The following is a 286,560-nucleotide window of genomic DNA, read 5'->3' on the forward strand; positions in this document are numbered from 1 at the left end:
GCAGCCTGGCTGTTTCCTTATATTCCTCCCTATTCCTTATATTATTTCCTTGTATTTTGCCTTCGTGCTGCCTTCCTAGCTCCTCCCTGCTTGTGCTAGCAAAAGCATATTGGTGCCTTGGGTGTCTCACATGGAGCTAAAGATTAAAGATCTCCTTGAAAAGTAATAAAATATTCAAAACATCCATTTTAAAAGTATTGTCATTCTGGCTACTTGAAATTTCTGTTTTCTTTTTAATTCAATGGCAAGTGGAATGCTCAGGACTTTTAGATTAAAAAAAAAAAATCAGGCTGCTTCTTTGGTTAACTGTAGATGCCCAGCTAGGTGCCATGAGCTGAGAGCAGCTGGCACTGCAATGCAGAGGATTTTCCGTAGGCTGCCTGAAACCTGCCGCTGGCGTTGCACGGTGCAGATGCTCCCTCCTCTCACTGAGCTGTGTGATGGCTCAGGGCAGAGCTGTGCAGCACACCAAGAAAGGCGTTTCTGACCTGTGGCCTCCACAGGTCCCAGCACTGTCCCTCCAAGGATGGGTAGGGCTTGGTTTCTTACTAGTTAACCCATCTATTATGTCAAGGCTGCCACAAGAAGACTGCCCGAAAAATCAAACAGGAACTGTTCAAAACTGTCACAGTTCACATGGTCCTACTGAAGCTACAAAATTTATGCTCAAACAAAATCAAATATTTCCAAAACCAGGAGGCTTGGGTTTAAACCCATCACTGAACCAGAACTTGAAAACAATGCCTTTTTTCCCTTTGTTATCACGCTTCTCATCACATGGAGGTGGTTTTTTTGAATGACTGCGGCAAAATCCTATCCTAACCCTTCTATAGCCACATAGCAGTGTCTGTTCCTTCAGTCCAGAGTCCCCAAACACATCACTGATGTACAGCAACGTGCTGCACGCACACACACACGCACAGAGAGTCATCTGCCTTTCAGCAGTCCTGTCAGAGAGATGGGCACTGTGATCCATGTAGGAAAGAGCTTTACTCCCAGCACCTTAAACCATACAGAGAAGAAAAGTACTTCTCACTCATCTCCCAGAAGGAGAGGGACATGGTTTGAAAATCTACATTTAGGACAGCATGAGCATTTTCTTTGTCATCCAACTGTTGCCAGATCCCATCACGTCAAATCAAACCCTCCCATCAGGTTTTTGGTGGAAAGAAGAGAGGATTACATGGAAAGAGGCAGGCCCTACTTCCATATTGCAGCATATGCCCCATTCTGAGCATATTTCAGCGGTGGAAGGAGGCAGCCCTTCACTCGGCAGAAAGGATATTGAGAGGGAGGTAATGGGAGAATTTTAGATAATCTTTCCCATACCTCAGGGCTGGTGCAACTGTGATGCTGGTGCAAGAGTGCCATGCAGTGGTCAGTCGTAATAATAGGGATCATAGCTAAATACTCCAGGGACTGCAAGGATTTCCTCTGATGGAGAGCAGAAGACAGACCAAGGACATGATAGAAGCAACATCAAAGTACAGGGAAGAGCAAGAAAAGCCAGCATCAAAAACCATCAGTAGATTAAGGGCTAAATGAACCATGAAATAACTCTTGCATTTTAAAAGTAGACTTCATCTCCCAGCAGAGGAGAGAGTATGGTCACCCTTGAAGCTGTCTCCTTTAAAAAACACTGAACTCTAACTCTTTCTCCACCCCCACCCCACTACTTGGAACAAAGGCACAAGACAGAGGAGCCTAAAATCCAGCCTACAGTATCTATGTAAATGCAACCCATAACTCAGTGTGCAGCAGAAACCAGAGGATGCTATGGACTCCCCATGGATAAGGAGGTTTTCCAAAGTACAATAGAATGCCTGTGCTTCAGCCATTTGTAACTTCAGTGTTCTGCTGATGCTCTGATAGCATCTGAGCTTCAACTTTCACTCTGGGTAAATTAGCGGAGGTTCCTTTTTCTATTCAAATGTCCACAAAGACCATAGGAATGCATATAATTTATAATTTACTTAGGGAAACGTTCACCTTCTTCAAATTTACAATGTAATGCCATGCTCCCTTTCTTTTGGGTGGAAGCAAATAGCTGCTGGAAGATATCTTCCTCCTGTAACAGACTGGCTTTGGTCAAATGAGTTCCAGAAAAGGAAGCTCCTGGGCAGCTCCTGAAGATGGAGGACATGAAAAGCATTATCCAAGACACAGCCCAGACAATCAAGTGATATCAGGAAACAGTTGAGCTTCAACTTAAATTTATTTTCACTATTGTAGTTGCAACAGACTTTTAAACAAACTTTGGAAAACAAGTACACCATAATAAAATCCACTTTTAAAACATCAACTCTTAAAATATATGATTTACCAAGGAGTTGTCTAGAAAATAATTTCCACAGGTTCACAAAAAAAAATCCCCATGTACAACGGCTTGCGACCAGAAGAGGGCAAGCTCTGATTATTTCACAGAAAACTATAGCTGGTAAGTTTTATTGGCAGTCTGTGAAGCTGCACTCTATCTGAAATCCTGCTTTAGAGCATCGTGGAGATTGATGTTCTATATTTGCCCTAAAATCTGGATTTGGGTTTATATGCAACATAAAAGATAGTACTTCTTCTCTGGGCAAAATTCATTACTCTGGCTAGATTTCCTTAAGAATACAGCACTGGGCAGGTATTGTATAAGCTAAAGGATAAGATAGCCATATGAATAAACAGGTTAAAATTAGCTGCTTTGTTAGTCTGGAGTTTAGGAGCTGGTTCCTACCCCCACCAGGGAGTCTGGGCCACTGAGTGCAGGATGGAAGCAGGAAAACCTCACTGCTTTTCAGCTGGATTTCGAGAAGGCTAGGAAAGGGTGATGCTCCCAGCAGAAGCAACCAGACTCAACAGCTGGGACTTCCCTTCCTGCACTGGATTTTACACTCACACATTTGCAAATGATGAAAAAAAACCAAACTGGTGGAGCGCTGTGACATGTGAACAGCTCTCAGCAAACCATGAACCAGTTACCCAGATTGCAGATTATCCCTGACATAGGTATTAGCTTGGGAGCAGCACCGGAGAAACACGTCTTCTGCCTCCAGGGACAGGTTTGGAAGCAGCATAGCTGAATTACCAGTTTGTGTTAGACTTTCAGATGTCCCCATGAAAGGTCAGCTCAGTTCTTCTTGTGCCATGTTCCTAGGACACCCTACCAATGCTGGAGGGAGCCTGACTCGACCCTGCCTGGAGTGTCACCTCAGGTCCCTGCCTGCCCAGCCACAGCCTGCAGCAGAGCTGGAGGGAAAGAAGACATCCCCTGGGAACTGCAGAGGGGGAGGAGGCTCCCAGCTGCCACTGGGAGACAGCGGAAAATTGGCAGCAGCACCCAAGCTGTGGGAGGACAAGGGCAAAGTTAAGGGTGCTGCTTTTGCTTTGAGTTCCCCCCATCCCTGGGACCTCAGGAGGGTTCCTGTGGGAAGGTGTGCCATGTGCAGGGTCACGGGGCATCCTGGGAGCTGCACTCTGGAGCCATCCAAGATGCTCTCCAGCACTGACGCTGCTGCGTGGGTGTCTGCCCCTGCATTCCCCAGCTCACAGCAAGTCATCAGCCTTGGGCATTATCTGCGTGTCCTGGCCAGCTGATGGCTCCAAATTAGAGCTGACTGTAGAAATTGTACTACTTTTTTTTTTATTTTTCAGTGCATTTTTAGCCTGCTGCTTTATGCAATAATAAAATAATTGGGCTAGCTTTAAAAAAGTTAATGTTTTTCTATGAAAGGATTAATGATGACTTTCGAAGGCAGGCAAGCATCTCTGTTCTCTCAGGAGGCAACCTCCATAGCTTTGATACAGCTCATCAGCAAACCATGCTGGAATTTACAATGTTGAAATTAGAGAGATTCTTCCTCATTATTTCCCATTATTTTTATGGTTATCCAAGGTGATCATACGGTCTCCGCACCAAGGCAGAAGATGGATTTTTCTTTCAAAGCTACATAGTTGTGGAGGACTAGGAGGAGAAACAAAATTTTAAAAAAGCCACCTAATATCATTCTTCCCCACCTAACCATTTTACCAAGAAGTTGATAACTCAGACATCTTCTTCCAGAGCTCTAGAACATGCAGAGTTTGCAGTGCTGCCAGGCACACCTTTGGCCGGTGCAAGCTGGTGCTGTGCTTGGCAGGTCCGAGGCAGGGTTGGGAAGTCCCATGTTCCTCCCAGGCAGCCTGCACACACCTATGCTGCTTGGACACTGTGATTGTTTACTAAGACACGGGCTGTTTGAACTGTTTGGCCTCCATGTCGAGGCATGTTTAACGCTCACAGATGTAAGCAAGGGGTCTTGGCTCAACAAAGTCCTTTGCATTGCCCAAGGCATCTGCTGGCTCTTGCAGCACACAGGCAAGGATGTATCCAAACAGCCTCAGGCTCTCTGGCCTGGGCTCAGGGCTGACTGAGCTCAGACAGCTTGAAAACAGGATCTCTCCAACCAAGGAACTCCATGCTGAGAGTCCCAGGACGCACCAGTGCAAGCTCTCAGCAGCCGTCACATAGCTACATGGGCTCCAGCTAAGTCCAGTTGGCTGCTGTGATGCTGAGGCTGACTCCTAAAGCCATTCGGCCACCTCCTTCCCTTCAACTGCACCCCTGCACCAGAAACCTCCACGAAAAGCAGATAGGAAGAGAAGGGTGCAGGCAGGACTTGCGGGTTTGTCCTGTAGCTCTAGAGAAGGCTCCCCAACATACTGACTGATTTTTCAAGCTTTTCCAGACTCCTCCTGCAGTCTCCCTCTGAATTAAACAAGTACGTAACTGCAAGAATGATGTCTTGCAGGTTTGATTAATTTTGCGTCTTTTGAACCTTCACTTGCAAGAGCAGCTGCATGGGGTGAGACCAAGCACCCATTTGTCCCAGTACTTGACTGCTGCTGGTGGCAGTAACAGATGCTCAGAGACAAGTATAAGAACAGTACGGGCACATGGGCTCCAGCCTCCAACAGGCATTGCTGAGGCTGCCAGAGCGAGAATTCCTTAGTACAGTTAATATCCCTGATGGGTATTTTCCTTTATTAATATGTCTAATCACTTTTTGAGGCCAATGTAAACTTCTGGTGTCTGTAACAGCCCATGACTGAGCCCCACAGGTGTTTGATTTCACCTGGTAGTGGTGTCTGCTATCTGCTACATTTTCAAGCAGCTCATCAGTTCTTTCAAAAAGACAGAGGCAGGCAAGGAACTTTGAACTTGTTGGCAAAGAAGAGAAATTTCCTGGACAAAGTTCTTCTGTTCCTCCAGACCAGCAGCTTCCCAACTCTCTGAACCCTACTCACCCACCCCCTACTCAGACACCAGCATGAAGGCAGAGTAAACACTTCAAAGTATAGTTTGCTTGTCTATATGCTTCCAAAATATTCTATTTTTTCCCAGTTTAAGCAGTGTAACTCTTGAGGATCAGTCTGTTTTAACAGACAGGCTCCACGGTATTACACAGTGGACATACAGATGTGCCTTCCTGGCCTGCACAAGCCAGTTCCTGTTCTTGGCAGTCACCAGCCAAAGAGTAGTTCTTCCCCCAAGGAGATCGTCTCTCTCCATGTCGGGTCTCAGAAGTGGAGTGGCTCTTCTGACTCACTGGAAATGGATACCTATGCACACTTCATATTTTTGAAGCTTCTGGCACAGGGTGAAAAGCTGCCACACAGAAACCCTCCTAGCTAGCACAAGTCACCCAGAAATGCTACTGCTTACTACTGCGAGTACAGAGCACCGTGCGAGATTGTATGGAAAACTGGAAATTTTTTGCTATGTTTTAATACTGCAAAAAAATCCTCCCTTTTTATTTGGACCAGTAAAATACAGGGAATATTTTTTCATCTTGCCATTTTACTCCTTTCTGAGAGGATTTAGATTTTTCTTAGTCTGGAGTAGAACAATTCCCTACATTGGAAGAGAATCCCTGCTTTCCTCTGTCCTGTAACACAGAGGAATGACCATGCAGTCAGGTACTATTTTACCTGTAGCCTTCTACGGATTCTCCAGGCAAAGAAAGAAAAGAAACAGGTTTCTAAATCAAAGATAGTTGCTTCCCAAGAGAATAAAGCACATAGATGTAGTCTGTATCTCTCCTTTTCTTTCACCACATTTCAGACTATCTTTCAATGGACTTAAAGGCAGGTCAAAAACAAGAAATCAACTTAGTATTCCAGCTTGCTAAAGAGCTCTGTATAGATTTTGTAGCTCTAAAGTCCTACGTCCAGCATAGGATGATGTACAGATCTGGAGTGTAGAAAAAAAAAATGAATTATTAAAAAAGAAACACATCATATTTCTAAGCAGTATATTGATTTCTGCAATGGAAATCAAACACAAATACCCTGATACTGAATCTCAGCATAGCTATACCCGTAAACTTAATCTTTCTTAGTTTGTGTAACATGGGAAAACATGATCTTTCTCCTTATTCTGCTCAGCAATTTATTCATTATTCTGGTGTTAAGAATGACTTATTTTTCTTTCCACTAGCCTTTTAGTAGAAGCTATACTCAACTGAAAGCACATGAAAGCTTTTGCACTGTGCATATTATCTCTCTGAGAAAAAGGCTTAAAATATGCTTTTGCGTCTTTGCATCACTATGAAGACAGTATTGTTCTTCAAATGACCACTATGTTTACAGTCATCTTAAAAGACAGCAAACAGAAATGAAATATGAAATTATCTCTGTTATACTTGGCCAGACAAGGGCTGGCTTAAAATACATCTGCAAGTAGCTAGAGCAGTTACAGTTTTATTCAGCAGCTGCTCTTTCAGAAAGACTGAATTTGAGATATCAAAATGCCTAAAGAGTTAGAACAACTCCACAATTTTCTCAGAGTTAGGTAAGACTCATGACTCTTATCATCTTGAGGGCTATTTCTGAGAAAATGACTGGAGGTAGAGATTGATGAAGCAACAGACCTTAGGAAGAAAAAAATAAGTAGGTATGTGGGTAATACTATGAATATTCATGGTATTCACTGCATTTCATGAGGTAGTTGCTACACATCAACAGAGGTAACCATGTCAGTAACTGCAGATATTGTATTACATCTACATCTGAGGAACAACTCCACTATGAAATTACAAATGTACCACTTTCAATAGCAAGTGTAGCAATCTGGAGAAACCATTAACTACATGTCTTCATAGGCTTTAGGTATGATATGCCACTAAAATAATACAATGTATGAAACATTAACAACTTCATATGGAATCTTAACATTATTTTCACATAATTATTAAAAAAGCTGCAAAAAATCCCACCTTCTCACACGGGACCAGCAAGGAGGATTCCTCATGTAGAAGAGAATAAATAGTCTATAGTCCTGCACAGAAACAGCCTGCTCATGAAGTGGAGGCCACCTACAAGACACACAATCATAGAATCTTAAAATCATAGAACGGTTTGGGTTGGAAGGGACCTTTAAAGGTCACCTAGTCCAACCCCCCTGCAAGGAGCAGGAACATCTCCAACTAGATCAGGTTGCTCAGAGCCCTGTCCAACCTAGCTGTGAATGTTTCCAGGGATGGGGCATCAACCACCTCTCTGGGCAACATGTTCCAGTGTTCTACAACCCTCAGTGTAAAAAATTTCTTCCTTATATCTAGTCTAAATCTACCCTCCTTTAGTTTAAAACCATTACCCCTTGTCCTATCACTACAGGCCCTGTTAAAAAGTTTCTCCCTATCTTTTTTATAAGCCCCCTTTCGGTATTGGAAGGCCGCTCTAAGGTCTCCTTGGAGCTTTCTCTTTTCCAGGCTGAACAACCCCAACTCTCTCAGTCTGTCCTCACAGGAGAGGTGCTCCAGCCCTCTGATCATCTTTGTGGCCCTCCTCTGGACTGGCTCCAGCAGGTCCATGTCTTTCTTATGTTGGGGGCTCCAGAGCTGGACACAGTACTCCAGGTGGGGCCTCACCAAAGCAGAGTAGAGGGGGAGAATCACCTCCCTCGACCTGCTGGCCACACTCCTTTTGATGCAGCCCAGGATACAATTGGCCTTCTGGGCTGCAAGTGCACATTGATGGTTCATGTCCAGCTTTTAATTCACCAGCACCCCCCAAGTCTTTCCTGCAAACAGTGGGCTAGATAGGTACATTGTTCTGATGAAAATGTCTTGCATTCAGGTAGCTGCCGTTATCTGGCCACCACTGACAGATTTTAAGCTGCCTTTGGAAAGCTGCTGGAAGCACAGACTCTGTTCCTATTGATAGTATTAAATTCAAGGCAACTCAAAGCAGAAATTAAAGCTTCTCTGACTTTGTCTTCTCTCCCACACTTTGGATGACTCATATGCTACCTACCTAAGTGGGCCTCCTTCATAATCCAAGTCCTCCAGCCAACTGTCCTAGTTAAACTTACAAGCTACCCATCCTCTGAGTAAGCCTGTGCATGGCACTGGGCTTCATTCGATAGAGCAGTCATAAGAGAATGCAAATCCATGAACTTACCAAGTGCTACTGAACATCTTAGAAAGGACACCCTCTCCTTACTACAAACTGCTTGTTATTTTCTGACAAAACAGGTCTCAGAGGCCATGATAGAGAAAAATATGTAAAGGAGAAGGTAGACAGTTTCTAAAATACGTCTGGTTTACCCCATCTTATGTATTTTGTCCATAGTAGCATAAAATAAGATAATACTAACAAGTCCTGGTAAAAGTGTTTCATGGCAAATGCAGGTCGTTCTTTGGGATTTCCACAAGGGGAAACAATATAAATAATAAGGTAACACATCATTTTGAGTGCTTGGACCTCATCAATTCATGTGCACTTCTTGAAACAGTGCAATACTCACCCTACGGAAACCTGTTTAAGTCACACACAAAGAATTGCACAGAATCCAATACTTGTTGTCAAACTGAAGAAGTGTTTTACTTTGTGAAGAATTAACTTTGCCTCTCAAAGACGAGATGTGGACCTGCAAAATTACTTAAGGATAAGTTTATTTCCTTTTCTTTCCCATTAATCACAATCTGATTTACTTAATTTCCGTAAACCTAGATTCTTAAAAGAGAATGGGTAAAAATTAAATGGCTGTGGCACTCTGAATATGCATGGAATTCTTTAACTGGACATCACTAGTAAGTGCTGTAAATGTTTTGTATTACATTAGCATTTAATTGGTTTTAATCATTCATGTTTTCATCCCTGAGAGAATGCTGAATTAATTTTTTGGTGTTGAAACAATATTTCAGGTTTTAGTATTCTAAAGAATAATTGATGGTGCTATAACAGTCACAAATAAGTACATCTTCAAAGTAAAATCTTTTTAGTTACAGATTTAAACATTTGTATTTTGACCATACTTTAAAAAAAGCCTCGCAAATTAAAATTAACTGTAAACTTTATAGAAAAGGACAAAATAACACTGAAGAGGTGTGGTTGTTCATTTGATCTTTACAATATATACTTTATGTATACATATAATAACCAGGACACTAATAAAAGATCTGACCTCAACATTAACTAGTACCAACATAAATTTGTTCCACAATGTCAGTATATGTTGAATCAGACTCCAAATAGGTCATTCAAAATTTCATAGTATAAAAGCTGAGTCATTGTGAAAAGGAAACATTTAGAGTCACTTGAGTAAATAAGAAAAGGCACATACTATGGCCCTTCAGACAACATCCTCTTTTTGTCTAGATACCATGGCATAATTTTCCCTAAAACAGAACGCACATTGCTGTGCGTTATAACAAAGTATCTAAGCAGTGCCATGTATTAAGAGCGTGTCTTTATGCCCTGGATGCAAGCAACACTGGTCTCATGTTGACAGCAAGAAGAAATGCATGGAGGAGCTTGCCTGCTTTACCATAACTCCTAGTCACAAACCAACCTATCCTCAAAGCAGAAAGTGAGGGCATAGCCTTGTGCATCCTACCTAATTCTCCCATGATGTTAGGTGCTAAACCTAAAGTCAAGGACATGTTGTACAGGTAGTAGTTAGGCATCTGTGAAGATGAGTGCAAAGATTACTTATATCTATTTTAATCCACCCCGAAGAGGAGTTTCTTTATCAACTCTTTTGGAGAGAGATGTAGATGACTAAACCTTTATGCTTGCGTGATTTAATGATATATATTTTTGGGCATGGTCCCAGTGGCCTGTCACCCAGAACATTTGAGGGAACCAGAAGAAACTGCCATGAGTAGGAGAGCTCAATAGTGATCCCATGTCTTTTAGGACTATTTAGGATTCTGGCAGGATACCACAAGTAAGCACAGCACCATGAAGGAGCCAAATGAGTGAAGAACCTGTATCATCCCAATGTTAAAATGACTGACCTTTGAGCAAATCCACTGGTAGTTGTATATACCAGAGCAGGCCTAAAGTAAATATAACAACAAATGATGCCTGGTGATGACAGCTAAAACCAGAGTCCTAAAACATACATCTGCTGAACAGAGCCAAGCAAATAATGAGCTGGTGCCTCTGATCAAAGGCCACCAAGCAAGAGCTGCCACATTCCTTGGCACGTTCAGGAGATCCCATGGCTATTTTTGACAACAACCATGTGATGGCCAGCCAATATATTCTGCAGATGGGCAGATGATCACATCTTGTTGCCAAAAAGCTTTAAGAGATTTACTCTCTTAAAGAGATCCACAGTATTTCTAAGCTCTCTCCCAGACAGTAGCATCTCTGAACTGCAGCTAAGTGTCCCACAGCTGATGGGGCACTTCAGCTCACTTCTCAAAAGATAATGCAGAGCTTACGGTGCTCTTTCAACAAATTCAGAGGGACACCTCAAAGTCACTCACAGGCCCAGAGGAAGGATCTCATCGAGGCCGTGAAGGTGCCTTTGTCACAAGTGAAGTCTGTTTTTGGGCACAGATACGCTGTTTTGCAGTGCATCTCAGGCAACCAGTGAAACCATACATCGGTTCAAATTTTAGGGATGCTTTATATAGAGTTGAAGCCCCTTTGAGTAACACTTTTCTGCCAGTAGAAAATAAATCACGTGGATATTATGCTGACTGAGCATCCCTTTTAGCATTTTCAAACACAATGTCACGTAGGAGGATGCCAGAGAAGTAGTGAGAAAACAAAAGAAACTGCAAGCCAGGGTCTTACAACTCTCCAGTGGAAATGGTTTTCATGTCAAATGACATAAGTGTCAAACATGAGTCACTGCTGCCATTTCTCCCTGCCCAGAAAAGGGAAATGTATACTCTGTGGTCAAGGCAGAGCGGGACAGGATGACAGATATTACGCCGTTTGACTCCAGTGCAAATGAGCTGTTAGTGTTTAATAATGGTATCTCTCTATAATGCATATGACATTGCCATAGCACTCCAGGAAAAACTGGAAACGGAGCCTTCCCTCCAGTGTGAGTTTACCAACATTTCAGTGACAGAAAGCAATAGTCTTGGAAAGCTCTGCTGAACCACTGCCCGCATTTGGTAGCTGTGGTGACTAATACGAAGCTGTTGTTTCAAAAACAACACAAGAAAACTGTAGTTCTGCTCTTTTTCCTCCCTGATTATACACCAAGTGGCAGTGATGACTGACAGTTCGATGCAAAGAAAAGTTTAGGTTGGGGTGTTATTATTTAGACATAAAAAGGATTAAGCTCCTACAGAAGTGTGTACACATAAGACATGTCTTTTCTTCTTAAGAGTATGGTCTTATATGAAGTGGGCTGCTTAAAGTAAGAGCAAAGTGGGCCAGTCCTCAGCCACTGCAATTCTTTGAGCAAAGCTCCACCAGTTCACGAATGCCAAGAATGTGGTCTATTGTCTGCCTTTCAACTCAATTTCATTGTCTGTGAGGTTTTTCTTCAGTTTACCCAAGTTTAGTGTACTTCAGCAACTCAGTCAACAGAGGGAAGTAGATGGCAAACATTCCCTCCCAGAAGTGTGGGCCTCCTTTCTGGCAGTTTAGCGACAAGAGAGGCATTGCTGATGCAAACCCTCTGGCCTGCACCACTGTGCTTTGCCATCAGGTTTCCTCTCAGGTCAAGGCATCACAGCTTCTTAAAAGTTGAAGTGACTTGTTTCGTTTCTGATACCAGCAGCGTACGTGATTTGAATCGTATCTCACTTCTTCAACAATTTGTCCAGAGTGAAGCATCTGTTAGGAAAAAAAAACCTGTGAACACTGACCTTTCCCTGCTCATCTGGACACCTTAGAGGCACGCATGTCATTAAGGTCACCTTGTGTCATCCCTTGCATGTGATGCACAGGCTGGGTTATCTCTGAGATTGTAGGAGAAAGTTCAGGGGCCAGGAGGGAGGATTTGCAGTGATGCTCACAACTGCTGTTACTTTTTAGGTATGCTTGTATGTGAGCCTGCAGGACTCAGTGTGCCCACTGCATTTCACTTTTCAGCCTGGGCTTCCCAGCACTATTTTCTCATTTTTAAATAACAGTTAATTCAAATCTATTAATAGTGACTATTTCACCAGAGCATAAACGTAGCCTCTCATCTGGAATAGGCATTTGCAGGAGTGTAATGCTCTCACTCTATAGAGATGCCAGTACAGCTCCAGAGCAGAAAGATATTTTCTGACACTAGATTATTTTCTGTAAGGGATCTCTCAGTGCTCAGTGGCACTGAAATCATTATTTTGCTGTTTTGACCATGTAAGACTTGATCCCACAGGTCCCAAGAAGAAATGTCACTCTTGGACTGCAACAGGGATCTCATCCCCTTGAAGACGTGAAAGGTGAAACTTTTAATTATTACCCATCGTGCCAAGCCTCTGCACAGGCTGGTTTGTTTGTTGGTTTGTTTGTTTTATTTTTTTCAAGGAAATTCTCCTTCCCTTGTGCCCTACACGTTGGAACTGAGCCCAGCCACAGTTTCTGGCTTTAGAGAGACAGGAAGGAAAGTCAAGGAGAGTCAGCCCACTGCGCCCCAACTTGCAGAAAGCCACAGAGATGTCAGGAGACAATACGTACTATAAAGTCCTCTGCTGGGACAAAAGCGCCCTCATTGCACTCTCATTCTCTTTTAAATCAAGTGAGTTGTAAAAGTTATTTCTATAGAAGCCTATTTTCTCTCTCATAAAATTGTATGAAAGTGTTTCCCAAACAGCTCCATCGCTATTGTGCCGCCAACACCCCCACCCCTAACGGCACTCCTTCGCTCCCATGGGCCGCACCACTGAATGCAGCAATTGCTCTGCTGCCTCACAGCCTTCCTCCTCTCGCTTGTGAAAGCCAGAGCATAAACCAAAATTGTTCCAGAGACACTCATCTGTCATGTGTTTTCTGTATACTCCCCAAGAAGAGACATAACTGAAATATTGCCATATGTCCTCCAGAAAAGAGTTTCCCTACCTGCTCTAAGGAGATTTAGTCTTTCTGTCCTTACAAAGGATCCCCAAACAAGCCTCCCATCCAAATTATGGGGTTTTTCTTGATATCATCATGAGGAGACCACTTGCCCAAGCTTATAAGAGCTCCTTGCTCATTTATTGAATAGGTTTTTGCCATCACTCCAAGGTACAGATTGGCCATTTGAAGGAACTAAGCCTTGTGTAGGCACAAATGCTTTGCTGAAGGATCTAGTTGTTTATTCAGTGCTACACATTTGTCACTGTTCCTGGTATCAGGCAGTAGAACTAGAGAGGTAACAGACGGGAAACAAGCAATTAGTCAAGGGAAAAATCTACGGTACTGCTTGTGCCCAGTTAAGTCTGTAAGACACAGCTGTGTCTGTGGCAAGTCAGGTTCTGGGCCATCTTGTGCAAAAGGAGCAATGTTTTATTTCCAGCTTCTCATCCATCTTGATAGAACAAGGGGTAATGGGTTTAAATTAGAAGGAGGTAGGTTTAGATTAGATATTAGAAAAAAATTTTTTACAATGAGAGTTGTAGAGCACTGGAACAGGTTGCCCAGAGAGGTGGTGGATGCCCCATCCCTGGAATCGTTCAAGGCCAGGATGGATGAGGCTCTGAGCAACCTGATCTAGTCAGGGATGTCCCTGCTTCTTGCAGGGGGGTTGGACTAGATGACCGTTGAAGGTCCCTTCCAACTCTAACTATTCTATGATTCTATGATTCTATGATTCTATGATCCAGGTAATTACATTCATTTCAGGAATAGAGGCAACTTCAGTCGGAATAAAGGTCCAGCCCAGTTGATGGGAATCCTACGATTTTTGCACCAATGTTCAAGTTACTGATGAGTCACGCTGGGTTTGTAACCACCATGGCATTGCTGGCAAATTAGGAGGATCGAGGGGAGTATGCTCTCCCTTCACACATGAGCCTTTCCTCAACCCTAACCTCTTTCCACAGTCCCAACCAGTTTCCTTTCATGCCTTTAACTCCTCCCAAAACTGCATTCTAACTGCCAATTTTCACCTCCTAAACATTTTTGTCATTGCAAGATTTTCCACTGGGATCCCAGCCCCACACTTCCTTATGTCCCTACCATGACCCAGCACTGGCAATCTGTGCTCTCTCCACAGAGACTTCAGCTGTGCATCCCACAGAGCTCCTCAAATGAATACTTTCCTCCCCCTTAAACCCACCAACTATCCCTCTCAGTTGAAGGGGTCTAAGTAGCAAATCCAAGACCTACAGCCCTACTGATGAACCGTATACGTGACGATCTGAGGCATCATAAGGGAAGCTGTGCCTTCAAATAATTTATTTAAGACCTAGTACATTGTACACAAAAGACTGTTAAAAATGCAATGTTGAGTTGTGAAGTTAAACACACAAAAACACATCTAAGGCTATTATTAATTTTGCCTAAGAAATCTGTTTCTTTCCAACCACTGGCTGGATTTTCTTTCATCAGGGAGTAGTGAAGGTGTCTAGTTGTTGCTAAAACAGTTGAATGTGTTATGAGACTTTGGAGTGTGAAATACAGTCTTACAGTTAAGGATACTCTTTTTTTTTTGCTTCCATCTGCTTAAGTGCTGTAGGAGACTAGAAAAAGGCTTCCTAAACGTTCCTGGTACTCCTCATTGCCTGAAACTCTGACGGGGGAAGTAGCTTAGTCTGATGTGAAGAAGTACTCAACCTCTGTGTCTTCCAGAAAGTCAAAAGCAGCTCTGCTTTGAACCCAGGAACAGCTGCAGAAGTCTTGAAGAAAAAAAATAAACCAGTTCTAAACACATCAGCCAAGCAACTCAATCAACCGTTTGATTTTCAACTTTCTGAGTCCCAGCTTCCTACCCAGAACGTAACGCTAAACCTCCATTGGACACTGCAAATATCACTTAATTTGGGGGGAGTAAATGTGATTGTGCTGAGACTGAAAAGCCCTGGGGATAGGGAGAAGGAGGCTTATTAATAAAAACCTCCTCTTTAGAGTCAGGCTTCAATATAAAAGGGGTCTCAACTATTCCCCTGTGCCCCACCTGCTCACCTGGAATCCCCTTATTCTGCAGCTTCTGCAATCTTGGAACAAAGTGGAGCTAGATGCTGGGTACAAGTTCTGTATACAAATTTATCTTCATCATCTCTCACTGTCTCATAGGATTAACAGCAGTGTTACAACAGCTCTTCTAGTACACATGAGTGAGGAGCAGACAGTGTCGCCAAAAAATTAAATCTGAGGTGGCAGTAGCTCCTGGCAAAGTCTTCTCTAGCCTTCTTCAGTCAGTCAGACATAGTTGTTAAAGGAACCTTGTTTGGGATGTGTCAAATACAATCTCATAAAAATCTCCTTTCTAATGGGAGTTTTGGGTTATAATGGTCAATGCAATGCAGACAGCTGAGCTGAACAGGCTGTTTCCCAATAGACTCTGGTATAAAAACAATTTCATTATACAAAGCTTGAATCACAGCTTTCTCAGCAACTGTTTGGTACAGACTAGGTTTCTATCTCATGCAAGGCAATGAAAATAGTACAGAGGGAAGGCTGCACTTCCTAGTAGAGGGCCTGGCAATAAGAAGGGATTTTGAACCTTTCTTTTTTCTTTGCCAGAACCGGGACAAACGTATACAGTCAAAATGAAAGCTAAAGAATAATTTCATTATTGCTCCCTCATTGCTTAAAAAAATGCATAAAGTCAGACTGTCTGGCTAGGACATTATGAGGATATTGATGCTGTTAAAAAAAAAAAAAAAAAAGAAAAAAGAAAAAAAAGAAAAAGAAAGAAGCAGGGATTTTTCTACCCAGAAACCTGATGCGTCACTCTTTCAGCTTTGTCCCTGGGAGCAGACCATGGGAATTCCCAGTCTTGGGCCCCTGTGGCTCCCAGCCAGCCCTGCCACTGAAGCTGTGCTTTCAGCCTGGGATGTTGCTGTGCTGCAGGGGTGGAAAATGAGGCTTCAGTCTCTTAACTGGCAGGAGGAGGTCAGGCCTGAGGGGGCTGTGTAAAGAGTCCTGCAGAACTCTGTCAGCACCACGAAGAAGCAGGGACCCTTCTTACTTCCCAGAGAGGAGACAAAAATTGGACAAACATTGCCTAAAACAACAACAACCCAGAAATTTTTAAAGCCCCATAACAGATTTTGCTTTAACTTCTTTCAGTGAGTATCAGAGTCATTCAGGGCTCTCACAGCTGGTTGTGCTGGGGAGGGCACGTGGGATTTCAACCCTCTCCTTTGAAACAGGCACGGATTTAACAGGTGAGGGAGTGACAACCATTAAGCTTTAGATCTACAGTTACATCTCTCTGTGTGCTTGGTTGATTTGGTGCCCCGAATCTTGGGACTGGGTTGTGGCCACGTGACACTTCAGCCCCTGGCTTCAGGTGGGGGCTGCACTTGCCCCTTGCTCAACCAATACTGGTTTATGCAGCGGAAAAGGTCTGTGCAGCCCAAACTTAAGTACGGAGGGCCAGATCTTGGAAACCTAATGGAAGGGAAGGGTTTGCCTTCAAAAGAGCTGCTCTTTCTGCTTGCATGGCCTTTAAAACATACGACTGACTAAATGCACCTTACCCCTGCCCACACCAATTTAATGGATATTTGGGTTGTCCAACTGGTATGTGCACCATTCGCATCTCCACCTGTTCCAGTTCTTAACAGGGTAAAGTTTAATCATTATTACTCCCAGTGCTATTTTTGGGACAAAAAAGAGTAGTTTTGTCATTGCGTGCTCCAGAAAACACGAAAGTCTCTAAGGAGCCCAAACTTCCTGTTACCAATGCCTTAAACTTTGCCCCACCTTTGGGAAGCACAGGCAGCTCGTGGAAGAATGTCATCCACTCTAACAATTGATTTTCTTATGCACAATAACGTCAGGCCTTTTAAATAAAAGGCTGACCGGTCTCCTTCTAAAATAATTTGTCTGTTTTATGGAGTGTTGTTCTGATTATATACAATTCCCACAAGAAGGGAAGTACCTTTAAAATAAGGACTATTCAGTACTAGTACAGGATTTCCTCTTGTTGTTGATAATTTCCTCTTAATGGAAGACGTAATGAATCCCAGAGAAATTCAAAGGGGCAATCTACAGACAGTTAGGCATCTACATTACAGAGGGAACATTGTTCAATCAAATTGATGTTTTCCTGATGAAGTAAAAAAATAGATCTACCTGCTGTGTAGCATGTAAGAGTTCTGACAGCACACACTTTAATTCCCTTTGCCACATTTTTAATCCCTATCCAGTCCCACAAACTTTTACATAACCATTGCTGAACAACAACAGATGACAATTATTCTCATTTCATCTTTTGATATTGAAATTCAACCTCTGTTAAAGAAGGTAGGCTGGTTGATAATAAGAAGCACTATTACCAAGTTATTATCTGCACTATCAATAGCACATACATCATACGAAGCAAGTTAGCAACTCTGCGCTCTCTCTATCAGATGCTCCTTGTCTCAGAAGCGGGCTCCATACTCCCTTTCACTAGAAGAGCTAGTTTTCCACTACTGGTCTGAACATGCACCTGTCCTACTCACGCGACGGCAAAGGAGACCTCATACCTACGTAGATGGCTAACACATGCCCAAACCCTCATACCAAAATCCAGAAGATCAGTGGCTGTACCAGCAGCTAGGTGGTAGCTGCTGATAAAGGCTGAGTGATTTGTGGAAATGATTGCTAGTCATTAGAAGCTCATATCAGTTACTCTGATGTTTCAAATTCTCTGTCGAGCTGGGTCACAAGCCCCTTCTCGTCCATAGACCATGCTTTAATTTCTTGACCTCCTTACACTCACTTGACCAGATTGTACCAATGCAATCAGTAAATCACACTGTGATGCGTTCTTACAGATGGTGATAGTCCATCGGAGCCCTGGTTTTCTCCCTAGCCAGTGAGATGACCCACGACATTCGATGAAGACGTTCACACACATTTGTTTCAACACCTCACTGGTTTAAATTATGTGCCTGTCTTTGCACCTTGCTCATCTGATTCTGGCTTACTGAACAAAATTGTGAGTACTAACAGCATTACCTTTCCCTCTCCAAATCCTCTCAATACTTGCATGCAGCTTATTTTGCCATCTGACATCACCCATTTCCGCATCTTTGCAACAGGCAATGCAAACAATGCAACTTTATTCATCTGTTCACAGTCTCAGTTTTCCTCTGATCCTGCACATCAGCCTTCCTTCCTGCTCTCTCCCTGGCATTCTCTCACGGAGCTGCTCCACCAGCTTTTCTACTCCAACATCCTTTCTTCTGTGAAAGCAACGCAAAACGGAGAAAGCAACTGCACATATCGTCAGTGTTTAACCTTTTACTACTGTCTGTGCCTAGATTTTACAGCTTACCTTGAAGAAATACAAGCCACCTGGAAATCTCCAAGAAGCCCTTCCCATGCAGAGAGAAGAGGGTGGTCTGCAGAGGTCTCCCTGTGCTGAGGCTGCCCTGGCAAGCAGAAGTGCCGAAGATGTGCAGAACTGGCTCCAGCTGCCCTTGTGCTTCCTTGCCAGGAGGCTTCTCCTGAAGAAAGCAGCCTGGTAAAAGACTCTGAAAAGGTCTGAGCAGTGTAATGTGGTTAAGGGCTCTGCAAGCAGGGCAGAATGTTGTTTTGAGCACTCGAATAAGCCCCTCCTGCATTATACAGTTGTGTTACATGATGTGTTGGATAAATAAGGATAAACAGCTGGAAGAGAACCTCTGTCTATGATCTTCGCTCTGCTGGGAAGGCTCAAGCAGGCTGCACGCAGCATGGGTCAAAGTAAGGTAGTTTAGTCCACACTTTCAACCTGCATGAATAATTTTATGATTAATTAATAGAATTTGCTAGAGAAAAAAATGTGTGGGACTAACTGGAATAAAAAGAGAACAGCATACAGTACTCAAGAACTTCCTTAATAAAAGCTTTCACCAAATGAATTCTTCAGACTCCCAAAAGACACCTTCAGGTGTCTGTATTTTACTAGGCATGGGCATTTCAACATTTATTACCGCAGTCAAGATACTATATTGCAAGCATGAGTTAATGCCTGCATCTTCTGGCTCCAGAAGAAAGAGATTGCTCTAATTTTTATTGAGAAGCTGGGCAAGTGGAGAGAGAGGCATTCAGTTACAGGCAAAGCACACGCTGCTCTGCGAGGCCGGGTCGGCTGGTTAATACACGGACATATTTGTGCCTTCGCATCCTGAGTCACAAATACCACAACTCATCTTTGCAATCTCTCATGTAAGGCCTCAGAAAAGGGCTTTGGAAAGCATTTTTGCTGCCTTCCAGTAAAAAGCCCGTGACCTCCACGTTATTCACTGCGGACTTCCAGCTCCATATAGAGTACGTTACAATCCAAACTGGGAGTTTCTGGCAAGAAGCGCTTGTAAATATGTACGCAGTGTAAAACAGGAAGAAGGATTTCAGTTTATCTGTGTTCACTTGGGCTTGTTTGCTGCTTGGAGGGAAAAAAAAAAAAAAAAAAAAAACACCAAAAAAGAAAACACTGGCAGGCTTCCCACCACTATGCAATAGTCTAGGAAGGCTCCTGTCACCTGAGGACTCACACGCTGATATGTGAGTGAAGTGAGCAATGGCCAGGATTCACGGGGTTTTCAGCACAATCCTGATAAACTCTGTCATGCTACCAGTGTTCAGACAGGAGCACTGAACAGAAACTCTCTTAAGAAGTACTGACAGCTTCTTTCCAAGAGCTAAAAAATGTCATTTTCATGAGCTACTCCTTTATGTCAAAGCACAGAATGGATTTCCAAAGGTTTGTATCTGGTTTTATGCAGTATTTACCAGCCTCTTAAATTTATTCTGCACTCAAATCCAGCTTCCCTGATAAAGGAAGATAATATTAGCTTATATGAAATACCACATCATCTTACATCCCACACAAAGCTTTGGCCTGAGGATTTCCGGACAGACAGAATTCATCCAAAGCAATTGAAGGTAGTTGAGGGGTCATGAGATCAAGTCACATATGCATTTCCTTTCTTCTCCGCCATCCCTCCGGTTAAGCTTGTGCTCCTGAATTGCTCTTTTGCAATAGGGTAAACAAGTAAATGTTTGGGGCTCACAAGATATCTCTTGTCTAGAGGAGAAAGCTTATTTTGCCTTTCTCAGTTTCTCTATGGAAACCTAGCATCCTATAGGAAAGAAAAATAGCAGAACTTCTCAGAACGATGGTTTTTGAGAAAAAAAAAACAAACAGCATTTGACATTCATATAGAAAATTTCCAACTACCACTGTCTCTTGATCGAAGGAGAACAAGCGCTGCTATACCCTTTCTCACAGCTGACAAAACAGATATGGATTAAGTGATTGCCAAGCATGATTTACTAAGTTAGCAGCACAAGTAGTAATACAGCCTCAAACTTACAACCCTGGTGCTTCAGCTTTTGGGCTGTGATTTTCCCATTTGAATTACTAGTTTTTGTGAGTTCCTAGAATTCATTCATCTCTTTCTGCAATAACAATCAGTAGATTTTGAGTCTGTAAAAATTAATATAGACATGCTGCAAAAGTTGAATAAAATTACTATTTGTCATTAATACCTTTGCCATCAGTAATGGAGAGAGAAGACAGTGGATAGAGACAAACACCAGCAGCTAAGCTTTTATTGCACACCCTGCTTCTGAAGTCCATTCAAGAGTAGGACAGTGGGACAAAAATAATTACAGGGGTCTTTCTACACAAAAGAGCCAGCTATTTAGAGGCAGGCAAAGTCATTTGAATGTCAATGAAATAACCATTAAAAGGCTGAGAAGCCTTGCCATTTATTAAAAGATCTAAAGAATAGTTGCATGCACTATAGCAATCTTCTAGGTAGGAGTTGTTAATTTGGCATAAAAACCTATTAGGGACAGGGCAGAGCACAATTAAACAGGAGACAATGCACACTCTGAAAAGGAAACTGGCTTTGGAATTTTACAGCCTCTTATTTCATGTTCCTACATGAAATCCTATGCTCTAGAATCTCTCCTCAATAACACCTATGTATTTCTAGCTCCCACAGCGGTTTGCATTTCGTTTCTAGCAGTGGTCCCCGATAGCCTGGGGAGGAAGGTAAAACAAGGTTACGCACTTGAATGCCCTCCCACTCTTCCCAGCCTCACCGCAATCCTTCTTCCGAGAAAGCTTCTCATCAATGCCACTCCTTAATTGGCCCAAGAGCCCCTCTTTAAACAAAGCTCTCGTCTCCCACAGGGCCGAACTCTTTCTGCTATTCTGGCAGAGCTAAATCCAGACAAGGATGTGTCATTTACCAACACACTATAACAAACGTACTATAAATTCAAACGCACAGGAAAGAAGTTGTTGATGTTCTGCAGGTAGAGATTTGCAGACAGGACAGACTGGAGAAAACCTATCTATGTGTAAGCCTGTCAGGTTGTTACTTTGGGAAAAAGTGTAAGACGCTAGTAATACCGCCCAGTAACAGACGCAGGAGCAGTCGGAGACCTCGGCTAGGTTCCGCACTAATGCACCGAACATGACCTAAACCAGACTTAGGTACAAAACTTTGTTACAAAGCCATAGGACAGATAAAGATTTCATGAGTTAGACAGGAAAGGACTCTGCATTTGTAAAGATGATCACTTTTTAATATTAATACAAATCAGTAAGAATATTCAGGTGCAGTGCAGCTTTAACTTCTTCTTTAGCAGTAACCTTGGTGTCTTTGTTGCTACCCACACACTGCCAGGCAAGTAAAAGTGACAGGCAAAATGAATCCTACATTTTCCTTCCCTCAACTGTTCTTCTGAAGCATCGTGGTTCTTTCTGCACTCAGCTAGTGCAGCTAAGTACGCCGTAACATTGGAGAAAAAACTAAATACCAATGCCCACAGCAGGACCAAATAGCAATTGTTCAACATCTCCCATGATACCCAGAGGCACAGAATTCTCCACTGATATGTATCACACAAACAGCATTTAAAATACTTTGTTCTTTCTCCTTTATTCAGCCACAACACAAATACAAGAGCAGCCAAACCCCTAGAGGACCCCAAGTCCAGCGGAACTCCCTAGATAAACCTGTTCAGATTAAGATTCTCAGGAAGTCACCCAAAATACACATGTACACGCACACACGTTCACGCACACAGGAATGCAGCAGAGCCCTTACAAAATGAGGATTGGCACTGAACTGCACCTAAAAGTCAAAGGCAATAGAAAAAATAGGATGCATCTTTTAAGCAACAAGACTGTGCACTGAATGGGTTCCCACCGGACCGTTCCGTCAGCGCTTTAAGTGCCAGCAACATTCATTTCAGGAGCAAATTTGAAGCTCACAGAGGGAAAGAGTCCAATCTCAGTTACCCAAGAATACGGGGTAATAGAACAATTACTCCACTGTAACTCAAAGCAGAATCTTGCCCTATGAAACAAATACACATATATCTGGCTCGGGGTGGAAGACTACTGCAGGTGACAACTTTTTTTTCCCCCTTCACTGCCCCAGCAACTGAACCCATGATCAGTAGTGTGTAATCTGGCTTTTGTACCCTCCCACTCTACAGCCCGTACTGCTCCTTTTGGTGGAATAAATCGCGTGGTGGTTCTGTGCTGTGAGTAAACGTCCACTAGGGACTAGAATAAGACCACCAAATATACCACATCACTGCAGAAGAAACAGAAATTGGGCTCCTAGATAAGGCTGGTCCATCTGATTTGTCAACGCTTTGTTCAGAAATATAAGACTCCAATATAGTTTACAAAAAAAGTAATTCTTTATAGAACATCTCAGTGTCAAAATACTAACAAAAACACAGCTTGTCAATGCTGAGAAGAGTGGTCTTGCAAAAATTAATACCTAAACTAGGCCATTGCTAACGATAACAGGCGATCTCTCTTCAGAAAAAGGTGGTCTGGCGTACTCAGGAAAAATGAAACATTTGAAACAAACGGTTTACAAAAGTGATTTAAATGCTCAGCACAGATCTAACACAAGTGTTAACAACCACTATTGTAATTTTATTTTTGGACAACTTCAGCAACTATTTAAAAAAAAAAATCACTAATACAAAAATGTAGAAAACAAAAAGAAAAATCCAAAGAAACAGTTTTTAGACAAACTTAGTTAAGGTGAAGCTGTACCTTTGTCCCAGTTATTAAGAACTTCAATTTTAAGCGTGGCATAACCCAGCTCAGCTAGGTTTGTAGGCTTCCCCACCCTTACTAAAGAATTAGTTCTTAGAAGGCTCCGATCTCAGTCCCCCAGGGTCTGTAAGGTTTGCCAAGGGTTGCTGACTGCGTTGGTGCAGACGGGCTCAGCACATTGGGGGACAGCAGATGGAAGGAGCCAAACGAAAAGGGGAACGCAGACAGAGATGCCATGGAGGAGAGAAGAGGAGGAGAGAGTTTGGTAGTCGATGTGACCACGGGGAGCACAGGTCCAACGCTGCCATTTGGGGGCACTCTGAGTGAGGAAGTTTCAGCATGTGGGGCAGCAATTCTGGTCTGGTGATGCGGTTCCGTGGAAGATGCTGTAGTACTGGTATTACCGTGCCCATTTTGAGCCAGCAGCAAGGGGTGAGATACGTGAGGGTGATGTCCAAAGGCACTGCCCCAAGGGATGTGTCCAATGCCAGTGTGCGCACTAGTTGCTGCTTCCCGTTGAGAGGCGTAGTTACTGAGATGAGACACAAGTCGAACGCGCAGAGGATCGGAGGCGTCCAGCCCCTCTATAATACTAAGGTATCGAGCAACTTCAGCCAGGCACTCTCGAAACCCTAGACTCCGATAGTCCATAGCCAAAGCATGAGCATCAAAATAACCTAAGAGAAAAGAACAAAGAACGGAGTCTTAATATGCTGTTTTCTAGTCATTGTCTGCATGTAGTCTCCCCACTCCACCCTCCCCTATAAGCATATTTCACTTGGATGTGGTTAGTATTCCCAACCATAGATTAGCTGCCAAGGTCCTTTTTTTTTCTTCTTCTTCTTTTTTTTGTCTAACAAGCTTTTCTTTTATATCTGTGCTGTGATGCTGCAAGTCCCAAGACCAGTCACAGACTGCCATTTTTAAACTGAAATTGCACACCGTCACTGGAGGAAAGCATTTTTGTTCTTTTCATGTCTCCCCAGTGCGAGCGGAACCACAGCGCAGTAAAATTCATTAGAAACACAAGTCCTAACTTATCAGAGGGGACTTCTGCAGGCAACATACTTTTCTCCTAAAAAGCGCATTTCACCATTTTTGCTAATTCACTTCAGTACTCATTTAATCCTTTATTTTTTTCTAATTTCTGTTCCAAACTTTCAGCAAGTTAGAGAAACAAACACTGACAAGAACAAAAACTTTGTGTTTTCCAAGTTGCCAAAAGCCAATTCACTTCACAGTGCTGACACATTGCTGGAGAGACTCATAACCACTCTCCCCTAGAACAACCTGGGGCTAGCACTGTAAAAAGTTTCAGCGCTAGTAATGTCGCAAATCTTCTCAAGTAGAAGAAAGTCCCAAGTTCCTGACGAAACCTAAGAAGAGTTTCCCTTCGCTTTCTCCAAGCGCTCCCACAGCACACTGCGCACCGACTGCTAGGGAACGCGCTCCGCTCTCAGCAGCCTCTCTGCAGAGCTGCTGACCCACTGTCAGGCACCAAACTTTTACCTTTCCCTCCTGCCGTATGCAGCATTTTCAGATGATCCACAGTCATCTGCAGAATCTCCGCTTTTTCCAGCTTGGCTGATCCCTAGGAGAGAAGGGGAAGGAGGAAACTTTTTAGGCAGAACAGGAGACATCGAAGAGGAGCGACCCTTCCTCCCGGGGGCTGGGGGGAGGTGGTGGGGGGAGTTACTGGGAGCTACCTGCTTCTCAAAGGCGCTGGGCACCAGCCTCCTCAGCTCAGACAGGCTGTTGTTGATGCGATCGCGGCGGCGCTTCTCGATGATCTAGGGCAGAAAGCGGGGGTCAGGGGGCGGGTGGGCAGGGGCCGGGGTGGGGGCTGGGGGGGAGCCGCGGCGGGTGGTGGGCACTCACCCCTCGTCGCCTCTTCCTGGCCAGGATCTGCGAGGTGGTGGAGGGAGACATGGAGCCCGCGGCCGAGCTCAGGTTCCTGCGGGGAGCAGCGGGACACCGGTCACCACAGGGGCCGCCACCCCGGGGAGCGACAGGGAGTGGGGGGGGGGGGGATTCGGGGCTAAGGGGAGGGAAGGGGCGCCGGACGCCCACCCTGCCCGCGCTCACCCGTTCTCGTCCGCGCTCTCCTTCTCCACCTCGACGGCCTCGTCCAGCTCCTCGCTGTCCGACGAGCTGTACTCGGGGTGCGCCCGCTTCATGGCGGCGGCGGCGGCGGCGAGGGGAACGGGGGGCGGCGGGCGGCCGTCGGGGAGGCGGCGGGCGGCGCGTGGGAGGAGGGCGCCCAGCGCGCGCCCCGCGCCTCGCCCAGCACCCGTCTCCCCCATGGAGTTCCCACGCCTTCGCCTCTTACCGGCCGCGGGCGGGCGAGACAGCGAGCCAGCGGGCGGGCGAGCGGCCGGTCAGGCAAGGAACCGGGCAGAGCACGCCCGCCGCCGCCCGCTGCCCAGCACCGCCACGCGCGGCCCCCGCCGCCCCCATTGGCCGCCGCCGCGCCGGCCTCAGCCAATCGCCACCGGCTGAGCGGCTGGGCCCCGCCCCTCCCAGCGGCTGGCAGCGAGGTGGCGGGGGCGGGGGGGTGGCCGCGCGCCGCCGGCCGTGGGAAAGCGGCGCGGGGCGCGGCGGGCGGCGGCGCTCTGGCGCGCGGCGGCGGCGGCCGCCGCGTGCGGGCCCCGGCGGGGGGGCGGCGATGAGGGGGAGGAGGCGCGGGGGAGGGGGGGGCGGCACGTCCGGTTCTGCCGCTGCCGTGCGGAGCGGGGCGGGCGCGGAGTGGGGGGGAGCACATTCGGAGTTACCGTCCGCCCTGACGGCGGGGTCCCTGGTGGCCCGGGTCCTGCGGGCTGGTTGCACCCCCCGGAGGCGGGGGCGTTGCCTGTCCCGGGGCCGGCGCGGCTCCGGAGCGCTAACCTGAGGCAGGCTGTGCTGCGAGAGGAGAGGGGCAGGCCTGAGCGGGAGCAGCTTGCCCCCCTTCGGAAAAAAAAATGAGTTAAATGGGTGGCTGAAACCCCACGGTCGGGGACCCCCAAAACTGAGGGCTTTTCCTGTGTCCCCCATCCTGTATTTTGTTGTTTAAAAGCGGTTTTTAAGCAGCTGAAAGCGAACGTGCCTCGCTGGGCAGTTGCTGGCCAGAGGTGGCTGGGAGCGCATGCTGCTCTGCGCTAAGCGGGACCCCGAGCCCATGCTCCCCCAAATTACCGTGATCCCCAGCACAAGGCCTCTTCGTTCTGCCAGCTTTCTCAGGCCGAGGTACTGGCGAAATGGGGCAGGTGAAACGAGGGCATCCTCTTTGAGGTGGTTTCGTAATAATTGCCTTTTCATTTGCATGAAGCCTTTCAACTAAGGCTCCTTTTCCACGTTGATTCTTTTGCGTTTCACAGCTGAAGGAGTGAGGATAACTTAAGATATGCACAGTGTGACAGCGAAGCAGCGATAAACCCAGGTTTCCCCATTTTGAGACCCTGGAATAAGCTGCTTTCAGCCTCCCACGGGTTCAGGTAAGAGTTCCCGGCACAGAGTTGCTCCAGATTTCATGCAGTTGCCTGTATCTTTGCAAAACATCTCTGGTGGGATGGGAAACGGAAGCAAGGACCAGGCTAAAGGCAGTAAAAGAGCTGCTGTCAAGAACATAGGAACAGTTCTGCAGCCACCTGCAGCTAACAGAAGATGATAGAAATATTTTCTTCCCAGATTGCATTTTTTTGTACATCTATCCTTTCTGCAGTGCTGTAATTATGCTTGTGTCAGCACTTCTGTCACATCCACCTCTCCAGCCTCTATATTTTTGTTGTAAGACATCTCTGCCTGCACCACTTGCTTTTACAGGACCAAAAGCCGGGTCAGCAGAAGGCACAGTGACATCTATGCCTTTTCGGCCTGCAGACCACACATCAGACTTCTGTCCAGGCGTATATGTGTCTTCCTCACACTATGGGAGGAAAAAAAAATAACATGATAGAAGAAATTACTTGGCATTAAGCAGCCACTGCTTGTAAGTAGAAGTCTGGCCACCCACGTTCCCAGCAGCCAGATCCCAGAGCCGATCCCCATCCTTAGCTCTGTGAAGCACCGGGGCCGGGCAGCCTCCAAAGATGCTTTCGGAGCCGAGACCGACTTCTCTGAGTGACTTAGTGGGGCGGGCAGGTGGAGCGTAGCTGGGACTCCATGTCAGCCATTGCAGTTGGCTGTCGGCTGCCGTGGGAAGATAAGAAATGTTTGCCCGCGTGTGGTTTCAATCTTCCCGTCCAGCTCTAGGAGGAACAGACGGCAGGACCAGCTTTAAATTACTCTTGTGCTTTTCTGGTACTGGGCAGGGCCTGATTCTCAGCGTTGGTCTAATTGTTAACTGTGGCCCAAAGGGCAGTTTTATTAGCCAGAAATTAGCAACACCTTGAGACAGCACTGCCATGCGCCTCTCTCCCCAGAAGGGCACATGGGAGAGCAGCCTGTTGCTCTCCCGAGTCCAAGGAAATTAAAATGACAGTGCACAAGAAGGCGCTTCTAAAAAGAGCTTAATTTCAGGCCCCACTGATACCTTGACCGCAATGAGGCAATGAACCTTAGGAGATGACAGCCTTCTCCCCTGCTTCACACTGCAGTGCAAGCACCCTCCTGCTTTCTCCCTGCCCACTTCTCGCTACAGCTGTGCCCGTGCCTCAGTCTCCGCACCATCCAAACATTTTCGTCCTGCAGCTGCACCCCACACCCCTTCCTACCATACACACCGGCTCGCCCGCCTCCCCGCCCTGCTTCCCCGTCGCTTCCAGGTCTGGCACAACTCAGCGTTTCCAGACACAGGCTCCGTAGCCGCACCTGGCTGCCTGAGTGCTGGAAGCAGGAATGGCAGGAGAGGGTAAAACTCGTCATGGCGAAGCAGAGACTCATGTTTGAAACATACAGGAACTGCTGGTCACCGCTGTCCCTTAGAAGGGAGCCATGTCGCTTTTTGTGTACACACACCTCCCCCCCCCCCCCCCCATTTTATTTTGTTGAATGTCTCCTACGGCGCTTTCGGTGCTCGTCAAAGTCCTGCTGAAAGAGAGTTGTTTATTGCTGCTGCAGGCTTCCCTCCAGCCGAGACCTGCCACGGCTGACCCTTGCTCTAGTGCGTGCGCTAAATTAACTCCCATCCCCTTCCTTTAGGTCTTCTCTCCCAAGGGAGCAAGTGCTTTGAAGAGTAATCCTGTCAACCTGTCACCCCGAGTCCCGGAAACTCGCCGTTACTATGGTTACTGTGCCCAGTTCAACGGATGGCTCTGGCACTCGCATCGCAGCCATGCAAAAACATCAACTTCCCACCCCCACCCCCCCCCAGCATATATCAAGCTGCAACATCGGCTCTGCAAGCAAGAAGTTGCTGCTCCAAATCTGGTATTTTTCTTCACCGTCTTCTGGCTGAATGTGTCAATTGCTGGTGCCACTGACACAGTTCAAAACTGGTTATCACAGATCGACTGGAAGTGCTTCAGAAGTGAACGGGAGTGACAGAAGAGTTTTTTAGACTTCTTGTGCGATCTGTTAGCAGCAGCACTATGACCGTAAATGTGTTTGCTCAGGAGCTGAGCGCTGAAATTCATGGGGGTCTCTGAGGTCCCGATAACCCAGTTCAGAAGTTAGGCTTGGGTGTTCTCGGGGCGTGCTGGCCCCAAGCTCTGGCATGTGGGTGCTGTGTGCCTTTGTGACAGAGCAACCGCTGCAACAGAAGAACATAAACGTTGCACATTCACACTCGTGTGCATCTGTAGTGATGTCCAGCTTGTCAAGACATTTCTATCTTCAAGCTGGCCAAGGACGGGGATAATTTTTACATCAAAGTCCTTACAGTAAGCAGAATGCCTCACATTCAGTCAGCCTTCTGACTGAGGTGGGAACCAGCAGACTGGCTATTTTATCACCTGGTTTCCTTTCCAGTCAATTCAACCCCATTTCTCTTTTCCTGCAAGCTTCTTGCAGACAACAGCTTCTTCCACTAGACATCCCTTCCTCCATTCCTGAAGCAGAGTCTGTCCACTGTACTGAAGGAGGTCAAGACCTTACAGGAGGAATGACACCAGGTCCTGTTAATGGGTGTCTCATCACAGATGCAAAAGGGGACTGACTTGGGGTGGCATTGTGTGGAAAATTCTGGTTTGACTTGTCACCGCCTTTGCTCTTAATTACAGGAAAATGACATAATGTCCATGTGTCTAAGAGGGTACCTTGTGTGTAAAATCACACGAGAAATTCAGTGACATGTTATTGGCAGGACAGCCTCTATCAGCATTGCCAAATGGTAGAGGGGACAATGGCCACAGATGTGTGTCACCTAGAGACACCATCCTGCCAAGGTGACAATTTCAGCATAGCCAGGCAGTTTATTTATCCCCGTGTTTGTTCCTCAGTATCTCACAGTTTGCACCAGATGTCACAGAGTAAAACCATATTTTTCTTTTTGCTGACCTTTTTTTCAACCAAGCTCTCTGTAGTTTGCCAAAATAGTTTTCTTCTGTTCCTACAGTACTTTTCTCATAATTGGACTGAGGAATAATCATACAGAAACTTGCTCTGGTTTCCTGCTGTCGAAATCCTCGCAGTCCATCAAGGAGCACTCTGACTGGCCATTTTTCCTGTGCAATTTTACAACTTGAATGTTTTAAGAGCAGTGTTCAAAGCACGCTTCATGTTATACAGTGATGTATGGAAGTCCCTGCTCCAAAGAGTTTACAGTCTGAGACCTACTTTGAGTTTTCCTTGCCAGTAAGATGGAGCTTTGAGAAAAAATGTATCTGTGCTGTTCGTTCTTGCTAGGAAGCACAGGACAGAAAACAACTCCCAGAGCTTCTGTTTGACCACACAGACTGCCATTTAAATGTATACTCTTTCAAGGGGAAAACCTGACTTTTTGGCAAATCCTAACAAGTTTCCTAGAATACATTTCATCATGCAAAAATAAAAATGAAAGTTGAGCTGTTGGTAAGTACAGTTTTGAATAAAGCCCACCAAAGTAATAGTATATTGCTTTTGAAAGTACCAGCTGTTAAAAGCTTTGATGACCATTGCACAGACAAGTTAAATGAAAATGGTGCACATTCACTATCTGACATGGTGAGCACTGACTCCTGGAAAAGTGTCTCTCTATTTTCTCTCAGATGATAACTTGTCTTCACCTCACACCTTTCTGCCATGGCATTTACAAACACCTGCTGTCCCACAGCAATCAGCCACCTGAGGAAAAGTTAGACCTGGGGAAACAACCACCACATAAGACACCCCCCTAAATCACAGAAAAATGAACCTTGAGGAGATGTTTAGCATGTGCGACAGGAGTGAGAAAGTGCCAGGGATTTTAAATCACCACAAGGCAGTCGGGACTTCGGCTGAGGTTTCATCATGGAGATCCTGGCAGAGTAACCTCATTTTCCTGCTTTAGATAAAATAAAGACTAAGCTTGACTGGTTTGAATGTGAAACCCTATTCCAGGCAGGCAGAGTATTTGGGCATTGGAGGATATCAAAATCAAATCCTATCATCGGTTGCCTCTTCCATTACGTTATGGAACACCAGGATAAAAATAAACAACAGAAGAAAAGCGCTGCTCTGATTTTGCCAGAACAAAGTTAGATACTGAACGTACGTTTTATTAGGGAAACTTTTATTTCCTACATAATCTACATGTCCGTCAGCATCTGACCTGAGAGTTTTTCACTCCAAACTGAGGGGTCATAAAGCAGCTAATTTTGAGATTTAAGCCAATTTTGAAGTGCCACAAAACCACAGTAACAAAATAGCAATGGCCTGCACTGAGGGTATTTTCCTGCGAGATGCCTTATTTCAGTCTTGCTCACAGCGCTTAAAAACTGCAGCATTCCTACAGGATTCAGAAAAGTCAAGATTTGTGGACCCTGCAGAGCTGACCAGCATAGCAGTGCAAAACCAGTAATACCCTGTGTGGATCCGCTGTTCTCAGAGTGACCTTCATTTCATCTGCTTTTAAAGAAGAAAAATTATTCCGGGAGAAATAGTTTTCTTCCAAAATAGCGCCCATCTGAAAGATTTATTCCAGATAATCTCAATCATACGGGAACAGGAGCTACCAAAGTAGCATGCCAGGACAGCCACAGCAGTAACTTTGCAGGTGTACTCAGGCTTCTCTTTTGATTCACACAACCACTGTAGCTGCGATAAAAATGCCTTGTGTTTAAGTGTTACAAAACCAAATCAGCAGCACATGCCTCTCGATACGTAACTGTCTAAGCCCTGCGATGCCGCGACAATGAGCTCCGTATGAACACCTCCACGGTTGCTATTAATGCCGGCGGTCTAAAGCAAGTGCCAACAGTCACACGCTCTTCCTGCTCACACCGCAGCAAATGCGTTTAATCCCGCACAATGGCTCCGTTACAGGATGCCTTAAAGCCGTGGTCGGCCGTGGAGGTGGTGACCACTTCTCACATATATAACGTATACCAAACATATTCAGCTTGGCAGGAAGACAAGAAGCTGGAAGTGTCACGCTGGAGCCTAGCCCCCTGACAGCATGAGACATGTGCTTGTAGGCTGTCTCAAGGAGGATATTTGATTGCCCTCTTTCTTCTTCTGCCTCTCTCCCAACAAAAGTGGAGTGACCTCCCCCATGACCTGGCAAGCGCTGAAATTCCCCAAACACATTTTTCTGTTGTGCCCCAGTGCTGAACAAAAGGAAATGAAGGCAGCTTCGATATACTTGAAGTATGGAAGGAAAATAATAGCTGGCCCTCGCTCGGCCCGCAAACGCCGAGCTTCACCTCCTGCCCGGCGCGGTTTGCCCTGCCTCCCACGCTTATCTGCTGCCTCGTCGGCAGTCCTTTCGGATTTATACACTTATTTATTTATTTATGCCTTTATTTATGTATTTGGAGAAGGGCAGAGTGGGGGGCGGGCGGGGGGGAGAGGAGGGGGGAGGTCTATGTAATTGCAGTTTACACTGCGTTCCCACGCTACTATTGTTTGTGACTTCGTTTCCTATTCCCATCACGTGTGCTAATTAGTTGGAGCTGCTGGCTAGCTGGGAGGCGTGTGTCTGGAGTAAAAGCAGAAAGATCACTTCCTGGAGGGATCTGGGCAATCCGAACAATTCTTTGCTTTACTTTCAGCCCTCTCCCTCCCCCCGGCTTTACCGCTCAGGGAAGAGAGAAGAAGTGATGATTGTCAGGCGCTAGCCACCGGAGAGGCACAGATTTTCTCTTCTGAAAAGGAGCAACTCATAGAGTCAAAGAAAATTGGGCCGGGAAAAACATCTCATCTGTGTTTACTGAACCTAATTTTTTTTTTTTTTTTCTCCAGAAATCCCCAATGTCCTTCTGTTGTGGCTAAGAAGGTAAAAGCAGCATTTCAAAAAGTCCTCAGGTTATTTTAGCCTGCCCTTAGGAAGTGAGTCAGATTTTTATGGCAAGGCTAAAGCTAGCGCATGCAGTGGCTTGCAAAACAACATGAGACCTGGAGAGAGAGAGAGGGAGAGGGGGGAGAGGGAGAATTACCTGAGTCATGGCATTTGCTTATTAGTGCAGGCGTCAGACAGCAAGGCCAAGTCACACGGCGAGCCTGAGTACCTGTGCATGGAGCAGGTTTTAGTCTCAACGTTTGATTTGTTGAGTTTTTTGGTTTGGTTGTTTTTTTTTTTTTTCATTTAGATCTCCAGTTACATCCTCCTACCCACAGCCCTGGTGCTTTTCAAATACCGAGCACACTACACCCTCCTCAGATCATGCACGCTGCATGCAGCCCGCACAGGCACTGGGCTGGAGCCCATCCGACGGGAGCTGCCAGGGTCCCACCGACCCCTGGCGTCACATCAGTGGCCTTGGCTGAAACCTTCCCTTCTCCTTCAGGCAACAAGCCCTGGGCCATGCTCCTCTGGCTTTAATACTCCTTGTCCCACTGGTCTAGAGTGACCTCCCACATCCTCTGGTTTCACGCACAAGGAAATAAGCGGGGGGCTGAGACCGTGCAAGGGTAAGCTGCACCAGGCAGGGGAGGGGGCTCCTGCAGTTGGTGACCCCACGTAGGGAGAGTCATAGCTGGGGCTCTTCTCATTTCAACCGCAGGCAACTGGCTTGAGTGCCTAATGCCTGCGTTACCATCGGGGTCAGGCTCAGCGAAGACACAGGCATGCTCACGAGGAAGCAGGTCCTAACCTATTGCATGGAAGGGGCTCACCCAGAAGCAGGAGAAGGTCTGAGGCTGCATTTGCTTCTTTTCCACCAGGCACAAGCTTGTGAAAGCAGAGGTTTGCTGCTAATAACTGTAGTCAGGCTCCGTGCAAGTGTAGCCTATGCTTTCCTATACAGCTGCAGTAATGCCTAAGGAAAAGCCTAAAGAAACAGCCATCAAGTCTACCCTGCCATTGTGGAATTGCAGCTAGGTAAAAATCTAAATTTCCATCCTCTGGGAAATTCCAATATTTTTACACTTTTGTTTGTTTTCACTTGGGTCAGGGAGAATTGAAGTATGTTAAGTCTGTTTGGTTTGGGGTTTTCCTGTCCTTTTCTTTGGGGAAAACAAGTCCTAGGTTTTGGAAACAGTGAAACACTTCCCTGTGAGTCAGCTCAGCTTTAAAGGGCATCTCTTTGAGTGTCACATTAATACTTGGACCTTGTCATTTATGTTATCCCCCAGCCCTGTTGCTTCGTAGAGACTGGGCCCCTGGGTTACCTGTCTCATGATACCCTTTTCAGCTCAGGGTACAGGAAAATATTTTGAATTACTGAAGGGACAGGCTGGATGGCTGGCCCAGGGCAAGCTGGGTCATTTTCTGTCCATGGAAAGAAGTGTTTTACAGAGTCACTCTGCAAGTTGGCATCCTCATACAGTCATGCATATCCTGCTTTCTGTTCATAACCACTTTTGCCATTTACAAACACTTCACATCCACGCAGTAGCTCCAATTGCTTTGGTAGGTAAATTGGGAAAATATTTGCAGTCTAGCTGTCGATGAGATAAGGAGCTAGAATTTCAGGAGAGATGTGATCAAGTAGCTGGTGACCCAGCCCTCTGCAGAAGAGCAGGCACTTCTGGTGCTCCAGTGGGTCACAAAGCGCAGTCTGCCCCGGAGTTGGGTTCACCCACTGTGAATGTGGAGAAGCTTAACGAGGCAAAGACCTGCAGGGTCCACCCTGCATCATGACCTGCTTTACTCAGGAAACAGGTGGCCAGCGAGGAAGGCACCCTATAGAAATACGGAGAGCATTCGCGTGTGCATCGTTAACTTCATTATTTCCATTAAATAACCCTGACTTAGCCCCAGGTTTACATCTTTGGCAACCATGACAAGCAAATAGTCCTGAGCAGTGTTCTGTCAGATTTCTTTTCCTGGTGGAAAGCATCCCTCTTCTTGGGAGTAGTTACAGGATGACTGAGGGGAAAACTAGGCTTTAATGTAGCACTAACAGTCTATAGAGTCTGCAGCTTTTTGCACCTGTGGTCTTCCACTGGCCCTAAACACTATAATTTATTATTATTTATTTCTCTTATAATGCAGCTCACAAACTGTTCCAGCCACTGACCTCCCAGAGAGATTGCTAATCAGGCAAAATTGCACTGTGGGGAGTGGTGCGTGCTGTGTTCAGATATCTTTTAAGGATTTGTGAGGACCACCAACATCTTTGCACAAGTAACCTGAACCAAAGGAAAAATAATCTAGCAAAGCAACTCTGTGTGCTGTAGCAATTACAAAACTTCATCAGGACTTAATCTAGTTAATGATTTTTGAGTTCTTGCAACTCATTATTTATATTTAGAAATGAAAAAGCTCCAGCAAGGACAAAATAAACCCAGCCCATCAATGAGTCATTCCAAAACTCTCTGTTCTTTTTCCTGTTTTCTCACTGAATATGGAAAGCGGCTCATGATTTCTATCCTGATATGCAAAGCCTATTTGAGACTGGTTTAGCTGCCTGAGGGAGCTTCACCCAGACTTCATGACCACAGTGGCCTACAACAGCCACTGCAATGGAACAATGTGGCTCCAGTGAGAAGAGAGGCTCCTGGGCACACTGGTCACGGTAGTTGCAAAATGCTCTGTGAAGATGTCCACCCCTTTTGGAATTACAAATTAAGTCAACGACCTCATTTCAACTTTGTGTGTGTGTGTGTACTGATACAATATACTTGGTTACAGGCAAAAATTTAAAAGATGGTGCTTTTCCAGGGTCAGCAGAATTAATCAAACCTTGTTTCCTACGGAGCGATGCTCTACGTCCTGATACTGGCCCAATATCTGTACCTGCCAGTTCACGCAGCGATGCTGCTGCCTGCGCCCACAGGCTGGCACGTGGGCAGCACGCACGAAGGCCTGGGCATGCCGACTACCCAGATCAACTCCTCTGGCATGGCCAATGGAGGACTAATCTAGGTCCCTCTTCTTCAGCAGTTTTACATAAAACCTGTAGGATCTTCGTTAGTTTGAATCTACTGTTTGTCAAAGGGAGTGGGTGTTGGCCAACAGGCTTCAACGTTATTGAGTGGGGAGTGACTGATCGATAGACAAATAAACAGCAAGGCAGATAAATGAGATGGTTGCCAAAGCTTGGTTACTAAAGGAAATCCATTTAAAAAAGAGCCTCTTTCAAGTACTAAAATGTTTCCCCATGGATTAGGAGGAGGAAATTATTTCTCTCCTTAGAGGTGGTAGTAGCAATGACATTGCTGTAGATCTGATGGTCTAGATAAATGAGAAGCAGTTTTTTTAGGAAAAGTCAATATCTTTAGATCTAAGGTTTGTGTGCTCAGTTTATCCACTTTCTCAGCTATATCACCTGGTCTAGTAAAAGATATTCCCTTTCTTTGCAAACTTTGCCTCTCTTAAGGATTTGGAAGACTTAGACACTGGAGTAATGGGCCTCAGAGTAGGTACACAGATTAGATAGTTAATCAGTCACTTGCAGATTGTTTCATATGCTTTCTTGGAGAGTTCTCAGGTTTGTGATGACTGAAAATGGGGGGATGGTTTCAGTACCGCATTTACAACTACAGAAATGTAAAGCCCACCTTTAACTTGAAAATATTTGCATCTAGCATTCAGGTAATATAAAGGAAACCGATTACTTTATACCAGCTGGATTATAGCAAGCCAATATTGACTTCAGGTTTTGGTTGTCAGCAAGATTTATTTTACTCAAGGTAAATATTGACTGTGGCACAGCCAAGGCCAGCATTTACTTTGGAGGAATATCAATCTTGTGGCTCAAAACTGGAAGTCGATATCTTCATTGTTATACTTTTTCATAAATACTGGGGAGGTGGGGGGCTTTGCCTAATGGGAAACATATATACACATAATTTAAGAGAGTAGTTCTGATGGAGTGAAAAAAAACCTAAAATACAGAAAGAAGGTTATTACCTTGGATCACTAAGAGATGGGAGCTGCTGAAAGGGACAGCACAGTTGGAATATTGTAACTGCCAGGCAGACCCTCCCTACAGACACTGGTTGTTGACCTCTTGAAAAGTAAACAGCAAGAAATGTAAGTGGTAGCTGCCGTCAGGAATGGTATAATGTATGGAACAAGAATTTCTTTTCCCAGCCTTCTTTGAACTGTCAGTTGATTTTGTCTTAATACTCTGTAAGCCCTACAAAATACAACATGCCTGCTCTGTTCGAGAGTAAGTTTAGAAAGCCATCAAGATCCCGCTTATTGGAGTCTTTCTCACTTGTCTCTCTGTAAAGAAACACAGCATCTACACTTAAGCCAGGAGGAAGACAGGGAGTCTGGATTTGGGGGCACTAACGCAGAAAATGCTCTATGTTGCTTTTTACTCTGTTGGCGAAACTGTGGAGGAGGGCACGTTACCCATGAAATCTCTTGGCACATGTACACACACACCACCTTCCTTGGGGCAACATACAATACTTTTTTTTTTTTTTTAAGTGCTACAAGAAAACAAAAATAGCCATTACCCTCCTAATGTCAGAGATAGTCCTGTTAATTACAGAGACGGACAAACAGCCTGCAGGGTCCCATGGAGCTGGAAGACGAGGCGTGCTCCCCAGCACAGAGTCCAGGTGTAACAGCGTGCAGGAGGTGCTAACAGGTAACCCCAGCTGTGAAGAACCAGCCACCATCTGGACAAGTCCACCAAGGAGTGTGGCGGGTTTCCCAGAGGCCTTGTTCTTGCCACCACAGGCAAGAGGTTGGTAGCAGGACAAGTTTGATGCAGGCTAGCTAAAATACACCTTCTCAGATGACAAGCCTATGGACTGATTCCTAGCCAGGTATAGCTTGCAGCTGCTGGAGCTGGGACCTTCCCAACTTGAAGTGCGGCCTCTTCTAGATGACACAGATGTAATGGAGCTAAATGGCCTTGGGCTGCTTCTCACTTGCCAGCTGCACCGGGAGGCACGAGCGGCAGTGGGGACACTCGCCAAGCCCACAAACGTGACAGGAGTCAGGTCTCTGCAGCAGGCCATTCGGTATCTCAAGAAAATCCTCAGCTGGTGGCTTACAGCTGGATTTGCCATCATCTTTGCTTGCCCTTCAAAAGCTCGACAGACTTAACAGCTGTTGTGGCGATTGCTGCGAAGGTCCAAGCTGAGCTTGTTAGAAATGCCGGCCTCCTTGCTTCACGTGTTATTTGTGTTTGTATGTTGTAGCCCCTCCGAAATGCAGACATCAGAGCTGAGAAAAGTCATGCTGGCCTTCCTGAGTCTGTCCACGCCCTCAGCATTGCTTGTGGGAGCGCTAAGCATCCAACGCAGGCAGGTTTCTCTCTAGAAGCTTTGCTGGGGCCAGTCCTGTGTGTGAGCAATGACAGCTCTTCAAACAGCTTTCTAGGGCTTGAATGCCGTTCAGGGGTTGCCCGAGTCACCTAACTGCAACGTTAGCTTAGGTCCATCCTCTCTTGCAATGAGTCACCCTTTATTTATTCAAAAAAAAGTCACCCTGTTATGAAATGACATAATGAAGTTGTTACTGTACGTTAACAAGATAACATTGGGGTAACATGATCATCTGTTGCCTTTGACCAGGCACTAAATTGCTGTTTTATTAATTTTTCTTCTTCCTGTATATTTTTATGGTTTGGTCTAGAAGGTGGAAGAAATTTTCACTCTGGAATTTTACATTTTTGAGGCAATAGATGTGAATTTTGTCCCTCAATTCACATGAAAATAATTCTCTCCTGACTGATGCAAGCTCCAAGATAAACACAATGGGTTTGGAATAAGATACTCTCCTGCATGATTGCCTCAGAATATTGCAGGAGGGAACTCTGGAAAGTAATGGACAGCAGTCCTTTCATTGCAGCATCTACAAGACGTAGGGTTGTTTAGGAAAAGATAGTTGACACACAGAGGCATCTGGTCCTCAAGATGAAAAACTGTCACATGCTGAAAATTCATCCGAGAGCAGCTTGTCTTGTGAAAAGCATTTGCTCTTGTAGTGGGAAGGGGCTCCATTTTGGGTCAGATAACTGTTTGTCTGTGTGTGTTCGCCTTGATCAGCTGTAACTTACAGATCTTACCTTTTTTTCTGTGTGGACTTCTTTCTTTTGTACTTTTTCCGTGTGGACCTCTTCCTTCTTGCTGTTTCCAATAATGGGACACATACAACCCCTTCCCGCATGTCAGGCCATCAGCCCCAGTCTTAAAATAAACATGGGTTCTCCCAGTAGGCTCATGTGAGGGGTAACCAGGCTATAATTGGGTCAGGAGGGTTTTACATGAAGAGGAGATGAGGTTTGTGGCTTTGTCCAAGCCAGGGAGCCGAGGGAGGAAATGAAGGAGGTCTCACTCGCTCTCACCTCTCATGCCAAGAAAGGCATAATGATCCATTTTGAAATGAATATTTGTCTTCTGTTCCTGCCGTTCAAAAATACTTCATTCCCTGTGTTTGTGTAGTTTTAAGATTTCTTTGGCTTTAGCGAAATCCCTTCCCTTGCTCAGATTCATAACATTTTTTATAACTGGCCGTGCTAGAGGTCTGGAACGTCATCCGCCTCTTTGGGAAATAATTACCATTTGTGTGGTCTAATAAATGGTCCCAGAGGGTTCAACATGAAATAGCCAGGGTCTACAGGAAAGAAAACTATGTGGAAACTCACGCAGCCCCACTAATCTGCAAGGAACAAAACAAAGTTGTACCCTGGGGTAAGAACCAGTAGCGACTCGCTTAATTGCTACCATGTCAGCGTGTGAAACTACTACCTCCACACAAGCTAATGCGAACCTGATGCAGTTAGATTTCTGATTAAGACCAGCTAAATTTCACTTCAAACGAGCAGATAATCCCCGCAACAGATCTGCTGTGCAGCCAGGGCTGTGTTTGTTATCTGAGCCTGGTGAGGCGGTCAGTGGGGGGCGGGGACATGGACACCCCAGGGCGGTCACCTTTAATGTGTGATGGATATAAATAGGGCGGCCGATGCCTCTGAATCCATGTCATTCCCTTGCCCGCTTTGCTCATCCTGCTTATAGAAGGAAAACTCAGCCAGAGCGTGATGACGACAGAAGGTGAAGCCCCTTTGATTAGACCACAAACGATCCTCTGCATTTCAGTCTCATTTTCTTCTTTCCCCAAAGAAGGCGTGCTTCAATGAGGGCAGCTTTACAGTCTCCCAAATCCAGTAGTCTCCACTGTGACTGCACGAGGAGGGACCGTGAGTGCAGAGGAAGAGGCCACACAGTGCTCTGCTGCCCCTGAGCAGCACAGATTTGGGCTCAGAAAATTATACTCAAAACTCTGCTTTGTTCCAGCTGCAAAAGCCCCAGCAAGGCTGGCCAGCCCACCCACCAGAGGCAGTGAGGCAGTGATGCCATGGCCAAGACAATGTCCATCTCCCTTCGAGCCTGGGACAACCTTCCCATGGTGGCTCTTCCCCAGATCTTGGCCCATCCTGGGCCATGCAATGGTCTCATGCTTCTTGGCTTGGATTTCGAGAACAGCTCTTGACCCCACAAATGCCCTGGCCGCAGTCCCAGGGCATTGCTCCTGGTGTGTGCCGAGACGTGCTTGCGCTGTCTGGCCCTTCAGCCCCTGCCCAGTCACACAGGAAGCCTGTGGTAAAAGCCAGGAATAAAACTATTGCCAGAAAGACCTCCTGGCAGTCCTGCGCCTGCCTTAATCACTAGATTGCACTTCCTCTGCTTCACCCGTTACACAAGATTTCTTCTTTTTTGGTATTTTTAGTGGGCCATTCTCCAGTTTCCAGTGGGTTTTGGACATGGTAAATAACAAGGCTGCTGTTTGTTTCTTTTAGGTGTACGTGAACACTTTCAGATACAAATTCCTGTAGTCTTTTATTTGAAAGGAATCCAAATTCAGCAGTGTGGAAAGCTTTTCTGATAATGCTTTCAATGGTCCTGTAAATCTTTCCTCTTTTAATTAAATCTACAGAAGCATGTACATGACAGTGATGCATTCCTCGGGGTCCCGTGTCCATATCCCTTCACAGGACCCCTTGTTTGGGTGGCACATGCAGACAGGAGAAGAGGGGCATTTTTCTTCTGTGGCCAAACAACATCCTGAACAACTTCTAGAGGAACGGGTGTTGAGGACCATGGGCCATTACTGCTGTTGCTAGCAGCAGAGGAGCTGGCCCACATGTGCAACTACTCTGTACATGCTGTCTGAAGAAGAAGGCGGGTTAAACAGCCCACAGAGCATGCATTTGCAGATGTCCATCTTGACAAGCTCTTTCATTGGTGACCTCCTCCCCACCACCCCTCCGAGACCCACTTTCCTTCATCAGCAGCCCACCATGGGTACACTGCCCCATTTCTGCAGCATCTCTTTTTTGCCCACCCAGGAAACAACATCCTGCTCTGCAACCTTATAATGCATATTGGCTAATCTCACGCACCCAGCAAGACAGTGTCGATAACAGAGTTGACATCAAAGGGCTGAATCCCCTGATTTGCCCTGCCCGGCCATAAATTAACTGAAGTCTACCCCCAGCACCCCATCCCTATGACCTCTATATTTACCAGGGCACTCTGTGTGCTAAGTCAATGTGGAAATTAGGTTAGTCATACTTTCCTGGAAGTGTGATCTTGCCCTGCTTGGCTGCAGCCCGTGAGCTTCCCCAGTGCTGCAAGCACTTTCAAAACCGAATGCTTTTCCAGTGGAAAGCCTTCCTGCTCCATTGTGAACCAGGACTGGGAGCCGGCAGGAATTCAGGTTAAAAAAAAAAAAAAAATAGAAGAAAGGGGTGTGCTGAGGTGGCTGAATCAATGCGTTTCACACGGAGGTTTGCTTTCAGCTGAGAAAGGGATCAGTGGTTATGTGAGACAGAAAAGTCCGGCTGAGAAGTCACAGGACTGGGTTGTTCCCTAGCTGAACTGGTGCATCTCTCATGAAAACTGGAGCAGCCCCAACACTAAACATAATTGTGAGAATGAAAAGAGAAATTATATTGCAAGCAGGCAGTAAACAAGGAGAAAAGTTACCTCTTCCAGGTAAACAAATAGTCAGGATCTCATCAAGACATGATAAATTCAAGTTGTCTGAAGGACAACATCATTCCATTTCTTGATATTCCTATTTGGTGGGTCTTCTCTGAAGCTAGGGGGTAAGCTTTGGAGGACCCCTCACACTAAGCATTCAGACTCCAAACTGAATTCTCAGAAATGTTGGCAAGTTCATAATACAGGAAAGAAGCACAACATATTTAAATTATGTTTTAGAGTAAATTATCAAAACTGAATTATGTTTCAGTGACTTTGACACAGCGTATTCATTTTAAACTTTGAATAAATCAAAGCACATATCTCTCCAAAATCCTGTTCTGGAAATAGTTTCGCTTTGAGGAATTGTTTGCTGGTGCAAAGCACTCCACATAAAGCTCCTGGTGGCCAGAGTTTGTGGATTTACACTGATTCTGTCCTGATAGCACTGGAAATTCAAAGGTGAGTTATTTGCGCTGTGTGCCTTGGCCATCCTCTGCAGAACTGCAAACGGACCCCATGCTGCCTCCTGCCCTGCCACACTGCGTCGGCACCTTCTCACCCCAAGGCCGAAAACTGTCAAAATGTCTGAGACTTAAATACATCTGTAGCTCTGACTTCCTACCTCATTCAATAGTTACCTCTTGTAAAGGCCACAAAAAAAAAAAAAAAGCTCATAAAGCCATGAAAAGATTTCTGACTATAAGACTTTCAGAGCATAAGAGTCTCTTTTTTTCCATAGTCATCATTGTTTTCTACAAGAAAATGTCCTCTATAATGCTCTGTTGTCGAGTAGCAGATTCTTCAGAAGAGTTCGTTTCTCTCTTTTCAGGACAACAAACTTCTTAGCTGCATCTGGGAGGAGGTGGAAGCAATCCCTCTTCACCCTGCAGCCCTTTCACAGGGGTCGAATGCCTGCCAGTGTAGGGTTACACCAGAGTGACAGCAGTGGGGACCAGAACCAGTCAGTTATTCAACAAGTGAGCAATGATGAAACTTCAAATCAGTCAACAAGCTGGATAAGCACCACCTCTCCTCCCTGCAGTCAAAGATTTTGAGTAATGTAGCACTGGACAAGTTTTCCTAACCCTATGGCATCAACCTGAAGGAGCAGAATCACAGTCATAGAATAGTTAGGACTGGAAGGGACCTTTAAAGGTCATCTAGTCCAATGCCCCTGCAAGAAGCAGGGGCATCTTCAACTAGATCAGGTTGCTCAGAGCCTAACGTCTTCCCTCCTGGGAGTCCTAGCCTGAGCTGGGAGACTTCAACCAAAAAAAAAAAAAATCAGTGTGCAAGAAGAAATATCTTCCTGTGGTTAGCGCTACCTGGAGGAGGCCTGGCCATTGGCCAAAGAGTGGGGCACCCAGACCCTATTGCTCTTCCGCAGGGCTGTGTCAGCTTCACCAGAAAGGTGGGGTGATCTCCAGCAAGGTTACATCTGGCAAAATGACAAGATCAGGCTGTGATTTGGTCAGTGAGGAGCACAGCTGTGCCTATGGTAGCTACCAGAGCTTGAAGGCAGAAAACTGGGGGATGCTGCCCTATGCATCTTCCAAGTTCTCATTTTGTAAGCATAATAGAGTATGAATATCAAACCCACATGAATTTGGGGTTTGCTGTCTACAAGCAACTTCTGGAACAATCCTTACACCCTTGCCAAAAGTGAACAAATTATAAACATCCATGAAATGTAATGTATCCCCCTCCTCAGATAATGTGACAGGAACTCTGGATAAGCAGTAAGATGCCCTGTGTGGATGAGGCTTGCAAGCAGCTAGGGCTCAAACCTCCCCTCACGCTGAGAAACACAGACATCTCTTACAGGAGAGAGAAAGATCTGTCCATCTTCGTGTGTCTTTCCCTGACCTTGGCTGGCCTGTGACCAAGGGGACTGAGCAGAAGATGCACTGCATCTTTGCTCGCAGAGTCTGCCAGGCTTCATCTTGAGATTTAGTTTCCTGTGACCCAAAGCAATATCAGAGTCTGTTGTGCGGCAGGTTCTCTGTGAACTGGGAGGAGCAAAGCCCTGCTGTAAAGCTCGGGGCTTACTCTACCTGAACTATGTCTATGCTAGTATATAAACAGGCCAGGGCTCGTGAGGACAAGTGCTGCAACACAGCTTACATCCATACAGCTAAACTTTCTTTCCCCTCAAAAGCAGGTGGCCTCATCTCTTCTGCATATTGGAAACTGGACTAAAACCATGCTGGTGAGCAACCAGACAACCTGGACAATCATGGAATAGCAGCCAAGCTAGCTCAAAATTCTAGTGCCAAGGGCCATCCTGCTGTGAATAGGGATCCTGAAGCTGGTCTGGCTGCAGCTGAGACAGTTGAAGATGCTGCCATCTCCATCCCACCTGCCTTGGCAGCTCTGCCACCATAGCTGAGGGAATTACTCATCCAGGCCAGGTCAGCTAAACCTATCTGAGTCTGAATGGGTTTGGTAGGAGGTTCTTTGAGGACCTGGGTCATTCAGAGAGACAGGAATTAAGGACTGACTTTGTGATCAGCTGTGACGTCTGTAGGATGTGAATGGAGCTCTCCCACTGGCTGACGTGCGGGCAGGAAATGTGTGGTGGCCGTCTGTGTGCCCTTGACACTGCTCACAAGTCATTCGTGGCTTCAGTCTGTGGTTCAGTGTGACAAAACGTGACAGTGCTGGGGGTCTGCCTTTAGCAGGAGCATCCTACCAGTGGAGAGGGTAGGGTTCCAGTCCAGTCTATAAATCCCCGGGAAAAGCAGGAGAAAAAATGCCTCTGTTTTCTTTTTGTATATTGCAGGGCCACTCACTACAAATCGTAGCGTACCTCTATGTTTTCCCCAGTTGGAGACCCACAACTGCATGAGCTCAGTGACAGCCTCTCCCTGCTGCCAGCCGCTCCGGTTTTCAGCCAAGCTGCCCAAACCAGCCTCGCAGCAAGTCTCTGAGGCTTCAGGAGCTGCGAAGCATAGGTCTGATCCTGCCCCGTAGCTGGGGGCAAGCTGCCCTCTGGATCCGCAGAGTCTGTGGAGCCCTGGCTCCACTGTCAGGCATTGTCTCACTCTTGGCTTGCATCTTATTTATGAAAATTAGCCTGGGGGTTGAGAAATTACCAATGGACTGGCCAATGTTTGCACGTAGAGTTGGGCAGAGAGGGGATTATGCAAAGCAGGAGACACTGGGAAAAAAAAAATTAAAAAATACTGTCCTGAAAAGTGGGTTGCATAATAAAAATAACAATTGAAAAAAGAAAAAAAAAAGAGAAAATAGAGTCTTTGGATGTGAGCCCTTATGGTCATTTTCTGACCCCTGCTCCCCCAGCCCTCAGGGAGAAGTGCGAACGCAGGCGATTAAAGGGGAGGGAAGGGGCCGTTTCTCCCCCCGGATTCCCCCCGCAACGGGGTGGCGGGGGCCCCACAGGCGGCCACGGCCATGGCCCCGCACTGCGCGCGGCACGGCCAGCCGGCCCTTCGGTGCCAGCCAGGAAAACAAATGCCTTCCCGCTGTCTCCTGGAAATGCTTCCACCGCTCCCGCTGAGCCAGTTCGTTTCAAAGCCAGCTGACTTTTTGCCCTTTCTAATAGAGCTTAGAATGTTTCTGTTTTCCAGGCCCCCCCTCCGCTCTGCCCCAAGCCTCGGCTCGGAGGCATTAATACTCTAGGTTTGTGAAATGCCAGCGGAGTACATGGCAAATCAAAAGGATTAGGAGGGCGATTGGTATCTGAGGGGGCCGGTAGGGTCTTAGGATTCTTCCCCACAGCGGTAGTGAAACGCCATAAACCCACAAATCTTAAAAGGTACCAGTTAAAGCCAGCAAAATCCCCTTTGGAGCCTGACCCCTCCAGCTGCGGGGCTGCCATTTTCATCTTCCCCGGCCCCGCGGCCGCGTGTGTGTGTGTCTGTGTAGTGTGTGTGTGGTGTGTGTGTGTGTGTGCGTGTGGTGTGTGTGTGTTTAGGAGGTGCCGTTTCCCACAGCTCTGATCTAACGCAGCTGTAACTCAATCTCCGTGTGACCGGCACCCCGCCGACGCTCCCCCACCCGCCGGCAGGCCCCTCTCTCCCCGGCTGTGTGTGTGTTGCACATTTACGCTGTCAATCTGACAGGCTCCCCTCAAACAACCCCTCTGTAGAGATTTACAATGTCAATCAGGCGGGCTTGGAGGGCCGTCTGCGGCAAGAACTCCCGCTGCTCCCTCCCCTCCGCCTCCGCCGCGCCCGCAGTACGGTCACCCTATACCTGCCACTCAGCCCCGGCAAAAGGACTTTTGTTTAATGGCATTTGTGCGCGACCACAAAGAGTAAAGGCAGCTGAGGCAGATAAGGCTGAGAACCTGAAACAGATGTAAAAGAGATCAGACCGGGTTTTCTGTGGATCCTCAACTCCGGCAGAGATTTATGACCCCTTTTAACCCCATTTTAAATAGGTTACACTGGGTTTGTTTCATATGGGCAAAATGAGACCAGCGCTTGTATAGAAATGTGCCCAGAGGAACGGACCAGCCCCCCAGTTTTGCTCCCTTCCTTATCACTAAGCCAACCCGTTTGACCACGGCATTGCTCATCGTTGGAACACTTTTCTGTGATCTCATTATAACTCACATCCTCTGAAAGATTGCAAAGCTGCCAGTTGACCTTTAGCCCCTGAAGAGTCCTAATTTTGGGTTGGCAACTTACAGCTCAACAAGCGAGGCAAGGCAGGCGGACAATAGCGGCGACCGAGGACAGGGAGCACGGCACAACAATAAGCTGTCCTTGGAAGTGCTGGGCTGCGATTGTCATCCCAGACACAATCATGGGAGACTCGGTTGGGATCGTTTTCTTTTGGCAGACAGCTTTGAACTCTGCTTTTCCCTTCCTGCTTGTCTGTTAATTATAAGTTTCTGCTTATTCCCAATGACAGATGAACCTGCCAGAGGCAAGAAAAATCAAAGGGACGAATTCTTCCCAGTTAGGGCCGCTGAGCCTCGGTTGACTTGCACCAGCTTACTCCAGATTTACACCTGAGGGCCTTAATTGAGAGGAGAATATAGCTTAGTACTTTGGCTAGTGATTTGTACAAAAGGCACAAACTCATCTTCCTTGCAGAAAGTTTGGCAAAGCGCCGCAATATTCACTACGGATAACAGCAAAGATTTTCTGCTCACTTACTGCTGCAGAACTGTCCTCCTCCTCCTTCTCCTCCTCTTCCTGTAAGCACCAATTTCTAGTGGATCCCAGGGGTCCTTTCTTGAGGGCTACATCAAAATTGGAGCTTCCCGTAAGACCCATTCTGCATGTCGCATCCTCAGGCTGGGATCCAGGCCGAGCCGGGGCAGGGCAGCACTGGTCCTTCGGCTGAGTTTTGAGAATCACCAGCCAGCATCGCTGGGCTGCGGCTTCTGCTGAACCCCTCCAGCTCCTGCACTGCCCAACGGAAGTGGTGGTGGCTCTCAGCCCCCTTACAACTCCAATACCATTGCCCTTACCTGTGAGGTGACTTAATGATTTTTTTAAATAAGAGTATCACAGTTTCACTGATACCAGGAGGGTTTTTTAAAAGTGCTTTTCCCACTGTTCTCCTAAAGTGGAGACTTGAAACAACGCAGACCTAGAAACACTACCATGAGAAGAACCATCTCAATTATTTTCTTTTTGTGGGTATTACTGACTCAGCACAGTTTTCTAGTGCACTGAGCTTTTGTAGCCAGCCGTAAGAAGTGAAACAGATTTCTTTTCTGTCATACAGGGCTTTTTCCAAACGCCTGTGTTTCCTCTGGTTGGGGAGGGATGTAAAAAAAGAAAGTCCTCTAACAGCGAAACAAAGAGCGTTCAACTTGTGGCTGTGCCTCCGCTCTCCCACGCATGCACCTGTGTCCCAAAGCCTCTAACAACAGCATCAGAGCTAAAAAAAAGCTTTGCTGCGCTCAGAGGAAAATAAGAAATGTGACCATTCAGCCTGGGAGGAAGAGAGAAAACTTCTAACCAGAGGTCATGTCTCAAATCAGTATTCTTAGGGCACGTGCTACTGGAAAGGGCTCCAGAGAAGAAGAACACATAGATAAAAAATAGAAGTGTCATAAAATAGAAATGGAGGCCTCTAAATTTTCCCACTTTTGGGGTGGGAATTTTCTGCTGAACTTCTGCCCAGCACCTGACTCACACCCCTGCAAATGGCTGCAGATGCCAGTATTTTCCCCCACATTTTGCACATACATGAGAGAATCCAACTTGCACTGAGGGAGCAGAAAACCAAGTATTTGCCACAGCTGCCGGCACCGTGGGTTTGTGTCCGTCAGCAAACACCCAGAGCCAGGGAGAGGAGGCTCCACAGGCAGGCAGCTGCTCACGGAGAGGCAGCGTCCCCGCCACAAAGCCCCATGTCTGGCAGCCGCTGCAGGGCCAGAGCTCAGCCCAAGTCCCGGCCTCTCCTGTCCCCATGTTGCTGGCAGGGTTGAAGTTCCTCTGGCTTTGTGCAGACAACATCCCAAGGCCAAGAGCAAGAGAGCACAAGGAGACCCTCTTGATTCTTCAGCAGGAAGCCAGGTAGAGCTCAGCCTAACTCCCTACTCCCATCACCTCTGCCTCAGCCTGCAAATTAACACCATCACCCTAAACCCACAAGCTGAGCAGAGAGAGTTGTTTTTATTTAAAGGCGACATAAAAAGCCTATAAAAAAGGTTAAAAGCCCCATATAATTATCTTATTTTATTTTATTTTCAGTCCTGTGGTATTAATTAAAAAAACATTACTCAGCTTGAGAATTTGATTCCTTCTGCCTGATATGGGGAAGGAAAGGAATCTCTCTTGAGAAAGGTCTCCAGAGTCCTTAATCACCATTTAGGGGCCCTGCTCTTTGAAGGGCCATAGAGGAACAAAGTGGTTTGGGGATTAGTGAATGGCTTTTATTTCTTCCCTAATGATGAGAAAAGTGCAACGAATGCCTAGGGCAGATGATAAATTGAGTCAGAAAATGTTGCACGAGTGCCCTTTGCTAAGCTAGAGGATCAGTGTCAACAATATAAAAAAATGCCTCTGTTTGCTCATAAGAAATAATGTTTGAATCATTAAACAGTAGAGATGGTATTGGCCACATTTAACCGCCTTGTACCTGCAGCCCCTTTGCAAACAATGCCTTTGAAGTGACTTCAAAGGGTCTGTGCACATAAGGAGAGGCTGTGGTATCAGTCACTTCATTGGTTACTCATGGGACTGCGGAGCAGGGCACAACAGAGCCGAGCCGCCTCTGCCCAACAACCTCATTCAGGGATGGGAGTGAAAAGGAAGGCCATCGAAAAGCGCCTGAGAACGTTTTACTCCAAAGAAGAGAAAGAAGAAAATACAGCGTGTTCCCATTGATGTTGTCCCCCAAGCCACTATGAGCCAGGGTTTCCTTCAGCCATGAGAAAAAAAACCCAAAAAACATCAGTTAATTCTAGGAAAAAAAAAACCTTGAATAGAGTCATGATGCTCTGTAGCATGTTTCTGAAAGCATCTGTGGTGAGGGTGAGGAATCCAGGATGGAGCCAACGTCCCCAGAAGCCACTGGAGACACTCCCTGGTTTTAGAGAGTGCCAAGCCAGGCTTGAGTCAAAGTTAGCAGGCAGCACCAGTCAGAAAGCTCTGCTGGCAAGAAGGGTACAGATCAGGAGCTGACTTAGTAGAAAACAACCAAATCTGCAAACCTGATTGTATTTTTTTTCCTTTCATAAGGGTGAAATACAGGTCCATCTCAGAGTGCAGACAGGAATTAACCTACCCGATGATATGTCAGGATTTGTGGAAGCGCCTTTTCTTCTTTCCTTCTTTTTATAGACAATTTCCCTCTCTTTGCACAGGCACCATAGAATTCAGACTGTCTGTGCTGTCCAGATAGGCAAAAACGGCATCAGGACGCTACAACTCATTGGGTTTTAACTTGGAGGAATGATACATGTTCCTTGGGTAGATCTCAAGCTCAGATCACCTCCTTTGGAAACTAGTGAGATACTGACAGGAGATTAATTTTATGTGCTCATTTTACCTCCCTGCTCATTAAAGAGGAAGCCTATGAAGATGAGATGTTCAAAAGTTCAGTGTTTTTATGTCTGAGGTTATATATTGCAGTGATATATGATGTCCTTCTCTTACTTGTTATGGCCATTTAAAAGGTTCAAAAGTACCTTCTGAGGAAAGACACAATATAAATACATACTACATGGTTTTATTTTGCAAGATATTCTTAATAAGTAACCCTCATCAGAGATGTGTAAACATTCTTCCTTTTTCAAAAATCTAAAATCAGTTTTTAGGTTTTTATGTTTAGAGGATTTCATAAGGAACACGCGCAGGATGAGGAATCAGGCAGGAACCTCAGGATTTCTGAGATAATTAGTGTTTTTTAATGATGAAATAGCACGAATAAAAATACCAACAATTTATCTCCATGGAGACAAATAAATTACCCGCTACTATAGAAAAGCAACCTGGATAGCACCTTAGATATTTGCAAGGAATGCAAAAAAAAAATGATAGGGCAAGTGCTCCCCAATTACAATTGGCAGAGAAAGAAAATACTCTGTAATGGAGAATGAAGGGTGGCAATGTGCTTTACTGCACGTTAGCTGAAAATATAAAATAAATGCTGAGCTAGCATTATTGCCTTCATTAAAATACCTATACTGTGCAGGTGACATAAGTGGATGAAGTGGGAAAATTACTGAGGAATGTTAAATATAGGGAGCTGGACAACTTGTGTTTGCCTCTCTTGTACGAAACTAAACAAATGTGGGTGCAACAGCTTTTTGTTAAGGTTGAAATCAGAAGCAAATATTTTGACTAAGCCAAGGAAGTGTGGAGATTAGGAAAACATTGTGGTCAAGAAATGTAAGGATGGATGCTATATAGACCTCCAAAGATGCCGAGGAGAGAAATTTAGGATATGGTTTTTACATATGCCAAAAATGTAACACTGCCAGCCTTTACATCTATGGAAAGGAAAAGTGGAACCATGTACCAGTGGTTCAAAAGAGCTTCTAGAAAAAAACAAAAATGGGTTCAAAAAAGAGTTCAGGCAAACTGCCGTGGCTGGAGGCAGCAGAGGGAGGGAGCAAGAAGGAAAGCTTCATGGTTAAAAGCAGTGCCACAGCTTATGAAGCCCTTAGGTCATGAGAGAGGTAGGAATGGAGACTTGATTCCCAGGGACCAATGCCATCATGGTTTCTTCACAGGCCAAAAAAAGGGAACGCTGCCCTTAATTAGGCGCAAACTGGAGGATGCCTGCCTCAGACATAAGACTGATGGGGGAGTAGCTAGAGACAGCTTCAGCTTTGGAGCTAGTCTTAGGAAAAGGGATCCTCCTACAAAGTAAGAGTTAACACTGGAAGCATGTTTGTGATCCTGGAAACTGCAAACACATCGTGAATAAGTAGAAAAGCTAAACACACAAAAAGAGAGAGGATCCGTAAAGAAAGCTAAATCAATTGTAGCAGAGTGGAGACAGGGATGAGGGCAATAGGTTCAGCATTGCTAAGGAAAGATGCAAGAGATTAGGACGAGCAACAAGCAGAAGGACTTCCAACGATAAACAAGCTGGGAAAAGAGGGCTCTGGGAAAGCTGTATAAATAAGCAGAAGTAACTTTAAAAGATATTTAGAGGAGCAAAAATAAATCTTGGATAGAGTCCTTCCGAGAGTGCTTTACAGCAGCACGGTCATCAGGCATTCATAGACGGGCACGCTGCCCCCTGCACACCCCCACAACGCTCTGCCAACACCCTCCGGCCAGCAAGGCCATATGCTGGCGTCCCTATAGAGCAGACTGAGGTTTGGATCTCATTTCTGCGGATGCTGGAAGCTGTGTGAGCTTTTAAGGAATAAATACCAGAAACATTTGACTAAAGAAGGATAGCATAGGACGGAGGTCCTTCCTGGGCAGTCAGGTTTTGATTTCATCTGAATAAAAGGCAAATAGTGGAACAGAAGAAAGAGATGAGCCGAATTTACTCTGTCCTTTATTAATATTTTGAATTATTTTTATACTGAGTTGATGAACAGGTTAGTAAACAAGAAGCCAGGATATGAAGCTTTAATCTGTCTGTGTTTCACAGACAAATTTTCAGCCCTCCCACTCATGATATTTTACGTATTTACATAGGAAAACATGAAGTAAAAAATCCTGATAATTTTAATCTTCTTATGTCCTGAATTGCTGCAGAGAAAAAAAAAAAAAAGAGAGAGAAAGATGTTTTTCCATTATTTCCTTTTGGGAGAAAATCAGATACCACATGGTCATAAAGGCCTGAATTGAGAGCGATAACAAGTCCCCTTTCCCAAAGAACTTACAATGTGGAGAGGGGAAAAAAAAAAGTGGTTTTGTGCACAGAGGGCATAAATGGTCTTTTCATATCCAGAAATGCTTTATTTTCACATGAGTCATAGCGGGTTTGAGTGAGTCCTTCAAAAGGCCTCACATTTTGGCTCTGGGCATGGAAAGCCACTGTCAGAAGTCAAGTTTCTTAAAGTCACTCAGGGGATGTATACAAGCTAGGGAAGCTTGGAGCCGCTTCCGCCACTGTGGACCTGGTCCCAGGTTGCTGGCTGTGACAGCCATCGCCACCATGGGAGCTTCACCACATGCATCTAAGCCTGCTTGGTGCACACCAGAGTGATGTGCCTTTCAGATGTGAACAGGGAGGTCACCTGTCCATGGAGGTGGAGACTAACTGGTGCTAGCAACGATTTTGGAGGTGTTTGGGTGGGTTTTTTTTTTTTCCTTGATGTTGTGTTTTTGTCTAGAAAACATCTCTAGGGACCACTGCTGGGGAAGTCTTTTGTGCCAGCATTTAAACAGGATCTGTTCAGGATGCTCACACTTGATTCATACCATTCGACGTTTTCAGAGCCTTATTCAGTCCTTTTACCTAAGCCTGAAAGCTTTCAATTGTTTCCTCAGTGTTTCAAGATTGGAATCAGCTCAGGTCTCTGGGTGGAGATATCCTCTGGGCCACAGTATTGTTGCCCGGTCCCCCCACGGGTGGCCACATTTGCTAGGCCGCCCGGCAGGCCTCCCTGGAGCCATGCAAGTGCCGCTACAGCCGTCATAGGGGTACGTGGCCAAGTTCGGTCTGAAGAGTTTGAGGGAATGAAAGAAAATAGAGGTGAGGGGAAGCTTTGTAGCCCTCCTGGCTGACTTTCTATCAGCTGAAGGCACTTGCCCATCCATCTCCCTGGGAGATGCTGGGAAAAGATGTGGGAAAAGCTTCCAGGAGCATGGATACCTGCCACAGCTCTTGTTACAGGGTTTCTGGATCACTTTACATGTTTCCCTTTTATCACTAGGAGCCACGTCTGAGATGTGGAAAAGCCCTCACAGAAAACCTGCTCCGAGTGGCTTTCCTTCCACAATTGGAATTGCTCTGAATTATTGCAGGGAAAGTAGGGAATTTTCAAGCAGAAACTTTGGAGACAGTGCTTCGGATGATGAAAAAAAATTCCCTTACCCCCTGGAAGAACTTTGCACCTCCCCTTTGGCCTGTTTGGCCTCTTCCAAGGCTGAATAAGAGTCATTAAAACTTCTGACAGTTTGCTGCAAGCCAGGCCTAACGTTGAAGCAAGGCTTTCCCTGAGGATTTTATTGAACTATGTATAAAAATAAATGATACAGTCTGTACAATAGCCCCGCATTGCCCGTTTGATACTAAAATCAGCTTAGTCCCATCTATTCGCCTTCCAGTGCACTTTGAATAGGTCTAATGAGAGATTTCCACCATGGAAATGATCGGGAGAGGCTGTCCTGTCGCTCAGACACCTTTCTGTCATTGCAGCAACCAGCCTATGGCTTGATTTGTACCTGACATCTTGGTGCCACGTCTACCACATATTCACATCCATTAATGAGCCTCTCTCCTATTCTGAATGTTACTTGTCACACGAGGAAGGTGAATCTATTATAAGGTGAGTCACAAAATAGTCACGACCAAGCAGAGAAAGCCACTGAGATCCCCTTAACAAGCAATGGCCACAGGATGCAGCCAACAGAAGACAGTTTTCAGCAATTACAATGAAAAATCATAGCCAAGACACCAGTCAGATCTGGATTTGTCTCTTTTTATCTCACCGCATTGCTCTGTGGCCATGACATCACCTAATTTAAGTCAGTCCATCGTCACCCTGCCATTAGGCGCTGGTGTGGAGCTGCAGGTACCGTGCAGGGCTCAGCACAGGCAAGGGGGAAACCTCCCAGGGCGCATTTTCACTGCATTAAATCAAATCTATTTGCTGCCAGGCCAACATGCGTGTGACACACTTTCAACTTGCACACCCTAAGAGTGTCCTGAGTCTATAAAGATAAGACATGGCCAAATCCTGTTGGATTGTCAGTACCCTCTGTAGTAACTGCCCATACCACAGCCACCATTCCCACCTGTCAGGCTAACCCCAAAACAAGCACCAGGGCTGCTCATCCTGCAGGGCACCCCACCAGGAAATGTCCAACCCAAGGAAGCAAACTGTAGTTCAAACTGGAGCCTCCTGTGGCCACGGTCAATAAGGAGCACTGCCCAGTCTGCCCCTCTTGGGGAAGAAATTGCTCAGCCTCCAGACCAGTCAGCAAAGCAAGGTAAATCTCTAAATTATTTCAGAAAACAAAACTATCTAATTTAGTTTGGAGAACAGATTTGCCAGAAATATGAGAAGAGAAAAAACAATAATGAGGCTTTAAGAATAGCCCAGCATGCCTTGGCATCTGATGGATACTCAACAGTGCTAGTAGTTCCCAACCCAACTCCCTCAAACACCGTTTTCACAAAGATGCATGAAAATGTCTGCCCAAGCCATGGCCTCAGGCCACAAATGCCACTCCTTGCATCTTGGGCCCTTGTCACAGTCCTGCAAAGGGACTTGCCCATTCTTGGACTGTCTTCTGCTTGTCTCACCATGCCACAAATAAGGCTTAGGCTAGGTTTGGCTCAAAGTAGCATGGCCAAACACTTTTTTTTTCTTTTTATTCCTAGGAAACAACATAAGAAGAATGTGGACCTGTTGGAGAGTGCAGAGGAGGCCACAAAGACGATCAGAGGGCTGGAGCACCTCTCCCGTGAGGACAGGCTGAGAGAGTTGGGGCTGTTCAGCCCAGAGAAGAGAAGGCTCTGGGGAGACCTTATAGTGGTCTTCCAGTATCTAAAGGGGGCCTACAGGAAAGATGGGGAGAAACTCTTTAGCAAGGCCTGTCGTGATAGAACAAGGGGTAATGGTTTTAAAACAGAAGGAGATAGATTCAGACTGGATATAAGGAAAACATTTTTTACAATGAGGGTAGTGAAACACTGGAACAGGTTGCCCAGAGAGTTGGTTAATGCCCCATCCCTGGAAACATTCAAGGCCAGGTTGAATGGGGCTCTGAGCAACCTGATCTAGTTGGAGATGTCCCTGCTTCTTGCAGGGGGTTTGGACTAGATGACCTTTAACGGTCCCTTCCAACCTCAACTATTCTATGATTTGAGTCCATCCTTACATCATCTTTGTTTTTTCCCCTGTTAAAGACAGCTTTGATTCAGCTGGATCAGCTCCACTCTAGAAATTTTGCAGTTTGAACTGTTCTCAGTTGATACCTCTAAAAACTGTAGTCCTTGTTTTTTATCTCAAGAATAATCCTGCTATGAAACCAACATGATAGGTTTCCTAAAACAGGATTGCCACTGTGCCTCTTACTCAACCAGATCCAGATTTCCCTCCATGAAGACTCAAGGATATCTGTCATCCTTCACACAAAAAAACCCACATCAGTAGATTACTTTTATTCTGAGAACAATGCCTACTTCCCATGTACACGTTTACATCTGCTCCAGTCTGCATGTAAGTACAGCTGTGAGAGAGTGAGGGAGGGAAAGGCAGAGACAGGAGAGACCGTGAAAGGCAGGACAGGTCTGAGAGGATTCTTCCCACTGCAACATCACCTTACCTGACCCTAACATCACCTCTCTCCCATCTGCCTTAGCAGCAATACCTCACTCTCCATCCTTAAACACCCTGTTTGAATTAGAGAAGAGACCGTCAGCCAAAACTGAAGTTTAGGGTAAAAAGCAGTGGGTGAGCTTTAGTTCCTGCTGGACTATTTAGTCCATAGTGGTGGTGGTGATGGTGGTGGTGGCAGTGCTGGTGGCCATGGTGGCCAGGGTGCAGGGTTGCCTGAGGTTAGGCATGCCAGGGCTGGTGCAAATGCCAAAGCTCAAGCCAAGAAATGGTGAAGCTAGTAGCAAAGCCTCTAGGAGAGCTGGTCTCCCCTGTCATGGTTGAGGGCCAGCAATAGGAGTTGTTTGGGTGTCTGTAGAGGGCAAAAGAGAAAGGCAGTTAGCTGAGAGGAGTATCAGCCACATTGAGGAATGGGACAGAGAATGGGGCTCTGCCTAAGCCAGGTGACTGCTGGCTTTTTCTGTACTTTATCCCAACTCTTGGGCACAGCTGAGACAAATCCTTCTCCAGACCCTGCAAGCTGAGGTACCAAGCAAGCTCCTTTCCATCCATTTGTTGACACACACAACTGTAAAGAAGTTTCAGAAAGATCTAGTTAAACTTGGTGTGAACCACAGAGTCATATTTTCTACAAACTTCCCACAAAGCCTTTCAAACCTAACCTAAACTTAACGTTGCCAACTCTCCTGAGATTTTTTTCTTGATGTCTTGTGATAACGGGTGTTTTTCCTAAAGCCCCAGCTCTCAAATGGAAATCATCATGTGAGAATCTCAGCTTTCATTAAAAAGTAGATTTCTATCCCTCAGGGCCATGAAAGAAAGCACAAAACTGAATCAAGCAAATCATACTGGCTTATAAAACAGAGGCCAAATAAAAAGAAGCCTGTGGTAACTACCATGCCCTCAGCTCAATATAGCTCCTGGTCCGGGATGGCCACTGCAAAGCTGTGACTCCGTTCCGGGGTGAACTGCCCTGTGCCACCATACACTGCAAAATAAAGGTGTACAAACGTTTGTTTGGTAGTTGTTGGGTGATTGCTCACCTTCATTATGTTTTATTTTGGAGTGCAGAGAGGTAGAAAGAGATTCACAATATAGGCGCACACATCCATGTCAAATACCAGGTTTGCAGGTGTAAACACAGTCGTCATTTCAGTTACACCAAGGAAAACCCAGACAAATTGATCAGCTTTACAAGAGTCTTACTACAGATATTGTTCAGTTATAACAAGGCTATATCCCAAAGATTCCTAACTTTCTGATTACAATATTGGGAATAATGTAACACAGCAAAAAATTATAAGTGCTTACTTGTTGCCTCCTGACTTTTCTAACAAATAAACTCCTCTGAGTACAAAAAAAAAGGAGACAGAAAGCAACAATTTAATCCCCATCCTAATGTGGAAACACGTTCTAAAGGAGCAGCAAGAGCAGGACCTGCATCTTCAGCTTGGCATCTCTGTCAGTTTTTTATATGCACATTTCACGTCAGTGCATGCTTAAGCTGGTTTTTTAAATTTTATTTTTGAGAACATAAATATTTTATTTTCACTACAGAAAGAGCTGGTTGTTCCCAGCCACGAATGTTCTGGTGATTCCTATCTGCCAGGGAAGGACAGTGTTTTTTAGAGCAAGTACATCATTGACTTCACTGCCCAGACACAGCGAAATGCAGAGGAAGGTGCTGCACTGCTGCACTGCTACTGGTTTTTGGGGACCAAAGTGAATTGCTGTAGGAAAGAAGCAGGAAAAGACATTTCAAACCAATAAAAAAGGCAAAATGTTTTGTGACCTTTGAAACAGCACTACAGAAATCCAGCCATCTCGCTAGCGAGCACCAGACACGGCAGCATTAGTAAGCTTTGCATCAAGGGGCTCAGTTCGAAGGTTTGCTTGGAGGGGAAAGTGCTGGATTAAAGGTTTTTAAATGCTCAGCTCACATGTGCGCACACCCTGCCCACCAAAATATATTCTGAGCCTTTTCTCTAAACACTTCTTATTTTCTGACTAAGATAATTGAATGACCCAGTGAACATGGCTGGCATTAAAATCTCGGGGGAGGGAGAAGCAGAGGTAGCAAGCTCTAAATCCTCTGCCAAATCCCCTTTTCATAATTTATAGTCTGTCACCAGTTTATCACCGAGAACTGTCCCTCTTTTTCTCATTCTCTAGGCTCCTTTCCCAGTGGACAGTCCATGCCAGCTGTCTCGGCAGCAGGAACGTCCTTTTTTTCCCAAGCCTCGACCTGTGGGAAAATCTTCATTGGCCAGTAATTGATTCCACCCTGCCAGCTCCATTACTTTAGTCTACAGTCAAACTGCCAGCAAGCTGGAGACAGGCAGCCTCAGCCCTCCCCTGCTCCCACTATTGAAGTCCGCTGCTACCCGGGGCCGTTAGCTACCGGGGCTCTGAGTTGATGTGTCAGGCCGCCCTGCAATTAGCACTAATCTGAAAATTGGCCTTTGCTAGCAAAGCCAAGCACCTGACAGCTAATTGTTGATGTCAGATTGATGTGCATTTAATATGGAAAGGTTATTTATCAAAGGGTACTTTTTTTTTCCCTGTTGGTCTTGGTTTGTCTCAGGATTGCCACGGGCGCTTACAGCCCACAAACCAATAAAGATCTTATACTTCATTTAACTTAAGGAGCCTTCTAAATACCCTTTTCAAACTCTCCGTGTAGGGCAGTGCAGTACTCATCTATTGATATTGTTTATAAAGAAACTGCTGCTAACCAAGCGGTTATTGTTTTCAATCTCTTTTTTTGGGATCAAAATATTGAGGGGCGAAGAAAGGTTGATAACAGAATAGCAACTGCTGGCCGGCCCTGGAATTAAAAATGAATTAAGTTTTGACTCATCCCCAAAGTCTTGCCAGCCTTTCTTTACACCAGGCTACTTCAGTGTTTGCAGTATTACCTATGCTTTCCCTGCCTGTGCGTATCGTAGGAAACACAAAGGGAAAAATATTGGTCCTGTTGGTTTTTAGACGGGTTTTGCCGCTTGTTACAACAGAGCGGGGACTTCCCCGGTGGCTTTGCAGAGACAAAAGGACACGCTCCCTCAGGCCCTGACCCTCCGATCTGACGGCAGAAGGCAAAGCCGCGTGTGCACGGAAAAGCCCCGCACGCTGCAGTGGAGTTGGATGGCATCGATCAACCACAAAACGGGGTCTCTTCCTGACGAAGGCTGTAGCTAAATGTTTTCCGAGAGTGTAGAGCAATTGCTGAACTGAAAACAGGCTGCAAACGCTAATGAAAACTGAAAACGACGAGCTTTACCATTGGGAGCATCTGCCTGATGCTGCACAGGTTACCATCTAGCACCTCCGTAAACAGCTTAGAAAAGCAAACCCACCAGGTATTTAAACAGAATCACATGTTTGTGGATTGGACGTGCCCATTTCAAGTCACGCTAAAGTCCTGCTAAAAAAACCAGTAAGGTTTTGCAGTCGCTCAGAGGAAATGGATATATCCTACGGAGCCTAGGAGGTCAGCAAAGGCACCAGTGGCACACATAAAACTCTGGCACGCAAGCTGCAGTAAGAAAAAGAGCCGATGGTTTTAAATGAAGCAAGAGAGAAGACAGTCTCCAGCATCCAAAGCATGTATGAGAAGTGGTAAATCAGATAAGACACAAACACACCAACTGTTTGATACAAATCATATTCTGACAGGGAAACGAAAAGGACCAGTGTGAGCTGCACGGAGCAATTTCTCGTATTCATCCCTCAGGTGGAGGAAAACATTTTCCATGTATATCAAATATATCTCCTTTTTGAATTAAGGTGATCAAATATTTCACAGAGTCTCTGTTCTCTAAGAACTATGTTTTAAAATATAAAAGTATGTCATTTGTAATCTTCCGATAACCTCACACTGCAAAAATTTAAGCAGAAAATACCCAACTGTGCAGGATGTAGAGAAGGACTTTCAGACAAAAAACTCTTTCAAAATAAAATATTAATTAATTCACATTTCATCATCCATTAGGCTTTGCCTGGATAACAACATCTGTGCATTACTTTCCTTATTAAACTTTATCCTCTGCAGTGAGGTGTTTAATAAATTTGATGAATTAAAAATTTGGAGGTGAATGAAAAACACAGTAGAGTTTACTCGGAGCAATGAGTGGAGCAACATGAACAGACAAAATGGAGATACCCAACTTACTGGGACTGAGTGCTGGGGCAAGGAAGAGCTGCTCTCAGCATCCAGCATCCAGCAGAGCTGATGGCAAAGTCCTGCACGTCCCAGTGGTCCCCAGGGAGACAGCCGATAGACAAAACTCATCACAGTAAGCGCTGCTGCTTTTACAGGCCCACTGCGCTCCAGAAATAACATCACTTGCTCTGATGTGTCATGGGCATACTGATCCTCTCAGGCAGAAGCTCGAGGCCATTGTAGATTTAGGGAGAGCAGGCCCAGCCCAGGGCTGCGCGTCCCAGCCATGGTGCTGCGCGCGGGGCAACGGGCTGCCGGCAAAGGCTCAGCACATCCCACCCACGGCATATCCTCCCACCGGGTGAGCACCAGCCCCGGACATGAAAGTCCCTGCCTGTCTCCCCTGCAAGCTGCATTTAAATTAAGGAAATGCTTCATTTTAAATACGTACTTAAACTCCTCTGGGTTGGTCCTCAGCTGGGATTTAAAGATGTGTTGGAAAGTTTTGGCAGTGTTGGTTTCAACTTGGCCAGCGAGGAGATGTTGAAAGCTACAAGACTGCATCCACACTGGGGTTCTGAAATGTGTTAATTAAGACATTTTGTTACCAGCCCTTTCCTTCCTACGCAAGACAAAACCCACCGGGTGATAAACGTGTCTGAAATGATTCGTATGTTTTAATGCTTTCCTGAGTATGGATCAATTTTAACACTTTTTATAATGCTTGTATCCTAGCCAAGACAAAGTCGATGACTCCAGTCTGATTCAAGCACGTGTTTAACGCCCTCCACTGAATAGGTCCTAAAAGAGGAGAGAGTTCAAGAAGTCATTTTGCTTACTCCCCTGCTTGGGGCAGGAGAGCGGCCGGGTAGATGTTTATCTGAGCTGTCCTTAAAGATTTCCAGTAGCGAAAGCCACACAAATTCCCTCAGGCCGTTTATCCTACTCTTTCAGTCTCCTTACTGAGAGAAATTATTTTATGAAGTCTGATACAGTGCTCCCCTACTGCAATTTAAACCATTACTTTTTTTCCCTGGCTTCCATGGATATGGAGAATGCTGCTCCCTGCGGTTGATGTGTACGTAGTTGAAGCCCTCCATATTTTCATTACTCCAAACAATGCTGAGCTTTCAATGTTTCCTCAGAAACGTATCCCAGGCCGCTGGGCACTGTTTTCTTCTACACGCTCAACAATCGACCCACCCCCTTTTTGCAGTACTGAAACTAAAACTGGATCTGATGTCCCAGCGGAGGCCACGCCAGTGTGAGCAGAGTGGAAGGGTGATATCGTAGGTCCTACCAAGCCATTCGCCTAATGCATGCCCCAGCAGGACACTCGCCTTTCCTGCCACAACATGACAATGCTGAATTGTTACCCTCTGAAATACCATTTTTGCAAAACTGTTGTCCCTTCTACATCTGTACTTCATTGCTAGGAGAGCTGCCAGGCCCAGATGCTTCCCCTTGCCCAGATGCTTCCCCCTGCCCTTGTGTAGCACTGAGGTTTTGGGCAGGATTCCTTCAAATCTGCTATTCCCAAGTGCTTCCCCAACCCAGATATTACTCCACACATCATCTCACACCATCTCACATCATGTAGGGGAGACCTCCCTCTCCCGTACAAAAATGAAATTCCCACCCAGGCTGCCCTCCTCCATACAAGTCCGCCTGGCACCCATGAGACCCCACATCGCTCTCCCCCCTGGCAGGGCAGGATGGAGCTGACACCGAGGTGATGCACGTGTGGTGTGATGGACCCACTAAGACATCCTACATGTGGACAAGCATCCCTGACTCCACAGAGGGGCTCTTTGGGAAGGGCCAGTTTCATGAGGACATCAATCCCTCGGTTGATGCCAGGGCAGGAGCACTGTGTTGGAGAACATCCTCCTTCTGCAGAGCTGAGAACAACCAGGAGACTCGAGAACTGAGATGCACATGCAAAGGACAGATGCTGGAGCCTGACTCCATTCCCCTCACCTTTGAAGACAAGAAAGCTAAGAGCCCTGCTCTCCCACCGCTCAGGTGGCAAATGCGGGCACCTCTGAGGTGACTGCAGGTGGGTTTTTTCTAATTCCTTTATGACAAGCCCCAAAAGATGGCTCTGGTGATTGACTATCCTAGTATAATTCTTGTCTGTAATTTATGTAACGTAAACATTATTTAAACACCCATCAGCATACATCCTGGTATGGCGTAAACCAGCTGCTCATTGAGCAAGCATTTCAGGAAAAAAAAAAAAAAGGAAATTTCCATTACATAAAGTTTTGCCTTACTTAAGTATTAATATCACTAGATATTACATATCCCTGTAATCTGGAACAAGGGTTTACTTCTTAGGATGTAAAAGCCTCTTTCTATCAGATTGGAACACACGTGTGTCTTGGTTAGTTTATATCTTGAGTTACTTAAAAAAGAAGGAAAAAACCGCAACCATTTCATCAGCTAAAATGAGGAAAAGATCTCAGCCTGTCCAACCAAAACAATGACCTGATGCAGGACTCAAGTCTATCAGGTAATGCTCAAGGGAACATTTTAAACAAGGAAAAAAGAGTGGAAGTGGGAAAAAAAATATCATCATTGTATTCTTATTCAGTAATGTTCCTCCACTAGCAGTAACAGCTTATCGTGCCATCTAAGCACTTCTAGATAACAGCCTGGGGTTTATGTTGAGTACAGGCTGTACCAAGTCACTAAAACCCTTCTATTGTTAAAGATTATGTAAAATGGTCAATCAAAGTGTCACCTCTTCCTGCCCGTCCCCCAGGCTGTTATGTTGCATAGTTCCTTATAAAAGTCAAGCAGAAAGAGGGAAGGCTGGGGGTAGAAAACAGCCCATTGCAAAGCCGGTAGGCACACAGGACATCCCACCACCACAGAGGTACATTTCAGAGGGTTGTGCCGCAAGGTCACCTAAGCGAAGAGAGAAAAATATCCGAATTAAACTTGTTCGGTGGATTTGCCCTTGTAAAAACATTGGTGTTTAGCAGCCTGTGCACCTGCAGCACTGCTGAGGACCTTTCCATGCCTTGGCCAGTACCACAGGTCCCAGCACAATGAGATGCAGAAGATGAAGCTGAAATAGGCTCAGGAGAAGTACACTTTTCTAGCATTTCAAGGGAGATTTCTAGATATCTATGCCATGTGCATCATTCAGAAATAAGCTGTGTCAGATCAAAACAACTAAAAATCATGAAATTTGATAACTGAATTCAGGAAGTTGCTTGTGGGTTGTTTTTTTTTTGTTGGGGCTTTTTTCCTCAAGTAGGTTTTCATACCTATTTTAGTGCAATTTTGAAGGTGCTTTCTGAGGAGGCACTAACTGGTACAAGGTGGCAGCTGCAGTGGCCAATGTTTATGTGCCATGGGAAACAGCTCCTTTGAGCCAGAGCAATCCAAGGCATCATGAACAGCTGGGCTTTGGGGACAAACTCCTCTTCCTCATCAGGGCAATTCCTCATCCATGGAAATACTTGCGGACCTCAGAGCAGCCTTGACTGAGGGAAGATTGCTCAGAAAAGGTGTGTGTGCCAGGCCTCAGAGAGATGGGAGGGCTAGCTAAAGAGGATCTCAAATTCAATATGTTGTGATCTCTTACCCCCCCGCCCCCTTTCTTTTTTTTAACCAGATGCCCATTCTCCTCCACAGACGAGCTCAAGCAAAGTGCTTTTTCAGGCCAGTCACCGCTCCTAGATTAAACATAGGTAGACATTGATAAATGCCTTGGAGGATACACTGCTCTTGAAGCCCATCCAGGGGAATGCTGGGGTTAGATGAATGTCATGGATTAAGCTCAGTTCTAGGTAACCGCAGCTGGTTGATGCAGCACATGGGATGTGGCCCAGACACCTCATCCGAGAGCAGATCCCCTGTCTGGGGTGGATGACTGAGACGAGGACAGCTGTACTGGGTCAGACCAAGCTGTACTAGGTCAGACTAGCATTGCCCAGCTTCCAGCCGTTGGCAGATTTGCCTCAGGCAGCAGCGGCTTCTGTGCATTTAGCAACCCTGGACAGTTTTTCCCTCCTTCAATTTGAGGATTCTCCCCTTCAATCTGTGCACATTTTCAGCCCCCCACAGCATCTGGCAGCAAGGAGCTAACTATGCATTATCTGAAGAAGGTTTTTTTTCTTCTATTTGCTCTGAACTTGCCTCTTGCTGGCAAGTCTTGCTGGACTCCCCTACTTCTTGCACTGGAAGAACAATCAATCCTTACCATAAAACAATGTTACCGACTCTATCGCACCTGCCCTCAGTCATCTCTTTTTTTTTCAGCACCAGAAGGACGCAAACCTGTTGCCTCTCATCATTAATGTTCATATTCCTGGGAAAACTGAGCAGACAGGAGAGCTGCATACATTTGTGCAGGGTTGAGATAAGCCTCTGTTAAGTATTTGCTTAACATACAAATGCCTTTCATGTTTCAAGATAGACAAATCAAGTGGATGTTTTAATTAAGGAAGGGATCAGATGATGTGTCTTCCCCTCAGCAGAGATTTTACAGAATTTTTGCCTGGATTCAGCTGCGTATTCTAAGCCTGCTGATTGACAAGGGGGAGAGATGGGTAACAGAGGATTTGTGCTATATGTGATTTGTGCTAGAGGGTACATAAAGGAACAAGAAAAATAATTCCCATTTCTCAAATGTCCAAGGGCTGGTCAAGTCTAAATACAGTTTGTATTGTCAAAAGCAGCAAACCACCAGCACATCTTATTTTCATCTGATATACGTGGGGGCCTGACATGACAGATTTAAAGGAAACCTGCGTATCAGTGCACAAGGATACGTGTCCCCTTATGTACAGCGTGCGCGCGCACACAGGCATAGCTATGTCATGTGCTGGCAAGTAACAGAGAAGTTCAGCAAACATACCTGAAATAGCTCACATACTTAGAGATACCAAACAGGCTCATTACACCATTTCCAGAGGGTTTTTTTCCCCCAGCTCTCTGCATCCCCCAGCCATTTGAACGGCAGTTGTTCCTGTGGGCTTGTACTCTCATGCAGTCATCAATTAGAAGGCGATGACTTGAAAAAATATCATTTGTCATTGCAAGCTGAAACGAGCAGCCTGGCTCCTTCGTGCTCAGCTCTGACAAGGAGCTTCCCTGTGCTCTTGCCCCACTGCCTGGTCCCTCTACTGCCTCCTCCTCCTCCTTCGTTCCTTATCCCCTACACCTGTTGTTGTACACTCTCCCTGCTCTCCCACCTTTTGCAGGGAGGAAAGATTTGCTTTGCAGAAGAATCTGAAGGGTTTATGGAGCAGAGAAGGTACCTAAGCAGAGCAGAGAGGGTGTCAGAGCGATTGTAGGGATGGCCCAGCGAAGGGTGGGGGTGACAGACTGGAAATGGCAAAGAAGAAAGAAAAAGAGAAGCTGGGCTGTCATGAAGAAGCTGCTTGGCAAAGAAATCTAAAAGACAAGACAAGAAGTGGATGCTCCTTTGCTTTAGTCGTTAAACACTGGACTGACGGGCGCGCTAGACGCCGCACTGCAGAGACGTGCAGAGGCCCCAGAGGATGGGGAACGGTCCCCTGCACGCCAGACGGGGCTGGTGGCCCTGATCCCCTGCAGCGGGACTCGTGCTGGGGAACCTCTTCCCCTGCAAGCACATGGTGTCAGCCCCCGGGGCAGCCCTCACAAAACCCTCAGGCGCCAATTAGGCTCCGCAGCAATGTGTTCCCCTGGGCTGGGGGCTCCTCCTGCACTGCCTGGGGGACACAGCATATGGGAGTCACTGAGTTCGGCCTTGCAGTTCAATTAAATTTAAAAAAAAAAAAGAAAAAAAAAAAGAAAAAAGCCCTAGCCCCCTTGCAGGGACGGTCTCCCCGGTAGCTGCCTAATCGCTCACAGGGTGACGGCCCTGCTCCTGTCAGCACAAACTAGCAATTACGATTAATGGGCTGTGGCAATCGGATCTCGGCGCTGACTGAGACGGCAGGTCCCACCATTTGCATGCAGTAAATTATTCAGGCTGTCAGCTGTTCGGATGCGAATCGGTAATGTTGCGGTTAAACGCTGGCCACATGGCTAATTTGAGGTGTGCCCACCAGCCCCGGCACCGGGGAGAATTGGCTCTGTGCTGGGGCGGGCAGCACAGCTGTGCCACCGGCGCGGCCTCGGCAAGCCCCGCGCCGCCCTGGCCAGACCCCGGCTGTCGTAGCATGCGTACAGCTAACGACATGCCCTCCTGGGAGCACAGAGCAGCAGGAAAAGCCCAACAGTGTCTCATTTCATTTACGTATCAAGGGACTGTGGACCTGAGAAGATGGGGAGAGCTGGGTGCTGGTGAGCAAGCTTCAGTGACTAAACCGACCTACGCTTGCAGCTACGGCCCAGTGTTTCACAGGAATCAAATGTGTGTCCAGACTAAAAATCAGAGTATTTCTACACTAAAAATGAAGTGTCCTATAATAAACTCAAGGTTTGTCAGCTAAACCTGATTTTTAAGAAGCTAAAGAAGGGCCTCCATTCAGGTGAGCACGCAGCATGAGCATCCACAGACTGCTCGCGATGAGCTAGATGTTCACTGCCAACATCCCGTTCTGCCTATCCGGCTGTGAAAGATGTGTTTAAATGTACCCACCCTCATGCAGAAAATAATTCTTTCAGAATAACCCTTCAGAGTGGAAGGACTGACCTCTCCTAAGCTCAACTACTGTGTTTCAGGAGCACAGCACAAAGAATAGCAAACGTGGGGCAGAAGGGAGAGAGTAATTTGGAAAGCAATGGGAAAAAAAAAACGGCATGGGCAGTTGCCTACTCGCACATCCATCCTGTTCTTCATCCCTCTTTTCCCACGAAGAGAAGGGACGACAAGGGATCTGACACCAGCACAAAATCAAGCTCAGAACCACCAAGCCATTTCTTCACTAGCACCTCAGTGTGGACAACCGCAGCAAAGTCCCATCATTTACAGTCAAATCGGGCTTGCTTTATGCAGGGGTCTGCCTGCGTTCATTGGTACGCAGCCTTGGGGGGACTGTATTTCATGTCAGGAGCTTGAACTGGTTCAGTCATCCCATATGGCTCAGTACTCTGGAAGCCTCTGTACCCTTGCTAAGCATCATCCCTCCAGCAGTACTGGCAGCATCCTTGGGAGTACTTGGCTTTCAAATACACTGCTGTTTTAGTAAAAAGGAAACATTTGATTAAGAAATATAAAGAGTGACCAGCATTCTTCTGAGGAAAAGGAAAAAAAAAACGTAGCTCAATCCTCAGACTTTCAGAGTTTGAAATTAAAAAGGAAGAGAAATAAAAGGGGGGTGGCAAATAGTAATGCTCTATGTAGCACAGTACCATAAATTGGTAGGAAAGTCATGATAATGAATAGCAAAACATACGTTTAAGGGCACGAGGACACTTTGCTTTGGATGTATGGGCACATCAACGTGCCCATGTTGGCCCAATCTCTTCAGCACTGAGCTCAGATTTATTTGAAAATGTCTGGGCATATCCCATTTAGTCTGCCTGTATTTAGGACAAGTAATTAAGAGAAAGTGATTGTCAGAAGGTCAAGCTATTTCAGATACACAAAGACTTAAAATCCATTCAAGTGCTCAAACGTAGGCCCTGAATAGTCCCATCGTGACCAAAGGGCCATGTAGCAGCGTGGAAATTTGGGCAGCAGTATGAGTTTTCGCACATCAGAGCCGTATTTTTATCCTCATTGAGGCCCAAAGCACTTACGCGTATATACACTAGCAGTGAAACAACAGTGATCCTTTATGACAGTATGACCATAATCTAACCTGACAAATGCAATTGTCAGCATCCCTTAAAGTAAATTATAACTGCGCCCCCTTGGCTAAATCCTGAGCCCTTTCAAATAAGAAAACAAAGGGCTCTCTCCCAAGAGTTGTGTTCTCTGCATTGTATTTTCTGACAGGCTTTCCCACCATCAACCTTTCATCCTGTTGAACTAACGTCCACTGCAGGCGGCAGAAGGCAGGGAGGACAACGCTGGTTAACTTCACGCTGGTGAAGTGCGGGCCTGCACGGAGGAAAGGCGGTAGAAGGGGCACAACCCCTGGCAGGGCCGGCCACTAAGTCCTGTGTCAAGGAGCGTGAATAAGGGTGATATGTGTGTACGCTATGATTTTCTATAAATAGCAAGTAAATTGGTGCTAACGACAGGGAAAAGGTCCTCCCCAGCTGCCCATCTTCAGAGCTCTTGGGGTGTCACTGCGGTCTGCACTGTGGAGCATCACAGTGCGTAGTCGCCTGGTGGCCTCACTGCCACCAGCAAACAAGGCACTCAAAATACAGTCAGAGACTTTGCAATTGGTCCTTTTACAGGAGAGACTCAGCTGAGCTCAGGGTCTTTCTGTGCAAATTGAAGCAATATGCCTTTTACATCTTATTTTCTCCACCCAGTACCTGTGCACATTTGTACTCCATACACTATACCCCTCTCTGGCTTGCTCAAGGGACCATGGTCTTTTTCCACCCAGTTTTATGCACCTCAGATTCAATCCTGCTCCAGGAAGACCCCCTGTCCTTTCAAAACCACTTAATAAACGTGGAACAGTAACTTCTTTCTCATGCAGACAGGACTTCTTGCTCTGTGTCCCATCTGGGCCTGACTTTGCCCTGCAGCAGGAGCGAAACGGCATGCTTCCAGGGATGTATGGATGCTTTATCACAAGGAGACTTCCCGTGCAAAATTCTACACCTGCAGGGAGGGTGGATAAAGCCCAAGATGAGCAGAAGTTTGGTTTGGTTTGTTTTCACTTCGCTCTCTGTATTTCCTTTACCCTCATGTTTCAGTTTTCACCCATTAAAACCCAACCTTTTCTTCCTCGCTGATTTGTGGGTCAGTCACGACTGTATTGGCATTACTATAATTCACAGAAAATTTAACTCCTTGGCCTTGACAGAGCCTAACCAAGGCTGTCTGGGCTGTCACGGCTTGGATTGACAGGGTAGTTCAAGCAAAACCATTCTGATAATGAGTGGTGGCAATTCATTAGGTTGAACCCTTCTTTCTGTGTCAGCGTTTCTGTGGTGTGTGTGGTCTGTGGTGGCAATTTTAGGGGAACATGAAGGCTTGGGGTCCTGCTCACATGTATAGCTTGCTTGACCAAGAGCAGGGCTGAACATGCCAAACCCTAACCCTGGCGTTTCATCCTGCCCCTAAGCTGTGCCTGGTGGCTTCACTCACGGCCATCCTCTGCCCCAGTGCTCAGCAGTGCTGTTCTCCCGGAGACGGAAGGGCAACTGCCCCCAACTCATGCCAGATGCTCCTTCTTCCCTCCCTCCCACTCCCCGCCTCTGCCCCTGTAAGCAACCAGAATGACCAACTAGCCTTATATTGTACAAACAGCAGGGTCAAAGCTTGTTGGAAACTCACCTGGGACTGAGTGTCTGGGGCGAGAAGTACCAGAGCAGCTGTGCGAGAGCAGCAGCCTCTCCAGATGGCTCAGCAGGAGCCCAGGGAGGATGGGTCCACGGCCTTAGCACACTGCATCTATCTTAAGGTATCTGATGTTGACCTTGAAAGTCACCTTAGATATAAGCCTCTGCTGCTCCCATGCTTCGTGCACGCAGCTTCCAGCAACAGGATAAATATCCAGAGGACTCTCAGGTTTATCAAGTCATGCTTTAATCCCCACTGTACATGTCAGCCACTCCTATTGCTACTCAGAGACACAGTGAGAGGGTTTGTCAGCCCATCCAGCTTGCAACATGGCCAACGGCTGGCGTGTATGGCCGGAACAATGGAAGCGCCCTGCCATGCTGCCTCCACGAGCCCTTGCCCAGCTGGCCATGGTGCACAGCTCCCATCCGGAGAGGACAAGTAGGAGTTATCTGAGCTCCCTCTTCCTCATCCTAACAGCCAAGGCTAACCATGACAACCTGGTGCACGTGGCCGCTGCTGCCTCTACCCCATCAGGGGTCTCAGAGAGACAGCTTCCAGACACAGCAAGGAGATCTGCACCATCTCATAGAATCATAGAGTAGTTAGGGTTGAAGGGTACATTTAAAGGCCATCTAGTCCAACCGCCTTCCAAGGAGCAGGGACATCTCCAACCAGATCAGGTTGCTCAGAGCCCACCAACCCGGCCTTGAATGTTTCCAGGGATGGGGCATCCACCACCTCTCTGGGCAACCTGTTCCAGTGTTCCACCACCTTTATTGTAAAAAAATTTTTCCTTATCCAGTTTGTCATGTACACAGAATCCAAAATAGAGAACTCGAAGACATAGACTGCAGCTATCAGGATGCAGCTAGCTGCAAGGTTCAACTGTGACCAAAGTCAGGAGGGATTCAATCGACTGGCCTGATCCTGCACACCATCTCAGATCCCCTTATGTGACTCAGGATCAGTGGTGTCTACTGACACACTGCTTTCAGAGCCTCACAGACAGAAAATAGTCGGTGCATTAAGCTCCAGAATAAGATCATAACATGCTGTAAATTAAAATACGGTCAGCTCTGCGCGCACAGTCCACAGTCAAACAAGGAGTGATGCACGGAAAACAATGGGGACTCACACTCATCTCTGGACAATCATTCATAGGATGCACAACAACACAATTCCACAGACAGAAATCAAAGAATCTCTCTGAAATGAAAGATCTGCTCTTTCCGGGTCGTTGTTTTTTTTTTTTTTTTTCCTTTTTAATAAAGATTTCTAACGTGCTGAGACCGTTTATAATAATAATTGGAAAAAAAAAGTCTCTGGGAAATTATTGGCATGAACTTTCAGGGCTCTAAATTAAGGCCAGCCTAATTTTCCAATTAGGCAGCTTGATAGGCAAGATGACATGTGCAGAGTAGAAGGGCAGGCTCTAAACGGCATTTTTATGAACATTTCTCATGCCTGCAGCAGCCTTTCTATACCCAACAGCTGAGGAGTGCACTTTCCCATGCCGTCAGGGGTGAGGAGGTTACGACTCCAGCATTGTGCCCCTTGTTTTTCACACAAGAACCTGGCGCGCCACAGCTCGCTTGAAAGGGTCCAGCGCCCCCGGAGCGGGGCGGGTGCCCCCGCCGCCCCCTCACCGCGCGCTGCCGGTTCCCCTGCCCACCCCTGCCCAGCCCCGCGCCCACCGCTCGAGCGGGTGGCTCAGTTTAACCCGCCATCGAGGCGGACGACTGGCAACGCTAATTGGGATGGGGGTTGAACCTTTTTCAGAGTCGTTCAGTTGGTAAATGAAACTTCAGCTCCCCGGCGATCTAGCGTGCGCGAAGAAGCCGTAGCCCGAGGTGCAAAGGGCACGGCAGAAAGATTTCGAGCCGATGCTGCTCTTTCACAGCTCGAGCTGTTGGGCGGCTGCCTGCCTTCGCCGGCTCCAGCTCTCGCCTCCCTGCTGCTCGCCCGGCAAAGGGAAACCCTGAGCACTGGGGCAAGGCATCCTTCCTAAGCTTGCTGAAGGCCCTGCCACCCCAAATGCTGCTGTGAACACAGCGGTGGGGCTTCTGGGAGCGAAGGGGAACCCAAATCGGCATGTGAGTCCCTCAGTCACAGACAGCAGTCTGGCCCTCAAGAGACAATGAAATCACACACCAGTCCCTGCTTGGCACTTGTGTGATCCTGAGCAAACCACAACAGGCCAATTTAAACGTCCTTCTCTGGGTCAACCAATTGAATGGCTAGATCCACGCCAGCTTGCAGCAAGGCAGGGGAGCTCACACAAGGGCCTTGGCAGATGGGGAAGGCAGAACTTAGCAGTGTCTAGCATGAGAGGACATTTAAACATAGGAGTCCATGGACCACCACCACTCTGAAAAACCATTCCTGAAGAACAGTTGTGCTAGCTGCAAGAAGATTCTGGCAGCCACACTGACAAGGCTGCCCTTTAACTTGGTGTGGTTGACGCCAAACTCTGAGCGTACGGGCACACCATACAGGAGCCTGAACCAAAGGAAATCTAAGTTTGTCTGAACCTGAGTAAACAGCAAGTCAGCCTCAAGGATATGGAGAACGTACCAATTTCCACCTTTGCCACTTCTGGAGAACCCCAATTCCCTGCAGCTCTTTAGCAATTGGATCCCAAAGTGAAGACTGTACCAGCCTAGCTCAGGAGCAGATCACCTCCGTGTCGGGACATACAGAAGAAGCTCTAAGCTTTCAAAAACTTAGAGAAATGAAAAGAAGCAGTGATCAGAGTGGCATCAGAAGTAAGATGCCAACATATCACAGAATCACAGGATGGCTGAGGTTGGAAGGGACCTCTGGAGCTTATCTGGTCCAACCCCTCCCTGCTCAAGCAGGACCACCTACAGCCAGTTGCCCAGGACCATGTCCAGACAGCTTATGAATATCTCCAAGGATGGAGACTCCACAACCTCCCTGGACAACCTGTGCCAGTGCTCCATCACCCTCACAGTAAAAAAAAAATATTTCCTGATGTTCAGAGGGAACCTCCTGTATTTCTGTGTGTGCCCATTGCCTCTGGTCCTGTCCCTGGGTCCTCCCTCAGGCCCTTTTTGAAGATAGGGGTGACATATGCTTTCTTCCAGTCCTCAGGCACCTCTCTTGGTCACCATGACCATTCAAAGATGTTCAACATGATGCCCATACACTAATTGTGAGGCAGTTCAGGATATACCCTGAATGCTCTTCTCTGATGTCTCTGTTTATATCTTTTGGTAACTGGCACATTAGACTGTGGCCTTCAACTTCAGTCAGTGTTTTATTTGTATTCAATTCAGTCATTTTGACAAGAGGATGACAACTCCTCTCCCTGTGAAGAGAAGTATTAAGCCCTTCATGCCCTTCCCCATGCTGCTGGACTGACACTGTGAAATAACACTGAAGTTCCTGTATGTGCCATGTCTCAAACAAAAGTAGGGCTGAGAAGACAACCAAAGAACGAACTAGCTGAGCTGCCGTTATATGAAGGAAAGGTGGTCAAAGAAGAACTCCTGTCTAACACAGCTGATTATTTCAATAGTCCTTTGATTTCTCATTAAAGTCAGGAGAAAAAAACCCCACCTTTTTTACTACTTTAAATGTCAACATTTTAAAAATAATTTAACTTTACTGCCACTTTCAGAAAGCTGCCGAGTGACTACAGCACCTGCCCCAAAGGGCGCCTTGGATGGATGCACCCCTTTGGGAAGCGTGACTCTTGGCTCTAGTTGACACCCGGCCCGCTGCAGACGGGCTGCAACCTTACCAAACGCCCGACTGCCTCGCTATTGCCGCCGTGCAGAGCGAGCGCATCAACCTGCTGAGCTCTGACTGAACAAGACAGAACCCAGAAGGAAACAAGAACACTTAAAAAGACTTTTTAAGAACTTACGGGTGTTAGTCTAATGCAGTCATACCAGGGACAATATTTATTTTGGGTTATGGTCAGATGACAACGGTATAGCCTCATTTGGGCAGTCTTGATCCTTCATATGTGATAAACATTTCCCAGAATGTACAATTAAAAAAAAAAACTCACGGAGGCTGCATGCTTCTATCTAGCTGAAATGCTCTCTAGCCAAAACAGGACTTGAAAAGCTTTCCCAGCATAAAGGAATAATGCTATCGGAAAAAAAACTTGAACAATTATTTGCCCAATTTATAAAGGTGGCAGTATTAAGAAATGAGGAGGAACCCAAACTTTCCAGAATGTGTTAAAGAAAAGTAAAATGTGAAGTATTCTTTTTTTTAGAAACGAGCTCAGTGCCAAAGCTTTGGTGGCAAGATGCTAATTTGCTCTCAATAGCCTGATTTCTTCAGCGTTTCCCTTTTTCCCCGTCTCATCACCTAAAGGCCTGGAATATGAAAGGGCAGACAAACCCAGGGGGATTCACCAGGTCCTGTTATAGCACATCAGACTTCAAAAGAACATTGAACTATTTTTGTTTTTCATCCAACTCCACATCATGATAAAGCTATTTCGCTTTCCAAGTTTGTATAAAGCGTTTTAATGTTCTGTTCATAAAATAAAAGGTAGAATTTTAGGAAAACTTATTAAAGCCTTCAAAACAGGACCCGAATAACACAAAAGCCAGAGTATTGCTTCAGCTAAAACCCAAAGCAGCTTTGATTCAGTTTTTATAAAAGCTAACTTTGCTTATAAGCACATCTGTAAAAACCAGAAAGCACTATGGACATTCAGGTACAACATTTGAGTGGAGTAAGACATGGTGTGGGGTAGGGTGAAGTTGATGGGCACTTCAGTTACAGGCCTAGAAAAGTGTCCTTCCAGCAGAATGTGTAGAAACATTTCTTGTTTGTGTAGAAGTGAAGTTTTGTACCTGCCCACAGCTACTTGCTACTGAATCACCCGGGACCCTAATGCCAGTGCGTACGTGGAGCACCCGACCGAGCGGCAATGGCGAGGTGGAGACAGCAGCCAATTCCACGCTGTTCTCTGAGCACTGAGTGTTAACACCTCCGAGTGCAAATTTTACACCATACCACCACCATGAGTTACCACTACCTGAAGTGAATCTGTCATGCTACGCTCATCCAAATTTAAGTGAGAACTCTGACAATTAAGAGATGTGGGCAGCACGCAAAGCAGTATCTGAGAGAGGAGAACGGAGAATTGAGTATCTGCTAAAGAAGTGGGGTCTGTGTGATGTTACCAGAAGTTTTTAGAGAAAAAAAAACCCTTAATAACACTTTCAAAAATCAAGACTGTTATAGGAAAAAAAAAAAATCCTCTGAAAAACAGACCAAGAAACAAAGACTGAGATCTGCTAGCACCAAATATCTTCTCAGCTGCATAATAAAAAAAATGAATTGTGAGAGATTAAATGCATATGATTTTATGAATTAGCTTTGCTCACCTGGTCAGTGCTTCAGAGTAAGTCAAAATTACAAAATTTAGAAGAAAGCACAGCATGGCATATAGAGAAATTCCTGATTTTGGCAGTCGCATGAATGGAGTTGCAGAACTCCGCTTACACTGGCCTCAGGATTCTTCGCAAAATGATGGATTTACACTTACAGCTACAAAGCCTTGGTATGTGGAAATGGTAGCATTCGTTTAGTTAATATTAGTAATACATGCAGTATAGATACTTGAGTGTTTGAGTATTCCAGGCAGTGGTGCGGGCTAGGCACAGTGCCGCAGGAGCTGCTGGGTGGCTTTACCCGTCCTTTGTGCCCACAGAAACAACTCTCCTCATACATGAAATAAGAACAACCTCCAAAGTCAGTTGCATGCAACTGCCCAAACCAAGGAATCTGCCACTCAGGAATCTGAACTCTGTGAACAGGGAGACTTCACTGTGCATTTTTTAAGAAGAATGGGTTGTACATAAGCTTGTGTGTGTTTGGCAGCAGAAAATGAAAAGAGAAGGAGCAAAAAGGCAGGTGGCCATGAAGAAAGAGGGAATTCCTGGGAAACAGGTGGCAACCAGCAGGAAAGTGTCTGCATTTGTTATTCTTCTGTGTGGACAGCACTACAAATACCTGTTTGCATTATCAATTTCTACTCTGATAAAAGACTGGAGGAAAATGAGAATAGTCTTGTAGATACAGGGCCATGCAATTGTGCGATCATGGTTGTTCAGTAATGAACATTGGTGGTTCTCTACGTTGCATTAAAGATGTAGTCTATACATATTCTTGGCATATGGAGGTATTACAAATATGAAACACAATCCCAACAGCCCGCCACAAAGACATTTCAGAATTCCCTGCTCTGTCATTGTAATCCTGCATTTGGGAGTTGTACAGAATTGAGGCAATGTGTGATGGGCACAGGCTATCTCAAACAGAGGCTGCTCCATGGGACAACTCTTGTCTGAACAGTTTAGAGGTCCAATAAATAATTGTCTTGAAGGTCACTGAAGATGAGCTGGGAGAACGCCTGGTTCTCCAAAGGCCAGAACAGCTAGCAGCAGCCTAAAACCATTGAAGGTTCAACCACACGATTTCTAAGACTGGGTTGGTTTATGTGCACCTGTGGGTTTCCAAATTAAAAAACTAAGCTGGACTTGAAATAGCAACCACTACGGTCTCTAAGAGCCACTTCTCTAAAGGTTATCCACAGGAAGATTTGATAAAATCACAATCTGATACCCTACTGTGAAATAACTCTTAGTCTGCCTCTAAAACCTTAATGCATTAATTTTCTCCCAAATCACTCTTATTTAAGGTTGATCACGCATGTAGGACAAATTACATTCAACAGTCAGGATTTCTTTTTGATATTTTAAATCCCTTCTGGCTTCTTAAAAATGCCTTCTTTTCCTACTCCAGTGCTAGGATAACTCTTTACCTGGAGGCTAACACTCAGTTAAATTCCTGTTCAAATTCCCATAATTAAGACCACTGAGATGAACGAGCAAATTAAAGCAACAAAATAAGCTCACATTGCTTGCTTCCTCTCTCTTGCTTAGATCCTTACTGATTTCAGAAACAAGACTTCAGTTTGCAAAAATATAAAAGGATGTGCTGAAACATGCCTGTTCCCTTCAGGATGATTATGCATTTTCCATGTGATTCCTTCTAGTATTTCAGGCAAATAAATACCTTATATTAAAAATATTCTCCTTGACAGATCATGCATGAGGTGTATTTTGGAGACTACCAAGCAGATGTAGAGCAGATGTCTGCACTATATCTCTCTTCTCAGTGTTACAAAAGGGCAAAGGCAGGAAGTTTTCTTTTGTTTCTTTTGTCAAGTTTTTCTTTTGGGCAGAGGAGTAAGAAAGAGTCAAACCACTGTGTCACAGGGCTGTGGTTCCAGGTAAAAAGGCATTTCAACTTTCCTTTCACTTTTCTTTCTATATGCTTTCTAACAAAAGAATAAAAGACAACAACCTTCAAAAGAGAAATGACACTGGTTTTGGAAAAGACCTCTAAACAGATAAAGGCTTTTGTATCCTGTTCTAAATGAATTTTGTTGGGCCATATGAAGACTTGCAGAGTTTGGGTGGCAATCTGACCCATAGGCCAGCTGCAATCTAACAGAATTGCTCACAGTTTTTTCTCTCTGATGCCATCTTACCCAAGCATCCCTCAAACGCAGGCAAGGAAAGGGGTGCATGAGCTGTGGCAGCCTGGAGCTGGCTCCGTTGTACCCTGGTTGTTTAGGGATCTCATATCTCCTCTTCCTCACATGACTGGAATACCAACATACTCAGTCATGAGACGCAGAAGGAGCTATACCATCCTTTAATGGCTCTGCCACCGCTCACGTGGCCTGCTCCAGCAGAAAGATGAAGTGTCTGTGGATTTGAGTAACATATGCTTAAGCTAGTGCACATTTTGCATATTGTCACTGGACAGTCACGGCAGGCAAACAAGGCATACCATCTGAACAAATCTCATTTTATTCCAACATTTAGGAAAAATACTTTAAGATTAAACAGGCTTTCTTTTGTAATTCAGTGGTATAAATGGCAAATTTCACTTGCCCTCAGCACACCTGCTAGGCACTATGCAGATCGCAAATGACTGCAGAATTCAGACTTGCATATACCAGTAATTAAAAGAAATACTCTGATAGCAAATGCTCCAAAAATATATTGGAAACACTATAGCATGATTATTTGGTTGTGTGTTCAAATACCCATTACACTTATCTTAAATATACTTAAAGAAACCTAAGACCTACACTTGACCTACTACATCAAAATACTTTATTTTAATTTATATTAATAACCAGAGAAAATTTACTAACATGCATTGGAAAGGAGAGCTCCAATTAATGTAAAGAATAATCTCTAGTTCTTCATGCAGATGGAGATAAAAGTATGAAGTATTATAACAGAGATTAAAACCAATATCTGCAGTAAACATTCTGCACTGCATCCTGGAAATCAGGAACCCTTGACATTGTCCTCTATGAAACGCCATACTGGAAGGAGCACCACGAGAGCAAGCTTTGGGCTTCCTCCATGGAAGTGCAGTGTCTTAGATCAACATCCCTTTGGGATGGAAACACGAAGTCTGGAACTCTTTATATAAGAATATGCAAACATTCAACTAATATTACCCACAGAAGCTCAGTTAACCTTTCCCATTTAAATCTAAAGGCAAAGCGCTAGAAAGATGAGTGAATAAAAACGGAGCAAGAATTAGGTACGATGTGCTTACTGTCTTTTATTGATCTCATTATTTATATAACCAAGCAGACAGAGACTTTTCATTTCTTTCCTGAAGAAACATTTCATTTGTATAATTTGCTATAGAGCACAAAGTGCATTTATTTACATGAGATTTACTCCTTTTGCTTTGTTTGCTTGCTTTCCATGAGCCCTAAAAGCACTGCATCAGCTTCCAGCAATGTTGTATCAGTTGTTGCGCCCAAGAACCTAGACGTGAGTTCAAGGTCCTGCAGTCTCAGGCGTACTCGGGTTCCTCTCTGGTATTTTCTGTGAAGAAAAGGGGAGAGGGGGAAGAAGGTAAGTTTTGTTAAGCGACGGTCTTGCACCTCCTAAGGCTGCTCTCCTGTCTGCAGACAGAAGTAGCAGCCCCACAAAAACCAGCGTGCTGCAATGGAAGTTCAACACTGTTGTAATGCATCAGCACTAAAACTGCTGGGACGTACTCTGGAACACCACAGAGCCAGTCTCTTGACACAGTCCTGCCCGTGGAAGAGCAGACACCACCAGATTCCGCTGAGGGAATGCAGGCTCTACAGAAAAGCAGTTTATTATAAAGGAAACTGTTTGTGTCTTCCATCAAAATATTTTACTGTATCATCTGCTATCATGCACACAATCATCTGCAGGACAACATATTATTAAAGGGGAGGACAAGTCATCATTAGATCACTGGTGACATTGCTATTATCAAAAATGTATAATGCCAGCTAACTACGGTTTGTATTTCCAACTCTGGGCCTCAGGCAAGGGAACTTTTCTTGTCTTATCCCCTCCTCCAAAGAGTGGGTATCATCTGCAAGTTTTTTATTACATATAATTACAAAGAAACCCCACAACTATTGTAATGAAACATTCTGCCCACAGGGCTGAGTTTTATTCTTTTATGCTCTTTTTTTTTTTCCTCTTTCTTTTTCCTTTTAAGTCAGAAGATGCGAGTGTTCAACGTTTTTTAAAAACAGACTCTGTGTCAAGATGACCATGTCAAATTAGTGAAGATTTTTGAAATACCAGCATCTTTTATACTGCACCTGGAGAGCTACTGATCAAAGTCCAGCAATAAAACTGAGAATTAGTCTTCTTTTGAAAGTTCAAGCTGTACTTTTTTTTTTCCCCAGTCAATGCATAAAGAGCTGAAGATGCATCAAGCTTGACCACCTTGAGCAAAAGCAAGAGAAAGTTTGAAACATTCTCCAGTTACAGACTGGAGAAAATGTAACAGGAAAGCCTGGTTGAACATATTTCCACCTTGTTTATTTTCACCTTCAGCCTGGGCAGACAATCTTTACTGTTTGACAACTGTTTGCTAGCACGGAGCAAAACTGAACTGGGTTTCAAATTTCTTCAGCACATCAAACTAAGATCATTTTGGAAAAGTAAACACCTTAAGGAAAAATGCCGGACTTGCATTTATCTTCCCCCTCCTCCCCCCTCAATTTTCTCTCACTTCTATCTTACATTAATTTCCTGTGGCTCTTGGTTAATCCTGGGTAACACACTCAGTTATGTCACAAACTGCAAAGGAAGACCATTTGATACCTCCACTCTGAACCAGTAGCTACACTGGGCACTTCGGCCAGCAAGGTTTCTGCCAGCACTCATCCCAACAAATCCTGTGATGATCTGCATGGATCAACACAGTGGAAATAAGAAAATAGGACACATTTTCTTAAAAACATTGAACTGAAGTACTTCATCTGTCCAAAATGTGAGTAACCACTGTTGTGCGGTGAAGAGTAGAGCACAGCTACCAAAGACAGAGAACAGCTTATGTTTGGTTGTTACCTGAATAGCTGGAGAGGACCAATTCTGCCCCTTTCCCTGGGAAATATTTGCATTTCAAAAAAGGAAACAGTTCCACAACTGATGAAAGCTTACGTGCAACATTTGAGAGGAGTAAGAAAAGGGCAAAACAAAATTAAAAGAGAATGCATAAGACCTGAAAAATGGACCATATTTTCTGGGATTTATTAGGCTTATTTAAAAGAGAAAGTTCCCCAAAGAAGTCAGGATGTTTTGAGATAAGAAGGGGAATGAAGAGGAAATCTCCTCACTGAAGAATCTTAAATGAAGATACCAGCTGACTAGGGATTTTAGCCATTTGGGTACATGGGAGAAACCTCCAGAAATTTTTCTAGCATGAGCCAAACCTTCACCTTACTGATAGCTACAGGCTTGGTGGGTTGCCTTTGCGTCCAACCATAAAGTTATCCTGATCCCTAATACTATCTTTGGCATAAATTAACAGACTTTTCTGCCTTTATCAATGAGTGTGAGGAGTGGGTGGGGCATGAGAAAAAGACAAATTTAAAAAAAAAGAAAAGAGAGAGAGAGATTAGGTTTTGACAGAAGGCAAATAGAAGAGGGAGAGAAGGAAATCTGAGAGGATGAAACGGTCTGCGGAAACAGAAAAGAGGGAACAGACACCTTATAATGAGAAAAAAAAAAGAAGGCTTGGGAAGATATGAAAGGGGAATAAATGGTAGAGTAGGGGACAAAAAAAAAAGCACTAAAAACACTGCAGATAAATATTTGTAGAAATGAAGGAAACTGGATACAGAGTACAGCCAGAGAAGAGGAAAACAGCCACTGAGAAGTAAAGACTGCATAAAACTATTACTAACTTCAGACTTATGAACTACAACTTTCTGTGCTGCTTTTAAAAAGATGGACCTGTTTTTTTACCTAATAAAACTCCATACTAAAACTAGTGGTTCTGTAACAAATTTGGAAGACCAGCAATCCCTCTGCCTTTTTCTCCTCTCCTTCCTCCTAGAGGAAGAGCAGCTCACCAACAATGCAAAGCAGGATGCTACTGTGAAAACTGGCCCAACACTTTTCTGCAGAAGATCAAACTGAAGGAGGTTTAATTCCGTGAATTAGAAGTCCTCTCTCTGTTTGACAGCACAGAGTGGGAGAGATATTGAGCTCCATCTTTGCAAATGAAATACAAAATACTACTTTCATCACACAACAGTTCCTTTTGAGCTGGTTGCTAGACTACAACAGTAAGTGTTTTGCAGGTGAATAGATGAAACTATTTTTTTTCTAATCAAACCTTTGAAAGTGCTATTTAGAACCAGGAAAGTCTGTGAGGAAAATCTGTGAAGAAACTGTACTCCTCTTGATTAATACATCTAATTTAATAATAAATTAATAACGTTAAGCATTACTCCCCCCATTTTAGCATTCCGAAGACCTTGCTCATTGTACAGTCTGCAGAGAACTTTGCTTGAATTTCCAGACACAACTTTAGCATGTATTTGTAATAAAAATTTAAGCAATTGTATTTTCATAAAAAGCACCACAATCTTGAATGCTGCTTCAGTAACTCAGACAGATTCCAGATACTTTAATCGTACTTAACTCAATTAGTAAAGAATAATTGTGTCACAGCACATCTGCTTACAAAGAGATCCTGAAGAACATCGCTTTATGGAGCTGACACAACTGTCAATTTGTGTGAACATAAACATTTGGGTTTGTGACAGATGTTTCCTACAACGAAAACTCTTTAGAATAAACGAGAAGGGGAAGAGGTAGGAAAAAGCAGAAACATGACCACAACACGCAGTGGTGGTCTATCCACCACATTTAGAGCAAGAGGAAATGTCAGGTCGCTCTATGCATCGTAAGCATATTCTATCCACGAAGGTATTTATCCTTAAAACAGATAAAATTTCCTATGGTTAAAGCAGAAGCTTGAAGCAGGATCCAGAAACAAAGCAGGCATTTTATTATTTTCAGGAACGGTGTCCTAGGAGACACAGGACACCAGTGTAAAAGGAAAGAAACTGTCTACTCCATTTTGCAAAAGGACTTGCTTTATGTTTAAGTAACAATGCTGGTATTCAAGATCATCCTATCTCATGACCATCAGCAGAAACCATTGACCTTCCCCCAGCCCCCAAGCACTGTGTTGAGGATGCATGTGTTTTCCTCTGCCACTTCCTATCGCCAGGTAAGAGTATTAAATTCACTTTGAAGCAGACAAAGGTAGTTGTAAGCGTGTACGTAAGTGAAGGTATAGGAATATTCTACAGAACTTAAAAAAATTACTTTGCAAGTAGAGTCAAAGCTTTCTCCACTTTGACAGAATTTATTTACAAGAGCTACCAATTTTAACTCTTTGGGATGCTAGTTTTGGCTGGAGAGACTCCAGCTAACAACCAGCTTCAGAGGTGGGAATCCACCAGCTGCTGTTGCTGAGCCATGACTCTGTCTCAGGCCAATGTCTGTAGAGCATCCACTGAGGCACCCACCGGAAACCTGTGCCTGAACTTCAGCCAAGGATCAATGGGCTCCAAAAAGCTTTCTCTAGTTTGAATGAGTGCTTGTAGGCTTCTCTCCACTCCACTCCTGGAGTGGGCAAAGCCCTGGGTACAGGTGCACCTTTCCTCCAACCTCTGCTTCCAGAAGATTACTTTAAGTTGGAGACAACCCAAATCATTGTTTCAGTGCTCTTCGTAATTTTTGGACTTTGAAAAGAAGCAAGATGAAAATCCTTTTTCTTATTTGAACCATAAGTTTGTTCAACTGGACATCACAAATATAATACGGTATGTAACAGCACAGAGAAAGCATAGAGTACAGCCTTGCTAATGCTGCTTAAAGAAACTTTAAAAGCATTAACATTAAAATTTATGTCCTCTTATTACATTAAAAGTAAGACCTTTTATCTTTGCATGCAAATGTCAAACTCCTGTGTCTTAACTCACATAAAGTAGGTCTTCTCTTTGCTGAACACAGATAGATAGCAGAGCATCCACTTCCAAACTTAAGCAGCTTGGAAGCTTCTTTCTGACTGATCATGTCCCTTTTATTGCAAATTGGTCCCTGTCCTAATTCCTTCACTTCTGCACTGAAGCTTTAAATCTCTCAAAATCATAATGATTAATTAAAAGAAACAGCCAAACCCCCCAAAACTCTTTAGTCAAGATTTTAAACTTGTAATTTTAAAAAAGTAAGTACTTTTATTATGTCCCCTTAAAACATATGTACAAACAAAAAAAAAAAAACCCAATGCTTTTACATAATAAAATTGGAGGGGGAAGATATGGAATGACGTATTTAAGTTCTTGCTAACTTTCAAGAAAGCTGGGAGGGGAGTGTTCTTTTTTAAATTTAAGTCATTTCAGGCTACAGCAAAAGGTTTACAAAGGGAGTTAACTTGGAAAGCAATGAGCATGCAAAAACAAGGACGCTATAACTAAAAATGTTTTTTTGATCCTAATTATACTGATTGCTACCAAGGAAATGGGACAGTAGTTTTGCAGGTGTGCAATTTCACATGTAGAGGAAGCATCCTCCTTACTACATGGCATCAAGAATTTTATTCAAACTCTAAATAACAGGTGTAAACATTAAAGCATTTTGTTAAACTATCCAACATTTAAAACTGCATGTGATCACAAACGAGCAAGCAGTCGTTTTTCTATTAAAACTACTCAAGTTATTATTTTAAAATTTAAAGCAACAAACCTTCTATTCTTGGAAACAGTGCTACAAAAATAACCACACAATTACATAAATGGTTGAGTCTCACCAGGTCTTGGCTAGTATTTTCCACTCATTTAAAAAATGCATTCCCGGATACCCTCTATTCCATACTACAAAAATCCAAGACTGCTATTTTGAGACAAATTGAGTATTTTAGCTTATATTCCCTCTATTTCATTACTGGTTTTTAGTCTCCATTTCTTCCTCTTGGAATGATAACCGGTGTAACACAAAGCTGAATGGACCAGCTAATGCTGGCTATGACCACTCTCACCCATTGTTCATTCCTCCGTGCCGTCTGTCCCACCCCTCGTAAACATGCATTTCTGAATGGTGTGGGAAGGCAACTACTAACTTGGTTTTTAATTCCTATACTGAGGGTGTAATTTAGAGAATTTAATTTGAATTTTTTTACATTTTTCACATAATTATTTTTTAATGTCTCACAATACATTCTAGTGATGGTTTTCAAAAACTGCAAAAAAAAGGAATTCCTGGATTATCTCCCATACAAAATATAACCCTGTCCAAAGACAGGGTTAGAGTTGAGCCACGGTACTCTCAGAGAATGCAATGAGAAATCTTGATGTCTTTCATTTTTGTACCGTGAGAATTTCAAAGTGTTCTTTTTTCAGATCTATTATTCAAAAGGTGTTGTTTCAGTGCCTTAATAGAGTGCAGTACAGAACAGTTTAAGATTCTTAATGGTTTTATTTCCTTTTTTATTATGTGGAAGACACCAGATTATCAACCTCAGAAAAAAAATACAACAAAAAAGATAATAAAGTAAATTTGAACATCACTTCTTCTCCCGAGTTTTTGTTCACTATGATCACCACTGTTCAAATCCACTCGAAATTACCCTGTAGCTTTTCCCCAGTAAGACTAAAACCACAACATAACCCCAGAAGCAAGCCCACCTCTAACCAACCCCAGCCAGCAGCAAAGCACTGCAGCCAGGCTGGGATGAAGCTGTGTGTGAAATCATTCATCTTGCTTCTCAGAAATGTTTTGAAGCACTCACAGATGCTGCCCGAGCCCACACTGGTCTTAACTTTATCAGCAGAGGGAGGCCACAGGGCCAGTTTAAGCACCTACTCTGGCACAGATCTATAGGATTTTTGTATAGATCACCCTCTGATGCCCTGCAGGGAAGGAGCTCAGCAAGACCACATCACTTCCCAGCAACTCCTCGCTCACTGCCAGTATACATAAAATTCTTGTTCAGAAGAAATTAGCAGATTGCTCTCAAGTTGAAGGCAGTGTAGTTTTATGCAGTAATCTATACCTCGCTGAAGTGGCTTCTTCCAGCGCGGCACACATCTCATATCTAGCGACGGAGGGGACAGCGATCCTGCTTCCAGCAGCTCAATATAGCAGTCATAACACACAGCCCCCCCTCTCAGTATGAGCTCCTAGGCAATGCTGGGGCAAAAAGACCAAATCCTCTCTTTGTACATATGAGCGAGATGGCAGAAAGTGGCAGTAGAAAGGCAGTGTGAATTCTGCACAGAGCAGAACATGGGATAGTAAGAGAGATTGTAGGAGAGTGTGCAGTATCTTGCTGCCTACCTTTCTTTAAAGGTTATTAAAGAGATGACAACGAATATGCATAAAACTGAAAAAAACACAAAGATCTTGACCTGTTAAATTATTAAAAAGATTGAGCTGTCTATACCTTTACAGAAATATAATACTGATATGAAAAGGTGTTTAAATCTATCTGGGAAAAGCACGCAACGGCAGGAAACTGAGGTCCAACAAATGCAAATGAGAATCACAATTTTGCCAGAAATATTGAGGAACCATCAGAAAAAAAACTCCAAGCACTAGGACTTTTCAGCCATTGAAGGTTTCAACTGAAAAGATGTCAAAACAGATGTGTTAGTGCAGTTCAGGGTAACCTGCTGAAATGTCATGTCTTGTGATACAGTGAAGTCCTGAAAGATGACCTGAAGGTCCCTTTTGGCTTAAATTTCATTCATCCATTATTTATTATCACCCAGTCATTCCAATGAAGGATGAATGCTCAAAATAAGAGTTCCAAAGCATCCCAGTTCTCTGCAATCAAACACGTCATAAAAAATGCTCCAGAACTGCTGGATGCATTTTCCATCAGAAAATGCGATCTTATTCTTGTAACTCACCAACACATTGCCACTTCAGCTGTATTTGTTTCGCACTCCTCTTTCCACGAACTTAGCAACCAAACATGCTCTCATTTCTTCTGAACATTTGCCATTTGTGACACCTGCTTAATAATTTTTCAAAATGCTTTTGCTTCTTGCATCAAAGCCATCCTGTTACAAGGAGAAAGGCAATACACTGCTAGATACAAGCAGAGATCTAGATGGTCCACTAGATAAAAGCCTCTCATATTCTTGGAAGCACTCGGCAGAATGCTGTAAGCCTGTATGAAACCATCAGCTTAAACAACAGTCATTGTTTTTGAACAACAGTGCACAAGAAGAGCCTATGGCAAGCATCAACAGAACCAACAGGTGCTTTATGCACCTGAGGAAGTCCAAAGCCAAACCCCACTTTGCTCTGACCACTGCTAAAGCAGAAATTTTAAATGAATACCAGAAAAATTTGGGGATATTAGCTAGATCCTGATGTGAAAAACACCCTGAAGCACTGGAATACAGCCCTGGCCAACTGGAGCTTGCAGAAGCAAACACACACACTAACGTCACTGCACGTACTGACACTTGGTGGGAAGATAACTACCAAACAGACAGGTAAGAGCAGCAGAATTTGGGGGTCATCCCATCATTAGTGTGTAAAATATTATCTCCAGTTATGCTTATGGAGCTGCCCAAAACTGTAACACATTGATCAAGCCCTGCCATCTTTATTCTGCAAGACTCAAGCTCAGGGACCTTGTCACTCTTCCCTGGGTCTCCACTGCTGGCTGTTGAGATGACTGGCAGCCCACTGAAAGTGGCACAGATGCAGATGAAACATGGATGTTTCCACTCCTGTAGCTAAAAGAAGGTAAATGCAAAGCCTGACAAGAATTGTTTTATGACTGTCATGAAAAGCCCCAAGCAAACCACTGTGAAGACACCGTCAAGCTCTGCTACAACAAGGATATAAATGATCAACAGCATCTGTTTCGATGACAGCAAAAAAATTATACAGCTAAAAGTGCCAAATATTTAAAATCTAATTCTGTTCACTCAGTATGGACATTTAGACTCTCAGTAGAACTTCTTAGTTGTGAAAAACTTCTAAAAAGTAACATGCTAGCCTTCAATTCAGACAAAAAACAAAGTACCAAATATTTACTAAAACAGACCAAAAAAGTCTTGCTGTAATTTTTCTACAGGCTCTGCAAGAATCAGTTTGCATTCACTAAAACTTTTGGGGCAGGATCGTTCCCTTTTTAGAGAAGGAATCCAGACAATAATCTATATTTTAAAATGTACTTCATATCACATCAAAGATGAATGCTATAACCTTTTCTCTATGACACGGTGAGGTAAGCCTTGACAAATGAAACTTGCAATATGTGGCTCCTGTCATCTAAGAACTTGTATCAGATGCAGTTATGTCATCATACAGTAATGTATGCCAGTTGCTTTCTCAGCCTATAACGTAAAACATATCCTTTAACTTGAGAGGAACCATCACTCTAAAGGAACCAAATAAAAGCAATCTGAGTCTTCAGCACAAATTGCCTGGGTATTTTTTTCTGCTGTTTAAACTACGCAATGAACTACTTTGATTAAAATATTGCTTTGTAACTTACAAAATGCTAAAAAAAAAAAAAAGATTATTATATACTTAAATATATTTTAAAATTAGCCATTTATACTACAAAAGCCCCACAGTCCTTCATGCTCATGACCACCAGAAGCCAGACAAACTGTTTAAAAGATCAAAGAGAAAGGTACCCAAGTGAAAAATCCCAACAAACTCATGCAAAGCACACCAGCACATATTATTCCATCCATCTTTCCACAGGTGATCTCTATCTCAGTTCCTGTCCCTTCCCTTTCCCACACTGGGACCTTCTCACAGTCAGATACTTTTCATGAACACAGTCCTATAACTTCAGCCCACCAAATTTCAAACAGTTTCCACAATACTGTTCTAGTGTTCCTCTCAATACACGTGCTCGCAAATTTTACTCTCTTTCTACACTTATTCCACTTCCCTAATTACAACTCCTCCTCTCATCTCTCACTGTCTCCCCGGAATCTCTGACCAGGCATTCCCAGTTTTGTTTTTCTACCCCAGGAAAAACTATTGGACACTTTTTCTTGTCGTCTCTTACTTACTGCCTCCTCACTTATCCTAGTCCCAGCCCATGTATCCAGCCAACCTCATTCTCCTTTCAGTTTCTCACCCTGTGACAGATTTTTCTTTCACCAGCACCAGCTAAGTCCAGTCGTCTTTTTTTTTCTTGCAATGCTTCTCAGTTTTTTTCACTCAGCCAGTTCCAGTTCCCTTGCACCAGTCATCATGGCAGGTCTCTTATAAAGGATTAAAAAACCTAGGTTTTGATAATCCAGACACGGTTATTATCAAAATGCAAGTCAGACTAATTGTCCCCCTTACAGTCTGGGTAATGACATTAGCCATGGGAACAATGAAAATGCATTTAAAAACCTGCCCAGCCTTGGTGCTCAATCTTCAAGCTTTGTACAGCCTGGAGAAGCTATCACACAGGAAAAATTTCAGCAAACCAGGATAACTCACATACTGTCGGCAGGTTTTTGCAGACACATCTTCTAATCCTGCTCTGATGCTCCCATCTGTGCTGATGGCAAGTACTGTCCACGTCCTTTCTCTGTCTTTAAACCTAACCATAGCTATAAATCAGGTTTATTCCTCTCTTGGGAGAGCTGGATGCAGAAGACAGGTGGGGAGATAAGAATGGGTAATCCAGTGGCAGTGAGTGCTGGTAACCATGTTAAGGCTGAGGAAATACCGTTTAAGGGGTGGCATACGCACACAGAAAATGGAGTTGCTGAACAGCCGAAGCAGATAACTGAGTTCTCAGTTGCACCTGAATCCAATAGGAGAGGTGGGAAAGGTGCTAAAGATGGGGGAAGGCTGGGTACTAACGGTATGGGGTCTCAGAGAAAGACTGGGAGCCAGGAGCAGGGTCTGGATGAGACCCAGGTTGAGGAATACAACTTCGGAGAACGTGGGTGAGGTCTGTGGAGAATATTGGGCTGGTAAGAGTTGGTGGGCTTGAGCGAAAAGGAGGAAGAACTGGATGGGGATCTAAGACAAGAGGAGCTGGAGGTACCATCTGGTCCCCCTTTATCAATCAGCTAAGGATGATGGAAGACTGCTGAAAAGAATGTGTCTCTTCCCTGAACCTCCCTATTCCCATGTCTTTCCCCAGTTCTCCTTTTGGCTCTTGGTGCCTACACAAAAGCACTGCCTGTAACATCTGGATGGGGCTTTGAGTGACCTGGTCTAGTGGAAGGTGCCACTGCCCAGGGCATGGGGGCTGGATCTAGATGATCTTTAAGGTCCCTTCCAACCCAAGACATTCTATGATTCTAGGATCTGCCCTCTGGCTTGCTCAGTCACTCTTACTGTTCACCTGTGGCAAAAGTCAAGTCATATTTAGGTTAACGGTTGGTCAGTTTAACATGTAGCATATGCAGACTACTCAGACAACTGCAAGACACTCAGTGAAGAAGTAAACAAAGATTTTAGCTAAAACTATCTGATAGTATCAACCCTATGGTCAAAGCCTGACAAAGCTAAAAGAGGATAAAATGGGATCTTGCAGGGAAAAAGCACCAGGGTAACAACAGATTGTAAAAACTATTTCCAGTGCATACAAATCATCACCCAAAGCATCACTGAGTGTGCAAATCTATAATAGATGCTTGCATTTAAATACCAGACATTACCAAACATTTTACAGTATGTCAAGTAATACTTCTTTATGTTTCAATTACTTGTTAGTGTCCATTTAATCTGAATGTCCCAACAACAATCTCAGCTACTTACATTATGAATGAACAATACGGACCAATACTGAACAGACTTTTTTGATAAAAAAGAAGTTATGGTGCTCTTGGAAAAGGGACATTTTCAGATTAGGTTAGGAATATTTCTTTGTAAGCTAACACTTGCATTATTCATTCAAATGGCTTTCACAGTTAATAAAAGCCTGTTCAGAAACAACATAAAAATCTTACCGAGGAGTGCCACCTTAAAAATACAACTGGTTTGACATTGTCAGTTTGATTTTCAAGAACTGGCAAAGAAGAGTGTGAAGCATGGGGACGGCTGACTTCTCTGCAGAATGCCATGCACCCATCTTTGAGAAAATCCAGTATTTGACGGTTCCACTTTCTACTAAAAACAAATATTAAGAGACCTTAACCAGAGTTCAGAGAGGGACAGTTTTGCAAAAGGTGTGTTTCAGATTTAAAAAAAAAAAAAAAAAAAAAAAAAAAAAAAAAAAAAAAGTGTTTCACAAAACACATGAATGAAACAGAACAGGAAAAGATGTAAGAATATCCATGAAGAACATGGTAGCTCTAGGCAAAGAGCTAACAGTGAGACCGCTCACCCAGCAAGCCACTGACCTGTTGCACGCAATGATGTCAGGAGTGAGCTCAGACTGCTAAGGGCAGCTTTTAGAAATAACAAAGGGAGGGAAAAAACATACAAAACAGCACGAAACAAGGTATTACCAGACACTATCAAGATATTAGAAATGACAAAGTTTATCCTAATGCTATAATGCTTGAGATTAAGGAAATATAGACGACCATTGAATATTGTATCGAAAGGAACTTAGAAGGAACGTCAGAAAATTTAGTTTTGGAGGGAATAAAGAAGAAATGAACAACTGGATACATCAAAAGAGACGTGCAGGCAAAACCGGCAGTCACAGGTTGGAACTAGACAAGGAGGGACCTCCAGGGAAAGCTAGGAAAGAAACCTGGTAAGATTTCTACTCAAGGCAGCAGAACCACTGCACATGCCATGGACAAACCCCATGACCATCCAAACCATGCCAACCATACCTTGTAAGACCGCTTGCCAAGGAGAACGTGTTATTAGCCAGGCTTGGCTCAAACAATCCTCTGCCCACAAAGCTACTTTAATGTACTGTCTCTACTGGGGAAAACAACACAGTAATCCAACAATACATTACGATACTTTCCCATCACTGCAGCAATTCCCACCACAGGCAACACTTTGTCTCCCACAAAGAAGCCTCACATTCTGCGCCTGCAAAAAAACCTATCCATACTGTAGGGATGCCAAGAGGAACATCTGTGTGCTCCAAAGGACACAAAACTGGCTTTTTGTGTGCGTGTGTGTGTGTGCGCGCGCCTGTGTGAAAGGGATGGGGGCGGGGAGCTCCCAGACAATAGCTTGTGTGACTGCCTGCTAAGGAAATGCTCTTTCATTCCCTTCCTCCTTCCTTTTAATTTATTTTTTAATCTGAACAAGGGAGCCAAACAGCCGCAGCGGTTACCAACTACTTCTCCAAGTCCAGTGAAAAGGGTTAAGTTTCTCCCACACCACTAGTTTTAGCCTGGATTTATTTTTACCAGAAAGGATTTCTTTAGGTGTTAAAACACATGTATCTACTGTTCATCAAATAATCTGAGGATTCTGGGTTTACTTTTCCCTTTAGCACAAAATGACTATAATGTAGATCTCATTCAAGAAATGCTGAACTACAGACAGTAAAATGTCTCCTACAAGACTAATGCATTCGTGGGCTTTGATTATGAAGAAAGTGAAGTTTTAAAAGGAGGGGGAAAAAATCAGACAAAGAAAAGTACAAATACTGCTGCCTTTCCGAACGTTGGGTCAATCACTTGGAGAGCAGTGTAACAGAATGTGAACCAGGAACTTGCAGTACCATGAAAACAAAGCTGTACAGCAATGAAAACCAGCCCAGTGGAAGCAAGTGATTATAGAAAGACCCTCTACAGAGAGGGTAAAACCATTGCTTACCAACAAGCATTTAGATTTTGTTTTTACAAGACCTACTTAATCAGCTATTTAAATAATCCAACAACTCCTTACTGACGGATTCAAAAAAGTTGTTCTCTTCTCCGCTTTAGAAGGTGTTTTTTGCTGGTGGGACTGTCCTGGCCCAGTGAGGTTTAAATCAGAAGAAATGGTAGGTTTTTTCTGGAGCTAGGCTTGCTAATGCCATATTCTCCTTTTCTTCCTGCCCATTCTCCAGTTGCTCCTTCCCAGCCTATGTGGTGCAATCTAATCATCAAACAGAGGCCATTAACTCGGACTGCTTCATGCCTCATCTTTAATGCCAGCACTACCTCCAAAACCACGAACAGGCAGCCCAGGGAATCAATTAGCAGCAACTTATCTGTTTCCCCAAACATTTGTAACTCTTTAACCAAGGGTCTGAAATTACATCCCCTTCCTTTGGGGAAAATGGAGCCAGGAGATGCAAATCTGGAACAGAGTTCAGCCTTTCAATCAGCTTCTCAAACACTCATCTTCCTGAGAACACGCTCGAGCAAAACAGGCAGGTTTTGACACATCGGTTGCAGGTCAAAGAGTGCGACATTTGCTGCTGGCAGTATGCAGTGTTACCTTTGTGTGCCTTCTCCAGAGAGGAAACTGAGTTACAGGAGCTCCTGCAACTCCTGTCCATGGGGAAAGGAAACAAACCAGCTGCATCGTCTAGGAGAGGTGTCCACAGCATCCTACTCTGGATTTGGAGACATTGGTCCAGCACTTTCGCTTCAGGAGGCTCAACGCGGAGAGGGCTGAACTCAGGCACGCAGAGTTCAGCTCTAGCAGGGCTCCCTGGGGGTGGAAGCAGTCCGAGCAGCTTTACTGGGCAGATCTCGACTACCAAAGCATGTCAATCTGAACTGCTTCTCTATGGTGCCAAATCTGATACGGCTGCGCTAGACTCCCAGTATCAGAAGCTCTGAGGGGGTGGCTTTGTAGGGAGTCAGTTAAGGACAAGAAAGGTTTTTAAAGTCTTGTTTAGCCCAGACCTTGCCAAATCAAGACTGATTACACATTTCTGCACTGGGCTCCAATTTCCAGAAGGTCTTACTAACCCAGGTCTAATGCTACCTGAGTGGGAAGAGTTCCAGTCCAGCATTGCACTTAAGCTAGGATGTCCTTCTGGAACTCAGGATGCGAAGAGCTACAACACAGCACTGCAAGAAACCAGCCCATATCTGAAGGGCTCCAAGGCAAGCGGGTGCCAAAATCTGCTGCTGACAGCATAGGACCACTTGGGTGTCCTTCCTATTCCATCCTGTGACAGCCATCAGATCCTGGCAAATGGAATAAACTGGATATCTCTACCCCAGTTACCTTGGAAAAGAGGTGATGGCAAAGAATGACGTCCAGCCTAGGACTTATTTAGATAAACAACTGAATACTTGAACAAAGTTAGAGCATTTACTTGAGCTCAGTACTGTGAGAAAGAAAAATGTTTCACCTGTTCTATGCAGAATAACAATTATCAAAGAATAAAAGTAATTTTTAATACAATCTCTGTGCATGTATAGACAATATATTTTCATTTTCATTTGACAGTCTTCAGTTAAACCAGTTGATTTAAATGCTCAAGAAAACAAGATAAATACGGTTGAAATCAGTCAAATGTAAGAAACTACAATTTTTAGAGAATTTTCCTTTCGTTCCTCATTGTTATCACCAAATCCTCAACCCAGTTTGAGAGCGTGACTGTGCTAGGTTTTGTACAAACATGTACAGACAGGAAATCCTGACATATTTCCAAACCAGTGCTTGGATTCTCTAAGAGTTCTGCTCCATGTCATTGACATGGATAAACCTACTGACTTCTGTGGGACTACACAGATAGCCGTGCAATATGCTTGCACACGTGGTTGCTGAATTGAGGCTAAAAAGCCCAGCCAAAATAATGAAGAATAGATAGAACAAAATAAGGAAGCAACACCTCTCATCTGCTGGATTTTTTTCAAAGCAGTAACTGTTCTTTATAAATGCAACACTTGCATTTCTGCTCTACTTTTCATATTTTCCTCCAAATTTCAGGCAGTTAAACTGACACTCCCCATCTAACTTCCTTCACTACTCCCCTTCTCCTTATCAGCATGTATTTGATTTTAAAATAAGTCACCAAAAGTTTCTCTAGCTGGTGTCACAGGATACAAGCATTCAGTGAGAACATTTCCTCCCAGTCAATGCTCATACCAGCTCCTAGAAGACCAGGCACCTTGGCCTACATCCTGTATTACTGGAGTGAAAAAAAGAGGCTGTTAAGATGCTGTCTCATTTTCTCTCTGACACCTATCACAGCTTGTACATGCTACATCCAACCCTTGATAATATGCAAAAGATACTCAAACCTTGTATCGCGAACATTTTCAAACCTAAATGATTCTATGATTCTGTGTTTGATATGTTCACCTTCAATATCTGACGAGTAAGAATGAGTTTTGTATTTCAATAGGTTTTGAAGCTGTTCAGGAACAGCAAACTAAATATATCCTGCCAGTGAATTACTGCAGACTTGGAGTGGTGGCACCCATGAACGAAACAGAGTGGTTTTGGAAACATTTACAAAGCAGCGCAGCACATCCACCCATGACCCTTCCATGACGGTCAGGCACCCCTTTGTTTTCCATTTTATCTTTCACTCTCTCTTCTTTTCCCAAGCTGCCGTGAAAACCTTGACTGTTTAACTTACCACCCTCAAACTCCTAGAAACTGTACTAGAAACTGTACTGTAGAGAGCTGTGGTAGAGGCTGCGTATGCACTGGCTTTGCAGTGGTCAATTATCTCAGGAGAGCTGAAAGAGAAGGTTGCAGTCATTTGCAGTTCTTACTTTTGTTCTGCCCTGAGGGTAGCAGGGATGTTGGAGTCTATGAGGCTGGGACTGCCTGGTCATACCCACCCAGCACAAACCTGAGCTGCTGAGAGGGCAGTCTGAGCCTTCTTCCTTCACCTCCATCTGCTCACTCCTGATGCCATCCTTGGGGCAGGGTAAGGTCTCTGGGTGCCAACCAGATCAGGAACTGGATCCAATTGAAGATTAATCAAAGAAAAAAAAAAAAAAAAAAGAGAAGTTTTCTTCTGCATCATCTCCCTGAGCCAGCTTTAAATACAGAAGGGAGATGGCCAGTACAAGCGTCTGAGGAAAATGCCAACGTAGACCCTGCCTGCTTCTGCTCACAGCAGAAGACAAGGCTATAAAAATGATTTGGGATCCCTCCGTCCCTCTGTCTGCTACTGACTGAGATCAAGAAGAACCAGTTGATGGAGAATAGGATAAAAGACAACAGGCTTTGCATTTGTCTCATACTGGAGGGATTTCATGAAAGCAAATAAAAATCATCGAAAAATTCACAATATATAAGCTTAGAATGAAAAGGGCACCTGAAATGTCAGAAGCTACTGTAGTAAAGGCAGACATCAGTTTAAATACCAACTTTGTTCTAGATTCTGTAATACTAACAAAACAAAGAACGGTTTTGTTCCAATCAATGCTCAAATAAACTCGGTCATTGAAAAGGGCCCTGCTTATCTCTTCCATCTATCTCAGAAGTCGGAGGTTGTGGTTATATTTGTTAGCAAAACTAAGATCTCAAGACTGCTTCTGTACCTTTTACTTCTTAATCTTTTCTTTCTCTCTATCGTTCCAAGAATTTCAGCTCCTGCTATTGCTCAGCTTCTGGTGGAGTACGGTAAGACACAATTAATCACGATAACAAAATCCTATTCTTGTTTGTGAGTAGAACTAATTGTAGTACAGTATTTCTTTTCCATCACCTTAGAAGGTGCCTTGCAGCTTTCCCACAGTATCAAGTTCCCGATACCTGCACACGCACACAGAGTGCCTAGGTGACGACTCGCTCCAGCTCAGCCTACCTTTTCAAACAAACTTCTCCAAACAATGTATTATCTGCATTTTAAATGGGGGGTGAAATTCTACCGCTCTCTCTATTAAAAGGACAGGGAGGTTTATTGTACTCTACAAAAGATTTAAGGAAAGTATTGATGATCCAAGCAATCCGTAACACTCCTGGGGTGGAAAGAATAGTTCTGAAAGTGTTCTCACACAGGGGAAAGGAAAAAACTACACGTAAACGATTTTGCCTTTTAATGTGTCAATTCCATTAAAATATTTTATCAACTCTGACTGTACTTACGCATTTTAAAAGATTAAGCCTGCAGTAAAACACTTTTGAAGCTGATGGTGTTAGTTATAGCAATGATGACTACACAAGGCAAAACCAGGCATTCAGTCACTCAGGTCAAATTCAATTTCTCCTGTAATTTGGAATAAACCCAGATTACCTGGGTGATAAAAAAACCTACGGAGCCCAGAGCACGGCTGAGCACCCGGAGGCAGGCACAGGTTTTCGTTGTTACAGGACTGATCTTCAGTACCTGCTCAGCCGTTTATCACCTGCAGAAATTTAACCTGCAACCAGGACATGCAGTGTACATCCTTCCATGGAGAGACGCGTGTTCAGCACTGTTACACCACCGTCTCGCAATGCTTAGGGACCGAAACCTTAAATTTAACTCCATTAAGGCTAACAGCATTTCAGAACCTTATCTATTTACCAAGTTTTTGAAGCACACTGGAGTTGCACCCTTTCAGACTCAGATCTTAGCCACATCTCACACTGTCCCAAGTGAACTATAAGAAGAAATTTAGAAGAAAGCATGCTGGATGAGGTGAGGTTATTGAACCCCAGTACTGATGGATGTGCACAACTAACACACTAAGAAAATTATTTCAGTTAACATATACTCAAGTTACACTTTAGCAAAGCCTGCTAGTAAATTGTTTTAGAGATAAGGTCATATAATTGACCACCTCAGCTTCTTCCAACAATTATTGAACAAATGGAAAGGAACGAGTGCGAAGAAAATGCACAAAATAAAACTGAGGTGGCAGAAGCAATTCTGGGTAATAGTTGTATTAGTATTCGAGCCAAATGCTTCCCATCTCACTCCTAATTATCTCATGGTCATTTGCAAAAGAAGTTGAGAGATTACTTTGAGATTATATTTATAAGTATTTCTCGTCCATCTGAGTCACTTAAAAGGGAACATAAAATCTTGGAAAAAAGAATGTATTTTACACACAGCATGCAGAAATATTTATTTCAGTAATTCTGAAAAGTTTACTGGCACCTACTGTTTTGAAAAGCTGTATTTTCTCCTGTACTTGCCTTAAAATGTGTGAAAAGGAAATCTTCTTTAATGACCAGCCACTTTTTAAATGCTTGACCAAAATCAGAAAAATTAAAGATGGGAAGAGACTCCCAGTCTTACCTTTTGCACTAGAGGAGGTTATGCTTGACAAATACTTACCTAACTTGTTTTTAAGAAACCTGTATGAAGGAAAGGCTTTTTAAACAGCCCCTAGATAAGCCCTCAGAGTTTCACTATCCTAACAGCTGAACTTGTTTACCTAATATCTAAGCTAATTGTCTGAGCTAATTGTCTAAACCAAGCCAACTTTTTTTTTGTTCCTCCTCCAGCACAGATCAACAGATAGGACAGCATCGTTTTCTATACTGGAAACAGGCTTCAAATACATGCACAAATTATTTTCACATTGAAATAATTAAAAAAGAAATTATTAAATACACGACTTCCTTTAATATTTTCTTAGTTCTGGTATTTATGACACGAAGGAAAGCTACAATAAATGTAAGGTGGCAAAAATAAGCTTTCAAAACCTGAAGATGAAAATGAAGTTTCTCCAGCATTCTCAATTCAGTCCCTTACGTATACATTCAAGTTTTATTCAACATCCCAGGTTTTACTGCTATAGGAAGTATATCACAGAGCAGAAAAAAAGAGCCTGACTTTTCTAAATCCCAGTGCAGTTTTCAGTTTTCTTTTCTTTCCCTGAGAAGATCAGCACTATTACTAGCTGTTACTCTTGGTGCTGGCAGAAATCACCTCATGCAAACTGTCTATTATTATCCAACACAAAAAATGACACTTAATTGTCTAATCATAAGACTGATGACCAGCACAATGATCAAGGGACTGTGAAAAGTAAATCATTCTTTTTCCGTCCACGAGAAATAAAACAAGAAGTTTAGAAATCACCGTTTCTTCCTGACTACTATTCATCCTTCCTCACTGGGCTGTAGGACATGAGTTTCTCCTGTCAGAGCTGAAGTTGCCTTCGGTGTGGAAGACGAGCCAGTAGACACTAAAGGGTACTGAAAATAACGGACAGTTGTCTGCAGGTTACCATTGCTCAGAGAAGCTGATGGATTCGAAGATCCTCATCAGAAGCATCTATCAAATCTCTATGCCAATCCACACACCTCCTATCTGAGCTCAGTCGATGTGGATTATTGAGCAAGTAGAACAAGGCACCTCCCTGACGAAAGCTACCTCTGTCAAATTTCAAGGTTTTGCCCAGAAGCAGGGCAGGATAACAACTCCATTAAAACACCCTCATCAACGTATTTCCAGAAATGCTTGAAATGTTTCTGCAATACAGAAAGTAAAATAAACAAACAGCAGACTTAAGGAAAAATGACGATGGATAATTAAACTCCAAGCATTCAAAATCCAAAGATTTCAACACAAGTAACAGGAGATATAAAACACAACATAGGAGGCAAGCTCGCTTAGGTAGCAGCACAATCAGTTTTGCCTATGTAGTATAAACAGATGTACTCATTTAACAACTGCCTGCTAATAATGAACTGCGCTGAGGAGATGCTTTGTTATGGGAACAACCGCCCCACATCAGAAGAACCTCATTTGTACATCAAAGGAGAAATTACGCTCAATAATAATGTTTCTTTGAATTGTCACCTAAAAATAGTATCGGGCAAACTTAACTTTTGGTCTGAAGACTTTTGAAGGGAAAAGAGATTTTCATTATAGCCAAAAAAAAAAGAAAGAAAACACTTTGACTCTGCATACTGCGAATATCATAGGAAAAACCAGAAACTAGTTTTAACTATGTGGTGTGAGGAGATGGGTGTGAAAAAGAGTAAGACTACTTCTTACACGTACTCCAGAACCTCTCAGAAACATCAAAGGAAAGCACGCCACATTCTTCCAAGATGTTTGTTTATGCTCCAAGAGCAGCTTATGGTGCACAGGACTCCCAGTCGCATGGAGGAACGCACTCCTGTCAATACCGAGATCCTCTCATGCTTTCCTATTGACTCCTCAAACACCTCCTTTATTCCACTACCCCTATGTGAAAGCTTGCTACAGACATAAGAGGTGCACAGTGCTGGGCCATTGAAGCCTGCTTTTCCCACTCACGACAGAATATTAAATATCGTCTTGCTTGCTCCCTCTCTGCTGCTTTCCTCTTTCAAGAAACACTTTGGTGCTCTCTACAGAATTTTGCTACTTCATTCAACACCGTCCACAAAGTTTGAAGCAGCTTAGTTGCGGGCTTTATGTCACTTACCAGTGATGGCATGGCTTTATGTCACACACAGCACTTTCAGGCTTTTCACTAATCCCCATTCTTCTCCTCCTCTAAGCCTTATGTTACTTGAGAATTTGACAGGAGGAAGTTTCATATAGACAAGGCCTTCCAAAACCAAGCTGCCACTGGCTGTTGATGACCAGATGAAATACTGTGGAGTAGAGCTTTCATCTGTCAAAGGCTGCACAAACCGTAATGCAAGCTCTCATTCTCTTTCTCCAAATAAGGGCAGAAGTAAAAGCTCCAGGTTCAAACTCATTCAAGTCTTTAAACCCCGCAGAAGTACTCTGAACAAACGGCCAAGTGCTACAAGCAAGGATGGTCATGCATTGCTTTCCATTTCACTTCTGTGTATGAAAATCACAACAAATGTTAAAACTTTTGTGAACAGATTCTAGCACTACTTGTACAATTAAAAGAGGCAGTGTTACAAGATTTTAAATTCAGTACAAAACTTCAACTCAACTGGTTAAAATTAAGTAATAAAATCGTTTCTGCTTAAGACAAAAAATATCAAGTCACACAGTGACTTTGTCACCAGTTTAAACCCATAAAACACAGCAGAAAAAAAAATGGTAGGTAACTTCAATGTACTCAATTACTTCCATTAATTGTTTACACTTCCTAATGAAATGAGTTTCGCAGCCCTAAGCAATATAGCTCAGAGATGAAAAAGCAGGCCATACCCTCCTTGTTTTGAAGTCTCTCCACTCTTCTGAGCTGCTCCTAGTAGGAAACACCCTTCCTCCAGCTGTAAGGACAGTGGAGCAGCTGCCTTCATAACCAATGCCAGCTCCACGTATTAATACATAAAAGCAGCTGCCTGCCTGCCTATGCAGCTGAAGGAAAAATGCTGGAGGCACAGGCCAGTATCTAATACTGGCACTGATTGCAGAGGCAGCTGCTTGGTTCATACAGCTGCAGGAAGAGTGCTAGGTATCAAAGTCAGAGGAGAAATGGAAGACGGAATGGCTCAAGCTCTGTAATCATAATTCCCAGACTTTAGAATAGACACTTGCATCCCTCATCTCTGATTCTTAGCTGCCCATTTGTGAACTGGGATAAATACGGGATAAATATGTTTCTCTGCTCTTAGGATCCTGAAAAATTAAATTCATTTGTGACTGTGAAGCATATTCGTATAATGGTATCATATCAATGCCAAGAAGAAATAGGGAATTCTATCTTCTTTGCAAACTATTCAAAGCACGGCATAGCTGTTCATTACATAAATACCATTCATTCTATGCATTAAACAATATTAAAGACTTAGAAAAAATTATGACGAAAATTAAGCACGGACAGGCAACTTACGCACTCTTCCACTGCTGAGCACTAGCTAGATTTTGAACAGCTCTAAGGATTTTTCTTTTTTGGTTGCTTTTCAAGCACCTTTGTGCATGAGAAAGGAGTGCATGTATACAAAACCCATACATACCAGCAAACCAAGCCCTGGTTTCTGACTCAGCAGGCACATGTAGCAGTCTAGACCTCACAGCATAACATGAATACTGTACGCAGCTTATACTGCTTTTGGAAAAAGCAATCTCCACAGATATTCTGCAGCTGACGACAAACACTGAATAAGCTATATTCTCAAACTGGTACAGAAATTTTATGCAATCACTAGCAGAAAGGGCTTTCAGATACCCTTCCTTGTTGTAAGCTCAACTACAGAGCTAGCAGAACTGACCAGACTCTTTGAGTTGCGGAAGAAGTGGGAAGAGCAGCAAACTGGAAAATAAATGGAGGTGTCTCAGAAACACAAGGTCTACGCTGCAGTGGACTTCAGCATATGAGGCACAAGGGAGGGTGCAAACACAGGACAAGAACTGGAAATGGAAGGAAATCTACTGGCAGAAGATGGGTTGAGGAGCTTTGTACAGCACAGGTTCTTCCTCTCGTGCTACCTCTTAACTTTGTGCCTCACTTCCAGAGTGAGACCAAGGGGATGCTCCTGGGTTTGAAAGCTCTGATTCAGCTGCAGAGAATCTCCAGTGGGAACCAGCACAGGGCTGGCACAACTGGTAGGCTTCCATGCAGTCAGGCTGGTATCCCTGATTCAGGCCCACAGTCTATTCCACAGTACTGACACCATGTCTCCCTCTGTTCTATAGAACATCCCAGGCTTTATTTTGCTTAAGCTGAGATGCCCCACCTCTCTGCCATTCTGGCTTCATTTCTGAACAAACTTCTGGGGAAAGAAAAAAACCAACCTCAACCATTTGGAAATTGCCATCTCTACTTTCAACTAGTCATGTGCAATTACTGACTACGCGAGGGTGTAAATGCAATTTAACAGCTGCTACGGCTGCTGGCAGAATACAGTAACAGCCAATACTTTTACACTGACTTACTAGAAACTGTGTGTTTCAAAAGTTCCCATAAGAAAGAAATACCTGATACACAATGGAAACTGTCTACCTTCAAATCATTAGAAATACTCTGTCCTCTTAGATTATTCCACGGTACTATTAAGAAAAAATGAATCTATCAAAAAGTTTTTTAGATAAGAAGTCCTATGTTTTTATTCAAATGCATTATTAAAGAAGACAAGCAGAAAAAAAAAAAAAAAAAGAAAATTAAATCTCACAGTCCTACTAGCTACTCCTCCTAATTTTCTCTAGGCTTTTGGTAAAGCTTAAAGATCCAGTATTGGAAATGGTACATTGAGAAAGTGATCCAAGGTACTTTGCAGATACTTTGTCTTCTAGTCTTGGCCATTTGTAAAACATTCTTCCTCAATTTTACTGCAAAGTCACTGTGAGCAAGTGAGCTCTGTAGGCTGCTGCTACAGCAACCCATGGCTGCTTGGTGATCCATCAGGTGAGCTGCTTTGGCTCCTCATGTTCATCTGCTGACAGGAGTCTCTTCAGGTCAAGTCCCACGAGGTGATGGGTTTCTCCCCAGTGCTGATACCACAGTGTGATACCTCAGACTACTGCTGAAAGATGCAGTATTTTGTAAGAAACATTAATAGACACCTGCCTACATCCTGCTCAAGAATACCACTACCACAGATAAACTGTCATGAACATAAATGCTAACAGCTGTATACAAGATGTTAGTGAGCAGATAACCATGCTCACGAGTAACCACCATCCAAACACAGTGTGATTGGTTCCACTGAAAAACCCTCCTCATCAAAATCTCTTAAGGAACAGAGACCAGGAAGAACCACCACATGGCATAACTAAAGAAGCTCAGGTGGTCTTTTTTGGTGTCAATATCCTCCATTCATTTCTTGTCTTCCCCCCAGACTAAGGATATAACCATATATATTGTATAAAATGTACATTTAAATGACTAGTACCATGATGTATGCCTGTAATGCACTGTAATAACAAATAAATTTTAACATTGATATCAAACTGAGTGAACTTATGAGGACAGCTCTTCGTTGTGCTGCTAGTTGGTTTTTTTAATGTTTCAGAACTGAAGCACACGGTAAACAAACCACTCACACTTCTCATTATGGGCCCAATTACACACAAAACTCTGGCTGATAATTAGCGCTTCCTACTCCATTTGCTGTCATTTGCACACCACTTCTAATGAAAGGGAATACATCAGTGTGTGACATGGCACATTTTTATCAATACCCTATATAAAAAGGTAAAATAATTCACTACTAATAATTTTATCTTCCACTGCCCTATTAGTCAGGAATTTTCTTGCCTCCTCTCCAAGATTCCGGTAAATGAAGAAATTCTTGTTGATTCCCAAAAAGCTAAAGGCATTTTCCTCTTTCTGGGATACATCAGTTGTGTTGAAAGCCAATGTACACCGAAACAGCTAAGGAAATGAAGCAAAAACTTTCAAAATATTTCCAAACCCAAAGATTTAGAGCAGAAGAGGAATGGCAAGCCAGACAAGCTAAAAGGCAACATCCATGGTGGCCATCAGGTCAAGGGAGGTAACTCTCCGCCTCTGCTCTGCTCTCATGAGAAGCCACTCAGAGCACTGTATCGAACTCTGGGGTCCCCAGCACAAGACAGACATGGACCTCTTACAGTGGGTAAAGAGGAAGGCCATGAACATGGTCAGAAGGCTGGAACACCTCTCCTATGAAGAAAGGCTGAGAGAGTTCAGATTGTTCAGCTTGGAGAAGGCTCCAGGAAGACCTTATTGCAGCCTTCCAATACATAAAGGGGGCTTATAAGAAAGACAAGGAGAGAATTTTTACCAAGGACTGTAGTGATAGGACAAGGGGCAATGGTTTTAAACTAAGAGTAGCTTTAGATTGGACATAAAGAAAAAAAAAATGTTTACAGTGAGGGTGGTGAGGCCCTTGAACAGGTTGCCCAGAGATGTGGATGCCTCACCCCTGGAAGTGTTCAAGATCAGATGGGGCTTTCAGCAGCTGACCCAGTGAAAGATGTCCCTGCCCATGGCAGTAGGTCTGTGATTCTATGAACACCAGACTCTTAATGGGACAGCCAACATGCACCAGTGCTATGAAAAGGATGATTTCCATCATTCACCCAAAACACCAATGAAGGATCTTGAGATTTTTAGCAAATTGTAAGGTTTTCTTTAGTTCAGTTAGGTTTACATAAATAATAGCTAGAATAACCTGTCATTAGGTACTCTCCTGCTTTCCTAAAGACTCTCCACTTGATTCCTATCAGACAGGTAGTGAACTATCATATCTACAGTACCTGAGGCACAACAGGAAGAGTGGTTGGTATGGAATTGGAAGATGTACAGGATCGGGAAGAAATAAGAAAAAAAACTCTTCTGTCTATCTCCAAAACAAAGACTGTCAGCAGAAAATGCAGTCCTAGATAGTAAAATCTCATATAAGAAATACTCCCAGATGCACTGCAGAGACAGAACAAATCCCCAGCAGCAGTGTACAGAAGCTGTATGCACTCTGTGGAACAGATAACAGTCTTAAGCTGCTACTCCTCTATTCATAGCATAATTACTACACCGCTTCACAGAGGTTGTGTTCGTTATATTCTGTAAGCAATGACTCAACTCTGTACACAGGCTGGGAGAACAATTTGCCTTTCTCCCTTTTCTTTCCCTAGGTGCTATGTGTTTCTACATATCTTAGAGGAGTTCAGTACTCTTACTTAGCTTTACTTTTCTGAAATATAAACAATTAAGGTTTTAATGGGAATCTTCTCCTATGAACAAGTCTTAAATAGAAAAAGCTTACTAAACAATTGCAATAGACCGTAGACACTAAATATTGGGATTATAGCAAAATCTATAGTTGTTTGGTTTTTTTTTTTTTAAACATGCAATTCTCTATACATCTTTATCCAAAACATTAAAAAAATCTGGTTTTAGGGCCATACACAGTATTTTTCTCTCAGTATTCAGTAATATGTTATATTAAGCAAAACACCAGCCAATGTTTAACTCTAGCAACTGGCTGAGGCATGACGATGTAACCGCATACTTTTATGCAATATGTTACATGTATTAAACTATTAACTCCCCTAATTTATTCTTAGAAATCTCAAGAAAGCAAGATAAGAATCTAAACACTAAGGAAGAAGGCAGTGTTGAGTTTTTCTTCTCACTGTAAAGCAGAAGAGAAGAATCCTGCTGCCACCCTCCATTACAGCACAGCTCTGCAAACTGGCACAAGCGGAGGTAGATGCTTCACTGGCTCCAAGCCGCTCCACAGTATGACTGCCAGAAAACAGATGCTGGGAAGCCATAGCAACACTTACGCCATTTATCAGAAGAGTCCTTTTCAATTATGATGTGAATCAACAAATTTCAGCCAGGAAGAATAATGTCTCCTGGTTAAAACACAAAAATAACAAATTGAGTTACTTCCTGACAAAAAAAAAAGTCTGTATTCATTGGTACCTTACAATTTCCATGCTGTAATTTTTTTTTCTTTCATAAAATGGGAATAATAATTTATTATAGCAGTGGGATGTTGAAAAACATGTTTCATTAATATTTAAAGCGTTCCCCTTGCAGATGTCAAGGTCTGTGACAGGAATTAGTAATTTCATATGACAACTTGTACAGAGACACATCTTATTGACAGTTATTCATACAAACCAGTATATCTACATGTAACAGGCTGTTTCCACTACAATGTCATCAGCCCTTTATATGAGCCTAAGAACAGGAATAGAAACAGGCATTTTACAACAGGGATGCACAAAACAGGCAGGATGATACAATTCCTACTCTGAAAAGTCTACAAACTTGTTTTTAATGAAAAATGAATTGAGCTTAAAACAGTAGGAGGTAAGGACAGGTGAAAATTAAAATAAGGCCATGAAGTTACTCAGGATGTATTTTTAAAAGGACAGATCATGATAACATAGAACAACTTTAAATAAAATAAACAAGGACCAAGGTTCATGGTAGAGATTACCCATACCATGAGGAGGTTACAATTAAAATGGTAGGGAAAAAAAATTCCTAGGAGGAACAGTCAATAAAAGAAAGGTAGGAAAAAATGTAAAAGAAGCAAGGTTAGGAAAAAACCCCAATTTGTTCTGCAGTCAGGGTAGCCGAGCATATGTCTTTAGGGTTCCTATGAATGTGTATCCATATATTTCTGTACTGCAATCTCTGCTGGTCTAATGTGACCTAAGTATTCAGCAGCCCACCGTGCAGGCCAATGAGCTCTCATAAGCCTCCTCCCTAATCTCCTGGTGGGAAAATGCCCCTGACCATGAGCACCAGTCTTAAAGGGTTTGGCCCAGTGGAAGCAGTGGCTGCAGGTCACATCTCGAACATGGCCATGAAACTCTGCGAGTGCTGTCACATTTCGCCTCCCGTGTGCCTGCTCCCACCGCAAGGCAGACAGCTGAACATTTAAGCAAGTGAAAACATTTTTATCTTTCAAATGCAGTTTGTTTTCTTACAGAAAGCTTACAAAGGAGGGGATGCTGATGCATTTCGTGCAGTTTTAAAAGCTATTAAGAAAATAATTGGGTTTTCAGGAAGTATTTCAGGGTGCGATGGAGTCACAATTCACAGTGACACACCACCGGTCCCAGGGGAAAGCAGGAGAGATCCAAGGCTTTTATCTGTAACAAACCCGCTGGACTTGGCTGGTGCTCACAGCGCGCTGGCGAGGCGGGCTGGCTCTCCTCGCACAACAGCACTTGTGTCTTCCCAAGGCTCCTCAAGTTCCCACCAACCTCTTACTCCGCGAGAAAGAACAGCGGCATTCTTGTTCACTTCAGCACACTTTTTCATTAGAGAAGAAATGCTGATTTCAGGGGACATCTCAAAAATAATTATGTAGAACAAAAGCATCTCTGCAGTTTGGGATTACCACCTATGAAAACTTTAAACTTTACTTCCACATGCCAAAACACAGAGCATGCAGAATATGGTCATACCAGATACAACGCTCAGATTACAATTTAAATCACCAAAATTAAAACTACATCTGTGAGAACAGCACCAGTTCACTGCAGACTTTAATCTCAAATAAGGTGAAATTTTAAAAATAAATAAACAAAGGACTAAATCACACAATCACAAGATCAGAATCAAAGTGTATCAGCCTATATAAAAATTATTCATAGTATTTTGGATGCCACCCTTCACCAGCCCCCCTACTATGTCTTCTCCAATTCCAACATATGTCTGAGTCTCTGCTTGAGATAATTTTTGATAGCAGGCAAACTAATTAAACATTCTTTAGAAGCCACAGGGCTGAAGTCACCGCGCGGTGACTAAACACTGCAGCTGTCAGGAGAGGCAAAGTGGGTTCCCATCCTAATCCCGTGCTGACCTCAGAGCCGAGCCTGAGAACCTGTCAGAAAGGTGCTCTCACAGCACAAGACAGCGAGCAGCAGCTGCTTATGCTCAGCAGGCTGCAGCCAGTCTTTTTTTTTCTTCCCCCTCTTTTTTCCTTCCCCCTTCCTTTTTTTTTTTTAATTGTCACTCTGGATACATGCTGCACAACGCTAACGCACACACATCCCTGCTCCTGGCGAGAAGGAGCTGCCTGTGAACACAGTTTTTCACATGCTCAAAAGCTGCTCAAGCCCAGATCGAGATGAAACCCGATGTCCTCTAATCAAACTGCAGGCAGAAGACCTGCACCCTCCTTGCGCCTGGGACGAGAAGCATGAAGGATATATTTAAAGGTATTTCCAAATTCAATTAAATGCAGGTATTTGACAGTGGTCAATCTTTTATGTAATTAACTAAAGCGTTAAGCTTTTTATTTCTCTGAAAATAAAATTAATTGGAAAAAAATACATCAATAATGAAAGCCAAAGGAAAAAAAAAGCTTTAATCATACTAAATTAGTCACTAAAATACAACTGTGGCAGAGTGTCTAACCTATTTTTAATGCAAAGGTGCGATTTTTTAAATACAAGGTAAAAGGAAGAGAAAACAAACTTTTAAAATATTTTAACTGAGATAAAATGCAAATACAGTACTAACTCACAGCAAAAAAAAAAAACCTGACAAACAACAGATCCAACAGAGATCCTGAAAAACACCTTTGCATTGGACATTCATTCATTCAAACAAACCTCAGCGATTCAACTAGGTATGGTCTGTCCACAAAGGCTCCAATTCCCAAATGGACGGGAGGACAGCAGTATTCTGTCTGCAACTCAGAAAAGGAGGTGGTTTAACAGTGGTGACCATACTTTGGTCATCATACTCCTCATCCCAGTGAACTCCTCATGGCACCCTAGAGCAGCTTAAATTTTCTGAAATAAAAAAAAATGTAAATGTAATTACTGTTTACAGAAAGCAAATTCTGAAACCAAGAGACTGGAAGAGGACAAGGTTTTTTTGTGTGAGTTACTAAAAACATGGTTTAAAGAATTACTCAGCATCTCAGTATTACTCAGCACTGCTTTATCAGTTTTGCTTACAGTTCACTGAAGGGTCTAGACCAATCTGCTGCAAAGACCTGTCCCCATCACAGGAATCCAAAATTTTCCTTTGGTACCATGAGCCCATCCTTCCATCACAAATTAAACATCTCCTTAAGTTTTCTCCAGTTCAATCCTTGCATGCATAAGGAAATACCAAACAAGCCTAAATGGATTTCAATCCAACTTTTGCAAATTTGACCCAGGTGTTTCCTAGTTTTGTAGCAGTGGAGCATTTCTTGACTGGAAGAGTCGATACTGGTTTCAGTGAAGAAAAACTTCTCCATTTCAGGTACCAAAGTCCGACCCACACTAAGGTCTCCCATAGAATTTAAAATAATACTAAGTGATATTCACAACCCCATACTGAAAAAAAAAAGGTCTTGTCATGACTGATACTGGCCTGACCTCAGAAATAAATACATCTTCATTACTTTAAACTAGGCAAGCAGGGTTATGGTCTTTTTCTGAAGTAATTTTCAGATTATGAGCTCTCTTACTGTTTCTCAAAGGTACCAGTGCTCAGATGACAAAATGGTTAGACCTCCTCTAACTGGTGGGAATAAAGGAAAGGACATGAGTCCACCTTCTCCTCTCTGTTCCATGAACAGCCTTTTCCTGCTAATTTCTGGAACTGCATCAAACCAGTCGAAGACTCAGTTTCCCATCTGTCATGGAAATAGGAGACAGGTGAATATCAGGTACTTGGACAAGAGCTTCATCACTTCTCCAGGCATTGAGTACTCTTGAGGAAACAGCAGCTACAAATTCCTTGGCAAAACAGGTTACCATTAGCACACCAAACCCATCCTTTGATCAGCACACTGACTTATAAACACAGCACTATATAACAAGATCATTGTCCCTTGGACTTAGAGGTATTTCAAGACACAAGGCTTACATGATCTAGTGGGTAGATTTTGCCTATTTCAAAGGTGTTTCTGAAGCTGAAGTATGCAGAGTTATTTATTCACAAATCAAAACTTGAGTCTTCAAGACACAGGCTGTTTTCTGAGGCCACATGCATGGGAAGAGTGGCTGCCTACGTGAGAACCACCCTGTGGCACACCTCTGTTTCAAGCATGAGCTGCATGCCTTCAGCTCATGCTCCTTCTAGAAAGCAAACTTAACAAATAGGATACGAATTAAAATATGTAAAAACAAAATTCCATATGAAATTTTACCCATGGGAAAAGGAAAGAGAAACAACGAGCAGACTGCATGTGACAGATGTTAGCCATGCCTCTCATGGGGTTGCTGGAATGTGCACATGCACACAGTGATGGGTGCAGGAGATGAGATCTAACCAGAATAAAACTCCACTGTCCCTAATCTACAGAAGGACACAAGCAAAAACTTTGCTTTTAATCTTCAAAGTGCAGCTGGGATCATTACCCCTTCATACTTAACTAATATTCAAAGTGACTAAAACCTGAAGGGAATAGGTTTATAAACCACGAGAGGATGAGCCTGGATACACTGACTATACATCATGAGACTCTTCGCTATGAACAGCCCATAAAATACTTATTAAAACTCTGTGGGAGAAGTTTTAAGCTTGACAACAAGAGTGAGCACAGATGAGCTCTCTTAAATAACATTTTTTTCTTGTCCTAAGTGGGAATCCTGAGTAAGTATGTAGACTATTTGTTTCCAACCAAGGACTTAAAACAGCCTCATTATTACCTGAATGAAGAGATGTCTTTCTCACGAATCAAAATTTTGACTGTAATAATACTTCTTTAATTAACCTAGTCACCAAAATTTAGTTACCCAATTTACCGATATGAATACTGGGGAAAGATTATATACTTTTGTCAGTACATGTCACATAGTTCACTATATAATTAATACCTTCTGCTGTGATTAAAGTTGGCCACAACTTCTGCAAAATGACTAAAAGTTGTACTTTCAAATCAAGAAAGACGGACTATGAGAACAGGAGACATTCCATTAGGGAAATGAGTGGTTGATAAAACGGTGTATCTGCTATATTGCCAGCTGGTCCAGGTGTTTGCCTTCGGACAGAGGTTGTACCGCTATTCACACAACCGTAATTATTTGCCAGCGTACACCTGGCAAGTGCCAATTTCAAGCCCGACTAAAACAAAAGCATTCTTACCAGCAGTACTTCTGCAATCACTTCATTCTGTCAGCTGCAGGATGCAAAAAGCTAAAATAAACTATTTAGGTAGAAGCCAACCATGTTGCTAGACTGCACATTACATGCATTAATTGTCAATTTGCCCAGCCAGAATATTTTGAGTACCTTGAATATTTTAAGTGGGAAAATAACTGACTTGGAAGGGGGAAGGAGGGAAGGAGTATCTGCGGGGTTCTTTCCAAAATGTAATCTCCTGAAACCTGATTTTTTGTTTATGGTATTGACTGGCTAATTACATTCTACCTCCCTTCCTCATCAAGCAATAGCAACTTCTTATTTCATATTCATATAGAAACAGAGCAGCGCTCTTGTTCTCCATCTGCTGGCTCTGCAGCAGCAGTAGACCATGACTTCCAGGACACTCCCATTGCTGATAACACAGCAAGGAAGAGCAAGGAACCAGACACAAAGGTTTTATTCTACACCCCTTGCTATTAATATTTGATGAAGTTGTGTCTGTAATGAAATGAAAGCAGACATAACAGAACCAGAAACAATCCCAGAACTAATCAGACAGAAAATATGAAGGTGATAACTGGGCTTTACGACTGCAAAGAATTCACTGCTTTAATCATACTCTATTCTTCTGAGAAAATTTACTTCAGGCTGGGTATCTGTTAAGAGTGCTATTAATTTTTATGTACTACATCACTATTATTGTGATCACAGAATAGTCTGGGTTGGAAGAGACCTTTAAAGGTCATCTAGTCCAAGCCCCCTGCAAGGAGCAGGGACATCTCCAACCAGATCAGGTTGCTCAGAGCCGCATCCAACCTGTCCCTGAACATTTCCAGGGATGGGGCATCCACCACCTCTCTAGGCAACCTGTTCCAGTGCTCTACCACCCTCATCGTAAAACACTTCTTCCTTATATCTAGTCTAAATCTACCTCCTTCTAGTTTAAAACCATTACCCCTCGTCCTATCACAACAGGCCCTACTAACGAGTTTCTCCCCATCATTCCTGTTGGCCCCCTTGAGGTACTGGAAGGCTGCTAAAAGTTCTCCCCAGAGCCTTCTCTTCTCCAGGCTGAACAGCCCCAACTCTCTCAGCCTGTCCTCATAGGAAAGGTGCTCCAGCCCTCTTATCATCTTCATGGCCTCCTCCGGACCCTCTCCAACTGGTCCATGTCCTTCTTATATTGAGGGCTCCAGAACTGGACACAGTACTCCAGATGGGGTCTCACCAGGGCAGAGTAGAGGGGGAGAATCACCTCCCTCGACCTGCTGGCCATGCTCCTCTTGATGCAGCCCAGAATGCGGTTGGCTTTCTGGGCTGCGAGTGCACATTGCCAGCTCATGTTGAGCTTCTCATCCACCAGCATTCCCAAGTTCTTCTCCTCAGGGCTGCTCACAGTCCATTCTCCACCCAGCCTGTATTTGTGCTTGGGATTGCCCTGACCCACGTGCAGCACCTTGCACTTTGCCTGGTTGAACTTCATGAGGTTTGCATGGGCCCACCTCTCCTGCCTGTCAAGGTCTCTCTGGATGGCATCCCTTCCTTTCCAGTGTGTCGAGTCCATCACACATGCCACAACCCATGTGCAGGACCTTGCATTTGGCCTGGTTGAACTTCATGAGGTTCTCACAGGTCCACCTCCGCAGCCTGTCAAGGCCCCTCTGGATGGTATCACTTCCCTTCAGCACGTCGACTCCACCACATAGCTTGGTGTCATTGCTGAACTTGCTGAGGGTGCACTCTATCTCACTGTCCATGTCATTCACAAAGATGTTAAACAGGGTGGGTCCTATTACCGACCCCTGAGGAATGTCACTCATCACTGGTCTTCACTTGGACATTGAGCCATTGATGACAACTCTTTGAGTGCAGCCATCCAACCAATTCCCCATCCACTGAGTGGGATCATCATTGATTTATATCACTGACATGGCATTGCTGATCTCTCAGTTTATATTGTGCCACATCCTGGAGTCCTTCGACTTGATCCAAGTGTTAATTTAACAGTTACCTTCAAAATAATCCCACACACAGAGCCCACCACAAGAGCTGATATCCACTCTCTTACTGATAGTTTCTAATAAACAGTACACTAAGTTATTTTAAGAAGCTAATAGCAAATTAGAAGTTGTAGATATATATTTGCATCCTTGCAAGTATATGATACACAGACATACTCCAGTATGCATTCTCGCACAGAGCAAGATGCTTTATAAGATGACTTCTGGACAGGCTAGCTTAAAACGGCAGTGAACAGTTGGTTATATAATGTGGTTTCACTTATCCAGCAACCTCTGATGTGCAGCATGATCAAACTTCCAGTGGAGCCAATGGGACCACTCCCAAGAAACATCTTTTCCAGCTTCACCAAACAGACCCATATTACACAGAATTCCTCACACTGCGGACAAGAACAGCCCAGGTGCCAAGAAAACAGTTACTTTTAAAGAACACTAACAATGATTGTCAGCATCCCATTTATGTCTTTTTAAGTCTTCACATATTTCACCTCCCATTCGTCAGATTTAACCTCAAATTTCAGTTTCCTCTTCCCCCAGCCCAGGGCACTGGTTACCTTGTAAGATTAACACAATCTGGTCTGGATGGCATACTGAGAGGCAGTCCAGCTTCCACAGGAAAGAGAGGCAGTCCTTAGAAGCTCTCCTGTCTCTCTTTTCAGTGGGAAACCTAAGGGAGATTATGTAACTGGGACCAGATGGTTTGGTCTGAGGCTGAAAAGAGCAAAGATATAGACCTGTATCACTCTAAAACAGTTCATTTTAAATTTTCAGAGGTTTTCAGAAGGTCCCTTCCAAGAAGATCATTTAAAAAAAACCCACCCCGCACAGGACACCACACTAAGTTGTCACAGAATAAGAACGATAATCATCACATTGATTAATACAACGGGAAAGATGGGAAATAAAATGAGGAAGAAAGTGGTTAATCTTCTCAAGAAAGGGAAGCCACCAGTGAAGTTCCACAGGAATCTAATATTGCAATCTGTATATAGTCTTATCCCAAAATGAATAAGGAGGTTATAGCATTTGCTCATAATACTACTTATATTAGTGAAAATAAAGCTGGTTGCAAGGAGCTGCGTAAGCACTTCACAGAGCAGTGTGAATGGGATATAAAGTGACAAACAAAATTCAACACAGGTAAGTGTGAAGCATTGCTCATCGGGGGAAAAATAGCCAAACTTTGCATGCACATTATGTTGACACTGAACTACTTTCTCATGCTCAGGAACAAGATAGTGGGGTTACAAGAGAATATTTAAAAGAAAATACCAGCTTCAGACTCTGCTGCAATCAAAAAGCAAACCAAGTATTTGGCTTTACATAAGAAAGAGAACTAAACTGAATTTTTTTTATGCTACCATACAAAATCATGGCCCTAAGAAGTGTCCTCTGTATTCATCCTATCACCTGCAAAAGGACAGAGTTAAACCTGGAAGTGTTCAGAGAACAGTGGAAAAAATAGCTAGGACTGTTCAGCCTCAAAAAAGGATGGACTGACCAGGAATACATTTAAGTCTCAAGTCATGAAAAGCATTGCGTGGGTAAAACTGTTCACTGTTACTTCTAATACAAGAATAAGTGGGCACTAAATAAAACTGGCATGACAAGCTAAGGAAAAGTAACTTCATTCATCACACCAGCTGTGATACTCTGTCATAAGTTACTGCAGATGCTAAAACAGTTGACAGAAGTTCAAGGAGTGTTTTACTGGGGCAGGGGAGACAAGTGAAGGGCTATTAACCACGAGGACATCACCTCTTGCTCAGCAAGTCCTGGCAGCCACAAGCTGTTGGAAGCTGAACAAAAGCACTGCTCTGTTACTGCCCTGTCCTTAAAGCCTCCACAGGCATTGGCTACTGTTGGAGACTGGGTACTGCAAGAGGTACTGCTGTCTTACCCAAAATAGTTGGGTTTACATTCTTGGTTGTGCCATCAGATGCCACAGGCAACCACAATGACAGGCTCCGGGGGTAGGAGATCAGCGGATGCAACACAGTACTGGAGTCCTCAGCTGGGAAGTCCCTCCTTTCCCCCCAGTTCTGTGTTCTGCATCCATTCAAAATACCTTAAAAATCTCAATTACTTTTAAGTATCCCCAGACATTAGTTAAATAGTTGTGATTAGAGGGAAGTAAAGTCTTTAAAAGCTACCCTTATACTTAAACCAAAATACACAAAATTAGTCATAACTTACCTGGAAGTAAAACTTAGTCACTAAAAACCAAAACACAGATGCACTGGAAACTTTCTGTTCTTCAAACAAACATGAAAAGGTTTTAAAAATCATTGGTTTAAAAATATTGATGCAAAAAATAAGTCTGAATCTAAACTGAAGGCAACTCAGCAAAAAGTTGTTGTTCTCACCAGGAATGCAATCTTGTTTTAATTGGTTTAATTTAATTTTACACCTAAGGATTTGTCCCATCACCAGGTCTAAGAAATCCTCTCGAAAAAAAGACAGACTCACTGGTTTCTCAGATGACTGGAGGTGGATAGGATGGATGGAGAGAAGGAAGCTGTATAGATCACCAACAAAATGTCACCATGGATCAAAACAGTAACATTAACCAGAAAGACTTCAGTTTCTTGTTTCATATTCAGCTTCATATCTACAGTAACATCAAGGTTTTACTCCGCAGAACTACTGCCTGCCATTTGGTCTCTGTTTACATAACTGATTTCTGGCTATGTCCAACACTTTGTAACCATACCTTCTGATTGCAGATTTTCTTTTCAGACCCTTTCTCCAACTTGTCAACTTAATTTTGAAACTGAAGGTCATATTACAGTTTAAAGGAATCTGAAATTAGATTAGCAGCCCCTCTCAGCTTGGTATCACCTACATGTTTAAAGAGCATACTCTCAGTATTCCATCACCCTGGTCATTAATAAAAATGCTGGTAGCTACCATTAACCCAAGGCAGTGTCCTGTGGAAGCAAACTCTATGTATCTTTTCATTCAGACAATGAACCACTCAATGATACTGACACACTATGGTTTTAAAATTAGTTTTGTATGTATTGTATAGCTCCTGCCCTCTGAGTTTGCTATCAGAAGGCCACTGAGATGGCACAAAAACACTTATTGATACAAAGCTTCTGACATGCACTGTTTCCCTTCTGTCCACAAAACCTGCTGACCCCAGTATTATTTTTTTTTAAAGAAAACTAAGTTCATTTTACATAATTTTTAACAAATTCAAATGGATTGTTACTGATCTCCTTGTCTTTTAGGGTTTTGCAACATACAATGCAACAAAGGAAATTAAGTAATTTCCTAAAACAAAAAAAAATTACAACTATCATACAGTATATTGCATTATACCTCTACAATTAGATTTTAAAATAAATTAGATTAAATGTAGATCAATTTACTTATCTTTTCAAACTCTAGCCCTTCTAATTTTGCTGTCCTTGCTTCACATTTTAAACAGAAAATGCTCTGGATAGGGATGAATTCATTTTCTTTGTAGAGAGAAAACTTACAGGAGAAGTGCTATATAAAATACTGTGCAATTACCCAACAAAGTCAAAGATTAAATGCTGAATTTTTCACCTATGAATTCACTTCCCCTTAACATTAACTGAAGTCACCAAAACACAACAATACTAAAAAACCCACAGCTCTATGTGAAGGCCAAATCTGCCCAAGTTTACATGTTGTGAAGTCTTGCAGAAGCTAAACAACATGTAAATCAGAATACCAAGACAGTATTTCAAGACCTCTAATTTGGTCCAGAATGGTTCCATGCTCAGTTACACCTCTAGACATATTTATTCCATTAGTCTCTGAACTGCATATAATAAAACACATCATACAGAGGAACCGTAAAATGCAAAAGCACACTGCAGAAAGCACACAGGCTCTTTCCCAAGAAACGTCTGCCGATACTAAATACCCATGCTGCACATAGGATCTTTACCCCTACTTCATTCTTGCAACCTGTTGCGCCTCATTTTACTGGGTGAAAGAAGGCAGTAAGATGCATTTCTCACCCACTATCAAGTTTTACAAACCCATATGACTACACTGTGCAAAACAAGAAATACAAAAATGTGCAATATTCATTACAATTCAATAGTGTAACTGACTTGTTCTCTTACCTTGGCTGCCACCATCCTCTGCTCAACTGAGCATGAAACAAAATACATAATCCAAGAAAAAATATCTCAATTGAATACATGTACTTATAAATCTACATATGCACACATACAATTTTCAGTCACTTAATTGTAATTCTAACACTACACAATTTCACTACAATCAATATAATAAAATGAGCAAATAGAGCTCCCTGAAGAGTATCTCTAAAAAGCCAATATTTTTGCAAATACTGACTTTTCTCTTCAGAACTTTTTAAAATTCAACCTCATTTCTTAATACATTTTACAAGCTAAGGCTCAAATATGAACCTTTCTTCCTAGTTTATAAGAATCACAAGCAAAGGGATTTTATTAAAGAGTGACGTTGAACAATGAAACTATCAGTGAGACACATGTACTATACACCTAATTTTCAAATTATTTAGCTATGAAAATTTTCACTGTACATATTCATTGTGAATTCCAATATTTATTTTCTCATGGTAGATCTTAATTGATCCTCAGCAGTCCTTTCATGAAAAAACTGCTCTCAGATAACTGGGTCAAACTGTTATTTTTACAAGTATCTAAATACAAATTTACACAGACACATTACATTCCTTCAAATAAACAAATATGCAAGCAAACTGTCTACAGTAATATATTTGAATATTTATTTGTTTTTTCTATTTCTATTTAAAATAATTGCACAAACATTTGGAAAAGCAGAGTAGATTGGCCATCCAAATAGTTCTAGAAAACATACACAGAAAATGTAAACATACAACTTCTGCAGTAAAATTAACTTGGCAGTAGCTGCATGTACCCAAGACCAGCCTGGTAAGAAGAAAACATTTCCATGCTCAAGGATACTGCCCATTTTCCTATGCAGTTTTTTTGGAAGGAATAACCCATGTCTTCACTAGGCAAGGAAGAGACCCTTCAGCCATCCTTGGCATACAACTAAGTGTCCACACAAGAAGAACTGGCTGTCTCAGAGGTATAATGCAGGTGTGTAAATCCAAGCAGCTCAATTCCTTATATTCCAATCAGGCACACGTATTTGGAAGTCTTCCACAGGACCCAGAATACTTTATTATCTGTGCTTACTATAAATTAAGAGAGATCACCTTTTTCAAGCAGAAGGTAACCCTCCTTCACGCAGTAAGACCTAAGCAGGTGTTGTTCTCCACAAAGAAGGTCCTCCTCTTCCAAAGCAGCCTGCGCTATGATTGAATGCTATGGAAATAAGCCCTTGTTTTACTTTGCAGTGTGGACTTTCACTACTGGAAGGTTCTGATGGGTTCATCTGAAGTGATGCATGATCCCAGACAAAAACCACAAGCTTGTGAGTAGAAAGCATAAAATGGGAGATAGTCTTTCCAGGGCCTTTACCGTCTTATTCCAAGTGGGTTTCTATCAGAGCAAACTGTAGACTGTAACTCACAGTTGATATTTTAGACTTCTCTCCATATAATCAAAACTTACTCAAACAGTGCAAAACAGATCCATAATGGTACCCATCAGCCTGGCACATGGAAAGCCAACACCAGCATGCCCCTCTGCTGTCACTTCATAGGCAACGGTAGAGTTAGAAACTTGAGAAATGCTCCAGTGAGGCGGGAAAGTAACAGATAATTGTTAAGCACACAACTGGCACGGATTAAATGACCATTCAGTGCCTGACTAATTAGCAGGACTTCCACTCTTCTGTGACCTGCAAGACTCCTCTGATGTGGTTTACTACGTAACGCAGAGTCCCACTGAAGTGAATGGGGTCTACCTGCAGATTTACAGACACACACAAGTACGTTTTTTATTTGATCTTGTTACTTATTAAATATTAATACCAGTAAAGACTATTTTTGGTACTGTAGTTTTGTACTTTGTAATTTTTAGTCAGACTGCAATGCATTATTAATGCTGTTGTACCTCAAAGGAGACAACACTCAGGCCTTCGCAGATCTAGGATGTGTGGATTTAAGTGTTTAATTTCCATGAAATCTAATGACAGATAGAAGAGCTTAACTACTGTAGCTCTGGAAACTTTCTCAAACTTAAAACACTTTTTTTTTTTTTCTCTCCAAATAAAAGTATGGGGCATTTCAACACTCACATAGATCACAAGATGCAGTCTTAGAATTTTTTTTTTTAATTGTAAAAATACATGCCTTTCTACACACTTTACAAACATACCAGCTTGAGGAGTACTTACCCTACTATTCTTTCTGAATATCTGCCTCTACATAAACAATGTCACCAGCTCAATTTTATCACAAGTCTGTGTCTCTGTATTTCTCATTGTAAGATCCAGGAACTTAGTCCTGAAATTATAAGTATTTTTATTGTTTCATTCTTAAAGAACAGGTTTGGTGTTTTGTTTTACTTTTAAACTGTATCATCCATCCTGTGACAATATATGATTAATTGGGCAACTTGATACTACATTTTTCCCTACCAGGACTGTAAATAGGCCATAAACTTGGGAAAGCAGTATCTATTAATAATTCTTACAAGTAAATCATCATCATTCTTCAAAAAAAATTGCAGTAATTCACAATTTCAAAAGCATCACCAGAGGTTATCAATGTTTTAAAATCTTCTCAGTCTCAAACTTCTCAATTTTTCCATTTTAAGGCAAATATTGTACTCATTCTCTACAGCGTGCAAAACCAGATTTGCTCCCCAGTTTTCACTAGCCCCTCCTTCAACTGTGGGCCACTATGCACAGCGAGTCACTGCAAAAGCTACTTTCATTGACAGGTGTCTCCCCCGCTCTCTGCATCCAAACATCCTTTCACCTTTTTAAGGTGAAGCTGGATGGGAAAATGCTCGGCTGCTTTGTTTCAGGTCTAGGCAGCATCTTGCTTTCCCACAACAGGTAGGCACAAGCAGAGAGTGCTCCTCAATGCAGGAGATCTCAGACCACGTTACTGCCGCTGTCTCAGGCACAGCATATATTCCACCCACTGTGGCTCTGTGCCAAGCTCTAATTGAGACGCTTCAGTGTGTCAGAGATTTAACCCTCTGCTGCACCTGCCTTCTCCAGAAGCAACCATGGCATACGTATCTTCCTTCTAGAAATACCAGAGCAGCTTTCCCGTTACCGCTACTGGAAGGGCTCCAAGCCCTCCACATTTTTACATCACCGATTCTATAAACAAAGATAATTTAACCAAGTAGTTGGCGCTATGACTTTTAGCAGCATCTCTAAAATTGAATAAGTATTCCTCCTGCATGAATTTGGTGTGTTGTGCCATGTCTATTTTCCTTCAAAGAAAAACAGATAGATCTCATATTATCAAAGAGAAGAAATTCCACTAAAAAAAAAAAATAAAGCAAGAATAGGTTGCTGAAAATTCTTTACTCTCCAAATTGTTTTTTGTTTCATTTTTTAGGGCTGCAGAGCAGTAATTTTCTATTAGGGTAATGAGGAATTCTGAAGGAGCCAGAATTGCATTTTTATTTTACAAGAGATCAAATATAGACCCAATATTTGCTGATCTCTCAATACTACCTGTTGGTCTCACACAAAGAACAACCACCACCAAACTGAATGAGGAGAAGCTGTGACAATAGTCAGAGGGGGCAAAAGGAAGCCCATACCGAGGCTGACTTGCATCGACTGTAACCTATACTTCCTTGCACCAAAACCTTGTTTAATCACTGCATCCTGCCTATACACAGAAATCTTCCCTAATGAAAATCTTCCCTAATGAATATGAAAAACATCTACATGCAATAAAACCAATACCAAAAAGCAAAACTGTTTCAACTTTTTAAAACTTACAAAAACATTGAAAATGTATTTTACTAGCCAATAACCCTCATATTATGAAGTATAACAAGGCATTTGTAATGGAGGCTTTGATTACTTTGGGGTAATTAATCTGGATTTTACACAGTCTAAACAAGGTAACTGTAAGCCAATCCCACTTCTTTGCTCTCACCATGCATTAGTCCTTGTGGCAGGAAAAACAGTGCTGTCTTCCAAAGCCATCACTGATCTGATCTTGGTTGTGGACAAGTTTTCTGGTTTTGAAGTGAAATTCTGTGCTTTAGACAGTATGTTCACAACTAAACTATCTGATCCTCCCTATAGCTGTGTTTCTGTAAGGCAACATCTGAGCTCTTCATTTCAACACATCCAGAAAACTGCATGTTACATGAACATGCTCATAATGTCTCCATATTAGATCATATTGCACATTTTTAAACCAAAATAAATAAGCTACCTACTGGGCTTAGGAATTATTAATTTTTTTAAAAAGTTCATAAGAATAATTTCAAATGTTTTATGCTGTTCCAATTTTCTGCTGAGATAAAAAGTTTTAAAAACCTGAAAAAAATTCTTTATAAGGAAAATGGTTAAGATTCAGTTGTATCGCAAGTTCACAGTACCACGAATCCTTCTCCACAGGCTATACAAAGACAAATCCCAAAAGGAGCAGTGGTGACAGGTTAGCTTTCATCTAGAGGTATTGTCCATTCCTATGCTTCACTGCTGTATTCTCTTTATAGCTGTGATCCACAGACACTATGTACTGGAAAAGGGTTGTCCCACACTGTGCTATTGGAACACTAATTCCAGTGCTCAAAGGGTATGCCCTCAAATACATTTTTAGAAAGGTTATTTCAGTTTCCATAAAGTTCTTTTGAAATTGCAGGGGCAATACGTGCCAAATGTGCTGTTGTTTTTACACATATGTTATGATATCCTGGGGCCCTTTGTTGAAACAAGCCAACTAATTTATCTTAGAAAACTTTTTTCTTTTTTTTTTTTTGACTCACACTTCATTCTCCTTCTAAGAAAGGTACATGAACTATGCCCATTTAGATTATGGCTACATACGCGTCATATATAAATTGTATATATATGCATCATATTTAGGGCTGACTTTATGCATTGGAAATATTCGTTCTGAACCTGCTATATTTACTGGTAAAGATAGATACAAATTGATAGATAATGCTGTTGCACTGTGAATAGTCTCACATAGGCTAAATTATATTAAACTAAAATAAAAACAGATATTAAGCCTTAATCATAATCTAATCCACTACATAAACAAATCTTTTTAAAAAATGCTGAATTATTTGTAAAAAGTACAATTACATAAAGTTTTTCATGTGATACATGCTGCTACCTTGAAAGAAAAAGGAAAAGCTGTTAAGTGTTGGTCAGAGGCATCTTGTTTCCCATTTAATAGCAAGTATTTCAAGTACTACCACCTCCAAGGAAACAAAACAAAACAACTCATTATTAATTTCAACTGAAATTCTTTAGGCTTATTTACCTTTTACTTCTGCAAGCTACCACTGCTTCAAGAAAATTAATTAGACCAACAAAGTCATTAAGAATTTTTCATTTGGGGAAAACCTAGGAGCTCACACTGAAGTTGCTCTCTGCAAAGTGCAGGCCAGGATGTTGAGTACACATACTGCATGTGCAGGAAGTCAGTTTTCAGTGCATATCCAAGAAGTTTACATTCTCTGCTCTCTTACTTTGTTTAGAACTGTAAGAAGTTTGTCCATGATGCCTTGTTTGTTGAAGCATTAAACTAAGCTACATATACCATGAAAGGTTTCCCCCTGATTCAATTGACGTTGCTACCTTAATGCTCCAAACCACCACGCACATAATTATTTCTACATCTAGTTTTCATCTCTCCTTTATACAGCGCCACCTTCCAAATGTACAGGAATGCTGCAGTGGTTAATACCTATTTCAGTATGCTAGGTGACATACCTGAAGACAAAAAGTGATCTCTGCCTCTTTGAAAAATGTATTCTTCTAACTCCTTTTGACTTACCTAAAGAGACACTCTGAATTACAGCTGAGATATCACAGGATGCACATGGGATGAAAATTGGACTACTCAAATTAAAAGTTTGCTCAAATTTTGCTTATTAGGTAAGACAGTGGAAAAAACAATTTAGCCAGGAAGCTTCTTGATCTCTACTGGGAATTCACATTTCAAGTTCTTCCTGACTTTTCCTGTTTGGTATGGAACAGGTTTTCTTAGTTATAGAATTAAAGTACTTTAAAGAGTGTAAGGTATTGAAGAGCGTAAGGACTTCTACAGGATAAAACTTCAGTCTCGTTTACCTCTTCTACAGGAAACATAGCTGAGAGGAACACTGTTTTAAACAATCGAGTCCTTTACATAACTATTATTCTTTAGTACTCACTTTACAGTAGAAAAAAAAACAGTGGGTGCTGAAGAAGAAATACTCTTTTGAATATTTTCTTTATTTAACCAGAGAAATGGGCAAACGGTTTAGGAGATAGAGTTACATAAGTGAGAAACAACAAATTCCTATCTAGTATTTTTATGAAGTTAATAAATCTACTAGGGAATGCACAAATAGAATTTTCTGCATATTCGTAAAAATTTGTCTTGTCACATAGGCAGCAAAGAGACTGCATATGCCCCTGGTATATCCTGGAAAAGTCCCTAAGGAAATTTATTCCCTCCTATAGCATAAGTATCAAAGAGCCATAGAATCAGATAATTGTGAAGATGTAACTTAACTGTTTTTTGCTGGTAGCTGGACTTGGTCTTTCCTTGCTGTCCTCTGCCTGAAAAAGATGCTAATGTCAACACATTTCAGGATACATTTGAAGTATTTTTTTGTTTTGGCTCTTTTACCCTGCTTATTACATAATAGAGTCAATAAGTTCTATAGGGGCCTGTAAGGAGTAGAATAAATTGGAAACGAAGTAAAAAACCAAACCACATAAAAAGAGAAAAAGCTAATTATATAACAGACGCCAGTACAAGACAATTTTAGGGATCCACAATACAAGCACGTTCCCATGGGTCTGAGCAGACGAGCTTTTCTTCCCCCCTGCCCCCCAACCATGAGTGAAGAGTCAGCCCTCTGCTCCCAAACAGTGGACATGCCTTTGCAGGAGAAAGTTTCACACTTTTAGCAATTACAATCCTCTCATAACTATGAGGGATTATATATATATTATATGTATATATATAATCCTTCATATATATATTTGCCATAACATGTAGCACCTACTCTCCCTGTTGCATGACATTCCACATTGCAACAGCTCTTCAGAATAAATGGCTCCTAATGCAAATGCAAGGAGGAGAAGCAGCTAACCATTCATTCCTGCAAGAGATCCCTTAAAGCAGTGATTTAACAGCTGGCTGCACCCCGCTCCCGCCCTGCAGCCAGGGCTGCCCAGCACTGAGTGTGCACCCAACTTTGATGTGCCATGTAAGTCACCCAGGGCTGTGTAACCCTCTCTCCTAATTTCCACAGTGGCTGTAATCTACCCCGTCACTGAAAGTTGCACAGGACAGAAAAGCACACTGTTTTAATAATTATGTATGTTATGCAGAGACCTCTTCCCTCCCAGCAGAAGGGGTGAGCAGAGAGGGATGAGAGAGAGGATGCGTCAGACTAATTTACATCCAAATACTACGCCTCAGTTCCAAAGTACATTAAAAGAAAAAGCAGTTGCCCTAAAATAATTTATGGCCAGCAACGTTTTATTCCTCTTGTACGCTTACCACTAAGTTTTGAAATGCTGGCCTACTGATAATGACGGTTTGTTATCTGGAAACCCTGACAATCCAGCCTCTAGGGACAAGAGCCATTGTAAGCCGCTTGGTTTAGGAAAAAAAAAAAAATAGTTAATGGGGTGGCTGTTTGCAGAGCTGTTCTGCACAGAGATTCTGCAAGTCGGAATGAGAAAAGTATTTTGCAGCCTCTCCTGATCTAAAACTGCTAAATAATAACTGGATCTAGAGCCCAGCCAAGCCCACAGCGATGGGAAAAATCTGATGCATAAGGTAGTAGAAATACCCAAACAACTGTGCTGGGACTTCTTTCTGCCTACATGGATAAAGTATCCACCTTGTTGACCTGTCAGTCTTGCTAATCCACCCTCTATTTTCAGTTAATATCATTAAAGTTCAGCGCTTGAGAGCCTGGAGGGAGAGGCGAGTGCCCCATCCCCTTTTTCCACGGGGCGGTAACCAGATGTCAATGGCCGCAGCTGTGACTACATAATTACCTGTTTGCATGAACGCGGACCGCAGTTTAGATTTAATAGGTCAGACGACAATGCAGCAAAACGCATTTAGCCCACGATTACCCCTTTTCAAACATTCTCTCACTCGCAACTTCGACCCTGGGAACATTGCGGGCACAGACTCGGGTCAATAAGAAACATTGGCCGGCACAATGGGGCTGGCCTCAAACAGCGCTGTTGACAGACACCGGCACAAAGGCGGTGAATAGAGTCCCCCTCAGTTCTCACACAGAGCGAAGAATGAGTCAGTGTACTGCAGCTTTGGTGCTCTGTTTGTACAGTGTATACAGCTTTTGTCCTCCACCACTGTTCGCCGCTCAATGGGGGCTAAAGAGCCGAGGAAGTGAAGGCGGAAGAATGGCTCCACGCTCACCCCGGCAGCCAGCGGCGGATCCTCGTGCGCAGGACGGCTCTGGTGGGAAGCCTGGAGTCACCGGTCACGCAGCTCCCACCATCCCATCACACAGTAGCGCGCTTCTCACTTCTGACCTCGGGCAAGGCCTGCGCACGACACCGCCACTGCGGAGACAGCCTGGTTGGTTTAAGAAACATATTTTATCTCCTTCAAAAATGCGCCTCTGACACCCCTTCCCTCCCACCATGACCCAATTCACGGCTGCTACTTCAGCCCAGAAGAAAAAGTGAGCATGGGATATGGAATTAAAATAGCCCTACGTCCCTTCAAAATGTACAAATACGGTAATAATGTAGTAGCTATTTTAAATCATCACTGCAAAGACTTTTAAAGGAACTGAGAAGAGTAGCAAACGACAACCATAGCTATACATCTGTATTTCACACAAGCCATTTAGATTGTGCAAATAAAGGGTCAGGGAAAATTTATCATATACATAATATTGCATATGCACCTGTATATTAGTTACCTTTCAGCAGAGGAAAAAACCCACTTCATATAGATTACTGCTATTCTTCAAATAATTACTTTTGTCAACTTTCCTTTGGTAGAAACTGTACTTTTCTTTACAATATCATCATTATAAACATCTTTAAGATGCAAAAGTAGCCCTCTGGCACACAGTCAAAACTGTTACCTTCACCTGCTTCACTTATTGGTTGGGTGGCTGCACTCAAAGAGTTGTGGTTAATGGCTCGATGTCCAAGTGGAGACCCATCACGAGTGGCATTCCTCAGGGGTCCATGTTTGGCCCAGCTCTGTTTAACACCTCTGTCAGTGACATGGACAGTAGAATAGAGTGCACCCTCAGCAAGTTCACCAACAACACCAAGCTGTGTTGTGGAGTCAACACACTGGAAGGAAGGGATGCCATCCAGAGGGACCTTGACAGGCTGGAGAGGTGGGCTCGTGCAAACCTCATGAAGTTCAACCAGGCAAAGTGCAAGGTCCTGCACACGGGTCAGGGCAATCCCAGGCACAAATATAGGCTGGGTGGAGAATGGATCAAGACCTGAGGAGAAGGATTTGGGAGTGCTGGTGGATGAGAAGCTCAACACGAGCCATCAATGTGCACTTGCAGCCCAGAAAGCCAACCACATCCTGGGCTGCATCAAAAGAAGCATGGTCAGCAGGCCCTTATAGCAGCCTTCCAGGACCTAAAGGGAGGGCCTACAGGAAAGATGGGGAGAAACTCTTCAGCAAGGTCTGTTGTGATAGGACAAGGGGTAATAGTTTTAAAATAGAAGGAAGCAGATTCAGACTTGATGTAAGTAAGAAATTTTTTATGATGAGGATGGTGGAACACTGGAACAGGTTGCCCAGAGAGGTGGTTGATGCCCCATCCCTGGAAACATTCAAGGCCAGGTTGGACGGGGCTCTGAGGCAACCTGATCTGGTTGCAGATGTCCCTGCTCATTGCAGAGGAGTCAAACTAGATGACCTTTAAAGGTCCCTTCCAATCCTAACTATTCTATGATTCTATACTAGAGCATAAAACAATATATATATGCATAGTTTATTCTAAGGAGTGAAGTCTTTGCTTGCAAAAGGTATTTGGGTTTTGGAATGATTACCATGAAGCTAATAAGGCAGTTAGCAACTGGTTTTTAACTCACGCAGATCATACTACAGATAAAGTCATGTATGATAAAGTTGGAATGAAAGAACTGTTTAACATGATTTAGGACTGAACTGGTGGCAAGAAGAAAATTGCATTTTAAATTAAACAAATCCCTGCACACAAAGAACGTTGTTCATTTTATCACTAATAGCCAAGATAGTATTAGCATGCTTTCTACTGCTCTTTCAATCTTATTTTTTAAGCTCAAAATACTGGAATGCTATTATTACATTAACCAGCTACATAAGAAATCCCCAAAATACTAAAAAAATCGATGTGTCTAATTTCAGAAAAAAAAATAAATCCCACGAATTGAAAGTTTCATTATGTGTGAGCTACTCAAAGATCGTGGCAGTCTGAAGCCATGACTTTCACTCTTGGCAAACCATTTGTGAGAGAGTAACCTGACAGATAGGGGAAGACCATTACCTTATTATTTTAAAACAGCACAAGAATTTCTACTGTTTATATCTACATATGGCCTTATTTAAATCAAGCAGGCCAGCCTGCTTTGAACACTAGCTATAAGACATCTGACTGCACTTCAGTATACTGGCACAGAGTATGTAAAGTAGGCGAACATTTGTACGAATGACAAAGTACACCTGCAAGTCTACCAAGGACCTGACCCATCACAATCCTCAATGGATAGTTTCAATTCGCTTTAGAGGAGGAAAATCCTCACCTTTCATCTACTAGTAGGGTATTATATACCCTGCCACAGGAATACTCATAGATCTAAAGGCCGATCAACAAAGCTGGAAGAATTAACATCTAGCACTTTTTTTTTTTCTAATAATGAATGGGAAATTCTCAGCAGAGAAAGACCTTCCAAGTTTGCCCTATGACAAGAGAAGAAGAAAGTGGAGAAATAAACTCTGCTCCACCAATTCTTTCAACAGAGTGATTCTAAATCACTGCAAAATGTCTTTTTTAAAAACATTTTTTTTAAGTTTAAACCACTGCTTAGCAAGTTAAACCTACTTAAACCTAGCTTAACCAACTCCAGCCATACATTATTCCTTTCCAGTGGCTTACAATAACTTAGTTTTAGCGAAATGCACCAGTGGTGCGTACACCAGGCCAAAGCGTAGCATACTCTTAATACATCTTGCAGAAGCAGAGGAATATCTCACAAACTTCACATTGCAGCAACATGTGATTCAAGTCACTGAAAGGCCCAGAAAGGGATATTGTATTCGCTGCCACACATCACGGCTGCTCTGCATCCCTCCCAGGCTGGCAGCAGCGGCAGCCCTGCCTCCTGCCAAGCAGAGGATCACAGTTTGTTTACCGAGCTCTGCCTGGAGGAAGCAGAGCGCGTTTCAGTCTCATCTCCAGCAGCCCTGTCAAGCCAGCTGCCAAGAATGGCCTTGAAAAGCTTCAGAGGGAGCAAAATCTAGTACTGAGGTGGTAAGTAAGCAAGTCTGGCACCGGGCACCCAAAGATGAGTGAGAGGGAGCAGGTACTACCAGACCTGAAAGATTAAAACACTTTTAGATAACTTCAAATGTATACAGTTACAGGAAAAGAAGTAACTGAACTCCCTAAGTGGAGAACAGATTAGCAATCAACTTGTAATTACTACTCAGATTAAGATCTCTCCCTGAATACTTGTTCATGAGTACAAATTGCAAATAAATTAACCTTGTCTGCTACTTACATTTTCTTACAATGTATGGAAAAGACCTAAAAAGTTTGATTGGGATTTCATGTTGTAGAGGATTATATTTTAAATATTTTAATTTTTAAAATTAACACTCTATTACTTCCAGAAGATTTCAGAAGAGCTAAACGCGCACGCTGTCCGCTTCTATGCTTTATATAGGTTTATATGAACCGTGAAACTGGTTCATAAGATCTCATTGCCTTTGGAAGAGCCCACTAACTACTATGAAAATAAAGAACAAGAGGTTTCACAGAGAACAACCAACCAATCCTTCATTGCTTCTAATAAAATCATTAATCAAAGAAAAATTGCTTAAGCCCTTTTCCTCTTACCCTACTAATGCAAAGTCACCAAACACTAATAAGTGATTGGCATATTTCATTGTATCCAGTGGTTATTTCCCTGCCTTAGAGTTGTATCTCAATTTCTCGGTTAAGTGGGTATGTGCTCACGCAGCGTGACCACATTATGTGCGCTTTTCCATGTGATCAGAGCCTGCCAAGTCTCAAAGCAGTTCATGTAAAATATAGCTTCAGTATTCTGCAGAACAACTCCTTGAGGACTCGGAGGACTGGAGGGGTGTCATTATTTCTCACCCGGGCTGGGTGGCTGGATTTGGAGTTCTTTAGATAAAAAATAAATTGTTGTAAAATGCTAAGATAGGAAAACAGAAAATTTGACTTTCTTAACAGCTATCACAAAAGGAAAAAGTAAATAGCACTGTTTTTGTTTAAAAAAAAAAAAAGGGCTCCATGACTTACTATCACCATACTCCATATTTCAGTGTCCATAAATCACGGCTACGTTCAGCAAGTTCACAAAGCAACGGACATTTGCATCTCTGCTTGGCTGCTATTGTGCCTAAAACGCTGACAGAGCCACAGCAGCAGTGGCCACACACAGACTCCAAAATTTATTAAGGCAAGTTTTAACAGCTACTGAATACTCTTAGAAGAGTAACACTTATTTTTTCCCCCTTTTAAAATATATGAGTCTTTACTTAACACTGTGTTTCTTCCAGCACAACAGCTGTATCTGCCTAGGATTTTAAATTTAATATTGACACTTTAAGAAAAATCAAGCAAGCAAATACAATAGCAGGGGCTGTGCTGTTGCTGGACACTCACTACGGGCAATTACATACAAGCTATGCATTGCTGAAGTTCTTCTACGGCTTCTTCCTCCAAAACATTTGATATATAAATTAGACTCAATTTCTATTCCCATCCTAGTTCCATACAAGCGCATCTGAAAACAAGAGGCAGCAAGGACTGTGTTGGTTTTGTTAGCATATTAGTGAGCAGAAGAGAAAAGGAAAGGAAATTACTCTTAAATAACAGACATCATAAAACATTACTTATTTTTGCCTCTAAACACTGCCTTTTCTTTTTATTCAGATTTGCTGAGCTGCCTAATAACAGCAAAGCAGCTGAATCCCCCATACAGCTCAGAAACACTCAGCGTTAAAAGGCTTACCTTGCTTGGTAGGAATTTACCTGCTTTGTGCCCTGGCTGGATAACGACATCTAAATAGGCTGACAAGGAATTACAGAAAGCATCAGGGGAAGAAAAGCATCTGTCACTGGTTCAGTGCGTAGGAGTAACAATTAATTTTATCAGTTTTTTGGGCCTATTCCAAGTGGCAGTCAACACCCACTCCTCCTCCTGATGAACCATTCCTCTGTACAGACAGTTGATTGTAAACACAAATGCGTGACTAAGTCATCAATGGCCACCACCTTCAATCAGGCCAACAGATCTACCAAGCTATCATCTTAGGATCACAGAACAACAGATATTGGAAGACACCTATGGAAACCACCTGGTCCAACATCCCCCCACCTCCCCTGATCAAAGCAGGGTCCCCCAGGATCACATCCAGACAGTTTTTAAGTGTCTCCAAGGATGGAGACTCCACAACCTCCCTGGAGAACCTGTGCCCGTGCTCAGTCATCCTCACAGTGAAAAAGAGTGTTTCCTCAAGTTCAGAGGGAGTGTGTTTCAGTGTGTGCCTATTGCCTCTGGTTCTGTCACTGGGCACCACTGAAAAGAGCCTGATTCTGTCCTCTTTGTACCCTCCCTTCAGGTATTTATAGACATTGATGAGATCCTCCCTGAGCCTTTTTGACTCCAGGCTGACCAGTCCCAGCTCTCTCAGTCTTTCCTCATTGGAGAGATGCTCTAGTCCCTTTATCATCATGATCAGGAGTCATTCACTGGACTGTCTCTTGAACTGAGGAGCCCAAAACTGGAGACGACACTCCAGGCTGGGCCTCACCAGGGCTGAGTGGAGAAGGGTCACCTTCCTCCGCCTGCTGGCAATACTTTGCCTAATGCAGCCCAGGACCCCATTCACCTTCTTTGTCAGAAGGGCACACTGCTGGCTTATGTTCAACTCCGTGTCCACCAGAACCCCGATTGCCTTTACCGAGCTGTTTTCCAGCCAGGTGGTCCTAGCATGTACTGGTGCCTGGGGTTGCACCTCGCCAGGGAAAGAACTTTGTACTTCTATTTGTTGAAATTAATGATGTTCCTGTCAGCCCATTTCTCCAGCCTGTCAAGGTCTCTCTGGATGGTAGCACAACTACCCTGTGTAGCAAAAACTGCTCTGAGTTTTATACTCTATGCAAACTTGCTGAGGGTACACTCTGTCCCGTCACTGAGGTCATTAATGAAGGTGTCAAACAGGACTGGACCCAATATTGATCCCTGGGATACACTGCTAGTTAACAGCCTCCAGTTTTAGGAATCTTAATATTATATAGCAGACTGAGGAGAATTATCAGTGAAATAGCTCTGTACACCTCTGGCTTTGCTAATATTAACAACTTTATCATATCTTTCTGATCTTTAGTGTCTTAAAGTCTTGTTTCTTGCAGTTACACTGTTAAACAAGCTCAACTGCTTTTTTAAAAAAAGTTGATTTAATTAAAAATTCCTATTCTGCCAAGTCAAAAAAAAAAAAGTTATGTGAACCCAAAGACTAAAGAACCCAAAAAGAAAAAATAAAAACCACTTTAATATCATGATTTGTGGGAGGCTTGACTCATGTCTTCTCAAGAGCTCGAGGTTGATATATTACCTGCAGAGTGTTTCCCTCGCTGTGTTAATTCCCTTCTCAGACTTGCTTACTGAAGCTATTCCAGAGGGATGAATAATTACCGTTCCATGGTTATATGATAGCATTAATTTTCCTTTGTAAGATCTGTGTTATATGAAGACTTATAATTCACATTTGGTCCAAACCATCGTTAACTCAGTTTCTCAACCTAGAAACTAAATAGCTTCTGTCTTTGGGCAAGTCTACACCTCTCAACAGATTGCTGTGCAGAGCTCACGAGCTGGCTTAGACCAAGCTGGATCCCAAACCAAATTCAGAGGCCACAACAACACAGCACTGCAGCTCGGCTCATTATGCTAAGAAGAGGGTTTAGCGCAGTTACACCCAACCTAATAAAGCAGTTACACTGCTTCAGTAGCCTGGACTGCTTTTTCTCCTAGCCCTTAACTCAGTTACAGGAACAGGTCAAACTGACCAGACTTTAAAGCCAGAAATATCTTCACCTTGCTCTGCTGTGTGTTTAGTAAAGTACAGTTCCCTGCACCCCTGAAAAGTACCAGTTGTCTATATAACCAGCATGTCCCTACCTCATCCGTTGTCAGAGCCAGTGAAACATGTTGGGGAGCATTAGGGTTTTCATTAAAAATCATAATCTCCTGCATCTGGAATGGCAGAGATTCCTAGAGCCTTTTCTAGCTATTGAGGTAATTTATTATACTTTAGCAGAAATATTTAAGTGAGAGAGCTCCTCCCCACATGCAAATCACAAGGCTTTCTCCAAAGTGTGGGGCAGAAAAACGCAATTCCAAATATGCTCCATACCGAGACTCAATTCATTTATTCTCATCAATTTCAAAACAAAATACTAGAAAGAGTTTTCATTCTTCTGCCAAGTCATCAGTTTATAATTCTAGTTTCTACAGCTCTTGACATCCAATACCTGCATTAAGGGAAAAGAGAGTTAACCTACCTCCTACAGACAAGGTTCAAGCCTTCCAATGCAGTCACAAGTTTCCCAAGCATTTTTTCCCCTCTTGTGTATGTGTGCACATCCACATACGAGAAAAAGCATGGCTTAATGAGTATTTACGGACTTTGACACTGCCAAAAAAGCTCCAGGCCACCTATGAACTGCTTTGTTCTCTCAAGATGTTTTATACAGCATATTCCTCTCCCATTTATCGCAATGACCTGGCAAGACAGAGCTGGCACAAAATTTTCACTGGTAAGTGCTACTAGTTTTGTGGGGTTTTTCTTCTCCAAAGGTCATCAAATTTCATAACTCTCTGCTACTTTACACTAATGACAGAAATGAAAACAAAGATGAAAAAGTGATTTGCAGGCTTGCATGTACTGCCGTGGCCATAACGCTAGGTCTATGTTGTATGCTCCATAATGAATGCTGCATAAGGTGCCTCGTTCATATGGATTAATTGTACTTTTAATAACCAACACCTGACCCGTGGTATTATTACATTCACTAAACTCCAAAGTATCTATCTGTGATGAAAAATTTACAGTATAGTAAAAAAAAAAAAAAAAAATCTTTACAGACTTCAGGCTCTGGGAACTCTGGAAGCACAGTCTTGTGTATCACAGAACCACACAAAGCCAACACCTCCATTTGTGGTTGAAAATAACCACTGAAGAACGATATACAGTGGGTGGCAAAAACAGTCACAATTGTAAAGTAACCAAGTAAATAATAAGCTATGTCCATAGGGGATAAAAATGCTATAATTTCCAAAATGCATGCTGCTATAAATAAGTTAGAAGTTATTTGCTGAAGTACACAGATTAAGTTTGCAATCACACAGCTATTCTGCATGCTTGTTTTTAAAAAAAAAAAAGAGCCGAAATTGTTCGACAGCAGACAGAGTGGCACCACATGCATTGTTTGGGCTTAGAGCAATGGCAAATTGCACTATATGGAAGCTTTGTAGAAAAGGGAGTTCATGCCACCTCCTTGAATTTAGCCCTCTTCAATATAAACAACAAGGCTTCCTTTTTAAGTTGCAGTGTTGGTATGTGGGAACAAGACAACAAGATCAGTCCTGCTTACCATTTCTCCCTGGAACTTGGGCAAAGTTTGAGACCAAAGGCTGACCAGAGTGCCAAAACCCAAATTTGCTGATGACTAGTCGTCCTCTGAGAATTTCAACATGACATTCTGGTAATTTTAATCACAGAAAGGGACTGGTTTTCACAGTGTGGAGACCAGCTGTCTGATTATGTTTTTTATAAAAGATACAAACTGGAAGAGATTCAAGAAAGTGTGTGTGTGTACTTTGTTTTATACTTCAGCAAATTTGACCAGGTCATAATTATTTAACAACTGAAAAATAAGATGGTCTAAGTTCATCTTTCAAAATGCAGAGGAATTCTGCCCTCCAATAAATAGATGCTTACCTGATAGGTAGGACAACACGGAAGCTAAGGAGGGTAAGGAAGGAGCAGGGAAGTACAAAGACTGCTTCTATTTCAGATAGCTATTTAGTATTACAAACATATTAGTCAGCAACATGGCACTGATGGACTTAAACCATTTGATGTCACAGGCACAAAGGAAATCATTGCCATACAAACTTAACAAATTCTTACAGGTTGCTAACTTATACCACTACTTTTTTTTTTGGATAGGCAAGAAGTACTATCCAAACAAAACAAAACAAAAATCAAAGCTGATGACAAAAGAATAGAGCAAATTTTGTGTGAAAGGTCAGGTAAGTGTTCATGCTGACTGAGTAAGATTATATTAATAGATATTTTAGTAAGTTATGCAAATTCTGCTTTAATTATGTATAAATGAGCAAAAACTTTTTATAAGGCTTTCCAAAAGCATTATTAGAAGGAATATATCATATACTGCTGCAATAGTCACCTCTAAAACATGGTGACTGCTTAAAAACACACAACAAAACTGCTAATTCTACCAGTTCAGTGGGAAAACACTGGTAGAAAGATGAGCAATAAAGCTACATAAAGTTAAAAAGGCCAACTAATTTACATGATACTGAATAGATATAAAAATATTAAACTGTAATTAATTATAAATGTAACTACATTATATTTATATTTGAAATATATAATCAGCATTGGAAAAAAGAATACAGAGAATAAGTCTAGATGGGGTACAACTAATTAACAACAGAGCACATGAATAAGGCAATCGTAGCAAAAAATGATGGAAGGAATGAAGATAATGTTTTCTCTCTAAAAGACTGGTTACACCTTTTCTTCATCATCTTATAAGAGTTTTTCCTACAGTGTGGTTACTACTAGAAAGCCTTCAGAGAAAAAGACTGATCTATTGGGAATAAAAACTACAACAGAAGAAGGGAAGTAGTGAAGGAGGAAAACACCAATTTAATGCTGATAAGCTATCAGCAACAATTTGAACACACAAATAGAATGAAAAAATGCTGATAGGATATTACTGTGTTCATTTTCCTCACTTATTAAAAGTGGGAGCTAAAAAAATTTTCTTGAGGAAGACCTTGAGCCTTTTCTAAGCAAGAACTACAGCACAGAAATAAAAAATATTTTTGCACACTGATCCAGCATGGTGTGCATTTTATCAGTCCCTTCAACGTGCATAAATGAATTTGAAAAAATACTAAGTTTCTACAGGTTTTCAGTCTCTTTCATATGACCTGTTTCTTCCGCATGTGCATGAGTTTCAAAACTGTACTTGCAAAAGCATAACTTATTATATCACTCGTAGTGCTGGTTAGCAATTTCCTTCTTTCCCCTTGAGAATGACACATTACAGACAAATGCTACTTTGCTGGCAACAGACAGTAAAAAGGAAGCTGAATACTGTAAAAGCAAACATGTAAAACTAAAATCAGCATTACCGCAGAAAGAAATGTTTCCTTTATATATCACATTAATTACCTTTTTTTTTTTTTTTTTTTTTTTTTACAGCAGGACTAGTTCCATCAACATTTGACATGAAAGCTGTAGGATGTGCCAGGCTGCCAGAACAGCACCACTCCAGTCAGCAGAAGTACAGGATAAGTAAGAAATACATACTGAAAGGAAAACATCATTAAGTCTCTCTACTGCCACCAGATCTGTATCATGTGGGTGGCCCATACTGCCACTCAGAGACTCTGCTCCCACTTAGTCACAGACATCACGTTGAGCGTGAATTTGATGCTTGTGATTCCTCTGGCAATGAAAGAACGAAGGCCCCAGAGAACAGACTAGGGTGCTGGGTGTCTCTACGCAGTTAGACTCCTGCCAGTTATCTGGTCTTAAAGGAAAGCATTAGAAAGGTTATGTCTTTAACATCGTCTCTCTAAACCTTTCCATAGTAATCTCGCACTATTAGATACACAACAGTCAGGGAAACTAGGGCTTAGCAAGCAAAAGCTGAATTTACCCCACGATGACATCTTCCCTTGTGCGAGTATCTTTGCTGCACAAAAAGAACAAGGTAGCTTACTCCATGCTTTGTGGGAGGCAGCTCATTCTGGTTGAAAGATGCACTAATTGTTCAAGATGTATATTCACACGGTATCAAAATGGAGTAGTTAACTCCAAAATCACCCTCCAGTTTAACGTGCTGTGACTTTATTTAATACTTTAATACACAAACTAGAACTAAACCAAACTGTGTCTTACTGAAATACTCTCCCCTGCAGAGCATCTCTCTCCATGTATCTCTGGATTTTTTTTTCCAGAAATTGATCTTTTTAGTCTTACAAGATCTTTTAGGTAGCTTCACCCATCACTATTAACTTAAATTCAAGACTGTCTTAATAAAATGAATGTGCTAGAAAACAGCCAACCCTATTCACATTACGTAGTCTAAAAAGATACATTATTTTTAATTGGATTCCATTCCACCCTTATCTATAAAATATTTTAAAAATAGAACAAAAAGAGAAGAATTTAAAATGTTTCCCAAATAAAATTCACCCTGGCAACCATTCAAATAGTGTAAATATTTTGATACAATTTACAGAAACAGCATTAGGTAATGTTTTATGATGCTCGTTAAGCTGTCATGTTCTAAATCACAACGAGCATCAAATTATTTCTTCCCTTCTCTACTATTTAAGTTTGGCAAATATGCTCTGTATAAAAGGTGTCAAGTAAAATCGCCACAGGATATGCTGGAAATCCCTGCACCAGCTGCATACTGCAACATAAAGGAAGTGTCTTTCTGATCTTACAGCCTGATAATACTGAGTTGCTGGAGGGTTGTAGCACTCTTTGAAAATAAAGCTTCATTACACTGGCATGGAGAGGTGCAGTGTAATCCTCTTTGGAAGCTGGTCCCGCAATCCTACATTTTAGAAAATTGCTGAAAGCCATTGTGCTTCTGATGGGAATTGGCCATTAACAGTTCAGGTGCAGACCATGCAACAGGCAGCACAACCCCTCTCCACATTTTCTGGTTCTTAGGAATTCCATCTGATAATGGCAGAAGCAGGTTATAACAGCGCCTTTTTGCCATGGATTAAGTTGCTGCCCATTTGGAGATCTAAGACAGAAATTTTCCTCTTTAGGACTTCATTTCTTCTGCATGTTAAAAGAATGAAAAAAAAAAATACAGCACTTTCTTCCGATAGCTGAAGAGTTACTTCACCCTTACTTTCCTACAGACCCTTTCTCATTTGTATAAACTCTGGATGCTTTACAGAATTGATATATGTTGTTGGCATAAAACACAAATTTAACACAACATTTAAGTCACAGAGTATCAAGAAACATGTTTTTACTAATAGAGTATATGTTAAGTACGTACAGCACATATTAAATAAGATCTTGAAAATGTAAGTGTAATAGATATTCCTGTTACATTAAATAAACCCAAAAATACAAAATGCTGCTGATATTTATAACCAAATACGTCCCTGCCCGACCCCAGTGAGATTTTACCAACAATCTCTTTGGTCTCTAACTAAGCTGATGCATGCTTCCAATCTCAATACCATCAATGCTGATAATAAAATATATTTTTTGCAATCCTATGGAACAGCTTTCCCAAAGGGAATAGAAGAAGGAAAACAATCAGTGAAAACGAAGAGAAAATAGCTATCAGATTGTTCAAATGTTTATTCAATTTAAATTTCATACCATTACTGTTCTAAGGTTTCTTTTACTTAAGAGTTTGTGGAGGGTTTTGTTAGTTTGTTTTTGTTTTTAAAGGTTAACATTTACTTCAGAAGACCTGATGGGGAAAAAAAAAAATGTATTTATGCAGCTACTTCAAACTTTCCAAGTGAGAGATACCTGTTTTTGTAGTTCCTCTTTTACTCAAGGGTCGTGGTTCAACCCCAGACAGCAACTAAGTACCACGCAGCCACTCACTTATACTTCCCCCATACCAGAAGGGATGGGAGACAGAATCAGAAAGAAAGGAAAAACAAGATAAAGACAGTTTACTAGGATAGCAAAGAAAAAGATAATAACATATATATTAACAATTAGAATAATAATAAAATATAATGATAACAGAATATACAAAATGAACAATGCACAATTTCTCACTGCCTGGCGACCAACACAGCCCATCCCGAGCAGTGATCACAGAACAGAACTGAGCGCGATCTTGGAATGATCCCAAGAGAGAGAGCTGTCCACTGGCCACTCCCCGCTTACATACTGAGCATGGCTTCTATGGTACGGAATAATCTCTTTGGCCTAGCCTAATCAGTTTGGGTCAACTACTGGCTATACCCCTCCCAGCTTCCTGCACCTGCACATTAGCAAAACCTGGGAAGCTGGAAAAAGTCCTTGATCTCTTAGCAACAACCCATAACATCAGCGTGTTGTCAACATTTTTCACATACCAAATCCCATACTAAATCCAAAACACAGCAACTACTGGGAAGAAAATTAGCTCCATCCTAGCAGGAATCAGGACACAAAGAATATGTTGAGGTTGGAATCCTTTCTTATGGCCACATGGTGGTAGCACTACAAGGTCTTTCACTTGGACATCCCAAGAAATCACAACTGTTAAGATGAGGACTGAGTAGTTTAAGAGAACAAGCTTTACAGACAAGAACCTCTTGTAGGATTTTTGTTTCTTTTCAAGTAACTTCTAGCACTTTCAAAGAGCAAAGGACACGATACAATAAAAGGAAAATTGTATTACAGGATCATGAAAATAGTTGAGTTCTGGTGAGAAAAAAGACAAATGATCAAGAAAATACTAAAAGCACATGTCCTCATAGAGATATCTCCTTAAATAAACGGCAAGAGAGAGGGTTTTTTTCTTAAAGATGCTAGACTAATATTTTGGAGGAGTTCCCAAATACCTGAAAAGACAATACAGTACAAACAAATATCAGCATCAGAATACAGGTGCCAGAAGAACCATGCTTTCAAGATCAACTTCATAAAAATGGTATCAGGAATTTCCACATTTCAAGATTAAATCTGGTTCTTCTGTCCTGAACTGATAGCATTCAAGAAATTATCCATCATTCGTAAATTAACACGCCCATTCTACTCCTTGGCACAAGCAATAAACATTTTACAAACAAAACAGTAAACAGTTCTACTGATTACATGCATGTACAAGATGGTGATAAAGTCACTTTCATCAGCAAGTGAATGAACAGAAATAACAGTAACAAAGTCTTACTGCAGTCACCAATGTAAGCTGGTACAGATCTAAATACACACTGCAAATTCTACCCAGTACTTTCAAGCTTTGGTAGAAAATACTCAACCACTAGTTTGACCTTTATTCTGGGGATCAAAAGCAGTTATTGCCTTTCAAAGAGAAGTCAGTATCCACTGAAAGACTCTAAGCCTTCATGCTTACTAAGAGGCCAACGTATGAAAAGATCATTTTTGTTTTGATAAGGCAAACTTTACTCTGTAAATCAATGAGCTGCTGTCTTCACTACGTAGGCAGATCAAAGCAATTGTACAAGCAAAGGCGTAAGTCTTCTCACTACTTTTTAATAAGCAGGGAGATCCAAACTCAGCAGCATCTGAATGCTACTGATGACACACGCAGTTAACTAAGATTGCAGTTTTCCATGTTTATTTTTGATTCCACAAGTACTTTGAAAATTTTGTTTTACAAATCCCAGTTATAACTATGTTATATGACACAGCACATTATGACAAGCTGCAAGCTAAACAACAGAACAAAATATTGCCTGTGACTGCAATTTTTTGTAAATCCAGGTAAATTTTAAAAATTCCAGTTCCAGAAACACAATAAATTGGAAAAAAGTGGCAAGATTTATTTAAATTATTTATTTTCTTTTATAAATATTTTTATTTAGAGGACTAGCTCCATATAGCATTTAAACACTTAAGGAGTCAGAGACAAATTCAGCTTCCTGGACTGAACTGAGGAGAAAAGTGATTTGAATCACCTGCATCTCAAATGAATGCTCTAAGTCCCTTAGATAGAGAGTATCAACACTAATACTTCCACTGCCACCATATCCTCAACGTTGTGAATGCTGTATCATTTTGTGAACATGCCTTTAGTTCCTAATTTTATTTCATTAAAAATACCCAGGTTGTTAATTTCCCCTCTCCCCACTCCCACTCAAAAGCAAAGTAAAGTATAAACTAGTCCTATATGGATCTGCTCGTTTTTACCATTATAATAGCCAGCCAAAAATATAACTGGCCTAGACCCTCTCAGCTCCAGGCTTATGCTCCCAGCATACAATGGACCACTGACTCTGAAGCATCTGCTCCAATGACAGTTTCCTTGGGCCTCATTTCCCGCTGTACCATTGTGACGTGCAATGGAAGAACAGACATACAGCATTAGGAGAAAGATGAGAGCAGGGAAAGAGTGGACAAACACTTGTCTGTTTGTAAGCTTTTTCAGGAAGCTGCATTTCATTACTTTCCTCCAACTTGTCTTGCTACCCAAGTATTCCAGAGCACCATGACAAAATGAGATAGTAACACTACACAAGGAAATGGTGAGCGGTGGACTCAACATTCACAAAGTGAATGAATTGTAGTTAGGGATTTGAAGACAACACACAAAGTTGCCTGCTCCCCAAATCTGCGAGGAAGCATGTAAGCAAACATGGGACAAGGTAAAGAGGGCTGCACTGGAAGCAAGGAAGGGGCATCAGTGCATGGACCCTTGCTATGAACCATGCAAGTAGATAGTTGCGAGTCACGGGTTAGAACCAGAGAGAAGACCAACAAAGACAACTGACATCTGCTATGGGCTGTCTGATCAGGAAGAGGGAGTGGATGAAGCCTCATTCAGCCAACCAGAAACCAACTCGTGATTGCAGGCTTGCTTCTTGCAGGGGACTTAAAATGTCCTGACGTCTGATCAAGCAGAAACAAACATGAAAGGGGGGCAAGGAATCCAGAGCGAGTGCCCTGATGACATTTTTTTGCCAGAGGTGCTAGACAGCCCAAATAGGGCAGGTGTTCTACTGGACACATTACTCACAGGCAGGAAAGAACTGTTTGGAAAGGTGGTAGCTGATGGCAGCCTCAGCTGCAGTGACCACCAATGACAGAGCTTAAACGCTGAAGGAAAAGTGAGAAAGGCAAGTAGCAGAAAAAAGAACTGGGCTTCAGGACAGAAGACTTTGGTTTATTTGGGGTAGACAAGAAGCTGTCCTGACGTTAAAAGGAACAGGCTGTTGATCTATAAGGACAAACTCCTCCATGCTCTAGAAGGGGCTTCCCCAATGTGCAAAAGTCGAGTGGGCCTGGCAGAAGCAAGTTCAGCTGAACAGGGAGCTCTGGTCTGACCTCTACCACAAAACAAAATGAATGGTCATAGACTGAGATGAATATAGAAATACTCCTTGGACATGCAAGAATGGGATTGGGAAAGGTAAAATTCATCTCTATTTAGAATTAGCAAGAGGTGAAAAGAGCAACAAGGGCTTTACCACTACAGCAGCAGCAGAAGACTAAGAAAAATCTTCACCTGCTGCCAAATATGATGGGCACAAAGGACTCTGTTCATTCTAAGCCATGAATCACATCTGCTTTCAAAGTCACAGACCTGTCAAAAAAAAGGCAGTCAAGTATACAAATGCTCTGATAAAATGCTATCACAAACTTGCACACGAACGTATGATTATTTGTTCAGTCTTTTTATAAAAAAAAAAAAAAAAATCAACAATTTCAGATTGTTAATCTTGTAGATTAACAAAGATGCTCCTCCTCTCTCAAGGAAACAAAAAAAGAATAAAGAGAAGAGAGATGTACTAAAATACCCTGATGTTATGAATTTGAAAACATGGTATTTTGTCTACGTACTAAAAACTAAGTGTTAAAGTAACCTGGAGACAAATTAAAAAGACAAGATATCTCTGAATTTTATAAAATCATAAGGTTGCTAAAGACAGTTTAAAAAGCTTATAAACACCATTTCCACTTGAATTAGTTCCTTCCTTATCTTTTAGCTCTAACTACTACATTCCCCAGCACAACTGTTCTAGCTCCAGTACAGTTGTTCTAGTTCAGGACACACAGTGAAACTTGCCACCAAAATCTACATAAAAATCTTCCTCTACAATGTGGAATAATCGACCACATTAGCACTGATCATCTGCTACGAACAGTATTACCACAAATAATGTGCAAACTCCCCAGTACACCACCTCATGTATACATATTTAGCATAGAGAGTTCCTGCCTAAGGAGGCTTACAATTTACAGGGGATTAAAGTTCCACATTGACAAAACTCCCAAGTATTTCAATAAACTGTGCTTGTTTTAACAACTTGGTTGACAATGATGTCCCCTTTCCTCAGTGACAAAACACCCAGTAACTTCCTTTGGTCATGGTAAGTTGCAATAATGTAGACAGCAATTCTGCAAACTTGCAAAGGAATCTGCATTCAAGACAATGTTGTCTGAGCCACACAAATCTGCTTGGGATCATACTTTCATTCTGCACAATACGTTTATTTCTATAGTTTAAACCACAAAATTCATAAGAACTATCCAAACTCAGTCCAGAAGATGGTCAAGTCCCATTAGACAAGCATTTCAGTACATTGCTCACATATGTTAATTGCTTACTGTAAGTTTATTACTTACTTTCCATCTACTTCTGGTCTTTTGCACACACAGTGAAACTTGCCACCGAAATCTATATAAAGATCATCTTCTACAATGTGGAATATTTGACCAATGACAATTTTATCTTTGGCAGGTCCCATCTGAATTAAAGGAGAGCGTCTCAGCATGGATGCAAAGGATTCCGATTTCTCTGAAGGAACCTACAGATAAATATAAAAAAAAAAAATTTTAAAAAAATTTCATAAAACATACTACTTGAAGGAGGAATTAAATTAAACTTGTAACATACAAAAAGGCTTTATTCACTAAATTAGAAGTAAAGATTTCATGTTTCTGGTGCATTTTTAGTGAGACTTCTAAGAAGGCATCTGGTACATTTCTCCAACCCCAAACATTTCATACATTAAAGGTAAAGCTTTCATTAATTCAGTCACATAAAAACATAACACTTTGCATCTCCTGAAAAGATGTGCCAGTTCTGTTGGTTAGGTAAGTGGACTCAAAAATGCATTCCCGATATTAGGTGATACTCCTGAAAATAAGCTCTCTCGTCTCTTTGTTATCTCCTCAGTGAAAACCAAAACAGAATTAGTACCTTGTAGCTATCCATGCAACTATTTAATAATGAATAATACTTAAATCTTTATTTTGAAGAACAAAACCAGTTTGCGAAAGCAGCAAAAGTAGAAAGCATGCACAAGACTGAGCTAACACACAAAAAAAATTGAATCATCACTTCTCTTATTTTTCACTCTACAATATCAAGGTAAATATTTAAATTCAGTAACTAAATAAACAAAATGCAAGTTTATTCTCATAGAGCTTTGGGAAAACGGGAGAACATAAATCCTCCTCCTCCTCTTCCTGGAGACATCTCTCTTATGTGATCTGAGTAAGCTGATTATCACAGGCTTCCCATTACACACTAGGCGAAAATACCCAGCTACATCAAAGTCAGACTCAATCTCACATAAGCTTTCTCTGATAGACTAAATATGACCACTTTTTAAGATTACCACCTTTTAAATACAATTAATAAGAAAAGTCTTCTTGCCAGAAATGAATGAAAGGGGAGATTCAAAATGTAAGGAAATAATTTTATAGATGGATAAACAGATCCAAAAAAGTAGAGCCTATTTTCCCCTGCATTTACAGTCATTAACTGATATAATAATTACTTCACGCAGGATTTCAGACTATTTTCAATCCAGCAGAACAACTAAATGGAACAAAATAATCAAGCAATTAAAGGTTTAGAGATCTGTCAGCTTCAACAACACCCCCCATTGACCACTTCAAGTGGATGCTGAAAATCCATCTATATTTTATATGAACAGAGAATAGTGCTATCATTTTCAATTTGTACATTTGGAAACTTTTATTCTTGGGAAAGCCAAAAGAGACAGTTTTGAATTCCAGTTCTGCTGGAAGACACAAACAGTGCCGGTTGTTCTGACACAACATAGCCTCGGGAACTACATAAGCTAGAGATCTGACACCTGATACAATCTGCTGCTTGAGGAACAGGAACTGTTAAATCCCAACAACACGGGCTGAAAAAAGTGCAATGCGTACCCGTGCATGCACACACACCACAAAAAGAAAGCTGCTGGTGACGGTAAACCACAAACAGAGCAGTAGGAGTCATACAGGAAACCTAATATCAGAGAAGGTTCCAAATACAGGACTGTCTGAATTTCACAATGCAGTCTGAATTCAAACACCTGAAGATTAATTGTACAGCATGCATTTATAAGCGCTCCAAGGAGAAATACAAATCAGTGGAAGCAAAAAGAGGAAGCATTTGAATGAGATTGATCATATGAATTGAGGGCAGCAGCAATCTAAATACAACTTTAAATCAACAAGCTGTAACCTAAAAGTAAACGTTTCAAAACTAACATCCTCTCAAAATGACTCCACCTGGGCAGGAAATTCTCATATTGAAATGTGAAAAACTGTTTTAAGTGAAACTGAGATACAAAGTGCAAAATTCAGAGGTCTTCCGCTGACTTTCTCACTACGAACTCACTAGAGCGTGCAGAATCACCCGATTGCTTTGGAATTCAACTGCTTGCCCCTGTAAAGTAACAAATGCTTTTCCATCATCCTGTATGCTCATAAACATTGTTTTCAAAGATGGTATGTCTCATCTTAGTTATACCTTGTCACTCAAAACCAAGTTACGGTACTCAAATACTACTAAACGGCCAACTACTCTACACTTTGAGCTGATTGTTCAATTCCCTGCTTCCCAAACCACCATTATCCCATTTCTCCATCCTTCACTCCTGACCCAACTTGATTTGTCTGAGGAAGACGATGCCAATGAAAACAATCTTCCAGAAACTGACAGCAGGAATGTTCACAGCAGAGGATTTCCAGGGGACATTCAGTCTCTCAGGTGGACCAGTTGAGGGCTACAAATGAAAACAACTTTCCCAAGCAAGAGTTAACGTTATCAAGGGAGGCTGCCGGCAGAGACTTAAGAAACACACATAATGTAAATACAGAAGGGCAGCATATATGATACCAAAGAGACAGACACAAGCACAGTATTATCAACTAGCAGAGATGCTGGCTTTTCAAAAACTAGTGTTTTAGAATAGATCATCCTTCCAAAAACTTTACCTGCTCCATTTATGAGACCTAACATCTGGAGGAAAAAAAAAAAAAGAAACAAACAAAAAAACCCAACTTTCTCGGGTCCTCCAAAAACTCTGTGAAGTCTTCTTAATTTAGGACACGTCTGCAAGTTTTTAAACCAAGCAAGCTGGTGCTGCCATGCCTCATCCTGCCCTCTCCACTCCTTCCCAGACAGAACACCTGTCCCCTTATGCCACTACTGAAACTTGTCCTAACCTGAAGTAAATCTGTTTCAGGAATGTAAGAAACAAAAGTTATTTACTTTCTTGTAAGGATAGTTTTCTGATGGTCTAGTTTTCAAACTAGATCACCAAGGGACCAAGTGAGTATCAGGATGAAAAAAAATGAGTGTAAGAGTGCCCACAGACAAGGGCAAAGATAAGAACATGGCAACATGGCAGCAACATGTAAACTCAGGATGACAAGACTACTATAATTTCATCCCAGAATATTTTCAGTTATTCTGAAGGCAAACTAATATGAAAATCTGTCTAGGAAAAAAAAAAAAGCAAGAACCCCACAAAGCAAGCCATATGTTATTATTTGCACAGCTCAGTTCAGGTCTCAGGTAAAGATCAGCTTTGTTTTCCTATTTCAACAGGATGTGAGGAGGTTCACCTCTTCTTATATGTAGATCATCAGGGAAAAGTCTGACCTAGTAGCAAGGATCAAGAGAACTTCTGAGTTTCGTTTGAAGGAAATCTTCCTAAGTTATCTAGAAAGATGGCATTAGTAACAGTCATTGAACACACCAAATAACACTGAGCTTATTTCAAGCAGTAATACAATTCACAGTAAATTCCTTCATCTCTTGGCAATTACACTCGTTAAATGGCATTCACCTCATTCTTATTGCCTTCATTCGACAGCACATACAGTAGACTCTCTACCCTAAAAAAAAACCCAACTTGTTGATTGTGAAATTTTTATGTCCACATCATGAAGATGGGTCACTAACATCCTATGGATTTCCCGTTTTTATCACCCAAAAATGGTCCATTCTAGTTAATAACATCCATCTTTTTATCTCCACTAGGAAAAAATATTGATACAAAATTCTCTCATGTGCAAACTTGCCTGTGAAATAATCTCTGTACATGACATGTAAGTGCTATCTTTACACCCTGACAGATGTGCTCATTCCTTACTGGAACAGAGATTAAACTAAGATACAGATGCTCATGTACATAGAAATCCTTGGCTATTCTTCATTGTGGACAGTTTTCCAAGAAGCCAACGGGAATCTGTTTGAATTCTATCACAGGTCTACAAGTCTGCAGCATTCTCCATCCTGCTTCCTGGAGAGGAACTTCTTAAGAGTACAAATATCTAATTCACATATACAAGAATCCTCAAGAGACTCCATTGGTTACTCCTATCAAGTATTCTTTTCTGAACAGTCTAGAAACAGTGAGCTAAAACACAGTATTTTCTCCAGTTTTCTGCATAACCTAAAAGAGATCTCATTAAACAGCAATTTATCTCAAGCATTCAAAGAGATTTAATAACATTTTGAGTACTTTCCTCCATGATTTCTAAATCTCCTTAACTGGATTTCCCACAATAGCACTACAGAAAAACAATAAGATAGTAAGATAACACAGTAACATAATTTATTAAGCACTCTACTTTTCTACTTCTCAAGGAGTGTGGGCCACACAGCTGTGATAGATAACACATCAATAACATGTCAAGTTGCAAAAATTGGAGAATATTACAAAATTCAGAAACACAAAGGGCACATTCTTTTCAAGTACCTGAAGTATGAAGGCTTTTTTTTTCCTCCTCCTTCTTAAATGTCTAACCTATTTGATATTCCTTCTAATTTCCAGGTTTATAAAGTTTTTCACAAATATTTGGATGCCTCTCACTTTCTGTGCATGCAGTTCAATAAAAAACAGTAGCTCTTTCAATAACAGAATACTCTGCAAGACGATAGATATTAACAAGAGTGGAAAAAGTAACAGGTTTAAACCCCAGTAAGATCCAAACGAAAGCAGTAACTCCAATGGAGTTATGTAAGGAAGTTATGGAGGAATGTAACATACTATTTCTGGAGCAAAGTCTATGACTATACAAGCAGGGTGGTCCTATCCCACCCACAGACCAGTATGTCTTTCAAACCCTAGCTATGTGTTTTATGTTTGCTTGCAAAGGCAAGTAGCGTGCATGTTCGAATGTGAGAGATATGGATGAAACATGGAGAAGTGAGATGGGAGACTGGTAATCTGACTGCTACAATTAAGGGGTGAGTGACACATTAACATCAAGTAGCATGCAAAGAACACAACCCTCCATTCCTAGCAAATTTGTCTTCCATAGCTAGAGAGATTTTTCTGTCCAAAGTCAGTTACACAAAACAACAAAATGGGAAAATAGATTTGCAATAACAAGTTAGGATGATGCCACAGTAGCTAAAGGTCAAATGTCTTGGAGATACTCAAAACTTGACTGGAAAAGGCCCTGAGCAACCTGAATCAAGTCTGTCCTGCTTGGAGCAAGGGGCCTGAACAGATGACCTCCTGATATCACCTTCAACATATATTATTTTATTTAGGAAAGAGAGAAGACTAGGAGCCTGCTATAAAGAATATTGAAACAAAACACAGTACATTAAGCTACTCTCTGACCAAGTATATATTGATCAGGCACTTATTTCAACCAGCAACCTAAAAAATTTTCACTATCTACTAGCCCACTAAACTTCAATTTTCCACACCTTGTAACTACTAAAATGGTGCACTGTTGCTTAGATATAGATGTAAATCCAAGGAATTTTTTAAAAGCTGTTGTAGGCACTGCTAGGGTAACAGATCACAGTGATTCACACAGTTCATTTAACAAATTCCTCTCTAGTGTACTTTAACTATTTTTACTCAAATGAATGCAACAAGCTCTATTTAAGTCAAAAATCCTTTGTGTAGAAGAGTACCATCTTAAAGGCAACCGGACCAACTCAGACAATATACCAGAAAACCTGGCATCCAGCAGGTAATGGCCTTCCATCCAGCAACAGCGTATGAAGCATTGCCAACTTGAGAGTTCTCCTAAATTTATCAAAGAACAAGCATCAAGCTTTGTTTTCACCACCATGGTTTCCCTGCACTCTGAAGCTCTTCCAAGAGATGAGAGCGAAGACTCAGGAGGAGCACTGAGAGGACCGATATATGACTACAGCAACTGAAATTTGGATGTACAAGCACACAAGCAATTACAGTTCCAAGCAATTACAGTTCCAAGCAATTTCTCTGGGTGCCACCTTCATTTTATATATTAAACTGCTTGGTCTAATGCTGATAACTCTTTGTTGAGAAGTTCAATACATCTTACTCTGGTCTCAGAATATAATCACTCAAATTTTAGGCCTCAGACCTTCAACTCACATCAGAGAGGTACAGTTCTCAGTCTCCCCTTGAAAAGTTAAGCTCAAGTACCTCCAACTTTGAACATGTTCACAACTTTGTGTCTAGCAGTTATCAGTGATTTTAGACCTTTCTCAAAGCAAAAGCTCTGCTTCCTCTATTAGTAGGAAAGAAATGTTTATAAAAAAAAAAAAAAAAAAGTTAAGAGCTGACACTAGCATTTATTACTTATTTACTCCAAAATACTGCCAGCCTCTATTAAGTATCTAATCTAGATTTCTTAAAAATTGATCCTGTCTTGCATCTTCAGCCTCATTCCACTGTACAGCTATTGTCTACCAAGACAGCACTCCCACTAAACCTGCAGAGCCCTCCAAACCTCCTGCAGTCACAGACTTTTTGTCTCCTCTTCTAAAGTAGCTCTGTGCTGGGCAAAACATCCCAGTCTGCCCGCCTCAGGTCTCTACCGTTCGCATCACTGCCCAAAGGACAGGCTGATACAGAGTTCTTTTTCTTCCTTCAAATTCTTTAAATACTGTCCCACAGTTTACATACAGTAAAAACAGGAACCATGTCTTCAGTATGACACATACCTTCTCTCCTCCATCCCCACTCTACCGTTCAAAAAAGAGACATTTGCAAAAAAAACCAGCAAATTACTTGCTATCCTCTTATTTGCAAACAACATTCATGTCAAGTAGTATTAACGAGGACAATTTGCAAATTGCTAGCTAATATACACTATTCACACATGGAGAATACATACCATAGACACCAGCTTGATGCTCCAGTGACTAAAAGATGTACAAGGCTATTCTACTCTTTTTTGAAGCCTGATATTTAATTCTGCAATATGTACCAAGGCAAACACTAAAATGCTGTTATTTTAAAAGCCCAAATGTTTATGGATAAATCAGATATGTGAAACTACGCACACAGTAGAAAATAGGTAGATTATTCTCATACAGCTCTGCATAATGCCAACTAGGGCACAAGTTTTAGCTAGCACATAAGTAATTAAATACAACTGCCACAAAATTCACCTACCAAGGCTCTTAAGTAACAGCATAACCTCATCCCACTTACAGCACAAAGTTATAATCAAAATCAGCATGAACTGAAGAGTTTCTTCTTCTAAAGTCTACTGTCTGTTTTGCATTTTCCCCACTGTAATAGGCTTCTTTTCCCTCCCCGATTAGTGGCCTGAGGTTTTGTCCTATTAAAAAAAATATCAAACAACTGAAGTTCATAGTTTCCCAACAGATTCAACTTACAACCCAAATTGGGCAACCACAAAGACAAGCACGATCTCCTCAGCTTCCTTTAAACAAGAAACTTTGCCACTTTAGTCCTTACAAACAGATAAAAGTGAAGAACAAATATAAACTTATTGCCAGCAAAAGAGTTTTGAAGATTAATTACTGTATAAAGCTGAAACAAAAGCAAAGATTTGTGTTATTTAATAAAACTACAGAAGGAGAATAGTCCAAAGAGAAAGCATAAAAGGAGGATATGTGATTCAAAGCAAAAATAAAAGCAGTGATTTAGGGAAAAGTCTAAGATTAATGACTGCAAAGTCACAAAGGAGAGCTCTGAAGCAGTCAAGGACAAAACTGGAAGCTTCCCAGCCAGCAGGCAAGAAGATATTTATAAAAAGCTTCATATGAATCACTTCCTATGCAAAGATTGTTACAAGGCCTAATTTCTGCAAAGACAGCACTTGCACACCAGCCTACACTATGATGACTTGAATTCTTTAAGGGAATTATTTTAGTTATAAATACGCTAATATATTCTAATATAATTATTTAATATCTACAGTCAGTAGAAGAAATATCAGTATAACTAAAAAATTCAGCAGATATTATATTCATTAATTTCTGCCCATACCCGAGTAATGATTTGAATTACACCCTCAACGGCAGCAAACTCCAAATTATAAAGTTTTGGAATAAACATAGGGTCTGTACTCCTCTTTTTAAAGGAATTTTTGAAGAAAGCAAGAGAGGGCAGAAAACTGAACCATTTTTAATATGATATGGTATTACAAAACCGATATTGAAGGAGAGCACTGAAAGTTTTTCCTCTAAAACTTACAAATTTGTAGCAAAAAAAACACTCAGATTTTATGATGGGAAAAAGCAAAGGAAAACAGTTCTTTTTGCCTAGAAGAGGATGAGGGAAATTGACTGCTATATTTTCATTCTTATCTTTATTAAATCTTTATTAACTCTCAAAAAGCCTTGCACACTTAGGGTTTTAATTGCCCAGAGTTATTTCCCACCATGACCTTAAATCTATAAGCACCCCCAAAGAACCGCTAGAAAGCAAAGCAAACTTCTGCTGTTTCAACCACAAGAGGAACATCCATACGTTGTCCTCAGCACAGTGAGGAAATGTGGTTTTATTTTAGAAAGCAAAACAAACAAAACTCTTCAGCCAAAAAGGCTGGAATTAAAAAGCTGAAATTAGGCATTTAAGCATCCCTTAGTGAGAATTGTTTTGGCAAATCATCATTTAAATTACACTGCAGATATTAGGATTTCTGGCAACTAATTTACTGTGTAAATCTAACAGTATTTCGTAAAGATCTCTTCATTAAAACCCTGACTACTTTTTTTTTTTTTAAATACTGCAGGATTAGGCTTTAAGGAGCGCGGGAACAGAAGCTAAGGTATCTCCATACTCACTGCTAACTTGAAGGTAAAATCTGGCAGTGACTTTGCTGCATACAATGTGCTAGAAATCTCATTGTCACAGCACAGCTTCGGATCACACCTGAACTGAAGTCTCTGGATAAGAGCACCCTCTCCCCCATGGAACATCTGAGGGAGTATGATCCACTCTGTAAGCCTTCTATGCAGCTTGGACAAAACAATCTGATAGTATTTTAAACCTTAGTTGTAAACTGGAGAACTGAAAGCAGCTCTTGCCAATCCATTTGAAACCAGCTGAATCATAAGCCCTGGAAAATGAAGAATATATTTGTTTTTCAATTTAGCCCTAAGTAAACTACAGTAATACTGAAAAAAAAGCCTCTAGGAAATCCCATTTAGATCGTTACATTAAGTGGATATCCAACTGCCCTCATAAGGCAAAAAACACCAAAAGTAATATTGGAACAGAAACTCTGATGTTGCTTTCTTAAATGCATGTATTATGACTGACACTTTTTTCATAGAACGGTTTGGGTTGGAAGTGACCTTTAAAGGTCATCTAGTCCAACCCCCCTGCAAGGGACATCTTCAACCAGACCAGGCTGCTCAGAGCCCCATCCAACCTGACCTTGAACACTTCCAGTGATGGGGCACCCATAACTTATCCGGGCAACCTATTCCAGTGTCTCACCAACCTCATCACTTTTCCTTTTGTCCAACCTAAACCGACCTTCTTACAGCTTAAAACCATTGTCCCTTGTCCTGTCACTACAGACCCTGGCAAAAATCCTTCCACCTTTCTTATAAGCCCCTTTTAAGTACTGAAAGGCTATAATAAGGTTTCTCCAGAGCCTTCTCTCCAGGCTGAACAAGCCCAACCCTCTCAGCCTGTCCTCATAGGAGGGGTGCTCCAGCCCTTCAACCATTTTCGTGGCCCTCCTCCGGACCCACTCTGCCTTTCTTGTACTGGGGACTCCAGAGTTGGATGGAGTACTCCAGGTGGGGTCTCATAAGAGCAGATTAGAGAGTATTATATTTATTTTTAAGTTCACAAATTTATCTGAAAGACAAGCTTGCTGGGTGTCATGATTTAACCTCAGCCAGCAACTAAGTACCCTACAACCACACACCCCGTCCCAGGTGGGATGGGAGAGAGAATCTGAAAGAAAGGAAAACTCATGGGTTGAGATAAAGACAGTTTACTAACACAGCAAAGAAAAATATAATAGTAATTATATATATATAAAACGATTATAATAATAATACTCATTGAATATAGTATATTCCAAACCTCATTTTATTTCTGTATACTGAATAGCTTCTAATTAAAAGTATCTCAGCTGTGCAGAGAACATGAAATATACTTGTATATATATATTTGCATATATATTGTCTTAGTAATAAAGAACAATGTAATATTGTGAACTAAGTACATTTTTAAAAGATGCAAATAACAATTAACCAAATACACATAGCACTTAATCAGTAAAATACCACGGTGAAAACAATCTGTCTCTTATAATTACATTTTTCAAGTAGGATCATGCAGATCTCAAAAAAAAAAAAAAAAAAAAAAATCACAGGAATAGGATTAGTATGCTGTGCATAATATCCAGCAGGTTTTCCTGAACTGCACTTTAATATCGAAACTTCTTTGCTGACTAGAAATCTCTTTACATTGTTGTTAACGCTATCTGCAGCTTTTATATATTTGAAGATGGATATTTCTTAGACTTATCATCGAGATGCAGTAAGTGAACTGTTCTTCAAACTCATTAAAGTGCATAATTATTTAGAATACTTTTTAAAATTACATCAGTTACCAATGCCTTACTACACGCTGCTAAATCAAACTTAGCAATACTGTTCATAAAACAAATTTAATTTTTTTCAATTAACCTGCTATGTCCTACAACAGATACTGCACTATGAAAGACAGGTGATTTTTTTAGCAAATTATGGCTATACTTGCCCCTTATCAGAACAGTGAAAGGTCATACTCTATTTTGTTTGAGTCTGATTTTTTTGTTATTATAAACAGCAACACACATAACTAAAGTTTAAAACTGTGCTTCTTTTTCCTGTGACTTTATGCAATTATGCTTAGGAGGAATAGTATAAAACAATAGAGTACATCTGGGGAGGGCAAGGACATCACAGCTGTATCAAAAAATTAAGCATCTACAGCTGCTTCTAGATTCTTTTTTTGAAACTTCATCAATCAACTGCCCATTTAACCTACTAGAAAGCATTGAAGTCATATTGCTAGCATGCTATAATGCTGCCCAAACCACCAAAGCTTAGCCAGCACACCTTACAAATGTACAATCTGCCGCACTGGTTGACTCCATACCAACTTCTTTGTGTTTGCAGTAAAAGGAAGGATTTCCAGTTATCTTCACATTTTGACTGGACACACAGTGAAGAAACTGCAAAACAAGACTTCCATAAAGAATTTCAAATGCAGCTTTGAAAATATGCTGTTGACTAGCCAGAAGGATCATTTACTAAACAATGCTGAGCTAAGAATTTACTTCGTAACACAAACTAGCACATAATCTGGTCACAATAAAGCCACTTATTTTTCTTGAATTTAAATAACTTCTATCCATCATTTAAAATATCAAGTATTTATATATATATATATATATATATGTATATATCTTTCTTTCAATTATTATTTTATAGCAAAAAATTAGAACATTGCAATGGTATCAATACAAGTTTAATAAAACATGAAGCTTTCAGGGAAGTGGAAAGAAAGAACAGATGAAACTAAAGAGGTGAAAATAACAGTACCGATGAAAGTTCAGTGACGTTCTGCTTTAAGAAATAAAAGGAGAGCCAAGTCTTACTGCAATTTCTTCACCAGTAACAGGAAACAAATTCAGATCACTTATGCTTCTCTAGGTACTTACACTACTCTATGTAATATAGGGAAAGAGATTAAATAAACCAGGAACCCATAAGCGATTCCTACAATGCCTTGAACGTCTATGTCCAGGGCTTTTCACGTTCCTCCCAGCTACCCCTAATTCTTACATACTTCTCCCCTGTGCCTGCACCAGTTCCTAGATCATCCCAAGGAGCATGCAAACACCAGGTCACCTGCTGGTGTGAGCATACCAAAACTCACAGCTTCCAGAACAACCAAAATGTCTAACCTTTCAGTGCAATTCTGAATAGAAATCATCTGCTCTCTTAATGAGATGAAATGGGTGAACCTACTGCACAGATGACATCAAAAAGAAAATCATACCAGATAAGCACACACAGTCCTAAGAATGGTCCATGGTGTTTTGAGTTCAGCATCTGCCTGTACAGCTAGATTGCCTAGAAGTGATTGCCATCACTTCTCTGAGCAATTGCATGTCTGTGCCCTTGCATTTTAGGTTGCTGTACGGGGTTGCCATGCTGAAATGGGATGCTGGTAATCCCACACAACAGCACTGTCTTACCTTCAGCTTGACAGTTTTTCCATTTATCACCACTCAGCCTTCCCAGGCTCTTTTTTCCAGGCTCCTGGAGGACAGGATGCTGTTTCAATAGTCATATTTAAGAGAGTAATTGGGATCTCCCACAGCAGCAACGGATGCAAATATCCTGTTGATAACAATAACCACTAGGAAGGATTTCAGTTCCTGTTTAACCTTTACATTATGGTTCCACGCACCTTCTTCCAGATATCTCATGTGCAGCCGATCAAGAGCAGGCAGCTGGCATTCACTTGCTTTTCTCCATGATACTGGTAGTCCCAAGTAGTTTGAATTTTGGGATTCCACTCTGACAGCCAGTCGTTCAAGGTGTATCACATATGCCTACCACTCACAGACCTCCATCAATGTCAAAGCAATGACTTGCTGACCCAGAGCAACCTGAAGGAGCGAGTTCCAGAAGACAAATGCAGCCCACTGCTCTTTGAGCACTGCAGTCTCCCTCACGGAGATTCCCTCTCCTCCTCATGGAGCTGTGCAAAATTTTACTGAACTATAATTACATCCTCCAAAGGGGCAGCATGCATCATTTATCTGCTGTTCACCAACAACATTCAAATTCCTGTCTACTTCATTTCTGAGCACATTGCTTCAACACGACATGAATTTTACAAAATCCCGTCACGCAAGCACTTCTGCCATACATAAGCAAAGCAGGTCAGCCAACAGACCCAGCTGGGCCAAGCCCAAGTCAGAAGAATCAAGTTTTGGTGCCTCAGCCAGAGCATTCACGGGCTAAAACTGCTCCTTTGCAAAGGTCTCAAGGAGAAACGAGCTCATTCCCACTACAGCGCAAACCAGCATTTCCAGCAGATCCAGCTGAAAGGATACTGAGAAGCCTGTGATACAGTTCTTATTTAGCACAAACCTGAAAGCACCAGGATGTGTTCACAACGCAGCAGGAGTGGATATAACCCAAGTTTCTCAAATGCAGCTGTACAAGCTGACAAAGTAAGCCAGGAGAAACTTCCAGGTAAAGAAAACTCATTCCAGCTCCCACAAATCCCACAACTGGCAAGTCCTGCTCTCAGTTAGTCAGCAGTTTCCAGTAGTTGAATGCTGGCCAGAAGATAAGCTACATAAAAGAGTAACCTCTGTGCCTGGCATATAGGTTTTTTTAAATGCTGTCACATTTGTAATCAAACCAAAAATGTTTTAAAGTTATTTATTAACACTGGAAATGCACTCCATCCACACAAATATTACAGATGTCCTAAAAAATATCACACTATGCAAACTGCAAGTGAAAATTGCATACAATTAAGTATTTTTGTTCTCAAATAACTAACTTCAGTGAAATTATCTTCTAAATCTTAACTAAGGTGGGAAGATAGACCGGGAGAAATATTTCCCATCAACAGTTACATTTAAAATAATTCTGATTTTTTTTTTTAATGCTTGATTTCAAAACATCCAGTGTTACACATTGTTTGAAACTGAGATTACCAACATACTGCATAAGCAAGACAGACATGTACTTTATAAAGAATATCCGTGTAGCTTCAGAACAGAAGGGTAATACATTCCTTTAAAACTATCACTTTTGTGTTTTAGTTTTTAATCTCTCCTCTAAAACATAAATAGATGAGGTAACTCTTTATACCACCTATTAAAATAGTTTTTATTTTCTTCTCTTTATGAATATTGATATTTTATTTTTTAAAATAGAAATTAAAATACACAGACACTCTCCTCAAATTTCTGAATCCTTTCAGGAAAGAACTTCTGTGTGACTAAGCAAATTTAAAAACATATATGTTTCTGTAAGAATAATTTCTAATGTCTCTATTTCAGAAGTTAGTCATTATCATGTACTGATACAAACCAAGTCCCTCCCATCTGAACTTTAGGGAAAGTCAGTCGTGTTTCTTCTTAATAAATGCTTTTCCTTAACATACGTTTTTCAAGGAACTACATAGGAAATTCCACAAACTGCTGCTTTTCCTGCTACATCCAGAAACAAGCAATGCCCTCTGCTGTGCCGGGCGCGGAGGTTCACCCAAACCCGAGCGCAGCATCCCTGCTGCAAATCTCTGCTTTTCAACAGAGACTGTGCTTCTGCTCATGTCACTGATCTCTGACATGCACCTGACGGTTTGTTCCCCGATACTGTAAAGTAAAGCAGCACTAACAGAAGTTTTAACACGCTGTGCCACACATTGCAGCCCAGTGGCAAAGCTATCATAGTAATAACCCATTTCTACCTAAAAACACATTTGACAAACTTCACTATATTTTTTTAAAACCTTTTAAGACTATTTAGCTCACGGTACACAAAAATATGCAATTTATTCTTAATAGTTACTTCACTCTCACGTTTTACTTTTGTTCTTAGTTGGAAGCCCAGCTAAGAACATAGCTCAACAACCACCGCTCTACCCATATCAACAAAAGTCACCACGTCCTACCTAAAAGGCAAAGCAGCAAGGAGCAAGCTGCTTGCTGTAGACAAGGTTAAATATCATGTGGGTTTCATAGAACATTTTGCTTACTATGTTGCTAATTTTTTAATAATTTTAGTCAACATTTTAGTGCCTGCTCTGTAAGTTCCACTATTTCCCAAACAGTAACAACAGAACTGTAAACTCAAGGTGAAAAGTAAAACACAAAATCCTAAAAAATTACCAACACAGTGGAGAACATCACCAGGCAACTACGAAGCAAGGCCAGCAGTACACACTTGCTGCTGCGCCCAAAAAGACTTAAAAACCTACCGACAAAAGATATCATAATGCTTTTTGAATCATCTTAGACAAACACATATCAACACACCCATTTTCCTGCCATTTATCTAAAATAAGCCCCTGCCTACCAAACATCATAGCATTCATGCAGTTTCAAAAATGATGGAAAATCGGCTGACATAGGAAATCAGTGCAGAAACATCATCAGATCACTGTATTTTTTTTCCTAAAGAAATAGAAACACTGAGGACCCAAATAACATCTCTGTACTCACTGGGTGTAAGTACACGAGAAGCCAGACAGCGCTTTGTACCTGTCTATTTGCCAGCAGAGATAAGGAACACAAGCTTTCCTCTGGCTGTGGCTCAGGTAAGGGATGAGCAAGACCACATTCCCACTTCTTGGAAAAGTAGATCCTGCAGATGCCCGGCACCCAGAAAAGGAGACTGCAGCCAGAGCCACCGCATCCTCTCCTGAGGAGAGTGTGTTACTCCCCTCAGAGGACTTCCTTAAGAGGTCTTCTAATGCTTTGAGTTTTTCTAGCAGCATCCAGTACATCCTCCCATGAGTATTAGCCAGCCCTACGCCACATTAGCATCAGGGTTGCTCCCGGCTGTAGAAAGTTTTTATTTACCAAATAACACACTTCCTAGCAGTCAAAAATCAGTTAAAATTGGTGAAAAGGTGATTTCCAGAAAACTACATGAACCAACAGATTACACGGCAAGCCAGACCCCTTTCATTTCCCTTTTGTTTCAGTATCTCATCTTCCACTGCTAACTCATTCTCACCAAAACTTACTCCCTCTCCTGCAGGCTCTTAAAAGACCAAACTGTGAATAATCATCAATCACACTTGGGCTCACCAAGTGCTTTGCTAACTGGGCTAAGAACAGCATGAAAGCAGACTCCTGACAATCTTACTCCATCTCATTGTCAGGCTTTTAACATCACTATGACACTGCAAAGCAAGCTACTAGTCGTTGTCTTGTTCAAGTGAGAAAGTATTTCAGCAGAGCGTAGAGAAATGCAGAGTTTTAGTCCAGCTCTCTATTTTACATTATTTGATTTCTGTACTGTGTTATATACATTTGTTTATGCAACTCCACTTGGAAACTATGGTCTGAATGCTATGAAACATTTGAGTTAGTTAAGAACCTTTTAAAGGCTTGATGACTATTTATTTATAGACAGAAACAGAAAAGAGTAAGTTCCTAGCTTCTTACTTCAACAGAAAGGATTAAAAAAAAAAAAAAAAAGGAGAAAAAAAAAAAAGTAATCCCTCAATTCCCCAAAGGAGTGTTCTTCTACAGTGAGATCAACTGAATCCCTTCCTAAACTCTCCTATGGACATCCCCCTTGGACACCACCTGAGCCAGCATCCTGGGTCAGACAGACCTTTGACCTTTGCATAGCCAGCCTTGCTAGTGGATATTCAGTAGAAAACAGTGTTACAGATTATGTAGTAATTTGGGATATCAAGCCCCAAATTCAGTGACAGAGGCATTTCTAGTTCTACACTACCAGTACTAAACCAGTCCTGTAATACTAATCCACAATGTTAATTTTTATACCCTACCAGGCACACTCAATCTCAGCCTCTGATGCGGTCCAACAGAACTGGAAAAGTTAGAAAAAGAGGAGTAACAAGGATGAAGAACAGCACAGAGGGAAAATCAGAGATCAGGGTTTTCAGCCTGGAATAGATATTCTGGGATATGTTAGTACACACACACTGCTTTTTTCTGTTTCCCTACACGTCTGTTAATGGCCACTGTCACAACAGACACCGGGAAAATCAGCATGACAAAAATCAGTGCAACATGCAGAGAAAGCAATGGTTATTCACAAAATCTCTGCATCCATTTTAACCACTCGCATTCTTTCTCAGATCTCATTCACTCACATTCTCACACCCACAGACTCACAAGAAGCGTAACGCGAGGTGGTCTAGGCAGCACCACTTGGGTGCAACACCGAGGATGAAGGACACCAGTTATCAAGGCCTCTTCACACCTCTCACAGTATTCCTGTTTGGCAATGATGAACTACGTTTTGGACAAATCTTTTCTGCCCTTCAGGATCCTCAATCTTACTCCCAAGAACAGTACTTTTCCTCATTAATACACTGTTCTTTCAATCTCTCTCCTGCTGTTTCTTTTGACACCTTCACATGTATGTTTCCACATGTGTTTCATGCATATCAACCTTGGTATTTCTGCTACAAATCTCTAAAGCACTCGCCTAACAGTTCTTCAAACTGACCTTCTAAAATTGTTTTTAATTAAAGATTTTCCTCGTTCTCTCTGCCTGCCTGTAAAAGCTAGAAAGCAGCTCTGCCTACTGAGCCATACCTTGTATTGTACACACTCAAAGCTACTTGTACGCCTTCTGTATTAACTGGGCTTTGAGTGACCTGGTCTAGTGGAAAGTGGTCCTGCCCGTGGCAGTGGGGTTGGAAATAGATGATCTTCAAGGTCCCTTCCCACCTAAACCATTTTACGACTCTATGTTAAAGAGAAAAACGTAAGAATCGTCATTTCTGTAGAATATTTACTACGCTGGGTGAAGCAGTGAGAAGAAGGACAAACAGGTGAAAGCAGGCAGGCGAGCAGCCAGCAGGGCTGTGCACGAAGTCAGCAGAAGGCAAAGCGAAGCCCGCCACCGGCGACAGCCAAGAGGCAGAGGATGCCAGGCCAGCACCGCCCCAGGTACTGCCCCGGGCCGGGCCCCCCTGCCGCGCCCTCACCTGCCGGGGGCCGGTGGCCGCCGTACCGGTGCCCGGCCGCTCCTCCGTCCGCTGCGGGAGGGTCCTGGCATCCGCCGCTCCCGCTGGCGGGGCACCGCTGCACCGCCTTACCGCCGGCAGCCGCAGCCGCCACGGGCGGACCCCTGCCCGGGCGGCGACACTGCTCCAAGTCGGCGCCGCCATGACAGTCCGCGTGGAGGGCGGAGCGTGACCTCTGACCCCACGCCACGCCCGGGACACCGGTAAGTGGCGGCGCAAGCGCAGCGCGCTCGGCTGAGGCCGGGCGACCGCCATGTTGGCTGAGGGACGCTCTGGCGGCGGGACGGCCCAGCACGGCCTCGTTTTGCCGCCCCGAGGGGCCAGGCACCGCCCGGGCGCTCTTGCTGGAGCAGGGGATCGGGCTGAGCGCGGCGCCCGCTCTCCTCCGCCGATCTCCCGCTGAGGCGAGCCCGAGGGGGCCCGGGGAAGGCCGTCCCGGTCGCGGTTCGTCACGCCGGCGAAGGGGCGAGCAGCCACCCGCGGGGCAGGCGGGTGAGGGGAAGGAGCGAGCCGGGCGGCCGGAGGAGCCGGTCTGGCGGGCCGGGATGCGAGAGGGCAGCAGCCCTGCCCCAAGGCCCAGGAAACAGGTGCCGGCTGTGACATTAACGCAGAACCGCAGCAGGCAGCCTAAGGCTACTTGCCCTCACGGGGAGGGGACGGGCAGAGGAAGATGGAGCTGAAGCTTATGGGAGGTTGGAACATGGTACAGACCCACTGATGCAGCCACTTGGCCTTAAAAAAAAAAAAAAAAAAAAACAAAAAACTAAACCCCCAAAATGGGCTTTCTTCATAATCCAGAAAGCTCAGCTCTGAAGTAGATGATCCTTCTGTACCACAGTTAGATAAATTTAAAAAAGAAAACAAAAACAAACATACAACAAAAAAACATACAACCTGCCCTACATGGTACTCACCCTATAAAGGCAGAGCTCCACTCTGTGTCATTCAATTCTCCATTCCTTTGTTAAGATACAGCTGCTGGACTCTGAGGGTACATCTCAACCCCTTTTTGAGCTTCCCAATGTAATCAGGGCAGTTTAATTTTACATAAGCCACCAGAAGTCAACCTAGGCCTCATCTTCTCTAGAAACGCTCATCCACATCAAGCAGCTTTCCCCCTAGTACAGCAGTACATGTCAGCACTACTTTGAAACTAAACTCAAAGGACTGTTTCAATTAGAAATAAAAAATTCTTACGTATTTATATAATCCTCCATATTCACAGGACAATACATTCCTCACATACAGGTTTTTATTAAGCTTCTCACATGTAATTAAGCATATATACTACATCTGACATGCTAACAAGGTTGTCAGGAGCCAGCTTTTTTTTCTTCCCTCCAGACATCTGAGAGTTGAAGTTTCATGGATTTCACACAAATGTTTCAAAACGTGTTCCCAGTTCTAAGCACAGTGCTAAAACACTTGCCATACCGACCATGTGCCAGAAACATACAAAATACAAGAAATTTGAAGAGTACATCAGATAAAGAAACATGTAAGAGAACGGAGCTTGTAAGAGCGCTATGCTGCAGCAGGACATGGTGCACCTTCTCAAAACAGATTTCTGGGGTCTTAAACAGGAATAGATGTGCTAGTGGTACAGGCCTTTAACACACAAAAAAAAAAAAGATAAGACTGTGTAGCAGATGTTTTTGTTGGTCAGCCTACAAGGGAAACAACGTTAGCAGTTGAGAGCAATTCTCTTGCTGCCTAAAAAAGAACAACCTTCTTGCTCAGGCTTATTCTTTCAGTCCATGCTTTGTTAGTGTAAATGCGACAGCACCATGTGTGAATTACTCACAACTGATCAAGAGTTCAGAAGAGTGTATCCTACCACACTAACATAACGTACAAAAGCAAGACTGAAAATGTTACTGTAACTGAGCCAAACCAGCACTACTAAGCGTCTTGCTTCCATTTGCGATGGTCAGAAGTTTCCTAGGTGGATAATCCACAGACAAATCAGTAAGTTTTTGGATGTTATGCATTACCCTATCCACATGTGTTGTATGAGGAACACACTGGTAAGACAGTACATTCCCAGCCGTGTGTAATCCTGCTATGAAAAACTTGTTTAAAGCCTGCTGAAGCAGAAGTCCTTTCTTTAGCTGGGAGTGATCCTCCTGGTCCAGTGTCCCGTGCAGGCAACACTTAACTGAAATAATCACAAGGGAATGAAGTAACAAGCTTCAGTTTGGCAGCAGCAGTAGATTCATAATGATTTAAGTTGAGCAGTAGTTACAGATTCAAAAGAAATTATGTATCCACAGTATATATACAGTATAATTAACTTCTCAAAAGAGTTTTTTTTTCATTGCTATATTTTAAAGGTTGCCTTCAAATTACAGGTAAGTCCTTTAAATGCTTGAAAGGCATAAAAATTCCCACTCAAAACCCCAAACAATGTATTTTAGTTTCAAAAATATTTTGAACTCACAAACAAGCTTTGTATCAGTTAATCTGGTAAAACAGCTACGTGCTAAATAAAAGCACATCTGGTGGAAAGAGCGCAAAGAATGTTACAAGTGTGCTTAGTTTTTGCTTGCAGCATCTGGCAGTGGGTAGCAGGACAGAGGCAGGAATCTCAGTGGGTCTCCTCCTGTGTCTGTTCTGCAATAGTTTCTGTGGCACTGGCATTGGCAGCAGAGTTGAGAACTTCTCCAAAGTCTCCCCCAGCAGGTTTGCTTCCTCCAACTTTAGACTAGAACAGAGAGAGCGCCTCAACATAAAATTGCAGTTATTTGGCTTGTCAAACATGGTTAACTGGATAAAACTCAGAACACCTCTGCAGGAAAAAGTTTAGTAACTCTTCAGCAGAGCAGCTTTTCCAGGACTGGGTTATCTCCACAATTCTCTAAAGACAAGTCTTTAAGTATCATGCAGAAAACCATCACCAGCAGCAGATTAACATAACAGTCTCCCTTTGACTTAGAGATGCACAACAGATGAAGCTGCCCTAATTCCAGGGAGTCTGAAGGTTGACACACCCTCAGTTAAAAATGGATACAGGTATGCAGCCTTTCAAGCCATTTAGGCTTTGAAAGATTCAGAGTTAAAACTTGCTTCTGTATTGCTCAAGAAAGAACCTTGAACAGTTTTCTGTCTCAACAACAGTTCTTGAGATCTTTAATGGAGCATGGCAGCTATTTTACTTTCTCCTTTTCATTTCCCTCTACAGTACATACCCTGTGGGATGGCAGAAGTGTTAGCACCGATTAGTGTATAAGGGAATGCCTGGTTCCCCATGCTGTCGCTTGCATGCTTCTCATCTAACCCAGTGTGCCGCAAAAACAGTAAAATTTTGTCCAGTTACATGTACTGCTTATTTTTAAAGTTATTTTTTTTACCTTGAGAAGCTATTAATGGCTGTTTCTGGCACTTGAGGCTTTTGTAAGTAAATTTTAAATTAAGGTAAGAAGATCTTCCATATCTCATGCCATAATAAGAGAAACATCGCCAGGCTATACTCCTGTGTAGGATACAAGTCCTTAGGAGGGCATGGAAATAAAAGCCTGTACCATTTTGGATACACAGTAGGTATGTTATACTAACTGTTTGTGCAGGTTAGCTACCTGTTAGTCCTTCTAGTTAAAGGCAGCCTCCTGAAAGAGGTGCAGGAAGCCCATTTTTTATTTTCAGATCATTAGGCTTACTCTCACATTATGAGTCAGAGAAACCATTTTCACAGTACTTAAAAAGATGTCATCTAAGCACCTTCAACAGTTTACCAGTAACTAAAAAACAGGCTACCCAGAGTCCACTTCAGTCTTTTCTCCACATCCACAGCTCCACGATCACCAAGGCATTTTAGTAGTGCTTACCTTTAAGTTTTCAACTTTCTCCTCAAAGGATTTGAAAGTAGGAGAATTTCTAGGAAAATTTAAAAAAAAAAAAAAGAACGGCGGAATTAAAAACATGTCTGGTTAGTCTATAAATATCAGAAAACAAGCAGACAGTTGCTTTTTCCAATGTCAACATGAGTTTTGTTTGCTTGGGGCCCTTTCCTTGTTTTAAGGGTTGCCTAAAAATAGTTTAGATCTGGATCTCCTCAAGTACTACGAAACTAAAATTCAAACACACTCAAGTTGCAGCTCATTTGTATCTTTGGTAACTAAGGATTGCCAGGTGCAGTGATGGGATCCTTCATCCTAACATGGAAAGGAAAACTAGCAAGTATTTTAGGTTTAGCTTATTATTTCCCAGTGATTTCAAACAAGTTTCTGGCTTAAAGGATTCGTTCAGAAAAGCTTAGTCATCACTTCTGGTTAGCCTAGTACATTATTGCTGAAGAAAGCTTGTCATAGTTTTTTCACTTGTTATAGGAAAACTGTTTAATTTAATAGGCTATGTGTTCAATTAACAAAACATGGTTTGCAGTGGCATTTTCTGCTAACATGTTGAATTTATTGGAGACTCCCCCTTGCCTTTTAACTGCTGTGATTACAAATGTTAAGTTCTGCACAAGAAGAGCAGGACAGCTTGGGAATTTAAATGCTGAGGGCCAGTGTATTATTTATTAGGGTCAGAAGAGTGGCTTAGTGCTCCAACTAGCTGTCACTGCCATTGGCAAATTTGTGCAATAGCTTGAACACCTCTTATGGCTTTATGCAGGATGGAAAAATTCTTGCTTTCAATGGACCAGGGCTAAGGATTTGTAGCATACTCAGAAACCAATTAAAAAACCAGGAGTTTTCTTTTGGAAAAGAGGTCTTAAGCTTCCCTTCCCCCTTTGCTTGGTATTTGTGTAGGTCACCCACACTTAGCAGCACTCCCTCATTTGGGAAAGCACGCAGTGACATATATATCTATCTGTCTCAAACCAGACTCTCTCAGGAGATGGAGGGACACAGTGCCAAGCTAGGGGAGAAAAAAAGCAAGCGAGAGATTTTTGTGAAACCACAGTATTTTTTACTCACTCTTATTGTTCTAAAACAGATGCCAAGCTATTGCCTTTTTGACTTGGAATCATTTAGTAGCATTACATTTCTAATGGGCAGGGAAAAGTTGTTATAGTTCTCCAAACAGCACGAAAATGCACTTGGTCACATTCCACATGTGTGATAACCACCATCATTAAGAAGAAATAAAACAAATTTTATTATTATCCATTACAAAGTTGGGTGAGTTTTTCGGTTTTGTTTTAAATCTATGTTACTTGACTTAAGTTCAATTTAACTTGATTCCACACATGAAAATAAACAAACCCAACAGCTGGATTATGCATACATTACCTCATAATAGGCATGCTAATTGAATGTTGTATGGAGCGTATACTAAATGCCAGCATTAAGAAAAAAGAAAGCGAGAAGTTAGTTTAAGTGATAGACTGAGAAGAAATCAGCTTAGAGAGTTGACTTCTGGATACCATCTTTGGCAAACAGTCACACAATCTTATATAGCCTTATATTGTAACTGCTTGATTTTGCTTTTTTAAATTAGCCATGCACAGACACAAGCACAACAGAGCAAAAGCCGCAACAACTTTTTTCCTTTTTAGAATAATTCAAGTGCCATGCCTCTTAGTACGTATTCTGCTTAGCTGCAACAGCCTGTCTACTCGTTAAGTTTCTCAAGCAGTGAGACATGCTGCATTTACAGTCTTGACGATATCAAGTAGAAAGTGAACAAGAAGAGTTGTCTTAACAAACAACTAATCTTCCTACTGAAAGAACTATTCCTACATTCAGAAGGCTTCCATTTCAATTCAGTGTAAGATTTCCATACTCATCAATTATCATCAAATTATCTACTTGTCAATATAAATTATCAAGCAAGAGCAGTCATATCTATCTATATTCAAGGTCAAGTTTACCTTGGAGGCAGGGAGAAAGTCCTAGTCTTAACCTTGTTCAAAATTTATGGAGGATTTCTGTAATGTGCCAGTGTTGCTATACAGTTACTGTTTGTTTAGTGACAACACACACCTATTCCTAGAAGGTGACTGGATATAGATTAAGGAGCTCCCAAATAACTTAAAGACCACCTGGAAACTAATTAGTTCCATATTCTAGAAAATTCCTGTTTACTCTTGATACAAATTAGTCTTATATGTTAAATGATTTTTTTCAAATACCATAATAGTAAGTTAGAAAAAATGATTATCACAGTTTTTCATAACTGTATTTGGAATGTCGAATTTTGACTGGCCTTTATGATGTCTTTCAAGAGGATACTTTCCAGGCAATTGCTGGGGGTGGGAGGGTGGGAAACAAACCAAAAAACCCTCTCGCATTTGACGCATCTCCGAAAGTCCAATTAGTATTTCAGCACAATGGAAGATGTATTCATAGAAGAAAGAAGTTTCCGTGTTCATTGCAGAACAAGCTTTAAGAGATTCTTTTGGGAGGCTTATCAGTAGAATATAGTGACAGGAAAAAACTGCACATGTAAAAAGTTCCGCTAAGGTTGGGATCCCTTAAGGCAGATGTACAACCTAGGGTTGGTTTGTAGGTACAGTGTGCTGGGAATCAGATACGCAAAGGCCAGATGCTGTCCTGCCCCATGTTTCATCTCCTTCCCCAAACCCATTTCTGCTGTGTTTCATCTTCACGGATGGTATGATTTTCACAAGCTTTTCCAGAGCACATAGAGGCCTATTCTCTTCTGGAGTTTAGTTTATATTCCTCTCTCTGTGATGTGGATTACTGTAAGTTCTGGTCTTGCTATGTGCAAAGTTTTAGTACAGAACTAGGCTGGTACTGAATAGTTCTCTTTGTCCAGTTGTGCTCAGCCACTTCCCCTCATCCTGCAAGAAGTTTAAGGCCAAAGAGGGTGAAAAGTTACCTTCTTTTCCCTATATATTTTTTACAATCCGTAGACGTGCTCACACTGAAAAAACAACATCTGTATTGCAGTAACAGGCATCAGGGGAAGTTTAGTTTAATCTCAGAGATCATTTAATGGAAGAATTATTCATACATTCGTGAAGGATTTACTTGCTATTGTACAATACACTTACATGTACTCAGTATCCATTTTGTAAATGTCACCATAAAAGAGTGTACAGTTTTACCACAGAATTATCTGATTTGCAAGAGAACTGGATTACATAAGTGCAGTTGATTTTTTTTTTTTTTTAACATCAAATCACCTGTTCTTCAAGTAGTGCCAAGAAACATGATTAAGCCTTCAAGAGCTTTACAAAGAAGAGAACTTGTATTTCTTTTCACAAATGACAGAATGCCACATCAAAGCACTCATCAACTAGGCCATCAAGTCGGGCAGTTTGAAGAAGAGAAGCCCTTTTTTTACAATGCTTGCAAGCAAAGCCCCGGCTTTAAAAAAAGACAAAAAAGGCACACTAAGTTGCTCTCCAGCCTTCCATGTATTTTTTTATTGCATTAAAAAGGTTTCTTACCGTTTCTACGATTATTTTTATAGCTACTACACTGCCTCACATTTTGAAAATGCAGAAGGAGGTATGTCAGAGTCCTTGCCTGCAAAACATGAGCTCAAGAGTGCATATGCACCACTTATTTGCTTTTGTTAACAGTTAGGTTTCCAGCTGATATGCTTCTAAATGATGATATTTAGGATTCCATGATCATATCAGATTTCCAAAGCAAGTGAAGAAAGTTATTCTGCAATCTCAGAACAGGGCAAATAGCAGGACTTCTGCTCTATAATATGGATGCAGTGCAAGAGGAGCTAAGTGCAAAGTCATGATTGCTCAGGAAGTTTGCAGACCACTACATCTGCAAACTACTGCTACTGCTGTTTTGCACATAATACTGATGTTTTCATTTTCAGCATAACAGAAAGTAGAGGAAACAAACACAAAAAGTAAGCAATAATGCACTGACTTCACACTACGAGTTCTTTCTCTTCCTCTCTATTGCAGTACTTTCCAAGTTCACAGTCCCACCACCTGCCTTACTCCCTTTTGCAACTCCCTCTTCACTTTGCAGTGCAAGAATGAGGACTTGCACGTGATGTTTGGTGCATGGAGCATGTGGAAATAGTCCAACACAGAAGAAATCATTCAATTACAGCTGAGAAGTCCCTAAGCCAAAACAGCAGAAGAAAAGCAAGGCCACTATGAAGAAGCCACGTAAGAGTTTAAGAATAAAAATGCACTGGCATATTCAGTATTTGTTCAAGTATCAGACCCATCAATTCTCATTTCCAGGAAAGAACATGGCATCTAAAACCTTCTAAGGTTCAGACCTGTGCAGTCTTAAAAGTAGACACCACTTGAGTAGTCCCTCTGGGTCACTCTGGGACCTGAATTCACTGGTTAAATTCCTGATGAACTTGGTCCTCATAAAAGCCGAAAACTCAAAGGTTTTTAATCTCCTGCTTAAGTGCAACTCAGATCTTGAACAGCACTAATTCTTCCTTTTTTTTTTTTTTTTTTTTTTTTAACCCAGTTGCTCCTGAATTTCTAACTGTACCTTGAATTTCCATTGCCGTGATTCTCCCCAGGAAGCACACCAACAGCGCTGACTCCTCCGGCCCTGTTACATTTCCTCCCAGTGGCCCAGTTTCTGATAGAGTACTCAACACCCACCTAGTCACTAACTTGAGTAATTAGGACACTCTTCTTCTGAAGTATTAATTTCCCCTGAAGCCAGAAGAGAGCTATGAGTCTGTGCTTGTCCTTGTCAAGTGTAATAGTCTAATACCAGTAGAGGAACACCACAGCCTTAAAGAGGAAATATGAACTGTGATAAGTGAGCAGCCGAGCTCTGCATCCAAAAGGTATCAAGACATCTTCCAGGCTCCCTTTGTCTTACTCATGCTAAAGGGAAGGTATTACAGACAGGCTGCTACTCTTGAGCAAACCAAGCTCACTTCAGAGTCTGAGTTCTTATAGTGTCCTGTGCCGCTGCCGATCTCCTCCCCAGCCACTGCCCTGTGGCTACAGCTCCTAGTTAGTATTCTAGGGGCCAGATCCCTACATCTTGCAGGGGAGTTGGACTAGATGACCTGTGAAAGTCCCTTCCAACCCAAACCATTCTACGATTCTATGATTTTATCTTTATAGCAATCCTATTGCTGTCTTTAGCTACTTAGTGGGAGAGTACAGAAGAGATTAAGCCAAACTCAGAGGCATGCATAGGTGGGATGAGAGGCAATGGACAGAAGTTGCAACACAGGAATTTTAACTACTGAAAACTTAACATTGAATATTTGCTTAGACTAGAGAGATAAAAGGCATTGCAGACAATGTAACTAAAATACTCAGTGTCTGGAGCTTCTAAAGAACTCCACTCAAAGATAAGGACTGTTTCACTGGACAAACTATGAACAGAGAATGCATAAACTATTTCACATTTAGATTCTAGTTATGTGATTAGAGTTACAATGCTGAACAGCCATTGTAGTACACACAAAAAGGCAACATTTCTACTCTGTCAAGGCACAAACACTGTACAGACAAAGAGAAGGAGGAATTCTGCATGCCATTGACCTCAAAACAATATTCTGTCTCTTTACAAAAAAACTTGCAGAATCATTTTAACAGATTCCGTTCTTTACAAGGAAGGGAGACTAACTGACTATTATGTATTCTCAAGATTTCATGTTCTGGGGTAGTTACCAGGTGAACATGAAGAAATATCTTCCCTGACACTGAAAGGGCTTCAGTTTTACATTAACTAACACTGGAGAAAAAAAGAAATTACCTTTTACAGAGAAAACGTAAAGATTTTAATAGAGACAGTCTGACTACATGCCTAGTTTCAGAAATAATTCTTGCGCCCACCTTACCTAAAGGAATGTGAAAATGCCTGTAGTCTGCACAATGCCAGAGTAAGCATTAAAGAGAAAAAGGAAGTTCTGATAAATCTGAAGAAAAAATATGTAACTGTGTAGCTGCACCTCAAGATGTTTTCTCACTAGACTTCAAAAAGCAAGAAAGAGGTTAATGGCAGCACTTCAAAACAGAGGGCTGATTTTATTACACTGCTTTCCAATGCAGCAATATTCTCTTAGAATGTGTGAATTTTTATTTGTCCAACAATTGAAAAGTTTGATCCACTACTCACAAGAAATTAAAAGCAGAGATAAATAGTAGTACATGTTCCAGTAGTAAAAATTACGTAATCAAATAATTGCAAGCTAAGCATATGATTGGACTGCATCCAGGAGTTTTGCATGCAGCTCACAATAGTGCTAAAAATGACCACCCAACTTACCGAAGTCATTTAACACAAAGTCAAAATATGTTGTATCTCAATATTTAGGAATTTAAAAGTGCCAATAGTCTATTAAAAAGGTAATAAAATCAAGCCACTGCTATGAGGTAGAACAGCTTACAAAGAAATAAAACACACTTAAAAGGAATCCACACACAAGACCAAAAAAAAAAAAAAAAACCAAACCACAAACAGTTAAAGACATTAGTTGTTTAAATGTAGTATTCTACAAGCTGAGAAGGTCAGAGAACAGAAATGACAATGCTACGTGCATCACACAGAGGCAGGCAGAGACGCTGCCACCTGCAACCCTACCAGAAAAATAACAGTATCAGTGGCAGTAACTGCATACGTTGCTTCTCTTGGATATGTAAGATACACACCACAGAACTCTTCTGCATCAGTAAGGACATAAAAGCAGATTTTGCAGCAAGTTGCTCAGCTCTCCTAAAACAGATGCTGAGCGTTCTTGGTAGATTAACTTTTAGAAGTGCTAGGTATGTTAACAGCATAAATTTTTTTCACTGATCACCTGCTTAAATCAAAAATGCAACTACTTGGGAAAAGCTAAAGAAACCTACCTGACATCTTCAAACTTCTTGGTTATAACTGAACCAACGGATGAAAAAGCAGCAGAAGCCTTCTGACCAGCCTGAGATAGGGTTTCTGATGTTTTCTTGTATCTGTGTTAGAACAAAATTAAGTCTGTAGTTGTTTTAATAGAACATATAAAGAACCTTTTAGTGTATGTAAATTTGCATCAAACTCAGAGGTATACTTCAACTTCACTGTCAAATGGTGAAGCTACTTAAGAGATTATTTTGGACCACTGCAATTCCTTCTGGCTACAGCACCTCTGCCACTTCAGACTTCAGATCAGGTTCATCAGCATGCACCTCACCCCCAGAACAGATGCTATCTGCTAAAGCAAAAAAAAAAAAACACCCAAACAAACAAACAAAAATAAAAAGCCAAACCAAAACCACACACAACCAAACAGAATAAAACAAAAAAAAAATCCCAAGAAAAGAACACCATGCACACACACTGAAAAAGAACAGAGGTTTGCTTTTTGTGCCTAGCATCTAAAATCTTGTACCAAATGGTTCTGTCAAACTTCACATAAAAAATTTTAGGTACATCCTCTTACATTTTGTATAGTCATGAACTGCAGAAGGCAGTTCACTCTAGACCTTAAGTTAACAGTTGTGTTTGGCAAGAACATTAATTGTGACTTTTGCACTATTCCCACAGGAGCTCAGTTTACAACATTTTTTTAGGCTGGAAAAGAGGGGCATTCTGTTGGACTTAGGACAGCTTGGTATCTCAGTAATGGCATCTCAGATCTGTCAGACAAAAAGTGTATTAGAATTGCATATATTATGGTCAATCATTCTTATTTTACATGAGATTATGTCGGTAATAGTGGCCTTCTTTAAAGAAATCTATGATGATTTATCCAGGTAACTTTGTGTTCTCTACACTCGTCTCATTTCACAGGAACAGAGGGTTTAGACACGACACGAGAACTACAGTTTTCACCTCAACAGCTGAGGCAATCATCATGAACTGGTACATACGCTGTGGTTGATGTAACATCTTGCCAGCTTTTGGTGATGTTCTGCCTTAGTTCCTGTAATGAGTTAATTCCCAGCTTTCTCTTGATTTCTGCTAGATGCTTTTCTTTGGCAGCTAGCACTTGTGAGAGTGTCTGGATTTCCTCTTCCACCTGTGGCAGCAGAGTTGGTGAGAGGTGAGTTAACAAGCAATATACCCAGCAATTTAACTGTATTTATTAAAACACCTACCAGGCATCAATAATGGGAGGGCTAATGCATTTTTAACATTGCCTCACAGTTGGTTCTAAGTACTAAAAGAGAAATCTAATCGACAACAAGAGCTAGTGAGAAAGTAATCTACCTGCAGCTAGCTCTGTTACTGGAATATGCACAAGGAAGCTGGTAACTAAAAGACTGTACAGTTATACATCATTACCTTTAGACAACATTAGCCTATGTGAAGCTTGAAGATTAGTCAAACCTGAGACAACTGCCAAGCCTGTATTCCCCTTCCACGTCAGAAGAGATACCAGTATATCACCAACATCAGGAAGCTCAGAGCATGTCTGATCCATACACAAGTTTTGTCTCCTTGCTTGAACAGAAAGGTTCTTTTGTGGCTTAAGCCAGCAACTGCAGGCTAGATGCAGCCAGAGGAGTGCCTTCCCCAGAACAGGGGTGGAAATGGTGGTAGACTGAGCAGTTAAAAAAACCCCAACCAATCCACAACAACAAAAACACAGCACCTGTTCAGCAACTAGAAAACTGTACTGTTTGTATACTTCCTTCTTTACACAGATGGTCATTTAAGTCTCCCACAGAAGCTTGACTAGATCATGATCAGAGATGTCAAAACAGTTTTACGATGCCATTCTGTAGGCTACGTAGATGTGAAAGAGGCACTAAGGACATATGTACAAAGGCAAAGGCATACATCCAACCCTACTTCCTTGTCCAGACTGGACCACTCTACTTTAGAGTATCAGGCTTCCCTCTCATCTAAGCTCCTTTTAGGAAATGCCAGTATCTTCAATGCACTTTTGTTTTGGATACCTGTCCAAAGTCCAGTGTGACATCCTAGCAGGACTAGATTTCCCTCACCATCTTCAGCTGATTGGTCTGGCATGAAATAATACTCAGGACTACCAAACCCAAGACTGAATTAATGTGCTCATTTCACAGCTAACCTTCGTTCACCCACTTTAGGCTTAAGTTAGTGTCTTTTATTAGGGTCCTAAAGTCACATAGAGCTACAAAAGAAAAAAAGACTCAATAAAGCTTGACTTTGTCAACTTTTGAAATGCATGTATCAGGCTTGAATATTTGACTGTCCTTTGAAGAGTGCCTCTTTAACTCACTTTTAAAAAAACTTCTGCTGTATGAACTATGGACAAGAATAGTTACATGGTTAGACATGAGCAAAACAGTGTCTACATGGATAAGCATCCTTCATGAAAACAACAGCTTTAGTTACTCCCCACCAGTTGAGACAATACTAGGTTTTGGCTTCCAACCATGTTCTCTGACAACTTATTTATCCCCTTCTCACTTGAGGGGGGGAAAAAAAAAAAAAAAAAAAAAGGGTTAGGCATTTATGCATCTTGGTTTAAAGATCTGTACACTCAGCACTTCTAGCTTAATTCCCCATAGCTAGAAGTGGCTGTTCTTTTCTCCCTGACACCTTCCCTTTCCCTCCCCGCATACACAGGAGTGCCCTAACCAGCCTTACACAGTCACAGAATAAATATGCAAAACATTAACTGTACATTCAAAGACAGCATTATCCCAGATTTTAATTCTCAAAAACAGTTTAAGAGCTATTTGCAAGAGATTTACCTTAGCAAGCTCTTTTCTTAGCTCATCCTGTTCTTCTTCTGAGAGTGTTTCTGCCATGCCAACTGTAGCAGCAGCATCCTCTCCAACCTCAGGTATAGAGTCACTTCTCAGTAGCCCTTGAGGTGAATAAAACATTAGAAGTCAGATAATCACATCTGCCAGACAGCAGCTAACATTAATATACAGCCCTTCTGTGCCAGTGCACAAAGAAAACTGATGAGAGAACACCAAAGTCATACTCTCGAGTTCGACGGCGTACAGGAAACCAGAGGCATTTTTCTGGCTGTTTCCTTCTATGAAGTTGTATTAAAGCTCTATATAATTGCAACTCCTGCTATAACAGGAGACTGGAAACATGCAGAGGACAACACATCCCATTGCTCTGACAGAAACCAAGGCGCAAAACACTACATCCCAATCAGTGGTTCCTACACAACCTCTGCACAGCAATCCACGAGCTCTCTGCTCTCTTGCTCATGCAGCAGAGAAACTCTGGAATCTTTGTAGCTCACCCTTACAACATACAGTTTGCCAGAATTACGGAATCCTGTTCTAATTTGCAAAGAGATCAATTTGCAGAAAAACTGAATGGACTCCCAGAACTAATTCTCTATTCAAGAGGTAAAACAACTTTATAGATAGTAAAAAATAAATGAAATTTTAAAAACTTAAAATAGAAGGAAAAAAAAAAACCTAGAATTGTTTGTAAGGAGAGAGGGTGTGTATGTGTGTGTATATATGTGTCTCTATATGCATATAAATATATAATTCCAACAAGTTGAGGGCATAATAAGTTCCCTTACTAGTCACTGTAGTGATTAACCAGATAAAATTCCATCCTTATTTCAGCAGCTGCTGATAGCACTCCATACTACCATTTGGTCTGGAAATCCAAAAAACTCATTAATGTGCAATGAGAGCACCACTGTGAGGCCTGAAATCAAATAGCTATATCACAATCAACTGAGAAGTCAGGGGGAAAAAAAATATTTCTGCAAGTCTAATTAGTTGTAGGTATTTTACGTAACATGCTCCTACCAGCTGTCAAGCCTAGGAAAAGAAGAGGCCTTGTTCTTGATCACGTTACTGAACTCAAGTAAAGCTCAATTCCGCAAATTCTTTCCAAAATAGTATGGTTTTGCCTATATCTGTGTCCAGAACACTTGTGCTCTAGAAGCACACGGCTGCGTGAGTAAATGGTAAATTACCATGAAGCACACTGAGAAGGAAGCACACAGAAAGCAACTGAACCTTCATTCTGCGTTTATGAAATCTATACCATGTTTTCCCAGAGATTTAGGTCTGTCTTATACACAAACATAGTGTAGTTCCTACAGGTGTCCCAATACACTATTTGCTGGTAGAAATCCAAGGCAGGAAAAAAAAGTTCAAGTCTAATATTCAAACCAAAGCACAGCATGACAGCACCCAAAAAAAAAAACCAAACAAACAACCAACAACAAAAAAACCCACAAACCAAAAAAACCCAAACAAACAACAAAACATGGCTCATCTCTCACAATCAGGTAATTTTTGTTTTATGCATCAACATATTTCCTTTCCTTAACATCAAATGGTTAATAATGCCATACCTTTTGGTCAAATTGCTATTTATCTTATTAATTACATATGCCTATACTGAAGGAAAAGGAACAATTTAAACTGCATTTTGCCCTGACACTCCACGACCCCCAGTATGTTTGCCTCTGACTCCTGACCTTGTTCTCCATCTGCAGGCCCTTCAGGGACTACAGAGCTTGCCGACATAAAAGCCGTTTCAGAATGTTTGCAAGTACCAAAGACCACACTGACTCCAGAGCATTAGCACATCCAGCTAAAAGTCTGTTCAATCTGGTTATGAAGAGTCATCTGGATTAGCTCACCAAAAATAGATCAAGTGAATCCAGCAGTAGGCAAACATGCTGGATTGTCTCCCGCAGCAATAGCTTCTGTTTTGGGAATGTACATTTTCTTTGGAAAACCAGTGTTTTAAGGGAGTTTGTGCTGCTTGTTGCCTACATTGAACTTAAGATACAATGCTAAGAAACAAGGGAATGATCCCTCCTCCCCATTTCTAGATATTTTAGGAAGACCTTCTGCTCCCCTCCCACTTATTATTTCTTTTTTAGCTCCGTTTGAAATATACAAACACCTTCCCATCAGTCTTTATTCTGGCACCTCCCTTCTCATCCCCTGTTACTGTTCACCTTTCTGCTCACTTTGCTCCCAGCTTACTTTCAATTTGCAGGACAGGGGGTTCATCTGTACTACAGGAAGGCTGTGCTAGGCAGCCTGACCAAGAGCAGATAAACCTCCACAACGGCATGACTATAACCCAAACACACCTCGTGAACTAAGGCTGACAGACAGTAAGATCCTGGCTTTGAGCAAGCTTTGTATGGAAAGGTGCACAGCCTACCTTAGATATTTTTGTGGGGTGTGGGGCAAGAAACCAGGGAAATAGCAGTCAGCCAACAGATGGCTCAATTTGTTAAGAGAGCATTTCTCACTTGCCGTCTTCTCTGTTTGCCAGCAGAACTGTTGTTACAGGCTTCCAACTTGTTACCTTTCATTATATTAGTTTTCTTGCCTCTTTAGAGTTGCAAAGGACTTAAAATTCAGTCATTTGGTACTCTGATTGCTAGAACCAAGTTTAGCTGAGCACTACACATCCCAAACTCTTAAACAGAGTAAAAATTCTGCCGGGGAGAAAAAATTGGCAAGACTTATCCAGGATTGCCAAACTTACCTAATTTTAACATCTGTTTTTAGGTGTCTATTTCTAAGATTAACATATTATCTCAGCAGCTTATTAGATCTACTTAAATTAACCAAATAAAGACACAAAAAAGTGAGGTGATTAGGACTCCACAGATCAGGTTCAAAGAAACAGCACATAAGTCCCTGTTTTTCTGCAGGGATTAGGCAAAGCATTAGAGTCATTCAATTTACACTCAGGTTTTCTAGTCTGGCGTTTGCTTTGGTTGGTTACAACTCAAGTTCGTGCTCTATTTGGACCAGAAGTTCCTACCTCTGTCTGGCCTGAATTCAGAGACGAGCAGTAAACATTAGCAGTTTAAGGAAGTACTGGTCATTTCAGATGAGCAGCCATTGGGGCAGGGGAGGGTTAACCTTCACGGAGCTTTATCTTTAGACGGACATATTCTGCGTCAGACACTCAGAATCAGCATTTTGGCTATCACTATACAGCTGGCAAAGCGAAAGCAAAAAAGGAGCTTGTTAGAATTCAGGAGAACAAGCTGTTACAAGATTATAAGATCACTCCAACATCTGAGTAATGTACAGTGCTACAGAGGATATTTATTTTGCAATATATAAGAGAGATCAAATTTAAGTGCTTCCCATTCATCTCTGTGAAAAAGCCAAAGCGAGACATATTTCTTCAACTCAGGAGTTCTGAAGTTCTTGGACTTCTCCCAAACATTAATCATATATTCATTCAAAGTGAATAAAAAGGAAAAAAAAAAAAAAAAAAACAACAGTAAGGGTTGGTGCTTATGGTGATGCATCACCATCAGATACAAGGGACTGCTCCTCCCCACCCCCTCTTTAGAAAAGGCAGAGATGCAGTAATTGCAGAAGTGAAAGCTGACCACTGTTCCCCAGAGGCCACAAGCTCACTGAGTTCACAGGGGGGTTTGTTTTACTTCACACAGAGGTTCCTCAATGGATGCATGTTTCGTTCAGATTTTAACGAACTAACTCATCAAAAAAAAGTCAACGCCTCTGTAACTTTGCTTTGTCACACCTGAAGTAGGCATCATGAAATAAAGTTTACTCTTTAATTACTCCATGAGATCACATCCAGCAGCACGGAATGGAAAGGAAAGGTGGTCAAACCAGATTAGGATGTGTTGGGAAGCACAGCTGTAGGTGTTCTGTACAACAGTTTACCAGCTAGAAATGAGTAGGGTTAAGCACTAGATGGATGCTGCTGCAGCACAGCATGCAACAGCCACTTCCTCAGGGGAGTGCACATACAGTTAGTATATGCAGGCATAAGATTTACAGCATTTTAAATGCTAGGTAGAGCAGAGCAAAGGTTTTAGAAGGCATCTTTGTTAATTGGTGATATTTTCAGTACTAAAGCAAGAGTAGAAGTTAGACTATCTGGAGCTCTGAAGTCATACGAATTGCATACATGCAATTCCTACCTCTCCCCTCAAAAAAGCTAATAGTCAAACTAGGCCAGTTACTCCAGTCTTGCAGAACTTGCCCTTTTGTTCCTAATTTTTTTGCTCAGTTCTTTTTCCCCTCAAACTGTCTTTCTACTGCATCAAGAAAAAACAAATAAAGTAAGGATGGTAAATGCACAGCACACGAGATACTACCTACGTGACACACCAAAGCCAGTAAACTACCAGAGTTAACAGCAGGTCAATTTTTGCTTTCATTTACACCTGCATTTCAGCCAAATTTTACAGATTCTTAAAGTGAGAAGTTCCTTTTTACAGATATTAATCACTAAGCTTTTCACGTAGACGTTTTGAAAAAGAAAGAGAAGGAAGTTACCAGACTTCGCCAGTGTTGGTGATCCAGGTGGAGAAAGGTTTATGGTAGGTGACAGGTAAAGATAGTTTCTGTTCACTCCGACATTGAAATCAAAGGGAGATTTATAATCCTCATACAGATCCATGCCAGAAGATTCAGAGTGCGCAGCTGTCCTCTTCTTCCACTGAAGCATTCATCTTCGCTTTCTGGGGCAAGCCAGACAGCAGGATTCAGAAACCCTCCGTTTCTTCACATGACACTCACTACAGCTCCTCATAAAATTCAGCTCACTTATGCCTCTGTTAGATTTGATAGAGCCATCGAGCAAGTGATTTCTTAGCCATCTTGTAGCTGCTGCTGTTTACATGGCACAGAGTTAAGTTCCTGTAAATTTATAACTGGGGCTGGATGTAAACAGACCGTTCCTTTAACAAACATTCACAGCACACCATTCATGGCTTCTGGAAACGCCTTGGTCTTCTGCATCAAGAATTTTCAGTCATTTAAATAAAAAAGGTCAGCTGACTGCAGCTACACCAGGATATCCTTAATCTTCTAGGACACAAAAGGATTACTAGCCGTAATCTATCCTATATACCATCTGTGTAGGACTTTTTCCTCTGATTAATGGAAAATTCTGTGTAACTATTTCTCCAGCTGCTTCCACCAGTGTAATAACCAGCAACCAGAACCCAGTCTCTCCTGCCCAGGTATCACACTGCAGTGTGAGCTCAGACTAGGAGAAAGCAGCACTCATCTCTGAAGGCTATGCTATAAACACCACCTAGGTTTTTTTAATGAACATGCTAATGTGCATTATGATTTTTGCCCATGAGGCTAAACATATCTCAGTATGAGGAGTACGGGGATTTTTAAAGAAAAAAATTATTGACATGCACTGCCTTATGTCCTTGGTGCTTCAGGCAGAGTCATTTAGAGCAGCCAGTTATGCCATCAACTCGTACACTGGAATGCGTCGTCCTGATGAAAGATATTTATGTTTTGACACATATACCATAAAGAAAGATCAGCTTGCGTAAGCCATCTGACTTCATGCTGGTGGTATAAGATTTAGCCCTGGGAAGCAGAAGCGCTTCTTACCTACAAGAGGCACGCAGCACAGTTTTGCAGTGCTTCACTACATTTTTTTTTTCCAAGGTCAGCTTCTTTCACTGAAAAAACAAGCTTACTAGCAGTGTAAATCACTGTTACAGCCCAGCAATAACTTCCAGCCCCAGCCCTTCACCTGGGCTCTTCACTGCAGCCTACACACAGAGGAACATGATCAAATGGAAGTTAATCTTTTCCTCCATTGTCAGAGTGATGTTTTAAGACAGAGCCGATCAGAGACATTACGCCACCCTTCGCTCAAAGCTGCAAAAGTGAAGGAACCTTGCAGCATATGCAAGTCAAGCCTGGGCAATGTATTCCCTGGAGATATAAGAAGAAAGTGTACCACTTTGAAGGTTTAACTTCCCATTTCCACTGCAGTCAGCGGGCACAGGAGCAGACCTTCCAGCTAATTAAAGAGCAGTTCCTTTACACTGTAGACCTACATTGGCTTCTGGTGCAGACTACCTGCAGGCTCATAAGAATGAGAGTGCCAGAGCCTGAAATATAGGTCTCTGCTATTTTCCCAGTCCACTGAAAAGATGAAAATATAACGACCCTCTACATTTCTGACACGTGGATATGGCATTTGCCAGAAATACTGCAAATTTCACCTCACAAAGGTCAAAGCTTTGGTCACAGATTCTAGTTACAGCATCCAGAAGCAGCAGAGAACTGTAGCACAGCTGCAGTAGTAATATACTATGAATCAAGCACACTAATATGGGTAGCTACTGATTCTGCTTTGCAGCCTTCCCTCGTGTAACTCAGCAGACAGGGACTGCCTTCTGTGCAAAAGGCTCAGGCTGTAGTTGAACTAATGGGATTAGACAAAATGACAAGTTATCAGATGTGGCACACTGGAAGAGCTGGGTGTTTTCTACCATTGCTCTCCCAACACAGAGACTGAAGGTGAGACTACCGCCTAGGACTTTTTCCCAACCCCAGAGAATCATTCAGTGTAACACCAGTCAACGCTAGCAAGCTACGACAACTGAAAGTAGCTATTACAGGAAAAGAAACCCCTCATGAAGACCTGTTGTTTATCCCTGCTAACTATCAGGAATACCATTTCCTAGCCAAGGGCATTTAATGGAGTCAAGACTTACATTCTTCTCATTTACTGGAAACTCCCTGTGTTCAGTTGTACCCCATAACATCCATTTTTTAAAATCTGTTACTGTTCCTGCATCTTTATTGTGCAAAAGTTGGTTTCATGACCCTAGAGACACCTGGATTGACAGCCTAAGACAACTAACCTGGCCTGTCACTGCTAGACAGAAGTGTGTATGAGCCAAACTCTCCAACACATCTTCAGTGTAGTCAGAGACACAAGTACAAGACATTGCCCATGTCTAGAACATACCTTTGGCGTTACAGGGAAGGTTTGCTGAGTTGCCAATCTGAGCCTCCACATCAGAGGCTGAATTCTGCTTTTGCTTTGGCTTATGCATAGCCTGAACACGACTCCAAAAGTCACCTGAGACAATTTTCTAGTTTTTAGAAATATTACTGTCCTAAAATCATTGCTAAGAGAAGGACTGTGCAAGCACTCCTTACTTCAAAACTACCCTCTTCACGCAGATTAACCTAGCTTATAGTGGCCATACAGCTGGGTTGCTATAGCACCTCCCAAACAACCCACGTAAACACATCAGCCTTCTGCTGCTCACTCATTCAGCTACAAATAAATCCTACCTGGTGATGAAAGAAGCTGTCTCACCAAACAAGCTTCTTCCTCATCACCTAGGGAAATTTGATGGTCTTCACCCTGAAACACAAGCCAATCCAGCTGTAAGGAGAAAGGACTGTTGTCCACCCTTCTAAACCTGCTGTAGGAATGACAGGTAGCCTAGAAGTTATCCTATCTCATCTACTTCAGGGAAGAAAAGTACTCCCCTGCTAGCCCTAACAGTCAGTTTATCCCCTTCTTCCCCAGTAGCTCCTTAGTACACCCACGGATTCAGGGCAGAGCAAGGCAGCACTCCCCCATACTGCCTGAAAGCAGGCTGAAGAAGATAAGCGCTGCTGGCTTTTAGTGTAGTGCATTTGAAGAGGAATGAGTTTTTCTCCACAGGACTTTCCAAATTAAAGTCATGGCCTCAAGGAAACGAAGCAGGATGAGGATGACAGACAGCAGCCACATGGAACCGAAAAGAAAGGTTTTGCTCTGCAGTGTGAAGCTTTTTGACGAGTTTAACAACTCTTGGCAGTCTGAACATAGCGAGGTAATGTCAGGAATCAAGATTTCTCTACACTATGAAAACAGGCCCATTATGAGGCTTTTCTAAAGGGCCTTCCCATGACCACAATATCCCGCTCCACGGCCTTCCTCCTCCTCACCATAATTCAGAGCACATGTAGCTGGCTGGAGGTGGAACTGAAGCTGTAGAGCCATACCCTTCTAGATGTACCCCGCCTTCCCGGTGCAAGACACATTTTAGAGCTGAAGCTTAAGGTTAGACTTCTGTTATGTGGCTTAGAGTAGTACCTTTGTTCTTTGCCCTGCATAGCGAATTCAGTTGTTACAGGTGTACTTTGGCTGTCACTGCAGGCATCAGCTGCAAGCCGTACCTGAAGAGATCTTGAAGCCTAAGGAGACATCTGCTCCAGAGACAAGTAGCAGCAGGGTTTTGCTCACTGTGCAAGAGATTTAACTGAAGATTTTGCTTTTTCAGAACAAGTACTCATTTACCCTTAACAACTCGCAATACCTAGGAGGTTGGTACTTAAGTCATCTATGCTATTTTAGAAGCTGATGTTTGAGAGACTGGCATGAAGGTAGATAACTTCTGTCAAGGATCCTTGAACCAATTATTACATTCAGTTGAACTGGTCAGTAAAGTGTCTCAGAAAGGCTAGGCAAGCCTCAAAGCATTACCATCACAACTCCTACCATTAATCATGTTGTTATCTCCTCTGTTAAGGTTAGAGACTGTGCTTAAAGCTTTCCCAGGTAACTATTTAGCATCAGCAGTCAGCACAGATTGGGCACATCATGAATCATAAGGGAGGGAACTTCCTGACAGCTAGAAAAGCTGTTACGTTTGAGCAAACACTGTGAACCAGATGTGTCAGCCTGCATAGTCTCAGACATTGTTCTTTCTTCAGATACCACCTGCTAGCCAGGTCTGCAGCTTTCACCTTAGCTCTAGCAGCAATTTCAGTAAAGCAGTATAGTATTAAAGCACTTCTACCTTGTTGGTAGCTAAGAAAGGATAAGATGTTACAGTAGGCTTGCTGAGAAGCTGCTTTTAGAATCATAGAATGGTTAGAGTTGGAAAGGACCTTTAAAGGTCATCTAGTCCAACCCCCATGCAAGGAGCCGGGACATCCCCAACTAGATCAGGTTGCTCAGAGCCTCATCCAGCCTGGCTTTGAATGTTTCCAGGGATGGGGCTTCCACCACCTCTCTGGGCAACCTGTTCCAGTGCTCTACAACTCGCATCGTAAAAAAATTTTTCCTAATATCTGATCTAAATCTACCTCCCTCTATTTTAAAATCATTACCCCTCGTCCTGTCACAACAGGCCCTACTAAATAGCCTCTCCCCATCTTTCCTGTAGGTCCCCTTGAGGTACTGGAAGACCGCTATCAGGTCTCCCCGAAGCCTCCTCTTCTCCAGGCTGAACAGCCACAACTCTCTCAGCCTTTAGGTCTAGCAGAACAGCCTTTTTTAAATATTAAAAAGTTATATCCTTCTTTCACGAAAGAAACGAAACCTAGCTCAAGTATGACTGAATACAATCTCTGGGCTTTTAAGAAATTAAGCTATGTATTCAGTAGCATTTCATGCAAAGAGTCAAACGCAAAGACCACCAGTAGTGCCTCAGGATGGGAGGAAGGCAGAGGCTACTCTAGGACAAGATCCAAACCATACTTTGGATAAAGCTACCTAAATAACCGATCCACAAGATCTGTGCCTAATCAAATTAGAGTTCTGCTGCTATGTAGGCACCTTCGCCATCTTGGAAGTCCTCTGCGTCCTGTTTAAGCACAGAGATGCTGAACTTGTGCACCATAGCCCATACTTTTGGCAAGCCTACCACAATTCCAGCAATTAATTCAGCAAGCAAAAGAGGACAGGGGAACACGAGGGGAAGAGTTTGTTGCCAAAGAGGGGGGAAGAGGCACTTGCTGTTTTGGGGCCATAGCAAAAAGATTCATTCTCTTATTTCAAGGTTGATTGTTAAGATTCAACTGCCAGCTCAGCCTACACCTAGTTTTAATTTGCATCTTCTGCAGTCTGCTAACAGGCAGATTGACTGGAGGCCTTCCAGTAACTGCGGCTGGGGTGAAGACTTCCAGTCAGATCTTTGCCCATCCCCACCTCTCCCAGGTCGATCCCAATCAGGCAGCAAGAGTCAAGCTCCTCTCTCCACTCCAACTGAGTTTTATAGGGCATAAGCCATTTGAACAGCCATAAACCTACTTAAGCATCTTAAGCCAATCTAGGTTCTGTAGCATCAATTTGATCTTCAAAGTCTTACCAGTTTACAGACAAGTAAAGCCTTTCAGCACCTTATCCTTGGATATGCCTTAAAACTGCATTAAGAGAGAAAGATGCTGTGAAGCAATAGGACAGAAGCCCAAACACTAAGCAAGCCTTAAATTAGTACATTTGTGCACCCATTTCCATTTTGTGCTCTCTCTCCCCTCCCTTTAACAGCAGATACCTCTTTCAGCCCCCAAGATTTGTGCGTGACATGAATGGAGCTGCACAGCTATAGCAGTTGAACAGTATGAGCACAGGCTGTTAGTAATGGTCAGCAGACTGTGGCTTAAGGGTTTAGACATTTGCTGTCTTCTAGCAGACTCCAACTCAACACCACCATAATAATCTCATTAGTTCAGCCTCCCCCCACATGCTTTCTCTGGACTAGCTCTCCTTAATGCAACAGCATTGTCCAATATGGTTCCCTGTATAGAAACATCTTCTCCAGCATGTTCTTAAGACTAAATGCTGCCTTCATTTACTCATATTAAAAGAAAAAAAAAAAAAAAAACAAAACACAAACCACCCTCTTATAATGATTAGTATTATCCCAAGATGCATCACCCTGCAACACAAACACTTCCAAGTGCTACAGTTAAGGATTATGGGGTTGCTAGTATCGCTCTTTTCTTAAACCGAAGTCTCAGCCCACAGCATTTCAGACAGCCGACACATGTCTTAGCGAATGCAGCAGTTTTCTTCTCTCCTCCTCCCAATCCAATTATAAATTCAGACTAATTTCCTGAGAACTTGTAAGGTTGTGGATCCATGCTTCGGCATATTTTGCCACTAGGCAAGCTGATACGACACTAAGCCTCTTAACCCGTTCGTATCAGACAGAAGTCTCTGTATTTGCACAGGTTCTCCACTCCCTTTTGAAGACATTTGCGAAATCCCTGACTTACAGCAGCTTTGTGTATCAAACAGTGGTCAAAGCAGTCACGTTTGTCAGCTCCAGCAATAACAGGTGAAAAGCATTTCCAACCTAAGGGAAGAGTCCAGGCCACAGGACACAGTAGCCAGCAACCCAGAACCAGTGATCAGGTAGGGCTATGCATTAACTTTGGAGAAGGCAGGCCAAACTCTGCAAATAGAGGAACATTTCCAAGCGAGATTAACAGAGTCAAAACACTGTCAGGTAGATTTTAGAGGAATGTGTTTAGTTATTTGACTTCAGCCACTTACCTCAGTTATGCTGCCATTCTCTAGAAACTCTAATCTCTGTTAAGAGATTGAACCTGTGAAAAATGCTGGAGAAACTGTGCTGAGCTGCAGCCAGCAGTTGGAAAAGATTAGGAAGAAAAGGCTGTAGAGCAGAATGGGATTGTTTTAAACAAAGGATGAGAAGCAGAAACCTTTCTAATTTCTCAAATCCACAGCTCCTTGCAGTCACATCATGTTCTTGGAAATTGCAGAGCTCTAGAAACATACTTTTTTTGCCAAAGCTTCCACACGCAAGTTACTGGTTGCATGGTTAAGCCACACTCCTGCTGTAGTGTGGCTCCTTTTTCAGTTATCCATGACAAAGATAAACGTTTTGCTTAATAATTCAACATGATGATGGCAACCACCAGGTTAATACTCTCTCTTGACTAAAGTTTAATATTTAGACTGATGTTGTCAAGCAAGTGTAATTGCATAACACTTAAAGTATGATTTTTCCAACACAAACAATTGCAAGTAGCAAACTGTGTAGAAGTCCTATTAACATTTTTGCTCAAAACCACAAGCTTATCTGAGAACATAGTGTGAAATGCCCATAAAACTGTAAAACCCTATCTAGCCCGCAGAAGTGCACTGGTACAATAAATAGGCAATCATATATGCCTAGAAATCTCTCAGGTCATAAGAGCATCCCTCTTCCCAGTTAGTCAAATCACATCTTTAGATTAGTAATGCTTTTGCTACAAACTCGTCAGACAATCATCCTGCCCATGAGGTTCTTAAAAGGTGACGATAGACATCAAGCCAGTTACATATCTTATCTAAGCAGATGAGCCCATAACGAAGACAAGCCCGTATTATTCATCAACATTTCTCACCCACTACAGAATTTTGGTGAGCTTACCTAAACTTAAGAAAACAAGACCTAATATAGGAGTGCTGATGGCACACCAACAGATTGCTGGTACAAAGTACTCTTGCTCACGGATACAGCAGTTTGCTATTACTGAGTATCTCTCATTTGAAAACACAGAATAAGTTGTGTTGTTTTCTCTGCAGCACCAAATAAGATACATTGCCTGTTCCTTTACAGTCTAGCATTTTACCAGTCACTCATCTGACTGTGTAGTGCTTGAAGTGTCCCATTCCAGATGGAGTTTGGCTGCTACATGCCTGTACTGTTACACGGCATACCCAGCTAGGCAACACCAATTCCTGCGGCGCTTCTAAACTGATTTGGAGCAATAGCTATCACACCAGCAAAGGGACTTTCAACCGCATTCTGCCAGGGCTGCAAATTGGTCAAACTTAAGACGTGGGGGTTGAATATTTGTTCACTGCTCTTAATCTCATTTAAGGGATAAGAGGGAGAATCTTGTAACTGTGCATGCAGTGAACCAAGAGCAAATCACTAACAAACCAACTGCATTGACTGGCTTATTTCTTTCTAATATAATGGAGATAATGCATCTACCTTTATGACCACTGAATTTCCCATTATATTAATAAGTACTCTGAGATTTTATCCAATTGATATGTCCTTGAATGACTTTTAATGCTGCTTGAGCTCAGTAAATCCTGTTAAGAGACATTTGCTCCTACTCAAAGTCAGACTAGGACAGTAAATTAAATGAAACTATTAGCCTACAGAGATACTGCTGTCACACAAATCAACAGACAGTCATAAAACACTAATCACTCCAAAAGCAGAAGGCAGCAAAGGAAAGGGTCAAGAAAGTTTGTCCAGAGATTATTTCCCCACAAAGAAGGAAAGCTTTCAAGGACTTTCAGGTCCTACAACTTGAGTATGCCCCTCCCATCAGATCAGACTTTGGAGAGGAGACTACTTTTCGCCTCTGGGTGATACTAGAGGCAATCTATACTTGCTTTCTTTCAACCTACACAGGTTCAGATCAGAAAAGTACTGATCTCTCAAGATTTCCAAGCAGTATTCATATATTTATGCATGATCTAGTTCTGTCCCAGTCTATTCCACACAAAGGTAAGTTTTCCTAAACATCAGCATGCTTGGATAAGCTGATCTCCAGGATCCTCTCTTATATTACACAGCAAGATAACTAGAGCAAGTTAAACTGTTTATTTTACTGTAGTATATGAGAGTGGACAAAACTGGAAAGACATATGTAGATAAACACAAAGTCGGGCAGACATTTTTCCTGATTCTGGTACAGCCAACGTGGTAGAAACTACAAGGAGGAGGGAAGAACTCCCGTGAGTTTGAAGGATGTGTCTTGAAGGAAAGTGAGCTTCGGCCCTAGAAGTTGGCAGGGGTGGGTGGAGGCAGGGAGTGTGAGGAAAGAAGGTAAGGGGGTTTTGTTGGGGTTTTTTGTTTGGTTTTGTGCAGGTTTGGGTTGGGAGGGGGCGAATTGTGATTTTTTTTTTTTTTTCCTTAAAGAAAGCACACCTCCACTGCTTTTAGTGAGCAGCAGGTCCAGAACTGCACTGCAAATCAAGAGAAGTTCTGGGTGGATTTAGCATCAAAGCCTTGGAACAGGCAGACCACAGAGGTTTGGTTATTTTACTTGATGCTTGCTTTGTCCTCAAGTTCTCCCTCCCCAAGAGCTTAAAAAGTCTTCTCAGCTCCTCTTGACAACACACAGAGGCCTTCCTTTGACTTCTGTATCCCTCTTCCCATTAAATATTTTCACTTTCTCAAAACATGTGCCTGGAATAGGAAAGTACTTTTCACTGGGGATGGGAGGGAAGTATGTTACTATGATTCACCAAGGTGAAGTTCGCTGTTGAATTGTAAACAAGAAACAGAAGCATATTAAAGACTTTATGTATCAGTGTGCTAGAACAGAATTAAAGCTGACTATAAATTTATTCCAGCAAAGCTCTCCCTTTTGCTGTTTACTCCAAAAACACTCCCTCAGCACTGCAGGAAGCATTCAGCTGGTTGCTCTGCAGATTCCATTGACAGTCATGTTGCTTTCCTTCTTATACAACCTCCAGAAGTCTTTCACGCCGGAAAACCTGCTCAGTGACAAGCCAGCAAGCCAACAAAAACCATTTGGCTTCAGAGCATTAATTCCACCAGTTTTCACCTGCTACTGTTTAGAAAGATGCAGAAACTAATTCTCCCTGCTCAACGCTGCTCTTGTCAACTATAGCACTCGTGCACATGTGCAGTCCACGCAGAAAGATATCAAAGCAGGATGCCTCAAATACTCTTAAGGGGTGGCCTAAGTTTCCCACTTAAAGATTCGATGTCTGTGATTTGCAGGAACAAATTACACACTGAACAGTGTGAACAACTTGCAGCTCAGAAGCTGGTGTTTTAAGCAATGGGTGCATTAGGCAAAAGGCTCACCTGCCATCCCAGCCATGCTCTCACAGCACTAACTGCCACAGAACTCTTCCTCCTTCACAGGAAGCTCTCTGTACCATCTAACCAACCCAACCAGCGGGCAGTTTGTGTGGCACTGAACATTGAAGCAGTGTCCTGCAACGCAGGCAGCGTCTCTTTGGCAGCTGTTACATGCCTGGTGACCTTCTGGGGTTTTTTTCCGGTCCCTTGATGGGAAATGCAACTAAACAAGCTTATACTGAACGGCAGCACTGGTTACTGCAACTGAATCACAAAGGATGCACTTGCAGTAGATATATTTCTCTGAACAAATTAACTGTTGGAGATAATGCAATCCAAAACTGAATTCTGCCACCCAACATTAAATACTCCGGGTTTCCTCCAAAAAAAAAGAAAAACCATAGTTGACTATTTACAAATTAGCATGAAGGGCAGGAAAGCAGGACTTGTTCATGTTGAGGAACAAGATCTTATTCAAAAAGAGACATTCAGCCACTGCATTTTACTTTTAAAAAAAAATTTTTCATGTCCACACTCGTTCTGTTGGGCTGAGTAAAGTGCTAACATATTTTCCAGCAAGGCACTGAACCCAGAAAGCACCATTATTTAGTCTGATCTGCAGTCCTGGCAGAGCACCAAGATAAGTACACAAAACTTAAGTAGCAGTTCACAAGATACAGACAAGTCTCACTGCTGTACCTCAGCATTTGTTAGAAATGTGTTAAGAAATGCAAATGTAATTCAGAAAAGGCTAATATTTACAACTGATTCCTAGAAACATTTACTTAAATGGTAGCAGTGACTGTTTATTCCTTCTCCACAGAGTCTTCAGATGAGGAGATTTAAAGTAGGTGTTCAGAACACACCTCTACTGCAGTTAAGGGTTGATTTACTGAAGAAAACAAGAGTAAAGCTTTGAAGTCTTCCCCTCCTTCCAAATTACTGCACTTACATCATATGACAGTAGTAGCCAGCTAGAAGTGGCAGTAGAGGTTTTAGCAGTTAAGCTACATAAATTAAAGGCCAACATCTATGGAGCACGGGATCCCCCACACAGACATCCTTAACTTCAGTTTGAGGCCTGTGTCCCCAGCCTAAGCTTGGAGTTGAGGTCCCCACACAGCCTGGAAGAGGAGCTGGTGGGGAAGGAGCTGGCGTCCACACATGGCCTGAGACCTGGGAGAAGTAGGGAGCCAGACCCGTGCTATGCTCAGCCTTGCTCAGTAAGACGACCAGGGATGAGCAACTGCTTGGCAGGCAGCAGCACAACCTCAGCTTGCCATTTCAGACACATCACCTGTCCTTTTTCAGATGTCCAGACAGTTATCCCTTTGGGATCCTCTGCAGTAACTTCTGCTTCTTGCTCCTTCAAGTGACTCCGGAGGTGCTGACAGACAACATGGCAATGTTTCAGAAACACTAGGTGGATGCAACCAGGACGCACCCCTTGCTCCAGGGCTCATGTGTTACCTACTTGGGGCACTATAGCTGTGTAGCACCTGAAGAGTCTGCCTAGGCACTGGGCACAAAGGGCTGTCACAAGCCAGAGGAGAAACTCCCAGAGGACAAGAAGATAAAACAAATACCTGCCAGGCAGGCACTGGAGTGATCCTGGGAGAAGAGGAAGACAAGAACTCACTGCAGGTCTATCCTTTTACTCAAGATCAAATATCCTCTAAAAAAAAAAAAAAAACCAGTTTGGAGCACAACACTGCAAGTGGTTTGTCGTAGAGATGAAACACACAGCATGAATGGTGCTTTTAAGAACCCACATCTCCAAGCAAAGCACACTGCAGTAAAACAGCCTGTTTTCCTTCTGCCAAGACAGTGACATCTGGCAATAAGAAAGTCAATATTTAAATAAGGCTTCTTCACCACCCTTGTGCACTGAGCTGGTACTACTTCTGATGCTCCTCATCCCTGAGCACACGTCAGCTGCTCAGCAAGCCTCTTCAGGGACTACCTAGCACAGATTTGAGTGGTGCTATGGAAACAGCATGCAGCAGCGTGTGATCCACTCATGCGGACTGAAGCCAGTCTATGTTCAGGCATAAAACAAACCTTTGCAAACAGTAATCAAAGCACCCAGAAGAGTCAGCAGGTTAGTTAAGAACAGCGACGGATTTGGGGGCTTCTGCTCTGTTTTCAGCCTGCCTCTCAAGACTCCTCAGATGTAGGCAAAACACTTTTGAGCTGTGCTGAAGAGATTTGTCTTCTACAGTAGAATACAGCAACCAGAGAACAAGAGGCACTCTGGCCAGTGTGAGCTGCACCTCTTTCATAGCCCCAGCTCTTATTTTGGGTTGGAAGTACAGGTTCCTACTTACAGGACAACTTCTTTAAAGTTGCTTATAGGGAAGTCCTTGCACAGCTCCACACCCAGGAGCCTGTGTGAGGAAAAGCAGAGGATATATCAGCACCCTAGACTACTCTGCAGAGACTACAGGGGACCAGAGGACAAAAGCGTAGAGAAAGGGCTTTTTAAAAACGCAGCCCTTTCTGCCAGCAGTTGCAGATGCCCACTATTATAAGAGTATTCCCAGGGACTAGACTGCTGTAGAGCACTGCAATGAATGTCAGACAGCGATGAACCAAGTGGGGGAGTTCTTTTGAATTCTGCTATCCAGATAAAGTTAATCAAGACTTAATGCCATGATGTAATACATGTTTAGACAGAGAACAGCCAAAGAGAGAGGGAAGAGTAGGATTGCTTTTTGCTCAACTTAGGACTCCTGCTAGAAGTTTAGTTAAAATACTTCAGAAAAAAAAAGTAAACATAGCAAAACAGACATGAGCAACATCCCAGATGCTCATAGCTGAAGCACACAGTTTTGCCATGCTAGAAGAGCAGCTAAGAAGCATTACTTACAAAGCTGCTTCTTCAACTTTTTCAAGGTTTTTCTCATGAACCACGATCACTGCCAAGCATGGGCTCTGATCCTACTGAAGCACAGGGGATACACCTGACTGAAAACACCAGCTCCAGCCCAGGTGACATCCCCTCTCACATCCCTTCATCTGTATCTCTGGCTTAAGGGGCTCTGATGAAACTCCACTCCCCTCTAGCTGCTAGAGAAGGGAAAGCAAAATAGGGAAAGAAAAAAAAAAAAAAAAACAAAGAAAAAAAAAAACACCACCAAAACCAACCTGCTTCTCTGCCACTGTTAGCCTCTCCCACCAACCCCAGCAAGCTGCAGCTGCTCACCACCCTCTTTGTTACCCACGATACCATATCGCCATTGCTAGTAACAGGCCATAAGCTCTGAACTGAGTTTGCAAGGCCTCAGGACTAGAGGCTTGTCAGGCTTGCTCTGTCTGTACTTTTCTTGCTCTGCCTGCAGCTTTGTTTTTCTTGGTGTAGCTCAGAAAGTACAGGCACAGAATGTGATAGTACAGGCACAGTATGATAAGTAATAAGGCACAGGGTTGACACTGGAGACCCCACAGCTATGAAAAACTCATCAGTCGCCAATGGAGATCCACAGCTGGACCAACTATTTTAGAGGCAACAAAAAGAGAAAGAAATAGTACCTGACATACATAAAAGATGCCTTATATAATAGATTCGGCTGTAATGTGGAACTTACAGAGCAATGAAAGAAAGAGCAAAGGTGTAAAAAGCACGTTAGCAACTATAACAGAAAGATTCCAGTGGATCCTAGAATGAGGAAGAAGCAGCCAACAACACCATGCTCCTCCCAGCATAGGGAGAGTCACAATATGGACAACTTGCTATAGCACCCCTGCCAGCACCAAAATGACACTACCAGCCTCAGAAGCCAGGGGAAGGATGAGAATAACACCAGGAAAAGGTGTAAAAAAAACTAAGCGCATACAATGTTACCTTTATTATTACTAAGATTTCATCTGCATAGTCTTTTTCTGTAATAAGATCTAAACTAATAATCATTCCTGAATTAGATCATTAAAATGTCAATTACACTAACAATAAATTCTTGGCTTTCTTTTTCTTATATATACACACAAAGCATGCCTTCTCTTTGCCTGTGAAGTTTTTAAGCATTTGTTGTGCTGCTGGTAGGCTACAAGCATGAGAGAGACAGCTCAGAAGTCTGTCACTCTGAACCACGTGTGGCACAGCACCTTCCGACAGCCCTCAGTTCTGCAAAAATTAATGGAGTATCGCAGGCTTGGCCAAGGCAGCGTACACACTTGCTGAAGCGCTCGACTGTCAGTGAGCATCCCAGGACGCTTAGCGCTCTGCTCTCACACTCTGCAGAGAAGTCAGCTTGTGAAACAGGAAAGCTGCCTCTTTCAGTGACAGCATTCACACCACAAAAGTAGCAGTGGTTTCTTGCTAGATAGCATCAATCCACCACCCCTTTCCGTGTGGGAGCACTTAATAGCACAATGAGCATTTTTCTGCACACCGGCATTTGCTGGCAGCCAGCACACTCTCCACTGCACTGACCCTCCCCAAAGGGCAACTGGCTGCAGAGTCACGCAGACAATTGTCACCACTTATAGTTGCAATAGCAGAAAAATCCGTACAGCTGTCTACCCCTCTGCCAGGCATAAGTGTTTTCATAGCAGGGCAACCATATTTAACATCAGTTACCCAAGCTCATGGCATCATTCTGCCAAACTGCCAAAGCCAACACACAGCTACACATACAGAGGGACCTTGTCAGGCTGGAGAGGTGGGCACGTGCAAACCTCATGAAATTCAACCAGGCCAAGTGCAAGGTCTTGCACGTGGGTTGGGGCAATCCCAAGCACAAATACAAGCTGGGTGGAGAATGGACTACAAGCAGCCCTGAGGAAGACTTGGGTGTGCTGGTGGACAAGAAGCTCAAAATGAGCCAGCAATGCGTGCTTGCAGCCCAGAAAGCCAATTGCATCCTGGGCTGCATCAAAAGAAACATGGCCAGCAGGTCAAGGGAGATGATTCTTCCTCTTTACTCTGCTCTGGTGAGACCCCGTCTGGAGTACTGCATCCAGCTTTGGTGCCCCCAACATAAGACGGACATGGACTTGTTGGAGCCAGTCCAGAGGAGGGCCACAAAGATGATCAGAGTGCTGGAGCACCTCTCCTATGAGGACAGGCTGAGAGAGTTGGGGCTGTTCAGCCCAGAGAAGAGAAGGCTCTGAGGAGATCTTTTAGCACCCTTTCAGTACCTAAAGGGGGCTTATAAGAAAGATAGAGAGAAACTCTTTAGCAGGGCCTGTTGCGATAGAACGAGGGGTAATGGCTTTAAAAGAGAGGGAGGTAGATTCAGACTGGATATAAGGAAAATATGTTTTACGATGAAGCTGGTGGAACACCGGAACAGGTTGCCCAGAGAGGTGGTGGATGCCCCATCCCTGGAAACATTCAATGCCAGGTTGGATGAGGCTCTGAGCAACCTGATCTGGTTGGAGATGTCCCTGCTTCTTGCAGGGGGGCTGGACTAGATGACCTTTAAAGGTCCCTTCCAACCCAGACTGTTCTATGATTCTATGTTCCTTCAGCTCCCTTAACCAGGGGCAGAGAAGGATGAAGAGTTGCAAGAGGAAATGGCAAAAGTGACATTGAACCTTTAGGAGTGATCCACATTAGAAAGTTATGGGCAGCTGGTCTGTTACCGCAGCCCTTTTCAAAAAGAGAAGGCTGGTGGTTGAAAGCCCACCCTCCAATACAAGGTTTTTGAGTGAAGGCTTCCAATCTCTCTGGCTAATACATACCCAAATATGTGGGCCTTTGAAGATGCTTGCTACCCTTGACAGGAGAGAAATCTGTTCCTCTAGAGTCTTAAATTGAAGCTGACACAGAGTGACAGTTTTGGCTGAACAAGTGTGTTTCAATTTAGTGCTTAATCTGGCTTAATGCTTGCTTTCCCTTTCAGTCACCCTTTGACATTTTTCTGCTTACTCACTGCAGGTTGTTAAAAGGACAAGGGTAAACACCTCCTTTCCTCCATATAGCAAATCGCAAATCAGAAGTGCCCATATTATAAAGACTCCAGTGGAGGCAACACTGGGGCCATCATCATCCTACCTGGAGGTGAGCTTCTCTTAAAAACATGAAAAATCCCACACCCATCAGATGTCTGCTGCACAGCGTTCAGCGACCTACACAATTGTTCTTTCCTATTAAACTATGGTGGTGTTTGGGTTTTTTTCTTTTGAAAGCTGGTCAAGAAAACATTGGCTTTCAAGAAGACTCCCTGCACTGTATCTGCTGCCATGGAAACATCACTTTTTGAAGAGATACAGCTGATAGCCTCCCTTACCTGCAGTACCGTCCAGTACCCTCAAGAATCAGCCATCCACAAACAACTCACTGATTTTACATGGCAAATCTAGTCCCTTGACTTCACACAAGGCTTCTCTGTACTGGCTGAGGGGCTCCCTCCCCATGAAAACTGTCCAGACCCCTTCCTCTTTCAGAAGCAAACGGTTGTGAAGGAAGAGGGCAAAAGCATACCGAGCACGCCAGCTTTTACAACACTCGGGGCAGCCAAAGCAGCTTTCAGGCTGCTTTTCACTCAGCAGGGTCAGTGCAAGACAGAAAGCATCAGAAGCCCCAACATCCGTTTCCCTTGCCACCCAGCTCCTCCCAGGACTACGCTGAGGTCTGGCTCATGAAGTAGAGGCTGTTAGTCAAGCGCTACTGTATTTAGCAGCTGTAAAAACACAAGGAAAAGAAATGCATGTACAAGACAGATAGAAGCAAGAAAATAACTACAAACAAAACTTCCAAGGCAGACTAGTGCAGCACATGGTTATTGCCAGCCCCTGCAGATGGAAGGGGCCATGCTCAGAAATCTCCAGGCACAGCTGAAAGCAGCCCAGTAGCACTCGTGCCCAGGTCAGCTTTAGGAGAGGTGTTAACATATGCCAGCCAACTTCAGCCGTAAAAACCAGCTGTTCCCACTTTACCCACAAAGCACCCAGATCAAGCAGAGCAAGGCGCTCGCCCAGCCTGCGCCAGTGCAGTTACTAAACTGGAGCCAAGGCGCAGTGCTTTGTTTAGAATCAACAAGGTCAGACCAGGCCTCCAAGGTCTCCCATTGCTTAGATGGGCATTTGCAGGGGGAGAAAGGGGAACCTCACAGGCTGTTTCACAGGGCTTCAAAGTATGGGAAACTGGAACAAACAGGACATGCATCAATTTCATGTCATTGGGATTCTAAAAGCCCCGAGCAGCTACAGTTTGGCCTTGTTGAAGGATCAAAGGAAGCAGATCCTTAGCTAAGCTTTCCCTATCCCAAAGGTGTGAGAGCTGGCTTTACTCTGGCTGGGTGAAGGATTTTCTTGCCTGCACGTCACAGCGCTAGTTCACTAGTTACAGGGAACTGAGACAGAGGATCTGTGCACACCGAAGGCCACAGACTCTTTCCGCTGTTCGAGAGCCTCCTCCACCTCCTCCTGAAGCGGATGCAAGTATGAATAAAGAGTTCAAGTTACCCTTCAATGCCCAAGCACTGGAGAGAGCAGGAACAGCTGACACTGCTCCAGCCTCCAGCTGCCCACCCTGTGCTGGTGCGTGGGCGGCTGCTTGTGCATCAGCTGCTCCAGTGTCCCTCCAACACAGTGCACTGATCCCTGCATTTCAGTACCTCATTCACACACTGGCTGAGGCAGGAGGAGAGCAATGTCATTAAATAACTCACATAACGCCACCCTGTCAACCAGGGCCCTCAGCCTGAGTCAGAGCAATGAGATTTTCCCCCCTCCTCCAGAGTTTTCCATGCAAGAGAGGGGAAGACTTGCTGGTGTTCAAGGAGCCTACTGATGTAACTGTTCTCCTCTTTTTTACTCCTTTAAGTAACTGCTACAGATGCTCGGTTCAGTGAAATCATTCTTATTTTTCAGTTCTGACAACAGCTGCCCACTCCTATTTACTTATAAGTGTTTGACTTCACAACTGCATATTACAAAAAAAAAAAAAATGCTTACCTATAGTACTGCAAATACCTAGTGATAAAGAAAACAAATAAAGCAGTAGAAAAAGGTGCAGCTTTGTCCGTTAGGACAATGGAGAAATCGTGTCCTACTGCCAGCAACAAGTTCCTTCTGCACAAAAGGAACAATAAATTCCATTTTATCAGCCCCAGAAATGCAAGTCAAGGCTCTAGGAAAATAAAGACTTACATACTCTCTCAAGAAATCACATGTAGTGTTTTGGGACTCCTAAGGCCCACAGAGCTAGAAGATTTTGAAAAACATCAGGTTACGTAAGTGAAGAGCTGCTGAAGCATAAGAGGAACTCCCTAAACACAACATCGGAGATGCGGTATTACTAGATAACTGTGCTGTGCTCCACGTCTTCAGGAAACTGCTCAGTGGCACGGTCTCCTCATTTAGAACACATCAGCACATTGCTTCTGCACTGTTGGGGCGGCTTCATCCTTGTTTTTGCAGTGGTGAGCCATACCTGCACTAACAGTAACAGCAGCAAGCCACAGAAAGACTCTTTTTGCAAGCAAAACCAGGTACACAATTTTTGAGGAGGATAGGGGGGGAAGCCAGAATCTTTGTGAAAACACAACTGCAGTTATTAGTCCATTCAGCAACTGAGTAACTGAGTCCACACAGTGAGCCAACAGATTTTTGTTCGTGGCAACTTAACACAAAGCAATAGAACGAGGGACTCCTCATCTCAGGAGAGTATTACATCCATTTGCCTTGAGCCGACAGTACTGCCTTGGTGCTTGTAATCACAGAGCAAGAGACCCCAAGCTTTCCAGAGCAGCTGCAGTGCACTGAGCACCATGTAGAGGTATACAGCCAAGCCAAACATCCCTGCGCTGAAAACAGACAGTTCCAGTGAAAAACTGCTCAATAGTTCTGATGCTGCCAATAGTAGGCTAGTAACAACTGTCTAAGGACTGCTGCCACATTTGACCGGTCAAAAGAAAAGGAAGACCTAAACATGTTAGACACCTGGAGGATTAGCCTTGTCTAGTTTGGCTGCAGTCTTAACTGTAACCTAGATTTTCTCCCCACCTCCGAACTTTCACTAGCTGAGTAAACTGTCATCATAACACGGAAAAGTGCAACTTCTGACTCACACTTTTAAACAAATTAATTTCCTGTTAGAGGCGGCAATCCAGGATGTTCAAGCTCAAGAGATGGGACCTGGCAGCCTGGATTTTAGCCAAGTACGTGGCTTTGGTGAGTAATACCATGTCATCAAGTGCAATTTCCAATGCAAGCACTGCTGTCTGCCGGGGAGATGTGTCTTTGAGTGCTAGCTAGCAGAGTATTACAAACTATTACCTCAACAAGCCCAAGTGTGTTGCCTATTCTAGACTATTTCCCCCCTGCATCAGGGGACCCTTTCAGGTCTTCACCTCACCTGAAAGGGAAAATAGCAAAATTGCCTCCAAAAAGAAGGCAGAGGAGCAAGGTGTTGCACCATGTTTACGTCACACCAGAAACACTGTTCTGACACACAGCCTGGGGTGTGGTACCTTCTTTATACAAAGAGGTATTTATACAAAAAATGAGCTCAATAGCAAAACAAGTCTCTAGAAAGTCTCAGCATTGTGACAAAGCTTTTGAAGAGATCCCAATATTTACTTCCGTTTCTCTTAGGAGTTGTCCAAGACCCTGTAGTTGCAATGAAGGTGTTTGCCTTTTAATAGGCTATAAAGCTCAAACACAAAGAAACTAAGCTTGAAAGAACTTCTGTACAAATACTGAAAACTGTGTTAATGCTCCTGCAACTGGAATTAAAATCCTGATCGAACAGCCAGTTGTGCTGTTTTCTGGCTGAATGGTTCTATTCATTAGTCCCCAAAAACAGGGTTTGGGGGTCTGTTTTCTTTTCAATGTATATATATTGAAGATAGACACAAGATTCAGAATGGTTGAAGGAACCTCCCTGAGGAGGTTCAGCCCCTCCCCAGATTATCTCTACTCCAGTAAAGATAACTTGCTAATTGTACAAGCGCACTACAGCAGCCTCAAAACACTTAAACCAGCACATGGACAGATCACGGTTGGTGCCTGAACCAGAGCCCCTCTCACCCGGCAGAGCAGAGAGCTTGACGGCGCAGAGTCAGGGGTTACACTCCCAGCGCCCGGTGTGCCTCCAACACCACCGCTTGCTGCCACAAGTGAACACTTCCTACTGTCCTAAGCGTGCTCAGTGGGAAAATGCTGAACAAAATCAGTCCAAGGGCGCAGACACCGAGCTGGGCCAAGCAGCCCTACCAGCTTACTCAAACAAAGTAGCTTATTGACTCTGGCCTGCCTTACTTCGTCCGGTAAAACAGCTGGTGTGCCGTTCAGTACAGCACCACGAAAGAGATTCCAACGGGTGCATGAATCACTGGGATATATATGGAATATACCTTTTGTTGGAGAAGCTTTTAAAGCAAGAGATCCTACTTTGCGCTCATTCGGGTTGGCCTCCATCAAGATACCAGTTAACCCTGGGCAGCAGTCCCAAGGTTGGGTTGTTTTTTTTTTTTTGTTTTAAATAAACCACAAAGGAAAGCGTCGCAACCGCAGCAGGTAGGACAAAAGTCCTCCCCAGGCAAAACGCACACGGGTGAGTCACCATCGCCTTCCAAAGCCACGCAGGCAACCCCCGGAGGTGCCACCCCCGCCACTGTCCGGCAGCCATGGGGCAGCCGCCAAAATGGAGCTGCCAGCTGCTGAGCATCCCCAGGATGGAGAGAATCGAGGGGGAATAAAGCCGACGATCAGCGCTGGTTAATCAAAAGTTTTACATTCGTACGAAGGAAGGAGCGCTCTACTTTTACTCCTGGGTGAAAGCAGAAAGTTTATTCTCCCCGCTAACCCCGGGGGGGGAGGCCGGGGGAGGGGGCAGTGCCCCGGGCTCCGCCGCCTGCCCCCCGGTTCCGCATTTTCAGAGCCGACGGCGCGACGGGAGGCGCAACCTTGGACAGGCTGGGGCCCCCCGGCCCCGCACCGGCCCCGCCGGAGTCACCTCACCGGGCGCCCTCCCGCCCGCCACGGGAGTTACCTCCCGAGGGAACCTCCCCTCCCCCGCCCCGCCCAGCCCCGCGGGTGCGCCGAGCCGGGCCCGCCGCAGGCTGGTAGGGCCGGGCCGGGCCGGGCTGGACAGGGCAGGGCAGGGCCGGGCGTGCCGCCGGCGGAAGGGCTGCGGGAGCAACCGCCGTCCCCGCGCCGTCACGGCAGCGCCGGGCACCGCGAACCCGCCGCGCGGGGCCGCCCGAAGAGAGACACTGCACAACACGGCGGACAGTTCCCGCCCCTACCTTGGTCCCTCGGGGGCTCCATGGCGGCCCCGGTACCGATCGCTCCGCTCTCCTCGCCGCGGCTCACCAACCGCCGCCTCCCCTCGCGGCTGCTGGTTGGCAGCTGAGGCACCGCCCGCCAGCGCGCCCGGGGGGCGGGGCCGCCGCACGTCAGTCAGCGGCCCGCCCCGCCCCGCCCAGGTGAGGGCGACCGGGGAGCGCGGCCCGGCCCCGGCGGGCCGGGCCGCGCTCCCCGGCCGCCCTCACCTGGGCGGGGCGGCACGGCAAGCGGAGGAGGGTAGGCCCCATGCCCCAGTCCCGTTGCGTGCTGGGATGTTGAAGAGCTCGGAACTGGTCGAGCGTTTTTAATCCGGTTGTAGGAGTCCTAAAGTCGGACCTAGGGGCTTGGCCCGCCGCAACGCTTTCCCCTCGGCCGAGCCCTACCCGGTGGTATCGCTCACCCCGGGCCCGTGCGATGCTGCCCTTGGCCGTGTCCAAACACAATTGTGCGTGGGCTGGACGAGGGAAGGCAAGAGCAACCTGCTCCCCAAAATTAATACAACCTGCAGGAAGAGGCCGTGCAGGCATCCAGTCGTGCTGCTGTGGAAGCCACCGCTGTTGTCGCCAGTTGTCTCTCCTGTTTGATGCGCTTTCGCCAGCCAAGCGTACGCACCCTCACAAATCGCACTGCGTTACAGAAATTAAACGGCGATTCTATTTTCGCGAGGGCAATTCCCCTGTGAGGCTCGCCAGTGCTTACACCAGGCAAACCGATGCGTTGTGGCTGCGTTAAAGAGACTTTAGCAGCTGAAAAGAAAACCACCAACAATTGTCCTAGCTGCAATCTGAGCTCTTTCTACTAAAAATAACATTAAGTGCAGAGAAGTTTTCATTACATAGTTTGCCCAGCAAGCTGCTTTTTAAGACTACCAAGAATATTATGCTACCAAATAGATCTTTTACTCCACCCTTTTCAAATCCCTGCCCTTGGCATTTATGGATTTGTTTGTTTGAAAAGATCAATGTTTGTGCAGAACGAGCAGCAAGGCCTCCACGGCGTGGGGCTGTGTGAATAGCCAAATTGTCACCAGCGTTCAGCATGCAGGGTCACATGCTAAAGCACAGCACAATGGAGAGTCAGGAGGTGCCAACTCAGGATGTCCTTGCTTTGGATAACAAACAACAGCAGCAAATCCAGGTATTTTGCAATCTACCAGGCAGCTGAAAAACGTGAGCTTTTGCTAGGGTAAAGAAACGCTTCCTTATATTCTAGGATCTGTGTAGCTACAGCAGGAAGTTGTTACAGTGGTGCCATAAAAAACAGCAAGTAGATCAGAATATATCCCTGCAAGTTTATAGCTTGTTTCATCTCATAGCACAGAAATTAATTTGCTCAGATATTTGATTCTCACCACAAGCTCATCCTACATCTCAGTTATGTTTTATGACTGTTTCAAAAAAATAGACTCAAATAGATATTTGAGAAGGTATGTCTGCTTTTTTTTTTTCTAAAGAAAATAAAAGAATAGATTTTTTTCCCACAGTACTCAAGTTGAAGCCGTAAGCTTTCCCACTGAGCAGCTGATACGTGATACGTGATCTGTAATCACAGTGGAAGAATATCACCAGCATTAAAATTTGCCCCCTTTTGTAGCTACTTTACATGAGCAGCAGCCCTGGCAGGGCTGAAACTCCTATCAGAAACCAACCTGCAGAGCAGTGAAGCTGTCAGCATTTCACTGCTTCTTTTTACGGGCAGGGATATGTCACCAGCACATCCCAAAAAGCAAGAGCTAGGGATCAGGGAAGGAGTATTACCTGGAGAGCTGGTTCAGTATCCTCTGCCATAGACATTTCCACCAGCCCACCTGAGTCTGACTGGAGTAGACCACTGCTGACTCGCTCACCACCTGCCCAGCTGAGGAATGCCCGGTTCAGCACAGGTGTAGCCTTAACATACACAGTCTTGCATTCATTTTGCTGATCTTGGTGTCTAAGTTTAGAAATCCCTTTTTCCCAGCTCCCCCCTGCAGTTCAATTTGCCTAGCAGCTATGGCCCACTCAAAGTGGCAATGGGGCTACCTGTGGGATCAGATCCCAACCAGGTCCCCAGCTGTCCTGTCCAAAGAGACACTCAAAATGCACCATCTCCAAATACGATGCCGTATTGCCTTTTTACACACAGCCCTGAGGAGCATGGAGATGAATCGTCGTAATGAGCATCTGTTACTCAAACCAATGCCTATTAAAAGTAGTATGAATATTGCCTACAGGTTCCAATTATGATCATAATGGCTGTATTGAATCTATATTTTTATATTTTATTATATTATATAAACACATGAACTGAGAAAAAAAATATTGAATCTGTCCTGAAGGTCTTCTTGTCTTTATGAAAAAGGACAAAAGTGAAGGACAAGGGGACTAGGGGTGTACGGAGCTACTGAGCTTTGTGCCTGTGACTTCTTGTTTCTTCCAGTAAGTTACAAAAACAAAAACAAACACATACATGTATAGAACTCAAGCTTATTCGAATTTGAGACTACCTACCTAAATACAGGACTTCAAAATACTTTGTCTTGAGTGGGGCTGGGCCTGTCCTATGCAAGGGACATTTATTGTATGGGAATATGAGTAGAGCAGCAAACACAGAAGCAGCTCACGTTATATCTGTATGTCACATTTATTTTCACTCTTACAACAGAGCCAGTGCTCTGCCATACAGATAGGCCAGATCTCCCGCTGTGCAGGCAGAGCCCAGTTTTAAAATATATTCCCCCTAGATCAGCTGTTTATTGCAAATGACAGGCAAGGCAGTCAGAAATGAATAAAGGCCAGGGTTTCAAAGAATACATACTTCCAAGGTCATTGAAGAATCCAGATTTAAGACAACTAATTATTTTTCAAAGAACCTTGCTGCCCTTTAGCTTTCCTGCTGTAGTCACAAATGCAATTACCTCCAAAGAGATACAGATTCCTGTGTACACAGAGCTGGATCAGATGATGGTAGGTTATACTAGTTCAGGGTAGCTGCTATGCTGATCTAATGGCATACACAAGACTGTACAACTCTAAGTGTGTTGAGTGGGCTGTATCTACTGAGAGGGCTAAGTCCCAAAGCATTTTAGACCTGAATCACATAGGTCACAAAACTTAAGCTCTAGAAGATGCTGAAGAAATCTGCCCTGAATCCATGTCTTGCCAGGGCTGTAGTACTTTACTTGGCACAAAATGTCCTCCATTCATTCACAGCCTTGAGTCGTCTTCTGGGAGAAATCCTCCCTAAGGAAAATGTCCAACGTTTTATTTCAAAATGCAGTAAAAGAGCACCGTCAGCTTAGTTCCTTTATAACTCAGTGCCTAGAAGGATTTTGTTAACCTAAACCTGAGGTCAACTCCCTCTTCTGTGCGGGGAATTCAGCTCTTATCTCCCATATACCTGTCCCAAACTCAGGGTGAAGCGCCCTGCTGTAGGGTAGGAAAAAGTTCAGTCCCTCCAATGGAAATAGTTCCACTGCGCATGAAAAAATAGTTCATGGGATCAAAAAGAGTCTGACATTACATTTTAGCGAGAGAAAAGCCTAGTCGCTCAGCTGCATTCCACTAAGGACATTATTAGATATTCAGTGTGACATAGCTAAATACAAGAGGTGTTTTTTTCCTCCTCTCACGACAGCCCCGATATTCGCACTGCTCTCTGGCTCACCTGGTAGCCCATTCCTCATAACCTGCTGGTTTGGATACTTTCCTGTAAAGTGCAAAGTCAAAACCCTTTCAGCAGGAGAGACAAGCATGTACTGAACCATCAGTATGACGGGTAAATAAAAGGTGTGGCTACTCAATGAATCTATAGTTCCCATATCCTAGGTGAGTATCAGTGGAATATTAGAGGAAGGAAAAGAGACAAGCAAGCACACTCCCTGCCTTTACGTTATTGCCTGATGCACCAGGCACAACCCTGAAAGTACGTGCTAGATCAAAGTCCTGGCAGCCAAAAAGGGGCATACATTGGGTCAGAAATCCTATGCAATATGTCCCACCGAGGCAGTGCTAGAAATCCCCAAAAGCAGAATTGCCTGTGCCCAGTGAACTGTACTGTCAAAAAGAGACACTGAACATGTAAGTGCCTCTTTAAGGTTGGGTATCAGCTGATTGTAGTTTTGACTAATATATTTCCTGCTAAAAGCCTTTCGTGGAAAATAAGTCATTCACACCTCTTAGTGTCTACGGGTCAAGACCATACCTATGTATGCACTGGGATAAAGAAGCAGATGCCTAGTGGGATTCTAAAATCCCATAGACTCCTGTCTCACCACAAGCTAAGTGCAGTAAGTTGCTGAAAATATCTGCAGATGACTTTCTGCTTCTTTAAATGCCTGACTGTCTCCAAGTTCAAGGTCACTTTTGCAAGTGGGAGTTAAACTCTGAATTGGCTACATGCTGTAGAAGATAATTACCTTGCAGTTGTAATCGTTTGGGTGTTGATACATTCAGGACAGGGCTGTTGGAGATGTCTCCAAAAGAACCTGGAGGTCTTCAGCTGGGTAATCCACCATAGTGAAGCTGCCCTGAGCACTGCACAGGGGTCATCTAGCTGTAAGACAGTTATTTGTTCTGGGCCAAATCCCAAAATCCTTACAGGAACTAAACACTCCATCAAAGGACCAGGCTTCATGACACTCGCCTGCATGGAGCTCGTTTCCGGTAACTAATCCAACTGGGTGCATGCAAAAGGCTGTTATCTGGGAATTCGTGCCTCCCATCTGTAGTGGCATTTGACACCCACTCCATACAGCTGCAAGCAAGTGTGGGATAAATAGAAATGGGGAGGGGGAGAGTAAAAATAAACATTAAAAAAAAAATTCAAACCCCGTGTTAAATCCGCTGCAGAGGCAGTAGAGGGAGAGCTAGAGCACATCATGGGTTTGGATTTTGTCTGTCTCTTAGTTATTTCATAGTTTTCCAGTGAAGGAAGAGTACCTATGCAGTTATTTTAATTAAGATCCCAAAACTCCTAAGAAGGCTTATTTTCATGAGATACAAGAAGTTCAGCGTAGATGGGTACACTGATGGATGAATGCTGTGAGCTTCATCACAGGAAAGACAATGATAAAATGCAACTGTTAATTTGATGTTAATGACACTACTTTTCCTCTTTGAGAAGTTACTAAAACTCATGTCTATTTAGGAATACTTTGTATTTCTCCCTTCCCTCCTCCTTTCCCACCTCTGCTCTTGACTTTCACTTCTGAGCAGAAATGTTTCTAATTTCTCATTACTTACTTTTGTACCATAGCTTCCTTTGATAGTGTGTGCTCAATTATAGCTCCAGGAATGATGTGATAGTGTGTTCTCAAGCCTCTGAGATGTTTCCAGTTATGACACAAATATATTGATCGGTGAGCACAGTCCTTTCTTTGTCACATGCATTATCATCTGCAGCAAGAACCTTTATTGCTGTAGTAAATATACTGTAGATAAAGCTTTAGCTAAACTACATCTATGTCAACTAACTGCTAATTAGTCAGTTACAAATACTCTATTCTAGAAAATAGACTGAATGGAATATTTTCATATTCTAAAAACTGATACTAGGAATAAAATGAGGTCATGTCTTCAGTTACTACTACTAAATTATTTGTAAGGCTGCAGTGCTATACAGTCACTATGTGGTAATTAAACACCAGAGGATCTAGGATTGCTTTTCAAATTGTAGTTAACTTTCAGTATACTCTTGTGAGATTACTAGGTATTACCAGGTCCACTTTATTACTGGTAAACCAAAACACAAAGATTATAAGTAATTTGCTAGAAGCAGGCAAAAAAAAAAAAAAAAAAACCAGAACTGGAGACAGAAAGAAACATATAGGAGTCCAGTTAAAAGGTTACAAGGGAGGGGAAAAAAAGCAATGGCCCAATAACTAAAACTGCTGCAAATTGTTTCTGCATTTTACAAGCAGAAAAAGACTATTGCAAAAGCCTGCTCTCTTGCATAACACAAGCCATAGAACTCCTGCCTTTAAATTCCCTCAGTAGACATTTTTTCCCTCCCTATTTTGCAAACAAAAATTCAAGCCTCATAGTTTCCCATAATGTAGCATCTAGCCTCTTCGAGAGAGACAATATTTGTTTCAAGCTTTTAAGCAAATCTCCGTTTCTCTGTTTTCATTGATAAGGCATTTCACCGAGCTAGCCAATGTAAAGTGAAAATAAGAGCAACAAATTAGACTATAAACACTGAGATTAAAGATTCATTCATCTCATTACACTTTTACTAGTAACGCTGTCTACTCCCTGCTGCTATTACCCAGCCAGTAGGCAGTTCCATCATTGTCTGACTTAGAAATGTGTTTCCAACACACAAGATGGATAAATCAGATACAACTCGTGTAAGTTAGTGTTTCCTTCAGACTATCGTGAAGCCAGCTACGCTACATCTCTTAACATAGTTCCTGCCTACGAAGTACCTTTTGAAACTCCTTGCAAAATCGTTCCTTGAAATGTCCCCAAAACAGACAGGCTGTACTTCTGATTCCAGCCCAAACACAACAGATAAAGCAGGCCTCCTCAGGTCCTTTCCTACCATATATCTGTTTGTTTAAAAGCAGCACAGAGTTTATCTGCTTGCTCAGCAAACCTGAACTTCCACCAGAAGCTCTCAACAATGGGGCAGCCACTTCTCTGCTCAGCAGTGGCAAGGAGACACAGCTGCGGTTCTGCAAACTCAGCCATCCTCAGCCTGCGAGGGTTTTGGTTTTACTTTTTCTCCCATCAAAGAGAAAATCTTGGTACTTGTGTCATTTGCAAAAGCCTGTATGTTTTATGCCTGAATTATACATCAGTGCCTGTGCTAACTACAAGTGTGAGGATGTTCTTATTTGCCCATGCATTCGCTGAGGCTGTGTGCATGTAAGCCACAGTAAAGCAACACCGCTGGCTGATTGCAAGCAGCGTACATGCAGTTATCTCACTGGTAACTTAAAGGAGAACTTATGCTTCTTAGAGTAGTACCCTGCCCTCCTGCAACACCAGCTGGGCCACATATAGTTGTTTACACCCCAATTCAAATTTGCATCTCTCAGCTCTTTCTTTCAGCTTAAGATGTGCTTGGTTGATGCTTTGAGAGCTCCAGTCTCAGCCCTCACCGCAGCAGCAGCTCTCCAGATAAATACATAAATGTAAACTAGGTGAATAGCTGTGAAACCTCAGTGGCTGAAAAATCCCCCTACGTTCCTGAAATTTGTGCATTACATATTTTTCCTTTCCATTACTTCACTAAATAAACAGTCTGAGTTTCTGGTATGAGTCTGATTAATAGCCAGACTTGGTTTCAGTACGGATTCTGCTCCTTTCATGGCTGCAGAGGCTGTTGAGCATTCCTAGCATGCTTGGTAGCAAGGTGGCTTTCCTTTGCAATTTTAAAGGAAAGTCAGTGCAGGCCTGTTGATGTACTATACTGCGGGGTGGCTGCCTCTATGTGCTAACTGGAAATGACTGGAAGATAAATAATGTAAAGCCCTTTCCAGAACTCCTGGTGTGCAGTACAGCAGCTGCAATCTGAATTTATTTAACCTCCATGTCTCCCTCTGTAATGTAGCTGTTAACACATACATCCAGCCCCTTGTGTGCACACTTGTTCACCTTCTCTTTTGCATATGCATCAAGTCCCAGCTGCTCCATTTCTCCCTCACACAGCCATGAGCACACACTCCATCTCACAGTTATTCTTATTTCCCTCATCCTGAGTCAGAGGCATCAGCTGTGGGATCCTGGTCAGATTTCCATGGGCAGGACCCCACAGAGCAAGCCAGAACTTTGGTCACAGCCTTGTCCTTCTAAACCTCTCCCAGGTGAGTAGATTGGGCTCCCAGGTTGGAGCAGTGACATGTTACACTTAATGCCACTCACTTTGCACTGCTGTGAGGGACTACTACCAAGGGCAAACTTTTAATCCGTTCTGTAAAGCCCTGGGAGCATGCAAAAAACCAATAAATAATAATATCCTCAGCACTATTAATGAGGTCTCAAAAGACAGTCGGTTGCCTCTTCTTCCTTCTCCCACTGAAGGATTTTGTATGTACCCCCTTCCACACAACCAGGAGAAACCAAGTGCCCCTACACACGCGCACAGAGGTGGTGTAGTTTGAGGCTATAAAAGAATGTGTGAGTTCACAAGCCATAAGGCAGCACGCCCTGCAATTCACCTCCTAACACATCCATGACAATTAATCATTTAAATGTGGTCCTTGCAGTAGCTTTTTGAGCAGTATTTTAGTTTGCTGTGAAGGAAAGAGGCACGTAAATAGTTTTGTGGCTCAGCCTGGAGCCAGTACCTGCTTACCTGGGTGATGAACTAATATTTGCAGCTGTTGTCTCTGAACACTGAACTCTGGATTTTTATTTCTCTTGTGATGGCAGTACACAGTGGTGTCTCCAAGGTGCTTTCTATATAATGCATTATCTACCACTGTTGACCTAAAACAGCCTAGGACAAAGTCCATAGTTTCTTTTGCAGCTCTTCTATGCTTTATCCTTAGGGTTTATGAAGTAAATCAGCATGTGGGTCTGTGTCTCCAGCCAATTAAGAGAAAATACCACACACCTAATTCTCTTCTTGCATGTACCAAGATACAGTCAGAGTCAACTCATTGGTGTGAAGTATTCACGGGTATCCAAACAGAAGAAGAGAGGGCAATCAGGCTACCCATATAGCATGCCTCTTGAAGAAATTAAAGACATGCTGCACATTCTTTTTCCTTATTGAACAGAGTAGTAATGAAGACATTTATTTAATTGTGAAAAAGCAATTAACTTTTGAAGATGTTTCCTGCCCCTGTGAGGAAGCTCAATATTGTGCAGCATATTTCTTTCAAATTAGAGTCTCCAAGTGCCTTGCAGTATGAAATACATCCGCTGAAGGACTAAATAATAAATAAGGCCAGAGGAAGACAGACCTTTTAGCAAAGTTTCCTCTGTCTCTAAGTGGTCATTTATTTCATTTTTAAAGAGGATGTACACTCCCCCCCCCAAAAAAAAAAATTAAAAAATAACAACTCAAACTGGCTGATGATAAATACTCCACCTATTTACACACTCCATCTATCTGCCCACAAGTGTATACAATAAGAGGAGGTGTGGATGTTTAGGAAGTCAGTTTACACATCGATGATTTCCATCATTTTCACTTGCCTAATCGCTTGGCTTTTCCAGTGACCCATTTCTGTAGCAACTGCCACCTCACTGCAATTACGCTGTCTCACACTCATTGGACAACCTTTGGAAGGTGCACATACTCATTTATCAAATCCGGGGAACACGCTGGGACCTTCCAATATGATGTTTATGGGCTTCCCCCCCGAGCACCTCCAGGTGCTACGCATTGAATGTAGAAATTTTGCATTGAATGTTAACAGGGACTGTAGTTCAGCAGCCTGGTCTGCTGACAGTGAACTCCGTTCTCACTGCTCATGGTGCATTGCTTGCAGCCTCCCAGCTTGCAAACCATATGGATCCCTCACCCAGAGCAGAGCAGGAGGAAATGAGAGAAGAGCAGGCCAGAGGGCAGAAACAACCCCTGAGACCAGCAGCTGGAGGAAGGCACCCTGAGGTGGCTGGAGGAAGGCACCCTGAGGTGGCTCTGGTGAAGGAGAAAAAAAACCCACAAGGCTTCAACAGTCTTCCTTTCTCATAAGGCTTCTCACATGGCTTGTCTTTATTTACCTTGTCTTTTCTTCTTCACGGACAATAGGACTATACATGCTAAAAGGAATTGGCAAGAATGTACCCTTTCACACCTTAAATTCACTTGCGTGTGCTGGACAAGTGAGCAGGGCAAAGTGGCCAGGTTCACACGCTCTCCCTAAATAGCTGCCTTCATATTGCCACTGTTGAAGACAGGATGAAATCTCCAAAATCATGAAAATAACTGAAAAATAGTGTTTGAGATCATTCTGATTCTTTTCACTTTCTTTTCCTATGCAAAAGATTGAGGGGGCACACTGATCATGTCCTCAGACTCATCTTTCTGCCTCCTGGGAAGTTTTAATTACACAGTGGTGTCCTCGTCTAGATAGCATCCGCATTAGAGCCAAAACAGCTTAATTAACTCTACTACATAAAGAAAAGAAGAAGGAAAATCGAGGTGAATACCACACATAATCAAGAACTGTGAGACAGTGGGACTGACTTAGACAAAAACCACCAAATGCTATGGCTTACACATCAAGCTGTAAGCCCTGCTCACCACCAAGCCTTGTGCTTGGAATTCATTTTCCAAGCCTGTTAGTTACCATTTTTAGATCACTCCTACAAGCTGGCAAAACAAAGCCACATTCAAATGGAAACTCATTTCACAGGCCCAGTCAATCATGGCACTCTGTTGCTGTCCATCCTGTTGTGCATCACCCTGCTGTGTCATGGCAGGCTGAAGAACCCGCTGTGCCACATCACTGCCATGACTCCAGGTCAGCTCTACAGTACCTAGCTTTGGGATTTTCAGTACTGTAGATGTAGAGCAAGGAATTGAATTGCAGGTTGCAATATCTATGCAAGGAGAAGCATAAATACGGTGTGCAGCATGAGTCCCAGGCTTGCACAGCTACACATAATCGGTCCCTGAACCAGTCAGGGCAAGCCTCCATGAGACACGGTTTTGGTGTTGAGTTCAGTATGCAAAGAGGTATACTCGCTTTTCATGAGGTAGACGCTGCAATGGGAGATGTCTGAGTAAATGCTACGTAATATATCACAAATGAGTTCAGAGTTGAGTTTTATAAAGGAGGTCAATCTGAGAGCATTTATCCACATGACAAATGGACTGAAAATAGTGGCTCTAAATATTTGTTTAGCACTTGATACATCCATCTGGAAGGTAACACTGCTCTCATACAGCTTGAGAATTCCTGTGGCCTGTGCCTTTGCCCAGGGTCACCCACAAACCAGGAGGGGTGGATTTGGGCTTCATGGCCCCCGTTCCCTTCTCTCTCCGCTGGTGTGATATCCTTACAGCCACTGCAAAGGCAACAGTGGAAATGGAGACAGTTTGCCTGTGAGACATTGCTTTACTAGAAGCTCATGAGGATATTTACATATGACATTGCACCACAGCTGAATAATACTTTTAGTAAAAACATAACTCAGTCAGTGTCTTCAGCCTGCTGACTCTGCTTTTCATAACATGTTTTATCAATGTCAGGAAGCTGTCAAAAGCTATAAACGGCGCTGAAGGAAAGTGCTAATGTCATTTCCCCAAGTCTCTGATCTACATGATGGGAAAATATTAACACAGAGATATTAACACAAGATATTTCTTGTTCTAAAGGTGCAGGAATTTTAACTCAACTGAACTTTTTAGAAGATGTAGACAGATTTTTCAGCCAGCATGAATCAATATAGTTTATATTCACTTCAGCTTAAACAAGCTGACTTTTACTGAGGATGCAGTATAAATATTGACAAATCTGCTGTTACTTATTGGAAATAATGAGCTGGGCAGAAAAAGCTTCATCATGTGGCCACACAAGGCCAATTCAGTCTCACTTGGGTTTTGAATTGGAGGAAATATTAATGAACAGGGTTAAATTCTTCTATGGAAAGCCCAAAAGCGAGTCAGGGTGCTGTGAGGACCACGGTGCTGCTCGGTGGCAGCAGGGACAGTGGGGCAGAGCCCTCACTGACAAGGGACCAGCATGCTGAGCAGCCAGCCTGGGGCAGGATCAGGTCAAGGGCAGTGACTGGAGTCAGACACAGAGGGGTGGTCACCAAGCAAGTCTGCAGCAGCAAGACATGTCCAAGGGCGAGCCGGGAAGCTGAGCCAGTGGGGCTGGACCAGGGCCAGAACCACGGCAGCAGGAGCCGGGGCACAGGCATCACTGCAGCACAGCAGCAATGTAGCATAGGTGGGGGCCAGGGGTAAAGCTTCAGCTAAAAAGCAGCTTCCAGGAGGCAGGAGGAGCAGGCCCTTGCTCTGTGTTTATTCACAACAGCCCTTATCAGCAGAGGAGCCGACCTTGGATGCAGCCAGCTATGCTACAGCAGGGGATGTGCCCAGCGCCCCAGCAAGGCGGTTTGGTTTTTCCATCCCCATTTAGAAACATAATTTTCTCCACCTTCTTCTAATCTCCTTCGACAGATAGCAGTCAGAAAAGGACTGTATCTCATTAGTGTGAATTAAAATTTTCCCAAATCTTCAGCAGGCTAATTGCTGAGTGACTTCACAATAAAAGGAGAAAGAAAGCATATTTTAATTTCGGGACGAAAACTGGGGGATTAGGAGAAGACAGGTTTAGATAAGCTACTGGGAAGAGCTTTTTAACATACGGCACACTCTTCTTTGCAGGGAGCGTGAAAACCCAGGGAGTTATCCTTGTACATTAAAGTAATCCATTTAGAGGAGCTGGTCTGTCCTTGGTGAAAAAAACCCACAAAATACATGTTACTGCTACTTTTGCTCCCACTACTAAACACATCTGCCACCTTATCTGGACTGTGTGGAGCGGCCGTGCTGTCAATGTGGCTTTAATGCCCAGTGAGGACAGATATCTCAGGTAGGCTTGAGGTGGACAGGCAGCCCAGCAGCCTCCCTCGCTCCTTTGAAGTTCCCTGCACAGAGACTCTGAGGAATGACTCAACACAACAGCACTGGAGACAGATCCAGCAGCACTGGATGGAAATGCATACAGAGCAAGCTCTCCTTCCCCATTCTCCTCTACAAATGGTAGTGCCTGTGGAAAGAGACAGAAAAACTCTGATTAATGCGGTTGCTTTAATTTTATTTATTTTATGCTATGTGCGTGGTGATAAGAAACAGTAATGGAGAAGACAAGAGACACATTGAGAGCCAGAGAGGGGACATATGGCCAAGTTATAGTATTAAATATATTAACTTTTCAGTGCTTATTGTATTACTTAAATATTGGCAATTGGGAGGTGAGCAGTGCATGTTGTAACTGAGATGGAGCCTAAGTTAGGTCTGAAGAAAGGAGAAATTAGAGAGTGTGCAGAATCAGACAGGAAAATCCTGACCCAGAGGTTAATTTTGATGTTTCGTAGTACTCCTCACTGGCAGAGCAGCCACCACCTAATCCTTCCCAGTGACTGCCTTGGGAAGAGGAAGCAACCTTCCCAGTTGTGGAGGTCAGTGATTCCCTCATGAACCAGCAGGAATCTGGTATCACTTAGCTGCCTCTGAGAGTGGGAAGAGACCTTTACGGGAACCTGAACCCACCAGAGAGCAGTTTTTCAGCCGTGGTGCCCTGGAGAGCTTCGTGGACTTCTGCAGGGGACAGTACACAGGGCCCTGGGGGTGTACGGAGCAGACTGCCCAAGGGAGTGTTTGAAACAACAACTGTCAATGCATTTGGACCTAAAATGATTGAATGTCCAGGGATCTTCTTTTCTAGATGTAGCAGCGGATATGTGGTTTGTGATGGAATGGGAAATCAGGAATACTGGGGACATTTTCGCCCATCCTCATTGCGCACATTGCTAAGATCTAACAACAGATCCCCACCATCAGCTCTTTCTCAGCACCAGCTGGTACAACCTGAAGCCTGAGCAATGCTATCCGATGTTCAGATCCTACAGGGATCCTACATGTGCATGAGTCAAGGTAGGTATGTGGTCCATGCTTGCTTTTTACATGAGGTAGGAGGGAACTGCAAAGTTTTAGCTGTAAAGTAATACAGCTGAGGAGTATTTCAAGAATATATATTGCAAAAGTTACATTAAATGATCAATGCAAGAGTGTCCAACCCTTCAGCTTTTATACATTCGCCGATTTAGACCTGTATTTCTGTGTGCAACGTTCAGAAATTTGACTATGTATATTTATCGATATAGCAGTTTTCATTCCATGACTAGGTAAACTGCTATGAGAAATGAGCTATTTGAGCTTTTTTTCATCAGAACTCTCATACATTCGTCACTCTGAGGAAGATTAAAGTGTGACAAAGAGGCTCATCACTCCTGCAATCTCACATAGAGAATATGTGAAGAAAAAAGAGATGAAAGTGTGGGGGGAAATTTTCCATAATTAGGTACCCTTGAAAGAGACTATGTTGGCCCTGCATATGCCGGAATGGAGAATCCGAGGGGCTTAATAAAAATAATTCACAATAATTTGTGTCCCATGCTTCCATCTTCTCCCAGAATAGATATTTTTCCAGCCCACAGCAGGAAATAATGGTCCTGAAGAGAGGAGAAAGGGAGAGGGGAGAGCAAAACTCTTGTAGATAAAGCTTTTGTAGATGCTGCTCTGGCCTGCAGCTGGACTCCCCTCTCCAAACCTTTCGGGGTTAATCTGGCCAAGAGCTCACTTCCAAAGTAATCAAGAAACCAGTTCCTGCTGAAATTCAGGGTGATCTGGGAAATCTGATGCTTTGAACTTGACCTATTCCACTCTGGGCATCCTGCATGCCTTACGATGGGTCACGACAGGCTAAGGTTGCTTTTTCAAGCTGTTGGAAAGAGGATTGACATGGGATGGAGGCAGACCACATGGAAAAGACTCCACTGGCTCCTCAGCTGAATAGAGCTAAAGGAAGAAGACATCCCAGGCAAATAATTACTAAGGAGTAATGTGTTCAAGTCACAGAAAGGAAGTGGCTGCAGGGATCTCTCACTTTACGTGACATAAATATGTGTGTATTCATTCTTTGAATATTTTATACTGCTCTGGCTTGTAGCATGCATTCTGCTTCTGTGCCCTGGCTTGAATGCCGTATTTCGTATGTTTGCAACAGTCTCAAGAAATAAAATATATGAGAAACATTTTTAAAGGAAAAAGAAAGATGATCTCCTAAAAGAAAAATAAGCAAGATGGGCATTTCCATCCCTAGTATCTGGGGCAACAGATGGAGTGGTGAAAAATGTGCCTGCAGGGCAAAGTTCTGCTCAGATCACTCTCCCGCCCACAGCAGACAGTTTTAGTTTCAAGCACTGAGGATTATGCGCTATGGAGCTACACTTTGTTAATTTATTATCCCTCACGTTAATCTGGTGTGTAAATCATGAGAACAGGCAAGTGTGTAGCAAAAGGTGTAGACTGCTCTACTCTATCCAGCAAGCAGAGTTAGATTAGGATGCTCAAACATGAAGAAACTTTTACATGTCAGTTTAAAAAGCTCACAAGTTTTCTATGTTAAAATACCCCCATCAGTCCACTAGCAGTTTTCCAGGAACAGGGTAGAAACTACTGCATACAAAATGGAGAGAGGGAAATTCTAAAAAAGAAACTATTTTCAGTATTAAGTCTCTAAGAATACCTTAGAATGAGATAAAGAAAGTAGTTCAGAATTAAAGAAAAAATTTTGGACAACCACTTCTTAAGCAATAACATTGAGTCAAAAGAGAAAGCTTTTTTCTTTTTTAATAACTCCATGTTGTATTGATATGCACAGTGGTGAAGCCTTCCCTTTGCCATCCAATACACAAATGGAGTTTCACGTCTTTCTGGATTAGGTTTTGTCCATATATCAGTTTTCTCATCCCTTTGGAGGTGTCTCTTTCTTCCTGCTGACCGACTAAAAGAGAGCCTAGATGAATCATAGAATCACAGAATAGTTTGGATTGGAAGAGTCCTTTAAAGGTCATCTAGTCCAACACCCCTGCAAGGAGCAGGGACATCTCCAACCAGATCAGGTTGCTCAGAGCCCCGTCCAACCTGGCTTTGAATGTTTCCAGGGATGGGGCATCCACCACCTCTCTGAGAAACCTGTTCCAGTGTTCCACTACCCTCATTGTAAACAATTTCTCCCTTATATCTGGTCTGAATCTGCCCTCTTTTAGTTTCCAACCATTACCCCTTGTCCTATCGCAACAGGCCCTACTAAAAAGTTCATTCCAAATTGATGACCCATTTATGAGCAAGACATCAAACTTGGTGATGTCTAAACCTAAATGCGACAAACTGGAGCATTAATCATTTATATTAAGCAGCTAAAACAGACAATACGAATTCCCTGCAAGTAGTTCCCTATTTGAGTACTGTCTGTAAGCAGTCATACTTTCTACATCTTGAGCAAGAGTTTTACCTCTGATTTCAAGCCAGGTGTATCTTCAGACATGACAAACCGGCTCAGAAATCACACGGATATTTCAGAAAAGTGTGCAAAAACCTGTTCTTCGAGATGCCTGCTTGGAGCTACTGAAACTGTGGAATGATAAGGCAATACATAAATAAGTTACTGAGTCTACAGATAAGATGATACTATAAGAAAACATTGCCTTGCTTGGGCAACAGTTCCCAGATGTTTCCTGCAATATGTGAGGAATCAAAAGGAAACATCAAAAACCACAGAACCATCTTCGTGGACAACTGGTGTGCAGCCACATACTGAATTTTGGTCAGCTTCAGTAGAGTGTAGTGATGTTTGTTTCCACCTATGGGTGGACATACCATCCACCCATGGGGTGTCCACCTATCGATGATCAAATTATCATGCATATTTAAAAGGCTTTTCTCCTTGTTTGTGGAAGATGGAAATGGGAGCTCCTGCAACACAGTATGCACAAAGGAAGTATTCCACAGAGGTGCCAATTAATAAATTATGACTTGCTCTGGGCACATCTCAACCGTACCAACTGTGCTCATCTGATAGGAAGACCTTGCTTTAGGATACATCAGTGAAAGCTGCATCCAAAAAGTGTGTGTGATCCATACAGAAAGGCTGGGGAGAGGGACACATAGTAGAGAACAAAAATAGTTAGAGATCTGGGAAGTGTTAAAAAGCGCAAGCAAAATCTGAGGGGGATAGAGATTATGTGAAAATTAAAATACAGAGAAGTGGGCGTAATCTGAGGCACCCCCTGGAATAGCTCTCTGGGAATAAGGGGAGGCTGCTGATGAAAGAAAAGTAAGAGAAAACAACCGAAATTTTGTCTTGTTTTGGTCCATTCTTGTAGGGTAGGAGCAATCAACTCATAAATTTATTGCTGGCACATGACAGAATGCAACAACGCTTGTCGAGTGTTAGATTGTGATGATAAATGTTTTTGAAAGAAAAAGGATAAATGCTTGAATATTATTATAATTATTATTATTTTTAAAAAGAGACTGCTTACATATAAGGCTTACTAATTGTTCTACAGGAGGAGGATTAACGAGTAGAGTGCAGCCTAAGTCGTCAAAGGTACCTGAAAAATGTGGTTTATTTCTGGACTTCATGTTCCACTAGTGTAATACTGCAAAACCACTCGACTATGTTGGGCAATGTGCTAGAATTCACAAACTTAATGGTTTGGAACATCACTTGCTTCATCATTAGCAAAATCTCAGTCCAGTACCATTAATTTAATAATTTGCAGATATTCCCTTATATCAGAATAACAGCTTTCTAACTACTCTTCCTCAGTTGATGGGCAGGCAATAAATAGATGATCCACCTACGCACAGGTCACTGTCAGATTTAGCTAGGTTCTAGGTTAAAAAATCAGATTTATTTGGCAGTCATTTCCCCTGCATTCCCTTGCAGATGTTTGGAGCAACAGTAACATCCAGTGGTCAAAATGTTAATTACATTATATAAGAGCATTGCATGCTGGTAGCCTCTTACTACTGCATCTTCCTTGCTATAAAAAAGAGGTGAGAGCAAGCCTTGAAAACTCAGGATCGTGCTTACAGTGCACAAAAGTAAATTCACACACATCGGTCTTCCTTACAAGGTTGGTGTGTTTCTCCTGCTCATGCCAAGTGAGATGTACTGACCTTTATGTTTGTAAATACTAGGATGGAGACCTTCCCGTCTGGCTGGACATCAGTGCACAGGGATGCCATGCACCAGGTCATGTTATAAGGAAACAGGAAGGGATGGGGGACAGGAGGAAGGTGTAGTGGCCTTGGGCTGATGTCTGAGGATGAACTGCTGAGCACAGGACACTGCAGGGTAGCCGTGCTGCAGTGCTCTGACTCATCCTCTGCTCAGGGACCTCAGGCACCAGGCACAGCTCAAAGCAGCTGAGAAGTTATAGCTCTGTCCTGGAAATAGGATGCCAGCACTGCAAGGGGGGCACAGGTGGAGTTTGACTTTTCTAGTCAGGAAAGTAGGAGAGAGGTTCTTAGAGGAAGCAGACATCTACCTGTTTGTTGGTGAGGGCACAGATTTGGGTGGGGGGGTCAGGGGGAAATCTGCATTCCTCCTCCTCAAAGGCTCTTTGTCGTCACCTGGGCTGGGGAGTGAGAAATAGGGTCAAAATAGAGTCCCACACTGAGAGGACACGCCTTGCTTGTGCTTTGTGGACTACAAGAAACAAGTGACCTTAAATAAAGGTTCTGCATGTCCTCAAGGACATGACGAAAGGAGGTGACTTTCTGCTTTCACCTGCCCTGCTCTCATTAATCACACTGCAAGTGAGGGAGCTCCCAGATGTTCGTGGAGGAGAGCTGAGTTTAATCGTCCCAGCAACACAGGTACTAACCAGACAGCAGGGAGCACATTGTCCAGTCAGGAAAACAAGAGCTTGAAGACAAGGTGACTAGACCAGGATGTCAGAAATGTAGCAAGTGCCAACTATGGTTAGACATCTAGGGCTAATTTTTCCCTGGAAATGCAATAAAGGAGAAAAATAAAAATAATAATAAAAAGTAAAGAAACGGCTTTTAGGAGGTCCAACATTCACATCCTTGTGCTGTGTCAGCATCAGGGATGAAGAATCGCAGGAGCAAACCTGGCTGCAGTTTTATAGGTGTGCCGAGAGCTCTGCCTCTCACGGACAAGGTGCTCTGGTCCCTCCAACACCAGCAGACTTGTTTTCCTGCACTCCTGTAGTCTTCCAGTGTACCATTGCTCCCTGAGGCCACAAAACTTGGCAGGGGCAGTTAATGATTCTCTGAGCCCCATTGATGTCTCCCTGCTCCCATACAAACATTAGCCAAGGTAGAGGGAAAGCAGCTGCGAGGGCTGATTCACTTTCTTATCGCTCCTCCTTTTTTAACTTTAACAGTAGAATTTTGCAGATCTCACACAGAACCATGTTTGCCCAAAGTGCTGGAGAGAGGAATTCTCTCTCACCATCTTTACGGATATGTATGCCTCCCCACAGAAATATTGTGAACGGGTCAGATACTGAGGCATATGCAGGGAGAGCTCGCCCCGAGGGCAGGTATGTTATTTAGATTCCAGTCTGCCGCACATGCCTATGTGGATGTGCTTTCAAAATTATTTCCTTCAGGTTCATACTATCTGACATGAAATGGAGCATCTCCACGAACAACAATCTTTTACAGAAGAGCTTCTCACTGCTTCCCTGGGAATGCATTGGGAATTTTCCACCACGCATGTGCTCGGTGCAGTGGTGCTCACCATGTTGGTGCTGAGCCCTGCGTGCCACGGGACTGCTTGGTGAGTCTCAGTGGGATACATGGCACAAATAACTTCACTCCAGTCTTTGGGACAAATTGAAGGGCTTTTCTCTCCCCACGCCACCCAACTGCTCAGGTAGGCTGTGACATTTTCAAACTGCCCGCATCTATGGGCGCATGGCAGCTCTTCATGCTGTGAAGGTGTTAGGGTGGTAAATGCCATTGCTTGTGTCTCAAGATTTCTCAGGTGTTTTCTTCAAGGGAGAAGGGAGAATGAATGCCACACACAGCGGGCAGACATGGGCTAGTCCTCATTGCGTGGGAACTTAAAGCACTGTAACCTCTTATTCTGTCTGATGCATGTTAACAGAATCGGCCTTCCTGCTCTTATTCTGAAGCACCTGTCCTCTCCTCCAGAAAGCAATGAGGCCTTCTACTGCCTCACAGAGCAAAACTTTAGCTCTCCTCTCTGAAGCTGAGACTGAAAATGAGCCATACATGGGAGCTATTAACAGGAAGATTAAGGCAACAGAGCAATACCTGTTTCAAATCATAATTGTGCACCGCATTCTGCACAGCACGTGGGGAAAGCAAAGGAGAGAGCTTTGCCACAGTGGAGACATGAAGGCTCAGTGACTTTCCAGAGGTTTTCATGTCCCTTCTGAAAACCTAATCACGTGGGATACATAATATGGGATGTATACATCCCATGGAGCACCACATTTAGCTGCACCACGAACCATCAGTGGGGCCTGCTGTGCTTGTGGTGCCCCATGAATATCAGACACTGGGGTACAAGGCCAATTAGGTTCATAAACCATACAAAGGCTGTCTTGCAAATGCTTTGTGAAACCTGCATGGGAAACCCAAAGTGTTCACAAAAATAGTGTTCCTATACTTAAACAAAATGCAACCTCAGTATCCCTAAAGTGCACCTACTAAAAAAGCAAACAGCAGTAAATGTGCAAACACCCATAACACATACACTGTGGAAACAAAGAGATTTCAATTAATGAATAGAAGTGATTTACAGTGAGATAATGGAAGTATGGGAGAGGGCTCACAGCCGCAGTGGGCATTTTTTCTCTTTGAGACTGTGCAGGGATCTCTTGTGCCTAGAGCAGCATAGGTCTGAGGGATAACAAGGTTGCCTAGTTTCTGTGGTAACAATGCTAAAAATCACATCACAGTCCATTCTGGAAAGCTGTGTCCCAAGGACATGGCACAGATATGCAAAACCCTAGAGGTAGGGAGTCCTTTTCAGATATTCCTCTCAGGTTTCTCAGTATGCTGATGTAGGAGAGCATCCTGGCATGAGCATCTGGTATCTAATGGGCTGCACACTGGCTGCCTGCTGCTTTGCATTTATTGATTCTTGGCAGAGGCTGCATCGGTTCTGAGGCTGTAGGACTAGAAGTCTAATTAGCAGGATAAGCAAGGGAGGTCTAAGAGATCATCTGGGTGAAAACTGCTCGTGAAGGCAGGCAAACAGGTGCTATGTGTTTATACTCTGCAAGCGTTCTTACCTGTTAGACGCCACATTCTGAACTGCATAACAAACAGCAAAGAAAGTGCACTTAGGAACAGTCATCAGAACCAGGCACAGTGCGGTACCAGTGCTCGTCAGAACGCTGCCTCCTGCCAGTGTGCTCAGCCCAGGGCAACACGGGCATCTTGTTGCCCAACCTAGCAAAAAGGAAGATCTGACCAGCGATGAGAGTGCCTTGCTAGAGCCCTCTCTGAATCTGAAATAACATTTTGTCTCCCCTGTGGCCATGATCAGATTCCTTGTCCAATCACCAGTCCTATTTTGCAAGCGGTTCCAGAGTAAGAGGAGTTTGTGGCTTTGCTTGGCAATGTGCTCCTTCCTCCTCTTTTGCTTGTCACCAAAAAAAAAGGCCAGCAGTAAATTTAATTCTAGGAAAGGCTCTGCTATCAAAAGCTTTTTAGCAAAACAATATTTTAACAGAAAGCAAAATGACTTCCTAAGATCTGTGAAGGTATAAACTAACCTGGGCTTCCTACCCTGATTTCCTGCAGTAATTCCCAGCCCAGTCAAACAGCACAATTCACAGCTCTTTTGTCTGTAAACACATTTCAAGGCCATTTGAGTAGAAGGAGGTGTGGGTGTTCAGGCTGATTTGTTTAGTGTTTCCCAGCTGTTCCCATCCTCCTTTCTGTCCTTGAGCTTCTCAGCTATGCCTGAGATAAAGTGTGATTTCACTCCGGGGTCTCATACAGGGCAGCAAGGGCTGGTTTTGTCTTGCAACGCACCTGTGAGCCATTTTCCAGAATTTTCCCAGGCACTTCCAGATGTAACCAGAATAGCCTGCCAGTGCAAAGTGATGTCGGAAAACACTTGTAGTCAAACCAAAAATTGTGGTTTATAGGTGCCAGATAAATAAATGCTTTCACTTTCTCTAATGTAAAATTATTCCCAAACTGAATAACAATAAAACCTCTTGCCAGGTCTTCAGTTGCACTGATGTGAGGACACACACACTGTTTCAACATCCCTCTGCATCTAAAGTGCAAGTCTTTGGCCTACACAAGGTGCATTGAAGATAAACCCCAGGCCTGCAGGTGGAGCAGTAGCGGCATTGCAAAATAGCATCAGAGCCCCCTAACATCTTCAAATCCCTGAGTATGGGAAATACAGCTGCAAAACAGAGCCCCCCAAAACTGGAGGGCAACTGCAGCTTGTTGGGAAATACGGTGCAATTAATACTAAAGAAAGAAGAGCCAGAAAGGAGAAACACTAGCTGCAAATATTAAAAGTACTTTCCTGAAATAGATCCTTTATCTAAAACCTTGAAAGTAACATTTTATTTCTTCAGAGTTTAAAATTGTCACTAAAGTAGTCGTAGGAATGCAACACAAAGGTTTTGTTACTGCTTGTATTCAAAACGATGTGTAGTTGTTCAAAATCTTTGAACCAGCCTAGCATTTATAACGCTTGTAAAGTTCGTTTAACTAGGCCGGCAGAAGGTCAAGGTCTTGCTTTTAGGACTCAAACTTGAGTGTTATCCTCCACAAAGACATTCCTTCAAGAAAGGAGACTCTGTAGTGCAGACTAAGGCTGTTGCTTTTGCTTTTATGAGCAGATACTGTGTGACTCGGTGTCCTGTTAAATGTACCTGGAAAGATTTCATACACTTCTATGGTCATATGTTCCTCAGGAAAAATAAATTAAGGGGGCAGGGGACTTACGGCAGAGGTTGATAAAATCATGGTTGATGCAGAAAATGAAAACAGAGAACAATTTTATCTCACAACACACAAAAAAAAATCAGGAGGCATTTAACAAAACAGTTACAATAATAGAAAATACTTCTTAGCACCACACAGCGTTAAGCTGTGGAGCTCCTTGTCACAGGACACTGGGAGTGTGGGAAGTTCCTGTAAGTTCAAGGAGCAATTGGACAAAAAAAAAAAAAAGAAAAAAAAAAGGAAAAAAAAAAGCCATTAACTACTGTTTAATACAAATTGCCCCTTCTACCTAAGGTGGTCCCAAGCTGCAAACAGCTGCAGACCAGGAAAGTATTTTATATAGTGTCTCTATTTTTCCTGGGCTTATACTCTTCCTTAGGCATCTGCTATTGTTCAGTGATTTGCTTTTGGTAAAGAAGGGATGGAGATGAGGATCAGAAGATCAAACCATTAAAATTATAGAATTACAGAGCTTGAACATGAGCATCCTGAACAGTAGCTGTCACTGAGCTGCTGAAAATTACCTGGTGGTGTACTGGCCACTGCTATCCAGTTCCCCTTTTAGGATGCCCAGCCCTAACAACATTAAATTCTCTCTCCTCATCTCAATCCACCCAAAAAGGGGAAAAACTGAATCATGGCAATGCACAGTAGATAACAGACATTGGGATTCTTCTAGTTCCCTTCTCCTTTTTTTATTTCCTAATTGATTGAAATTTCCCAGTTTCCTGAAATACGCAGCTATGACTCCTAGTAATTTCAATTCTTTAATTGTGGTTTGTTGTTTTTTTTTTTGAAGAGAGAAAGCAGCTCACCCTAATGGTTTGCACACTTCCCCATCCCCCACCTCTCCCTTGCTTCTGTGCTTGCTGAGAAGGAAGGTAAGTAGGGATGGGATGTTGTCATTGTAATAAATACAGGACATTCTGTCTGTCACCTCAAAAAGAAGGGAAAAATTACTCTAAGTGCAATTAAAATCTTTAAGATTTTATTACCCTTTACTAACCTTATGTACTCTCCAAGACTAGTCCTTCTTTGTTTTGCTGAATAGAGTGATGCTACCTAGGAGCAGGAGGATAGCGTGCTCCCCACTGCAGCACCAGCTCAACTACATGTATCTGCGTGGCAGAGGTACCCCAAGACCAGGCAAGAATGGGCCCTTGTTGTACAAAATCTTGATCCTAAGACTAAATTACAAGACAATTGGAAGCCAATTGTTTCAGGCCCTTGGTTCATATAGGTATCTTGAAGAGCAGAATTAAGTATTCAAACCACCTATGGGAGCCAGCACTGGAGAAAGGATGCCTGAATTTTCCACACTCAGTTCAAGGTGACTTGTGGAAAAACCGTGGTGTATTTTATCAGACTAGTGATTTCAGCTGGTATCTCTCAGTTGCTACAGATGCAGTCTCTCTTTCCCTGTTCTCCACAGTCGTTCACGGTTGTTTTGTGATGTGCGCAGGGAGCCTTCCCGCTGTTGGGGTGCCACATGTGCAGAGTATGTTCCCTAGCCTCTCCCTGCAGTACAGGCAGAGGTTGGAGCTGGCAGACAAGCAGAGTAAAGGCCAGTTTTTCTATCCGTCACAGGAAGGTTATTATCTCCCCTCCCAGTCCTGCAGAGCTGTAACACAGCCCCACCACAGCCTCCGCGGTTTCTCGGGGACCTGCTCCCTAGCACGGCTCTGGCAGCACCTAAGATTGCAAGATGTAGCTAAAGGCAGAATTTGGCTCAGGATCTATTTTTGGCCCTGTTCCTTTTCAAGAATATAATCTGTTAAATTAAATCAAACATTTCCTCCTGAATAAACAAACCACTACATATTTTCGCTTTGCTCCCAATGTACCGTTTAATTACAACAGAAAAGGGCTTGGCAACTCCAGCTAAAGACTGCCCCTCGAGCAAACAAACAAGCAAGGAAATAAAAGAGCTCTTCAGAAGGCTAGCTTTATATAAAGGACTACTTTTTAACCTAACTTTGAGATTAAGTTTATGTATAAAGTATCAAAATAGCAGAGCAGAGAATAATGAATATTCTGAGGTTCGCAGTACCACACTCAGAAATTACAATTTATAACTGAAACGCAGCAGGGGAGAAACTTCAAAGGATCTGATGAAGCCTACCACACAAGCCCCCCGTCTTTAACATACCCCCAGATCAATAGCTGCATGAGAAGAATATCAGTGTTGTCTGAGAAGGCTGAGATATTTTTTCCGAAAGAACAGATTTAGATATAGATTTTTTTTTTGCTTTAAGTAACACTTTCAAGCCAACAAGATTTGTTTTTCATTTTTGAAATTATATAGAATGTGTTCCAACATCTAGTGTTTTATTTAAAGCTCAGCTTTCAGGAATTATTTGGTTGTGAGGAATTTAAACCTTTGCTTTACATTAAGATTTCACAGAAAATTCTCCTTCACATTTGAGAAAGCCTGAAAATTGAAAGTCTCAGCCACTGGAGTTAAATAATAAAATTCTATAGTCAGATAAATACTCAATATCTCATTTTATACCTCAAAATTTACGTGCTGATTTTGGGAGCAGTGGGTTTGGGGGTGCAGCCATAGTTTATCTACACTTAAAACTAAGGTATATACCAATTCTATTTGAAAATTACACTTTTCCGACAGAGGAACCTATTCAAAATAATAAAAATAACAAGCATGTTTCATGAAATAATGAAGGAAAACTTACAATTTACATGTGTGTTACAGAGTCTATCATATAACTCTTCCAATTTGTATTCTGAAGTACTGAATGATTTTCAAAGGCAATAAAAAGTCAACAGCTCTGCCATTATAGGGAACAATATTTTCCTTTTTTAGAGACCAATATTCTAAGCTTTTTCATCAGGCCTTGTTTGGAAAGTCTCAGTAGCAGTTTCAGCTCAATACTGCACACTACTGTCTCAACAGCGCTCAGCCCTTTTTGGAAAAATAAACCAAACCATCCCTGGCTCCAGTTGCCATCGTTTCTCCAAAACACTTACTGGGAAAAAGTCTTAAAATTATGGCAGTGGGTTCAAATTAAGTTGTTTTTCTTTAATTGTTCAAATTAAATTGTTTGTTTTGCATGGGTAAGACATTTTGTTTTGTAAAATAGGTAAAAGAAACCAAAATTATTATTATGCACTCCTGATAATATATGCGGTAGCGGAGGAGGAAAGAAGGAAATTATTTTGTTATGTTCCAAAATGCTAAGGCAGAATTGGTATGATCAACCACAAGATATAGCAAAAAGTAACATAAGCTACTTCAAAGCTTGGAACAATCAGCGCTTTAAAATGCTGGGCTTTGTGTGAAAGAGAAAATAGAACTGAAGTTATTTTGCTTTGAAATACTTCCAGTAAAGGTGACTCCCTAATTTTGCCTGCCAGAGATAAGAAAGTATTTAGTGAGCTAATTAATCCACCCTTCCCATGAAAACTATCACACTGTGAAATTTCCACAGCCGACTATCAAGCTTTCTCCCAGCCCCAGGAGCAGGGGCAGTGGGGCTGGGGAGCCCTGGGACCCCTGCCCCTGGGCAGGGGCAGGCAGCGAGGGGCATCGAGGGGGACGGAGCAGAAGGGGGAAAGGAGAGCTCTGCAGGGAGAGAGGGCAGCAGGGAGAAAAGAAAGGGAAATGTACCAAGATCAAATGCATCAATAAATTAAATGGGTGGGTATAAGGGAGTGGAGTGCACGCACCAGACTGATGTCGCTCCAGTGCCTTGTTTACTCTTACCTCACACCATGCAAAGGTTTGTACAAAGTAATTGCTTTTATTACAGCATTTGAAATTACTGGAAGGATAAGCAATCTCGTGCTTCAGAATAATCCCTCTCTCCCCCAAATATTGCCCCAATTATATTTCCATAGTACTACAGCTCTGACACCGCTACCGCTGCAGCTCCATGAGCCAATACCTCCTCCATCATCTTCCTTAATTTCTTTTTCTTGCCCCATGCTAACCCTCATGCCCTGCTTTCAAGGGGCTGCCCACACCCCAGGCTGGTGCTGGGGGGTTGTGCAGCACTCACACCAAGGGTCTGCTAGCTCCACACTGCCTGGGGGCATCCGAAGCAGGGACCCAGGAAAAAAATGGGAAAAACCCCTCAGGCACTGGCAGGACCTGTTGCCTCCATCGTCCAGGTGGGATGAAGAGGAAACACCAGTCAACCTATCATGCACTCATCAAGAAAAGTAGCAAAAGAATTTAAAAACCCAGAGAAGATGAAGGGTAAAAAGCATCGAGGCCCTGAGGGCACCCACAGCCCTGCCTGACCCTGTCAGGCCCCCCGGGCTCCCCCCATATGCCCAGGGCCCAGGTCCCCACATCAGCTCCCAGGGACCATCAGCCCCTGTCCCAGTGACACTGCAGCAGGGCTGGGCTCCAGCTCCCCACACCCCTGCCCTGCCTGGCCATGGGCTCCACCAAGTCCTAGCCCATCCCTATCCCCATCCCCAGTGAGGTGCTCAATGCCCAGGGCTGGGGCTGCCCTGGTGCCCCCCAGCGCCATGCTTGTGACTGGGCTTGTGGGACAGGCCCAGCCTTGCGAGGAGTGGGCTATAAAGCCACCCAAAGAGGGCAGAAGCCTGCTAAGGTGCTCACTAGTTTCCTCTGGGATGTGAGGAAAACACATCCCAGGGTCCCCAAGGTGGCTGCGTCAAAGAGGAGCTTTGATCCAGTACTCCAGGACAATCTGAAATTCAAGAGCTGATCTCCTGTTTTGTCTCTTCCCTCGCCGCTTGTTCCCTGCGTTTTCCTTCCTCAACAAACTCCTTGTCCCTTGGAACAAATCTGTCCTCTAGTGAAAACAAAGATTAAAAATCTGGCCCTTCTGGGTCTGTTTTTTCTTCATGGAAACAGAGTTGCGCGTTCGCTACAACAGCAGAGCCCTAAATGTTTTTTACTCTGTTTCTCCTTATGGAGCCCAAAGGAATGGTCATTCCCATCATTAACCACCCTAAAGGCCACGCCAAAGGAGGTTTTAATATTCTTTGCAGCCTGGAAGAAATTATATGAGATTTTGTTCAAATGAAAGTCCTGGTAAATACTTCAGATTAGCCATCTTAACTGCCTTTTCTTTGTTTACAGGGTTTTTAATAACAAGTCAAAGGTTTATAATGACAGTTGTCACCCTAGGAACAAGCAGGCTCTCCTCTCTCTATTCTCAATCCCCAATAAACACGTTCAACCGTAGCAGGATCATGTTTCCACCTCGGATGCTGTGGCCCATTTATCCCATCAAAGTTGAGCCAGCAAAGCACGCCTGAGAGATTGAGGAAGCACCGTGCTGAAGCTCTTTCAGAGGATGAAAGAGCAGGGATATCTGAGTGAGCACAAATACCTTCCCAAGTGAGGTCTGGAGACCTCAGGAGAGGTTGCTAAAGGAACATAAGAAGAACCCTGCTCCAATCTATCTTTTATCCCTTGTTTGAATTGTTCCCCTCTTTCATCAGCAGTATCTCTACTCCAAATATTTTTCTTCTTAACAACACCCTTTCCTTGGGCGGTTTTTTTTTTCCCTAAAACCACAATATTATTTCTTTGAGAACAAAAGTCCTTAGCTTCTCTGGGCAGGATTAGTAAAGATGAAGCTTAAATTATCAAAAGTGCTATTTTATTAGTACAGCTAATACCAGTTTCCCTATTCAACTACACTCATGATAACTTTCATTACCCTTGTGTAGGTCAACACTGAAGTTTTTGCAGATGCAAGTATGTAAATTAATATGCAGTTTGGGTCTGTTCTTGTTTTACACTTTCAGGCATAGCTATGCCGACACAGTGCTGCTGATCAACCCATATTTCATGTGTCACTTTTAGCATGGCCTTGCTACTTTATCTCATTAATGATTTTTTTTTTTTTTAATTTCCAGTTTCCCAGAACATGGAGCCTGGCTCTCTAGCCTTCCCTGCAGTATGAAGTGAGGCCCTTTCCCTTCCATCTCCATGTGCTCTAAAAGTAAAAATTTATTTAAAGCAAAGGTGTCAGAGAACAGACTACAGCCTCCTCATCAGCTCTAATGAATCCCTGAAGTAGATTCTGTACACATCCTGTACAATTATGAGATTATTCTGCTGAAGACCACACCTGGTGAGTACAAAGGAGCCTCAGTTAAGATTGAGCAATGGAAAGGTGGTGGGTGTCTTTTATGATATACAGCACTGGGGGGAATGTGGACAACTCTGCCAGCGGGTTTTCTAGCTGTACCTTTAGGACTAACTTAAATCTTTTTCCACTGTACGTCTATAGATCTGGTTTATTCTTGAGACTTTATTACCAGCTCCCTTTGGTGTCCAAGCTCTCAAGAGCTCCAACTCTACAGCAAACTGCAGTGTGTAATAGAGACATAGTCTTAATCAGTGCCCACTGCCCAGCTTTATCAGCAACTTAGTTGTGTGTGGTTTAACCCCATAGGTGATGTCTCAACACAGCTGAAGTTTCACCATGCTCTGTGCAGGCAGTTCTGTTAGTTTCTATCTCTACATGCTGTCAAGCACGTTTCTATCTGCTTTCCTGTCTCCCTGTGCTCTATTTCAAAGCTGATGCTTGCAGACAGAGAAGCCTTGAAAAGGATGAACCCAGAGCAGCAGGTTCCCTGCAGAAATCAGAGGCAAAGGTTAAAGAAAAGGTAAGCTATAGTCCATACCTTGTTAAGCCATAGCATATTCAGATTTTAAAAAGACTGGATTTGATGTGAGATGTAGTTTAAAGGTTGACTTGCTAGGCCACAGGGCTTCCAAGCAACTAGAGATGTAGGTGAATTTGAGCCGTATGTGCCATGAGAACCTTCCCACCACTTCCAGTTTTCTGAAGCTGGATATATCCTCTCAGAAGTCTGTGTTTGCAGAGGCTTTTGGCTTGGCACAATGATTTAACTCTATTTGCCCATCTAAGTTTTATCTTCCGTTTGTTTGTGCAATATTTTAATGGCTTTACCTTTGTGACTTTCAGGTACCTGAAGTGCTGCAGCAGATGGGCACAATAACATTTTTTATTGGAAAGCCTTGCCAATTTGGGTTTTAATTCAGACTTTTCCAGCTGCTGATCTGTGGTCCAGTGACTGAAATGTATGCCCAGTGCATTTTCTTTTATATGGGTGAAAACAAGAGGACAAATCCCACACTTTCTGTTTGGGTCCACACGGGGCCTTTGAAAGCCCATGTAGAACTGCAGAACATCCCTCTAGAAGCACGACTCCCATGTAAGGACATACTGTGCGCCCACCAGTGTGCTTGCTTCATAAAGGATATGAACACCCAAGTTTTACAATCTGCCTCTTTGCTTGCAGGTCCCTATACGATGAACCTTGATGTATCATCAATAGAACATTTCCCAGCCTTGGTCCTGCAGCCTGTAAGTGGGTGCTGGACCAGGGACTGCACAGGGATATACACTGTTCCCTTACTGACCTGGCTTCAATGGTGAATAAATGCTAAGCAGCTTGAAGCTGTAGTGCCGGGTTTATGCGTGCTTTGTTCGCTAGAAATACTCTCCTTAAGCAGGATTCCAGGCTGGCCTGATATCACAGCGCCCTGGTTGCCAGAGAGTGCGAGCCAAGCGAGGGGAAACCCAGTGCTGGATGACTTCAGCTACCATGATTAATTTTGAAAAAATTCAGGCTAAATTGTCTCCAGTCCTACCTCACATGTCCAGCTTCACGGAGGTATCCTGCGTCTCTAGTTTTATTCAGGCCTCACTTTGGCTTCTATATTTTAAAAAGTTTGCTGAGCTAATACTGTTACTTTATCTAGGCTAGCAAGTCCCTTTTCATGTAAGCAAAGGATTAATGAAAGAGTTATCTCATTACCATAGCTGCTACTAGTTTTCCAAACAAAATGAGTTGCACCAATCAAAGTACTTTTTTTTTGGCTAATATAACCTCAAAAACTACCAAGTTTCCCAGCCTCACTACATTTATTTGGTATATTATTTTTCCATATCCTCATCAGTACAGTAACAGTGATGACCTGCAGACCTTCAGGCAAGTCTTGCTGCATTTAGTAGAATGTCTGCAAATTCTTCCTGTTCATTAAGGCAGATACTGTACTGAAAAGAAGAACAGCAAACCAGGTGAGCAGATTAAGATTCATTTATTTGTGCTTAACCTGGGTACCATAAAACATCCTTTTTTTTTTTTTAGCTGCCACCTAATACTCTCACACAATCAGGTAACTTGGTAATTTTTTTCATGGCTGATTGATAGTAAATCATGCTTTGCATTTATTGTATTTTTTTTCCCTTTTGGCAAACAGTTGTTTAATAGCAACATTTTACAAGAAGGCATTCATCTTTTTAGCACAGGTTAACATTTCACAAATACAGAAGTGCAAAGGTCCCCTCTAAAATTTCTACCTGAAAGAGAACACTTTAAAATCATTCAACTAAAGACAATAGCGAGTCTAAGACTAAAGCTAAGAGAACATCAGGAAATAAATTGAACAGCATGGTCAGCATGTTCGTCAGCATTGTTATACAATGTTACCGTGTGCTGATAAACCTGGCATTTGTCCGCGTTCTGGGTGCTTTGTCCCATATTCCGCGGCAGTATTTCCTAGTAATGCATTAACAGAATTCACACTCCCAAGGCACCGAAAGACTTTTTTTAGCTCCTGACAGTATAGACAGTATCTTGAATCAATAGAGCTGGCCACTTACTGGGATAATCGGAAATACTGTAGAAGGTAATTGCTTCACAGCAAATGACTTCACCTAATTTGATAAACACTAGGTCCCAGGAATTATTCTTGCTGTTAATCCACTGTGATTTATTGTTCATTTCTACTCCATTTATCATCACATTATTGTTCCAAGGTTCTTCTCCATCTTTGGTTCTCAGAGCCCAGCTGCACATTTTGTTGCTGGCAGTTAAAATATAAGTAAATAGATTAAATATCAGTTGAAATACTATACCCAAAGAATGTGTTTCACTGGTACTGTGTCTGGAGGGTTTCCTGGGCAGTCCTCATCTATTATCTTTCCATTTTTCAGTCCCTGTGGTAAGTCAAAGGGAGTATGTTGGTAAAACTCCCCTCTCTGGAGTAATAATTATTAGATTTTACTTCTCTTCCAAGCCTGGCTACAAACACACAGCACTGTGCCTCTTCATTGTGCAGCTAATGTTTATTGAATGTGTGTCAAAATGTTTTGAAAATATACTATTATTCATTGCTTCTGTTTTCTGTACTTCTTGGGTTTTAAGGGTTGTCAGATTCAACTGCTTTTGGACAGTAGAAAATGACAGTGCCAGCTGACCTGCATTTCCTTCAACTCTGTTTTAATATTTCATTTCTGTTAATATTTCCCAAGTGAGAGTTACACCTTGGAGATGCAGATGAGAGCCCTCAGGTCCTGCTGCAGGTGAGGAGAGGGAAGAGTGGCCACAGAGTAGGTCCCTACACAGCTTGCCCAGAGCTGGATGTGGGCTCTATGCACACCCCTGGGGAGCAGGCAGGACAGCCCCAAAATGATTATTTGCTTGGGGCTTTCCACCCCGAATTCCTGTGACATAGAATCATAGAATAGTTAGGGTTGTGAGGGACCTTTAAAGGTCATCTAGACCAACCTCCTTGCAAGGAGCAGGGACATCACCAACCAGATCAGGTTGCTCAGAGCCCCATCCAACCTGGCCTTTCAAAATTTTTATAGCTGCGTATGAAATAAGACTTTGTGCGAACAGGGAGGAGAAAGGGCTTCCTTGTGCCAAGGTGGCAAGGATCAGCACCAGGACCTTGAATAATGCTCTTTTTTTCACCCCAAAGGCTACAGTGCTTTTGTTGGATTGTTTCACAAGCAGTAAGGCAGGAGGTGCAGAAGACAGTAACAGTGCTAAGTAACCACTGTTGAGGTTCCTCCGATTTGCCTCTAAATTAAGCTGAAGTGTCTGGAGCTGAGCTGTGTAAAGCCTCAGAACAGAAGGCGGCAACATTCCATTAGGTTGGTCTAAATGACCCTCACAGCTGTAGGATGACACTTCCCATGGACACTAAAGCACAAGTGGCATTCTAGCCTGTGAGTGACTTGAGTAGTGAAGATCATTCACCATCCCCAATGGTGATGTGGTAGCTGGACTACTACCTATTAGTTACTTAGTCAATGAGTTATCTCTAAAGTTACAGGAGGAGAAGGAATCATCTCTCTCTTACCTCCAGAATGGCAGGTTTGCCAAACTGATGCTTCATTTCCCTTTCTAGTGAATGCAGTTTTCCTTGGACTCCTGGCCTATGTTTAAAAATGTGTGGCCATTAAAGATGTCCAGAAAGACAGGTAAAACTGTAGGCATTTGCTTTGACTGAGATTTTTTTTCTGCCTAAATGAGACCTTTGTTTCAGCTGACAGTTCAACAGAAGGCTTGCCTGTGCTTTACACGCTTGACATTTTTTTGTGGCTAAACCCCATTTTACATAGTAGCAATACGTGACCAGGAGAATACTGTGCTTTTTCCCTTGACCTTCTGTACTTCCTGTTACCATTTTTTGTAAGTCATTTCAGATGTTGCTGCTGGTTATGTTCCATTTATATTCAATCTGTTCCTCATGTCACTGTTGCCACTTACACTGGCTAACTATGAAACTGAGAATCAAGATTTTTCTTTTTCAATGAAAGTGCATTTTAAGCCTCCATATCTATTGCTTATTAATTGGAATTTCAGCTTTACCTGCAACACACAGTTCCTTTTTCTGTCTTTACTCATTGCATGGCATATGCAAGTTGCAAACTACTGCTCAAGAAGGGAGCCAATGATAATTTGTGATTTCTGTGGATTTCAGGTTAAGTTAGTCTCTTTCTGGTAAAACTGTGATCAATCACCAACAGTGATGGAGCTACATCCACAGCCTCAGATGTCCCTACAGCTTTGCTTTCTATCCCTTTTTGAAGCAAATGGTCTCACCACTTTCTGGTAGGATAGGCAGAATTTCCCCTCTTCTTCTCCCCTCATTCATAAGCCAGAAACATGAAGCTACTGGAAGAACTCTTTCTCCAGGCCTGCCTGCCAAGAGACAGTCTTGTCACCGCTTGTGTGCAGGCTTGATACAATTGCCCATTTTCCTGAGGGATGAGAGTCTAAAGGGGATAGGTTCATCATCCAGAGACCTCCAACTGACAGACAAGTCTACCACTAGATACAGCATTTATGTAGCCAGCTATTACTGGCCACAGTAATTTTTTGCCATAAATGTACTATCAAGCAGGGTGTTAAAAATGGACTTCATTTATGTTATAAACAGAAGATTTATTACTGGACATAGCAGAAACCTTTATGGAGCAGTGAACAGTATCATCGTCCTTGTGGACACAATCTGAACGGTCAGTAAGTCTCCACAGAGGACCCTGTAGGAAAGAGGGCTTCCATGAGCTATGCTCAAACAGATCTGTTTCCTCAAAGCTAATTTGTGTGAAAAAGGAACATCCTCCTTGATTGTGTGTGTCCTCCCTCCTTCTCCAACCCCCAATTAATTTGTCCCCCTTCCAGGTGCTGTGCAGGCCTGGACTGTGTTGTGCCACTAGTGTAAGAGTCCATCCCACTTCTAGCAGACATGAGCCTTTGTTACTAAGCACTCTTCCCTGTTGGACTTCCACTGTTTAGGTGAGTAAAGCACAAAGTTTAAAATCACCATGCCAAGGCTTGACCATAAGAGTTTGACCCAGGTGACATACACCTGAGAGGAGTCTAGCTTTTAAGGCTGTAATTACATGAATACAGTTGACAGGAAAGAAAAGTCTGGAAATAGCTGCTTTGGAGACGTCTATGGGAAAATGAACATCTGGTCTTCAGAAGGACTACCCTGGACTGGACCCAGGTAAAACTCCCCAGGTTAAATCTGCTTTAACTCACTGAAAGATATTGTATCATGTGGGCATGACTTTTAATTTTCTTTGAGATAGCTGGGGTTTTCCTGACATAACCCCCTCATGGCCAAATCACAAGGGTTATATTCAGTGTTACACTGAAAGTGAGCAGGCAGTGATATTCCTTTACAGCATGTTATATCATGACTGAATTATGTCAGTGACAGTTTGCTAAATCTGAAACTAAAATGTATTTTGCTGGGGCTTGTCAAGAGAGCTATTACTCAGGATGTGATTTTCACAGTCACCCCTGAAACAACCTGAGTTATGTGACTACCTACCACATATAGCTCTGGCCCATACTTTTAAACAAAGCTTTAATTTTCTCTGTGTTTGATAGTGATCTTGATAGTTCTGCAGAGCAATGACCTGGCACAGCAAATGAAGGTGCACCTAAGGAGCCCTCTTGCTTATGAACAGTGTTGTGAGGAATCATGAGCCATGTCTGTAGTGCCCTGGTAGGTCAAACCTGATGGTGCCCCTTTAGGTTCCACATGAAGAAGCACTGAACTTAGGCACCCACTGCAGCTCCTGGGCACATTCCATGCTCTTTGGCACGACACTTTTCTTGTAAGTCTTTGCAAGTTAGCCTGCAAGGCCCTTCTAGTATTCTCCTCCACCACTCTGACTAATTCATACCATACACATGGAGTGATGCAGGAGTGGGTGATATCGACTAAGTCCTTACAGGGAAAAACGGAGCTACCCCATACTGGCAAGGAGCTAGATGTCTGAGTAGCAACCTTCCAGTGCAGTGACCCCAAAACCTGAATGCATTTGTGTTGACCTGCATCTAAGCTACAGAGGGCATCTGTCTGAGGTTGTGGTGGTGGTGGTGCAATTCCACCCCCCTCTCGAGTCACTCAGTGCTTGGTGCAATTCCTCCCATCCTGGTCCACATATCAACCTAGGATGAGTGAGGAATGGATTGTGAAGGTGGTAGATGCAAGAATTAAGGCACCTCCTTAACGTACCTGGCTCCTGCTTTCCCCATTACTAGAAATGTTAATAACAGTCAATCACCTCCTGACAACCTCGTACACCTGCACCTGGGTCAGAGTCCAAGGGGACTGATATCAGAATTTCAAAAATCTAAAAATTCTGGGCCTGTGTAACTAGTGGAAAGGACCAGAATATTTCATAACCTGAGTTGGGCCAAAATGGAAAAGTACCTGACAAAAATCAGTTCTCTCGGACCCTATAAATAGTGACCCTCAGCACAATTGACCCATGGAGCTCTCTGGGATTGTTGCAGCGGACTGTGACCAGCATCTCCCCCAAGCTGGGACGCCTCTCAGGCATAGCCTCCTCAGACTGAAGAGGTTTAAGGACAGTTTGCCAGCAAAGTCAATGAAAAGCCAGGATGAAGTTCAACTTCTCGAGGCTCAATTATCACCTGTTGAGGAGTGCTGATGCATTTTGAGTATTTACTCCAAACTCAAGAAAGAAGAGAGAACTTTTAACGATAGGGTAACCTCCTTTGTCCACCTCTCTACCTGTACATACATATATGCATATATTTCACTGGATCCAAATATTTGTGTTTGTGTATTTCGTGCTTATACATATATATTGATTTAGGATATCCTGTAGTCAGTTAGTGTGAATCTTGTCATTCTCGAATCTGTAATTAAGTTACTGTTTTAATCATAACATACTCTACTGAATCACTTTGTTAATCTTTAAATTGGTTAATGGTTAAGTGCTGCTAAATTCAACCTTTGTTTTACCTCACACCATTAATAAATCTTGAATTGCTACTAAATTGTAACCGTGATAAATATTTCATCCGCAACAGAGGTTCAGCCTAAATCAGAGTCTGCACAGATCAGAAGGCTCCAGATTTCCCATATGGGACAAGATCTTATCTCAGGCATTCTCAGGCATGTGGTGGTACAGGTACGCGCAGGAACAGGTATGTTTGCAGTACAGTTTCAGTACAGCATAATTCTTCCTCACCACCTCCAGTTCTGGATACATGCTCTCAGGAGTGCTCAAAGAGTTGTTCGTTTTTTTTCTAAGCACAGAAGACTTTGGCCAAAGAGACCACAGACACCTCCGCACATGAGCGAGTGAATACGCAGCAAGGAGTGGGTGCCTCGTGGCAGTAACGCTGGCTGGGCTGGCAGTGACAGGGAGCTGGCAGCAGACTGGCAGGCAGGGTGCTGCCTTGGCAGGCATAAGGACAACAGTGTCAGCAGAAAAACATTCTGTGAGGGCTGTCCCAACTGGTCCCTTTCTGCCTTGACCACTTGCTTGGCACACTTCTCAAGCCACAGGCCCTGTCCCTGGAAGTCCACCTGAGAGGACACAGTACCAGCCTTGCTACCTGCTTTCAAAAGCTGACTGTGCAGAAACGAAGGCTCAGGGGACTGAGGCTTTGCAGGGACCAAGGCTGAGAGGTAGCCAAGGCTGGTTCCTGGTGGGAGGCAGGGGCTGCTGAGCGCATGGGGCATGGCTGGGCACGGACCCCAAAATGTCCTGCTTTGTTTGTCCTCAAGACATGACCTTGTCATCCTAACACAGCCTGCCCTGAACTGTGTTTCTGATGTCTGCTGGCAGTCCCAGCTGGGGTGTGCCCAGCCTGGGAGCCACAGAGCTCCACATGGGTGGTATGAGGCTCATCCAGCACCGCAGCTCAGGCCTGGTGGGGATGGGCGGCAGGGCCATGGGACAAACACATGAGTTGGAGCAGCAGGAGTAGCTAGGGCCCACATCTAAGGATTTGTAAGCAAGCAAACAGCCCTTCTGCAAAGGTTTCCTTTGCCTGTGCACAGTGCACTTGGTTTGCGCTGTGCTGGGGTCTGTACAAAAATAAGGGGCAAGCCAGGTTTGCCGATCGTGCTGGGCAGGGAATGGGAAGAGACAGGGTGGGAAACAGCTGAGCAGGCACAAGCCTCAGCGTGCATGGTAGATGCAGAAGAACAAAACAATATTAAACCTATGTAAGCACATGGTGTTCATCATCTAGGGGAACTAGCTGGTTGGTGTCAACACCAAGCACTAACACAGCCCAAATCTGTCTAACAGCCATCTGTTAGAGAACTAACATTTTGGAGCTCAGTTATCAGTGTTGGCATTTTTAAGTAAGGAAAGTTCGTTAGCCATGCAGGAGGCATGAGCTACAGATGTTTCAGATGAGCTACAGTGTATTGTCACCAGAAAATTTTTTGCTTATCAGCGCGCAGGATTGAGGTAAACTTCAGGGGGGACCACATCTTACGGCTTTTCCATGATGACTTTGGTGTGAGGTTCTCCTGCAGTGTGCGGGAAGCCCCCCTCAGGGCCCACACCATATTGTTAGTGCATCCTGTGGCTAGCAAGGTAATGAGGTTATGCCTCAGTGAGAGCCCAGCTTCCTGACGGTGCCATGAAGAGTGATAAGTGTACTCCAGCACCTAAAAATAGTGACCTTCAAGTGATCTTAAAGGTCAAGACTGTAGATTGTCGGAAGGCTTAGCCTCAAAGGCACTGCAGTAGGAGGATTGTGGGATGCTATAAACAGGCTGACTCCAGCCCTCTGCTATCGACCACGTCATATAAGTCCCTGCACAAATTCAGCAAGCTAACTCCTAAATTAGCTAGATGTTGCTGTTGTAAAAGGCTGTTGTAAAATATGTTACATGTCAGGCACCGTAACAAACCAACCCAAACAAACTCAACTTTCAACAGGAAATTCTGTCTGCATCTGTCCTCTGGAAGAAGGGACAGGCTACTTGGGGAGATTACAAAGAAGATTCTAAGGTATGCAGGGAGGAAGTTAGGAAGGCAAAAGCTCAGCATGAACTCAGATTGGCCACTGCAGTAAAAGAGAACAAGAAATCCTTTTACAAATATATCAGTGGTAAGAGAAGAAACAAGGAGAATTTACACCCTTTACTTGATGCAGTGGGGAATGTGACCGCTGAGGATAAGGAGAAGGCTGAGGTCCTCAGCGCCTTCTTTACTTCTGCCTTTAATAGGCAGATCAGTTATCCTCAGGGCACTTTATGCCCTAATCTGGAAGTCTGGGATGCCAGGCCGAATACACCCCCTGTGGTACAGGTGGAGACAGTTAGAGAGCTCCTTCTCCATCTGGACTGCCACAAGTCCATGGGACCGGACAGGCTCCATCCTAGGGTGCTAAGGGAGTTGGTGGGGGTGATTGCCAAGCCGCTCTCGGCCATCTGGGGACGCTCCTGGTTATCTGGGGAGGTCCCAGAGGATTGGAGGCTTGCCGATGTGACTCCCATCTACAAGAAGGGCCGTAAGGAGGATCCGGGGAACTACAGGCCTGTCAGCCTGACCTCAGTACCCGGGAAAGTTATGGAGCAAATCATCTTGGGTGAGATCACTTGGCATATGCGTTGCATCCAGGGGATCAGGCCCAGCCAGCACGGGTTCACGAAAGGCAGGTCGTGCTTGACCAACCTCATTTCCTTTTACGACTGGGTGATCAGACTGGTGGATGAGGGAAAGGCTGTTGATGTGGTCTACCTGGACTTCAGCAAAGCCTTTGACACAGTCTCTCACAGTATTTTCCTAGGGAAACTGGCTGCCCGTGGACTGGGTAGGTATAGCCTTCTTTGGATAAAGAACTGGCTAGGGAGCCATGCCCAGCGGGTAGTAGTTAATGGAGTCAAGTCCAGCTGGCAGCCTGTTACAAGTGGTGTCCCCCAGGGGTCGGTACTTGCCCCATCTTGTTCAATATCTTTATTGATGACCTAGACGAGGGGATTGAGTGTACCCTCAGTAAGTTTGCAGATGACACCAAGTTGGGTGGTGGTGTTGATCTGCCTGAGGGTAGGGAGGCCCTTCAGAGGGATCTGGATAGGCTGGATCACTGGGCTGAGCTGAATGGCATGAGGTTCAACAAGGCCAAGTGTCGGGTCCTGCACTTTGGCCACAATAACCCCATGCAGCGCTATAGGCTCGGAGCTGAGTGGCTGGAGGACTGTGAAGAGGAAAGGGACCTGGGGGTGTTGGTTGATGCTCAGCTGAACAGGAGCCGACAGTGTGCCCAGGTGGCCAAGAGGGCCAACGGCATCCTGGCCTGCATTAGAAATAGTGTGGCCAGCAGGAGCAGGGAGGTAATCATCCCCCTGTAGTCGGCGCTGGTGAGGCCGCACCTCGAGTATTGTGTTCAGTTTTGGGCCCCTCACTACAAGAAAGACATTGAAGCCCTGGAACGTGTCCAGAGAAGGGCAACAAAGCTGGTGAGGGGTCTGGAGCACAAGTCTTATGAGGAGTGGCTGAGAGAGTTGAGATTGTTTAGTCTGGAGAAGAGGAGGCTCAGGGGAGATCTCATTGCACTCTATAGCTTCCTGAAGGCAGGTTGTGATGAGCAGGGGTTTGGCCTCTTCTCCCAGGCAACAAGCAGGACCTGAGGAAATGGCCACAAGTTGTACCAGAGGAGGTTTATATTGGACGTGAGGAAAAACTTTTTCTCCCAAAGAGTGGTCAGGCACTGGAATGGCCTGCCCAGGGAGGTGGTGGAGTCACCGTCCCTGGCAGTGTTCAAGAGGCGGCTTGATGAGGAGCTACAAGGTTTAGTAGCTGTGGCAGCAATGGTAGTGGGAAGACGGTTGGACTAGATGATCTTATAGGTCTCATCCAACCATGTGATTCTATGATTCTATGATCTTCCATGGTTTGCTGAACGCAATGTTTAGAAGGGCTACACTTCCAGCACCCTGCCTGCCCAGAGAAATATGTCCAGGATCACTGTCACAGAAAGTTTCCCTATTGGCTTCAGTCCAAGGCTTTAAAACAGAGATCTTCATTTAGAGCAATGACACTCTGTAGAAGCACACACTTGGCTTGCAAGACAGCAGATCTCAGGAGGAGCCATGGGGAGGGCGCTCAGTAGTTGACCACAGGGTCAGCTGCAGTAGAGCCATCTCAGACCTTGCTGCTTGCCTGCTTCCTGCTCACCAAAGACAAACCTGGACCAAGGTGTGCAATCAGAAGCCACCAGTTCCAGAGCTAAGATGCTGCTTAGAGGTGGGTTGGTGACTTCCCAGATGTGTCTGCTAGAGGACCCAGCTCCACCTGGATTCCTGTGCATGAGGGGGCAGATACAACATACGGCTGATGCAGCAGAAGCCAGCTTCCCAACGTGCTCCTATTATATGACTATTTTGTTTAAATCAGCTAATATTCAATGGCACTGTAGGTTTATTTCTAGCAGGAGGAGAAAATTATGAGTAATGTTATTCTTGGTTGTTCAGTCCTGTGTGTTTACAGGAAAGTGCATGCAGGACCATGTCCCCAAAACAACCTGGAAACAAATAGTGCACAGTTCTGTTGCTCACTCTTTCCAAGACTGCCTTTCCTCTCACCTCTGCTTGCCCAAATTTTCTGTCTCCAAGACATCTGTCCCAGGGCAATTCTCTCCATTACTGTTTCTTATTTTTCCTGGCGTCCAGCCTCTAACACGCTTCCAACTGCCAACCTGCTTTCCTCAGCAATTGCAACTCATTCCATCAGGCCAGGTTTTAGTTCCTGATACTCTTTCACGCCATGTATTATGTAAGTTTGTACTCTTTTTAACTATCATAGCCTTCAGAGGCTGTTTTTCTCTTTCCATTTACCTTGGAGAAACCCTACACAGATTACGCACTGTCTTCAATGAGGTCTCTGCCTTTTGTCTATAGGCAGCTATTGGATTTTGGATTGAAACAGCCCCTATTATTAGAGTAGTCAGACACACTTTTAATTGCTTGTGTGAATGGTAACTAAGGGCCAGATCCAACAGGAATCAGGAGAAAGTTTACAGTGGAAAATTATTGTGAAATAAGCAGAAGTATGTATTGCTGCACACTAATTATTCTGTACTTCCTCCTGCGCTGTTCTTAACATGCAGTGAGTTCAAAGTTTTGAGTTCAGTTTTGAAACTTCGGGTGCTAAAATTATGCTCATTGCAACCTGCTCCACCTCCATAGCTCCGCTTAAGCCAGGAAATTCCTCATTTCAGGAGCTGCTTCCATTTCCTTTCCTACTTTATCCTGTCACAAACACCTGAAGTGTTGCTTCACAGCATGCCACGGTGTAACTCTGCCTTGACAGCAGAGAGCAACTTGGCACCTACCTCTTGCTGTAGCACCTGAGTTTGAGAAACCAGGTTCCTCACATCCCATACCCGTGCAAGGGACATCTGCTCTGAGCATGCCTCACACACTTACAGGATGTCTCTGTACAAAGGCATTCCCGCTTCCTCTCACTGAGGGCATTTCTCTGTGCAGAAACTGAGAGCTGGGCCAGGGAGAGGAGCAGGACCCGCCAAGCTGGGCAGCAGGAGCACTTTGAGACCCAAATTATCTACGTGACTCTGATTTTCTGAGCTAAAGAGAGGCATTTGGTTATGTAGCCTATTGATATTGCTGGTCATATACATGTATCTAATAAAGGCCTGACGGTACTGATGCAAGGTAGTTGGAATTTGCCAGGCATCGGCTCTCCCATGTGCTCTTGTGTTAACAGATTGCTGGCAGACTTCCAAGTGTCAGTGATGATGCTGCTAAGGGGAAGTGAAGCAGACACATATTAAACTTTTTTAAATGGTTTTCTTACCAATCAATAAAGTGCTGAATCTCATTGTCTTTTCCACAGCCAGGAGACTTGTTATTCGCTACCTGTCAGCTATCTGCTAATATTGGATTTGCACTTTACAAAGATAGATTTTTATTTGTTTTTAGGAGCTATTTGATGATTTCTGAAGAGGCAGCCGAATGCTGGTGCAGGCAAGAGCTAGCTGTAGGCCAATGGTAAATGGGAAGCAGAAAAAAATTTCAGTCCAAGCAGCCTGCAGTGACCTGAGAAAAGGGCTCTGTCTACATCACGAGTAATGCAGCATAATGGGGGCGGATCAGCAGAGTGAAACAGTTCATGCTGAAAACCTGACATCTACATTAGGTACCTTCTAGTGGGGGCTAACTTAAGATCCACTCTTGTCTGGTCCAATGGACTGAATATGCACTTGTGGTTCAAGCACGTCACACGTGCTCCTGGAGCACATCTCATTGTTTAATTCAGTCTGAAAGGAGTCTAGTTTCCAGACTGCGAGCACGCTACACCTGATGCAGTAAGTGGTGACAACCGGACAATTTGTTTCAAAAGCACATTCCTCAACTAAAACCCTAATGTAGATAAGGTGAAGGACTGCTCGAAATAAATTAAATCTAGACTAAATGAAGCAAAATATGCCCTGTGTGATGCATAGGAACAATGAAGCTGCAGATTCACAATGAATTGCAGCTGACAAAAAGAAAAAAAACCACAAAACAAAACAAACAAGTATGCAGTTTCTTCTTCTTTCTGCATCCCTCTACTTCTTTCCTGGTACACCACAAAGGAAGCTTGGGTGCTTAGCTCTGCACTCTGGATCTCACTAAAGAAGCCAGCCATCTAGAAGTTAGATATTGCAATGCGACATTACAGCATCTAATAACAATCATTTTTGGTTTAAATTAAATATTACCCACCTCGTATTTTAAACAAGGGAGAGACAGATTTTTGCTTTCAGTTACTCTGGATGCATACTGGAGCAAGATTTATTCTATAAATATTTAAATAAACCATATTCATTAAATTAGTTTTCCTCCCACTCTTTCTATTTACTTCTATTTGCTATCAAAGGTTCCATTATAGATTCAGCTCAGCTTTCCCCTGGAGGCTGTAGCCACAATAATACTGTTTGATGTAAATAGGTTGTGGTGACTGATTTTTTTTTTACTCCAGTAAGCATATTGCTTGGAACACGCTGCTCGCTCCCATGGTCCAAAAAAATGTGAAGACATGACTCATATCTGACAACTGCTACTGATCTCATTTCCCTTACTCAAACTCCACAGTTTATGCACAGATCTATTTTGAATAGTGGGATGTGTGAATGTGTCTCCAGTCTTTCCTTATTCAGCCTTAGAGCAAAGAAGGGACTTTCTTTTCTTTCTTTCAGGGGACTGGAATGCATCTCACTAACGTTTAGGCCATTTACAAGAAGATAGTGGAAGTTTTAAGTTCAGCAACTAGATGTGGCATTTTTAGAACTGCTTTCTGAGCATTTTTTTGAGGTACGTGGCCAGGTGGACTTGCAGTAGCACAGATTTAGAGGAGCATGGCCAGGAGGTCGAGGGAGGTGATTCTCCCCCTCTACTCTGCCCTGGTGAGATCCCACCTGGAGTACTGTGTCCAGTTCTGGAGCCCCCAACACAAGAAGGACATGGACCAGCTGGAGAAGGTCCAGAGGAGGTCCATGATAAGAGGGCTGGAGCACCTTTCCTATGAAGACAGGCTGAGAGAGTTGGGGCTGTTCAGCCTGAAGAAGAGGAGGCTCCGGGGAGACCTGATAGCGGTCTTCCAGTACCTCAAGGGGGTCTACAAGAAAGATGGGGGGAGACTGTTCAGTAGGGCCTGTTGCGATAGGACGAGGGGTAATGGTTTTAAAATAGAGGGAGGTAGATTTAGATTGGATATTAGGAAAAATTTTTTTACGATGAGAGTTGTAGAACACTGGAACAGGTTGCCCAGAGAGGTGGTGGATGCTCCATCCCTGGAAACATTCAAGGCCAGGTTGGATGAGGCTCTGAGCAACCTGACCTAGTCGGGGATGTCCCGGCTCCTTGCAGGGGGGTTGGACTAGATGACCTTTGAAGGTCCCTTCCAACCCTAACCATTCTATGATTCTATGATTTTAAGGAGTTATTTACACGTATGAATTACCCACTCTGAGCTGGTTGCCTCTGTGCATGAAGACTGGCATGCACATGACATGCTTCCTTCCCCGGATGTAACTAGATTACTGTTGTGGTTTTCCCCACTAAAATCAGCCACAAAGCTTTTACGCTGCAGTAATCCTCCTCTGGTCATGTTTATTTTAGTGGCTCTCCCTTTGCCTTCCCACACAGCTTTTGCACTGTGCATGACCAGCTGACGTGTTGGCCTATGTGCAGCCCTGCTCCGGGGCGACCACGGCTGAAGTCAGGGCACTGTGCCCACGTCAGCACAAACACCGACGCAAATGCAAGCACACACTCCGGCCTCAGGAATGAGCACGCCAAACCTCATCTTCTCCCTCGCCCTGTATTTCTGCATTGTGTTTCCACCTGGAGCTTCTCAGAGGGCCTCAGAAAAGGAGGTGATGCAGGGAGCCACATGATCCCAACTACAGAAGCTGGTGTTTTTGAGAGAAGCAGTAAAGAGACTGGCCAAGCAAGAATATAACCGGGCTCCCATGTGGGCTCCATGTCCAAGGCTATGAAGATGACTTGGAAACCTGAAGGGAAAACTATTTGTGGTTGAGCCCATATTATGCACTGAACTGGATTTATTAACATGAGTCATAGACATTAATTCTCACCTCAAGCCTTTGATTTAGCACTGAGCACTTACTTTTTAGTCTCCACTGTCATCCTACAGTTATTTCAGGAAAATCTTCAGCAAAAGCTTTCATCATCCAAATTAAGAGAAGGTAAACAGGCTCTCTCAGAATAAGACACAGTTAGCTGATGCTCCTTATCCCACAGTGTTCCCCATGCTAGCAAAGTCAGCCATTAGGGGAAAGAAATGAGAATTCATGCATTTTCCAGGCAAGCTGATTTACTATTATTAAACTCACAATAGGACTAACTAGGCTTTAACAGGAAGTAGCAGTTTTTATGAATTAAGTCCAAGGTTTTGTACAGGAGAGAAGTCATCAAAATGAAGTTTCAACAAGCTATTCCACACAAGCAACACCATAAATAACCTCAGGAGGAAGCCACAGACCTCGTTCACGCAGTGATATTTGTCTTTTCATAGAACCATAGAATAGTTTGGGTTGGAAGGGACCATTAAAGGTCATCTAGTCTGACTCCTCTGCAAGGAGCAGGGACCTCTTCAACTCGATCAGGTTGCTCAGAGCCGCATCCAACCTGGCCTTGATGTTTCCAGAGATGGGGCATCTACCACCTTTCTGAGCAACCTGTTCCAGTGTTCCACCACCCTCATTGTAAAAAAAAAAAAAGTCTTCCTTCTATCTAGCCTAAATCTACCTCCTTCTAGTTTAAAACTATTACCCCTCATTCTACCACCACTCTTCCAGGTACTGGAAGGCCACTATAAGGTCTCCCCAGAGCCTTCTCTTCTCCAGGCTGAACAGCCCCAACTCTCTTATCATCTTCATGGCCCTCCTCTGGACCTGCTCCAACAGGTCCACGTCTTTCCTGTGCTGAAGACTCCAGAAGTGGATGCAGTACACCAGGAAGAGTCTCTCACAAAAGCAGAGTAGAGGGGGATAATCACCTCCCTCGACCTGCTGGCCACGTTTCTTTTGATGCAACCCAGAAAACAGTTGGCTTTCTGGGCTCCAAGTGCACATTGCTGGCTCATGTTGAGCTTTTCATCCACCAGTACTCCTAAGTCCTTCTCCTCAGGGCTGCTCTCAATCTCTTCATCCCACAGCCTGCATTGATATCAGGGATTGCCCTCACCCAGGTACACCTGGCCTTGTTGAACCTCATGAGGTTCGCATGGGCGGACATATCCAGCCTGTCAAGGTCCCTCTGAATGGCATCCCATCCCTCAGTCATGTCAGATTTATTGCATAACTCTCCATTACAGTAGCTCCAAGAGTCGATCTACCCCCATAAGTTTATCAGTAACAGCTGGCACTTCCACATTTCCCTACAGTAGGGACTACGCACTTCTGATCATAGATGTCTCATGTCCTGTGCTGACCCTGTGGCATTCATGCAGGTTTGCAGAAAACTGGTTCTGTCACTAGCAATCACACCAAGTCTTCACCAGAACCATGTCTCACCACATCAGTCACCTTCTACTTCAAGATTAATTTGGTAGTGAAACATGCATGAAGTTGTCAGAAAGGCAACATGGAGGGAACATTCAAAGGAAGGAGAAGATAGATAGAGCCATACTGTACTCTGCAGTAGTCCCAAGCCGGCATTTGAGCCCACGCTCAAATCTCCTGTCTATGCTACTTGGACACAAACCTATTACTTAGACAGAAGCTAACACAGGCCAAGCTCAGATGGCAGGGGGTAAGCATTTTTGCAAAAGCAAAGGGCACACCCATTTGAAGGGTGTCCTAGGTTAGGGATGCTGGTTACAGCTGTACTATTAAATTAAACATGCCAGGAACTGTTTGTTCACATGGAGGCTAGCTGTGCAGGATGACTTACCTCCATGCCTTATCTCTTATCCAGATCTTGGCCATATCAGGATGGCCACAGGAAAAATGCTTGCTGAGGATTTGCACCAGTTCCTGATCTGCTCCCAGGAATCGCTTGGGACAGCACAAACTAGCCGGGGCTAAACCATGCCTGCACCATGCTGCCAGTGGAATGGTGCAGATGGTCATGCTCCAGGGCCCAGAAACTGGTGTTTTTCTCTTGATGATGCAGCTACTGTGTTCAGCAAATTTCTCTCTCACCTGATTTTTTGCAACTCCATTTTGACCAGTTATGAAGTCTCTTTCAGAAACATGTTGGTGTTGTGTATCATTGCGTGTGTAGGCAGCCCACAACTGGGTTGCCCTTGTAAGTGTGGCCATAGGGGACCGAGCTGCAGGTCTCCTCTAGTAAGCAATGTGGACATGTAGAGCACACAGCAGTGAGCAAGCTCTGTATCAGCTTGCTCCTCAAGTGTGGACCAGGAGATAAAATGCTAGCCTGAATGATGGTGGGCAAGGCCTTCTGAGGAAAACAAAAAGGGAAGAAAAAGGAGAGAAAAAAAGAGAAGAAATGAAGAGGCAGCAAGAAGGACCTAAAGAAGACAATGCACTGAAAACTGTGCAACAAACAATATTAAAAAGATTAAAGAGAATCGGCATGAAGTTCAGGCTTTAGACAAACATCTGCAGAGGCCATGGTGAGAGCTCAGTGCAGGAAATGGAGCAGGGGGAAATCACACTTTAAAGATTCATGATGCTATTAGAAGAGATTTCCCTGTCTCATGATGTTTATTAAATATCTAATTTTAGACTAGTGATAAGGTCAGACATTAGTACTCAGCCTCTACATTAATATTTAATACTTATTGACCCCCATTCTCATGTTTCAGGGGAACATGCTGGAAGCTGTCATAAAAATTACATGGGGATGCGGTACATAAATATACAGAAAGACTAATTGCGGTACTAATTTCTTTGTTGCCTGAAACTAAATTCATTTACTTCTTGTCTGCAGCTTAGTAGGACCTGTAGGATACAACAAATATTGATTCTCAGCGTAGGATGTTGCTGCACAAACAGAAAGGCTGTGGCCGTTTCCTGGTGTTCCCCGGCTGCTGCATCTGTGGTGATGAAATTCAGTGCAAAGAGACGAGCAGAGGGAGCATTCATTTCGGCCAACACCACCCATTTACAGCATTGCCTTTTTTCTCCTAAGCTACAATACCCCAACACCAAACATGGACCTTGCGATCCCCTTTAAACTGTTCTGTAGCCAAAAAAGAGAAAGCTATCTGGCAGCACAGCTTCAGTTACCAATGAATTAATGAATGCAGAATTACAGATACCTGATTATTGTTAGATAAATGTGATAGTGGCAAGGTGTTATACACATAATCTGTCCCATGCTACTGCCATTTGCTGAAGTTATCCCCAAAACGTGGATACTAAATGACCAATCACTGCATCTGCTGATGGTTGAGGTCAAAATCATTTAAAAACATATAAAAGAGTGTTCAACACCTATCTTTTAAGGGGAAGGGAGAAGCGTACCTGGAGATTATACGCACCAGCTGCTGAGTCAAGGCCTCAGTCTGCCACATGTGAAAAAGCCTATGAAGATGAGAGCTTCAAGAAACTACAAAGAGGAGAAAAATTAATCATTACAATATTCATGTATTTTTACACATTCTAACCTCAGAAAGACAGCACAAAGTAGAATAGGTAGCGAGCTTCAGCATGACAAAATGAGCTTGGAGGTGCTACATATGTATTAGTGATCTGTGGAAGAAGGTCATGCACAACAGCTGAGGTGCCAACATTTGCCAGGTGGCTAATTCTGTAGATAGGTTGACCTCTGATAGGACTAATTTCTAATTGAGCTGGGAGAGTAGCATGAATCACAGCATGATGAGAGACTGGAAAGGTTAACTTGAACTAATTCCAAAACTGTAATAAAATAAAGTGAAAGTGTTCAGCTGAATATGGTGCTTGTAAGAGAAGCATACTGGTAGCTTTTCAAAACAATGTCCTCTCTGCAGGACAGATGCCTTGTATACAAGTTGTAGGCACTTCTAGGATGAGACTGCTTCTCTTTAGTATTCATTTAGTGCAGGACTAAGGGAGGCCATGCTCCATGTTTGAAGCCCCAAATTGTTACGATGAGATAGTGCCTGACAGAAGGGAGGATGTTTTCCCTGAATACCTTACGTGTTTCTCACTATGCTTGGACCTGAAGTGGCCATTCCCAGGAGGGGAATTTTTTTCAGGCACATAGTTTTTCTGCATAATACTAATAATAGTAATAATTATTATATAATAATACCTTACAATATATTATATTAATAGAATAAATAACTAAATAAAATATAATACTAATAATATATGTTAATGTGTTATAATATATGGTAATGATAATATAACACTATTAATATGTGACAATAACACTAATAATAGTAATACCAATGAGAATAAGCAAGAACAAAGCAAAAATAGCTTTTCTCTCATCTATGCTGATTCATTCCCTCTTTATTTTTCTCGACACAGGAACAGCATCACATCAGCCCTGTATCCTTACTCTCCCTTCTCTGCTTCAAATCACAGAGCAGGTTGAAGTCAGCTCTTTTAAAATGCAAGCAGAGCTTACGGAAATGCTGTTCTTCCTCTGTAGCTCCCCTGCAGGTCCAGGCAGATGCGATAAGATCATAACCAGCAGTCACGAGCACTTACAGTTTGTCCTGATTTCTTAAGTGATGGACCATTCATCTCAACACCAGCACAGAAGAACAGATACAGTGTCCCAGTTGCACATCGCTAACCAGGAGATGCTGCTTATCAGGAAGCATCTGCACATCTCCAGCTTCTGGAGGAAATCTTGAGGGCTGTTTCCAGGATCATTCAGACATAAACAGCAGGCACACTGGGGTCAGCACTTCCTGGGCTTAGCAGAGCAGCTGCCTGCATCCTGGCAGTGAGCTCCTCTGGCCTCACGAGTCTTACGTCTCTGTCCTAGAAATAACTTATTAAATGGGAATCTAAGCTTCCATTGAATAATTTTTACTTCATTTTTGGTATGAAGAGTGTGAAACATTATATCAAAGGCTTAAAGAAATTAGAATAAATAAATAAGCCTAAAAGTTCCTTACATTTTTGAGAGCCTAAATAACAGCTTTGAGGTCTGATTCATTATTTGGGCATGTTTAAGGTTAGAAATTATGAAACCAACAAACCTTTCAAGTCAAACAAGTTCCACAGCTGTAATTACAGAGAAACGTGTTACAGAGCTCACCTTTAGGTCAGGCACATCTGTCTTGAGGCTATGTGCATGAATATGTACATGGAGGGATGGCTGTACTGGAAGGTCTCTTCCATTGAAACCAGTTAGGATCACTGAAGACAGGGTAGGCTTAATCATAATTTTACAATCAGTGTATTTTGCATGGGAGTAGTTGCCTGTTCTCTGCTTGTATGTACAGGGAGTGCAGTACTGGGTCTAGCTAGGTGTGTCTGTGCACAATTTACGTGGCAATGAGGCCCCCCCCCCCCCGGCTTTAAACAGTGGCCATTGTCACCCTCTGAAGGCTTGCAAAGTGCTCACCCATTCCCCAGGGCTGCCTGCTCCCTGCAGAATGGGAGCTCCCGGTTCCTTTTCTTTCTTTTCTTTCAGGTGATGGCTGATAACACCTCGTGGGGAATTGCAAGTTAAACACTTGTAAGAGAAAAGAAAAAAAAAAAAAAGAAAAAAACAAGGGAAGCCTACCGCTGATAAAAGATGAAAGCCACCACATAGACTTAACTGGGCTAACCTTATCTTGTTATCTCTTAAATTAGCAGGGTTCAATCTAATTAAGTGCTGGCATGGAAGCAACCCCAGTTTGGGCGTGACTCGCCCGCGGGAAGGCTCTTCCGACCGCAGCCTCGACAGGGCTCTGCCGCGCTGGGGCTGAGGGAACATGCGGTTCCTGCCCCTCATGGCTCGCAACCGAAAATCCTGGTCTTCTGTCAAAGGGGTGGGCAGGCAGTCATCTTATAGATACCGTTTCTATCTTTAAAAGGTAATTCTGACAGGTTATTTCAACTCTTAAAACAAATCACCACGTGCTTGTGCCGTTTTTGCTGTTATCAACGGCATTTACTATGCCAGGGCTGTTGCCTAATACACTTAAACTGATAAGTTATACTACATCAAAGGCAGAAGGTTCTATAGTAGATAATGCCTAGGGAATCAAGCTATACCGAAGTTTATACCTCAATTTATTTATTTAGACCTCGAGGTTTATCAGAAACACAGTAGCTGATAATTTGCTGTTGTGGATCCTTCAGAAATGCCCAAGTACCAGTCATAAATGTAATATTAGGAGCAGATTTGGATCCCAAAGCTGTGACCCTGTCAATTCAACACCCAACAACACCCAGGGGAGCAGCATGTCTAGCACTTGCATCTGAGGATTTATTATTTCCCGCTCCACGTAGCTGGATGCCTCCTTATACCTAGGTGGTCTTTTACACCCACCTACAGCAAGTCCTTGAATTCACACAGCTGGATCTCCGTAAATTGAAGCACTGTCACCGTGCCCTAGTTAATAGCTTTATACCTGTACAGGTGGGTGTAGCAAGTCTGTTGTATACAGTCATATTTTGTGATATCGGTGAAGGTACCTGGTCGTTGCTGGGTTTTGATACATTCGTCTAAAAATTAACTGAAGGATCCTGAGCGTAGCACCTGTGCCCAGATCTGAAAATGGTGTAGATAATGAGAATTTGCATGAACTGTGACAGAACATGTCTAGAGCACACCAATGTACAGCTCCACTGATGGACAGGACAGAACCAGACGTCTGCTGACGGGTTGCTGGTCCATGCAGAATATGGGCGGCAGGGAGGGTGGGAGCTGGTGCGCTCAGCTGGAGGAGAGGAAGCTGGGAAGGAGAGCAAGCTCTTGTATTTCTCTTCATTTGCCTGGAGGGGGAAGAAGCCTGCAAATGAAAAAGTCAACTGGCTCCTTAATTTGAACAAACTACAAAAAGAATAAGAAAAAAAAAAAAAAGCAGCTGTAATAGCAGCTACAGCCTCCCACGCTGGTTCATCTCAGCCACTAAGCAGGGGAAAATGGGGGAAGGCAAACAAGCATCTGGTCTTCCTGATTATCATCTGACATGTGAATTTAAAACCTTGTGAAATTCAGAGGTGGGAGGGTTTCTCCCAGGGAGCTGTGCAGCATTCCTGGGAACAAAGACAAGCCCAACACCCAAAGCAGAACAGCTCAGCTATTCATATCCCTAAGTAGGTGAGAAGATGGCAACTCCTTTCTGCCCCTTTCCCTCCTCATTTGGGCTGTCACAGCCCAGAGGTTCAAAGCCCTCTGCCTGCAGTCCAGCTTCTAAATCCCCTTCACAATCCCCCTGCCATGACTGGCTGCTGTCAAGCCTCATGTGCTGTCAGAGAGCATCTTGGTTCCTGCAGGTTGCCAAAGGTCCCCAGGGCTCTGAGCACCTCCTGGCCTCAGCGTCGCAGCCAAGGGCAGGCCCATTTCCCACACCCAGCCCTACAGAAATGGGCTTCAGCCAGGGGCACAAAGCTGCCAGAACTGAACCATACCCATCGCAACTCTGCCGCTGGAGTGTCTGCTGCACATCCCCAGTGGGCTTCACCGCCCACTTGTTTTAATTTGAGCTGCTGGAGAAAGGGAAGGGATGCAACCAGGAGAGAGATACAGCAGACAGAGCTAGTGATGCCTGGTCACAGAGTCCAACCTCAGCTGCTGCCTCTGCAGAAGGTAGCCAGGACCTTTTTCATCGTATTAAAAGCAGCAAGAAAAAGATACTGCCTCTATTGAGAGTGTCATAACAGCTGCTTCCCAGACTGGGAGTACCTGGGGCTACAGATATCCGCATCATGGCAGCTGTTGGCTTGCAGGAGGCAAGGGAGGAAGGGATGGGCAGGAGCTGGGCCCCCACCTTCCCTCATTTATTTGTTGCCTCCTTCCCTCAGGCCCCCTGGGTTAGAACAAGGCTTTAGGTACCTATAGGGTGGGATGGTGTTACCAATGGTGAGAAAAGAGTTTTAGGTAAACAGAGAAAAGAATCACAGAATCATAGATTGGTTTGGGTTTGAAGGGACATTTACAGGTCATCTAATCCACCCGCCCCTGCAAGAAGCAGGGACATCTCCAACCAGATCAGGCTGCTCAGAGCCCAGTCCAACCTATCCTTAATGTTTCCAGGGATCAACCACCTCTCTGGGCAACCTGTTCCAGTGTACAAAGAGTACATTTTAAAACTGCTGCAGTGGCTACAGCACATATTATGGACATACACACACATCTGCTTCTTCTTCTTTTAAACCATATCTATGAGACCACTTCTCCTAAAAAAAAAGGAGAGAAAAACAGGATCAAGTAACATATTAAGGAAGGGCCCCCATGTTGTGTCAGCTGGAGGATGTTTACCCAGATCGCTTTACAGTGGGCACATAATCAGAGGGTTTCTCCATCAATAGCTCTGGTGGAGCAGAGCTCCTACGTTCAAAGGAAACGTTCAAGGCCAGGTTGGATGAGGCTCTGAGCAACCTGATCTAGTTGGGGATGTCCCTGCTCCTTGCAGGGGGGTTGGACTAGATGACCTTTGAAGGTCCCTTCCAACCCTAACCATTCCATGATTCTATCATTCTATCATTCAAAGCAAAATAGGCCAGTGGAATTTTTCACCCTAAATAAGTTGCTTGGAGGAGCTGCCTAAGGAATATGTGTGCCACCACCTGCTGTTGGATATGAACAGAACTGCTGAGCCATGGGCTGCCAGCTTTGCTGGCAGCACCCTGCATTGCAGCATGCAGCATCGCTGTCACTCGGCAAACACCCAGCGTTGCTGGCATGTGACATCGCCAGCACCCGGCATCACCGGCTCTGTGTGTTTCCTACCACTCAGTGCCTGAGAGCCTGGGCAGCCCCCGGGAACTGTGCCTCTCCTACACCAACAGCTTCTACTGTGTTCTTCTTCACCTGTGGAAAACTGACTGTGGACACAAGCTAAAAAGCATTCTCTTGCTTTGGGGCACAGACCTAGCAAAAAGGCATTATCAGATCCTGATGAGCTTTAAAGCAGATGCTGTTACTGCAGCTGCTCACCACTAAGAGCGCACAGCATTATTTCAGATAAAAAGCATGTCATGAGCAAGCTACCATGAAGTTTTAGCCATTTATATATCTCTCAGTATTTAAAACAACAACGCAATGCTTTTTAGATTTACTATACCATGGTTAAAACAAACACTCAATACATTCACATCCTTTATGTTAGATTTTTAAACAAAATGAACCATTACCTGTTGGCACTGGATAGGTCCATGATCTTGGCAGATTAAAATCAAACATGCTGTATAAAGGGACCCCAGAGGCAAGCGTCGGAAGCAACAGCCTCAGAAACTCTCCACCACTCGGCCATTGCACACGGCCAGTGAGCGCAGTCCTGGGGCTCCCGGGCAGGGCTTCCAGGTCACTTGTGTGTTACATGACAGGCTGCCTTCAGCTATGTCCTCTGTCAGCCTCCTCATTGCCCTCCATCCTCTAACATCACAGGGATGCCGAGGTCCCAGTACTTTCAACAGTTGCTTCGTTATCGAGGCCAAGGGTTGTTGCCATCGTGAGGAGCTTTGGTTGCTTCTCAGGCCAGTGACGCTGAGCAGTTTCTTGCACTGGCAAAGCAGCAAATGTGTTAGCCGGAGAAAGGCAAGATATCTCACAGTGTGCTGCAGACCAGCTGCTTTGTTTGGCACCAAATAACTTGGGCTAAATCCTCTCAAACTGTAGTGCCACACAGAAGATTCAAGGGGGAATAAGAACCCAGATAAATCGGGCTGATGTTAAAGCAGGTTTATCCCCAAACACAAGCAAATCTAGCACTTGCAGAGAGCCAGCAACTACCTAATGCCAGCCTCAGAAAACCGAGTGTCTTCGGCAGATGCGGCCTGACTCTGTAACTAGAGACAAGAGCAGTAATACTCAGTGATGTGTATAATGCTGCAAAGCCTGAACTGATTCCTAGGATGAATTATTGCCTCTCCTCTCACCAAGAGTAACAAAAATTATCAGCTCAGAACACACAGGTAGGTAAATTTCAGTGTAGCTACTGAAAAGTAGAAAATAAAACAAAACCCAACAATTGTATTATAAGCAGGGAAAGAATATAAGCCTTGTAGGAAAATGTCATGTAATATAAGTGGAATTGACAAAAGCTAGAGATTTACAGTCTAAGTCCAGACACACTACTGAAGTTTTCTTTGAAAAGCCAGTTAGTTAGATGTAACAGCATGTGAGTTGTTCCTCTGCCCCCTTCCCCGGGCAGATAAGCAATCAAAACAAACACATTTATCTGAGAGATCTCTTAATCCTCTGCATAAACAACATTTCACCATGCACGTTATAGTGGGCTTAGTGTTTCTTGAGCATGGAGAAGCTTAAAGCCACAGTTCAGTCCTTATCCTATGAGCACAACCACAAAATCCAAGCCATGTTTGCATGTCCTAAGGTTACCCAGGGCAGGAGGCAGGGATAAGGGCCAATTTTGGTCTCTCTCTGCACAAAATACAGCACGCCAGTCCACCAAAATCCCTGTTTCATGGTAAAAGCGAGTAGACAGAGGGAGCCTAGCACAGGGTTTGAGGCAGACAAAGGATGTATATTCACTGTTCCGTAGGTTAGCAGGAATATTCATGAGGATCTCTTTCTCCCAAAGCGAAGAAGGTCCTTAGCTGCTTCTTCAGTGCTCTAAGGTTGGGGCTGCAGAGCCATGCATAGCCGGCAGGCAGAGGAGGGTGAGGTCTGGCACAGGGAGAGCACATGTCCTCAGGGGGTCCAGGCTGGAGTCAAGGAGGCAAAGCTTTACTGGGAAAAGGTAAGCAGAACCCTTTCAGAAATGCCGACAAACCTGAAAGCTCAGGGGATCCTCCACAAAGGATCCCTTCTGGGCACAAGCTGCTGCTCATGCTGGCTGGAGACTTTGAAAGGTGAATAAAGAGGGTGGCCGTGCTGGGAAGTGAAGGCATCTCCCCTCAACAGCCTTCCCAAGGTCATCTGCGAACCAGCCACCCTGTCACCTTGCAGCTCCGGACCTCCTATCTCCCTGATCTTCCCTACAGGCGCACAGGTTCCTTCTGGATACAGGACTTAACCAGGTAAGAAAAGGTCACTGGCTGAATCTGGGACCATCCAGACATGAGCAGGTTTTATTTGGAAGCACATTTCTCTGTACTGGCCCTGACCACGCAAATGCAAATTTTTGAACTTTGTCTCGGAAGGGGCTGGATCTGCAAGTTGAGCTGCAAAGTGCTGGAAGGAAAAGCCGCGCTGCCAGAATATAGAAGTGCTCTGACACGTGCTCCCCCAAATGCAGAGGTTTTAACTCTGAAAGAGGAACTTAGTAAGGCTCATAGGGAAGCTGAGGGAAAGGAAAGTAAGAAAAGGATTTTTTTCCTATATGACACACTCTAAGATAGTAAAGCCATTGCCTCGGGTGTTACCTAGAAAGGAGGAGTTGAAATCTGATAGTCACTCGTGGTGTATGAAGTCAAAAAGGCCTGACAGCTTAAGGCCATGTCGTTAGTGAAGCTCACCGCTGGAGAGAGGGTGGAGGGATAGACAGACCCTTTGCTGAAACCACCGCGTACCTTACATACCACGTCGCCACTGCTGACAGTGTTTGTGAGGAAGGGTATCACAGAGAAAGCTGTGAGCTGGGAAAAGAAGAGCACTGCGGCTGTGGGAGCTCATCTCCTGGGCTTCTCCCGAGACACATGAATCACATGTGATGCCCATGAGCGGCTGAATCAGCTTTAGGCAGCTAGTAGGTAAAGCTTTTCTCCCCAAGGCCATAATCAGGGCTCTGGCAATCAAAGGCTGCTCTCTTCTCTTCCCTGGGTTTGAGGGTGTTGTCATCAGCATCTCAGCAGGGAGTGCATCTCCCTCTGAATAAAAAAAGAAGACTTGGCTTTGATCATATGGTCTGGACTAATCTTCCTCTGTAAGGCAACTGTTTTTATTTATCGCTGCCTTCTTAAATGCTATTATCTCAATGACAGCAATGTTAGGTGTCATTCTTTTAAATACCTGTGCAGAAAGGCAAATTGTTTTCCAAAAGTAGGAATCTGATACCAAGTTTGGGAAAAAATGTAACAAAAAGCTTTTCAGATAATATGTATTTGGCACCTTATTAAGAAATTTTATTTATAGCTACCAGAGGTAATTGGTGATAAAAGGTATCTTTATTCCAGTTTTATAAATGAGGTAACTGAGGCATGGAAAAATTAAGTGGCTTGTTCAGAGCTGTATAGAAAGCTTTGGCCATGGCTAGGAACAGATACATTACTAACTCCAGTCCCAAACCTTTTTAGTGTCATTACTACTTTTTTCCTGACAAAAACTCAGCCTCTAGTGAAGATGAGAAAATTCCATGAGAACAACTTCAGAAAGTTTCCTGTAAGCAGCTAATGAATCGTGTTTTCCTGTGGATTTGCATCCAGAAAGCCGAACTTCTCACCCTCAGCAGACTCCCATGATACCAACACCCTTCCCCCCAGCTCCCTCCCACATCTGCTTGTCTCCCTGGGCCCAGCTGCAGCCCCCGCAGATGTGCTGCTGTGACAACCATCCTTTTTTTTTGGGAAGGAGGTGACTTTGGCTCTCTCTCCTTCTGCGCAGTAGCTGGCCTTCACGAAAAACTCATAAGGAATGTTGTCTCTTTGCAAGCCCTCCTTTGAAACGTGGTTGTATTGTGCAGACATGGTTTAGTAGGCATGGTGGTCTTAGGTTGATGGTTGGACTTTAGGATCTTGGAGGTCTCTTCCAACCTTAAGATTCTATGATTCTATGATTCTATGGATAGGTTCAATGGTAACTGGGAGATTCCAGTTTCTCCAGGGAAGCAGGTTAAAGCACAATCAGGCTTGAGCCAAAGCGCCTGCCACTGTCTGGAGCTGTGGCAAACGCTGCAAATTTTCCTGTTCAGCAAGTGGGGCATTTGGGAAATAGTGTAGTTTATTAGTGCTGACCCTGTTTATTTTCCAGGAGAGCGCAGCAGGGATTCACCTCTGTTTTGGTACTGCTTCATGGATGCTCCTCAGCAGTGCACCAGCTCCCCAGTGTGTGTGCTGCTGTTGGGAGACCACAAAGCCATGACTGCCCTCAGCCACAAGCTGGTGGCCATGTGGTCAAGTGCCATCTTAACCCAGCACAGCCCTCGGGGCAAGCTTTTAGCTGCTCTGTGGTTTACCTCTCACATTTGTAGGAGTAGCACTAAAGTGCACTGAGGAGCAGGATTTAACAGAAGTCAGTAAAAAGCTGTTAAAACAGTTGTTTTCACTGCTCTTCATAGATTGTCTTGTTTGCTGGCTGAGACAATGATACTGATGGGATAGATACAAAAAGGGAAAAGCAGCCCAGATTTATCAGCGTGCTCTACCACATTTGCCCCACTCCACTGGATTTTACCTCACTCTGGATGTAAGCATAGTCCCAGCAGAACATGTACTTTTAAAAAATTTATTAGTGTTACCTATACCTGCTAAAGGGTTACAGGTACTCAGATGTCTTTTTTTCCTTGTACATCATTCTGTATGGTTAATTATATACCTTAGTCTGCCCAATGCAGGAAGCACAGCATAATGTACCCTGGCTGTTAGGAAAGAACCAGGACATTTAAACCAAGTAATAGGGTCTGAGCAAGAAGCCTCAGAGTCCTTCTTAAGGTCTTTTTGTCTACATCACACTGAAAATAGCACTCTGTCTAGTGTAGTCCAATAGTAGAGATTATAAGAGCACTTCAGACATGTTTTCTGAAAAATAAGAACTTCTTTCCACAGTAAAAATCCACATTTCCTTATTTTGCGTACTTCAGTAGTGACAGTAATTGCAATACCTGGAGGAGGAAGTTGATAGCCTGTCCTGGTTTTGGCTGGGATGGAGCTGGTTTTCTTCCCAGTAGCTGCTGGGTTTTGGATTTAGTATGGGATTTGGTATGTGAAGAATGTTGGTGATACACTGATGTTATAGGTTGTTGCTAAAAAGACCAAGGACATTTTCAGCCTCCCAGGTTTCACTAATGGGCAGGTGCAAGAAGCTGGGAGGAGCATAGCCAGTACAGTACAGTACAAAAGCTTGAAAAACTTTGAAACACAGAGCAGTGACCTGGTACCTGAGAAGCTGTGAAGGGCAGCGCAAGATCCATACACAGAAGTCAACTACAGAATAACTATGAGACACCTCTGTGAAATAACCACAGAAAAGGCAAACCATGATCATAGGATGCATCTACTGAGGTACATTTGGGAGACAAAGGGGAATGTGAACACCATACTGCAAGGCTTTGGTTAGTCATCCTTTGAAGTCTTGAATATTACTCTTTTCACCTGGCTACACACAGTGTCATTTCATACCAGAATACATAAAGAGAGGAACTACCATAACTCTTCAGGCATGGCAGCAGAAACTCCAGCTTCAGGCAAAAGAAACCCATAAACTGTGGTTTCTACCACCTGACCATGTGAGGCTTTAGATTTTTATTATCTTCTCTTACTTTTTATTTCTTTTTCATCTTCTACCCTTCTCCTTGTTTTCTCATTTGTTCTTCCACTGCTCTCTCTTGTCTTTCCTCCTTCATCCCCTTAGCCCACACCCCTGAGTGCAGTTCCTTCCAGAAAATGGTGCTACTCTTCACCTCCCACTCTTTCTGGCGTTACTGCCCAGTAGGAAGCAGGACACCCAAATGGCAAAGCGCCCTCCATCATGCAGAGGAACCGAATTGGAAATGAGATTAGGAGAACAGGAAGTTCAGAGGAGGCCTCTGCTTTGGGCTGAGTGGGATACCTGACGTAGGACAGTGTTGTACAGCCTGACAGTGCTGCCTGTGCCATTGCTCAGCAATAAAGCAGAGACTCAAGGAAGCCGCATTGACCCCTTGTTTGGAGGAAAAAACTTTCTGAGTGAACATGTAATAGGGTTGTCTATGATAGAAGAGGTAAGATTCAGTGACACAGGTAGTCCCTTCCATTTACACGTTTCTTCACTACCTCTCACATATCCCCAAGACCCTGTTACCAACATCCGGAATAAAACTCCTTAACAGCAATGAGAAGTTAAGAAGCAGGCATTCCTTTATTGCAGCGCTGGGCGCACAGGGGATCGCTCCACCTAACGTGCGCATCTGTTCGATCCAACAGTGCAGGTTAAATACACACCTGCTATACATATTTGTGAGCGACGGAGGAACGTACAACAAAGACTCAATATGAGTAACAAGCGTAGTTTGATTTATTAGTCCCGGGTGTGCATATTTATATTGCTAAGATAAAATATGCCTACTAGTCATTGCGTGATTGGCTTAAGCTCTAATGGTTACATTTGCATATCCCTCCTACTTGCACTTAGCTAATCTGGAAAGTCCCCTGCTTTTCATGTTTTCACTTTCTCAAAGTTGTTTACAATCTTCTTCAAGGTTGCTTCGTTTACTTTCTCACAGGAAGCTTCATTACTTTCTCACAGGTGGCCTCATTATTTTCTCACAGGTGGCTTCAGTACTTTCTTACAGGCGGCTTCATTACTTTCTCACAAGCAGCTTCAGTGATGTCCTTGAGACCTGCTGCTCACAAACATAACAATTCCATTCGGTCTGGATTGTTCACTAAGTGTCCCTGATACTCCAGGTATCCAACAAATCCCCCTTTTTGTTTTGAACAATCCAGACCCACTTATGCGCTAATAACAAAAAAATCAATGGCTGATAGATTCTGCAAAAATATCATGACGCATACTATCCATGTCTTCTAATAATCCTGATAACATGCTAGAGGTTAAATTCATTTGCTTTTGTGCCCAACAAGCTAATTTATTTAAGTTAGCTAAAGCTTTTTGCAGTTGCTGCCCAAGGAACAAATAAAGATAATGCTGTCCGCTCAGCTGTACCCAACAGGGTTAATTTGCCGTCACAATGGGGAGTCAATACTTTTAGTGACCTTCTTGCTCGCGTATGATTCCGTAATGTCCTCATAGGTGGAGCAAACATTATCAATTTTCCAAAATAACATGGTCCTCCTATAGCCCTTATTGGTACTCCTGACCTTATTTTACTACAATATCAACTAGGTTCATGTAGGCCTCTACTGAATCTCCCTTTTTTTTTTTTTTTTTTTTTTATGAGCCAGATTGTCTGTATTGAGTTGTCAATCATTTTTTGCAAGCATGGTATGTTATGCCTAGTATGATGCCTAGTATCACAATTCTGATTTTAACCAAGGACAGCAACCACCCAGTTATGCCACACACAACTTAGTTAGTAACATTACTGATCACACGTTATACATATTCATGATTACGAAGCAAAGCTAAGTTTCAGTACCTTCTAGTAATTTTCTACTATAACATTTTTCTACTATTATAGATATAACAACTCCAGTAACTTTCTTATCTATAAGAGCAATGACTAGTTTTCTGCAGGCCTCTGTTGAAACAAGCCATAAATTCTGCTAACAATGTTTTGTATCTTAAAGCTTCCCTTCTCATTCCATGGCTTTCTTCCTGAGAGCATGATTGCATTCCTCCCCAAGGTTGGTGTGCTTTCACTGATACCATACTGACTCAGCGAAATACCACATCTCCCCCTTCTTTGTTTATGAGAAGAGGCTTGTTTCAACGCTTTATCTATTAAAGTCTGCACACATTTTAAGACACAGAATTATAGATCAAAATACATATATAAAAGGAATGAATAAGCATCCTACAGCTATTAGTAACAAGCTTATATCAAGTCACCAAAGGATTTCTGAATGTATCAAAACCATCACTTTGTTGCTGTTTTTGTACTCCTTTTTGCAAGTTTTGAATACTTTTGTGAATAGATTCCGAATGATCAGACGGATTCATGCAGCAAAGCCCATCGGAATCCTGACAATCATGATTTTGTGCTAATAATAAAAAATCTATTGCTGATCTATTCTGTTACTAACCCAACTACGCCAAAGACACGGCTGAGCAAGAGGATGGTTATCAGCCGGGTCAGAGCAGAGAAGGGAGGCAGGCGCAGCACCTTCAGGGCGTCCCCTATTGTAAATAAAGTATGCTCTGGGTCCGTCCTCTCCCCTTCGCTCCGAGCCACCTCTGTTTATACCCTCAGCAGATTCAGTGAAAGAGTACTGACCAGGTGTTGCTGCATGCGTGGCCAGTGCATACGAGGCCTGACTAGACATTGCTGCATGCATGGCCAGTGCATGCAACAAAGCCTGTCAAATATGTGCTCTGCAGGCTAACAGCGGTTCTGTTTTGTAAAGTAGCATAGTATATAGAATCTACATCAGTTAACAGTGTTGAGAGTGCCGATGCAGTTGTATTTATTTGCTTAGCAAGCCAACAGTCCAATTTATTTAGCATAGCTAATGCCTAGGCACTTGCCACACCAGGTGTAAAGACTGAAGCAGCAATAATTTTACTTAGTTTCCAAAACTCTGTATTATCTTGGCAATCAGATTCAATGCTATGTATGCTTCGTTTAGGTCTTTTATGCTGTCTGGATTTTGATATGTGCTCGCATGATTACATCATGCTGTGTCGTTGCAATGTATAGATCTTAAAGCATTTACAATCATTACCCCTCTAGAAACATTAGCTCTTGAATAGTTAAAAAAAAATAGACAGAAGTCCATCTTTACTGATCCCAAAAAGTTTCATCTTTTGTAGTTTTAGCACTCAGCACTCGTGGTTGCTGCTGTTTTACACAGAGTTGCCGTCCTACCGGTATCTGGCAGGTCAACCAAACATGTTCTGAAAGGCTTACCCACAGATGATACAGACAGGGATCCACTTGTTTACTGCTCCTGTAAAGACATAAGCGTATCCCTTCCCCCATGTTATAAGAGGCAACGGTCCTTCCACTTATACAAAGCTCAACTCAGACAGGAGTATCTGTTAACCATGTCAGGGGCGGGGGGGTGGGGGCGCCTGGCGGCGGCCGTGGCCCCGGACATATAAGAGGAAAGAAAACTAAAACCCAAGGTTTAAGACAAGAATAGGGAGGGATCCTTAAAGCCACCGCTACAAGCAAAACAGACCATCACTAAAACCAAAGCAGGATAATGAAAAAGGGAACAAGACAACCTCCCCCCACCCCTCCCTCTTCCCGGGCTTAACACCATCTCCACCTCCCTCCCCTGCCCCCTGAGTGGGACAGGGATGGGGGGCAGGGGGGCGGGAAGAGGGAATGGGGGTTACAGACAGTTAATCACGTGCCGCTTTATTGATATCAACGGTTTAACTGCTGCACCTACAGCAGCAGCCATGACTGTAGCCTTTTCTTGTTCTAACATTCGCTCGGCAGCTTCCAGCAGTTGCCCTGTACTAGATCCTTTTGGCAGCACAGTAAGGGCTCTCTTAGTTTTTTTTCATTAGCATTATTAAAGGCAAGCATATCTAAGAACTTTGCTTTCATGTCATCATCCAGATCAGGGTGAGCCATAATTGCAGTGTGCAACCGATCAATAAGTTTCCCATATGGTTCTGTGGGACCTTGCCTTACTGACGTAACGACAGGTCCGGACTTTTCATTGTGCACCCTAGCAAGCGCTCTATAAGCCAAATCTTGGCCCAGTTGTAACACTTCGGAAGCAAATTGCGCTTGCCAATCAGATCGTGTGTAGGGTCTCACTCCCATCAGCATTTGAGTTTGCACCCCGAATAATGGATCACCCTGTTGTCGAGGCGATGCAGCTGCCCTATCACAAGCAGCCTGCCGGTACTGAAAGAACTGCAGCTGCTGCGACAGTAGCAAAAGCATCGGGACAATCATTCTAATATCATAAGGAGCTAACAACTGTGACAAAAAAAAATATGCTGCAACACAGATTGAGCATATTATGATTTTAGCCCATACTGAGTAACTGCGCTTTTAGCTTCCTTCAATATTTTCCAGTCTAATGCTTTCCACACACTTTTCCCAGTATTATCAGTCACAACTGGAAATGCCATGGGAAAAGGCTGTCCTTCTATCACGGCATTTCAAATCACCCCTTTCCACCGCGCTGTTGGATTCGGATCCCTGGCCCCTCCCGCCGGCATCCCTTGCAAAGGTGCAAAAAGACTGATCTCACCCGATGCTCCGTTCGGAACGAATAGTTTGGACACTGGCAGGTCTCGATGTGGCACAGGTGAAGGAGTTGACGAATTTTCCAGTGACCCTTCTAGGCGAACCTCTAGTGCTTCCAGCCTTTTTAGTGTCTCTTGCAGCTGTGCGTCCTTCAAGCCGGATGAATGTTCATCCCCCTCTTCCTCACGCCGTGATGGCAGGGAAGAAGGTGGTAACGGGGGATAAACCAGAGCTGTTGGCGCCGGCGAAAAGGCTCGTGACTGAGCCTGCACTGGCACAGCGTGGCGGGGTGCCTGGCGGTGGTACATCTGATGGTGGTGAAAAGTCTTTGGCAGTTTTTCCCTCTGGTGCCCGTATATCTATAGTTATAGGGGCTGTGGCTGCATTTCCTGGAGTCCTTGCTGGGGCTCGAACCCCCCCACCCTCAGCATGAGCTGGGGCGGTGGCAGGGCTCATTAAACCCAAGAGCAGCATGCTGGTAGCGGAGGTGGACCCGTCGGCTGGAGTTAAGGCCGCAAAAGCAGATGCGGCAACTGAACGCTCAGCTTTCATGCTTATCAATGTTTCGTTAATTAGCTTCCACACGGTGGAGAGTTTGCTCGCCTCCTTTGATCCCTTACTTATTTCATCCCACAGCTTTTTTCTTATCTTTCCCATGTCTGGAGTTCAAAAGCATCATCAACTGTGGGGATTAATTCCCTTTTCTTTGCCCACTGCAGCAAAGCTTCTAGGACAGCCGAGTCATAACTCAGTCCTCTCATAGAGAGCATAATAATTCTAGGGCTATCTCCTTTTCCATTATTGCTGGCAGTTTCACAATTGGCACTCCTTGATTAAGGCACCCCTTTTACTCCCTGATTAAGTGCTCACAATTAGTGCTCCCTGATTAAGGCACCCCTTTTATTCCCTGATTAAGTACTCACAATTGGTGCTCCCTGATTAAGGCACCCCTTTTTATTCCCTGATTAAGTACTCACAATTGGCACTCCCTGATTAAGGCACCCCTTTTTATTCCCTGATTAAGTACTCACAATTGGTGCTCCCTGATTAAGGCACCCCTTTTACTCCCTGATTAAGTGATCACAACTAGTGCTCCCTGATTATGGCACCCCTTTTATTCCCTGATTAAGTACTCACAATTGGTGCTCCCTGATTAAGGCACCCCTTTTTATTCCCTGATTAAGTACTCACAATTGGTGCTCCCTGATTAAGGGACCCCTTTATCGCAGCTTGTCCTGTAGCCCTGGCAGACTGAGAACCCCTGTTTCAACGGTTCAGGCTCCGGATCGTCGCATCTGAAGGACAAATGCGTAGTCGATCTTGCCCCCCAGTCGCTGCTCCCGGTGCTTCTCTGCCTCCGCCGCTCCGATAGCAGTGTCTTCTAGTAAGTCGCTGTTCGGGCGCCATTTGTGAGCGACGGAGGAACGTACAACAAAGACTCAATATGAGTAACAAGCGTAGTTTGATTTATTAGTCCCGGGTGTGTATATTTATATTGCTAAGATAAAATATGCCTACTAGTCATTGCGTGATTGGCTTAAGCTCTAATAGTTACATTTGCATATCCCTCCTACTTGCACTTAGCTAATCTGGAAAGTCCCGTTAACCTGAAAGTCCCATACTTTTCATGTTTTCACTTTCTCAAACTTGTTTACAATCTTCTTCAAGGTTGCTTCGTTTACTTTCTCACAGGTGGCCTCATTATTTTCTCACAGGTGGCTTCAGTACTTTCTTACAGGCGGCTTCAGTGATGTCCTTGAGGCCTGCTGCTCACAAACATAACAATTCCATTCGGTCTGGATTGTTCACTAAGTGTCCCTGATACTCCAGGTATCCAACACATATTCACTAGATTTCCAAAAAATATTATACATGAACATTAATCTTCCTAGAAATCATTATTCCCCACCCACTTGTTCATGCTCAGTCTTTTGAGTTGAGAGTCTTCTGGTGGTCTTGGGGGGTCGTTGGAGCGCCCCCGCCTTGAATTCGCTGGTCAAACCCCTCCTTAAAATCTCCATATATGGTCTTGAGAACAGGTCGCATTGCTCCTTGAGTTTTCTGGCTCCAAAGTGATGGCTCAGGGCCTATTTGCACAGCTGGTGTTTGAGGCCTACCTTTGTTCTGCCACCTTTCTTAATTACCCCAGACATGCTAGGCTAACTTCTAACAAACAAGATGTTGTAACAGTCCTAAGACTCCCCGTTCCCTCTAAGGACAAATAGATTTCACATAAAATTTAACCTAAATGACTACAGTTCTATAGTTAGCAAGAATCACCTCATATTGGTATTTAATTATCAAAAATCATATTATTCTTATATTAAAGCAATCATTAGTTAATCTCACTTAGCTCTACTGATTGGAATCCTCGATACCCAGATCGAGATGGGAAGGGTAGAAGGTTTCCTAGCAGCAAACTGGTGTCCATAACGGTTTCCTTAGTTTCGTAAAACACAATGCTACAAGTCAATTAATCTTTATCAAAATTTCCGTGGTTAACTGATTTTAAACAAAACTTAAACCTCTGTGGTTACAATTCCCGTGACTACAATTGATTCTTAACACTCCTATATTCTACAATTTACTTTTGATCAGAGCAGGCTCACTTTTTTTCATAATCACATTTTTAACTTTTATCATAATATTTGCTACAACCCCCAGATTTGCAGTCTGAGATTTTACCAAGGGAAAAACAAAGCCTTCAGTTTAAAAGGCTCTGCCCTAGATTAGTAATGAGCTAATTGCTATCAAGGTTGTCAGAAGGATCTGAGAATTACCTAGTCCTTAAAAAAAATCCCACAAAAAACCACGCACAGTGGCAAAGCAGGGTTTTGAGGGTTTTTTATGTTTTTTTTTTTTCTTAATAATTGAATAACTGGAAACTTTAAAGATTGTTACTAACCTCTTGAATTGCTCCTGCCAGTAGAGCAGAAATCCAAGCCTCAGAATTATACAGTCATCCTAAACTGAACTATCATAGTTGGGAAGGGAAAGCTAGTCCGTACCAGACCTCATTTCAAGGTGGACTTCAGTAACAGCTCAAAGTTGAAGACATTGTAGCATCTAGACCCACAGAGAACTACATGGTGGCTGAATACGGTAAAATTTTTACAGGAGATGGCTTCAATCCCTTGCCCCATTACAGCAGCTTCAAGTGATCATGATGGATTCAGCAGAACCCATTAGCTGTCATCTATTGCAAGTGTAATGTATATTTTTGAAAGACAGTTCATACAGAATCAGCTTCATTGCATTACTCCCCTTTTAGTTTATTTGAGTCACTTGTAGTTCATAGTCATCCATATATCTGTCTTAGCCAGGTGCTTTCCATTAAATGGAAAAGACAAAGCTGGACTGAGTATCTTCTGTATGATGGTGACAACAGTGCCCCCACAGTGTCCTGTCAGCCCCACTGCCTTATCTTAAATCACAAACAGGCAGGGTAACCACTTACACCTCTCAGGCAGATAAACAGTCGTATCCTCCTGGAAAGAGGATGAAACTATTGGCAAATGGCACTCAGTGTTTCACTATAAGAGGTTATTCCAGTACAGCATTTATTAGTGGGTAACTCTTATCTTACCTGAGGATGTCCAAGAATTACCCATGAAATTTGCCAGTAACCTCAGGCACACCTCAGAATGGCTTGTTAATGGCTCGCACTGCTCTCCAGCCCACTGCCCTGGAGTGTGTTCATGTCACAAATCAATGCATCTAGTATGTCTTTCCACTCTGAAAAATAGTCTGTACTAGAAGGACAAGAAAAATGCTTAGAATGATGTTTCTAATTGGTGTTTCAACATATACTGTTTGGGGTTTTTTTCATAATTTTTTTTTTTTTTACCAGATAAGGCTTCTTTCTTAGATATTCCTTTCTCACATTTCCTCTTTAGAAACTTAAGTGTCATTTTAGCCAGTTTGTGCGCAAATATTTGTTTCAATTTCCTTTCCTTTCATAAATACTAATGTTGGTTTGTAATCCTATTTGGTTGGGTTTGTTTTTTTTTACAAAATAAAGTTAAAATAAGCAGGAAGCCCCAGGTGATCTTGAAATGCATTTCTTTAGGAGTGTTTCTTTTTCTAAATACCTCATTACTCCTATTTATGTGCTTTCCTAAGTATTTAACAAAGCAGGAGTAAGGAGGTTATTTGCACAGCATTTGCTTTTTTTTTTTGCTTTTTTTTGTTTGTTTTATGCTTCCTTACCATCCACATGAGACATGTGGATAAGACATCACCAAAAAGCTAAACAGATCAGCTTTTGGCTAAGGCAGCTTGAGCTCTTCCAAACTGAATAGAGGCATCATTTTTTTCTGAAACATCTTGTGAACTGAGGTGGTTCTACTGGTCGGGAGTTGAAAGGCAAGTTCTTTACGAGGCTTAGCAAGCATGGAGAATACACAGCTCTCCTTTCTCTTTCACCAAATGCAGTCATGTACAGAAATCCATTACTTTTGTTCATTCACTAGTCAAAGATTCACTGGATAACAATTTACTGTTGATGAATCTTTAAGCCATTTGCTGCCACTTACTGGATAACTAGATAACCTGCTCCATAAAAAGGAAAAAAAAAAGAATCAGAAATGGGCTTACAATGAAACTCACAGTAGGCATCGCTCTAAGCCTGTGTCAGTGTAAGAAAAATGTCAAGGGCAAAATGAACATTAAAGTTGTTCCACTCACTGGAGACCGAGTTCTTTGTTAATGAGTTACAACTATAAAATGCTTGTAAACTATACTGCCCTATTTCACTTCCTCCTTTTCTGCGCGGCTCCGTACTGGCTCTGCAAATCTCCTGGAAGTGGGAGCAGGCAATTGGAATATCTAAATGAAAGGAAATTGAATCAATTTGCAGAAAAGTTAGAGATAAAGTAACACTTACCCGGAAGAGAAAGTACATTTTCCTACCTTTTTCATTTTATTTCTACATGATTTTATTTCCTGAGGATGCCAGTACTGATAGCATTGCTATTTCCTTAATAAAATGAGAAGTTTATTTTGTTGTGGAGAGTTTTAATGCTAGCTGCCATTGAAAAAGAGATAAAAGAACATTACAGGCTGCAAAGCCAAATATTTGCAAATAGTAGCCAGGACTAAGAGGATAGAAATAAAAGAGTGCATTTACACGACAATCTAGTCTTTAGTCATGCAACAACACACTGTTTTAATGAAATTGTTGCGTAACTCGGAAGTGGATGGTAGGGTACAGCCCACATGTATTCCGTCTTTCCTTACTTTTCAGTCCCTCTTCCCTTACCTACTACACAGTACTGAAACCCGGATCTGAAGGCAGAACTATTAATTTCTTCTCAGGTTGTCCTGCAGAAGCATTATCTTATTATCCAGGCATTCCACACCTACAAATCTATTTTTCTATTTTTTAATCTATTTTTCACAGTCCCTCTCTGGGAAGAAGAAAATCGCTGTGAATTTCTCACTTCACAGCTGACAGCTGACATGTAATCAGCGATGTCCACAACATTTTCATAAATCAAGAAGCCGGCTCTCAAGTAGGCAGTCTGGAAGAGAGAAACATCACCACGAGCTACTTTTGAGAAGTCTGATTTTAGTAGCGTGTATAAGGTTTCTGTGAGAGAGCCAAGGACAGAGCACAGTTCTGCACCGCGACACCGGTTTCCTTGGCTGTGCCTCTTTCAGTTCCTTAAGTAATATGGCCAGGGTCCAACAGCTTCCTTCAGTCAATAAACCTGATCCATCCCCAAAACAGGTCCATGACATCCATTAATTGAGCTGAGATCTCAGGACGATACAAAGTAATCATACATTTTAAATTTCTGGCACAGGTGAGAGTAGGTGTCTGATGTTCCCTTTTGTACAGTAGCCCAAGGGTAATAGACTTTGGCATTTCCCTGGATTTCACTAGCCAGATTTTGAGGTTGACCTTTTCTATTTCAGCTCCCCAGATGCCTTCCTGATCGGTCAGGAGATGCCAGGACTTGCTCCCCGGTGACACAAACCAGTTGAACTGGGCAAGCAGGGAACATCTTAGGTCAGTTCAACAAGTCCTCCAAGTTGTTCTCATGTATCACCTTTTGATGAACTACAAAGTACAAAAACTGGGATATGAAAAATGATGACTTTGTGGTTCAGTGTTTCCTGTTGCACAGAGGGATGTAAGGTACAGAGTAAAAACCCTCGTGGTGTGACCAGTAACCCATTCCTCTATATTGCTTTCTGACTTTCTCACAAATTCCTCTCGGCATTTTTAATAATTATTATTTGTTATTTTAACAGTAGAAAATGTTGAGAAATGAGACAAATGAGAAATCTTTTCTTAAAAGTCACCCTGTAACAGCAAAGCTGTCTCTAGTTCTATTACTACACAGCTTACCTAAGCAAAATGTTAAGAAACTGCAAAAAGCAAAGCCTCCTGATTCAGAAGAAAATGTGAGCTTATGCATGCTAGACTTCTCCCAGACAGGTTTGCATCCCTCATCTCCATAAAGCGGAAAAGTATTCAGAAGTGGAGCATAACCAGTGCAGCAACCTCCAGGGCAATCATACGGAACTTATTCATTAATTGTTTCATTTCTTCATTGCATGGCCTTTTTTTTAGAATAAAAAAAAAAAACACCAAACCCAACCACACAGCATTTTTTTGGTGCTGTGCACACAGCTGGCTGTGGACCAACTAAGGAGCAACGCTGTGCCCCAGCCAACTTCCACGGCCTTCACAGCTCCAAGCAAGAGCTTGTCTAAGGAGCACGAAGTCGCTGCTGCATTGCCTGTGCTGCCTGCATGGGCAGGGAGGAAGTCAGGAATGCTGCAGTGTGGCCTGGGGACAGAGGATAGGGAGACAATAGCAGCCGCCTGTGGGTATGTGGGACGAAGGAGCTTCCTCTTCCTCTTTGTTGGGCTCTGGGTGAGGACAGTCCGGTCTATAAACAGCCATGGCTCAGAGTGGCTGTTACGAGAGAAAAAGCTCCATGTCCACTGATGGAGAGGTGGCATTTGAGTTTTGCTTGAAGGCACAGACATTTTTAACATAGCTGCTGGGCTGTTTTCCAGTCATAAAGTGGAGCAGGTCTTACAACATGACAAGCTGTCATAGTTTAGCCCCGCTCAGGACCAAGCTACACAGTTTCTCACTCACTCCCCCCACCCTCTGAGAGAATGGGAGAGAGATAATATAACAACAAAAAAAAAGCTCAAGGTTTGAGATAAGGACAGGGGGCGATCATTCAAATTACCGTTATGGGCAAAACACATTTAACTTGGGGAAAACTATTTCAATTTATTATTAAGAAAACCAAAGTGGGATAATGAAAAAGAGCAAAGATAATTTCCTCCCACCCCTCTCTCTTCCTAAGCTTAACTGCTTCATTTCAAATTGTCTCTACCTTCTTCCCCCCACCCCCAAGAGGCACAGGGAGGGACTAGGGAATGGGGGTTGCAGTCAGTTCATCACCCATTGTTTTTCGATGCTCCTTCTTCCTTGGGGGAAGAACTCCTCACATTCCTCCCCTGCTCCAGCGTGGGGTCCCTCCCACGGGCCACAGTCCTTCGTGAAACCGCTCCAGCGCAGGTCCTTTTCTATGGGGTTCCTCAGGAACCAGCTGTCCCAGTGCAGGCCCTCCTTGGGCCACAGCCTCCTTTCAGCATCTGCCTGCACCAGTGTGGGGTCCTCCACGGGCTGCAGGTGGATCTCTGCTCCTCCATGGGCCTCCATGGGCTGCAGGGGGACAACCTGCTTCACCATGGGCTGCACCACGGGCTGCAGGGGAATTCTGGCCAGGAGCAACATTACTCCTCACCCTTCTTCACTAACCTTGGTGTCTGCAGCCGTTCCTCTCACAAGAAATTCTTCATAGTCAGGCTCAGGCAGACACTTCCCAGGTTCTCTTCACATCTCCTCTCTTCACTTCTCTTGGCCGGGCTGAGTCGAGCCCAGGAAGCCAGAGGGTGAGGGCTGCAAGGCCCACAAGGCTCGCACCTCCCCTTCGCTGCCTGTGCTTCTGCTTCTTCACCTTTTAAAAAATTATTTTCACCTTCTTAAATATCTTATCATGGAGGCATTATCACTGTTACCAGTGAGCTTGGCCCTGGCCAGCAGCGAGTCTGCCCTAGACCCAGCCAGGTCCACTGGACAAAGAGGAAACTTCTATCAGCTTCTCACAGAGGCTGCCACCGTAGCCCCCCTGCTACACAAACCCACCACACAAGCTTTATCCTTTGTTGGGTGCAAAGAACAGTGCACACTCGCTGTGTGGGATGCTGCATTTCATGCCTTACTTTACATTGACCTCACTCGTAGCAGGAGCAAAGAGAAAAAAAATCCAAACCTTCAGTCCTCCTAAACTATCTTCCCCCCCACCCCCCCGATTTTAAAAGCAAATCTTGAGTGAAAAATGAATATCTGCAACTCCACTCAGCTTTAGCTTTTCCTCCTGCCAAAGAGGTAACAGAAAAATGACCCTTAGCGGGGAGAGGCCAAGGTGTCCAAGGGGAGCAATACGTCCACTGCGGCTCCCCCTCTCAGATACCCTCAGGAAGTGTGTTCTGCTAGCAGATGCCAAAGGTAAACCATACCATGAGCTTGACACCACATCCACCTGCTGAACATATTAGGATCAAAACAGAAGAGATGACACATACTAAAGTACATAAACACACAGATGGAAAATGGCGTTAGGAACAGCCTAACTGGTTAGGGGTATCTCTGTGCATCAGCTATGTTTAAATTTCAGATTAATATGCAGCCCCAGTAACCTAGAGGGTCAGGGACCACAGGAAGGATGCATTACCTATAGAAATCACACACAACACTGATGTTTAGAAGAAGCTTGAGGGAGTCGGTTTCCGCAGTGATATCGTACATGCCACATGAAACCATTTCAAGACCACATGAGGTCTGAAACCGACAGCCTGTCCTCCTGCCGCTCAAGTACCAGTGGGAGAGTCTAGCTGTTACTAAAACTGCAGACATCAAATTGGCTGCCATGTCTGGCAGACCATGTTTTAAAACCCCTTGACAGAGCAAGGTCAGCATGAACTAGGGTGGATACAGATCTGGTTATGGACGTGCTATGAGCTCTGGATGCAAGTTGCTGTAAAGCTAGAAACAAATGCATTCAACCCTTCCCAAGGCTGAGCTTAAAAGCCAGATGAAAAGACAGATTCAGCCATTTAGCTGCTCCATCTTATGTATGGCCACCAGGACTTGGACTCAAACCTCTAATCTGAAAGAGGTCCCGTTGGTCAGCTGTGCACAGCTAGTCTGTGCACACCAGCACATCCATCCAGCCAGAGCCAGGAGACCATAAATACCATGGACATTATGAGCCAGGACATAGACATTTGCTGTTCCCAAGACCTCCAGATCTCTGAAGGTAGCTCTGGGTTTCTCTGTACCTGGGACATTATGTGAAGGAGAAATTTTACAGAAATGGGACAGCATTGTGTTTTGTTCACCTGTATGACTAAGACTGTGATGTTTGCCTTACACTTTCTACTTGAGATAACAGCTTCCCTCCAGCAACTGCTTTCCTTTAGTTCTAGATGGATTGGTTTGACTATAATAAACAAAACATAAAGAGGAGTTACTGTTTCTCAAAATAGTTTTCTTCTGCCTTATTTGCACTTCAGGTTTCTGCCATTTAAAAAACTTCTCCACCCTAACTTGAGCATGTTCTCTTTTTTGCAAACACATGTGCATATATATATTTGTGTGCAGACAGACAGACACAGAAATACACACACATATATGTGCACAAATTCCCTATAGTATTCACTAAGCTGCAAATGCTAGTTCTTTAATAATTTTATACATACTCTCTGGTATATTGTTACAGTGGAGTTGAGGGGAAGAATTCATTACTGATGGTATAGTAACATTTATTTTCTTAAATTAGATTTTCAAGTTCCTCTTATCTGCAATTTCTGATTAGTTTTAAAACACCAATAAATGTCCAAAAAGCAGAGGAAACTTTGCATGGCTCTTCCTCTATTCTTTTCAGCTCTTTTAGGGGAATACAGTATCTTTGAAATGCTTGAAATGTTTCAGCTTTCGATTTCTCTTTGGCGCTTTTCTCCTTTTTTTCTTTGTCCAAGACTAATTTCACTTTGATTGTTTCCCATAAAAAGTAAACCTATGTGAAATAACACTTCAGAAAAAAAAAAAAAAAACTGATGCATGATTTTGTGTATTTCCTCTACAAATTCATTCCTATAAATGAATTCTTTGAATATTTCTACAAGTCATCAATTCATGTGAAAATTTTCATAATATAAATCTGAGAGGTAACATTTTGATTGTCAAACAGGTCACACAGCATTTAAGCATTCTACGTGAGTCTTTACACTCAGAATCAGGTTTTTTCCATAGATTTGTGCTGCTACACTTTTTGCAAATATTCTTGTCAGGATAGATCTACTTCTTCACAGTTATTTTCAAGCCTCAGATTTCATAGGGAGACATGCGAGATGAATACACAGCTATTAATTTAGGAATTGTCTTCTCTGCAAACATTGGTCAGCTATTTTTCTCTTACAAGAATTTGCATTTAAAAATTAAAGCAAAAGAGGAGCAAACTCTAACTGAATTTATATCAGAACTCAAATACATATGCAGAGAATGCTTTGTAATGTCTTTTAATTCTGAGGGCTAGTTCAGAACACGGTCACGGCAATTTTTTGTAAGTTTGTGTCTCTAATCTCTTTACAAACAGGTTTTAACACAGAACATTCAGCTGATCACCACTGACTTGCACTTCCTTGTGTCCTTGATCTTGATGTTCCCTATTGATAAGCCACTGCTGAAAGTTCAAGACAAACACACGAGCCTCTGAGAAATGCTGTTGTTCAGCAGGAACATCAGCTAGCACAGGACAGGGGCAATCCCTGGATGCTGCAGTCTGGGGATTATCTATTCTGGCTGCTATTTCAGCTGCTATTTCAGCTATTTCTGGCTGAAATACATTACAGGGTATTCATGGGTCTTGATTCTTCAGGTATCCAGACCGAGTACTTGCTGAAGCACACCGCAGCTCATATTTAGCCCATATATTTGTGTCTTGCCCAATGGGACACGGCCAAAACGTGCAGCCCATTGCAGGAATCCGAAAGCACACTTGAGTGCTCCAGCTTAGATGGGGCCTCTGAGACCATGTCAGGGTAAAGAGCTGTGGCTGGGGTGTCCTTGCACCTTGGCAGGTCCCAGCTGCCTTATTTCATGTCAGACGGCCCTCTGGTCCCTAACTGTAAGTTCTGCAAGGCACAAGGACTTTCTGAATTCCTCCTTCTAGGGGTGACTCAGATGACAGGAACATAGCCTTACCGTAATTCATGCTCAGTTGCCTTTATAACTTGTCCTTTAATTAACTGATGTATGCAAGAAACCTGTTCTCCTAGCTATTCAAAATGTGGCTATTCAACATTAATCCATGGTCTCTCATTATATCAACAGTCGCTGGCACAAATTACTGCAGCCACCTGACTTCATCAGTTTGGACAGAAGTGAAGTCACTGTAAAAAAAAGAACATAGTTTCAGATCAGCCTTTCCTATGAGCGCACTTACAGATTTAAGGCCAATTCAAAACCCAAGTTCCCAAAATATCATGGGATACTGAGGTCTATTAATTACATACATTCTGAACTGATGAGACTGGTTATTTTAAAAAAACAAGCAAGTCTGTTTTCTTGAGCTGAAGTCTGGTGGGAGTATTTGCTAAAACATGTAGCCCCAACACAAACTAGCGAATAACGATAGACCTAGATAATAGACCTGAGTCTCTTCCTTCAGGATTAGTTAGACTCTTCTTTTCCTCCTAACCTGTGCTTTTCTACAGTGTTATGGAATATTGTTAACTGCCGATCACATTTAATTCCGGAAATGACTGCATTTTACTCATGGGTGAAAGGCATACAAGGTTATAGTTTCATGTTGTATCTTCTCCAACAAAGCTGGCTGACAGGCCTGTGAGAGCTGACCCCTTCCCAGCCCCACACTATTACCATGCTCCCCTTGCAGTCATGCCAACACTGACGGCACGCAGGGCTGCCCAGTAAACCGGATCGGTGAACTGATCTTTTAACCAGGTTAAAAAACGTAAAAAAAAACCCCAAACAAAGCACGTCCAGGGCTGCGTGGCTCACAAAGAAAATGTAACATGAAACTATGGCCTCCTTCAACCCCTCCCTCAAAATAGTCTCAGTTCTTTGATGAACAAAATACACTGACTTTCCTTACTGTGGCTGTTTTAATTCTAATTCAGGATGGAAAATATTAGCACATAAGGTTTTTATAAGTAACAGAAATTCCATTTCCTTATAGGGATCAATTAAACAATTGGAGTTTTTTCAAAGCAGGAAAAAAATATTAATAGTGCCAAAAAAAATGAAAATGGTGATTCCCAGTGGTATTTTTGAACCCCACATATTTTTTTTCCTCAAGACTTTCCTTTTTCCTTGCCTTCATTTACCTTGTGGAGGGAAAGAAAAGCTTGAAAACACACAAGTATAAGCTGCCTTATCTGATCTTGAGGGTTTCCTCGTCTTTGGTAGAGCTGAACACAGGAGGAAGCCACATGCCTCCAACCACTTCCCTGCTGCCTGCCGAGCAGTCAGGGAAGGGATGCTGGCACCTCATGAAGAACTAAGCACACCAGGACCTGAAGTTCTTCACACCTGCCATCAGTGTGACTGCTCTGGTCAGAGGAACCCCAGTCTCGTCTTTTCCCCAAAACAATTCCTTCAGCTCTTCTGCACTCCTAAAATAATCGCAGATTGACTCCGTATCTCTGTCCTCCAGAGTGACCTAGCTACACCCCTCTCTCCCAGCTTCCAGCATATTTTACCTCTTCTCCCTAGAATTGCATGACCCTCCACCCATCCACCTGAGATCACCAGGCACCAGAAGTTCCACTCTGCCCACGCCACCTACAGCCAGCACCCTCAAAAGTATCCTCAAATCCTGGGCATTCCTCACCCAGCCCTTAGGCAGCAAACAGAAAGCACAGAAACGCCAGATGCTGCACCCACCCACGCACCCCCATATGCCACCCTTCACACAGAATATCTGGCATTCCCGACCTATTCCCACTCTGCTTCTCCAAACTTCATGACTTTGGGCAGCCAGTTGCCAGCCATGGCTCTGAAAAGACATATTTACTGCAAGCAGAGGCATATGTTCATATAAATTATTTGCAAATCTGCACATTAGTTTGTTCCAAAAGGCACATAAGACGTCATGTGGAGCTGTGCAGAATTTAGCAGCCAGACAAGCAACGTCAGCCTGCCTCTGCAGACAGCTGAAGCAATAAGTCCAAGTGAACTGGTCTGGCCATCTTCACTCTGAAACATACTGCCTCCTCAGGGATGGACAAATCTCTAAGGTGGGAGTAAAGCCCAGCACAGGCAAGGGGCAAGCAGGGTACACCAAAGCCCAAAGCAGCGAGTGCCCTAGGCTTTGTTTTGTTTTAATGCAGACTTCCTGAACTTGGTTTTCCACAAGTCTTGTTCCTTCAAAGATGCCTTCACTCCACCTAGTTCTGGGTCAGGAAAAAAACAGCTCCAAAGGCCAAGCTTTTCAATGTGTATTGCAGAACAGGGATTTCTACATGAAGAGGATTGCCAGAGTTTGGAAGTACATCAACATGGAAACAAGGACCTTTTACCTTCCAGCAATAAAAAACATCTTCCAGAGAAATATTTAACTGCCTCTGTCTTCAGACAGACAGTCCAGTGTGGGTGAGGATGTGCTTATTTTGGCAAGACGCTCCCTAACTGAGCTGTTTTGTGTGTGGTTAGGAGTGTTGGATGAAAGCTCAGTAATTTGCTAGTGGCATCTTGTGGTAAGTAGTTCTTGCAGAGAGGTTGACTAGACAGTCAAAATGTAGGTCACCAGTGGGTGGAGTTTACAGCCTCCCAGCTTTGCTGAAGTCAGGATGCAGAAGTTACTTCTTCCACAGAATTTGCAATTATTGATGAAGCCAGAAAGCTTGGCCACTAAATATAAGCTTTTAGGAGGATAATTTAATTGGTTACTCATTTATGTGTGACCGTATATAATGCCCAGTCTCCTCCTGGATTACCTGTTATTTAGGAAAACTTCAGGCTATGTGCAAAGACATGGGTCTTACGCTACAGGGTTTAAATGTACATAGGCCTTTGCAGTTAATAAATAAAACAAATTTGATAATACAATTGAAGATCATTAGTCATATTTCCAAAGTGTGTCCTTCCTATTGCGCTCATGGCAGTTCAGAGCAATCTTCTGGCTCCTAAACTCTGATGGCCATTTAACTGGCAGGGCTTTGCAGCAATGATGTGTGACAGCCGTGAAGCTCTCCAGCCATGCCTGTCTCTCAGCTGCCTGGCCAAGCATTTAGCAAGGGCAGTCAGGGAAAGGCACTAGTTTCTCAAATGGCCACGTAAAATAAGTTCTATATAGCAGCATGCCAGTCGTTATCCTTCCTGCTGCACATATTTCAGAAAAAAAAAAAAAAAAAAGAACCAACCTTAATAAATTTTCTAAACAAAGAAGCCAAAACAACACACCCTTTTATGTTTGCACACTCTCCATAGCCACCTTAACTCCAGGCTAAACCGCTTTGGTATATCTGCATCATCTTAAACCTTAGCAAATTAGAAAATAAATACATATGCATGCATTTGAAAGAGCACATTTTCCTCCAGGCTTTATCTCTCTGTAACTGCTGAAGCTGTCTGACAAGGATATTCCTTGGAGTTCCGTCACACAGATCTATGGTGAAAAGGTTTCAGCGGTCTGCAGTGCAGAGGTACCATCAGGATTGTCACCAAGGACGCTTTGGAGGGATTTGTAAAAACGAGCTGCCCCTGGAGAAGATTGCTGCAAATAAAATAGCAACAGACTAGCCAAGAGTGTCTAAGGTAATAAGAAGTTACTAGGCACCTACGAATCTTTACAGGTGAAAATGCAAGTGTCCTAGAAGAGACAGGTGCTGCAGGATAAGGCAGATTTACTGTCACTTGGGTCTAGAGAGCCAAATTCCACCTGGGCTGCATATGAGGCATTTGACTGCTTTTCTGGATCAGAGTGTATATTGAATTTACACAGGAAATCTGTGGTGGAGTAGGAGACTGATCTCTGATTTTCCAGATTCCAGGCCAGTGCCTTAACCACAGGCTCCTCCTCCTCCTGCAGTTGCTCTGACCTCATACAGATGCTACCGTGCCATTGCTATTTATGTCACTGAGTTCTTCCAAATTAGCACTGATACCAGAACAGAAATAGGCCCTTTCAGCACAAAACAAGCACAAATAGTACATAAATGTTAATGATATAAGTGTCACTGTGTTCGGTGAGGACAGCCTCCCACTCCCAAATACTGGCAGCTGGAGTTTCTTTTTTCTAAGATCAAACACCGATTATTTTAATGGGTTTTGTCTCAGTAATCTATCTTAACATTATGGTTAATATCTGACAATTACGCTAGATTAACATCAAAGAGTAATGGAAAGACTGAGGTAAATGTATTCAGAACAGAGTGAAGTTCAACGTCAAGATGTTTGCTGTCAAAGAAAGGTGTGTATAAGCAAGTGTGTTATTATTAATGCTGCAGTATAACTATCTAGGAGTAGCAACTGGGCCCTTTCCTACTTCCAATGTCAAGTAACTAAATAATGCAAAAGTTAAGGCCTTAAATGTGCCTCTCATGAAAAAAAAAAAGGTGGATAAAAGAACAGCAAAAACCTGCAATGCTTTGCCTCTTCTTGTCTCCCGGTCAAGATTGTTGGCCCTCCCAGCCTTTGCAGTTGCTCTCCTTGGCCATTCAGCACATGCATGTCCCTGTCAAAGACTGAAACCAACAGAATCAGATTTCACAGGATGCTCTGGTATCTAAGGAATGGTGCAAGGGTGAGACAAGGTACCGAAAGGAATTTATACCTCATTGAAAAATAGAAGCAAAGAGGATCTTCAGCCTGAGAACACATAGGGTGAAAAACAAGAGGATACACAGATTTTATTTATATATTTATGCGCCATTAAAAGGACATATGTTAAAGTATATAGTTAAAAACATCACCAAAGATTCCAGGTTCCTTAACTAATGATGTTTCTATCTCACAAACTACAGACATTGAAACACTGCAAAACTTCCACTGAACTGCACCTGAGAAGTCACTGAGACAATACACACGTAATATTTTAAGCACAATATTCCATAGCAATGTCTTTTTAAAAAAACATTTTTGTCTGTTTTTGCTGCTTATATTTCATGTGTGGTCAAGCAGGGAACATGGTTGTGTGTACAAATACTGAAGCCCTTTGTGTTAAGGCACAGATTTCCACTTCTATTATACAACAAGTGTTTTGATCAATACACAGATTCTTTTTCTGTGTTACTTACTAGTGATCAAATCCTACAGTATAGGGACCGAAGATCTCTTTGACCTGTTGTTTGCCATGATTCTGTGTAAGTTATTTAATTACAACATCGTATCACTTTATTAATGCAGGATTTCTAGTGTGCATTGATGCCTTTTAGCATTCAGCCTGTGGTTATTCAACCTTGGCTGTTAGTGACTGAGACAGGACTGTCAATGACATGTTATTATGTTTTAATAATGTCTTTGTTATTAAGTCTTTGTTATACACTCCCATCAGATATTTCTGTACATTGATAAGACACCCCTCACCACAAAAACCTGCTATTCTCCTAATTTGTTTGCTTCCCCATCTGTGAGCTTGGTGGTTTCCTAAATGCTGGCCCTAACTCCAGCATGCATCTGAGCTCCACAGGACTGCCCTTCTCCTTGAAGTTACTTGGACACATCAGTGCTTGATGAGACAGCAGTACTGTCCTTGTAGATACATTGTGGAATCAAATCTCAGGAACGACACGATGAATAAAAATATGCTGTTTCTTTTTCTCCTCACACTGAAGCCCGTATGTCTTTTAAATACAGAAAAGGAAACTGCCTTCTCCTTTTGGCAAATCCTATAAGAAAGGTTCTGTGGGAAGGAAAAAAAAAACAAGAGATGGAATATAAATGCCACTTCATCATAATTTTAAGCACTTGGCCCTGGGAAGCAATCCAATCCACATGACATATTCCTCAGGTGCTCTATACAATCACTGGAGAGTAATCAAGTTCAAACACCTCCCCCTCTCCTGTGACAACATACCACCACGGCTATATGCACCCCAGCAGCAATTCAGTCTGCTCGAGTGTGTGAGTGTGTTGTTTCTGTCCTTCACTAACAATATAACAACAACTGGAGGAAAAGTTATGCCTCTTCATCCATTTGCCATCGTGGCCACAGAGCCTCCTTGGAGGATGGGCACTGGAGAAACTACCACTGGAGCTTCTACAGCAGTCCTCTGAGGTTTAGGAGTTAGAGGCTGTCTTTTGGAGTATCTGTGTAGTCTACAGACTGAAACCCATGTCAGAAGAGAGCTTTAACTGCCACCCAGGGAGGACACTGGGTGAAAATGTTCTTTGTTGACCTTTGGAAGCCAGACAGCAATTGAAATCTGCAGGATGAAGTAGAAAGCTGGTAAGAGGGATCCTCATGCTAGCTTGGCAGTTGGGCCGCTTTGCTTATGGCAAGGCAGAATTGATGTTCAGATGCTGCTTTCTACATCAAACTACCTACCGTGGGATAAAAGCTTGTTTCTTTTCTGCCACTGACATGACATCCTATTCTCCAAACCCATCAGTCTTTTAAAAACTGAAACCAGTCTCAAATGCCCACCTCCAGCTGTCACTGCTTTGGCTGTGAAGTTTCCTGGCACTGTCCTTGAGAGGCTTCTCTCTCTCTTCTTCTGATCCCAAGAGGTTTATAAGCCGCATTGACTCAGTAAAACCAAAGCTATTTAAAAATAATGTTGTTTGGATTGCAAATCCAGGCACTTAGGAAATATGAGATCTGTGCAATTTCAGCTGTGTTCTCCTTTTCATTCATTCTGTGCTGTCCTGTCAGTGAGTACATGAGTTACACACTTTAATTACGGTTCTGACATTAATGTCAGCACCATCCTCAGCATGCACAGAGGGGAAAGAATTATGGTGGCACAAGCAGCAAAATAATTTCCTCTTCTGAGCAGTTGCCTTTGTAACCTAAATAACAGTAAACCAATCTTCCTCCCACCTTTCCTCTGCCCTTTTCCTCCTTTCTCTTTTCCTTCCTCCCACCCCAGCCATAGAAGCCCACCCTCCCCATTGAAATATCAGCATTTGGAGCTCTGAACCTTGTATATTGTGTATTGAACTGTGCTTCAAGTCTAACGGCAACGAGCAAGAAGGAAAGCTATATACTCAAAGCCGTAGAGAGGTTGCAGAGCCCCAGCTCAAGACTAAAAGTGTGTTAGTGTAAAGTCTGACCTGGTACCCTTTCTCCCCTGTGCAAAAGTTAGGGAACTTCTGCTATATGCGTTGGGGTTGACATACACAGTAATTAGGTACTAGGGCCATGGGCTATGTCCACTTGATGTTAGTCTCTCCATTTCTTTCTGCTTAGGAGCTGAAGAGTGAGAGAAGACTGGTGTCTCCAGTATCATGTTATTCCTGGAGCAACCCTAAAATACAAGCATGTGTGCTGTGTGAAAGAGGTAACCCAAAATATGTCTCTCAGCCTTCAAGTCTCAGTGTCTTTGCTCTACATAAACAAATTAACTGCTTTATGTTTGGAGAAGAAAAACATGCTCACTTGACAACACATGCTTTTCATTAGTAAAGAGGTCCCTGAGCACTTATTTTCCTGAGTAAATAGGTGAACTAGTTTGCCTTACAATTAAGTATAATTGGACACTTTAGATACCTTCCTATCTCAAAATCTGAGGGCAATATTACAGATTGCCTTACAATTAAGTATAATTGGACACTTTAGGTACCTTCCTATCTCAAAATCTGAGGGCAATATTACAGATTAAAACCTAAGATATGTGGAAGGACAGACTTTTATTAAAAAAAAATGTAGACCCTATACCCACTGTTCACTACATTCATCATCCCACTTCTTTGCCAACAGGTTCCATTTGTAGTGTAATTACTGAAGACTTTTATCTTGAGGATTTTTGCTTCTTGATTTGCTGACTTGTGTTAATAAAATCTTAACATAGTTCATGGTACACTTTTCCTGAAGAGTATGTTGCCAGCCACGTGCTTTCTGCCAAGTGCAGCTGTGCGACCCAGCCGTCGGGATCTGAAGTCCCAAGGATGGATCTGTGCACAGTCAAACTCAGTTCTCTCCCCTCCCTGGTAACTTACTTATACTGGATGTGCAGGAACATAATTTTATATCAAGACATATCCTGTTGTATTAAATGTGGTCAAAGCTGCCAGTAGACTGACAAATGTTAATGGGAGGGATGCACAGACATAGAAGCAATCACACAATTTTACTTCCCTAGAAATGGTGTCGAGTTGCATGCTGGCAGGAAAACAGATGGAAAGCACCATCAGAGAGGCTTAGCATTTGATTGCTCCTTTGTTTCCAGGGAGGTCACACCCAGCAGTGACTGGGTGGGGTGCGGATTCGACTGGGAGGGCTCCTGCTGCCCACCAAGATGCATCTCAGCCATCTGACAAAAGGTGTTGAAGTGGTGCAAAATCTTTCTGCCAGTTCAAGTGTGTTCAAATGAAGTTTGAAGCAGCAGTATTGTCCCTCAAGACTTTTTTTTTTTTTTTTTCCTGATCATGTGTTATCTGTCCTCATCCAGATGGCATTAACATTACTGCTCTGGGTAATTCAACAGAAATACAATGGTGAATTCACATCAGAACTGCATTAGGGTTCTTAGTGGGTGGTCATCCACAGTTTTAGTGAGAGCAGAGCCATGTCCTGATATACAGTATAGCATTTGTATGTGCAAAGGACTCAGAAGTCATGAGATACAAGCTCTTATTTCAAGCTCTTTCAACAATTGTCAGCTTCACCTTTGGTAGGTCCCTGAATCTCTTTGCTCCCTTTTCTTACCTGCAAAATGAGAAGGATAATTACTTTCCCATGTGATGAGACAGGGATGACAAAGCATTGCTATCGTCCAAACAATTCTTAGCTCCTCAGTATTAAGCCACATCTGTTAATCTGTTCAGAAGCACCTTGTTAGTCTCAGGAATTGCAAACATTTTTGCTTCTGCTGTCACATATGTGGGAGTAGATCAGGATTAACTCTCTTGAAGTTAATAATAAAGCCAGGCTGAGTAAATTCAGAATCAAACCCTCCCAGTAATGAAACACCCCAGACCCACTCTCACAGGAGCTGAACTTTCTCTAGTAATTTTCAGCACCTTTACCATCTCCTGTGACAAAAGACAGGTCTGTTTCATGCTTTCAATCCTCAGGAACCTGTATAGATCTAACGTTTCTAAATCTGACCTGTTTCCCAAGTCAAGAGTTTAATTTTTTCACTTGGAGAGCAGTTAGGTCACTGATCTTGTGTTGGATATCTGGAGAATCAGGGACACTTAGTAAACAATCCAGACCGAATGGAATTGTTATGTTTGTGAGCAGTAGGCTTCAAGGATATCGCGGAGGCCGCCTGTGAGAAAGTGATGAAGCTGCCTGTGAGAAAGTAATGAAGCAACCTTGAGAAGAAGGAAAACAGCTGGTATACGTGACTGAAAACAGAACATGAAACAGGGTGCAGGTGGAGAGGACCGTGCGCATGAACAAGAGACTTCACGAATCATATTTTAGCTAGGAGCACGTGCATGATAAAGTTAGCCAATTAGTAGAGAGCTTGCACATGATATGGAACTAGAAGGGCTATATTAACCGGGATGTATCAACAATACATTGGCATTTGCTTGATCATATTGGTCGTGTGCAGTGTCCGTGACTTCCACATCAGCAATCTTGGTGTTTTACTCTCATGCACAGACACTTTGCAACAAGAAGCTTTCACAACCTTTACCAGGAGTGAAGACCACACATTGAATAAATCCAGCCACTTAATCTCCACAGTATCTGTGTTACTGAACTGTTACCGAATGACGGTGAGTATTTCAAACAGAGAGTCTGTGACCATACGAAGGACAGTGAGCACCAGCTCTAACACCTTCCCTACCCACATGACCATACGGTCTGGAGTCATGCAGTCCTGTTGCACTCTGTACCTTCCAGGCTCCTTCTAGGTTTCATAAGCTGCCTTTAGCATATGAAACATGCCTGGCAGAAATCTGTTATGATGCATTCGGCCTCTCAACATGAGGAAGACATACAACTGCAGATTTAGCTTCAAAGAGATGAAATATTATAAGTAAATCATATATACATGATTCCCACTGCTTATGATCTTAAGTAGCATGTTTTGTTTTGTTTTGTTTTTTTTATGTGTACTATATACCGTGTCTTAAAATAACGAACCATGTCTCAAAATAAAAAAAAATTCTCTCTAACATTTTTATGTCTTTTGTAGACTTCAGCCCTGCCTGAAGTTCAGTAAAAATGTCACTGCTTTGGTGTAAGGTGGGTTTCTTTTTAAGGCATGCATCATTTTCTGGGAAGCAACCAGGTAGTCTGTCGCTCTGGACTCTGTATCTGGGAAGGGAGCCCTCGGGACGTGCTGGGGGAGAGGGGCTGCTCCAGAGCATGGAGTGCATGCAGACCAACTATATCCCTGCATCAGGTCAGCAGACTTTTAGGGTGACTGGCACCAAACATATTTGAGAAAAGACTGTAGCCTCTGTTTGCTGAAATGAATCCAAACCTATCAGTGTCAAAAATGGCTCCAACAGTGCCCTATAATTCCCCCCTTAGCAAAGGCTAAGGGCAGAAGACAGCAAGCCAGTCACGGAGGATGAATTTAACTCTCAATGTGGTGAGGATTCTGGGTTCTCTGCAGCTCAGAGGCCACCGCTGTAGCAACACTGATACCATTTCATTCAGCCTCCACTGCTGCCAGGAATTTAGGTTGCAAAGTACTTTTCCCTCTTTCTCCCTCAGCTACAACCCAGCCTTGGCACCTTCTGCACAACAGCTGCCAGGATACAGATCTGCAGGACCACAAGCTCCCCTTACCTCAAACGGCCTGACCTTGCTCCAGCATCTACACATGGCCTCCCACTATAGTCACCTCACACGGCCCCCCTACCCTATTTTACCTAGAGGTGGGGAAATGAGCATGGGTGAGCGTGAGGTTTCTCCACTCACCCGCGGCTGCGCAGCAGCGAAGCATGGATTGTCCTTGCTAACGCTGCTGCCTGAGAATCGTTGCCTTATAAAGACCATTTTGTCTCTGCCTCATGCCCATGCCCTGTATACATAAAGAGAAATGGAAACATTCCAGGCTCCACTTGTCATCTTAGGAGCAAAGATAAATACAGACCCACATCTTTTCATTGAGTCAGCTGCTTCGGTTGGGCTCCTCTTCCCGCATGGGGCTTCAGCGGGACGGTGGGCAAGCCACTGCGCTGGCCAGGATGGCACCAGCCTGGTGAGCCAGCTGCCATGGGGAACTTCTGGGATAGCTTTGCTCAGCCTTCACAGCTGGCACTGCTGTTTTTTCCTAAGAACACTGTTGTTCTAGGGTCCTTGTGATAAGGAAAGGTCTCCAATTCCTGGTACTGTCTTTACAACGCATGGACCGATCATACAGCCCTGGTAACAACCACTCGTACTTTGTCGGCTACTGGTAATGAAACTGTACAATTTGTTGCAGGGAGTTGTAGTGGAAGATCGCCTCAACATCTCAGGCAGGACAGCTCACGTCTTTCCACTTAAAAATCTGCAATAGCAGAAAAGACTCATCCTCAGCAGCTCATATCTTTCATGGCAGGAGAAGGGCAGCAGGGCCGGAGGTTGGATACACCGGCCCTCAGAGTGTAACTCACTAAACCAGCTCAGAGCAGCAAAAAGTCTGCTGCCACCGGTTGAAATGAATTGGGCATAATTTCTGTTCAAAACAGTGTCACAGCTGAGGCTGGCGGAGGGGGAGGAGCAGGGAGTGGTTCTCTGCCCCTCTCCTCCCTCCTTCTGCAATTACAGGGGCTTGAAGGGAAAATTGAAGGCTTTACGTAGTGCCTTTTCCAGTGAGAAAGATCAGGAAACTCTTCCTGAGCTGGGCAATACTTGTTTTGGACACAAGAATATTTGGCTACTAGTAGTAAAGAAATCCTTCTGTCCTGTGAATCTGTTACCATTCACTCCAGACAAGAAAACCTTGTGAAGTCTGTGACCTAAACCCCTCTCTCGTAAGCAGGGATTTAGACTAAATATATGTTATTCCCCTTAGACATATTGCTTTGCATATGCCAACATATATCCTGCATTCAGTTCTAATTATATGAGTAGTGACCTCTTCTATTTACAGAAAGGGAAACTCGTCACGCAAGCATTTCTTTTTTTTTTCCCCCCTTTTTGGCTACATGAGCCCTTCTGACACAAATATGCTAAAAGCTTCTAGACCAGTTGATTTACGTTGAAAGCCTAGCTTTAGCTCCAGGCTTATGTTAACTGATTCCTACTGAAGCTGCTCTTCTTAGCCCATAAACGCTGTATTTCCTCGGCAAAGATGTTTCACAGCAAAGTGCTGCTGTAACATCCTGTATGATCCTTTCTGTCACTCTCAGGCAGGGCTCTGCTCCAGGACTAACACCTGCAATACAAAGAACTGGGGACCAGAGGCCACCATAGATCTGGTGGTTTGCTGTTTTGCTTTTGCTTTACCAGGCTAGCAAGGGCTTTTAGTGCTTTTCCTCAGTCAGGCTGGAAGTTGGCCATCACCTCCCCCCCATTCCTCAGTGTGAGAGGTGTGCAGGCCAGGCCAGAAGGGTCCATCTCCTCTTGATGGCAGATACCGAGGAGAAAGGATGGACCCCACAGGCAGATGTAGGGAAAGGAGATCTTGACATAAGACACCCTCTAATATACTGCAGTCCTAAAAGACTGAACTTGGAACAAAACCATTTATATATTTATATATTTTTATATATATATGTAAAAACATTAATATATATGCATATAAAATATTTCTGTAACATATATACAGAAACATACAAGAGGCAAACACGTTCAAGGCACTTGTAACAGACCAGCTACTTCTTGGTTCAGTGGCCTCAGAAGATCTATGTCATTTGTAGCCATACAGAGGAGAGAATCAAGACAAAGAAAAAGCTCCTGACTTAAACTTGAATTTCCCACTCCCCCGGAAAACAGCCATGTGTGTTCTGCAGCCTGGCAAAAGACCAAGAGCAAATTCCAGAGGACAAAGGAGATGATAGATAAACAAACAGCAGCTTAAGTTAGCAAACCACAGATTGATACATAGCATACACAGCTAGAGGAAAAGTGAAAACTAAGGGATAGGCTTCAAAAGGCAAGACAACTGTTTTTCCAGAAGCAGGAAAAAGACTTGCCTGCAGCCTGGACATAAACTCGGATCAGGAGCACCCAGCTCCACACAGCTGCTATATTTGCAAGA

At 43.1% G+C, this 286,560-nt stretch overlaps 3 protein-coding genes across 6 annotated transcripts; all 3 read right to left on the minus strand.

Moving 5' to 3' along the window:
* Positions 1 to 22,207: 22,207 nt before the first annotated feature.
* Positions 22,208 to 25,777, minus strand: HEY1 (hes related family bHLH transcription factor with YRPW motif 1). The gene is made up of 5 exons (XM_086742435.1): positions 25,454 to 25,777; positions 25,247 to 25,322; positions 25,075 to 25,158; positions 24,878 to 24,959; positions 22,208 to 24,045 (listed from the first exon to the last, which is right to left on the minus strand). The coding sequence occupies exons 1-5, from the start codon at positions 25,669 to 25,671 to the stop codon at positions 23,462 to 23,464; spliced, it is 1,044 nt and encodes a 347-aa protein (XP_086598561.1). The 5' UTR covers positions 25,672 to 25,777; the 3' UTR covers positions 22,208 to 23,461.
* A 52,015-nt stretch (positions 25,778 to 77,792) lies between these two features.
* Positions 77,793 to 159,402, minus strand: MRPS28 (mitochondrial ribosomal protein S28). Its single transcript, XM_086740954.1, has 3 exons — positions 159,215 to 159,402; positions 141,642 to 141,823; positions 77,793 to 78,084 (listed from the first exon to the last, which is right to left on the minus strand). Exons 1-3 carry the CDS (start codon positions 159,395 to 159,397, stop codon positions 77,931 to 77,933), a joined length of 519 nt encoding a protein of 172 aa, XP_086597080.1. The 5' UTR covers positions 159,398 to 159,402; the 3' UTR covers positions 77,793 to 77,930.
* On the minus strand, positions 157,403 to 198,726 carry TPD52 (tumor protein D52). 4 transcript variants are annotated; one of them, XR_015257717.1, is made up of 8 exons: positions 177,324 to 177,495; positions 172,791 to 172,906; positions 170,976 to 171,124; positions 169,977 to 170,078; positions 164,488 to 164,529; positions 163,078 to 163,126; positions 160,871 to 161,957; positions 157,403 to 157,418 (listed from the first exon to the last, which is right to left on the minus strand). XR_015257717.1 is itself a non-coding variant. In XM_086740952.1 (7 exons), exons 1-7 carry the CDS (start codon positions 198,620 to 198,622, stop codon positions 161,841 to 161,843), a joined length of 597 nt encoding a protein of 198 aa, XP_086597078.1. In that variant the 5' UTR covers positions 198,623 to 198,726; the 3' UTR covers positions 160,484 to 161,840. The 4 variants fall into 4 exon arrangements, 3 of the variants coding, with proteins under 3 accessions (XP_086597078.1, XP_010115411.1, XP_010115560.1); XM_086740952.1 differs by lacking the exons at positions 157,403 to 157,418; positions 177,324 to 177,495 and adding an exon at positions 198,601 to 198,726 and having other exon boundaries at positions 160,484 to 161,957; XM_010117109.2 differs by lacking the exon at positions 157,403 to 157,418 and having other exon boundaries at positions 160,484 to 161,957.
* Between the last annotated feature and the right edge of the window lie 87,834 nt (positions 198,727 to 286,560).

Source organism: Chlamydotis macqueenii, chromosome 2, assembly GCF_036417535.1.
Source record: "Chlamydotis macqueenii isolate bChlMac1 chromosome 2, bChlMac1.mat, whole genome shotgun sequence".
NCBI lineage: Eukaryota > Metazoa > Chordata > Aves > Otidiformes > Otididae > Chlamydotis > Chlamydotis macqueenii.

Coding starts and splice junctions, on each gene's coding strand:
- HEY1 (XM_086742435.1), bottom strand. CDS start 25,671: ATGGGGGAGACGGGTGCTGGGCGAGGCGCGGGGCGCGCGCTGGGCGCC. Junction 24,960..25,074: donor CCAGCGCCTTTGAGAAGCAG/GTAGCTCCCAGT, acceptor CTTCTCTCCTAG/GGATCAGCCAAGCTGGAAAA. Junction 24,046..24,877: donor GCATACGGCAGGAGGGAAAG/GTAAAAGTTTGG, acceptor CTTTTCTCTTAG/GTTATTTTGATGCTCATGCT.
- MRPS28 (XM_086740954.1), bottom strand. CDS start 159,397: ATGGCGGCGCCGACTTGGAGCAGTGTCGCCGCCCGGGCAGGGGTCCGC. Junction 141,824..159,214: donor CGGCCACCGGCCCCCGGCAG/GTGAGGGCGCGG, acceptor ATTTATCTGTAG/GTTCCTTCAGAGAAATCGGA. Junction 78,085..141,641: donor AGACCAGAAGTAGATGGAAA/GTAAGTAATAAA, acceptor TTTTCTTCACAG/AAAATACCAGAGAGGAACCC.
- TPD52 (XM_010117109.2), bottom strand. CDS start 177,495: ATGCTTCAGTGGAAGAAGAGGACAGCTGCGCACTCTGAATCTTCTGGC. Junction 172,907..177,323: donor ACCAACACTGGCGAAGTCTG/GTAACTTCCTTC, acceptor ATTCACCTCAAG/GGCTACTGAGAAGTGACTCT. Junction 164,530..169,976: donor AAGAAGTTTGAAGATGTCAG/GTAGGTTTCTTT, acceptor GCTGGCATTTAG/TATACGCTCCATACAACATT.